Consider the following 288,358-nt stretch of genomic DNA (forward strand, 5'->3'; position numbering starts at 1 on the left):
GGTTGCTTGGCGAGATTTGCCCAGAGAGAGATTGCCTTTGGCCTCCTCTGAGGCTGAGAGAGTGTGACTTCCTGTGGAAGTCTGAGAGTTGTAGTTTTGTGAGCTATTTAGGCTTCTCTGTCAGAGAGCTCTGCTGGCACAGCAGACTACAAATCCCAGACTTCCATGGGGCGAACCCAAAGGGTGCTCAGCAATGGCTCCCTTTCATCCTGGAGGGAAGTGACCAGTGGGGTCCCACAGGGCTCTGTCCTGGGACCAGTGCTATTCAACATCTTTATCAATGACCTGGATGACAGAATTGGGAGCATACTCATCAAATTTGCAGATGACACCAAATTAGGAGGAATAGCTTATACTCCAGAGGACAGGACCAAGATTCAAAATGACCTGAATAGACTAGAAAGCTAACAAAATGAACTTCAACATGGAGAAATGTAAGGTACTGCACTTAGAGTGGAAAAATTAAATGCACAGATATAGGATGAAGGACACCTGGCTGAATGAAACTACATGTGAAAGGGATCTAGGAGTCCAAGTAGACCACAAGTTGAACATGAGTCAACAGTGCGATGTGGCAGCTAAAAAGACCAATGCAATTTTAGGCTGCATCAATAGAAGTATAGTGTCTAGATCAAGGGAGGTAATAGTGCCGCTCTATTCTCCATCCATTCCTCCAGATACTATTCTCTAGAGCTGCAGAAAACAAACTCAGAGGGAGCGATCAGGCAGACCAGCAACATCTTGGACTGCCTGAAGGACGAGACTTCTCCCTCCTTTAACTGTATTTTGTATTGTATTACGATTTTACTGTACACCGCTATGATCATCGCGGAATAGCGGTCTATAAATAAAACATATTATTATTATTATTATTATTGCTACACTTTCAGTATGAAATCCTTTCAAATATTTAAACTGAGATATTATCTGACCACTTAAGCTTTTCTTCTCCAGGCTGAACATCCCCAGCTCCCGAGGGCATGGTTTCCAGACCCTTCATCATTTTCGTCGCCCTCCTTTGGACACATGGCTCCAGTTTGTCAACGTCCTTTTTGAATTGTGGTGCCAGAACTGGACACAATATTCCAGGTGGGGCCTGAGCAGAATAGAGTGGCACTATGACTTCCCTTGATCGAGATGCTATACTTCTATTGATGCAGCCTAGAACTGCATTGCCTTTCCTTGCAGCTGCATCACGCTGCTGTTGCTAAGGGGGAACTTAAACATGTGATTTAATAGTGCTGCTGTGTACCTCTGCTTAGAGACAGGTTCAGCTAAGTTCATTATGTATTTTTCTCAAGTATACAAATAAAAATACCTTGGAGAAAAGGAACCCACTGTATAGACAAATATTTCATAGGCTGAGTGTTCAGTGTCAGCAGCATTGCTATAGTTACTACATTTTTTGTTAACTACTGTGGTTTGCAATTTAATCCTGAATACATCCAAGAAGTGGACCTTTCACCTGCTGTCTCTGCTGACCTCTCGATGTCTCATCACTTAATGATTCTCTGCCACATTGTGTGTGCAAAGTCTCCAGTTGGGAGAAGTGACCTTTCTCATGAATGTGGTTGTTGATGACGAAATGCTACGAAAAACAAGTGTTGAAGAGGAATGTGTGAGCCTCCCCTAAGAGGGCAAGAGACAGGTGTGACCAATAGGCCTTTCTGCCCAGATGGACTCAAAGCCTCAGAGAAATGATAGACTGTACTGATTTAAACAAGGTTGTCCCAAGACATTTGCTGCCTGAGGCATAGGATAAGATAGGAATGGGGAAGTGTTCTCCATACCCAAGTAAGGTAGGTTAATTTAAATGACTATTCTTTGACAGAGGAGAATGGCTCATGAAGGAGTGTTGCTGCTCCCCTCTGAAACAGTTTGCCTCATTCTCTATTGTTAAACTGGCCTTTGATGATATTATTATTAGTAGTGGTAGTAATAGTAGTAGTAATCTCATCACTGTTCATGGTGCTTTACAACAAAATGAACAAGAAAAAAGTTCCCTGTTTGCAATCTAAAGACAGCACACACAAGGCAAGGGATGGCAGTGCAGGAGAGGATTAAATCCATCTGATCATTCTTCAGACCCAGCAGATACTGACAGTTCTCTCTCTCTCTCTCTCTGAGAGGATAGGGCAGTGGCAGCTGGAATGGAAGGAGGACCCTTCATCTGCTTTTGGGCTAGGCAAGGGGAAGCTGTGCCTGCCTCTTCTTCTCTCCTGCCTTGGCCAGGGCACTGGCAGTTGGGATGGAGGGAGAGCCTTTCATCCTCTTCTGGGCCTAGGCAAAATGGAGCTGTACCTGCCTCTTCTTTCCCTCCAAGGCCAGGGCAGCAGCAGCAGGGATAGAGCTGAGATTCTCAAACTTTGGTTCTCCAGGTATTTTGTACTTCAACCTCCAGAAGCCTCAGCCACCGTGGGTCCGTGTCCAGTGTCCAGGAATCCTTCGTGTTGATGTTCAAAACACCTGGAGAATCAATGTTTGGGAATCACTGGGAGGAGGAGGACCTTTCATCTGCTTCTCGGCAAGGAGGAGCTGATCCTGCTGTTCTTCTCTCCCTCTGAGTCGAAGACAGTGGCAGTTGGGATGGAGGGAGGGTCTTTCTTCTTCTTCTTCTAGACCTAGGCATGATGGAGCAGTGCTGTCTGTCTGACCAAAGTCTATGTACTTCCTCCTGGGTTTTATGGGGCCAACTTTGATAGAATACTGAAACCACAGTTGTACTTTTTTATATTGAATTTATCCACATTTACAAACAAACAATGTAAAAACTAACATAACATACAAAACCCAACAATTATATCTATATTCGAGACTAACAAACCTAACATGTTGTAAGTATCTTATGCTTTTTGAACTATAAAGTAACTTCCTAACAAACTGTAGTTATCTTATTTAATGGATGTTTCTAGATTTTCTCTAATATTAGCTCATCAGTCAGATCTCTATAGCTTAAGTCAAAAACCGCAGTTGTACTTTAAATCTCTCTCTCTCTGTGTACATCTAAACAACAATGCAAGAAACTAAATATTAAATCTTACACAAATACACTGTCCCAGAAGTTCCATTCACCCAATCAGGTGTCAATACAGAACTTGATTGCAGGACTCTTCTGCCTCTGCTCCTCGGTAATTCCAACTTTTCATCTGCTTTTCAAATGTCCAGGTTTCTCCCCGCTCTTCCCATTTTCCCCCTTCATCCTCAGCTTACTGCAAACTAAGTCTAAAGTTCAAAAACAGGCTGCCTTCAATTAACACAATGGGCAGAGAGGAAGGGAGGAATCTTGCCACATTCCAGTAGACTCAGACAAAAGCAAACTGCTTCAGCCTCTTATAGCTTGTGTAATCTTCTTCATTAATAACTTTTGCCTGATGTTGGTTAGCTGATGTTGGCTGGCCACGTATGTCTCAGTTTTCATCCCTACTCCTGTCCTGGAGGCTAAGAGTACCAGCAACATGTAGTTTTTTCTTTCTGCTGCATGGGGAAAATGTGAAGTTTCTGTCATCCATGCTAATGATACTTGCATCAATAACCACCTCCTTCTGTCAACAAGATAAACGACAAAATATTTTGGAAGGAATGAAATAAAAGGCATAAAATGAAGCATATTGTCTCCAGCATTAAACAAAAGAGGCCTCTTAAGTGCAATTATTTCCTGTTAAACCCAAATGCATAGTAGTTCCAATTCATTCAGTGCCTTGCAGAATTTAATTAGAATCATGTTTAAAGAATGTCTAATAGCTGAAGCATGCTTTTCACCCCCAGCATATGCGCACCTTGAATTAAACTTAGAGACTATTTTCTCCTTTGCATTTGAAAATAGTTACTTGCAATGAATATAAAGAAAGGGTTACACTTCTGCTGGAACACATACACACATGTGTATTGATGCATGCTACTCATTCAGACATGTCTTCTGAAGATCACTCTCACCTGAAGTCAGGATGAGGTGCCTTGTTGTTTATAATTTATATTTGTTTTGAGCAGAAAGATTTACTTGGAGGCAATGGCAAAAGTCATGCAACAAACCTATTGTCTGCCTGAGATGGTTTCCATGGCTAAGAAGGGATACAAACCCTGGTCTCCAGAGTCACAGTTCAATACTCAAACTACTACACCATGCTTGCTCCAGAGCATCTAGAGTACTACATATTCCTAAGCCCTGAAACAGAGGTTTATCTTCTGATAGCCCTTCAAATGGAAGACTGTCCTTTGTGAAGTTATATATATTGGAATAGGGACAAGATCTATAACTTCAGTCATTATAGGGTTAATGACTATTATAAGGTGAGCTACTGAGATACAGATGATTTTCAGCTGTGTATATTGCCCTAATCACCTGTCAAGCCTTCATAAGGCTAGTTTTAGTTTATGATTCTCTCTCTCTTTCCCTCTCTCACTCACTCTGTTCTCTTAGCCTTCTTTTTCTGTTGGATTCTATTTTGTGTTTTTGTTTCAATGTAGTTTATATTATTTGATGTACACTTGTCCCTCAGCATTCACAGTCTTGCTGTTTGCGTCCCTCACTCTTTCTCAAACGGCAAGCACCGAGGGACGAAATGGCGCAAGCACAAGGCCGCATGCAGGAGCTCACAGCCATTCAAGCCAATGGGGCTTGAATATTTGTGATTTTTTGTTTTCATGGAGGGGTGGTGGTTTCCGGAATGGATCCCTGTGAAAAAGGAGGGATGACTGTATTTTGCTATTTTGTGTTATTCCTGTTTGTCGTTGTTACTATGATCCATTTTGGATCTTTTGTATATATTGGTTTTGAATACTTTTGTTATATACATTGTTTTGTTACCTCTTATAGATATAAAAGCTAATATAGATAAAGATCATTTATAGTACCTTTTGCTTTTGCCTTTTGAATTCCATTGCTTCAACAATATACACACACAGCCTACTTAATATTATTATTGTTAAGTTTTTTTTAAAGGTTAGTGTGGTTGTGACCTAAGACAAGGCTTTTTTGGTGGTGGCATCCCTGCTGTGAAATATCACGCATAGGCAGACTGTGCTGGTATATCACTTCTGTTATTAGGCAACAAGAGGTCTTATGCCTTCAAAGATTTTAAGCAATCCCTATCGAGTAATGGCAGTTTTTATTGCTTTGCTTTCTATATGATTTTTCCCTAGGTTGCCTTTGCAACTTATGCTTATATGGAATAATTTGATTGTGTCCTTATTGCTTCCTGATACTCTCCAACACTTCACAGATGAAAGCCAGGACACATGTCACCAAGCAACATCCACTAAGGTCAATATGGCAAAAGTTATTAATGAGGAAGAACAAAATCTAGGAGATGCTGCAGCAGTTTGCATTTGCCTGAATCTACAGGGAAGGTCAAACTTTCACTCCTTCTCTCTTCTTCTCTCCCTTGCTAAGTTAATGGAGTGAAAATGTGGGGTGACAAATCAGGACAGTTGGAGAGTATGTTTTTTTGGACAGAAATTTGTAAACTGTTTGGGATACTTATCTATCTTTATTTTTTAATATGAAAGCAATCTAGAAATATTTTAGGAATAAACTAAAGCAAATGTATGAACTAGATGCCTCATCAGGTTTTAGTTTAACTGCAATTGGGGAAGGCCAAAATTAGCAATGCTGATTGAGTTAGTTTGGCAGAACACTTCATGTGTGCTGCCTCAAGGGAGCACTATTGGACAGCTGTTCTCATTTTCCAAGCACTGACTTATGCTCTCACTCTCTCTGTTTTCCACTCTGCCTCAGTTAATTTACCAGTCAAGAATGTTCACATACAGTCTGGACAACTAAATTAGCAGACGTGATCAAAATTGCCACCAGTCAATTGGTAAGTGTCTGTGCAACTTTTCCAGAGGAATTGTGATTTCTACAAATTGTTTGGAAAACATGCATACACACAGCTTAGTGTTAGGCTGATGATGCATCTTTAGTGCAGGTGTAGTCCTTTGCCAATATAAGTAAATATGCTACACTATGCAACATGGTCAGTGTTCCAAATCAATAGAAGTATAGTGCCTAGATCGAGGGAAGTAATAATGCCTCTCTTTTCTGCTTTGGTCAGACCTCACATGGAATCTTATGTCCAGCTCTGGGTACCACAATTCAAGAGGGACATTGAAAAGCTGAAGTGTATCCAGAGGAAGGTGACCAAAATGGTGAAACGTTTGAAAACCATGCCCTATGAGGAGAGGCTTGGGGAGCTGGGTATGATTAGCCTGGAGAAGAAGAGGTTAAAAGGTGACGTGATAGCCATGTTCAGCCTCAGGCGAAGGGAATGGCAAATCTCCTCTGAACAAACCTTGACAAGAAAACCTCATGATAGCTTTGTATAGGGTTGCCGTAAGTCAGAAACGACTTGAAGGCACACAACAACTAACATATAGAGTCCAGTAACATCAGAAATCCACCAAACAGTGGTAGCTTTAGCTGGTCAGCCAAAATGTACAATATACATGTTGCAAGCTTTCAAAGCTCCATTGGCTTCTTCATCAGGCAAGATGATGAAGAAGCCAGTGGCACTTCAAAAGCTTGCAACATATATATTATGCATTGTGATTGGTTCAATAAAGGTATCACTGGTTTTTTAAAATTATTTTTGATGTTACTGGATTTGCTGTATGGCCAACATGACTATCCCTGGATGCTTCCTGGATTTCAAAAAATACTAAGGATAGAGCAAGGTTGTTTTCTCTGCTTCAGAGACTAGAACATGGAACAATGAATTCAAGCTACAGGAAAAGAGATTCCATATAAACGTTAGGAAAAACCTCCTGACAGTAAGAGCTGTTCAGCAGTGAAATACACTGCCTAGGAGTATCGTAGAGTCTTCCCCTTTGGAAGTTTTTAAACAGAGGCTGGATGGCTATCTGTCAGGAGTGCATTGATTATCTATTTCTGCATGGCAAGCTGGGAGTTAGACTAGATTGCCTATCTTCCAGCTCTATAACTGTATGATTCTAAGGCAATGAATGTCAAAGGATTAGGCTGCAAGGCATCAGGAAAGGCTGGTGTGAAATACTGCACTCTAGTCCCTTGCAATCTATCCAAACCTCCCTCTTCTCCACAAGTCAAGTCCCATGGGCTCTCTCTGCTACGGGGAGGGAGACAAAAGAGCAGCAGGGATTGTCTCTCATCCCCAGTACAGTTTGCTTGAGAGAAAGGAAGAAAAAGCTTGTTAGACCTTGCTGGTCTTCCTCTCTCTCTCTAGTGAAGGGTATCAGGGAGTAGAGACAGTCTCCTCTAGTGCTGTCTCCCAACTTTTCCAGTTAAAATATAGAGTTTGGGATATACTCACCGTATAAGACTACCCCTCTTCCAAAGCACACCAAATACAAATTAAAAAAACATCAGATTTGATTTCAATATGGTAATTTTAATTCAAATGACATGCAGGTACTTAGCAGGAAATCTTGTTGTATACAAAGCCTGCTTGGATTGGTCAGCACTCCCTGCTTGCCCAGCACTCCCTGTCTCCAAGACTATCAGAGCGGTAGCTACGTTCATATGATTGTCACATATGGTGGGGATGTGGCCGCGGACGTTTTTGAGCTCCCCCCACCAGATGCATCGACCGCATATTCTCCAGTCCAGCTCAGAAGTTTCAGCACCTGCCCTATAAGATGACACCCGACTTTTGAAAAGATTTTCCCGGGTTAAAAAGTAGTCTTATACGCCAGAAAATACAGTAATATTTGGCAAAAAAGAGATATACAATAATGCAAATGGAATTGAATAAGACAATTAAATTTCTGATAAACAGAGCATTTATTATTGCAGTAACGAAGACGAAGGAGGTATCTAATGTAATATATTGTATATATATTTGAGAGGATATGATATAAGGTACAGTCGGCCCTTCTTATACACGGATTTTTTATACACAGATTCAAGCATGGTTTGAAAATGTTCCAAAAAAGTATAAATTTCAAATATCAAACCTTGATTTTCCATTTTTTATAAGGGACATCATTTTGTTATGTTATATTTAATGGGACTTGAGCATACACAGATTTTGTTATCCACGGGGGATCTTGGAACCAAACCCCAGCATATAACAAGGGTCCACTGTATTTGTTTTATGTTTTGGAAATTTTTTCATAAATATTAAAATGAAAAAAAAGACTGTTAGAAGGAGCTTATTAGGCTGCATCTGCACTGGAGAATTAATGCATTTTGACACCACTTTAACTGCCATGGCTTCATCCTACGGAATCCTGGGATTTGTAGTTTTGTGAGCCATCAGCACTGTTTGGCAGAGAAGGCTAAATAGGCAGTTAAAGCAGTGCCAAACTGCATTATTTCTGTAGTGCAGATACAATCTCATTCAGAGGCTTTGTTAATTGATGTATGCCTGTACTTTGAAAGAGCTGTCCAAAGTGCTGAATTGTATCTCCAAAACAGGTTCAGTGCTTGGATGGTTCCTTCAAATTTTGATCCAAGCCTGGAGTGGATTCCCCACCCCACAAACATGGAAGCCAGCAGATGCCTTTTGACTCCCCACTGCTCAGCCTCCTCCCTCCCTCCCCTTCCATAATGTAAGATCTATAGTAGCAGCCAGCATGGTGGTGTAGTTTGAGTGTTGGACTATGACTCTGGAGAGCAGGGTTTGATTCCCCACTCAAGCATAAAAACCCACTGGATGACCTTGGCCAAGTAACACTGCCTCAGCCACAGAGGATGGCAATGGCAAACCCCCTCTGAAGAAACTCACCAAGAAAACCCTATGATAGGGTTGCCTTAGGGTCACATAAATCAAAAATGACTTTGAGTCCTGCAGCAACAAAAGCAGCTGCACTTCAGAGCTTGGCAGCTGCCTTGGGAAGAGATGCACAGAACTGCACACACACCTAGTGGTTATTCTCTGTAAATGCAGAGCCTTGGCCCAGTTGTATCCTTCCACAGTGAAACTTTGGCCATGCTGGCAAAGACAAGTTTGACTCTGCAGGTGTCTTCTTTAAAGGAATGCCAACTCTTTGATAGATTATCACCTCTCTGTTTTCTTCCCATTTTAAACAGAATGCATCTGAGGCTGTCAAAGGAGGCTGTCTTTTTGAGAATCCCAGCTTGTTTCTACTTCTCAGAGTACTTAAAGTTGAATTCCTAATATCTATTAATGTGACATGTTTCATGAGCAATAAAACCATCCAGAAAGAGATATTCAAAGGTGGGAAGGGAAGCACATATCTTTTTCCACCTGATGCCTCCTAACAGCACATGAGTTTTCTTAATTTCCCTTGACATTGCCTGACGTGCTGCATGGCTTCACTTTTTGAGAAGATTCAATTGGAAACATCTTAAGAATTTCATTACAGAAAACATTTTCATAAGCCTCCTTCATTCAGTTGATTCACAAAATCACACATTTCCATGAGATGACGCTTGGGTGTGTGCTATTCCCTAATCTTGATTCTCACAATGTCAAAATGATATGAGGGTAAATTAATACCATTTTATTAAAAGCTGGTCATTCTAGTCTCCTAGAATTTAAATCTCATTTTAAAGAGACAGATTCCACTTTTCTCCCCAGTCACCCAACACTTCTAGTGGAGGATGCAAAATAATGTTTGGGAAATGGCTTCATTTCTACTGAGCCATTGAACAATCACTTTGTGTTAATGTATTATGAAACTTTTCATCTGTGTTGAATTACCAGTTGGTTGTACTCTGTATTGCACTTGTAGTGAGCAGTGTGTGCATGCTTTGAATTCACCTGTGGCTGTGAACTTACGGCAACCCCATGAGTAGTAGGGCTACATTAACTATTTTGTTTTCTCCTGTTGCATGAGATGAGAAACACTCCAAAGTTCAAAGGGAGAATGCAGTCCTGAGCAGAGTCCAAAGCTGAGAAGGAAGTTGCCACAAAGACTAGTCCAAAAGTACATACCAAAGGTCAGAAAACCAGCATAGTTAGGGTTGTATAGCAGTTTGGGAGCTGTTGTCATGCAGCAACAGAACGGCCTGGGCTGAACTAATTTATAGTCAGAAGTTAATCAGCCCAGTTGGCCTTATTAGTTCAGTGTCCTGTATTTGAAGTGGAACAGGGCACTGCCTGACCTTTTGTGCCTGGTGTTTTAATTTAGTCATCACCTGAGAGGGTGAAGTGCCTTTGCCTTATCCTATTGATCTGCAGCTGCTGTCTGGGTTGGACCAATTCTGCCATGGCAGGATTGTCAGTTTCCTCTAGCTCCAACTGGGGCCCATCATCCTGGCTTTCTTCTTCTTTACCTGAGGAGGCCTCTTCTAAGTAAGGGGCAAAACAGATAGTTACAAATGAGTGGCATGCAGCAAACACATGCCCATAGCCCCAATCCAGTGTTTTTCTGGCCCCAAAAGGAGTGGCAAACTGTTGCTCTTTTCGGGAGTGGAAAAAGGATGCCTTTGCAGCCATGGCTTTTCAAGTGCTTCTTTTGGCGTGAACCATCTGAACGCCGTGCCAAAGGAGCGCCATAATGCCATCCGCCATGCGGTCAGGTGGGCAGCATGATGGCAACTTGAGGGTGGAATCAGGGCATGTGGCATGCAATATGCAACCACCACACCCTCACTCCACCCCAACACTGGCCCTTTTGGCTTGTCTGTTTAGCCTCTAAGACAGGACAATACTCAAGTTTAGCTATATAAGCCTGATTCTCTTTTGTCAACCAGCATTCTATAGTATGATGCTCAGCCTAGGAACAGCATAAACTGCACGAAATCTTTTGATGCAGTTATGGACTGCTCAGTTCTTATCTGCTTGAGGTGGCTTTTACACTGTGCTTGGTACCTCATTACCAACCAATCAATTAACAGGACTTTTATTTATTTTTTCTTTATCTAATAAAATCACAGGCAGTCAAGAAACTGCAGTATCAATTACCACTAAAATTTCATATATGGAAATATAAGGAAATTATCATTCAAATTAGAACTGTGTTATTTAAGTAAATTCAATATTGAACTCAACGCATGTGTAAATTTTACACAAAAAAACTTTGAGAAGAGGAGGAGGAGGTTGGACAATCAGGCCTCCAAGTCTTTCATGTCCCACCCTTGAGCAACTCTTGCACTTTCCCAGGGATTGCACCTCACAGAACCACTACTTGTATCAATGTGCCCCATGGCTGGAAGAGTGCTAGTCCTCATTTCCCAGAGCTCTTATCTGCAGCACCTTGGAAGCCTTTTGGTTGGGGTGCTGCCTGGCTTAAGAGTTGGTTTTGAGGGACAAATTTGGTCATTAACAAACATAAATGTGAATCTCAGAAGTTATGAGATCCTTATTCCAACATATGATCTCATGAATATAGAACATGTTGCCAATTGTTATTTTTTAGCTGCCTTGGAAGGTCTTGCTAAAAAGCTTCTCTTTTAGAAAAATTGACAAAAATGCATGAATGACTAAACTCCTAAAACTCTCAAGCTGGCTTCTATATTCCCAGATCAGCATGAGGCAAAATCTCTCATAAAAACTGCAATATAAAGAGATATTATAACTCTCCTGTTGCATGTTTTGTATCTGCTTTACCTTCATCCTTTGGATTGTATTCCTTGATCAACAGAGCTTTTTGTTATTCCGATGGGCAAAGGCATTGATTTTCACTTTCTCGCCCTCTTTTATGGTCTTCTCGTTTGATATATGTTCATCTCTTTGCACTTATCTTTCTCTTCCTATAGCTTCATTTTTCATGGCTTGCTGGGTATACAATTGCAGCTAGTGTGCTCATTTCAGTTTGATGTTTTAATAGACAAATAAAAAGGTATCACCTCCCTTCTCTTTCTTTTTTATGGCATATCTCAGAAAGAGATATTTATTCAGGAAATGCAAACAGATTTACAGCAGAGATACTGTGCTGAGATTCTCTGCAACACCATAAATTTCATAGAAGGAGAGATTGTTGCATCAGTCATGACCATAACTAACATTTATACTTCAATTTTGGGAGCTGCTATGCAACCTAAGCATTGAATTTCACTGGATCAGCCATGCAAGGCCCTGGCATTTTGACCCTCATGCATTACAATGGGAGGTTTTATCTGCATTTTTGTCTTGCAAAATGTACAAGAAAATCAACCAACATTGAAGGACATGGTTCATTGCTGTTCCCTGTACAGAGGTAAACAATTCTCGCAAATATCAACTACCTATCATGTACATTTTCCCCTATAAACAAAAACATTTGGGACAAAAAAAATGTCCCAAACAATTTATTAATTTTTGCCATTGTGTTACTATTTATTTAGGCCAATGTAATTTATTGGGACCAAAAATGGTTCATAATGTCTTTCCAGGAAAGCATGATAAAGCAAAGCTAATGAAGGCTGCTCTGGTGATCAGAAGGTTGGATCTGTTTGGTGGAAATAGAAATTTCATCCATGGTACTGAAAACCATGTCAATCAGAGAATAATAAGAATAAATTAAAATAAAACTTTTATTTATATCCTGCTTTTCTACCATAAGGCAATTAGAGCAGCTTATAGTATAAAAACATCTGATACACAACACAATATATCATAACCCCCCCCCTTAAAGAACAATTAAACATATTACTATTAAAATCATTCTATTAAATAAACTTTTAAAACCGATAACAACAGGTGAGTAGTGGCATAATATAAAATATGCAGCATATGCAGGGGGTTCTTTCATGCTGGATAAAAATATTCCAGAAAGGCCTGCCGGAAGAGATCCATCTTAATAACTTTTTTGAAGCTATCCAGGTCGGTGATTTGACAGATCTCGTCTGGCAATTCATTCCACAATCTGGGAGCAATTGCAGAGGAGGCCCTCTGGGAGGTAGCAGTTAGTCTAGTTTTTAAAGGCTGCAACAGATTCCTCCCAGATGACCTCAGTGTGTGGGGCGGATTATATGGGAGTCAGCGATCCCTCAAATAGGTTGGACCCAAGCCATGTAGGGTTTAAAGGTAATAACCAACACCTTGTACTTTGCCCAGAAGCTAATAGGCAGCCAGCAGAGTGATTTTAAGATGGGTGTTATGTGGTCACTCCTAGATTTTCCAGTGACCAACCTGGCTGCCATATTCTGTACTAACTGCAACTTCCGAACTAAGCACAAGGGTAGCCCCATGTAGAGCACATTACAGAAATCATGTTGTGAGGTTACTAGTGCATGTACTACAATTTCAAGCTCCCTTACTTCCAGGAAAGGGTGCAGGGAACATCTCCTCAAGGCAAGAAGTACATAATTTCACCTGATTTCCTTTTATTTTTATTTCATCTTTTGTCTTCTGGTTTGGGTGAGACACATTATATTCTTGCACACATAGGGTTGCCATAGCGCCGGACCTCCAAACCGGGAAAAATGTAGGACAAAATTTTCAAATGTAGGACACACAAAAATGTGTCCTACATTTGAAAATCATGTCCTACATTTTCCCTCACGATCGCAGCGGGGAGCGGAGGCCAAGCGGCGAGGGAAAGCCTCCACTTAAGGAGGCTTTCCCTCCCCGCCTGGGCCCCGGGCCTCGCCACGATCGGAGGCCAGGATCGGGGCCTCGCCTCGTTCCTGGCCCCCGCAGGGACCAGGAAGGAGGCGAGGAGGCTGCAGGGAGGTGGGGAGGTTGGTGCGGCTGCGCCCAAGAGGCGCCGCCTCCCTGCAGCCTCCTCCGCCCCAGGCCTCACTGCCCTCCTTTTCCTCCACGTGGCCATGCGCGATGGAGGAGAAGGAGGGCAGCGAGGCCCCAGGGTTGCCTAGCAACCCCACTGCAACCGGGCTTTTCCTGGTTTTTGGAGGCACCCGTGCCGTGACTGGGCAGGTGCCGCCAAAACCGGGAAAAACCTGGTTGCAATCGGGTTATGGCAACCCTATGCACACATGAGCACTCCATTGGACACAGGCAATTTTTTCACTACAGGCTTTATATTCCAAGATGCTCCCCTTTTGTTTGTATTCCAAAACACAGTGAAATTCTCATTGGGGTCCAAAAATGTCCCACAACTCACACAAAGCAAGCAGTGGAGCCTAGTGTCTTCCATTTCAGTGGCCACACTTTCCATACATATTGTACATAATAGCATGAGCGGAATAATGAAGAATCAGACCAAAGTTCCATCTAGTACAGTAGGAATGGACAACTGCGGAAGAGGCAGAGACTTTGGCTGCATCTACACTGAAGAATTATAGTTGTTTGACTCCACTTTAACTGCCATGCTTCAATGCTGTGGAATCCTGGGATTTGTAGTTTTTTAATAAGTATTTTTATTAACTGACACATTTTCTAAATATATAAAACATACAAATCAAACAAAAATGAAACAAAATAAAATAGAGGGGACAAACTTAGAAAATATTTCTATCAAGAAAGAAAATAAAAAAGGAAGAACCCAAAAGAAAATAGAGCTATAGTGAGTTCCTTCCCCTACATATTTAGCTATATCTAAACCTATACTTCCTTTTAATGATTATATAAGTCACCTACTACTAGTGTTGAATTACTATTCATCAAACCCACAGATTGAAATAGATCCCTATTTTCTTTTTAAAAATACAATAAACAAATCCAATTTTTTAAAAAAAATAGTCAATGATTTCTCCTTAATTAACACAATCAGATTATCTATTTCTACATACTCATTCAATTTCAATAACCCATTTTCCTGAGCTGAGATTTGTAGTTTTGTGAGATATTTAAACTTCTCTGTTAGAGAGCTCTGGTGCCACAGCAAAGTACAAACGCATAGGTTGGAGCCATAATAGTTAAAGCAGTGTGAAACTGCATTAATTCTGCAGTGTGGCAACAGCCTCCCACCACCTGTCGGCTGTATCCTTGCATTTTGGTGCACCAGGTGTGACATCGTATCTAACTATCTTGACTATCATCTGGGCTTTTTGTTTTAAGGAGTTTGCAAGGGGGAGAGCTCTAGGAAGTAAAGTGCTACCTTTGTGGTTAGCTTGTGATTGACTGGGCTGGTTGGTGAGTGGGAAAAAAAACTTTCATGGGTCTTCAGATGTTGCAGTTTGGGGTCCTAAGGCCTGCATGTGGCCCATGGGCCCCAGTTTGCCCACTCTCTTTATATTATATACCATCTTGCATCCCATGGTAGCCACCCAATGCAGAAGGAAAACATGTTAGCAGAGCAAAGAGGCAATTGTGGAGTAGAGCGTTCAGCTCAGTTTCTGGCAGATAGTCTTTAGACATGTGCTGCCTCTGACAATATGCAGCCATTGCTAGTCTTTGATGGCCATATCCTCCATGGAGTCATCTAGCATGACCATAGTTATGGACTTGGCAATAGAAAGTTCAAAGCATTCCACTGAATTTAAATGCAGCCAAAGCCGCTTAAATATGTCCAACATTTGGCTGAAAATGATTTGATTTTCTCAGGCAGGTTGGAACCTTTCATCTCCAACAAAACATGCAGCTCATTGTGTCCAGGCAGCATTAATTGGCTGCTCTTGAGTTGCATTCAGTGAAGGATATCAGGCAATCAATACAAGTCTCTGTTTAACGTACAGTGGATTTATGTTCATTTAGCAGCCTGAAGCCTGGGATTAAAATCTTTCAGATTCACACACGCCCTCCTGTTTTAATCAGAAATTTGTAGTCATGAAGTGTAGTCACCTGGTGACTTTAAAGAAGCGCTTTATGATTTGGTAACACACTTCCTGCTACCCTCTTATTATGAACTCTGATAACAGAAAATGCTCCAAAAGCAACCCATCAACATTCATGTCTCTATATGAGTCAACTCAGGATATACACATTTATTTGTGGGCCTGTCCCATTGGGTACCATGGTACTTTACCTTCAGGAAAGTGTGCATAAGATTTGGAGTGCAAGACTACCTTCCAGGTGTCCCAATTAGTCAGGGGCAGCCCTGATTAATCTCTGTCATTCCACTATTTCAGCTGCTTTTAACATTTATCAATTTCCCTCTCCTCCTCCCTCATTCTCCCTCATCTTATTTCAATTGCTGCAAACTGCAATTCAAAGTGCAAAATAGTTTGCACTCAATTAACTCAGCAAGGGGACAGGATAAAAGGGATAGGACTTTGCTCCTTCCCAGTAGTCTCAAGTACCTGTAAACTGCTGCAGTCTCTCTTGGCTTGTGTGTAGACTAAATAGAACAGAAGGTCCCCCTAAAGGTTTAACTCTATTTGAAACATCCCCTCTCTCCTCCAAGAACTGTTGCTCTCTGTCTTCTTGTTGAGAAGACAAACTCCATAACTGCAGAAGAAGTGTCCAGGTTCTTCTGGTACCAAGCCAGCAGCATTGCCATCACTAGAATACAATTATTTATGAATGAATTACATGTATATTCCTCCATTCCTTCAGTGAATTCAGTATGGCATAGTTTGCTTTCTTCCTCTCTATTTTATCCCCACAACATCCATGCATGGTAGTTTGAAGCTGAGACAGTGTGACTGGCCTTTCTTGAGTTTCATGGCTCAGCAGAGACTATAATCTGGAATTCCCAAGATCACTCCAACCTGGGGCAGCCAAAATGGTGAAAGGTCTGGAAAATACTGAGCCCTATGAGGAGTGGTTTAGGGAGCTGGGCCTGTTTAGCCTGGAGAAGAGAAGGTAAAGAGCTGACATGTTGCCACATTTAAATATTTGAAAGGATGTCATATTGAAGATGAAGTAAGCTTGTTTTCCACTGCTTCAGAACTTTTGGAGATTACTACATGCAGCTTTTAAACTGTGATAGCACCAGGGACATAGGTTGCTTTGGCGATACTTATCATTTGTAGCTGCTTTGTTCTCCACGTGTGGTTAGGGCATCCCTTTTCATTGATGGGGAAAACTCATCAATGAGCTGTCAGTAGCACAAATGTCCAGGTGCAAAACATTGCTGCCTGGGCAGTCATAGAATCATAGAATTCTAGAGTTGGAAAAGACTCCAAGGGCCACCCAGTCCAACCCTCTTCTGCCATGCAGGAAGGCACAATCAAAGCACCCTGCACAGATGGCCATCCAGCCTCTGTTAAAAGCCTCCAAAGAAGGAGACTATACCACACTTCAAGGGAGTGTGTTTCACGTTATTGTTGCATTATTACCAGTCAGGTGGTGTCAGTGTCCCCTCCTCTCCCCCTGCCTTTCACTATTCTCAAACAACTTGATTATCTTTTCCCCACCATTACTTTAATAACATTACAATAATAACAATACCTCCTACAATTGTTTCTTTCTTTCCTGGAAATTCCCCAGAGACTGCTATTCAACAGCTTAAGGACTGGCACTGATCCATGGACTGCTACTTTGAGCAGCACTAGTGTAGATAACCTATCCTCCAACATTTCAAAGATGAAAACTTGGGGACACATCAGAGTCAAGATGGCAAATCCTATTAATGAGAAAGGGCACACAAGCTAGGAGAGGATGCAGTAGTTTGCGTTTGCTGGAGTCTTTTGGGAAGGGCAGGCTTCCACTCCTTCCTCTCCTGTCTTCCCACTGAAATGACTGAACATAAGGGACTTTTGCACTTGGAACTTAGTCTGCAGTTACTGGGGGAAGCCAAGGACAAAGTGCGAAAGTAGGAGGAAGAAAAAATCTGGGGCACTTCAAAGCAGCTGGGATACCACAGGATTAATCGAGACCATCCCCCAGCAAATTGGTACAGTTGATAGAATCATAGAACCATAGAGTTGGAAGAGACCTCAAGCACCACCAAATCCAACCCTATTCTGCCATGCAGGAATACACAATTGAAGCACCCCCCAGCAGATGGCCATCCAGTTTCTTTTTGAAAACAGATATGTATGAGATGACACTCAGGGTGCATCTACACTGTAGAAATGGTGAAGGGTCTGGAAACCATGCCTTATGAGGAGAGACTTGGGGAGCTGGGTAAGTTTAGCCTGGAGAAGAGAAGATTAAGAGGTGATATGAGGGACATAGCAAAACAAATGACAGTACTTGCACATAGAGAAACCACACTTGCTCATAGGAAATCATTGGAGAACACTTCCTTTAGGGGATCATTGGGGAATATTTGCCCATAGGGAATAATTGGAAAATACTTCTCATAGGGAATCATTGGGGGCTATTTGCCCATAGGGCATCATTGGAGAAAACATGCTCATAGAAAAACCATACTTGCCCATAGGAAATCATTGGAGAATACTTGCTATGGGCAAGTATTTTCCAATGATTCTCTATGGGCAAGTGTGGTTTCTCTATGGGCAAGTACTGTCATTTGTTTTAGTAGGTCCAGTGATATGATAGCCTGGTTTAAATATTTGAAGGGATATCATATTGAGGATGGAGCAAGTTTGTTTCCTGCTGTTCCAGAGACTAGGAGCTGGAGCAACAGACTCAAACTACAAGAAAAGAGATTCCACCGAAACATTCGGAATAACGTCCTGACAGTTAGAGCTGTTCAAGAGTGGACTCCCTCAGAGAGTGGTGGAGGTTTTTAAACCAAGGCTGGATGGCCATTTGTTGAGAATGTTTTGGTTGTGTTTTCTTGCAGGGCAGAAGGGGTTGGACTGGATGGCCCTTGGGAGTCTCTCCAGTTCTAGGATTCTATGAAATAATGCTATTTGACATCACTTGAAGAACGGTGACCAGATGTTATAAATGCAAAGGAAGACAGGACACCTCAAAACATAGGCTATTAAAGTAAAATGTAGGACATTCAAGAAATAATCATAATCATAATACAAACAAAATTTATCAGTGATACCTTTACTGGAAAACCAAAATACACAATATACTTGTTGCAAGCTTTTGAAGTTCCATGGGCATCTTCTTCAGGCAAGATGTTACAAACTAGGCAATAAAGGTATCACTGATGGATTTTTGTTTGTATTTGTTAAATGGCCAACACAGCTATGCTATGTGGCCATGTTCTAGAAGAGCTTCTTCCTGAGGTTTCACCCGCATCTGTGGCTGGCATCTTTAGAGAATGCTGGCAAGGAAGAGAGTTGGGCATACACACACACTGTACACACACACACACACACACACACACACACAGTGTGACGCTGGGGAGATTTCTGTCTGGATCTGCTCCGGGATCCATTTGTTGGTCCTTTTGGCTGTCCATGGGATCCTCAGCACTCTTCTCTAGCCCCACACCTCAAATGAATTAATTCTTTCCCTATCCTCCTCCTTAACTCTCCAGCTCTCCGATCCATGCATGGCAAGAGGGAATGCAGTGGCTTGTGCGAGTCTAACTTTTTGTATCTCCTTGCATTTGAGGATCTTCTGGAGTCCTTTTGGGCGCAGAGCATCCTCCAAGTGAAGGAGGGGAGGGGACCACCGGGAGTGGCATCGCCCTTTTAAAAACGGGTCCCCTCCTCACCCCCCCCCCATCCGAGGTAGAGCTTTCCGACCGGGGTCTCTTTGCACAAAGCGCCGGAGGAGGAGGCGGAGGCAGAGGAGAGCCTCTCTGCTCTGCCAGGCAAGGGTTCCTAAAGTGGGATTCTTGCCCAGGATGGTGCCCTGCGCGGGCGCTTGGTGAAAGGGCTGGGGTCCTCCGGGGGTCCCCCGCCGCCAGGCTCCGCAAGGATGGGATGCTGCACCGGGCGATGCACGCTGATCTTCCTCTGCACTTTGCAGCTGGTGAGTCTGCCCCAGCCCTTCTGCTGCTGCTGCTGCTGCTTCTGGGGCTCAGGCGCTTCTTTTCCTGGGGACGGAAAACTTGTCCATAGGGAGTCACGGGGGAATACTTGCCCACAGGGAAACCTAGAATACTTAGCCATAGGGAATCGTTGGCCCATAGAGGAACATTGAATACTTGCCCAATGTTTCCCTATGAGCAAATACTCTCCTATGTCTTCCTATGGGCAAGTATTCTCCAATGATTCTCTGTGGGCGAGTATTGCTTCCCTATATGGGGAAGTAATGTCATTAACTATGATTCCAGCCTGGCTAGACCCATTGAAGTCAATAGGAGATTTGGGCTCTGGTTGAGCAAGACCGAGCTTCTTGCCTTGGTTTCCATGAAGGGAGCAACAGCTCCGTCCTTTCCAGCTGGAGGAGACCCATCGAGGTCATTGGGGTACCTGGGCTCAGCACCAGTTCCTTTCAAAGGGTTCCTTTTAAGGCTTAGGCTGGACTGAGGCTGCTGTTCCCTCCCATAGGAAGGAGACCCGTTGAGGTCAATGATACATGTAGGCTCAGCGCCCTTTGGTTTCAGATTGGAATTGACTGGGGTTGTCCCCCTCCCATTGAGGAGACCCATTGAGATCAATGGGGCTCATTGGCTCAGCACTTTTCATTTCAGTGGGTTCTTTTTAAAGCTTGGATTGGACTGGGGTTGTTCTCTCCCATCTGAAGGAGGCTCATTGAGGTCAATGGGGCACATGGGCTCAGCACCCTTCAGTTTCAATGGGTTCTTTTTAAGGCTCAGATTGGATTGAGAATGCAGTTGTTCCCGCCCATCTGAAGGAGGCCATTGAGTTCAATGGGGCACATTGGTCCAGCACATTCCTTTCAATGGTTTCTTTCACATTAAGGCTCATTTTGGAATTGATACTGGGGTTATTCCCACCCATCTGAAGGAGACCCATTGAGCTCAGTGGGGCACATTGGCCCAACACCCTTCCTTTCAATGGCTTCCTTCAGATTAACGCTCAGATTGGAATTCCCTCCCATCTGAAGGAGACCCACTGAGGTTAATGGGATGCACTGGTTCAGTGCCTTTCCATTCAATGGGTTCTTTTTAAGGCTCAGATTATATTTTGAGTGGGGTTGTTCCCTCCCTTCCGAAGGAGACACCATTGAGGTCAATGGGCATATTGGCTCAACACTTTGTTTCAATGGGTTCCTTTTAATGAGGGCACAGATTAGTGTGAGACTGAAGTTATTCACACCCATATGAAGGAGATCCATTGAGGTCTATGGGGTGCATTGGCCCAGCACCATTTGTTTCAATAGGTTCCTTCTAATGAAGACTCAGATTAGATTGAGACTGAGGCTGTTGCCTCCCATCTGAAGGAGACCCACTGAAGTCAGTGGAGCATCCCTTAGTGTTAGCTCACAAGCCCCATGGTGTCATGTAAACCCACTGAGTGATCTTGGGTAAGCCTCTCAGCCTCAGAGGAAGGCAAGCACAAACCTCCTTTGAACAAAGTGTGCCAGGAAAAAACCCTCCTTAAAAGGATTTGAAGGCACACAACAACAACAACAACAACAACAAGCCAACTCCATTCATTTCAATGGGTTGCTTCTAGGTAGGGCTCCGATTGGACTTAAAATGTTGGATTTAGCGCCCCCCCCCCCCCATCTATCTCCAAGTGGCATCCTAAGGACTGTAAAATTTCTGGATTGGCTGACACCTTCACAGGAACACTATATCTATTCTGAGTCAATTCACTCAGTGTTGTCTCCAACCCAGTTTCTAGAGGCTCACCTTCGCAGGATGTTAGCCTTTATCCTCCAACATTTAAAGGTATGGAAAAGAATAAAATGAATATTAATATTAAAATGATTAATATTAATAATATTCTTGGACTCCCTTCTCTTCGCCTGTCATTCACTTCATATGCTTTTTGCAACCTGTACAGTCTCTCACATGTTGCCAGTTTGGCCATAGAGCTGTAGTGTTCTAATTAAATTGAAATGACTTCCCACTCCTGCGCACTTTGACTGTTGCCACTCTCTTTGCCAGCCTAGACTAATACTGGAATGAGAACCACAATATTTCCTGGAGTGTGCTAGCTCCGTCTCTCAGATTCAAATCCTGGTTCCTGCCTTGTGTTCTTGTGTGCATGGCCACACTCCCTTCAAGTGGATCAGTTCTCCTGTAACATGTTTTTAAAATTGCCTTTCTTTGCATTCCCTTTGCAAAGCACTAAATTAAAATCAGATTTCCACTGTCTGGCTGCTTCTTTTCAAGTCACTTGTGTGACTGAAGTAGAGGGTCACAATCCAGAGAAATTAAACCAAAGGATTTGGATATACTGTACCTGCAAAAAGAAATTTAAAAAACTTTAAAAAGAAAAGCCAGTGCTTTTAATAGCAGCCTTTTTAACAGACCTGATTGTGCAGACAGTGGTCAGTATATCCTGAAGGCTAGCTAATTCCTGGTAAATCAAGTATATGCCACTGAATTTATATGCCACTGAAGGTCAGCTCTGTAACTTCTTTCTTTGCATTTTTCCTTTGTCTGCCTATGGAAAAATTGTACAATATTAATTGGAAATTTAAGAGAGAAAAAACTCTGGCTAACACCAAAATGCATTAGTTGTTATTTGGTTAATTTTTGCACGCATACACTCTTGCACACAGAAATGTTACACACACAGAGTGTGTATGGTGTGTTGCCAGTTCAGTGCATTGGTTTGAGTGTTGGACTGGGATACTAGGAGACCAGGGTTTGAATCCCCACTCAATCATGGAAGCCCACTGGGTGATCTTGGGAAAGTCATGCTCTCTCATCTTCAGAGGAAGGCAAAGGCAAAGCTCCAATGAACACATTGTGACAAGAAAATCCCTTAAGGCCACTATAAGTTTAAGTCACCACGTGAAGGCACACAACAACCATAAACACACACATCCCAGTCTGATACAATTTCTAAGAATGACAGAAGTCCTAGAAGTAGTTCCTGACCCAACAAATGGCCCCATTGAACCCATGATGACTTTTAGAGAGTGTATCAGTTTGAATACTCTCAGCCATCCAACCAATTGTTAACATTGTCAAGCCTATATGGTTCCAGATTTTGGATGGCCACATGCAAACTTCAGCAAGTTGTAACTGATATTGGAGTATGTGGCTTGAAGGCTATATTCACACTATGTAAACAATCCTGTTTGGCCCAACTTTAACTGCCATGGCTCAAGGCTATGCAATTCTGGAGTGAGCTCTGGTGCCCCAACAAACTACCATTCCCAGAATTGCATAGCCTTGAGCCATGTCAGTTAAAGTGGGTTCAACCCGGATTGTTTATGCAGTGCAGATGCAGCCCAAGAGAGTGCTTGGCTCCTTTGTACACAAAACAAAGACAATTCAATGCAGCCAAGTTAAGCTTCAGCCCTAAAGGAAAGGTGGAGTAAGCATTCAAGAGCTCTCAAACAAAAGACTTATAGCTTGCCAAATTCCTTCCTAGATGCTTAGTCTTTGGCAGGGCTGTAGCTATGGAGAGGGGGTCAAACAGAAGACATTGCCCCCCCCAAATAAGAATTCTGCCCCTCCAAATTAAATTGTCTTTCAATCTCCAGATTTCTAGCATTGCAAAGAGACTTCTTTCCAAAATCATTCACACATGCAACTTTTCTGTATGCTGTGTTCCCATCCCCTTGGTCCCTTAGCCTTGGGAAACTTTGGAAGCCTAAACCCTGTTTCTAAAAGGCTTGACTAAAGTTTTCAGATACTGCAATGCTAGAAATTAGGAGACTGAACAGAAATTTCATTTGGGGGTGCTGAATTATTATGTGGGTGGGAGGGAAACAATGCCTTCATTTTGCTCCCCTCCCCATAACTCCATCTCTGGTCCTTGGTGCATGGGTTGCGTGCTCTCTCTGTGTTCCTTCCTTGTTTTGAGCAATTCGTTGTCACTTGCAGCTTATTTTTCCCTTTGGTTTGTCTTGAGTTCCAGTTTGATTTTAAAAAAAGAAAAGTTCAAGGGAAGGTTAGGTGGGGAAAGAATAGAAAATCCCTGTTGCTCTGTTTGTTTGGGAACAGGAGGGCCTTCAGCTATTCAAGTCCGATTTGAATCTGGAACTCAATGGCCAGCCCTCCTTGCCTTGTCTTTTTTTCCTTTCTGCAAAGGGAAGCTGTTAGAAGTTCCACACTGGAACAGTCATGATGTGAATAGCTGCCAAAGGTCATCATTTATATGGAGTAGTATAGAAGGGCTCTCTATTGAGTCCTGTTAATTCCTTGTTGTTCTTTCCCCCCTCTGTTAGGCTGCAAGACATGTGCTTGGCCAGTGAGGCTGGGATCTTTGCCAGTTGGAAAACAAACAGCTTAAAACCGTCTCTGCATTAAGGGATATGAAAAGTACAGTTGACAGTTTAAGGCAGTGTTGGAGGTTCTCCTTGGGAGAGAGATCACACATTCTTTTCTGGGCCATTGTGGCATGGATGGCAGCTTTCTGCAGAAAATAATGCACTCTCTCCCTCCCTCTGGCTCCAGTGTATTTGCTGGTGCTGGGTCACTGGGAGAAACAAAGGTTTGGCTGTTTTTGTGATGGTCTGTATGTTGAGCTTGCAGCTGGAGGTTCCCTTACATGTCATTTTCTAATGGGTGCAATGGGTCTTTCTCGCCTTAAAAAGGCAATGGTTCCCTTGTTTCCCCTTGGCTTGGAAAAAGCTTCCTTTTCATGCAGACTTGTTACATCTCCCTTGGAGAAAGAAGTGCATTTAAAAATCAGGAGTGCGAGCAACTGCGGCATATCCAACCAACCAACAAAATTGATGTCAGAATAAAATGCCTTTATGGTTTAGGTGTTGGATTATGAACCTGGAGACCAGGGTTCGATTCCCAGCTCGGCTTTGAAACCCACTGGGTGACCTTGGGCCAGTCACATTCTCTCAGCCTCAAGGGGAGGCAATGACAAGCCTCCTCTGAAAAAATCTTGCCAAGAAAATCCCATGATAAAACCCTTAGGCAACTTGAAGGTACACAAGAAGAACAACAAGAACAACATGAGTTAAAGGTGTAAGTCAGGGATTCTAAACTTGAGATCAAAGGAGTCCTAAGGAGTCCTTGAATGTTCTTCAGGGGTCCCTGTCAAAGTACAAAACATGTATTTTTTCCCTTTAGTTTCCTTCCTTTTATTTGGATTTTTTTCTCAAGATGAATTCTAAGGGGAAAACCCACCAGTCTTTTCAAGTGTTCTAATCTTTCACCCCATTCTGTTCTAGGCGGAGAAAATCAGATTCCAATGCTTATGTGTATTTTTCTGTGGAAGGGGTCCATGCAGCCTTTCATCAGCTCTTCAGATGGTCAGTTTACTTCCCCTCAAAGGATAAGTGCCACTGGTGTAAATTAAGTTTTCATATGGTCCAGTTATTCAGTAAGGATGTTGACTGTTTTTCTGGACACACACACACACACACACACACACACACACACACACACACTTTTTGGAATATAGCTCCCAAAATCCAGCTGGTTGGACTATTCTGGAAATTTTAGTGCCAAAAGTGCAAGCTTGGCGGTTGTTCCTTGTGTGTCTGCTTGGTTTGTACTCTACGTGGGGTTCCAAACTTCAGGAGGAAGAAGGAAATGAAAGGAGTTCATGTGTGTGTTTAGTTAAACTTAATCACTATTACCACTAGAGCGAAGGATATTCCTTGCTGTGGTTCATGTTTTAAGATCAAGAGCTAACATTCCATCTGCGTTCATTTTGTAGTAAAGGCGACATTAAACAGTTAAACACCAACTGCAATGAAAAAGAGAATATGTTTGCCTTTGACTATCTTGCTGGTTAAATTTCATAATTGCCCTTTGTCCTTTACTATGCATAATTGTATCTTTGGCTTTTCCACCATTCCTTTCCCACCCCTAGTAACGGTTGTAGCTGGTCTTCACTTTTGACAGCCGTGGGAATTCTCTGGGTATCCAAGAGACTCGGACAAAGAACTCTTAGCACAGTTTTTAAGAGAGATTTTAAAAGTTTAAAAAGAGAGAGAGAGAGACCCTCCTTTTTGGAAAATCATCTCTCTCTCCCCTCCCCCCCACCCCAAAGCCAAGTCTGGATGCCATCACCTTAGATGGTATTTCCCACGGTATTTGCCTTGTGAAAACAGGGAGGTCAAAAATGTAAAGTTTGGGGATTTCTAAAGCACTCCACTGAGCTCCCTCCCTGGCCATGCCCCCACTCCAGCCTCTTCTCTGAACCATGAGCTCACAACAACTGGCACAATTCCCAGTAAGTTACTGGGTGAAGCAGTTGAGATTTTGCTGAGTGTGTTCCCAGTCACTCTGGTTACTGCGTGATGACTTCATGGATCAGGCAAGCATCCCTGAATGAGATCCATCACATGATGATGGACTTAATAAATTATCTTTTAAAAAGGAGTGCTAGGATATCCAAGCCCGTTCATAAATTATAGCTGGATGAACTCTCTTTGTTCTGCTCTGTGTCAGTTTCAGTAGGTACTTTGGACATGCTGTAATTTTCCATTTTTCATGGAGAACAATGTGAATTCTTTTGGGGAGGGCATTTTTCAATGGCACTGAGCCAGTGGGTGCTGAATAGCACCGAGTAATGGCTAAAGCATGTTCCTTGGCATGCAAAAGAGCCATGTTCTTTCTTTATCCTTGCCTTATTTTACTGGCAGGAGACCCTACAAGTGTCTCTCCCTCTTTTTCTGATGGTTCCCGTTTCACGTTTGGGTGTTGCTGTTCTTAAACCCTTTCTGTTTATGTTTGAGAACTTAGTGCAGCGTGACAGCCATGAAACTAAAGTCAGGGTGTACATGCACTAGGAGGGTGAGCAATGTAAGCATTTGTCAAGTGTCTGAAAAGGTTGAAACAGAGTGTGTAAAAGCTTGTTGTCAGACTAAAATTCTCAGAATCCTCCAGCCAGGATTCTGAGAGTTGTAATCCAAAAATCACTTTCCCAAGTTTTGGGTTTGAATACTTGCAGGCAGGATGAAGATGACTCATTGTGAGCATTGTTTGTTCTTCCAGATTGTACACAAATAAATAACCAGAGCTTTCTTTTTTAAAAGGTATATATTTGAAAAATACACACAAACCAATGGGAAAGTATTAAAAACAAAACAAAAAACAATGAACTGTAAGAAAAAAATGTTAAAAATACACAGATTTCAGGGAACACAAGGTTCAAAACCTGGTATGAAATTTGGACAGGATGAGACTGTCAGTGGGATTCTGAGAAATGCAATGCAAATGAAATGATCAGATTTTCACTATCCTGGGCATAATTCCACCCAGTTTCTTTCAATGGCATAATGGGAGCCAATGTGGCATAGTGATTTGAGTGTTCGACTATGACTCTGGAGACCAGGGTTCGAATCCCAGCTCAGACAGGAAACCCACTGGGTGACCTTGGGTAAGTCATACTCTCAGACTCAGGACAGTCATGGCAAACTCTTTCTGATGAAACTTGCCAGGAAAACCCCATGATAGGTTTGCCTGGAGGTCCATAAGTCAGAAATGACATGGCCGCATACATCAACAAAAGTGAAGCAAATGAAATCCCGAGCCCAGCTTCCAATATGGAGATCTGAGGGGGTGGAGTCTGGACTCGAAGAGGTGGCGCCTCATAGGGCAAGGGAAGAGTTCGATGGGACTGGATGGAAGTCCAATGGATGCAGGGAATCATAACTGGTAGGACAGAGTGGAGAGCCTGGCTGGGCAAGCTTTCTTGGAATGGACACTATGGGGTGGACCGCACAGCAGATCGTCCAACATTTTTTAAAAAGCTGGCCAGAAACTAGCACATCCCAACTACCAAAAAAGTAACTTTGCATATATTAATGATCTACAGAATTCTGTTATGAAAAAAGATCTTGAGAATCCTTAATCTTTGCAGGTTTAGAATTACCTCCAATACATTTTGTTGCACTCAGTGTCTTTTTTATGGTGTCATTATTGTTTTTTGTGGGTTTTTCGGGCTGTGTGGCCATGTTCTAGAAGAGTTTCTTACTGACGTTTCGCCAGCATCTGTGGCTGGCATCTTCAGAGACACTATGGATGCCGGCCATGAAAGCCTTCGGTGTCATTATCGTTAGGAAATATTTCAGGATTGCCTCTTCAGGCCTCTCAGTCAAGTTAACATCTTTCCCAAGAAGCTGGACTAAAACCTGGTTCATAGCTTGGAGGTTTTAACTGCCAAGTGAAAGTCTGGATCTAATTTTGCAAAATGCTCAAGAGACCCATGATGCCTGCAGTCCACACCCTTTTGATTTAAACAGCCTAGAGAAAAGAATCTCTGGATCTCAGAAGTAGTTGTCTTCTTGAAACTAAACAGAAAGACACACTGGGCATGCCAAAAGTTATGCTCTATAGACACTTTAGATGATCTGAAGGTGACCATCACATTAGAATTTGCAAAATGTTACTTAGGAATGTTCAAAGGTCATGCATAATCCATGTAAAAAGTGTTTAGAAGAAAATGGCAGCCAAATTGAACATTTAATTTAAATTATATAATATGTTGCCCATCAGGCATGAGATTTGGCACACCCTGTGTGTGTGTGTGTGTGTATCTACATCTATATCTATCTATCAGTCTCATGGTCATAAATCTACTTAAAAATCCCAACTAGAGTAGATCTTTTGACTCAAGTGGTGAATAGTAAGTCAACACTTACATAGTAAATCAACACTTAAATCCCATTGAGTTAATGGGACTATTGAAGTTGGGATGAGCACTCAGATTTAGACTTGGGATTCCTTGTTTTCTCTTCCATCACTTGTTCTGGAGAATAATAAGATCCTTATAAGGAAGGGTGAAATATAGATCTCACCTGGAAAATTGTGTCCAGTTCTTTTAAAGTTTGGGCTAAACCCCACAGTAGGTACACCACACAATGATGTGGAAGCAACCAGGTTCCCACCGGTCAATGGCCTCTTGCTCAGAGGATATTCAATGTCTGTGTTGAGAAAACAAGATCACAAAGAGAAGATGGGGATTACTGCTTTGGGATAGAAAGAAGGATATATCAATCTATGGCGGGATACAGACCGCCCCTTTGGGGCAGCCTGCACCTGCTCCTTTCCCTGACGGATTGGGGCCTGAGCAGCCACAGCAGCAGCCTCGGGGCCCTGATCCGCTGCTTCTCCAGGCCTTGGGGAAGTGGCAAAACGCTGCTTCCCCGTGGCCTGGAAAGGGGTGTCCTTGGGGCTTCATGCCTTAAGGACACCCCAACAGCGGCGAGGAAAGTGAGAAAGGGGCCGCTCGGCCCCTTTCTCTTCTGTATTGCTGGCGCAGTCGTGTAAAGGCTGTGCCAGTGATACCCACAGCGAAAGGAGCTCCTTCTGGCGCAGCTGAAAGGGTGCCACAAGCGCCCTGCAGCGGCGTGCACACATCACGCCTGCGCAGAGCCGTTTGGCTGTGGCACAGCCATGATGTCGTAATAGCAGCGCCCATGTAGAGAGGGTGCCACCATTTTGACACCGTGGTTACATGCTAGGGTTGTGGGGCGTCTGTAAAGGATGCCCCGAGGCAACCCTAGCACGTATCCAGGCTGGTGCAAAAGTGCCCGTCTGGATACAGCCTATGAGAAGGTTTCCTTTAACAGTACTGGTGATAAAAGTCTTAAGGCTATTGAGAGACATAGCCATATTAGTCTCTAGTATATCATTATGCAGAGGGATCTTGTAGCACCTTTGAGACTGAGTGAAAGAAGTTGTAGCATGAGCTTTCATAGACTTGGGGGATTAATGGACCGCCCCTAAGGGGCAGCCAACAGCTGCCTCATTCTTTGCCGGATCGGGGCCCCAATCTGCTGCGGCCCCAATCTGGTCTTTCCATGGCACATGCCGCGGAAAGGGCACCATAGCTGCTGGCGGCATGGCTTTTTGGCACTTCTTTGGCGCTGCGTTATCTGGAACAGGTTGTGAGATTGAACTTTAGAAGGAACCTATTGACAATAAGAGCTGTTCAACAATGGGATAAATTATCCAGCGAGGTGGTGCAGTCACCTTCTCTGGATGTCTTCCAAAAGGGGCTTCCTGCTGGGGATGCGCTAGCTTAATGGTTCCCAAACTTTGTTGCTCCAGATGTTTTGGACTTCAGCCCCTAGAATTTCTGACTGTTGGCCAAACTGGCTGAGGCTTCTGGGAACTGGAATGTGTTCCTCCTTTGGAGGTGTTCCTAAAATGTAGATTGGGTAGCTACCCATCAGATATGCTTTAGTAATGGATTTCTGCACTGGCAAAGGCTTGACTATGTGTCCCTTGGCATCCCTTCCAATTCTACAATTCTAAATCTGTAAAAATGGTAAAACATTACTCTGCAAAGTAATGTTTTAGCACTAAAGAGCAAATACTACTTGTTATGCAAAAAAGATAATGTTTACAATGTTTTTAGAATACTAAAGTAGCATGGTTACCAGTCTTGACTCAAAAAATTATGCACTATGGATAGAATCATTGCCTTTAGCATATTCAAACAAAAATCCACCAAACAGTGGCACTTACAGATGGGCGGATACGACGCCCGTCACGTGCTAGGGGTTGGCCAAGGACGCAGCGTCCATACCGACATTTTGATGCCCTAGCATGTGACGGGGGCATCAAAATGGCAGCGCTCTGTACACATGGGCACCACCATTTTGATGTAACGGCCGTGTCGCATCGCGTCCAAAACGGAGCTCCTTTTGCGCCGTGTATTGCTGGTGTGGCCTTTACATGGCCGCGCCAGCAATACTGAAGAGAAAGGGGCCAAGTGGCCCCTTTCTCTGTCTCCCTGCCGCTGTTGGGGTGTCCTTGGGGCATGAAGCCCCAAGGACACCCCTTTCCAGGCTGCGGGGAAGCGGCATTTTGCCACTTCCCCGAGGCCTGGAAAAGTGTGGGATCGGGGCCTCCAGGGCTGCCGCTGTGGCAGCTCAGGCCCCAATCCATCGGGGAAAGGGGCAGGTGCAGGCCGCCCCAAAGGGGTGGTCTGTATCCTGCCAGTGATACCTTTATTGGCCAACCAAAATGCGCAATACACTTGTTGCAAACTTTTGAAGCTCCACTGGCTTCTTTATCAGGCAAGATGTTATATACCAAACAGGAGGAAAAATTAGAGATGTTAGTAAGATACCTGCATTTCATTGTTTCTGTCCTTAGTTAAGATGATATAGGGAGGGTATCTTTAGCAGGCTGGCCTCTCTTCCTTTCGCCATGCAGTAATTGGGCAAAGTCCAAGAAATTTAAAGTTCATTTGCTTATTAACAAGGACTCCACTTTTGCAGTCTACATATGTCTCCATTCCTGTGAGGCCACAGGTCTCTTTGTAGGCAGAGGACAATCTCCAAGTACCGCTACCCCTGCATACCTTTAGCATGTTATTTGCCAAGCACTCGTGTCCATAATGGTAGCACTGCAAGTCCATTAGCACACCTACCCACTGACTGTAGAGCAGGAAGCCAGCCTCCCCAGTGATGGACAATGGATTACATGCTCTGTTTGTAGAATTCAAAGACATGGCTGTGTTAGTCTGGAAAATCAGTCTGCAAAGGGATCTTGTAGCACCTTTGAGACTAACTGCAAGAAAGAAGCTGGTAGCATGAGCTTTCATAGACTTGACCCTGCTTCCTCAGATCCATGGAATGTATCTTTGCCACCAAAAGGGATATCATAAGTAAGTGGAGGCTGGTGAAGATCATCCTAGATTTTGGAAGAAACCTTCAGGTGGTCTTTAGGAGTTTTAAAATGTTAATGTTAGTAAATGTAAAGTTTTCCTAACCCAGTTGTTTCATTTCAAATGTATATATTGTTAGTTTTAGATTTTTTAAAAATGTTGAAATATGTTGAACTGTTCTTTTTTGTGGAGCAGGAACCTGTCCTTATTCTCTCCATGTTACTTCTACTTCTGGTACCAGATTTTCTGTTAAAAGAAGTAATGCCTAGGAATACATCTACTTTGTTCACTGAGGTATATGACTGCTATAGAAAGTGGTCCCCTGTTGCCTTAGCAGAAGGAGAAAGACATGAAGGAAAGGCTCAGGCTTCCCTTCCCCTGTACTTTTGTCCCAATCCAGAGCTCCAGCCATGCCTACTGTTTATAAACAAAAAGCAAGCATGGAATAGATGAATAGATGGTGAAGAAATCATGCATAGATCAAGGCAAAGTCTTGAAGTTTCATATGTGGGGTTTTGTTCACTTCTGTGCATGCGTCTTTAAGTTGCATGTTGACTCATGGTGACCCCATGAATTTCATAGGGTTTTCTTAGACAAGGAATACTTAGAGATGGTTTTCCAGTTCCCTCCTGTGAAATATTAGCCTGGTGTTCATTGGCAGTCTTCTATTCAAGTACTAAACAGGGCGAGACACTGTTTAACTTTCATGATCAGGTGGACTCTAGGGCCTTTAGGGTATTTAGGGTTCTATAGGAGACTGGACAGTGAAGAAAGCTGATAGAAAGAAAATCAACTAATTTGAAATGTGGTGCTGGAAAAGAGTTTTATAGATGCTTTGGATTGCTATAGAGACAAATAAATGGGTCCTACAGCAAATCAAGTGTGAACTTTTCCTAGAAGCCAAGATGAATAAATTGAGATTGGTCCTTACATACTATTATGAGAAGACAACTTCCTGGAAAAGACAACAGTGCTTTTTACAGTAGAAGGCAGTAGAAAAAGAGGAAGGCACCCTGTAACAGGTGAATAGACTCCACTGAGGAAGCCATCCATGGACCTGGGATTACAGAACCTGAGCAGGGCTGTTGAGTACATGATGACTTGGAGGTCTCTCATTCATTGGGTCACTATAAGTCAAAATCAACTTGATGGCAGATAACAACAACAAGAAGAAATTGAAGCCAAAACCTCTTTAGTGATTGGTGAGAACACAGATAAGTCCTTTTCACTACCTATGGCAAACCCAGCCATAGAGAATCAAGCATGCTCATCTTCTCTCGAATCCCATTCCCTTGTTCCAGCCCTGTTCTCTTTCTTGTTCATATTGGAGTGTGACAGAATGCTGGGGGACACGATATTTGCATTTATTTTAAATTTGTTGAAAGACACAGTTCACTACGGGAGGTATCCTAAAACATTTATAAGCATAGCAGGAATTTCAGTCATTTGATTTTCTGTCAACAGCCCTGACTCTCTGAGGCTTGAGGTGACTTCCAACACAAGTAACAATCTAACACTACTAAAAGCTGCTTAAAATAACCATCGTATAAACAACTCTGTCACTCATAAAAAGAAAATTAAAAATCACTCTACAGGATCAATGCTAGAAATCCTGCTGTTAGGGAACCTTTCTAAGTACTGTAGGTGTCTAATTCCAGATATTCCAGGCCTCCTCAAGGATTCTTTTGGTGCTGAATACTGACACACATTCCTGCTACAGCATAAGCTTTATTGATGGAAACTGATACAGCAGATGGTATGTAGCAGAAAAGCATCTCAGCTGATGGAGTATAGTATCCCCTCATAGTCAATGGTAGAACTGGACCACCAAACAATTCTACCCAGAATATCCCTTCAGAATATACCTTGTCCAGCAATCAAATTCAGTCCCTACTGCTGGATATATAGGGGACCTGGTTGAGGCACATTCACCCCCAGGCCAAGGAATGCAAGATGAGCTCCCATAGGTTATATAGTGTAGAAGCAAATAAAGAAGATTAAAGTATGGAAGTGTTAACCATCTCCCCGCACCACCACCACCACCATCCACAGCTATGAGAACAGTGTAGGCAGGTTAGCAACAGAGGGGAATAAATCCACTCCTAGGTCTGTTCTCAGCCTTCAGATCTTTTCCCAGCACTCTATTGCAAGGCAAATCCAACAAGGCCACTAATACAAGTTAACTCTTTTATAGCATTGGGCAGCTGTTAATGCCTGGCCATGATGCTAACAAGGACTCAAAAGTAGCTAAAGTAGGTTATATTTCAGGGGAAAGAACTGAAATATAGCCAAGATTAACATTCACTTCTCATTAGAACTCATCTCCCTAATTTTTACTCTTACCTTCTCCTTCATATGCTAGAATTCTGCATGAAGGAGAACTTCTTCCTCCATGTGCCTACCTCAGGTTTCAAACCTCTGAGGGCTTGTCTACGTGAATGATTTTAAATGTTTTTATTGTTATTATTTTGTATTGATGGAAGGGAGGGTAGAAGGGGGGGGGGTTCGGCAACTGTTTCCTTATTTTTCCTTGCTGTTACCCACCTCGATCCTCAAACGGGAGAGGCGGGATATAAACAAACAAACAAACAAACAAACAAACAAATAAATAAATAAATAAATTTACTATTAATTCCCCCAACCAGGCTCGCTGAGTCCTGACACAGGGCCAGAACCCTGAATCAGGTCCAGACTTTCTTCACAACTCCGGCACCCTCTTCCTCCCATCCTGCTTTTAAATCAATCACTTTTTGCTGCAGGTTTTTGGCTTGATGATGGTATCTGCCTGCACTAGCAGGCAGATTCTCTGTGAGTTGCCTGGCAGCATTGCTGAGGGTGAGCCTCGCTCTAAAGTCAGAACAATGCACCAAGTGCCTGTGGCACCTAGTGGCTGGGTGACTCATTCTGAGCTCAGCAGCAGAATCTTGCTCTTTCCTGTAGACTTAGACAAAAGCAAACTGCTGCAGACTCTTCTATCATGTATGTGCTTCTTCATTAATACCTTTTGCCACCTGAAGTCAGAATGAGGCACCCAGTGTCAATAATATGGCTGGGTGCCTCATTCTGAGCTCAGTAGCAGCACCTTGCTCTTCCCTGTAAACTCAGGCAAAAGCAAACTGCTGCAGACTCTCCTAGCATGTGTGTACATCCTCATTAATACCTTTTGCCATCTGAAGTCAGAATGAAGTACTCAGTGTCAGTAACATGGCTGGGTGCCTCGTTTTGAGCGCAACAGCTGTGCTGCGTGATGAATGGGGACCGTGGTGAAGGCAGCTCACCTGTTGTTCACTGCAAAAGCTGAAAACCTGCAGCAGAAGAGAACAGTTGTGTGTGTGTTTGTCTTTGTGTGTTAGGGGGTTTGAGCCCAGAATACTCTAGGGGCACCCCAGAGTATTCTGGCAAATGAAGATGGGGCCTGATTCTATCCTGTTTTTGCTTACATATTGCTACCTTCTGATAATTTTACAAACCAGCTGTCTCCCCTATGTGCAAGCGGAGAAGTGAAAGCATGAAAGTACTTTTAAAGAAGTGATGTCTCCTTCCTATATACATTTGGGGTGTGAATATCCTACAGGAAGAAAACTGTGTAACTAAAACAAGAGAAGTATTATTATTTATTTTTATTTATTACATTATTTATTATTAAGTAATATTACATATAAATCCATGAAACAGTGATACCTTTATTGGCATAACCAAAATGCACATTATACGTGTTGCAAGCTGTTGGGGCTTCTGGGCTTCTTCAACAAGCAAAGGTGTTAAAAAACAAGAAATTTTGATGATGTTAGTCATAGGCCTGCATGTTGTCAAGATGTTGTGGTTGTTGTCTTCAGTTCAGATGGTATGGGGTATTCATGCAGGCAGTTCTCTCCTTCTCCTGGCCATGTGGGTACTGGGCGATTCAGGAAGTCCAGGAAATAAAATTAAAATTCCATTAGCAAGACAAAAAGATACTGCCTCTGAGATCCAGTTCATCTACAAGCCCCTTTGTTAAGAAGAGAACATTGAATTTCTATAGAAACTTTTACATCAGGAAAATTTTTAGGTGTTGTTCAGATAAAACATGCCAGTACAGTCCCATTATTTAAAAATTGTTTTACCTTTGTTGGAGGTAGTGTTTCCACCTTCATACCCATCCTCAGACATCCTTCCATCAGTCCCAAGACCTGGATGCATCTGTTTCTTAATTGATACTGGCTAATGTTCTCCTTTGTGCCAAAAAAGAAAGGGGGGGGGGACAAAAAAGAAGCCCTCCAGAGGGTGCATAATCCAGATTTAAACAGACTGAGCCTTCTGACTTCCCTGATTGGAGAGATTGTCCCATCTGCCAGCTTCACCCCAGGCTCTTTGCTGCCCATCTGCTGGGTGACCAGGAGCCTAGGAAGACAGCAACACCAGGTGGGATATTTGGACAAAAATGCCATGAAAGCCCTTAACTAATTTTCTATTCTCTTAGACTTAAAAAAACAAACTCTAGCTTTTGCAACTGTGGCTAGAATAAAAATAATTACTTTTAAAAAATCAAGTGTAGCATTTATTTTGAGAGCTAGTGTGCTCTAGTGGTTTCAGTGTTGGACTAGGACTCTGGAGATCAGGGCTGGAATTCTCAGGCAGCCATGGAAACCTACTGGGTGACCTTAGGCAAGGCACACTCTCTCAGCCTCAGAGGAAAGCCATGGCCAAACCCCTCTGAACAAATCTGACCAAGGAGTTTATCACATGGGACAGATCCTGTGCAGCAGATGGACAGCAATTTAAAATGAAAAAAAAAAATCGGTAAAAGCAGGTAGTTTTTCAGACGATGTTCAGGGTTAACCCAAACAGAAAGTAGAAAAAATCTGCAAAAGCAGGTTGATTTTCAGATGACGTTAGCGTTAATGAGAATTTAACGCGACTTTAACCTGAATGGAAAGTAGACAAAACCTGCTCCTTTTTACTTTCTGAAAATCCCGAAAGTAAAATGGGATGGGTTTTGTCCACTTTCGTGTGTGAAAAACTACCTGCTTTTGGAGTTTTTTTCTGGTTTTTAAATCCCGTTTCTGCACGAGATTTGTGCAGTTTGCCCCCGTGTGGTAAATTCCCAAGAAAACCGCATGATAGGTTCACGTCAGGGTTGCCGTAAGTCAGATATGACTTGAAGGCACTCAATAAGTTTTATTGCTTGTACATAAACAGGTATTTCATTGCCAGTGGCAAAACTAGACATTTTGTAATTATAGTTTTTTTGTGGGTTTTTTGGGCTATGTGGTCACATTCTAGAAGAGTTTATTCTTGACGTTTTGCCAGCATCTGTGGCTGGCATCTTCAGAGAATGCCAGCCACAGATGCTGATGAAACATCAGAAATAAACTCTTCCAGAACATGGCCACATAGCCCGAAAAACCCACAAAAAACTATGGATGCCGGCCATGAAAGCCTTTGACTCCACACATTTTGTAATTGTCAGAAACAAATGTAACTCTCACAGTACTTCAGGGAATCCTATACATCTCTAAATCTGGGGCCTTGTCTTTCGGTTCAAGGCCCAATCCCCCCCCCCCCCCGCCGCTTCTGGCCATGTCCTGTTTGGATGACACACGGCCCAAACCGTCTGGATGATGTCCTGCATGTTGAGCACCAGAACCATGGTATAACACCATTCAAATGACTTTTAAGAACTTATTACTTACTCCAGATCTTCCTGGAAGATAACAAGAAAGTCATGATCAATATCAAATTTGTGTTTTTCTGTGTAACCTTTTATTCTATTTCAATAAAGAATAATCACAAAAGAAAGAAAAAAATCTAAAACAATTTAATTAAAAAAAACTTCTCTTTAAAAAATGTTTTTTAAAACCTGGTGCCTCTCCTTTCTCTCCCCACTGAACCTTGCCCCACTGATGCCATCTCTTCAGCATTTTAAAGGGACACAGGCGAATGCCACAACCACTTTCTGCCAAAAGGCAAAGAGTTGGGAAACAGTGGTGTCACCGCCCCATTTAGAGTGTCACCTGGTGCGGCCCACATCCCCACACACCCCTAACACTGGTTAGACTTAAGGGTGATCATTGCATTGCTTCGCCATTCTATGAAGAGCCAAACTTTCTGGTGTATTTAAGAGATGTGATAGTGTAGGCAGTCACCAGGATATGTGGATGGCAGCCAACCACACTCCCTGTGTTGCCCTGCTTTGCTGGTGGGCATTTTTGCATAGAAATAAGCTGCAGGGTCCCGTGTTGCTGTGTAGCATGGAACTCCCTTTTTAAATGTTAAGAGAGAGAGAGCAAGAGAGAGAAACCCTGGTCAGCTTGTATATTATTAAGATAAAGCATTGCACATCCCTAGCTCCCAAAGAAGAAGTAATAAGCATAAAGCACTATTTTTTTTTGCTCCCAAAGTCCATGGTTGTTGCATTTCATTTTGCAGTAGTTATTTTATTTTATTTGTTTAAATCCCAATTTTCCCCTAGCATGGGCCCAAGGCAAAGTACAACAAAGATTTTGTTACACAAAAGTTGTTTTTTAAACAACAATGTAATAACCAATTGTATCATAAACACTAAATTAAAAGAATATAAAACACATTTGAAACATAATTATAAAAGATAAAGAAATAGCAAACTACATTAAAAAACACTTCTGCCACACAAATTACAAGCCAAAATCCTGCCTTAATGAAAAAGTCAGCAATTTTCTGCAGTGAACCCCTGCATGGTTTGCATATGCATGAATGTTTCACTTCATTTTTCATGCCTTGTTTACAGGATACTTGATAACCCAACATTTGGCAAGTGTACAATCTCTCTCTCGCACACACCACTTTTTCTCAGGCAGGCATTTATGGTTTTGTCTTTTACTGGAATGTGGTCAGACTTTGGTTTTGCCTGCTTTTATGCAATTTCCTGATTGTCGTTATTGCATCTGATATGTGGACAGTATTGTGTTTCCATTATTTTAAGGGATGCTGTTTTGCATTTGCTATACAAACTCATTTGTGTTTCCTTTGGGAAGGAAAAGTGCATTTATAAATCTTAAAGTAAATCAATAAGGTGAATAACACAAGCAAGGCCATGCCAACAAGTTTTTAAGAATAGAAAAACTCAACAAGAACTAGATCGAACCAAGTGCCCATTTAGTCATAGAATCATGGAGTTGGAAGAGAGCCCAAGGGCTATCAAGTCCAACCCCTGCCGTGCAGGAACTCACAATCAAAGTACCCCTGACAAAAGGCCATCCAGCCTCTGTTTAAAAACCTCCAAACAAGGAGACCCCACATTATCCGAGGGAGTGTATTTCACTGTGGAACAGCTCTTACTATCAGGAAATTCAGATATTTAAAGATGGTGATGATATCCCCTCTCAATCTTAACTTCTTCATGCTAAAAATACTCACCACCTTCAACCATTCTTCACAGGGCTTTGTTTCCAGATCCTTTACCATCGCAATCATCTTATGAGATTTCTTATCCGTTATCTGTCCAAACAATGAAAGAGGGTACTAAATCTAAACAGGCAAACAAACCCACTTTGAGGTGGAATTTCCATATCAAAATTAGAATGTCATAACTGGAAAAGCTGGAGCACTTCACATATTTACAGGTATTCATGTTAGTAATAGTAAGATCGACCTCATGACCTAAGGCATGGAAATTTTATGGAGGTGGGTTGGACTTTTGGTATACTTTTGTACTTGTTGGATTTTCGGTAGATTTGCCTGGGGCAGGTTATGAATTTGATAGCAGCAGCATCTTCTGTTTATTTACCTGTCACTTGTATCCAAGCCTTCCAAGATGATTGTAATATCTCCATTCTCATGCTAAAGATATTTCCCTGAGCCTCCATCTCACCCAACACACTGCTGCAGAATGTTTTCACCAGTTTTTGTTGCATTTATGCTTGAATGGCTTCTTCTGTAGAGATTGGTAGGCTAAGAGGGTGTTACTTAAGGTGCTTTAAGAAAAGCATCTGTCACAAAAGAGCATGCCTTCAATATTTATTTATTTAGTGTATTTATACCCAGCTCTTCAGTCAAAAAGGCACCCAGAGCTGCTTACAAATCATTAATTTGACAGTTCTCGGCCCTCTGGCTTACAATCTAAATAAAACAGGACACACAAGGAGCAGGGAAGAGAAGCGGAGGAGAGGATTAAGTCCAGAGGTACTAGCGGTTCATCTCTTCCTCAGAGGCCAGAGCAGTGGCAGTCGGCACACTGACCTTTGAAATAGGTTTCAGGGTTACCACACACTCTGAAGACTGCATTCGCTGAAGATGGCAGCCACAGATGCTGGTGAAACGTCAGGAATAAACTCTTCTAGAACATGGCCACATAGCTCAAAAAAACCCACAAAAACTTATAAAAATTACCACACATGGTTTCTCTCTCTCTCTCTCTCTCTCTCACACACACACACACACACACACACATTCCAATTCCAGAAATGGAATTTTAGACACTGCTGGGCTTTTTTGTATTTTGGGCAATGTGTGTGTGTGCCTTCTAGGGTCTTCAGAACAAGAGAATTCTACCAGACCTGAGATGAAGTTCAGAAGGAACCAAAGCCTGAAGAATGCAGGGTGACCAGACATCCTCCTTTTCCCAGATATGTCCTACATCTTCTGTCCCAGGGTCTGGAAGGAATTCCAAAATATCCTTCAGTATTTGGATGACTAAGAAGCTCGTTGAGTAACATCACTTGCTGTTCCCCTTCAAGAAATGTTTCTACTTGGCAGCCTGTTATCACATCCTTCTGAAGTTCTTTTTTCCTAGTAGTAACAGCAAACAAGACTTCCTCCCAGAGCTCAGGGTATAGTTTTTTCTTATAGGGGAAAAGGACTAATATGGTAGGCATATGCCTAACATATTCATCCTTTTCCCTTCTGAGAAGATGGAAGGATAATCTTTCTAAAGCTAGTTTTCAAGGCTCCTCCCATATGCAATGGAGAGATGCTGCCTAGTAGATGTCAAGAAGCACATTGAGTAACACTTTGCTTTCCTCTTAGAGAAATGCATCTACAATTGGCCCCCTGCTTTCACCCTTACCAGCCACCTAGCACCACTTCCCTCTGCTTCCCTCCATTATGAATCTGATGTTAAATCCTTCTTCCTCCATCATCCATTTCCTTCTCCAGACCTTTCCCAGCCACCTAACACCACACCCCTCTATTCTGAATGTGATATTAAAGTCTTATCCCTCCATCATCCATCTTTCTCTTCAGACCTCTCCTGACCACCTGGAACCACTTTGTTTCCCTCCATTATGATGTTAAAAACTTCTCCCCTGCACACCAGAGAAGAGATGTTAGGTGTCCAGGATTTTTGTAACTTTCTACATCTTTAGTTTTTTGCGGGTTTTTCAGGCTATGTGGCCATGTTCTAGAAGAGTTTCTTCCTGACGTTTCACCAGCATCTGTGGCTGGCATCTTCAGAGAATGCTTGTCTGGAAAAAGTTGGGTACATTTCTACATTTTTCTGGAATGCCCTACATTTTGTGGTGTGTTGTTTGCAGTTATGACATTGGGTCACTCTGTAAGAGTGACACTCTCCCATGGTGCCATGAATTTAAAAAGAATATAGGCAACATTAATGACAAGGAACAGGTCCCAGTAAAATCAGCATAGTGAGATGTTGTTGGAACCTCTGTGAAGGATGCAGTAGGTACTCACAGTGTTGGCACAGCAAGATAGTTGATCTCCAAGGTGCTGTAAGACCACTTTTATGAACCTAAATAAATAATGATTATGGTGTTCAGTAGCCCTGAAGGCCTCAGCTGGAGCAGGGCAACATATGGTGACTCCCATTAATGTTCAGCACTCTTTCCAAATGGCCTCTTTCCCCACTGCTCTTCTAGCCTTGTTTAGGCTCCTTTGTGATAATGCTTTTCCCTCATGAGTGAATGAGCACCACTGTCTGAATAGATCAACTAGCTAAGGATCTATTGCCTCACATATTCCCTTCAGCCATCAAGGTCAAATAAGTGATGGGGTCAGGAGGCCAGCTTTGATGCAGCACATCTTTCGCCTCTTCCCCATTTCCTGGAAGCTGCCTGGATGAATCAAAATTGAGGAAAAGATTTGTTTTCTTACTAATGCACCTACAACAGGGAAGCTTCATTCACAATGACTGTCTGCAGTAGCATGGTCAAAATACCATGAGGAGGGTGCCCAAAGATGGTGAAAGGTCTAGAAATGAAGCCCTGGGGAAATGGTTGAGGGAGCTCAGTATGCTTAGTTAGCATAGACAGCAGTATACTAAATGTGATGTGATTGTCCTACCAGAGTCCCAGAACAACTCTCCAACCACTACATTACACTGACTGTGACAGAAGTGACAGCCATCTATGGATATCTGAAAGGCTGCCACATTGAACTCAAGGACCTTGCTTTCTCTTGCTCCAGAGGGCAGAACCTGAACCAGTGGCTCATATTTTGATGCTGATAAACCTCTAGAAGAAATTATTGACAGCAAAAGCTGTTGATAGTGGAACGAACTACCGCAGAAGGTGGTAGACTCTCCTTCATTGGGTGTTTTTACACAGAGAACACATGGTTACCTGTCAGGGATGCTTAAGGTATAAATTCCTCCAATGGCAAGGAGTTAGACTACATTGGGATCCCCTCCAACTCTTTCTATGCTGTTCTATAATCCTCAATTAAGAGAGTCTATGGAGACTCTCTTCTTGTCATGATGCTCTTCCTGGAAGGCAAAGGATACAGCCTCACTATGAACCTTGGTCCCCTGACTGGCACACAGAGGCCAGAATAATCCTTTCATCTCCAGAGTGTCCTTTCTGTCAGGGAGAGGGAGGAGCAAGCTCCCTCTAGTATACAACAGTTGTGATCAGTTATGCCTCTGCAGCAGTACTTGGAAAAATCATTTGTTTGGATTATAGCTCCCAGCATCCCTCAGCCATCATGGTCACTATTGCAAGCTCTTCATGAGTTCAAGCAAAAGTTACTCTTTCAACAATCCTATCTGATTGTTTAAATCAGTGGTTTCCAAATTTGGTTTACTAAAATTTTGACTATAGTTCCCAGAATCTCTGAACGCAGGCCATGCTAGCTGGGGCTTCTGGGAGGCCCAGCTATATCTGAAGATCCAAGTTTGGGAATTCATAGATTAAACAGAATTGGTCTGGATAAAGTCTGGGACTTTTCTTCATGCAAAACATATCATCTTGGCTCACCAAACCATAGAATAGCTGAGACTATATGGTTGCATGCATCTGTTACAGAGATTCAGTATGTTGTTGTTGTGTGCCTTCAAGTCCTTTCCAAATTATGGTAATTCTAAGGCAAACCTATCAGGGAGTTTTCTGGGGTTGAGAGTGTGTCTTGGCTCATCCAAGGTCACCCAGTGGGTTTCCATAGCCAAGTGAGGAATCAAACCCTGATTTCCAGTTGTTGTCCAATGCGTAAACAACTACACCATGCTGGCTCTCAGATATTCCAATTAACCCCTGCTTTGTGTGCACACATGTGGATTGAGGCCATTTTAGGAATGTGGATGGGGGAGTTAAAAAATCTCCACTAAAATAGCACTTGGCTGTGAACTGTGTCACTAGCGGCCAGAGAGAAAAGACATGGTAATGGGATATGGCTTTCGGCAAGTGTCTGGGACAAGAAAGTGATTGTGTGCCTCCCAATCGATGCATAATGTCCCTTTTGTTTCAGTTCTTCGATGACAGTTGATGCTAGAAGTAACAGGGTCTGTTTGTTGCCAAATATACACTCTGCAAACTGGGACGGAGCAAATTCCTGAATGGATTCTTCTGAATTAGCGCTGGGGGTGGGGAGAAAAAAGAGAGGGCAATAAATCTGTGAGTCAGAGTTAATTATCCTGATTACCTATGACAGTCACATGGGGATGTTTCTGGTAGCTGTTTGTGTGTCAGTGTGTCTACTGGCCTACTGACCAGATCTTCTTCAGCATAGGTGGGGTAGGGTGGGTCTCTTCGCCATGCAATTATAGAGCTGTGATTCCACTTTAACTGCTGTGGGTACATCCCCTGGACAACTGAGATCAGTGGCGTTACTCCCTTTGGTGTCACCTGGTGTGGTGCCTGGAAAGGGCTGCCAGGAGGGGCTGCAGACTGCCCCACCTTCCTTCTCACTGCCTAGCTCACATGCCCCCCTAGCCAGCCAGCCACTACTTGGACAGACTGCTGCTGGGATGGGGCAGTGCCACGGCTTCAGGAATTCCCATTCAGAGTCTTTTGTGGGTGTCATGCCAGACTCTGAATAGAGGCACATACATCCCAGTGGCTGCTGTGGTGGCTGGGGATGCTGTGGTCTTCAGAGGTTTAATTCAGGGAGCCGTCACCTTTCACCCAGCACCCACACCACTCCCAATGGGTGTACATGTTCACTCTGCGTTGTCACCCAGTATAGTCCACAACCCCACACCCTACTAGTGACATTGCTGCTAGTTGCTCGATGGGGGAGTAGAATTCTCAGCCAGAAAGCTCTAGTACTTCTCTAAACTGTAGATCCCCGGTTTCCCAGTGCTGTGATTGTGTAATATGAAAGGGCCCCTTGACTTTATGAGAATCTTTCCCACATACAATGGTTTTCCCAATTGGTCTGCCAGTCCACAGGGAGCAGCTACTGCTCAGTGGTATACCACATGCTTTGTTCATATAATGCCAGTACAGTGGGCCCTTGGTATCCTCTGAGGTTTGGTGGAAGGACCCTCCATGGCTACCAAAACCCATGGATGCACAAGTCCTGTTAAATACAATGGGGTAGTAAAATGGTGTCCCTTATATAAAATGGCAAAATCAAGGTTTGCTTTTTGGAATTTATATATTTTTAAATATTTTCAAGCTGTGGATGCTTGAATCTGTGGATTAAAAAAAAAAACCTGATACAGAGGGCTGACTGTACCAGTGGGGAGGGGTGGCACCTATTTAAGTGGTTCAGGGAAACTGCTCTGGGCTTCAGTCTGAATTTTGAAGCAACTAGGCAATGTGCTGAACATTGTTAAGGGAGAACTGCTTTAAAGGGTGGCTAAAACCCCAAAGTGGATTCACTACCCCACTGGCATGGAAGCCATGAGCCTCCACTAGGTGTTTCAGTTGTCCTGACAACCAGTCCAGTTTTGAGGTCCATTGAAAGTGCTGGTCTTAACTTTTCAAGCCCACCAAAGCTTAGGACTGTGTTATCTCTCTTATCTCCTTGCCTGCTGTTCAGTCACTAATATCTTTGAATAAGCCACTTGAGTTTACTGGAGGAAAAGCAGGATCTAAATGTAGCAGACAATGTTGAAAAAAGTGAACACCATTTTGATTTGGACAAGAAACCCCTGGGCTAAGCATGTGCTCAGAGGTACCCTGGCTGAGTCTTAATTTTAGCTGAATCACTACATCTACCATCCATCTTCATTACATTCAATAGACTGGAAATAAATATTTGTAGAATAACCAACATAGAGAATCCCTTTGGACAATGTAAGTGACTAGATTGGAAGTTTCTGCTGTGTGCCTTCAAGTCACTTCCAATTTATGGTGATCCCAAGGTGAATCTGTCATGGGATTATCTTGGCATGATTTGTTCAGGGAGGGTTTAATATTGCCTTTCACTGAGGCTGAGAGAGTGTGACTTGTCACCCATTTGGCTTCCCTGGCTGAGCAGGAATCTGAACCCTGGTCTCCTGCAATCCTAGTCAAATACTCAGACCACTACACCATACTGGTTCTTGCCATTGGAAAAGATATAAATAAATATCTTTAAAAATATCGACTGATGTGCTTATGCCTGCCTCTGATTAATATTCCCTGGGATTTTTGGAGAAGAGCCAGAGTTTGCTCTTCCATAACCTGTAAAAAAACAAGTTGAACTTGCAAGCCTGGGCTCTTTCCCCCTCTCTCTTTCCTCCCCACCCCTAAATATCACATAGGTAGAAACTAGGTATTCTGTTTCGGAAAGGGAAAGGCACTTAACATATGCCCAGAGGCCTTGTCTTCCTTATTTTAATTTTGATCATTGCAAAGCTGAGATCTGGAATTGAACACTGCTTCTGTAAGAGAGAAGCCCTTATTATCTTGCAATGAAGTGTTTAACCTTGTTAATAATAGTAAAAAAGAGTTGATTCTCCTTTGAATAAAACATAAGGCAGCAGATTAAGGTGGGATGAGGAGAGGGATGCTTAGCAGGAATGAAAGAGGTCTATAGAATGGGACATGTGCACAAGGGATGCATGCCAAGGACTGTTGTGTGCAGAAACGTAATTGAAGCATTTGTTGGTTGGAGGCCAGGAAAACATGCATAATAATGGAATCTGGAGTCAGGTATGCTATTGTGAGACCAGGGGGAAACCAAAACCAAAACAAGTTGCATAGGATGACAGGGGAGATGAATGATGGTATTCAGTGAACAAGCCATGCTTACACAGCACTGTACAATCACTAGTCATTCTGCCCAATGTGACTCCTCTTGGCATCTCCAAGGGGCTTACAGTTCTAATACATCGAACAGGGTCCTTATATTTCCCCGTCAGTCTTTTTTTTTAAATGCAGGTGGAGGTGGGCTGCAAGAATTGTGCCTATTCCAAGACAAACAAGTTAAACTTGGTAAATAGTTAAACTTGGTAAATAGTGTCTACACTAGCCTTCTGCAATTAGTGATTTCCAAATATGATATACACTCGTCCCTCCACATTCACTGTAGTTAGGGGCACAGGATCCCTGTGAATGTGGCAAAACTGCAAATAACAAAAACACTATATTTTCACCTGAGAGAACACCTCTCTAGAAATCTCTAGGTTCTCCAGTGCAACTCTGATCAATATCTGCCAGACACTCACCATAGCATAGCACTGAAAGAGCTACAAATGTCTAGTGGAGTGTTCTCTCTAGGAATCTCTAGGTCCTTTAGTGTGACTTTTGGTTAAAGTTTACAATAGAGTTGTGCTGGAGGACCTAGATATTCCTAGAGAGAACAGATTAATGAAATCTGTGAATAATCAAATCTGTAAAAGTCAAAGTCGCAAATGTAGAGGGATAGGTGTGGTGGTTTGATTCTTGGACTATGACTTTGGAGACTAGAGTCGGATTCCCACTCAGTCATGGAAACTCATTAGGTGACCTTAGGCAAGTCACATGCTCTCAGCATCAGGGGAGGGCAATGGCAAACCTTTTCTGAACAAATCTTGCCATGAAAAGTCTTAGGTTCACCATAAATCAGAAATGTCTTAAAGACACACAACAACAAAGATGTGGAGGACTCTAGCTCCCATCACTTCCATGACTGCACTGGCTGGTGTATGGAAATTTTAATCCAAGACATCTGGAGCATGCTGAGTCTAAAAAGTGTAACAACTGACCTTGGGGTTACCACCTTGGGGGCAGCTCATTCCCATTAAAGTGCCATTAAAACTCTCTTTTTTATATCTTATCTGTGCATTTTTTCCCCTGTTGATTCTTGCCTACAGGACATAGTGTCTCAGGACTTTTTTCCAACCCACTCTTGAGGTTACCCATAGGATCCTCTGGTTCTTGAAGGGACAACTAAGAGCTATTAGTTTTACAAAACATCCATTTCTGGTGGATCAAACTGGTTTATTATGATATAATCAGTGGTTCCCAACCTTTGTCCCTCCATTTGTTTTTGGACTTCAGATTCCAGGAGTCCCAGCCAGTTTGGCCAACAGTCAGGTAAGTCCAAAACACCTGGAGGACCAAAGGTTGGAACCACTGAGATAGCTTGTTTGCATTTTTTAATTCTCCATTGCCGTGTAGTTAGAGTGATTATCATGACATGTGCATTCACTTAGTGTTTTCCACATCATCATCAATGGACTGCTGCCACCATAAGCTGATACTTCCTTCAGACCAAAAGAAGAAACTGCATAGAGAATAGCTGAACAATATTCTATCCATAAGCTTGAGAAGATCAGCTGATGCTTCGTAACCCAGATAAAAAACTTACGAGTTGGGACGGTTGACTGAGCAGACTGGCAGGATACCATGAGGACTAATGGTATTCTGCTCCTGATTCCAACATGTGTCAGTTTCCAGACTGGCAGAGCATGGGTGGGTGTTTATGTGTCCACCTGCTACCATGCCATGGAGCCACTGCCAACCCTCACCCTTTCCCCACCACCACCAATGCATCTTCCCTGAAGGTCCCTGTTGTTGCCTGTGAAGGTGGAAACATGGTGTCTGGATACACCCAAATGGCCAGGTACCCCATCTAATATCACAGGTTGTGATGGGGGCCTTCAGGGAAGTTGCGATGACAGTAGTAGGTAAGTGGCACATGGGGCACTGTGGTGAGCTGGCTGTCTCTGAGGACAGGAAACTCTGCAGCAATTTTCAGAAAACTCCCCAGCAAACAGCTGGTTCTTTTGCCCTGTGTTAAACGGGCTGGGACTGGGCCAGGACTGTCAGATTACTGTCCAGTTTGGCTGATCCTATTCCATGGTTATTCACCTGTGTTGTTCATACAAAACAACATGAGGTCTGGGGGAACACAACCTTTTTGGCCCGTGAGTATGATAGTGGGTGGCTTCTGTTGTGGTGGAGCAGTGAATCTGCTGCTTTTTTAAAATCTGAAGTGTAATGGAGCTATCCAAGGTGCTGAAACATTTATGAGGGATGGGAGTTCATCCAATCGGATTCAGGCCTCAGCCTGAAACAGTAGTGAAGAATGTTGGCAGCTGTAGTTCAGCAAAATTTGGAGGACTATCATCTTCCTACCCATCAGTCTAGGACAGGGATGAGCAATGGTAAAACTCTAGGGGGCCACATGGCACTCAGGAGACCTTGGAGAGCCACACCACCATCCACTTCCGCACACACAAAAAAGCATATGGTGTTTATGCATGGGGCATTTTCACCATATTTGGGGGCATTGATGAAAATGTGCCGTGCAAAAACACTTTATTCTTTCTAGGTCTTTTTAGATCCAAGAGAGCCCTTTTTCTCACAATAGGATGCGAGCACAAGTCATTTCCTATTTTCTGTTTCAAAAAAGCCTTCTCAGGCACCTGTATTGATGCAGGGTGCCCCCATTGCCCACATCATTAGTTGGGCATTTGAAAATTTTCACATTGTTTTACCCATGGAAGGGAGGGACAAGTGGCCTCCAAATATGTTGGAAATGCCCTCCACACCCATATAGGGCCTTTAGGAGTGGGGTATTTTGAAGCATTAAAAAAAAAAAAATCATGGGTGGCTTGGATGGCCACAAAAATGGCTCTGGTTTAATAGATGAGGAAGAATATCCCACAAAGAAGTCAAAGAAGTGGTTATTTCTGACAGCGCAATCCTGATAGAGAAAGGAAGAGAAACCAAAGAAAAGAATGGAGCAGTCCTTGTGGAGGGAGGCACACATGACCAGAGCATGAACCCAGTGTTTTTGCCAAGGGGGATGCAGATGAAGGGGTCAGAAGTGAGTGAACTCCCTGCTTGCATTCACCCATGAGAAAGAAAAACCAGTTTTTCATGACCTCTTTACCCAAAGCCACACTCCCTTTCCCATCCCTTGGGGAAAATAAACACTGCTTCACTTGGTCACTGAGGTGTTGCCTTCTCCATTTGCCAGCAAAAATATCATCTGGTTCTGCTTGAAATGTATCACATACATTTTTTCCTAGAAATAACAAAAGGGTTGCTTCACTCTCTTGCATTCTTGCATTTCTAGAAGAAGGCGAGCCTGCCCTGGCAAAAGTTACAGAATCACATTTCCACCTCTGTGCTCCCTCTGTTTGATCCCACTGTTTTTCTGAAAGAGGATAGTTTGTCTGGGAATAACTCAGGGTTGCAGGGTGAAATAAAGGGCAGGGCCCCTGTCCCTTTAATGGTTGTGTAGAAGAGAGCATTTCAGCAGATTTACTTGACCACACAACAGCCAGAAGGTCCTTCTTTCTGACCCTACAAGGCTTGTCCTATACTTCCTGAACTTGCTTGCTGCTTCTGATGTGGTAGAAACCCCTATTCTGTTAGTAGTGTTGTGTTGCTGAGATGCAGTTGCTAGTCCAGTCTGTTTCAGTACACTGAACTGAGAGTTACAGGGCATTATTTTGTGGAGGCAGCAACTATCTTGGGCTGGCCCTATATTGGGGTACAGTAACTAAGGTCCAAATCACAGTGCAGAAATAATCCAGTTTGAGACTGCTTTAACTGCCCTGGCTCAGTGCTAGGAAATAATGGGAATTGTAGTTTATTGTAGCAACAGAGCTCTCTGACAGAGAAGGCTAAATGTCTTACAAAATGACAGATCCTAGAATTCTCTAGCATTGAGCCATGAAAGTTAAAGCAGTCTTAAACTGGATTATTTCTGCAGTGTGTTTTGGACCTAAGTTTTAGATCCAGTGTGGTGTAGTGGTTTAAGTGTTGAACTATGACTCTTTAGATCAGGGTTTGATTTCCAGCTTGGTCATGAAAGCCATTGGGTGGCTTTGGGCAAGTCACATGCTCTCAACCTCAGGGGACGGCAATGGTGAACCTCCACTGAACAAAGCTTGCCAAGAAAAGGCCACAGTAGGTTTGCCTTAGGGTCACCATAAGTCAGAAATAACTTATAACAACAGCAACAACCACAAAGTTTTACTGCCTCTTACCATATTTCTGGACTCCACCGTTTAGCTGCCATGGTTCCATCCTACAGAATACTGGGATCTGTAGGACTTTGTAAGGTCCCTATAGTTCTCGATAAGAGAGCTCTAATTCTGATGGAGAATTCTCCATTCAGTACCAAATGTCAGATCGAGTTTCATAGGATGGAGGACATATGACAGGTATAATTGTGCAGTGTGGATGGATTCTCGCCAGTTTTTGAAGTGACCAGACAGAATCATGCTTGACTATCTCACCATGTCTTTGGAGAGAGAAAATAAGCTGTGCTCCAGTTTTGATTCGTTTATGAAGATGGAAGGAGAGAGGAGGGAGGGAGGGAGGGAGGATTGCATCTACTATACATGTAATTACTGCAGTAATTAACCGAGTATTCAATCACTATAGATTTCCTTTCCTGGGGAAAAATCAGCAGTACAAAATCAATGAGGGCCCAATCTATTCTATGGTCTTTCTCGAGGAGCTTTGCTCTTTGGGATAAATCCTGGGCAAAATGACAAGTGGATCTCAACACTCTCCCATGACATATTCCAACACTATGCAGATTGCTTGACTCAAGAAATATTAGCCCTTAAAAATCATCAACAACAAAAACAACAAAAACAAAAACAAATGTACTTTGCTGCATTTATGGAATGAGTTGCCAGGTGTTTTTGTCCTTGTGAACACAGTGGGCTGCCTGGAGCAAAGGGTCACCTGTGAGTTCATTGAGAACTAGAAGAACACAGGATTGGAGCCAGGAATCAGCAGTAGGAGCATCAGTTTCTTTCTTGTAATAGAAGCAAGGAAACCCCAAAGGCAGGCCAGTTAAGGGGCAAAGTCAGGGTACTGTATACAAACAAAGCCAGTGTGGCACAGTGGTTTGACTGTTGGCCTACAACTCTGGAGATCAGGGTTTGGTTCCCAGCTTGGCCATGAAACCCACTGGGTGATCTTGGGCACATCACATGCTCTCAGCCTCCTGTGAAGGCAATGGCAAACCTCCTCTGAAAAAACCTTACCAAGAAAACTCCACGATAGGATAGTAATAATAATAATAATAATAATAATAATAATAGGATTTATTTATATATTGCCCAATCACTGGGAATCCGAGCGGTTTACAACAGAGGGGATAACAGACGGTTCCCTGCCCTCAGGTTTACAATCTAAAAGACATGACATAAAAGGAGAAGGGAATGGTGAGGGGGGAGGGGATCAGGTCCAGCATTCTTCTCTCCCTCTGAGGCCTGAACCAAGGCAGATGGACCAGAGGGAGGGCTCTCTATCTTCAGGCTGGCCCTGATGGAGCTGAGCCAGCCTATTCTCTCCCTCAGAGGCCGAAAGATGACAGTTAAGGAGGGAGGGCTCTCTATCTTCAGGCTGGCCCTGATGGAGCTGAGCCAACCTATTCTCTCCCTCAGAGGCTGAAAGATCTTAGGGTTGTCATAAGTCAGAAACCATTTGAAAGCACAACAACAACAACAAAAACAACAACAATTGTATATGACAAGTAAGAGCCAGCATGGTGTAATGATTTGAGCACTGGGCTGTGACTCTGGAGACTAGGGTTCATTTCCCAGTTGGATATGGAAACCCACTGGATGGGCAAGTCAAACATTCTCAGCCCTGGAAATAGAATCATAGAATTGTAGAGTTGGAAGAGACCACAAGGGCCATCCAGTCCAACCCCATTCTGCCATGCAGGGATTCTCAATCAAAGCATCCCCGACAGATGGCCATCTAGCCTCTGCTTAAAGACCTCCAAGGAAGGAGACTCCACTGCACTCCGAGGGAGTTTGTTCCACTGTCAAATAGCCTTTACTGTCAGGAAGTTCCTCCTAATGTTGAGGTGGAATCTCTTTTCCTGGAGCTTGCATCCATTGTTCCGGGTCCTCCTCAATATGACATCCCTTCAGATATTTAAGCATGGCTATCATATTACCTCTTAACCTTCTCTTCTCCAGGCTAAACATCCCCAGCTCCCTAAGGCGTTCCTCATAGGTCAAGGTTTCCAGACCCTTCACCATTTTAGTCGCCCTCCTTTGGACACGCTCCAGTTTCTCAACATCCTTTTTGAATTGTGGTGCCCAGAATTGGACACAGTATTCCAGGTGGCACCTGACCAAAGCAGAATATAGGTTCACCATAAGTTGAAAATGATTTGAAGACAACAACAATACAGAAGAAAATGTGAATAGAGCCTAAGCTCACTGAACTGGGATAAGGCCCACTGACCATAGCAGGACATGCTTCCAAGTAAATATGCAGGTTATCACACTGTTAGCCTCCAGGGTAGAAACTGCATTAAAGCCATGGCAGGGAAGGGCAGAAATGTTTATTATTACATCATGGATAGCCATCCCTTATTGGATTCTCTCCCTAGCTCCCAGCCCACTTTGCTCAGCTCGTCTCTAATGAATTTCCTTCTTTTGCCTGGCATCAGTTTGATTTGTAATGTAAATTACCAGGCCCAGTGTAGAGACAAGAGCACTGCAGGGTTCTAATTACAATTTTCATTAAACTCCGTCTGTTTCGAACATCCCAAGTAGTTCTGGGGAGCTGCTGTGGGAGCAAGAGGAAATTAAAGCGGCATCACTTAGCTGCAAAGGACAGGAAGGGTCAAGCTTGCCCAGCTGCTTAACAGAAAAGCAAACTGGAATCTATCTCTCCACCATCTCCCAGGCTTGTGGGCAGCAGTGTTTAAGAGAAAAATAAGATTGTGTGGACTGATCCCTTTCCCCCTTCAACACACACAGAGATATCCTGCCCCCATGCCCTAATGGTACAGCCATTTGTTTCAGAAATTAGCCTGCCTTTTCATTTTTTAAAAAAATCTAGCAATCCATTCTTGACCTAATTAGAGGGATTAGCAATTCCAACTCTGCCTGATACCTGCGAGGGCGGATCATTGTTCCCATAAATTAACCAGCAGGGCTGACAGAGCAAATATCTCAATGCGCCGTAATGGATGGCAGCTCCGACAGCTGTGAAGTCACTCTGGATTTAAGTCAGAACGTTAAAGGAGTTATCCAAACTGCTGGACTATATCTCTCAAATAGAGCCAGCACCTTGACGATTCCTAGATTGGCTTTCCCAACTCAAAAGACATTGGAGGTTCCAGCTGACACTGGTTCTGTGGATCTATGCTTGGGTCTTTCTCTTGCACAGCTAAAAATGTGACAAAAGATGGGAAGTCTATAAGCATTTCAGAGTGGTGTTGGTGTTCTTGTGTGCCTTCAAGTTGTTTACGACTTATGGCAACCCTAAGAAGAATCTATCATTGTCCTAACAAGATTTGTTCAGGGGGTGGGGTACCTTTGCCTTCTTCTGAGGCTGGGAGAGTGTGGGTTTCCATGGCTGAATGGGAATTTGAACCCTGGTCACCAGAGTCTTAGTCCAACATTCAAGCCACTATGGAGTTTATCACATGGGAGGAATTTCTCTTAATTTCGAAAGAAAAGAAAGTGGGGCCAGAACGCATTCACGTGAATTCGCTAGTTCAGCAAATTTACGTGAATTCGAATTGTGTTCAAACTGACTTCCCATTGCCCGAAAATAGCTTCCCATTGCCCGAAATTGTGTGTGGTAGTCTATCATGCAATAACGTTAAACCCCATGATTGCGTTCGGATTGCCATTGGATTATACTTTCAATTTCCCTTGTCTGATAAACTCTTACATCACACTGGCTCTCTTAGGCCTTGTCTGCACTTATCAGGCTACTCTGGAGGCAGACTGGAGTATCCTGGCCCCAGAGCTGCTCTAACCTCCCCTCATTTCTTCAGTCTCTATTTCAGTGCTGTTGTGGCTGTCTGAATGGGCATCCCACAAAGCCACCTAGAGTGTCCACCATCACTGTGGGTCACTCATTTCTCAGGTCAGAATGAAGTGCCCAGCAATGGTCACATGTTAGGTACCTTGTTCTGACCTCAGAATGAACAACCCATAGTGGATGCTCCGGGCAGCCCAACAGGACATCTGTGCAGACAGTCACCATGGTTGAGAAGCAGAGGGCTCCAGATCTGCCCAGAAGTTCTGGAGCAACTGGTAAGACTTTTTATATACTGTAAATTCTTGGTTCTGGCATGGAACATGCTGGACATTGTCTAGACTTCTCATATCTGAACTGAGATTGAGCTGTGCTTTGTCCAGACAGGATTTGGCCCATGCAGACAAGGCTTCAGAGTGGTATAATAGTTCTTAACTTTGGGAGGACATGGACCCTCTCAAGAATCTGATTAATGCTATAGATGCACTCAGGAGAAGGCTTATTTAACAAAGCCCCTGACAAAGAAATTCCTTTTTATGTCCATCCAAGCCCTTCCTTTCTTGTCCTCTTTCTAGCTGGATGATTTTTGTTTTGTTTTGGCAACACTGACATTGGGATAGTGGAAGAAGAGGGCTGGAGAACACAGAGTTTTGATATCAAGGTGCTGCAGCATATCTGTAAAGAACAATTCTATAAATCTGAGCTGGGAAGAATGAGATTCTGCTCTAGCTAATCCCACTGTACCTGTGTGTGACTGCCTACAACAAGAAAGGTAAACAGTAGCTGCCTCCAGAATCCCTCACTGAGCATGCATATGCAGCAAAACGGAAAGAACAAGGAAAGCCAGTAAGCCTGCCTCACCAGCTACCCCCAGCATGTTTTAAAAAGCACAGCTCTATATGTTTGGCTGCTAAAATGTAAATCGTAAGAAAAGTGGTGAAAGAAAAGTGGTGAGGAAAGAAATGTAATCAGCTCTGGATGCATTTTGGAAGAAACTTTCAAGTGGTTCCTAGAAGCTTTGAAATATTTGTTTGTTTACTTCCACAAGGCTTACCTGACCTGGTTGTTTCATTGTTGAAGTAAAGCTCTGCTGAAACAGAAAATTTGGTTCCAGAGGCAGAAATAACATGGAACACAAAAAAGGAAGAGTAGTTACTCTCATGTTATTTCTGCCTCTGGTATCAAATTTTCTGGTAAAGAAGTAATGCTCAGAAAGACATCTATTGCATTAACTGAGGTAGTTCTGTGCTCCTCCCTGCCCACAATTTGGTTTGCAGAATAAATTATGTGGGGGAAAACCACCTATTTTAGAAGAAGAACCTTAGAGCAACTGTGTGAAACTGAAGGACCAAGTATTGGGTCAAACTGCTTTCCAAATTGCCATTATCTTTCTCGTCTGAATTACAGTTTACTGTTTTATCTCAGCATGAGAAACTGTTCATGCAGATAACTGAAGTGATATACGAAATGGAACAGAACATCCCTGGCCATGGAATGAAGAAATCCTCACACCTGACTAATCCCTTCATGAATAAAACAAAACAGATTGAATCTGGATCTCAATGTCAACGGTTTGCAGCCATGCATATTCCAACATTTCATAGATGTAAATTAGGACATTTGTGGCCAAGCAATATCACATTGTAATCAAGATGCCAAAAGTTATTAATGAAGAAGAACACAGAAACTAGGAAAAGTTGCATCAGTTTGCTTTTGGCTGAGTCTACTAGGAAGGGCAAGATTCTGCCCCCTTGTCTACTCTTCCCTCTATTGAATTAATTAGGCTGCTGCCACACTGCAGAAATAAAGCAGTTTAACACCACTTTAACTTCCATGGCTGAATGCTATAGAATTCTGGAATTTGTAGTTTGGTGAGACATTTAGCCTTCCCTGTCAGAGGCCTCTGGTGCCACAACAAACTACAAACCCCATAGCATTGAGCCACCAAGAAGACTGTTATGTGTCCTAAGCAGAAACGCATTATGCACACTAGTAACCCACAGGTATCTCTAACATGGTTCAATTCCATTTCCCAACATTCATTGCAACACACTTGTCAAAACTATAGTTGTTGTATTTCTTCAGTTAATTTCTGATTTATGAGTTTATCACACTGGGGCTAATTTCGGCATTAAAGAGAGATTAAAGTGCATTTAAAGCACCCTACAAATAAAGCAAAAATGGCAAGTAGTCAGTCAAATTTTGTTGCTTTTGGCCAATGGCCTTTGCATGAATGGTGAGTAATTGCGTGAATGATTATCACATGTAATTGCACAAATAAAGTGATATCAGAAATGCATTGTCTCTGAAATCCCAAAAGTAAAAAGATGCTTCTTTGTGACCACTTTAATGGTGGGTTTTGTGTGATGTCAGGTGAAATCTTTTCGTGTAATTACGTGATTTTTCTGGGATATTCACGATAAACTCCCGATCTCCTTTGCGTGAAAAACTGCTTATAGTGATTCTAAGGTGAACCTATTATGGGGTTTTCTTGGGAAAATTTGTGCTTGGGTGGGGCTTATCTTTGCCTTCTTTTCAGGGTGAGAGAGTGTTAAATCTCTGCTAAACCCCTGCCAAATTCGAACAGTGGTGGGAGGGCAGATGTTTCACATCAGACAGAAATGTCCAACAACTTCCATAGAGGAAATTACACATGCATAAGACACCAACAGGCTTCTTTCTATTAAGTTTAGATATTAACACAACTTGGAAAGGAGTCATTTGTCCACCACAGAAATGTGTGTGACAGCTAGATAATCCTTATCATTAAGAAGTAACAATCGGCCAATAGTCCTCTCAAGAATATTTGATTTCTTTTGCACTTTATGCCACAAAGTATAGTCTGTTTGAAAGTAATAGGTATTACAGACAGAGATTATAAAAACAGTGTGAAAAATCTCTTATAAAGTCTTATATATGCACCTGGGTATGTCTCTTTCTACTAGATCTTGAGGGAAGAGGTGAGAGAACTAGAGTATCAGTTGATTAGATGCTTTGTTTTGTTTTATTTTGCCTTGCATCACATCAGCATTTAGGGTGAACATGCCAAATTCCACTTCAACCATTTATTTATTCATTACCATCAATGCGCATAGTGATTTGCAAAGAACAAAGCAGTAGTTTGACAGGTTTCTTCCCTTTCTTATAATCTAAAATCCAAAGGAAACAACAAAAAAGAGAAAGAAAAAGTCAAGTGCAAAGAGAGTAAAAATATGTGACTGTTTCCATCACAGTTGTTATAGCTTACTTGCATGAGGATAAGCTTCTCAGCCTGGTACTTTCCAGATGTATTGGATTACAACTTCCATCATCCTAGCTGCTGGTGGGCTGCTCTTTGTCCACTTTGCATTGCATTCATGGTAAATGTAATTCATCAGACAAAAGGGAATGCTTCTAATATTTTGAAGATAACATTTACCATCTACTGTTCTTTTAAAATAAGCCTTGATTGTTAAAAATAAAAATTCTGCTGATCAGTTAATTGACAGCAGCTCTTTATTCAATTGGGATATTCTAAATCAATTAATCAAATTCGAAGTCAACACAGAGCAACTTTCCACATCAGGAGTCAGGTTTTAGTTAGAATCATAGAGCCATAGCATCTTAAAGTAGGAAGATACCACAAGGACCATCATGTCTTCTGCATTAATAACATTGGTCATCTTGACCACACTCTGATTCTGCTTGGCCCTAGGTGTCCTGGTTTTCATCTGTGAAATACTGAAGGGTATATAATTTACACTTTCTCTGTAACTTGCTTTGATTGTGTAGGCAAGCATATCTATATTTACATCTTTCTATCTATGTATTTGGAATTGTCATACCAAAAACAAAATGGCAGCATACCAAAACAAAATGCTTCAAGAACATATGATTTCAGAATAATGTAATTACAAAAATTTGATTTTATAATGATGAAGCAGATAAGCTAAAGCCACTGAGAATATAATTATGTACAAAACATGGACAGGAATTGATGCAAAGATAATGAACATCTATACAAAGCAATATGAGAAGTAATCAGTGTGTTATGAACACATAATGTGGGATCTAGATTTGCCTGTCTGTATATTTGCAAGGTGGTTCACTCATCATAGACACGTGCTGTTGTTGTGCTTTCTGTCCATCATGAAAAATTGGAAGATGTGATGCATTCTTTGGGCTGGACACCCATCAGTTTTATCTGCTTTTATTTCTGTTTGCAATTTCGAATGTCAACAGCCCCAAGGTTTGTAAGCAGGCATCAGTTTCTGAGGCAGGAGACAGACCAAACCTAATATAGAATGGTGTTTATTTTATTAAAGGGCAGCGCTGACCAAACATATCACCGAGACAAAGTGGTAAACAGCCCCCTCCTGTTCAATTACTCTACTGACCTCTCAGGGCTGGAGAGAGATGCTGGGGGTAGAAATGCAGACCCGTAAGTCAAGTTTCCTTGACAACTTGTGCTGAAAAAGAAAAGTAAAAAGAGATTTCATAAACACAGCCAAGTATTGGGCAACATGAAGTGATGACCTTAGACCCAGATGGCTTGTAAGGCTGGCCTAGTTGTGGAGGGTGATGGGTTAGGGAAATCTTTGGACTTTGCCCAGTGTAAACTGTCTGTTGGATCTCACACACAAGCAACACAGAGAGAGAGACTGAAAAAGAGAAACCCACTCTCCTCATGTGTTCCCCATTTAATTTCTCCTTCATGCTCTGCAACTATCTTGATTTGCCAAAGACAGTCCTGATTAAGCCTCTGTCATCCTGCTTTTTCATCTGCTTTTAAAATGTTCCCATTTCTTTCTCGTTCTAGTTTCCTCCTTTTTCTTAGGCTTACTTCAGTTGCTGCAAACTGAGTTCACAGTTCAAGAGTAGTTTGCAATAGCAATAGTACTTTACATTTCTATACCACTTCATAGTGAACTAGCACTCCCTAAGTGGTTTACAATGTTTAAGCCAATTGTCCCCAACAAGCTGGCTACTAATTTTACCGACCTACAAAAGGATGGAAGGCTGAATCATCCTGAAGCCCTGCAGAATTAAAGGAGATCATCGCTTTAGCTTTGCTGCCGGGGTAGACCCAGGATGCAACTTTTTTAAGGTGCATCTTATCACATTCACCCACTGCCGGGCAGTATGCAGCCCATATACAACCTGTGCTGCTCTCACAGCTTTTCAAGAATGGGATTTTCCCATTCTTGAAAAGATGCAGGGCAAGCCTGGAGAAGCCTGGGTTGCATATGGGCCGCTGCCCGGTGTTGGGTGAATGCGATAAGATCTGGTTTGAGAAAGCTACTTCCTGGGTCTATCCCAACAGCAGAGCTAATGCAATCATCTCCAAACTCACAACGTTGTGGCTGCAGTACCAGCATTTAACCACTGCACCACTAGAGCTCAACAATTAGCTCAGTTTGCACTCAACTCATTTTGCGGGAGAAGAGGAGAGGGAATCTTGTCCTTCCCAGTAGGCACAGGCAAAAGCAAACTGATGTAGCACCTCCCAGCCTATGTGTTCTTATCAATAACTTTTGCTACACTCTGTTTTACAATTATAGCCGTATACACACCAGCCCCAAAGACTCGCATGTGGGCAGAGTCAGAATGCAGTGTCCTGATGACAGATGCCCTGACTCTGCCCCAGGGCGCCATGATGCCACGCCTTTGGCACTGCATCCAGATGACGCAGCAGCAAAGAGGTGCCATGCAGCCACGCTGCCACAGCAATTACATTCTTTGGAAGGCACAAAAAGGAGCCGCTTTTGAGGCTCCTTTTTGTGCCCTTCAAAGGCCAGATCAGGGCCGCAGGATGAGGTTGCCACGGCCCCGATCTGGCCAGGAACAGGGACTTGTCTGTAGAGCCCCTAAGACTCTCTGTGTCCCATTTGTGAAATGTGAAATGTTGTGAAATCTGTGAAATGTAGGCTATGGAATAGCCATGTACTTGTGAGAAGGTCACAAGCCAGAACATAATGGTCATTATGGCTTGTTCCATGGGTTTTCTGGGTGGCTGGAGGAATCCAGTTTTGAAAAAAATACCATCGCTACCAACCTAAAATAGGCTGGGTTGGGATAGGGTGAAATTCACTATTTTGCTTGCTAGTGATGGTCTGTTTTCATTCAAATGCTTTGGTAGTATGTATGGACTTGTGGACTGGATTGTGCCCACCTATGCAAAACCCCTTTGTCACTAGGCACTGTTTCCCAGCCCAGTAGTGTGGTATTTAAAGTACAAAAAGTGTGATAATAACTATCCTTATCTGCTAAGCAAGCCCTACAATAGGGGCATTCAGCTGGTAAATTGATCCAGAGAGCCAAGAAGGTGCCTAAAAAACAAACAAACTAATAAACTCATAGCCCACTTCCATTGCATTATTTTGCAAAATATAGCTCTTCAGGTATTTTTTGCCTTTTTACCAAGACCCTTTCCCTATGAAACAAATGGAACATTTCACTCCATGAAATGTGGTGTATTCACTTAAGCTTCTGAATTCTGGTTCCTCAGTCTACTTTGTTCCTTTTTTAATCATAACCATATTTTTCTACAAAGAAGGAAAAACTACAACTTTATAATGTCACATTAGACCATTATCTTTATTGAAAAGACAATTGAGGATTTAAGGTCCATTTGGACCTTAAATCCTCAATTTTGAGAGGAGCTCGCACCCCTCGGGGCCTGAGAGCAGTATTGTTCCACCTTGCAAAATTTATCTTGGCAGCCCTGCTGTTAAGTGATCCAAAGCTTCACTTCATGCTGGGAAAGGCATTATTAGTAAATCACCGCCTTGTCACCATTTTCAGCTTTGCACTGGCACACAAAGTCAGGAAGACGCTACCGAAAATCAGTCCAATTATGTATTTATTTTAATGTTACTTGGCTTTCCAAAATAATTCGTTGAGCTAGCTGCTGTTAAATCTTGGCACCTGAAGCCTAAGAGCCATTAGTACCTAGTGAAACTGCATCTGAGGACCAATTTCTTCAGCAGCTTTGAGAAATCTTCTCACTTTTAAGATGACTGATAAAAGCCTCTGTGCCCCACGGAGATGGATCTCTGCTGGCCAAGGGAGGAGACCTATACCACTCATTTTAGTTGTTCAAAGAAACAGAATAAGTGCTAAACCAGTGTGTTGATTTTGCTGTGTGACTTTAAGTCATTTCAGACTTATCCTAAGGCGACCCTGTTACAAGGTTTTCTTGGTAGGATTTGTTCAGCTGGGTTTTTTTCTTTGTCTTCCTCTGAGGCTGAGATAATGTGACTTGCCAAAGTTCACCCAGAGGATTTCTGTGGCAGAACAGGGATTCAAATCCTGGTCTTCAGAGTTGTAGTGCAATGCTCAAACCCCTACACCATGTTGGCTTTCATGAACCAGAGAGAGGAGAAAGTCAGTTCAACATAGTGGTTTTCAAGGAGTATCAAAAAGTTTGGAATCCATGTTGCTTGCCTGTGTTGCTGAGAATTAGCTCCTTGTAATCCTGCAATAATTATTGGACTGTTTTCCCCCAATAGTCCAGACAGACATTGAGTAAGTGTGTGTGAGAGAAAGATGTATGCATTCCCAGCAAATAACATTAGGGGGATTTCAGAGCAGAGCAAATTAACAAAATGGAAATATAATTGATCTCAGAGATTTGATAGTAGGCCAGAAGTGGCATCTGGTAAAAATAAGTGGCAGCCTCTAACCAGCTTGCCTGTTCTTCCTTCTGCTTCCTGATCCCAGTAAAAAAAGATATGCCAGGAAATCACAGGCTTCATCCAAGAATTACCTGGCCAGAGTTGAATAGGTGTAGATGATATGTGTGCTCAGGCATCAGAGTTTCCTATACAATAGTCAGAGGTGGACAACTATGCTGGGGTGGTTGTCATTGTTGTCTGTTGTTGGTATATGCTGGGAAATTGACTTTGACTTATGGTGAGTCTATGAATGAGAGGCCCTCTGTCCTAGAAGGCCCAGTCATCAACTGCCCTGATGTGGTCTTACAAACTCAGTCTAGTGGCTTCGTTGACTGAATGAATTCATCTATAGGGAAGTCTGTCTCTTTTTGTACTGCCTTCCACTTTATGGAATATTATTATCTTTTCCAATGACTCATATCATATGATATGTCCAAAGTATATGACAGCCTCAATTTAAGTGTCTTGGCTTTTAGTGAGAGTTCAGGCATTATTTATTCTAGAGCTGCATCTCTACTGCAGGATAAATGCAGTTTAACACCACTTTAATGACCATGGCTCAGTACTATGGAATTCTTGCATTTGTAGTTTTATGAGATATTTAGCCTTCTTTGTCAGACAAAGCTGGTGCCACAACAAAGTACAAAAACCAGGATTCCATAGGATGGAGCCATGGCAGTTAAAGCAGTGTCATTTGTCTTTTTATTGTTCCATGAAATCCATAGAACTCTCCTCCAGCATCACATTTCATATGAATTGATTTTCTTCCTTTACATTTTGTTCACTGTCCACCCTGTCCAGGGTCTGGGGATCATGTTTCTGCCCTGAGACCCTTTAGAGGCCAAAATGTCAAAAACCTAAACCAAAAGCAGACTACTGCAGTGGCCAATAGCCCACTCCTTGGTTCATGTATGTGTCTCTATGTACAGTATATCAATATAGGTAGATATCTCTCTCTATATATATATACTGTATATAAATCTATAATTATGTTGAGCAGAGCAGGGGAACCCTGCAGCCTATATGAAAGGTGCTTCTGGACATCTCCAGGAGAGTTGATTAACCTTAGCGGTAAGGGAGAAAAAGGTGGTTCAGGATGTCTGGAGAAGATGAAGACCACACAAACAGCTTTGTGGGCTACATTTGGCCCCAGGGCTGCATTTTCATCATTGGCCAAGGATTTTTTGTGTGCAACCAGCATGGTCCATCTGGAGGCAGACCATCATTTTCTTCTTGCATAACTTTAGTAGAAGTGTCCTTAAAGTCAGATACAGGTGTTTGTTAGGGCAACAGTGCAGTTGATGTCGAGCTTCATATACAGTCACCCTCCACATTTACGGCTTTGACTTTTGTAGTTTGGATTGCTCACAGATTTGATTAATGCATTCTCTGTAGGAATTTCTAGGTCCTACAGCATGACTCTGTGGTCAATCTCCACCAGACATTGTGCAGGACGACCCAGAAATTCCTAGAGAAGTGTTCTTGCAGGTCAAAAAAAATAGTGGATTTTAAATTTATTTATTATTTTATGTCCCACTATCATTGGAATCCTGCACCTTTAACTTCAGTGAATGTGAAGGGCTGACTATTGTTTATCTCCACTTTTTCAGCGACAAACATAGAAAGTTGCTTTATACCAGAGCACTTTGTACATCTCACCAACATTGTTTTCTGTGGCTGATAGCAGGTCACCAGGGTCTCTGTAGTTTTTATATTATTATTATTATTATTATTATTAGGCTTTATTTATAGAGCTCTGTAGATTTACACAGTGCTGTATATACAATCAATAAAATAGATAAAGATAAAAATAAGCCTGCCTATGGCGTACATTCTAGAAAATAATAAAATAATACATATTAATACAAAGGAGGCAACAAATTAAAAACATCAAATAATAATCATGCAATGCCTGGGAATGCTTCTCTGAACAGTATAGTCTCTGTTAGTTATACATAGTTTGTATCACCTGCTGACTGATCTGATACTGATGAATGAACCTGGGACCTTCAGCATTCAAAGCAACTTCTCTACCACTGATCTAAAGTTCTCATTGCCTGATTCTTGGAGAGATATTCATGCATTTTTCTCTGGTTCTCCTTAATACTCATTGCCCTGCTTGGAATTTCTCTGACTACACACCTTGATTCCAGTTGTCTTCTTTCCCTGATTCATGTGGACAGCTTACTGGCTTCTAGAGAACCTACTTTGCAATACCTTCACTCTTCAACTTGGCCCCCAAGGCTAGAACCTCTGTTCATCTGGAATTGTTGCTTCAGCATCCAGGCTATTGAATATTCAGAGCAGCCTCCCCTGACGGGGTGCCCCCCATGTTGTGGTAGACCACAAGTATTCCCAGTGACCATTGCTAGCATAGCAAATGGCAATGCTGGTTGTGGATGAGGGGAGTTTCCTTCAAAAATACCTGTAGGATGTAGGCTGCGGAAGGGCAATGTTGACACAGATCATGAGTGGAATCAAGGAGGAAATGGATCAGTTTTAATAGCTTCCTGTCTTTTTGAGCACTAACCCATTTGGACCAGGTTTGCAAAAGAGTTTGTTTAGTTTCCACTTCTTTTTTTGAAGTCATTCTGTTGAGTCACAACCTGACAGCTGTCATGTCACCTTAGTAAATAGTATGTTATCATGTGGACCTTCAACCGCTTTCTTTTTTAAATAGGAAGTTTTCTTTCCTATCACTACCCCCATAACCCTTAGTTGTTTTTTGAAGGGATAGTTTAACATGCCCACTTTAGTAATTTTGCCATTTTTGGGACAATAATTTTGTGAATTGTATTTTTAAGTGATGATATTTTATTGTAATCTAGATGTTATTGTGATTTTATGCTTGTAATCCTGCTTCAATTCATTGGGAGATGTGGGAAATAGAAATAAATTTATTATTATTATTATTATTATTATTATTATTATTATTACAGTACCATCCACACAAGATTTCAAGACTTCAGGGCTGGGCACATCCCATGTATTAGCAATACTGCTGTGCAAACAGGAAAACTAGCAGAGAATGTGGGAACATATGCCAAATCCACCTAGAGATATTTCGGCAAGGTTAGGAATGCTTAAATATTTGAGAATCCACATCTCTCCCTCTCCCCAAAAAGCTGTAATATAAGCAAGAGATACACTGTCAAGAGGAAGGGAAAGGAAATTGAATCATAGAATCACAGAACTGGAAGAGACCACAAGGACCATCCAGTCCAACCCTGGACACAGGAATCCAGTCCAACCATGCCACACGGGAATATACAATCAAAACACTCTGGACAGATGGCCATCCAGCCTTTGTTTAAAAACCTCCAAAGAAGGAGACCCCCACCACACTCCAAGGCAGCATGTTCAACTGTTGAACAGTTCTTACCATCAGTTCTTCCTAATGTTTAGGTGGAATCTTTTTTCATGTAGTTTGCATCCATTGTTCCATATCCTAATCTCTGGAGTGGCAGAAAACAAACTTGCTCCGTCCAGGACTGTCCTCAATATGACATCCCTTTAAATATTTAAACATGGCTATAATATCATCACTTAACCTTCTCCAGGCTAAACAACCCCAGCCCCCTAAGTCGTTCCTCATAGGGCATGGTTTCCAGACCTTTCACCATTTTGGTAACTCTTCTTTGGACATGCTCCAGTCACTCCTATTGATGCTGCCTAGAATCATATTAGCTTTTTTAGCTTCTGCCATCACACTGTTGACTCATGTTCAGCTTGTGGACTACTAAGACTCCCAGACCCCTTTTGCATGTATTGTTGTAAAGCCAGAAGTCATCCATCCTATATCTGTGTATTTCATTTTTACTGCCCAAATGTAGTATCCTACATAGTTTTTTGTGGGTATTTTGGGCTGTGTGGCCATGTTCTAGAAGAGTTTCTTCCTGATGTTTCACCAGCATCTGTGGCTGGCATCTTCAGAGAATGTTTGCCTGGAAAATGTTGGATATATATATACTGTGTGAGCCTGGGGACGCAGAAGTGATTTGCATGTGTATTGTTTTGTTGTATGTATCCTACATTTCTCCCTAATAAAATACATTTCTTTGGCGGGTTACAGACCGCCAAAAAATACGTATGGAATACGTATTAGGGTTAGGAAGGGGCGGTGCTTCTGCACCCCCCTAATCCTAGTACGTATTCCATATGTACAACATGGCGGCGCCCCTTCCACATGGGGGCCGCCATGTTTACGTATCGGACGCATAGCGTCCAGACGTGACGCGGTGCCTATGACGTCGCAAATGTGCCAGCGGCGCCTCGCGACATCACAGAGGCGCCGCAAGAAGGAGCTCCATTTTGGAGCTCCTTTTTTGCTCTGCGCGGGAGCCGCGCGGTGTGGCTACTGCGGCTCCCGCACAGAGCAGGCGGCGGCGGCGGCGGCAGACCGCCTCAAAGCAGCGGTCTATAACCCGCCATAGTTTTGGCTCAGCTCTCTAATCTGTTAAAACCATTTTGATTCTGACCTCTGGGTTATTAGCTACCCCCTCTAATTTGGTGCCATCTGCAAATTCGTTTTTGTTTTTTATACAGATCTTCTATGCACACATTTGTATGGAAGATTTAAGGTTGGCAGTTCCTGATCCCAGTTTCTCTCCTGGTACCTTTTTTCTTGAGCCCATTTTTGACTTGAGGAGGGTGGAAGAGGCCTTGTAGTTACTTTAGCAGCATAGTAGGCCTTTGGATGTTTTATGCTTTTAAACACAAGTGGTGACAGCACATTACAGGAGGCAATAAGCATTGGTGCTCCTATGTAAATTCCCATTTTAACAGCCTTGCTCAGGAGAACATCACAGTGGGATCATGCCCATTGCCTACTGCCTCTCTTCTTGTCTTTATTAAGTTTTGTTAACTATCATTTTCTCTTTATTTTCTTTTTGACACCTTTGAAAGCTATATTCTTCAACTCCAAGGCATCTAGTTTTAATTAGCAAACCGACAGATGCCACCAACAATCCCACATGAAACACAGCAGCAATTGAGTGAACAACTCCCTTACCTGTGAAAGTGGGACTGGAAGGCTATTACTCATTTCAAAATCAATTTTCTCTGCATCATTGGAGCCCATGGCAATGTGTTAAGCCCTTAATTTTTCATTAGGAAGATCAAAGCACATACCGGAATCACATTTAGAAATCCTAGCTTCTAGTTGGTTGGCCAGAGGACACATGACCGTAATCAGTTTATCCAATCAGGCACTGAATTGGTTTTGTTTATTATGTTAAACCTAAAAAATGTAGATAAAGCATCAGTGCCTCAGTATATTAGTTTAGCTATTAAGCAAAGAAACCCTGCAGTGGTATATGTTTCAGAGAGATAACCCTGTGACTTCAGGATATTGTGAGAAGACGTTTGACTTGGCTTCCCGTCTAGAGTCACTGAAAGAAAGACACAGACATGTCAGGCGTGACCCAACACAGCACATACAGAAGAATGGATTCAATGTTGGAAATAAAACTTGAATAATTCAAGAGCTGGAAGGAATAATAAAAATCACAAAACTCACAGAATTAGAAGGGCCGAGGACCAACTACTCCAACCCCTGCCCTGTAGAATCATAGAATCATAGAGTTGGAAGAGGCCACAAGGGCCATCCAGTCCAACTCCATTCTGCCATGCAGGAAATCACAATCAAAGCATCCCCATTGACAGATGGCCATCCAGCCTCTGCTTAAAGACTTCCAAAGAAGGAGACTCCACTACAATCTGAGGGTGTCTGTTCCACTGTCAAACAGCCCTTACTATCAGGAAGTTTCTCCTAATGTTGAGGTGGAATCTCTTTTCCTGCAGCTTGCATCCATTGCTCCGGGACCTGTTCTCTGGAGCAGCAGAAAACAAGCTTGCTCCCTCCTCAATATGACATCCCTTGAAATATTCAAACAGGGCTATCATATCAGCTCTTAGAAATGCACAACTAAAGCACATTTGTTTAAATACCTCCAATGAAGGAGAGTCCACTACACTGTGGTCAAGTCCATTCCACTGTCAAACTCCTCTTAACATCAAGAAGATTTTCCATATGTTTAGGTGGATCCTATTTTCTTACCATTTGTCCTAAGATGTGGAATAGCAGAAAACAAACTTGTTCTGTCTTTATGCAAAGGGATCTTGTAACATCTTTGAGACTAATTTAATGGGGGGGGGGGGGGGGAAGCTGATTGCATGAACGTTTACAGACTTTAGCTTACTTCTGTGAAAGCTCATGCTACCAGCTTCTTTCTTTCAGTTAGTCACAAAGATGCTACAAGATCCTTTTACATACTGATTTTCCAGCTATGTCTTTGCTCTATCTTCTACATGATGTGCCTTAAGGTATTTCAAGAGGATTATTATGTCACCTCTCTATCTTCTCTTCTTCAGAATAAACATACCCAGGTTCCTAAGCTTGGTTTCCAGACCTTTGACCATCCTGGGCCTGGTTTCGAAGGGCTTGGTTTCCAGACCTTTGACCCTCCTGGCTGCCCTCCTCTAGATGTGTTCCAGCTTATCACAGAGCCATAGAGTGCTGCTGTAATACAGTTTACAGAATATTGAAACCTGAACAGATAAAAAACATACAAAAACTTCAGTAATAATACATAAAAAAGTTTTTTAATGAAGCAATTAAGCCATTTAGAATTAAAACGATTTAAATATTCATTAAAAGACAGGATATGTATATATTAAAAACACAAAAAATGCACCATTAAAAGCCCTTTGCAGTCATTTTCTAAAAGCCTATTGGAATAGGAAGGGTTTTGCTTGGTGGTAGAATGATACCAAGGAAGGAACCACCCTAGCCAATCTGAAAAGGGAGTTCCAATGCCTGGGAGCAGCCACCAAGGAGGCCCTCTCCCTTGTACCAGTGAAACAAGCCTGGTAAGGTAATGGGACTGAGAGAAGGGCCTCCTTGGTGCCCAGCTATACTGTTTCTTTGAATTCATTGTGCACATACAATTTTTTATTTCTTTGGCACAAATTTTGTCTTGGAACATGATGAAGATTTCTTCCTATGACTGATAGAGAGGATATGGGGAGAAATAGGCAGGGATTGCTGGCAATGAACCACTCTTTCTTTTGTTGTTGTTAAGAGATGAATAATTTTAATGACAAGCCTTGATCATTTCTATTCATTTTCTCCTGCTTCTTCTTTTCCAGCTTGCTGCCTTAGAGAGACAAGTTTTTGATTTCCTGGGATACCAATGGGCTCCAATTCTCGCCAATTTTCTCCACATCATCATCGTTATCCTTGGCCTCTTTGGTACAATCCAGTACAGGCCACGCTACATTGTGGTGGTAAGTAGCACAGAGTTTGATCAATGATTCTGAAGCCACACTGTCATACTTACTTAATAGTCTTGTCCCTTATTACAGTCACCCCTCTGTATCTCCAGATTCTGCATCCACAGATTCAATGACTCATGGCTTGAAAATACATATTTTTTTAAAAAATTCCAAAAGCAAACCTTGATTTTGCCATTTTACGTAAGTGACACCATTTTACTATGCTATTGTGTATAATGGGACTGAGCATCCACGGATTTGGTATCCATGGGGGAATCCTGTAACCAAACCTCAGCAGATACCAAGGACCCATTTATTTGTCCCTTATTTGAGGGCCAGAAGGATTGGCAGGTGTTCCTTATTATACGAGATGTTACCTTTTTGAAGGTTGAGATGGATTTCCTTTTATGTAGACTGAAGAAGATACAATGCCTCTCCCTAATATTGTGGGATATGAGCCCCTCATATATACAGAAATGTGTGCATCAAATAATTTATGAATGTGGACAATATGTTAATTTTAGAGCTAAATATATGACAGAGTTAACTGAAATCAATACTTTCACTCAATATTTCAGTAGGATACAAAATTGTTCATACAGGTTGAGTCCCTCATTTCCAAAATGCTTGGGACCAGACATGTTTGGGATTTTAGAATATTTCCATATATACAATGAGATATTTTGGAGATGGGACCAAGTCTAAACATGAAATGCATTTATGTTTTGTATATACTTTATACACATAGCCTGAAGGTAATTTTATACACACTATTTGTGTATTCAAATTTGCGTACACTGAAGCATCAGAAAGCAAAGGTGTTACTATCTCAGCCACCCAGGTGGACAATTTTGGAATAGTTTGGATTTTTAAACTCTGGATTAGGGAAGACTGAACATGTAGCTGGTGCCTGATTGTCAACCCTACATGTCATGGATTTCTACTTTCCTTGATTGTTATTTTTAAAGCCTCTCAACATTACTTTATAATTCTAATTCTTAATAAATGGCATTGCCTTGTTTCTGAGAACAATTCAAAAGTGCTGTTTTTCCAGGATGACCAGTCATCCTTTTTTCCTAGGACAAGTCCAACATCTCAGCCTTCTATACAAGAGGAACTGCAAAATGTAAGACATTCAAGAAAAATGTTGGACATTAAGTGTAAGATAGCAGCCAGTACATTCCTTTAAAGAAGTATTCCCAGTAGATTGACTGTTATACTCATTACTAAAGACTTTGCAGTATGGACAACGAGGGATCTGCTGCAGTCACCTGCAACTCTTGTGGGATGATTCTCTTCTTGCCTACAGAAATGGAGAACTTCACATGCACCAAGTGCAAGTTGGTAGCACTCTTGGAGGAGAAAGTGCAGCAGCTGGAGTCCAGAGTAGCTACACTTCAGCATATTAGGGAACAAGAGGATTTCCTGGACTCAATAGAACTAACCATCTTGGATGAGTACCATGCAGAGGAAGATGCTAGGGTGGAAGAGGTCACTTGCCAAACAGAGGAGGTAGACAGCTGGAGGAATGTCACAAAGAGAAGTAAGCCAAGAAGGAATTGTTCGGGGAGCTTGCAGCTAGAGAATCGATTCGAAGCTCTTTCCCTTATCAAGGAGGATGAAGAAGAGCAGCATGGACAGACTTCAGGGACAGAGCAGGGGAGCCTGCGAGTCCCACCCGAGGGAACAGTCGCTGCTAAGCCTCGGAGGAGGCGTGTGGTCGTAGTGGGGGACTCCTTGCTGAGGGGTACAGAAGCAGTGATTTGTAGGCCTGACAAGATGTCTCGAGAGGTGTGTTGTCTTCCAGGTGCAAAGATCCGTGATGTGACAGAGAGGCTGACAAGACTGGTCAAGCCTACTGACAAATGCCCCTTCCTTTTGGTCCACGTGGGAACTAATGATGCTGCAAGACACAGCATTCAGAACATCAAAAGGGATTACGAGGCGCTTGGTAGGACGCTGAAAGGAATGGATGTACAGGTTGTCATCTCGTCTCTTCTGCCAGTTGAAGGGCATGGTCCAGGAAGGGAGAGGAAAATAGCAGATGTGAACAACTGGCTTCGCAGATGGTGCCGCCGAGAAGGATTTGGATTCTTCGATCATGGGCTGCGGTTCCATGAGGAGGGACTTCTTGCAACAGATGGGTTGCATCTCACGCCAGTTGGAAGAAATGTTTTTGCCAACAGTCTCAAGAACTTGATCAGGAGAGCTTTAAACTAAGTTCCGAGGGGAAGGGAGACAATATTAAGGAAGGCGAAAGGGATGGCGAAAATAGTCAAAATGACACAGAGGAAACAAGGCAAACAGTGCAAGGGCCCAACAGTGAGAGGCAAAAAAACTTGCACAGGCAGCAAGTAAAAGGGAACCATGGTCTGCGATGTCTCTACACTAATGCACAGAGCATGGGAAATAAGCAAGATGAACTCGAACTCCTAGTACAACAAAGCAAATATGATATAATAGGCATCACTGAAACCTGGTGGGATGAGTCTCATGATTGGAATGTGGAAATAGAGGGGTATAACCTTATTAAGAGAAATAGGCCAAACAGGAAAGGAGGAGGAATAGCACTATATGTCAGAGATATTTACACCAGTGAAGAGATCCTGGACATCAATCATGGAAACCAGGTGGAGAGCATCTGGATAAGAATCAAAGGGGAGGGAAACAACAAGGGTGTTACGGTGGGAGTCTACTACAGACCCCCAAGTCAGACTGAGGAATTGGATGATATCTTTCTAGAACAGATGACCACACAGTCAGAAAAGAGAGATGTAGTAGTGATGGGCGACTTCAACTATCCTGATATTTGCTGGAAGTCAAACTCAGCAAAATCCTCAAGGCCTAGCAAATTCCTCACTTGCCTGGAAGACAATTTCATGGTCCAAAAGGTGGAAGAGGCAACAAGGGGGTCAGCTATTTTAGATTTGATCCTAACCAACAAGGATGACTTGGTTAATGGGGTGCAAGTGGTGGGATCATTAGGTGGAAGTGACCATGTTCTCCTGGAGTTTGTAATACAGTGGAAAGGAGAAGCCAGGCATAGTCAGACATGCATCCTAGACTTTAGGAGAGCGAATTTCAGTAAACTTAGAGAAGTATTGAGGGCAATTCCATGGTCAGAAATACTAAAAGATAAAGGAGTTCAGGATGGATGGGAGTTTCTCAAAAGAGAGATACTGAAGGCACAATTTCAAACAGTTCCAGTGAGAAAGAAAAACGGGAGGTGTCTCAAGAAACCAGGATGGATGACTAACGAACTTTCAACTGAGCTGAGTTTGAAACGGAAGATGTATAAGAAATGGAAAAAGGGGGAAATCACAAAAAAGGAATTCAAAGAAATAGCAGGCATGTGTAGGGGTAAAGTCAGAAAAGCTAAAGCGCAGAATGAACTCAGGCTTGCTAGAGAGGTTAAGAACAATAAAAAGGGCTTTTTTGGATATGTCCGCAGCAAAAGGAAGAAGAAGGAAACGGTAGGGTCACTGCGTGGAGAAGATGGCAAAATGCTAACAGAAGACAGAGAAAAGGCTGAATTACTCAACACCTTCTTTGCCTCAGTCTTCTCAGAAAAGGCAAAGGGTGCTCAACCTGAGGATAATGGAGCAGAGGACAGAATAGGGGCATTTCAGCACAGAATAAGTAAAGAGATAGTAGAGGAACACCTTATTAATCTAAATGAATTTAAGTCTCCGGGACCAGATGAACTCCATCCAAGGGTATTAAAAGAACTGGCAAATGTAATATCGGAGCCATTGGCAATAATCTTTGAAAACTCCTGGAGAACAGGAGAGATCCCAGCCGACTGGAGGAGGGCAAACGTTGTCCCCATCTTCAAAAAGGGGAAAAAAGAGGATCCCAACAATTATCGTCCAGTTAGTCTGACATCAATACCAGGAAAGATTCTGGAGCAGATCATTAAACAGAGTCTGTGAACATCTAGAAGGCAATGCCATAATCACAAAAAGTCAACATGGGTTTCAGAGAAACAAGTCATGCCAGACAAACCTAATCTCTTTCTTTGATAAAATTACCAGCTTGGTAGATGAAGGGAATGCTGTGGATATAGTATATCTTGATTTCACTAAGGCCTTTGACAAGGTTTCCCATGACATACTTGCAAACAAGCTTGTAAAATGTGGGCTAGACAAAGGAACTGTTACATGGATCTGTAATTGGTTGACCGGCCGAACCCAAAGGGTGCTCAACAATGGCTCCTTTTCATCCTGGAGAGAAGTGACCAGTGGGGTCCCACAAGGCTCTGTCCTGGGCCCAGTGCTATTCAACATCTTTATCAATGACCTGGATGACAGAATTGGGAGCATACTTATCAAATTTGCAGATGACACCAAATTAGGGGGAATAGCTAATACCCCAGAGGACAGGATCAAGATTCAAAATGACCTGAATAGACTAGAAAGCTGGGCCAAAGCTAACAAAATGAAATTCAACACAGAGAAATGTAAGGTATTGCACTTAGGGCGGAAAAATAAAATGCACAGATATAGGATGGGTGACACCTGGCTGAATGAAACTACATGTGAAAGGGATCTAGGAGTCCAAGTAGACCACAAGTTGAACATGAGTGAACAGTGTGATGCGGCAGCTAAAAAGGCCAATGCTATTTTAGGCTGCATCAATAGAAGTATAGTGTCTAGATCAAGAGAAGTAATAGTGCCACTGTATTCTGCTCTGGTCAGGCCCCACCTAGAATATTGTGTCCAGTTCTGGGCGCCACAATTCAGAAAGGACATTGAGAAACTGGAGCGTGTCCAAAGGAGGGCGACAAAAATGGTGAAGGGTCTGGAAACCATGCCCTATGAGGAACGACTTAGGGAGCTGGGGATGTTTAGCCTGGAGAAAAGAAGGTTAAGAGGTGATATGATAGCCCTGTTTAAATATTTGAAAGGATGTCATATTGAAGAGGGAGCAAGCTTGTTTTCTGCTGCTCCAGAGAACAGGACCCGGAACAATGGATGCAAGCTACAGGAAAAGAGATTCCACCTCAACATTAGGAGGAACTTCCTGACAGTAAGGGCTGTTCGACAGTGGAATGCACTCCCTCGGAGGGTGATAGAGTCTCCTTCCTTGGAGGTCTTTAAACAGAGGCTGGATGGCCATCTGTCAGGGATGCTTTGAATTGGATTTCCTGCATGGCAGGGGGTTGGACTGGATGGCCCTAGTGGTCTCTTCCAACTCTACGATTCTATTATTCTATGAAAATAAAAGCTAAAAACACTAGTGTAAATATACATGCATGCTTCTTAGTCATGCTCAGAATGTAGGACATTTTGAATGTCCTACATTTTACAGTGCCTTATCTTCCTTTGCAGTTAGGACATCTGGTTACCCTGTGTTTTTGGCCTTTTTTTAAAATCCAAAACTATGGTAGTGATAGGAAACCTCAAGTCCTGGAAGCAAATCTGACTCCTCAAATCTTTATCTGCCCCTCTCTAAACTGTGTATGTGTATTGTGTGTATGTGTGTATAATAAACCTTTGGCTAAGAGCAGGGCAGTTCAGATTATGGACAAATATTTCCTTCATCTGCCCCTTCTTACAGAGTGTGCATAATTTATTTTAATCAGACTATTATACCTTGTTACACAGCCTTTTGGATATAAATTAAATTACCATGTTGTTAACAGTACAAGCGCCTGGTACACTAATTGCCAGCCAACAGTGCCATGCCCTATGTAAATATCTTCTATTAACTTAACCAGTCATGCTGCATCTGCATTGATTAGCCTTTGCCTCCTGTAATAGAATTCTGGAGCTTCCATGCCTTTACTGTGTTCTAACTTGGTTGATCAGCCAAAGTACATTCCACCAGTATCACTGCAGTCTAACCCACCAGGCTTACCCACCAGTACCATTGCAGTCTAGTGCTTCTAAACTAGTAGATCAGTTAGGGTACAGTCTGCCACTTTCATAACAGATCAGAGCTTGGATAACTTGTTTTTTTGGACTCCAGCTCTCGAAATCTCCTAGCCAACATAGCAGTGGCTATACTGGGTGGGGCATCCTAAGGGCTGTAGTTTAAAGTAGCAACTTCGCTGCATTGCATTGAAACAAATGGTTTCCTTTCCCCAACAATAGTCTCTGTAGTGTGCTTGTTGTGCTCATTCATTCTGGCAGGAGTGGGTAACTTCTTGATGAATTGTGCCCACTGTATTTGCTTCCTTTGCCAAGATCCAATTCAATGTTTGTAGAACACAATGCTCTGCTAGCATACTTACAAGGGTTGCCAAGAGAGGGAGGAAACAAGTGCCCACCTGGTGTGGCAGGGAGTTCCATCAGCGTGGATAGTTTGTGGGTAATGGAGCTGTGTTCAGGCATTTAACCGGTACATGATCAGCATGTTACCCAGACTATTGCACCACCCAGCCTCTATAGATTGGTGAGACTCATTTTGCAAGGATATTCAGGATGACTCTTTTCAGTATTCAAGAGCTTTTGCATCTAGGCACTGTGCTAGCATTGGATCCAGGCCCTTGAAATCTGGCCACAGATGCTCCTGAGTTCAGCGAGTACTGGAAATCCACTCTAAATCACAGTGGCTTCTGTGACTGGCTGGTTATTAATATAAACGCCTTCTCTCCTCCAAGTCTGGCTTTATTGCTGCAAACTATTGAAGAGGAAGACAAATGCTCATTGACAAGCCCTGCTGCTTAAGTAATAAACTCCATAGAGCTGTCTAGGATATTGGCAAGAGAGGATTCTCCAGTCAGGCCTTTTCAGGGAGGTTGCTTGTCAAGCAGAGAGCCTCATTCTGGAATCAAGGAAACAAGTCGGCCACATCACCTCCTGGGCCTGTAGTGGAAAGACAATTCGTGACAGCTACCCATCAGTCCGTGTGTCTGTGTATCTGCATGTGTGCGTATGTGAGTATGTATGTCAGGGAGACAATAATTGGTACAGCCTCAGCTCCTAGCAGTTCATTATAAAGTGTCAGAAGTCATTTGGCTTGTTTTAACATCCAGGTGATTCTCTGGTTTCACAAGCAGATCTCCAGACTCAACTGCAAAGAACCTCAAGCAGTCCCCCACCTCCACTCCTTCTAGGGCTGGGTGAATTGGAAAGAAACAGCATTTGCAAAAATGCAGTTCTGTTGCACAAATAAAAGATACAACAGTGACCCTAAAGCAAACTTATTACGGAATTTTCTTGGTAGGATTTGTTCAGAGAAGGTTTGCCATTGCATTCTTCTAAAGCTGAGAGCATATGACTTGCCCAAACAAAATAGCTGTGATGTCATCCTTGCAAGTAGGAATAGCACGGATGAATTTTTACATGCACATATCCAGTATAACTAGTTCAACTGGGACTTGGCCCAGCCAAGGAAGAGGGTCATTTTCACCATTTACTTTCTTCAATAGTCCCAAGTTGAATTGGTCCCCATGGTGTCCTCCCCCCCCCCCCCGCCCAATTAGCCCTCATCAACACTTTATATCTGAATCAGCCTTCTTCTCCATTTGCTCTGGAATAACAAAGCTCCCTTTTCCACCAATGAAAGCTTCCAATGCAAACAGAAGATAAGAGGGGAATCCTGTCTGGGAATGCCTGCATTCTGGGAATGAATTATGTCCCACTTAGTTGATCTCAACAATCACATCTGTAACAGAGATTCTGTGTAATGTTTTGAGGCTGTTTGCAGCATGTGTTAGCTGTGTAATCCCTATACCCACAGTGTAAAATTGGTTATGGCTCCCATAATACAAAGACAGAACATGGAAGGAGGTATTGGGGATTGTTGAAGTCCACTAAGTAAAATTCTGATGGTAAAATTTATTGAATCATAGAATCCTAGAGTTGGAAGAGACCACAAAGGCCATTCAGTCCAGTCCCCTGCCATGCAGGAACTCTCAGTGATGGAGTTTGAGTCAAATACCCCCAGGTTTTATCATTTCTACATCTGATAACCTTGCTCAGTGGCAGCTAGTGGGGTGGCAAATCTATTGTAGGTTATTGTCTAAAGTTTAAAGGACATGGTTTTTTTTTTGTGGGTTTTTGCGGGTTATGTGGCCATGTTCTAGAAGAGTCTATTCCTGACATTTCACCAGCATCTGTAGCTGGCATCTTCAGAGAAACAGCCATGGTTTTGAATTTATTTTGGGAACAGGGTTCTCAAACTGGATAGTTAGAATCATAGACTCTCAAAATTGGAGGAGACCAAAATGGCCAGCTAGTCCAACACTCTGCCATACAGGATGCACAACTGAGGTTGTCTACACTGGGGAAGAATGCCAAACTCACCTGAAGCCAGAGCTGGCAGTCCTAATGACCCCCGACTACTTCTGGAAAGATACCACAATTTCTGGCCCTTAACCCAAATTTGCTCCAAAGTGAGCAAATTCAGGGGAAAGCCTGCTGTTTCCTAGAAACTCCGGAGTGACTTCTGGTTCAGGGCAGCTGGATCAGGTCCATTTCACTCTGATTCATTGTCCACATGCCAATAGTCCACACTGTGCAGCACAGGGAAAGGAGGTGGCCTGTTTTTGGAGCTGCCACTGCAGCTTCCTTGCAGACAGGAGCTCTGTGTAAAGTTTGCCCAGTGTGCCACTATTTCTGCTGATGACAGAAATGGGCACCCAGACAAGTGATTTACAAGGGGGGTTGCTTCCAGTTTTTGGGAGGGGGGACACCCATGTGGCCTTTTGAGAATACATGGTGAGGAAAAGGGACCCTCCCCCTGGTGCATTTGCCTATTCTTGATCACTAGCATTTTATCTCATATTTACAGTACCTCCTATTTACCTAGGAGATGTGAAGAAATGTAGCTTGTTGGGCTAATAAATAATGACATCATTATCTGTTACGTTATTATTTTTAATCATATGATTAAGTCCTTATTAGCTTAAAAAGCAATGTGTTACAGGTACTGCCATTATTTGTTAATGCATTGCTTCCATGCTCTGTGAGCAGGGATGTCATCCTTCTTGCCAGACATACAATTCTCACCTTTGTTGAAAGCTAGCAGGATACCAGAAGCACAGAAAGCTTGCTTTGATATTTATTTATTTATCTGATTTCTATCCTGTTTTTCTTCTCAAATGGAACTCAGAGCAGTTTATGAAAACAATTTAAATTGAATCAGCTTAAACAAAGTGTGTTACAAAAGTTTTTAAAAGCATGAAACAGTCAATCCAATGAAAACACTATGACCAAATGATTAAAAAAGAATGATGCAAAAAAGTAATGCTGTTTTAATTTGGTTTTGCACCATTCTTTTAAAACCACCCTGTATTGTTCATTAAAAGCAGTGCACCCATTTCAAATCCCTCTACCCCAACCAGTTAAAGGCTGAAGGACTCTTTGCTTGCTGGCAAAAAATGATTTCTTGTAAAGATCATGGAACAATCTTCTAAATATCTAAATTGTGATGTCGGCCTCAGAGAGCTTATGTCTCTTTGTATGCTCTTCTCCAATTTAACTTCCTCCTTTTTTTCCTTTCTGTCCCTTTGCTCTACCCCCTCTTTCCCCCTAGTATGCCATCTGGACAGCCATCTGGGTCACCTGGAACATCTTCATCATCTGCTTTTATTTGGAGGTTGGCGGCCTTTCAAAGGTGAGTGTGGCTGAAGTCTGAACTGCCAGAAATAGTCAAAGGAAGGGGCCCGAATGGAATGGATGGGGTGGTATGGGGCAAAACAGAGAGGGGCATTGGGGGAGGACATCAAGGGAAAATGACTTCACACATCAAAGTATGGCCTGGAAGGACCTGGCAAGACAAAATGCAACCTGCACACTTTGAGATTAGGGATACAAAGAAAAAGGGGTGTGTGTGGAAAGGGGATTAAATTACTCTTCCATAAACTGGATTTAATTCAGCGCTTTAATCCCTCTTAAAAAAAAGGCTATCTATCATTGTGGGCTCATAGTGTGATTTTGGTGGGAAATTGTTTTTTTGAACTCTTGCATTGCAGTGTGCGTGTGTGTGCATGTGTGTGTGTAGGGATCTAGTTGCCCCCAGTATATTCCTTCCTTGCATGTCCTTAAAACTCTAGAACAGAAAGCCTTTGTTACATGCAAAACTCATGTTGGCATTTAAGGCAGGGGTTTTCCAGGTTTTCATTTGTGATTATTCTCTGTTCTTTGCTGTCTGTCAAATGAGTGCAGTAGGAAGTGAAATGGCCTACACCCCCAGTGTTGAAATATGTCTGTTTGAAGTAAAAGTGGCATCTAGGGTTCCCAGTTCTCAGGGCCTGGGCCTTCTTCTCTCAGTCCTCTGGGTGAGAAGAGGAATCTCAGGACAAGAGTATGGTCTTGAAAAAATGTGTGTGTGTATTCCTTATTTGTTAGACTTGGAATTTTTATTTCAATGTGTTACTCTGTGCAACTGTGGTTGATACCTCATGTATCAGGGTTAGTGACATCGGCTGGAATTCATTAATGCAGTTGTGAATGTGTAGCGGACACACTCCTCTGCAGCATATCCAGAGGAGGGCAACCAAAATGATGAAAGGTCTGGAAACCATGCCCTATGAAGAGTGGCTTAGGGAGCTGGGTGTGTTTAGCATGGAGAAGAGAAAATTAAGAGGTGATATATAATAGTCATGTTGAAATATTTGAACTGATGTCATGAGAATGGAGCGAGCTTGTTTTCTGCTTTTCCAGAGACTAGGAGATGAAGCAATTGATTCAAGCTACAGAAAAAGAGACTCCACTTCAACATTAGGAAAAACATACTGGTGGTAAGAGCTGTCTGACAGTGAAATGCACTGCTTCAGAGAGTGGTGGAGTCTCCTTTTTGGAGATTTTTGAACAGAGACTGGATGGCCATCTGTCAGGAGTGCTTTCATCATGGCAGGGGGTTGGACTGGATGGCCCTTAACATCTCTTCCAACTTTAGGATTCATTGATTCTGTGAGTTACACATTTGTGGCTGGTTCATCATATTCATGATCCCTGTGTATTCACTAGTTTAGGAATTATGTAGGCGTCTGTCAGGGAAGTTTAGGAAAATGTCAATCATCTGCTTCCTGATCTACAGAGGAACAGACCTCTCTAGCTCACAGAGGGTGGTGCCCTGTAGGTCAGCCTTTCTTGGATGAAAAAAATGGGTCCCTAACAATTAGGAAACATGGACTGGAAGAATAACAAGCAGCAAGAGTTTTGCAGTGTTTTATCCTGGTACTCATACATCCCAAATTGCTTCAGGAAATAATTCTGTTCAGAAATACATGTAGATTGATTGTTTGATTTTTGGCAAGGAAAAAATTGTATTGAATTCCAGAATTTACCATTGGCTTGAGGATTCTGGGAGTTGTAGCTAAAAATACTTTTCAAAAGTCACCTATAACATCCTTACTCTTGACAAATACAAACTGCATATCTTGGTTGGATATTTTATGCAGAGCATTGATGCCCATCTGTAGGGATTACTTTTACTGTGGTTTTCCTGCATCTTCCTTGGTTTGAACTTTTGGACTACCTTCCAAAGGTATGATTCTATGATTCTGTGATCATGCTTTCTGAAATGGAAAGAATCACATTTTCCTCAAGCGATCATCTTCAGATGTGAAGCTAAAACTCAAAGCTTGTCTACATGAGCCAGTTAAACGAGTTTTCTCCTGTCCTCACTGCGAATATGTCTACACAACACAGGGCCATATTTCCAATTCAAGTGTGGACAATTTTCATGATGTGAGGCCTATTCTGCACCAAATTTGCCCGATCCCTTTCTTACTATAATTTTTAAAAACTCACCTTTTGCTCCAGATTTTGAAAGAAAACATGGAGCATTCAGTAGTGATACAGTGAGGTGCCTAGTCATGTTACTGAGGCTGGGCACCTCGTTTCTGACCTCAGAGGGAGTAACTCACACAAAAAATGGCAGCATCGGGTGACACAGAGAGATGTCTGTATAGACAGCTACCTGGCATTGCTAAGGAGTGCAAAGGTAGCACAGGGAATCTGGGCAGCTCCTAGGCCAGAATACTTTGGGAACAGCCTGGAATATTCTGGCCAGTGTAGATGTGCCCTTAGAAATTATCAGATTTAAGATTGGAACTTGGCACCAGAATTCTGGAAATGACCTTCCTTAAATCATGTAAAGTCCTCCATTTGCTGGAGTTAATCTCAAAAGGTTGCTAGGGAAAATGACCCTGTTTTCTGCTATGCATTTGCAAAGGAAAAATTGCCATATTGTCCAACCTTCCTCTCTGATCTTTAGGGAGGTAGATGTCTATGGGTTACACATATAGAAACTTTTTCTCTCCCTTTCCCCACATCCTCATCACAAGGCCCAGATTTAATTTTGGATGTAATAGCTTGGCTAATCTGTCTATGTCAGCAGCTGGTTAATTTATAGTGACAAAATGCAAGGAAGTGTAGTGAAGTGGAAAGAATGGAGTTAGTGAACTTGGCAGCTGGTGGTAATGGCTGCCCTTTTCTGTTCAGACAGGTGATAATTCAGGTGGAGAGGAAGGTATGTGTGTGTGTAGGGAGGAAAGGAATGGATTTCAATCTATTTAACTGGTTTCACAAATGCTGCCTGTTATAGAGGGGGATGGAGAAGAGACACGCCATAATTGCTTGTTCAAGACTTAGGAGGGTCATACTCAAATTTTCTTTATGGTGGGTGTGTGCTTGGCTGGGTTTGCCATCTGTGTTTCCTCCTTGTGGCTCAAAGCTAGCAATGAAGGTCTGAAAAGATTAATTCTATGTACAGATGACAAATCTACAACAAATCCACAATACATGGATGAGGGCAGTGGGATTGTGACACCCATGACCTTTACATTTTCTGACAGTCAATCCTCCATTTCCATGGATTCTTTATCCATGGATTCAAGCATCCACAGCTTGCAAATATTCCAAAAATATATAAATTCCAGAAAACAAACCTTGACTTTGTCATTTTATATGAGAGTCACCTTTTCATTATCCATTATATTTAATGGTACTTGAGCACCCACAGTTTTTGGTCAGGGGGTCCTGGAACCAAGCCCCAGCAGATACCAAGGGCCTACTGTGCATGAAGTTCAGCTGACCATCTAGGTCAATGCAGATCCCATGTATGTACATGACAAGCAATGGGCCTAGCTCACAATAGTCTGCTTGCTATGGAGGCTTGGTCTTAATCGTAACACAGCACTCATCCTGTCTGGCCAAAAACCTTGGGATTTGAAAGGAGTTGCACCTGAACATATAGGAAGCTTTTAAAGATGTGCATAATGTACCTCTTGTTCCATTCTAATTCATCCAGGATGAACCATGCATTTGAAAACCCAAGGCAACAGATTTGTTTAAAAAACAACAACAAACAACTCCTTTTACTTTTGGACAGTTCCCTGATGACACATTGAATGGGGGTGTTACCATTGCCACAGAAGTTCTCCTCTGACCTTTCAGCAAAAGTGAAATTCCCTTTTCTACATAACAAAGGGACAGGAGTCCTCTTCCTTATTTCATCTGGAAACCCTAAGGTATCCTCTCATACAAGTAACAGGGTCAGAATCTGAGATTCAGCAGACATTTGCCCAAAGTAGAGAGACAGAAGATAGGGTATGGTATGCAAACAAAAACAAAACAAACAGCTTCATTTATATACTGTTTCATGCTGAACTAACAGTGTCTAAGTGGTTTGTAAGCTAATTGCCCCCAACAATCTAGGTACTAAACTTCAGAATGGTACACAACTTTGAGTTCGCTATATATGGTTGGATTGCAACTCTCATCTATTCTATACAGCATATCCAATGAGGAGAACTCATGAGAGTTACAGTCCTATGATATTAGAAAGGCCACAAGCTTCTCCTATGTTATTTTGAGGAGATAGAAGGGGGAGTCTGGGGAAAGGGGCTTCAGTTGGTGACTTGGGAGCTCACGGAGTCAGATGGAAACAGGAAAGTTGGAAATATTCCTATTTTGGACATCACCTATGGCCTTTCTGTAAACACTGGCATCTGATATGAATAGTGAAAAAGGAGGAAAATCATGGAAATTAATTGGAGGATTCTGGGAGTTAGAGTGTGGCAGAAATACTCTTGCAGCAATAGTAAATAAAAAAGGACCTGAAAGGTGAGAAACAGTAGGGGAATGTGATACTCTTCTTTGCGTTGATAGCATCTGAAGCCCAACTGAGATACGTATTACAGGATCTTGAAGGTGAAGATAACACAGAAGCCACCTCAAAGTTATCTGCAGGTTCAGGTCCAAAACACACTGCAGAAATATAAGTCATACAGTCCGTCATCGCCTTACGCGGGGGATCCGTTCCGGATCCCTCCGCGTAAGGCGAATTCCGCCTATGCTCGAGCCCCATTGGAAACAATGGGCCTCGTGTGCAGTGGCGTGGTGGCGCGGGCGCGCGCAGGGCGCAACGGGCGCACGCGCCTATTCAATTGAATGGGACGCGCCGCCCCTTCCCAACAATCCCAACAATCACCGTCCAGTTAGTCTGACATCAATACCAGGAAAGATTCTAGAGCAGATCATTAGACAGAGAGTCTGGCAACATCTAGAAGGCAATGCCATAATCACAAAAAGTCAACATGGGTTTCAGAGAAACATGTCATGCCAGACAAATCTAATCTCTTTCTTTGATAAAATTACCAGCTTGGTAGATGAAGGGAATGCTGTGGATATAATATATCTTGATTTCAGTAAGGCCTTTGACAAGGTTTCCCATGACATTCTTGCAAACAAGCTTGTAAAATATGGGCTAGACAAAGTAACTGTTACATGGATTTGTAACTGGTTGACTGGCCAAACCCAAAAGTGCTCAATAATGGCTCTTTTTCAGCCTGGAGAGAAGTGACCAGTGGGGTCCCACAGGGCTCTGTCCTGGGCCCAGTGCTATTCAACTTCTTTATCAATGACTTGGATGACAGAATTGGGGGCATACTTAACAAATTTGCAGATGACACCAAACTAGGAGGAGTAGCTAATACCCCAGAGGACAGGATCAAAATGACCTTAATAGATTAGAAAGCTGGGCCAAAGCTAACAAGATGAATTTCAACACGGAGAAATGTAAGGTACTGCACTTAGGGTTGAAAAATAAAATGCACAGATATAGGATCGGAGACACCTAGCTGAACGAGACTACATGTGAAAGGGATCTGGGAGTCCAAGTAGACCACAAGTTGAACATGAGTCAACAGTGTGATGCTGCAGCTAGCAAGGCAAATGCAATTTTAGGCTGCATCAATAGAAGTATAGTACAGCGCGCCCGTGCCATACGCGGCCTTGAGCATACGCGCTCAAGCCGCGGGGCGGGGCGGAGCGTCCCATTCAATTGAATGGGCGCGCGTGCCCGTTGTGCCCTGTGCGCGCCCGCGCCGCCGCACACAAGCCCCATTGTTTCCAATGGGGCTCGAGCATAGGCGGAATTCGCCTTACGCGGAGGGATCCGGAACGGATCCCCCGCGTAAGGCGAGGACGGACTGTATCTAGATCAAGGGAAGTAATAGTGCCACTCTATTCTGCTCTGGTCAGGCCCTTCCTGGAATATTGTGTCCAGTTCTGGGCGCCACAATTTAAGAAGTATGTGGAGTAACTGGAGCATGTCCAAAGGAGGGCAACTAAAATGGTGAAGGGTATGGAAACCATACCCTATGAGTTTAGTCTGGAGAAGAGAAGGTTAAGAGGTGATATGATAGCCCTGTATAAATATTTGAAGGGATGTCATATTGCGGAGAGAGCAAGCTTGTTTTCTGCTGCTCCAGAGAACGGAACCCAGAACAATGGATGCAAGCTACGGGAAAAGAGATTCTACCTCAACATTAGGAGGAACAGTAGGAGCTGTTCACAGTGGAGTGTGGTGGAGTCTCCTTCCTTAGAGGTCTTTAAATAAAGGCTGGATGGCCATCTGTCACGATGCTTTGACTGAGAGGGTGTTGGATTGGATGGCCCTTTTGATCTCTTCCAACTCTATGGTTCTATGAAATAATCCAGTTTGAGACTGCTTTAACTGCCCTGGCTCAATGCTAGGGAATTCTGGGGAGTGTAGATTTGTGAGACATTTAGCCTTCTCTATTAGAGAGCTCTTGTGCCACAATAAACTACAGTTCCCAGGACCTCAATCTCTGAAACCCATTTTCAACACTCAGAGAAAGCACATTGTACAACCTTCTGTATTAATACCAAAGTTTATTTGTTATAAAGTCTGAATAGTTGGCTTATTTCATGGCCCAAAACCTTTCTGGTCCCTGTCTAGCTACACCATACTGCTCCTTCTCTTGAATTCTAATCCCAGGCAAAGGTGGGTCCTAGAGCGTGCATAAAGTGTACCATTATGCTGATTAACATGGGTCATAAAGTGACAGGGAGCATCTCTGTAGAAATCAAGCCATAGCCTTCTCAAACCAATGGAAGATAGTCTGGGTGGGTTTATCCTCTTTTACTCCTACAACTGCCTGGTACTTTTCTATTGGAGTTATTTTAGTTCAAGAGTTCTCTCATTGCCTCTCCAACTTGTTTGCATTGTCTTCAAAAGGACAGGATGGCATTTGAAAGTGTTCCTTAGCTCACCCTGTTATTTCTGGCACGGTTTCTGTTCTTCAAAAAAGAAGATGAAAAATTACACTATATAGAACTGGAGAAGGTGCAGAAAGGGCAACCAAAATGATCAGGAGAGTGAAGCAACTCCCTTACAGGGAAAGATTACAGTGTTTGGGGCTGTTTAGCATAGAAAGACAAAAAAGGTCAAATAAAGGGAGACATGATAGAAATGTATAAATTATGGTGCAAGTAGTTAAGGAAAAAAGAAAATCTCTCCCTCCCTCCCTCCCTCCCTCCCTCTTATAATGTTAGAATTTAGGATCATCTCCTGAAACTGAAGCTGAATGTTTAAGACTGAGACCAGATAAAAAGAGGTACTTACATGTCCAAGCGCAAGGTCAGGAAATTCTTCCTAATGTTTAGGTTGAATCTCTTTTCCTATCGTTTGAATCCATTGTTCTGTGTCCTGGTCTCTGGAGCAGCAGAAAACAAGCTTGCTCCATCCTCACTATGACATCCCTTAAAATATTTCAGCATGGCTCTTATGTCACCCCTTAATCCTCACTTCAGGCTAAACGTATCCAGCTCCCCAAGTTGCTCTTTATAGGACATGGTTTCCAGAGCTTTCACCATTTTGGTTATCTTCCTCTGGACAAGATCCAATTTGTCAACATCTTTCCTAAATTGTGGTGTCCAGGACTGGACACTTGTTTCTCCCTCTCATTTAACTCATCCTCGTGGCCAGCCTTTCCAAGGCAGGCTGTCACAGCAACACCTTTCCCCAGCTGAGGCCAAATGTCAGATTAGTTGTCATCTCTCATCTTTGGCCTTGCTGGCTCTACTGAATCCTCTTGCCTGACACAGATGGTGTTGTAGTCTCTCCAGTTCCCCTTGGATGCATGGGCGAGTTCTATTCTGGTCAGTTCCACCAGCTTCTTACACATGGTAATAAATGGGGGTTGCTGGTGGTTATCATGCTAGTAGGATTATGAATCTGTTTTGACCTTCAGTCCCAATATTAAAAGGGGCCATCCCAGTTGCTGAACCTATTCTGATGCTAGGAATCAGCACTGTGGATGTCTCCATTGAGTCAGAGCAGATACACTGCCCCACTGAGATGGAAACCATTGCCTGTCATGGAAGGGACATATCTTTTGAAGCTACTAGGTTTCTCTAAGGGGACATCTGGGTGAGGTCCCTTAGACTCCTTTAATCCAGTTCCCTCTGCTTTCACCATCACATAACAACATCACACAGTCCTACACACAAGCCATTTTTTCAGAGTCTGGTGACAGAGTTTATTCAAACACCTTTGTATGTCTGTGGCACCATCAATACTCACAACCTAGAAAACTTTTAAGCAAGAATAAAAGTAATTCCCTTGCCAACTCCCACAAGACTCCGCTGCTCAACATATGCCGCCAGGAGATAAAAATGACAGCCTCCACTTTTAGGTTGATAATAAATTTTCTCGCCTGAAAACATACAAAATTATTCAACCATCAAGCTCTCATGGGGTTTGCCTTATTGGACTCAATTCATTCAGTGGGCTATTACCATGGCTTTCTCTGATAACTAATGAAAGAGAAGAAAGAAGTGAGTGAGTGTAGAAGCCCAGCTGTCTCTCTGCAACTCTTAGACTTAACCAAGAGAAAGAGAGAGAGATTTGAATAGCGATTTGCAGGGTTGGAGGGGGATGTCTGCTAATTCCCTGCAAGTCAATCAGAAAAGAAATAGATAATTCAACCTTCACAATCATTTTCTTACCCTAAAGATATGTATTTTCAATCTGCTACTTGACATTTTTTAAAAGAAAAAAAACACATTTGCAGGTTGTTGTCTCTGAGATATCAAGGTCAAGATTGAAATGAAGGGATGGAAATAGCAGATTTTTAATAAAATAAACATTAGAAAAAACTTTCTCACAGTGAAGGCTGTTTAACAGTGGAACTGCCTTTGTTAGATTTATTTATTTATTTATTTATTTATTTATTTATGGTATTTATACCCTGCCCTTCAGCCCTAATGGCTCTCAGAGTGGCTTACAATTATTATTTTTAATTAGACGGTTCCCTGCCCTCAGGCTTACAATCTAAAAGACACGAAACAAAAGGAGAAGGGAATGGTGGTGGGGAAGGGGATGAGGTCCAGTGGTTCTTCTCTCCCTCTGAGGCCTGGACCAAGGCAGATGGACTGGAGGGAGGGCTCTTCTTCTTCAGATTAGCCCTGGTGGAGCTGGGCCTGCCTGTTCACTCCCTCACAGGCTGAAGGATGACAGTTATCATGGAGGGAGGGCTCTCTTTCTTCAGGCTAGCCCTGATGGAGCTGGGCCTGCTTATTCACTTTATTTAAGGAAAAGCTGGACAGCCATTCCTCAAGAATGCTATGCTTGCATGCTTTGTTACAGACCTTGCATTGAAGAGTTGGTTGGACTAAATGAGCTATATGGTACTTTTCATTTCTACAGTATCAGTACTACTTAGTTGGTTCCCTCAAAGACCTGGCTTAGTGCAAAATTCAGTTGTATAATGTCACACAAAGGTAAAGCTTGGGAAATGTAACTTTTTGGACTGCAGCCCCCCCTCCTATTTGCAATTGAGTACTAAAGTTAAGATTTTGTAGCTTAGTGGTTAAGACGCCAGTTCTGATGATCGGAAGATCAGAAGGTTGGCAGTTCGAGGCCCAAGTACTGAATGATGGGGTGAGCTCCCATAACTAGTCCCAGCTTCTGCCAATCTAGCAGTTTGAAAGCATGCAAGTAGATAACTAAGTACCACTTCTCAGTGGGAAGGTAACAGCATTTGGTGCAGTCAAGCTGGCCACATGACCTCCAGAGCAGTCCTTGGACAACACTGACGCTTCAGCTTAGAAACGGAGATGAGCACCACTCCCTACAGTCGGTTACAACTAGACATTCATGTATACCTTTACTAAAGTCTGAATCGTCTAAGCTACAGTATTCCCCATGTGAAGGAAGTGAATAAAAAGAAAATCAACTCATATGAGATGTGGTGTTGGAGAAGAGTGCTAAGGATACCATAAACAGCCATAAAGACAAACGAATGGGTCATTGAAGAGATCACGCCTGAAATCTCCCTGGAAGCCAATATGATCAAACTGAGGCTGTCATACTTTGGCCAAAATATGAGAAGGCAAGACTCATTAGGAAAGACAGTAATGCTGAGGAAAGTGGAGGGTAGTAGATAAAGTGGAAGATCACATGCCAGATGGATAGACTCAACCAGTGAGGTCATGGGCATGAATCTACAAGACCTAAGGAGAGCAGTAGAAGATAGAGGGTCTTGGAGATGTCTCATCCATTGTTTCATGCATTGAGGCTGAGTCAAGGGCAGTCAACAGCAACAGTCCAAAAAAATCCCGAATACAACCAAATTCAGCACATTTCTGGGGGGATTCTAAAGGAAGAACATTCCTCCTAGGAGCATGGCCTCATTCAGACTAAAAAGCCACACTGAACCTTTTAGTGGAAGAACTGTGTCATATCCCCCAACTGTTCCATTTTGACAGGGATAGTCCTGATCAAGCCTCCCGCTTTTTCAGCTACTTTTCTCTCAGGCTTTCTCTCCTTCTATTTCTCCCCTTGTTCTCAGCTTACTTCAGTTGCTACAAACTGATTTCAAAGTGCAATTTCTATTCTACTAAATCAGCTGCAGGTCAGGAGGAGGAGGTGGGGTCTTGCCCTTCCCAGTAGGCTCAGGCAAAATTAAACTGCTGCAACCTCTCCTAGCTTGTGTGTTCTTTCTTTTTCTTTTCTTTTTCTTTTCTTTTTCTTTTTTGTTTGCCATCCTGACTATACTTTCATCTTGTTTAGCCATACATGCAAAATTTTGGAGGGTATAGTAAAATCATACAATAAAAGATGTGAATACTGAATCAGAATAATCAAAACCAATCAGATTCAAAGTCACATTATTGGAGGATGAAGCTACCAATGGCTACTTGTCACAATAACTGTATAATATTTCCAGTATTAGAGGCAGCATGATTCTCTATACCAGTTTCAGGGGAGTATGAGTAGGAGAGTGCAATAGGACTCAATTCTTGATTGTAGTCTTCCCAGAGACATCTGGTGGACCATGGGAACAAGATACTGGACTAGTCAGGCATTTCGTGTGATCCAGCAGACACCATATTATGTCGTTAAGCTTATATAAATGCTTTAAAATTAGGACACAAAAGATCCAGGCTTGGAATTATTCAATTATTATTTGCTATTTGATGTTTTTAATTTGTTGTCTGTTTCATTGAACCCTTTCCTGTATTGTTATGTATTATTTATATGTATTATGCCATTATTTCTTAGATTGCATGCCGTGGGCAGGTTTACTCTTAGCTAATTTATTGTTTATATGTACAGCGCTGTGCAAATCTACAGTGCTATATAAATGAAGAAGAAGAAGAAGAAGAAGAAGAAGAAGAAGAAGAAGAAGAAGAAGCTGTACTTGCACTAGACTTTCTCTAGGATGTCACTTTAACATGCAGTTTTTACGCAGTGTTAAAACTGGAAGGCTTTGCATGGAACAACCTTGTTGAATGCACTGTTTAAATAATTATAATATCCCTGTACTGTTGTTTCAGCGCATGCATGCATTCACCTTTGATGGAGTAGATTCTTGACCCACGAAAGCTTCTGTAACAATAACTGTGTGAATCTTTGAGGTCCTATCAGACTTCCTCGTTGTTGTTTTGCAGCAACAGACTCACCATGAAGCTACCCATCTGGAAATTGTCTACAAATCTTTATGTTCGTTTTCTGAACCTTGCTCAACAGGCAGAATGGGTTTAGCTCAGCAGAGGCTGTATTTTAATCTGTTTTCCAGCACTAACTAGCCCTTTCATGCTGAGAGATAAGCAACTGAGATTTATAAAGCCATTCTCCAGTCCTGAGGTCTTTCTCTCTGTGTGTCTGTTAAAGGTTTGTGGCTCTCACCTCCCTTATTTGGTCTCAGTTTTGAAAGAGAAAATAAAACAGTTGTTGAAAAGTGGAAGCAGGTCAGGACCAGTTTACAACATGCTGAGATCATAAGCAACAACAAATATGAGAGGCCCCATACTGGTAGTAAACAACAAACAAACTCACAAGCCTTTTTTGTTTTCTTCTTCTTCTTCTTCTTCTTCTTCTTCTTCTTCTTCTTCTTCTTCTTCTTCTTCTTCCTTCAAGTCATTTTCCAACTTATGGTGACCCTAAGGCAAACATATTACAGGGTTTCTTGGAAAGATTTGTTCAAAGTGAGTTTCCCTTTGCCTTCCTCTGAGATTGAGAGTGTTCCCTTGGCCAAGTGGGAATTTGAACTCTGGCCTCCAGAGTCCTAGTCCAATGCTCAAACTACTACACCACACTGGATATTTTGCCCACTTTTTCAAAGAGTGTTTCAGCTGGACTTTTCCTCCACTGTGTCATACCACCTGAGCATCCCAGCTATGCAAATCTGAACACAATTCTGCTGTTTTTATATCATCATCACCATCATCATGGCATACCCTCTAACATGTGACCGAGCAATATCAGCATGTGATTACAATGGCAATGGTTATTAATGAGGAAGAACATGCAAGCTAGGAGAGGTTGCAGCAGTTAGCTTTTGTCTGAATCTCTGGGAAAGGCAAGATTCTGCTTCCTTCTCCTCTTTGCACCGCTGAATTACTTAATTAAAACTACTTTTGGACTTTGAACTCAGTTTGCAGCAACTGATGAAAGCTGAGGGAAAGGGGGGAAAGCGGGAGGAGGATTAATTAAAAGATGATGAATCAGGACTGTTCTGCCAAATTGGAGAGTATGCTTGCAGTATGTGGGTATCTCAATTTATAGAACACATCTTATGATGATATGGTTCCTATATGACAAAAGCTCCCTGCGTGAAGAATAAGATTCAAAGGCCTCGGGGACTGATATGGAGTTGGGTTGGGAAAACGGCTTTGCAACCCCACTCCACTCCTGTGCTGCTGGCTTCCACTATTGCATCCTGTTTTGTAATGGCTGCTGTAGACTCCAGGAGATCTGTCTGTCCACCTCCATCCTCCCTGACTAAAATATTCTCAAATCAGCATTAGGGCTCAGTAGACTGGAACAGGCATCAAAAGAAAATACTTAGTTGTCTCAGTATTCACTACCTCAGGCATCACCAAATGTTGTACTACTGGATTGCTTCTTTGTGGCCTTTGCTATCTTGCTGAAAATCTTTCCAGCATTCTCACTTCACACTGAATGGTTGAAGCCACAGTACAGTTCCTTTCTATGTGAATTCACCATTGCTAGGAAAAAGTGATACAAATATCTTTCTTCTTCAGCTTTCTTTACATTGGGTTTTTTTTTAATTTTAACTCTTTTAGTTCTCTCCCTTTCTCTTTTTTGTCCTGTTAACCTCCCTACTTCCTGGCTAAACATCTCCTCCTTTCCTTCTGTTCTCTCTTTTGCCCTCCTTCTTGTCCACACCACAACTTCTCTGTGCTCTTATCTTCTCCCTCATTCCTTAATCCCTCTCTTTGTCTTGTTCTTTTTATGCTTTCACCACAATCTCTGGCTAAACATCTCCACCTTCTCTTCTCACTCTCTTTTTCCTTCTTTCTTTCCCCATGTCTGATAGTTGTAATCATCTCCTTCCTTCCCTAGCACCCATCCCTGCTTTTGTTTTCTTCTTCCTCCTATTCAGTTCTCATGGCTATGTTTGTCTTCTCTCTGCTTCCCCATCCTTGTTTTTCTTTCATCCTCTTTCTTCTTACACCTTACTTCTCCTAGATACATTGAAACATCAGTCTGTCTACTCTTGGAAACATCACACCAGATAACCTTAAGGCATGATTCAGCAGGGTTTTTCTTATATTCTTAAGTTAAAAGTCTTAATTAAGTGTTCAAATTGTAGTTTTATCCGACAGTCTAATGCAGAATTAGTTCTTAGATTCCCAGAAACCCCTGGGGAATCCTGGAGTCATTATCCACAAAAATAATTTCTCCAAGCTCTGTATAGAATTACAGCAGGGGTAGGCAACCTGCGGCCCGTGGGCCAGATGCGGCCCGGCGAGGCCTTGGGACCGGCCCCAGCCCGGTCCTGCCGCCGATTGCCGCCGGGGCCTTTGGCCTCTCGTGCGAGGGGCATGGTGGGGCAATTGTCTATAGAAGCCTCAGAAACATGCATTTATATTAACATTTTTAAAAAAAAAATCAGCAATTTTTTTCGTGTGTCCTCCATTTTAAAAAAAAGTGTCCTCCATTTGAAAATTTTATCCTACATTTGTCCCGGTTTATTTATGTATTTAATTTTTTTAAAAAAATTATTTAATTATTTATTTTTTGTCTTCGGCCCCCCAGTTGTCTGAGGGACAGCAACCCCGGCTCAAAAAGGTTGCCTACCCCTGAATTACAGCATCTCTCTCTAGAATGGTTCCTCCATGTGGAGGGAGGGAATTTGTGAAGACCTTCCTATTCATCAGTGTTCCAAGATCCCTTCCTTGCATTTAAATCAGCAATGGGAAGCATGTGGCCCTCCAGATGTTGTTAGTACTGCAATTGGTATTGCCCCTAGGCAGTATATGTTATATGGTGAGAGATAATGGGAGTATCAGCTAATAACACCTGGAGAGGCACATATCCTGCACCTCTTATTTAAATAAATGCTGAGACTCTGCATTTGAAATCCACATGCTGATCAAGTGTATCTCTGGATTAAGGATTTTGTATCTGAACAATCTAAAAAGAAAGAAACCTAAGGTGGGAATATTGCAGTGGGAGTTTGAGGGTGGTTCCTGTGGTCTCCTAGCTAATGTGCTGTTTATTGACTGAGGTCAATAGACTATTTGCTTTGAGTGCTTTCTCCTATTACCTTCTGTCAGTATAGGTATCTCTGGAGTGTTGACAGCAAAAGATGCCAATCAAAAAAAGAATATGAATCTCAGGATACTGAGGGGGAAAAAACTCATACCAAAAATCTACTTGTAATATTTCATAGGATGGTGGCAGGTTGAAAGCAGTAAGTTTTTGAATACTGCAAAATTGTTTAAACTGTTTAAAATATTTCTGCACTTTGTATGCATCAGATGATTCCCAACAGTGATGGCAAAATATAGTCAATTATAAATGCCTATTGTTTTGTTGTTGTCAACTGCCTTCAAGTCAACGGGGACTAATGGCGACCCTGTGAATGAGAGACCTTCAAGTCACCCTATCCTCAACTGCCCTGCTCAGCTCCTGCAGATTCATGGCTGTGGTTTCTTTGACTAAGTCTATCCATTTGGAATGCAGTCTTCCTCTTTTCCTGTTGCCCTCCATTTTACCAAGGGTAGAATCATGGAGCTGAAAGAGACCACAAGGGCCATCCAGTTCAACCCCCTGCCATGCAATCAAAGTACGCCCTACAGATGCCCATCCAGCCTCTGCTTAAAAATGTCCAAAGATAGAGACACTCCGAGGTAGCATATTCCGCTGGTGAACAGCTCTTATTTTCAGAAAGTTCTTCCTAATGTTTAGGTGAAATCTCTTTTCTTGTATCTTGAATGCATTGCTTAGTGTCCTAGTCTCTGGAGCAGCAGAAAATAAGCTTGTTCCATCTTCAATATGACATATATTTCAACATGGCTATCATGCCACCTCTTAATCTTCTCTAGGTTAAACATATACAGCTCCCTAAGCCACTCCTCATAGGATATGGTTTTCAAATCTTTCACCATTTTGGTTGCTCTCCTTTGGAAAAACTCCAGCTTGTTTCTTGAATTGTGGTGCCCAGAACGGGATACAATATTCCAGGTGAGGTCTAACCAAAGCAGAATAGAGTGGTATATCATTTCCCTCAATCTAGACACTATACTCCTATCATTGGCTTTCTTAGTTGCTGCATCACATTGTTGACTCATGTTCACCCTGCGGTCCACTAACAGGCTGTACAGGCTGGCGTGATGCCTTGCGCCCCACCGCATGGCGGGTGGTGTCACAGCGCTCCTCTGGCACTGAGTCCAGATGATGCAGCAGCAAAGGAGTGCAGAAGAGCTGTGGTGCCGGTAGCTATGGCACCCTTCCTGCGGTGCAGAAAAAAGCCACTTTTTGCAGCTCCTTTTTGCACCATGGAAAGTCCAGGGTTGGGGCTGCAGGGTGCGGTTGTCATGGCCCCAATCTAGTGAAGAAAAAGGGGCTGCAGGCCACCCCATAGGGGCAGTCTGTCAAGCCCCTTATATCATTTGTGCATATACAGCCATCAAGCCAGGTATCACCCATCTTATATCTGTGCATTTCATTTTTGCTACCAAGTTGTAGCATCTCCACATTTCTCCACATTTCTCCCTATTTTCCCTAGCCCAGTTTTCTAATATGTTAAGGTAATTTTGAGTTCTGATTCTGCCCTCTATGATATTGGTAACTTCTCCTAATTTACTATCATCTCAAATTTCATTATAGTCTTTTCTAGTGAAATTTTTCTTCTCATGACATGGCCATAATATCACATCCTCAGTTTAATCAGAATTGCTTCCAGGGAAAATTTAGGCCTGATTTGCTCTAGGACCCATCCATTGGTCTCTGTAGTGGTCCACAGTATTCTCAGAACTCTTTCCCAGCCCCACATCTGTTTTCCAGAACCACATCTCACATTGTTGATGTGAGTTGATTTTCTTCCTATTAGCTTTTTCACTGTTCCACTTTCTCAACCATGCATAGAAATGGGAAATATGATGGCGTGGACAATCTTAATTTTAGTATTTAATGTATATCTTTACACTTCAGGATCTTGTCTAGTTCTCTTAGAGTGGCCCTTTGTAGTGCTAGTCTTCTTCTGATTTCTTGATTGTGGACTCCACTCTGATTGATGATTGAGCCCAAGTATGGCAAATCTTAAACTATTTCAATCATCTACTTTAAAATTATGTAGATCGTCAGCACTCATAATTTTTATTTTCTAGATGTTCAGCTGTGAACCTGCCTTTGCACTCTCTGTCTTTATCTTCTTCAATAGTCTTTCCATATCTCTGATATTTTCTGCTAGTATTATGGTGTCATCTGCATATTTCAAATTGTTGATGTTCCTTCTTCCAGTTTTCATGCCTCTCTCCTCTGAGGCCACTCCTGCTTTACATATGATGTTGTCAGCATACAAATTAAATAGTTAGGCTGACAGAATACAGCCTTGCCTGACCCCCTTTCCAACTGGAAACCATTCAGTTTCTCCTGTCCTAATAGTACCTTCTTTTCTTGAGTACAGATTACCCATCAGAACTATCAAATGTTGTGGCACATCCATTTCTTTAAGAACAGTCCATAGTTTCTCATAATCTTAAGTACCACTCCATAAAAATCAATGCAATGAAGAGCAATGAGCCAACCTTCCTCAATTAGGTTTCCCTAGATGTGACAGAGAAACTACAGTTCTCACTATCTTCAGCCACCATGGCCAGTGATCAGGAATGATGAGAGTTGTAATCTGAGGAACCATGGAGCTAGACTGACTCTTCATCTGTTAGTACTCTCTTTATGGTTTGTACACACTCTATCATACACATACATACACTCTACATTGGAAGGGTGGTTCTGAGCTGCCATTTTAACTTTTCATAATGTGTTGGAGTGAAACTAAACTAAGGGCATTGTGGGAAATTAAAATGGCAGTTCAGAATCGACTACCCAGTATTAATCACAGCACCACTGTTGCAGCCACCTCTAACCCAACAACACCAAATAGGCTCACCAGGGTCCTTGTCAAACTTTGGGCTAATTCTCCCCCATGTTCAGCCTCAGGTGATGAATTCTGCACCTGCTGTAGTGGCATGGTGTGATTATTAAATTGACACACAGCTAGCTTAACAGTGTTCATCATCATGTGTGTGTGTGTGTGTGTGTATACACCATTCTTTCTGTTGCAAAGCTTAAGAGAAATTCATGTTTTTGCTGGGAAACACCTTTGGAGATGTCAGCCTCTAAACTGATTAAACTCCTTGGATTATGGCACATATTGTTTCTCAGGCCCAGAGTGATTGATACAGCTGCCACCGCCAATTGCAGAAGGATATCCATGAGTGGCATGAACAAAAGAGAAAGGAAGTGACAATAAAATGATTGCAGCTTTATCTTCAATATAGAAATAATCCAGCCAAGGTGCCTGTGGGATGTAAGATTTATCTGCAGCCTTGAGTGAAGAAAACTTTGGTTTCTTAAATGGTGGTGAGTTATGAGTTGTTAACAACACCCCATTATTCTAGTTAAACTCCATATCCTTTTGGAAGTTATTAGATACTGTGGTAAGAAGTTTTATCTCTTTCTCCCTATCTCCCCAAATCCCATGAAGTTAAAGATGGAGGGCCTTTTCAGATTTTATGTACTGAGAGAATGGGACTTCTCATGGACAGAAAGATCTACAGATCCTCAGGATGGTGCAAGAGGAAGGGCTTGTAGTGTTACCAGTCAAAAGGTATTGGTTAAGATCTACAGTGGGTTTGCATGGTATAATCTCCACATGTAAAGTTATACATTAATTGTGGTACATAAGCCTTGTGTTCATTGATAGAGTTGACACAACTGAATCAAGAAACCAACAGTTCAACTGAATGCACAACCACATCTCCATGCACATTGTGCATCCAACTCTACTCCCGCAACCTTGAACCAAATATGGCCATTCTGCATTGCACAAAAATGTGCAACCATGTCCATAGGGGAACTTACGCAAGACTAAGGCCCCATACAGACAGGCCAAAATAAAGCTGCTTTGGGTCACTTTGGAGGTATGCTGTTTCAATGATGCATGTGTAGTAAGAGTCCGGAAGCTGTGCCAAAGCTGCACTCTAGTCCTTAGGACTGGATCGTGGCTTTGGCGCAGCTTCCAGACTCTTAGTACGCATGCATCATTTAAACAGCATACCTCGAAAGTGACCTGAAGCAGCTTTATTTTGTCTTGTCTGTATGGGGCCTAAGGTATCAGTAGTATTCCAGCCATTAAGATGCAATCCTGTTGTATGGTTGGTTAAAAAAGAAAAGATAGAAAAAGCAGTGGGCAAATGTGGGCGAGGCTTGTGCTCTGGCCTGCATTCTACCCGAGAGTCCTCCCAACTTTTTCCACGTGCAGTACAAACTTACACACGCTGGGTGTGAATGCAATTAAACTTTACTCAAACTTCAGCCGAAACAACACAAGTCCAAACAACCCTTGTCCCCAACTTCCCCACCAAGACTCTTCTCCCACGTCAGGCCTCTTCGGCATCTAGGGCTCCTTCTCTGGCCCGGCATGTGCTGTATTTCTCGAGGGGCTCACGCTCCGCCTTCTCCCAGTCTGTGGGGGCCAGGGCTTGTTCCCAACGGTCCCCTTTTAGGTGCCAGGGTGCCTCCTTCTTTCTCTCTCCACTCACCCTCTCGTGGGTATCTAAAGTCTTCCTCTTCCTTGGAGTCCCGTAGCTGCACCTCGGTGTGTGGGCCCACTCTCAGCAGCCCATGTCGCCCCTGAAAGGATACTGGTCGGCCATCTCTCCATGGGCTTCTGGTGACCTTTCCTCTCCCTCTCCCAACCACCTCTCTGCGACCCACTCTTCCACGTCCTCCCTTCCTCCACGCGCTGGACTGTCCCTCTCCGCTTATACCTCCTCCCAGGGCCGCTTTCCCCACCCCTGGCTCCTCCCTGGGGCTTTCCTCCTTCATCTCTTCCATCTGCCTCATCTCGCTGTGATCAACCCTTTCCTCATCCTTCCCCACTTCACTACAGCAAAACCTTGGAGGCTTTCAAACTTAAGACAAAGTTTTTGTGGACATAAAAAAGCCACATTCTCCATATTCTCCTTCTAAAACTAGCAGGAAGATGCTTTTTTCTGGGAGACTAGGCAAGTGCCACTTCAACTTAGAAGGGAGCTCACAAGGTGACCTGGGAAATGGAGCTAGGTCATAGGGGTTGTCTTTCCTTAGCAAAGGGAAATGCATTATTATTAGAAAATGCTGCATCCTTTCCATTCTGTGTAGCTCCTGAACTGCCTCTCTTCTCATATGCCTGGTTCATCGTGCCCCAAATGGCACAATCGAAAGTATAAGACTGAGTGAAGCAAATTCATAATGAGGGCAGGGCAAAGGAAGGAATAGGTGCAATGCAATCAAAGCATCATCCAAGCTTCAGAGAGAGATGATTTGGAATTCTGGGGGAGCCTGTACATTACGTAGCTATTGATCATGCTAGACATCAGTATCTTGGAGTAATTTGACCCAAGAGGTTAATTGTGATAGAGGTCAATAGAAGATCAAAACATGTAATACATCAGAACACCAAAGGGAATTAAAAAGAGAATTTATGGGGAATATTTAGTATTCACATCACAGAGGAAATTAAAGTGGATTGTTGAGGGTGGGATGGGGAAATCTTATAACTCCACTTGTGATTCTTTGGCTTTCATCAGTTTGGATGTTGTGTTTCTTTCTGTGTCTAGGGCACATCTATGTCCACAGGTATTTTTTTTTTTTGGTAGTTTTGCAAAGCACTCTTGTACCATAGTTGTATCTGAGGTGGGTAGGGAAAGAGATTTTATTGCTACTTTAGCTGCATGGCCATTGTATACTCAACATATCCCACTTAGCTCAGGTGGGGTGTGGAAAATAGGCAACACCAAATATCCCAAAATTGCTTAAAATACTGCAGTCATATCCCAGTATGGAAAAAATACTGACATTTCTTCAGCCAGGGGCTCTGTCAGCAGTGATCTCCATCTGCCATTCACATACAGATGGGGCCAATGAAACCCCAAAGACTGGGATATTCCAGCAGATACACTTAACCTGCATTGTGATACCTTCACAGCTGGTGAAATTATGCCACAGTGTCCATAATCAATCAGCCTTAGTTGCTTGGGCAGTAGTGATTCCAGAATTGCATGTTTCCAGGTATTATAAGTGAATCAAAGAGGCCTCCTGCAGCACACTGAAAGCCTCTCTAGTCCAGCATTCTGTTCAGACTATGGTCAACCAGAGGTTTCCGTGGGAAGCCCATAATCAGTGGGACATGAGTGTAACTCCACCTTCAACTTCATTTTCTGCAGCAACTGGTATACTGAGACATATTGATACACAGAGGTGTGCTACCTCTGATACTGGAGATCATGCATGGCCATCCTGATCAGGAGCCATTGGTGACCCTAAACTCTATGAAATAATTAAACCCCTTTTAAAGTCATCCAAGTTAGCAACTATTTGTATCTCACTATAAATTGGCAGGGAATTCCACAATTTAACTACACAGTATGTGTAGAAGTCCTTTCTTTCATCTGTCTATCGTTCCTCTTAATGATCTGCCTTCTGTTGCCTATAATCATTGTTTTGGAGCACACCACACAAAAGGAAACAAGAGAACTCAGGATCTCTCTGCATGGGCCAAATAAAATGGTCCTCTGGGTAGGGAGATTGGACAATGCATGGCCTAGTGTGATCAGACCAGACAATGTCACTGCTGTGCTGTGTAGGGAGAGTGTCTTTTGCCCACCACTGCTACTGCACTACCAGCAAATTTACTAGTAGTGGGGAGGGAGATACAGAGACCTTCAGAAACAGGCAGGGTTACTACTTGTTGTCCAATGGGGTGTGTGAACTAGAGATTAAAGCCTGTGTGAAACTCAGTGAGGATTGGGTTTTTTGTGCATTCATTACTCTGTGTTTCTCTTCTCCTTCCTCACCAGGACAGTGAGCTCTTGACCTTTAACATCTCTCGACATCAGTCCTGGTGGAGTGAAAATGGTCCAGGCTGTGTAAGGAAGGAAACTCCCATGATGGGCCTGAAGGGCTTGGACAGCCATTCATACGTCTCTGTGATTGGCTGTGCTTTGGAGTATCGCTACATTGAGGTCATGCACAGCGCGTTGCAGATTCTGGTGGCGGTGAGTATGATCTACCTTCAAGCTAAAGGCCATGTTTTGCTCATTTCATACTGATTGATGCTGTTTGTTAATGTTAATGTTAATTTGTATGCCCTGGCCTAGCGCCAACTAGATCTTCTGAACCTTTCCCAAAAGGTTTTTTGTCATTCAGCCCTTTGTCAAGGAAATGGAAAAGAAGGGAATGAGTATGAAATCCCTTTTTCTACTTCTCCTAAATCACGTCCAAGTTTGTTTTGTTTAAAAAGACTCTTTGTGACTTTATTATTTCATTTATTTAAAGTATTTATATCCTGCCCTATGTCTTAGATCAGGAGTTGGCAACCTACGGCCCGCGGGCTGCATGCGGCCCGCCGAGGCCTAGGGACCGGCCCCAGCCCGATCCTGCTGCAGATTGCCGCCGGGGCCCTCTGGCCTCCAACACAGGCGTGCGGGGGCCTCTGGCGCAGGGCAAGCTGCAGGCAAGGGGGGCAAGGAGGAGCAAGTGGGGGCAAGGGGAGCAAGTGGGGGCAAGGGGGAGCAAGGAGGGGCAATTGTCTATAGAAGCCTCAGAAACATACATTTATATTATCATTTTTAAAAAATTCAGCAGATTTCTTTGCATGTCCTCCATTTTTTAATTAAAAAAAGTGTCCTCCATTTTAAATTTTTGTCCTACATTTGTCCTGGTTTATTTATTTATTTAATTTTTAAAAATAATTATTTAATTATTTCTTTTGGCTTCGGCCCCCTGAGTTGTCTGAGGGACAGCAACCCAGCCCCTGGGTCAAAAAGGTTGCCTACCCCTGTCTTAGATTATGTATGGTCTTGCACAGAGCTTGGAAAAGTTATTGGGACTACCAGTCCCAAGAGTGTGGTCGAGTCTCCTTCTTTGGAGGTCTTTAAGCAGAGGATGGATTGACATCTGTTGGGGGTGTTTGATTGTGAGTTCCTGCATGGCAGGGGGATTGGACTGAATGGCCCTTGTGGTGTCTTCCAACTCTATAATCTATGATTCTATGATCCTCCAGTTACAATGTCCAGTGTTAGGTAGGAGATTCCAGTAGTTATAGCCAAATTTAAAAAAATCAGCTTTTCCAAATTCTGCAGTTCTACTTCATTCTTCAGGATATGCATGCTGAACAACTATTTCTCCTTGTGATTCTCAATCCAGGGTGAAACAAGTTGCAGACTACTGTATTAAGATGATTCCTTGATATTATTTCTTGTTATTTCTATCACATTGACTTCAGCGTATGGTCACCCTATGACTGAGAGATCTCCAAGAACCCTGGTCATCAGCTGCTCTACTTAGGTCTTGCAAACTCAAGGCTGTTCCTTCCTTGATTGAAACAATCCACTTTGTAATGCAGTCTGCCTCTTTTCCTGCTGTCTTCCACTTTGCCAAGCACCATTGTCTTTTGCAACAAGTCTTCTAAATTGCAGAAATGATGCAGTTTGACAACACTTTAACTTCCATGGCACAATGCTGTGGTATTCTGGGATTTGTAGCTTGTTGTTGCACCAAAGCTCTCTAAATATCTCACAAAACTACAAATCCCAGAATTTCATAGTATTGACTTGTTTTCCAGATTCTTCACTATATTTGTGACTCTATATCTATATATTTGTCTGTCTGTCTTTCTACCTTTCCAGCCAGCCAGCCAGCTATAGAAATTGGGATAATCATATACATTTCATTTTTTACTAGTAGATTTCAGATTTTTCTTGACATTATTTTAGTCCATCTGAAATAGCACAGTCTCCTCCCTCTACAACACATCAAGCTGGGCCACTGATTTTGAGAAAGATACATCACACAAATACATATAAAACAAGACTTAGGCTGGCATATCAAAAGCATTTCCTGATGATAGATAACAACAACAAAAACTTTAGAAATGAAGGAGACTGTGATTTAAATATTTATAGATGAGTGGCAGAGAGATGAAGTTGGAGGAGAGGAGAGAACCCAATTAGGCAAAAGGCTGTGATTGTTTTCCCCAAGGATATGATAATAATACACCCCATCAGAAAAACAATACAATTATGATGCACTCCTGCTTTTGTTCCTGCAGACGCTAGCACTTTGCACAAGAGTTGCCATCAAATGTCCCTGTGCCTATGTTTATCCATACCCTCAATTATTTATTTTTTTCATTAACATGCTGCAGTAATTGCTACTGTCTGGTAATTGATTGTTTCTCATTTGCTGTGGAATTAATTGAAACAAAAAGACTGTTGTCCTCATAAATGACATTGGTGCATCTGCATTTTATAGCATCTTAGTGCTAAAAGCTGCAGTCTTTATATCTTCTTTGTGTTATTTCAGAGGTTCATCAAATACACTTGTTTATAAAATGTGGGTTGTTTTCTTTTTTTTAAACAAAGAACAACATATGAGCACACCCAAGACTCCCTAAGTACATACCTCAATAGACCAATATAATATGTGTATCAGGAGTTTATAGTTATAGTGAGCGGCAGTCATGAGAGAACATTTTCTAGTGTAATGAATTCACCACCTAATCTGTGGTTGTGTTGTGATTGGCCATGTGAATATACACAGAGGAATATATAGCACTGTTTTCATACTGGGGAGAGAAGGAAAGTAGCCTCATGGTGTGATCTAAGGGTGTGTGTAATATCTGCCTTACTAAAGCGAAGCTGGTCTGGTTATGATCAATGTCTGTTTGGGAGATGAGCAAGGAATCCCATGTTGGGTGTCTTGAGTTCTGCGATGGAAGAAAGGTGACATGTAAATGAAATGACATGAAATAAAGATGACCTGAAGGTCAGATATGTATGGAAGATAGGAAGAGAAAGAGATTGTGTTGGCCTGGGGGATTCTGGGATTAGTGTCCAAAAAAGTAACTCCCCAAGCACTAAGAAAGAAATGGCTCATAGTCAAAGAGAAAGGATGGTATTAGCTTGGACTATCTTCTGACTCTCAACCATAACTCCTTTGGTCATAATGCACAGTCTTATGCATTAATTTTGTCATAACTCACAATATCCTATGCATGCTATGGACTCATGAGAAGTATTGACTCCATGAATAAGTCTGGATTGTTAGATGTTTCCAGAAGACAGCCATGAGACCATTACTAAGTTGGAAATAAGGTGCTGAGAAATGTGGAGGTGATAAGATGGACTGACCTATTCCACAGCTCTTAGCCTTATGCTACAGCTGCTTCTGGTCACCACCTTTATAATTTGTGAGTCCTTCTCATATATCAGCATGCTGTGCTTGGCTGTAGTGTGCCATCTATCTTTTATTCTGTGGAAGGATGTGTATGTGTATGGAGAAGGATTGTATAGAAAGACTGATTTGCTGTTTCAATTCAGCGTGGACCTGCCATGAACATAAGATCTGCCAACAGTGCTAACAGTGAGGTTGGTAGAGTTTCCAGCTTGCTGGAATTCAAAATACCAACGGTGAACCCTTAAGCAGACTTGGTCTAGTTTCTCTCATGGAATACTGCCTTCCATATGAATCCTTTGAAAGCTGGCCCATGACATTCTGCTGCCAGGCTGCAAAAGATAAGATGGTGGCTTATCACCCCATTCTAGGTGCAAAAGCTGGGTAGACTGCCAGTTGAATCAGAAGAAAAACCATTTATCGGGTACAAATATGCCTAAGCAGCAGAGAAAGAGCTGAGAAAGCACAAGCTTGGGAATGTTGGTCTTCTGGAACACATCTTCCAGGTTTCAGCATGGCCACATTCTCACAAGCTGATATGAAGAAGGAATGTGGGACAGGAGTGCACTGGGATTTGAAGAAACAAGAGAAATAAAGGAGTTTATCACACAAAGGAGATTGGGAGTTTATCCCATGAATATCCTGCAAAAATCCTGTAATTACACATAATGATTTCATACGATGTCACACAAAACCCACCATTAAAGTGGTCACAAAGAAGCACTAATGCACATCTTACTTTCGGGATTTCAGCGACAGTGCATTTCTGATGTCAGTTTATTTGTGAAATTGCGTGTGATAATCATTTGCGCAATTACTCACCATTTCCACTTCATGCTGGATGCTTTAAATGTGTTTTAATCTCTCTTTAATGCCAAAATCAGCCCCAGTGTAATAAACTCTAAAGACTGAGAATTTTCCAGGAGCTATGTCTCAGGGCAAAATGACTCCTTTTATGGGTAGGGTTGCCAAACTGAAAACTGGAGAAAGCTCCTGTACCTTCAGTGTTTGTGCAGAAGAGAGGATTTCAGGAGATATTGCTTGTTATTTGGTTTTGTGACAAGCAATGCAGGCTGAAATGCCTTCTTCTCCACAACCATTAAAGGTATGAGAGCCCTCCGTCTTGAACGGTGTATGTCAGTGAAGTTGGGCTGGCTGAAATATTCATCTGAGAGGAAAAGGAACTCCTCCTCCAAAGATGTAAAGCAAGAAAAGCCCTTGAGGTCTGATTTTAATCAGATTCTGCACAAAACCAGCCATTCAGGCCTTATACCATCATCGTCTCAGAGGAATAAAGCCAGCCTCATCTGTCTTCTTAATCTCATTTAAACATAAATTTAGTGGAAAGACAAACTAGTTATTTTGGGTGGTACATTATTGATCCTGCCTCTCTCAATAGTAAAAGACAGAGGGAAACACGAAGGTTATGACCTGTTTGTCTTCTTGGGGGCTGGTTTTCTGTGGGAGGGGAAAACCCAGAACTAATTATGAGATGTGTATGTATATCAAGGCCTTTTTAGCCCTGCGCATAAAAGTGGATTCATGCATTTCATCAAAGCACAGAAAGCATATGCGCTCTGCATGACCAGTAGGTTTCCTTCACATGTCTTTTCTCTGCTTTCTCATTTCCTCTATGAGACTGAGTCCAGTTCAGCTGCCATTTCCCCTTCAGACATATTCAGGGCTGACTACCCAGCTGCGCCTCAAGAGATAATGAGAGCCAACCATCCTGAGGAGAAACAAAAGGCCTTCTGTTTTCTTCTGAGGGAATATCCAAATTGTAGTAGTTACTGTTGTAGTTATTGTGGTAGTGGTAGCAAAAAAATAAAAAAATAAAAAAAAATTGACAACTAGGAAATTTGCAGTGTCAAATTGTAAAATTTGAAAGATGGAAATTTTATTGTCAGGTAATGGGGAATTCAGAGGAATACCGTGTGGGATTCAGGTCTGGAATCAGATAGATATTTGAACAAGGCAGGGGTAGGTTTTTATTTCTCTGGACCTTGCCTACTATTGTTATATTCAGCATTCCGGTTGGAATATATCACATACTAAAGCAATATGCCATTAAAATATACCAGCATGCTGTGATCAATTGAGCTGCAATCTGCTAAAGATGGTGCCAAATAAAATTTGTTAGTAAAGCTGCTACAGGTCTGCTTGTATATATTATAATTTAAAGTGTTTGCTGTGCTATAGAGGGCCATCTGCTTGATGGCAGAAGTCACCCCGGGTGGTGCGTAAAGGATGCTGTGTTTTGGAGAGTGTTTCCAACGCCAGTGATTTCTTTTGAAGGTTCCTGAAGAAGGCCTTTTCTCATTGAGGCGTTGGGCTTTTTTAAAAAAAGTTACTAAATAAACAGCTGACCATTTTAGAGCATGTGGAGCTTGTCACCTCACTGTTTTCTGTTTTTCAATGTGCTTTTCAGTACTCTCTTCACTACTGCCTTATCTAACAGGACCAAAACCAAGATTGTATTAAGATTTTGGAATTGGATTTGCCAGTACTTCAGGCAAACAGTTTACATTTGCTGTAGAATACCCATTTATGAACCAGTTTTGGCTGAACTTAACATTTAGGGTTGCCAGAGTGAAAACTGGAGCGGTCTCCTATACCAGTGGTGGCAGACCTATGGCACAAGTGCCAGAGGTGGCACTCAGAGCCCTTTCTGTGGGCACACACGCCATCGTCCCAGCACAGAGTTCATCAAAGTTTGTTACTAGAAAGCCAGAGGGATATGGCACTTTGTGATAAATAAGTGGGTTTTGAGTTGCAGTTTGGGCACTCGTTCTCTAAAATGTTTGCCATCACTGTTGTGTGGAAGAAGGCATTTCAGTAGGTGTTGCTTATCATATAACCAGGAGATTCCCTCTTCTCCAATGCAGAATCATTCAGTTTCTTCCTCTTCTGCCTCTGTAGTTGCAGCATAAACTTGGTTTATGGTTAAACTGATGAGTTTTGCCTGAAGTCATATTGATATTATCCAGTCAGATTTTGCACAATATACCTTGACTGCTTTTGCTACATCTTTCCTCACTGTTAATGACATCCCATTTCTTCTTAGATTGTTTCTTGAGTAAAACACGATGTAGTTATCTAACTGAAAATGCCCCATTCCTGTCCAAGTCCCAAGTATTGCAATGTTTATAGATTCCATTTTTTTCTTTTCTTATGTCTAGCTCCTCTGATTCATGCTTCTCACATTACATAATTCTATAATATGCATTGTGCTGCTTTGGACTTTAATTTCATCTCTGAAAACGTCAAAAGCTGGCTGTCCTTTCAGCTTCAGTCCAGCTGCAGCATTAGCTATAGTGCTACTGATAATTGTCTTCTGCTCTTCTCCAGTATCTTGTTTAGTACCTTGTGACCTGAGAGTCCTATCTTCTGATACTATCTCTTGTTTCATTTTTCATCTCATCATAGGGTTTTCAAAGATAGCCCAAAGGGGTTTTATGGAAGAAGGTTTCATGAGTGAGTTACCATTGCCTTCTTCTGCACAATACTAACAAATGTTAGCCAAGGTGCCAATATCCTTGCCTCTGAGAGATTTTCCATCAGTGTCACCACCTTCTTACTGCTGCTTCTCATTAGTTGTTTGGCACATTTAGTTTGACTCCTCAGCAAAAGCCTATCTGACATGGGAGACCCTACCAACAGTGCCACTACCAGCAGGACAGCCTCTTGCCTTATAGGAGCCAGCAGTCCCACCACTACAGAAAGGTAGAGCCATGGTTGGTGCTAATATACAACTGGTTGTAAATCAGCACAGCTGGTATATTTACTGCTGTGTTTTCCTTTTAAAGCTGGATGAAGTTTTCCTACTCTGTTCCTGCTATTTGTTTTAATTTCCAATACTTGGAGGAGGGAAGTGGGTCAGCATCCAACTCCTGTTCTTAAGGAGCCAGGGACTACCAAGGATGGTGTCTGCTTCCAGTGGTTCCAGTGCAGGACTGCCAAGTGAAGCTTCTAGTTTTTCTTCTGACTCCAGCTGCAGCCTATTGACTTGGCTTTCCTTCTCCACATTAGAGGAGGCCTCTTCCAGGTAAGATATGAAAACTCCTGTCATAATGGGAGCAAGTATGAGAAGAGAGTGAGAATCAGCAGGGCCATGATCTTCCAGGGTGTGACAATGTGCCACCTGCCTTGGATGTTCCCCAACAATGCTGATCTCTGGTGCCAGCCCTGTCTACAAATGACCCACCTCCATACCTATTTGGTGCAAGATCCAGATTGCTATTCAGATGGCTTGTGAAATGAATGTAAGAACTTACCTTCATGATGGATGGTGGAACTATACACAGGACTACGTACATGGTCCTCCTTTGCAGTTGCAGTGTACACGGTGTTATGGTTGGGCTACAGAAAACTTAACAACTAAGCAAAGCTCGTAAGCTGACTGCAGGAATGAGAAATGATAGGCCATCTCTTCAAGACCACATGCATTCAAATGGAGGCTGAACATAACTCACCATTGGGGGAAAATATTTGCCTTGCCTGCCGGCCGTTTCTTTCCAAATGATGGCTTGGAGCAGTCACAGAAAGATGGCAAATGTTGACTCTGACAGCAGATGTTACAGTGAAAACTAGTATGAGAGCTGTCAGCATATGTTCCATTTTTACCAATAATAACTGCCCCCAGCAAAAGGAGTGCCAGGGAAACAAAGGTTACAGTTGCCATCTGTGCAGCACTGGCTGCCACGCTTCCATCTTCACCAGCAGCTGGTAAGAACTCTCAGCTGCTGCTAAGAGATCTTGGATGTCCTCCCAGAATTCGCTCCTTTATTTACTCAGAACAATTTTGTTCACTTGATTCTTTCTTCTTTATGGAGGAAAAAAAATAGGACTCAAAATCCACTTCTGGGGACAGTAAAATTCAGCAAGAGGGGTAAGAACAATGCAACACCATATGAACATAAGCAGAATATCTCCTCCTACATTGTGTCTTCTACAACAGCTAATCAGATCCCACTTCCTTCTTTATTTTTTAAAAAAGCAGGTAAAGCCTGCTCTTGTTCAACTTCAAAAGCTCCCTATGTGGCTTAGAGACCAATAAAGACAAGATCATACCTGTCCTTCCATCTAAAAAGATATAGCACACACAAAAAAGGGGAGGATAGCAATGAGAAATAGCAAAACAAGAATGCACAAGCACCGGGTTTATTATGTACGTACAACCGGCTATAATGTTGCGATAGCTGTAATGCAGCCAGAAGTTGTGTTTTCTTATCACAATCAGCTGGATGTGAAACAAAGTCAAAGGAAATGGATTGAAAATGGTTCCTCTCTTTGTTGATTTGATGATTCCTGTTCCCTACAGAGTGATGGAGTGGTTGCTGTATGAAATCACAGGGAGAGGCAAGCCTGATTATGATGATTCTTCAACATGGCTAATGAAGGAAACCTGTATTCCTTCTGTACCCCTGATATAGCAAGATATGAGAACAACAGCTCATTTCCTTAGAACTTTCTTAACTGGTATTCAGGGGCTAGCTGCCGTCATCCAGGTATAGTTTCTTGGCACACTATGACTAATATCCTAAGTCCCTTCATCATAATGCAGATGAGTCCCATTCCTGAGAAAAGAGCAGGATATAAAAATAAATAAATAAAATATCTGTTGATGTAGTTATTTCATGCAAGCCCTATACTGAATAGCAAAGTAGCACAATGTATGCTCATCAGTGGTCAGTGTGGATGATTGATAACTTATTGTGCAGTTACAATGCACTATGCATGAAGATAATGCATAGAGGTATTACACATTCAGATGTTCTCTGTTTTAAGGCCCCTGTCCAATGGATAGAGTTCCTGAAAGGAACTGGGGTGTATGTGGTGTGTAACTTCTTGTGTGCCTTCAAGTTGTTTCTGACTTATGGCCACTCTAAGGCGATCCTGTCATGGGATTTTCTTGGTAAGATTTGTTCAGAGGAGGTTTTCCATTGCCTTCCTACTCCACAGGCATAGCACAATTTACGACTGCATGTGTCACTAAAAAGATGCCTACCAATATATATCAGTATGCTTGAATTTCAACAGAACTGATGTCTGAGTATGCAAAATGTATTGCTTTAACATCTCAAGCCTAACAGGCCAGCTGCTTGAGAGATTTGTATCATCTTGTACAACCCTTTGAAGTTTTATGGCCAGTGTCACAATTTGGATTTTTCTGTGTTACACCCTGATTCCACCCCTTCAACTATACAACAGTGGTTAAATGCCTTTAGCTTGAACTATTTTCCATCAACACAGATCATCATCAAGTCTGGTAGCGACTACTGGTCTTGGTAAAGGTTGTAAGAGCCCTGATGAATGTGGCTGAAGACCTATCTAGTAGCACATTTTGTTCCTGCAACAGCTAACTAAATGTTTATCGGAAGCCAACAGGTATCGTGTTTGATTTGTGTTTGAAAACTGCATAGACTTGTCCACAGCTTCATGGTATGTGGTAAACCCCTGCGGCTCTGAGAGGGTTTCTCTTGTCCTTCACCGAGTGCAGCATTTGCTGGATTTTCTTGGTCGGTTTGTAGACCATTTGGAGGTTGTGTTTCTTCAGCAGTTTCCCTATTTTGTTTGTGACTCCTTTAACATATGGTAAAAATACCTTCCCTTTCGGTGGTTGTTTGTCTTCATGCCTATGGGTTTTTCTAGATCTGGCAGCCCTTCTGATGTCTCAGCTGGAGTACCCATTAGCCTGTAGAGCCCAGTCTAGGTGCTTCAGTTCATTTTCCAGCAAGTGGGGTTCACAGATCCTTTTTGCCCAGGCTACCAGTGTTTTTATTGTGCTGCTTTTTTGTCCTGGGTGATGGTTGGAGTTCTTCTGTAGGTCCATGTGTGTAGTCTACATAAGGACCACCAAATGTAGTGTTCAAACACGAATCAAGGAACACGAGAGACACTGCAGACTGGGTCTGCCAGACAAATCTGCAGTAGCAAAACGTATTATAAACCATTCTGGGCATAAAATTTTGTTTGAAAACACTGAAATTCTGGGCTTTGCCAACAACTAACAAGTCAGAATGCACAGGGAAGACATTGAAATCCATAAACAACTTTGTTTGCTTTAATGGTTTCTTCAACAAGAAAGAAGAAACCCTTAAAGTAAACAAAGTTTGGCTACCAGTTCTGAAAAACACCAAAATCAAGACCCAGCAAATGCAAATGAAAACCACCCATGGTGAGGGGGTTTCCCAGAAGACAATAGATCATTAATTAAATAAACACCATGAGGGCTTGACATTCAAAAACAGAACAATACACAGATTAACAGACAAATTGCTTCCTCTCAACCAACAGTATATACACCCCACTCTCTTCCATGCAAGCATTCTCTGAAGATGCCAGGCATAGCTGCTGATGAAACATCAGGAATAAACTCTTCTAGAACATGGTGTCATAGCCCAAAAAAACCCACAAAAAACTATGGATGCCAGCCATGGAAGCCTTCAGCTTCACAGTTTGATATAACTTTCATGGTTATGACTCCATCCTGTAGAATCCTGGTATTTGTACTTTGGGGTGTTACTTATAATTTTGTAGTGCATTCTCCACCACTAAAGCCTCAGAGCTCTCTATTAGAGATTCCTTAATGGAATTCTAGTATATAGATCCTAGCTATCTGGACATTTGGGGTCCCTTTGGGCCTTTTTTGCTGAGTAAAAGTGTTCAAATAGCCTCAGTTACATATGCCATTTTATATTTTAAATGTACAGCCTCTGGGAAAGGCAGTGGCAAACCTCTGAACAAGTCGTGCCAAGAAAACCCTATGAGAAGGTTGCCTTAGTGTTGCCAAATGTTGGAAATAATTTTAAGGCAAACAACAATAACTTATATATTAGCAATTCTGTTTATAGCATTGTTAGGAAGTTTCTAATTGGGAATTTCTTAATTTAGCCCAAGTTGCTGAGAGTGGGGTCCTAACAACACCCCTTGCAAGACTGTGTCCCGCATTGTATACCAGAGTGTCAAAAGATCCCTTGAGAGACAACGCGGAAACAGACTGCTCCAATTAAGTCTAAATATTTAATGGGAAGCAAACATACAACAAAGGACACACATGCACGCACGCACGCATGCGCACACACACACCCACACACACCTCAATGAAAGTAAAGGAGGGAAATTCGGGAGAGAGAGTTGAGAGAGGCAAATCTACGGGAAATACTTCCAAAGGCTTCTCCTGGAACTCAATGTGGATGTAGATGATGGAAGACACGGCCGCCAAAACGTGAGGGAAATGGCCGAGGGAGCTAAAATCGCCGGAAAAACTAGGAATGACCAAATAACATCCATCTTAAAATCTCTTCACTGGCTGCCTATTAGTTTCCAGGCACAGTACAAGGTGTTGGTTATAACCTTTAAAGCCCTACATGGCTTGGGTCCAACCTATTTGAGGGATCGCCTGCTTCCATATAATCTGCCCCGCACCCTCAGGTCCTCTGGGAGGAATCTATTGTAGCCTTTAAAAACCAGACTAACTGCTACCTCCCAGAGGGCCTTCTCTGTAATTGCTCCCAAACTATGGAACGGTCTGCCAGACGAGATCCGTCAAATTGCCAGCTTAGACAGCTTTAAAAAAGCTGTCAAGATGGATCTCTTCCAGCAGGCCTTTCCTGAATAAGTGCCCAGCCACAGAATGACTGCCCCCCACATCATGTATCAGCCCACCGCTCTGTCCTCGCTGTATTTTTTATTGTGTTTTTAACAGATGTTTTAATTGTAACTTGTTTAATCCTGTTTTAAGGAGGGGAATTTGGGATATAAATTTGTTAATGTGGATTTTAACATGTTGTAAGCCGCTTTGATTGTCCTGTCACAGAAAAGCGGGGTATAAATAAAAGTTTTATTATTTATTTATTATTTATTATTAAATCAGAGTCTGGTCTGATGTGAAGCCATGCAATATTCTGACTAAAGCACACCTGTGTAACTGGATATAGGCAAATTCTAGCCTCTAGCAATGAGATTAATGGCTTGGCTACAGCCAAGACAAAGGGTGTAAAGACCTGGACTTTTGCTAAGCCGAGATGGAGAATGGTTTAGCCTGTGCACTTGGATCTGGACACAATCAAAGGAGGCAAACAGATGAATGGGTGGCCATTGATTTTGTTACTGAGCCATTAAGTGTGAGGCTGGGAAAAAAAGTTGGTATTGTGTTGGTTTGGTTTGGAGGTGATGGCTTTCCTGTTTAGCAACTCCCAAACTTCCTGTGGGGAATTTCCAGTTATTCTCTAGGGCTCCTGCCTCCTCCTTTGCAAGCTGCCTACATGACATCTTCTCTTTGGAGAAATGGCGGTGCCCCTAGAAGGTCCGCTTGGGGTCAAAGTAAATTCCACACACACTCCAAAATTTAATAAATCTATATGCTTTAACAGTATTTAATATAATGATCACACAAGTCTATAGGAAGAGCCCAGATTTATCACACCAAGAGTATGTTTGAACGAGCTTCTTGTTTCTGCTATGGTCAGACAGATGCCTCTGGGAAACCCACAAGCAGAATGTGATGCTGTGAAAACACACCTCCCACCATTTGTCCTCCTGCAGCTGGTTTTCAGATTCAGGGGCTCTCTGACGGTTCAGGAAAAGTTGCCTAAGATCTTTTTCTGCCTGTAGGGTCAGGGATTGAAGCACAAACCTTCTGCATGCAAGGCACATGCACAGTATTGCAGTGCAGCTGCTTGACCATTCAGTTATGTCCCTTTGAAAAAATTCCACTGCTTCTGGGTGATGCACTTGACTTTATTGTCGCCTAGCCCCTCCACTTGGATATACCACTCTCTGCCTGAAACAGAGCAAAAGCCCTTTGCAAACCTATTCTCTCCTCCTCCCATTACCATTCAAGAGGGCTAAGAAGAGTTGGTCAGTAGCATCATAAATATTCTCTCCATCCTTACTCTTTTCTCTTTCATACATCCTGAAATTGAATACTGATAAGGTAGGTCTCTCGATAACACAGCTCAGCCAAACGTCTTCTGCGCAGCTCTTTTAATCTTCTCTCCCAATTCCAGCCTACCTCATCTACCTTCTTAATCATTTTCCCCTTCTTTCAGCTTTCTCTCCAATTTCTGATTAAAATATTTAAAACTGGGCACTTGGAAATAAATGTTAATGTAGGTCAGAACCTGACTCTTGACTGCTTGAAGAGCATTACTTCTTTAAAAGTCTGATCTGTGTGCGCTCTTTGGGAGCTCAAGGACAGGAATACGTGTAGTTGTTCATTATTCATCACACATTTTTTCTTTCAAAGTATCCTTAGTTTGAAAAGAAGTCTCTATTCCCCCACCCCACCCCTATATTTTTTATAAAGAAAAAGGAAGAGCCTGATTTCATGAAACTCAATACAAACTGTGCCAGTTGGAGTCATGTATAATTCAGCATTTGAAATTACAAGTTGGAATATCTGCCTTTCAAAAAGGTAAATCTGCATTTCCAGACAGCTGCAGCATTGAAGTTTAGGGAACATCCTTAGGCAGCATAAACTGGCCTGGTTTCATTAATGGCTTCTGGGAAACTAGGTCTCATGTGTTCGGAGATTCTGGGTTCTTCTCTCAATAGCATCCTTTCACAGGGACTCCTAGCTCTTAGGTTTCCTAGCTTCTACAAGCAAAGAGTGGGGGCACTATCTGACAAGAGAGAATGTAGAAGCTGAATGGAACTGAGGTGTATGTGGTGTGTAACTTGTTGATGTGTGCCTTCACATTGTTTCTGACTTATGGCCACTCTAAGGCGAACCTATAATGGGATTTTCTTGGAAAGATTTGTTCAGAGAAGATTTGCCATTGCCTTCCTCTGAGGCTGAAAGCATGTGACCTGCCCAAGGTCACCAAGTGGGTTTCATGACCAAGCCAGGAATCAAACCCTGGTCTCCAGAGTTATAGTCCAATACTCACACCACGAAGCAACTCTGCCTAGTTAGTGTGTAACTAGCAAAAGCATATCTCTTAGCTGCTGGAATATCTCTGAGCCACTCTCATCTATCAAGAGAAGGAAACCTTCTTGGTTACTTTTGGTTCCTTTCTTTGGCCAGCACCTGCTGCTCTCCAGAGAGAACTGGTAGTCAGCAGGGAGTAGTGACTTGGGATGCTTGGGATGCCACTATTTTGTAGTTAGAATAATCCAAAATGAAGACTGTCAGAACCAAGAAGGCCCAATTATAGGGCCCAGAACCAAATCCCATTATAGGTTTGCCTTAGAGTGGATATAGGTCAGAAACAATGTGAAGGCACACATCAACAAGTTACACACCACATACACCTCAGTTCCTTTCAGCTTCTACATTCTCTCTTGTCAGATAGGATTTCCTCTAGATCATCAACCCAGGAGTATCAACAATTCAGAACCTGAAGTTATTGGAGTGCAGCAGCTTTCTGAGGATCTCTCAAAGAAGGAGGAAGAAGAGTAGTAATAGGATTTACTAGACAGTATTGGGAATGGCAGTGAGGAGCACAGATTGGCTCTCTCACCACTTCAGGTGTGGTCATACTGGAGAAAGCAGCAAGAACAGTCCAAGGACTTTCAGTGGCATCACAGAGATGGCTACAACTCAGTGTGTGTCTACAATATCAGTGGAGAGCCAATATTCCAGAACCCAAAAAGCCCAGTTTAAATGTTTCCCTGCTTGCTCCCTCCTTTTGCCACTGGTTGATCTCTACTGAAGGTCAGACCTCTTGTGATGGCCCCCTGGGACCTGTCTGAACCAAGATACAACAAAACACAACATGCATTGGCTAGAGGCAAGAACAGCAATATGGAAGACAAACATAATTTGCTGAAATCGGGGATGGGGAACACATGGCCCTCCTGATGTTATTGAACTGTACTCCATTCATCACCATTGGGTATTTTGTCTAAGGCTGGTGGAGGTAACAATCCAGCAGCATCTTGAAGGGTCACATAGTCCCCATCTCTAGGTTAAATTGTAATAGATTTCATGCTTATAGAAATTGTGACCCCAAAAAACTTGCATTTAGATCAAGTGTGTATGTTTTCTGTTCTGCCAAATGTTTAACAGAACCCGGTTCCATTTTTTGCTATTCACTGCCAAATGACAGAAAAAAAGGCACAATAACTCTGTAGGCCAAACTGGCTGGAGGATTCTGGGAGGTGTAGTCTTTTAAAAAAGTAACTTTGAAGCTTTGGTCCTCCTTAGCTGGTGGTCTGCACTTTGTTTGCTGGCTCAAACTTTTCTGTACTCTTTTATTGGATTTTAATAGAATTTTAATGTAATACATTTATCATGAAAAGTGTGTTCACAATCTATTACAAACCAGGCTTGTTCAGCACCTTTTGGATCATTGTGGGCCCTCATCGCTCAGACTTTCCCTCCCTGCTGGTACTGTTCTTTTCATTGTCTTAATTCTCTTCTTGATAATTTCCCGTCTGTATTGACCTTGAAGCATTTTCTTCAGTGGACAAAAGCTTTGATGGATGGTGCTATGATACACTGAACCAATAGATCAAATAGTCTACGTGTTCCATGCTGAGACAGAAAAAAAAATTAATCCCCCAACCCTCAGAGCTATTTCTGTAGCTAGAGGATGTTCTTCTTAGAAAACCTTCCAAAACATTTCATGGGGCTTTCTTTTTCTGCAGCATATGTGCACACACAGAGTGCAGAAGCCCATGTAATATGTGCTGGAAAGGAGGACTTGGTAAAAATTTGAGGAGGGCCTATAAGTCACTGGTACAGTGTGTTGCTTCACAACCTAGCATCTCCAGTATCTTGGGGGGTCAACATTATCACTGCTAGAGCAAGATTATGTAATTACATTCATTTATTTAGTTATTTAAATATTTATATCCTGCCCTTTATCTCAGGCCAGTTTACAACAAATACCAGGTGATACATGGTATATTTCAGAGGAAGAAACTGGCCAAACCACCTCTGAATAATCCTTGCCTAAGAAAAAAGGTAAAAACGTAAATGCAATCCTTTGATATGAATGTCTAGTCATAACCAACTGTAGGGGACGGTACTCATCTCCATTTCTAAGCTGAAGAGCCAGCGTTGTCTAAGGACTGCTCTGGTGGTCATGTGGCCAGCATGACTGCACCAAATGCTGTTACCTTCCCACTGAAGTGGTACCTAATTATCTACTTGCATTTGCATATTTTCAAACTGCTAGGTTGGCAAAAGCTGGGACTAGTGACAGGAGCTCACCCCATCATGTAGTACTTGGGCCTCAGTCAAACTGCCAGCCTTCCAATCGTCCGATCGTCAGAACTGGCATCTTAACCACTAAGCCACTGCATCCCTGCCTAAGAAAACCCTATGAATTTCATGGGGTCACCATAGGTTGACACAGACAACTTTTCATCCCTCCTCTTTAGTCTGATGAAGAATTTTCACAGCAATTTGCAATATTTGGACTGACATTCTGTAGCCCTGAAAGTGACTGGATTTCCCCTCCTCTTCTTATGGCTGAGATAGCTACCTTTGCTTTTTGCAGTACACATCAGCATTATGCTTCTCTCTTTGCATGCCTTTTCACTGTCAAGAAAACTCTGAAGAGTGTTTGGTTTCATCACTATCAGTTTTACATCATTCATATTTCATGCAGCAGGCAAGATGTAGCACAACATCCAGGGATTGGTGATATCCCTAAGGTGCTGGATTTAATTATAGCTTAGCTCAGACCACATGGAAAAGGCAACTTCTGCTCCTGTGATGTGCTTTCCCCTGAATCTCTGTGTTCTTGAATACTCTCCATTCCAGATGAACTGGAAGGCTGATGCAACCTCTTTGGGTAAAGTGGGAGAGCTGAACAATTGAATAAACAGTAATTTATTATTGATGAAACTGTGTGTTACAAAGTGTAGTAGAAATAAGGTCAAAGCAGAACAAAGATTTTAAATACTAAGTGGGGTATGTCAAAGTGTATGGACAATACAAAGCATCTAGCCAGATCAGAAAGCCATAGTTTAAGGGACTGAGGGTTATGTTGTATCATTTATGAAGGGAATTCTGATGTGCTTTTGAATGTCATGGTCATGCCATGTTGATTATACAATGGATCTCAAGTAGTAGTGATCCCACTTCAAATTCCCAAGTGTATGTTGCCACTGGGATTCCTCTGAGGTCTGCATAAGGCTGTTCCTTTTATAAAGTTGGTCCTTTACAGCGCTTTCTAAATAAAAGTTAATGATAATAATAATAACAACAACAACTTTGGCCCACTCTTTATCTCCCCCAACACAATTGTTGGGCCACACCAACATACTTCTGAAACTTAGAAATGATGTCACATTTTTGGCTGAAAATTGACCAAATTGGACCGTTTGTTTTGAGGGGCCCGAAAAGTAAGCAAACCATCATGTATGGCATCCTGTTAATCAGATACATTGTCATCAGTTACAATGCATTGTTAAGGAAAATGCAACATGGGATATACAGTGAATGAAATAAAACATGTATGTGAGAGTCAGGATGACTCAGCAGAAGCAATTAGAAGCCACACAGGTGTATAAGGTAATGTAATTAACAAGTCCTAAATGCCAAGGACAGAAATGCAAAGTGGATAATTGAACACACCTGAGAATAGTTAAGTGGTCAAGGCTGAGATGATGAAATCATTAATTGTGGGTTGAAACAAGAGAACCAATGAAAGTGGTTGTACACACCCATTGGGTGGAAACAGACAACAGTGGGTGGTATTTTGCAATGACTATAATAATGGCTATGAATCCCAATGTATTTTGTGGGTAGTAGTAGTGGGTAGTATTGGAGTAGTGATGGATAGTTTTGGAGCTGTATATAGTAGAATAAAGTAAATCTTTTATATAAGACTACTGAGTTGTCTGGTGTCTTGGGTGAAGATACAAGAGCCAGCTGGATCCTGAAGAAGTGGGAAGACTTCTGTGGAAGCAAGAGTGAGAAGGCTTGGAGAGTTTGTCAGGGTCTTCAGCCTAATCTCTGTAACTCTGTTGCTTTAGAGCAAAGCTTTAACCACTGACCAAAACTGGTCAGCGCCGGTGCGTAACAAGGTGGTGAATTCGAGCCAGAGGTGAAGAGCTACAACTCCCATCATCCCTGACATGCATAACTGTTCCCTTGTCAAATTTATGATTGTGGTATATTACTATGATACTGAATGTCCCAGAATGCCAAAAAACCACCTTAAAAGGCAGCCAGATACACCAAGTGATGGAGTTTTCTGCCACTGGTGAGTGGAGTGTGATGTGACCAGCCCCTCACTGGTGGGAGAGCTTTCCAAATCATCCTGTAGGGAGCTGTTCACCAGTACCATAGAACTTTGCCACTTGGTGTATCTCATTGGTTTTTAAGGTGGATTTTAGGGTTGGATCAGGAGATGAATGTAGCTAGAGCAGTGGTTCACAACCTGTGTTCTGAGGAGCCCTTAGAGCTCTGTGTGCACTTCCCAAGTGCTCCGCAGCTGCTCCAGGAAAATGAAATAAATAAAAATTGAATAAAATTAAAGAATAAGAATATATTCTTATATATATTCCTAAACACCATTAACTTGTAAGACATAGGGTGGGAGCAAAACCATTCCTCCTGGCCTCCAGTGTTCCTCTCCCATGGTGCCCCTTCCCAACATCCATGTGTTGAGCAAGGGAATCTACAAGGAGACCCTTACTCACATGCAGCTGCCCTATCTAGCCAGGTCTTCTATGTAATCAGAAGTCCAAAGTGTATAGGGCACCTTTTCCCCCACTTCAACTGTACCTGTGTGCACAGATTGTGTTTTTCTGTTTGTGGTGTTCAGAATGGAGACAGAATGTGTCATTCTACTCCTTCTGTATATTTTTGAACAGGATTTTTATACATGCATTATTGTTGTTAATTGCAGTCAAGTCAGCTTCAAGTTGTGGTGACCCTATGTATAAGAGACCTCCAACTCCTCCATCATCAATAGCCCTGCTCAGATCTTGCAGACTCAGGGCAGCCATGGCTTCCTTGAGTGAGTCAATGCACTTTTATTGTAGTTTCCCTCTTTTTCTACCACCCTCACTTTACCTAGCATCCAGTTTCTTCCAGAGTTGTGCCATCTCATGATACACCCAAAGGATGACAGTTTCAGTTTAGTCATCTTGGCTTCTAGGGAGAGTTCAGGTTTAATTTACTCTAGGATCCATTCATTTGTCTTTTTAGCAGTTCAAGCTATCTACAGACCTCTTTCCCAGCACTACATTCCCACACTTTCTGTTCTTCTCCTTTTTCTTTGTGGGGTCCAAATCATGCGTTTTTCCTTAAAAACCTTTAAACTTGGTAGTATATAACATTGGCGGGATACAAACCTCCATATAGTACGTATAGGATACGTACTAGGGTTAGGAAGGGGCGGTGCTTCCGCACCCCCCTAACCCTAGTACGTATCCTATACGTACAAGATGGCGGCGCCCCTTCTACATGGGCGCCGCCATCTTTACGTACTGGACGCATAGCGTCCAGACATGTCGCGGCGCCTATGACGTCGCGAGTCCGCGCCAGGCGCCTCGCGACGTCATAGAGGCGCCGCAAGAAGAAGCTCCGAAATGTAGCTTCTTTTTTGCTCCGCGCGGGAGCCGCGCGGTTTGACTGCTGCAGCTCCCGCACGGAGCAAACGGCGGCGGCGGGGAAGCGCCGCAAAGCGGCGGTTTGTATCCCGCCATAGAGTGGAGAGATGAATCACATTATACCTCCCACAGTATATTTCCATTCTCTCCTTCCAAAATTTTATGAATTCTGTTACACACAGTAGCCCTGAATGATTTACTCCATGGATGGTTGACATTAGCTTACTTTAGCTTGTACCCCACCCCATCCCCATCACTGAAGTGTTGAGCTGATCTGTACTGAGTCAATAAATGCTGGATGAAGATAGAGAGCATTTAAAATTCCAAATACTTTCCACAGGTTCTAACCACTGGCTGTGCTAGATGGGCTCCAAAGAGTTGAAGTTCACAAAATTTGGAGGATCCAAGGTTTCCTTCAGCTGGACTGAATATACTAGCAACATAAGGGACTAACATAAGTGACAAACTGATTAACAAGCTTATTCAACACCACTTAAGACAAGTGAGGTCCCAGTAATGGCTACCAAACCTTGTTTGTGCTTTTTCTCTGTTGTTAAAAACCTAGCATTTGTATCCCGTGGACTGCATCTGGTCCTTCATCAGCAGATTTAGGAAAGATTGGGTAACTTTTCAGTTCTCCCATACCTGGCCCCATGGGATACAGTAGGATATAAATAACATGGCTGAATTAATAAATGGAAAGATTGACTTGTTTGTTACCTTTTGAAGGGCATAGGAAGTTATAACTGTCAGCAGCGTGGGTTCATATTTCTGAGGTACTGATGAATTTTTAATAGTATGCCCATCATTTAATGTATTTTGATACCCAGCTTTCCTAAGTGTCGTGCAATGGGCAAACAACTACATTGCAGGATATTTTGTTAAACTCACCAATAAAAAGAAGATAAACAGAGCTTCCTATTTGGCTCTTAAGAGGTATGAATCTACCACTTTCTATCTCTGGTTTTCATCTGAAGTTCCCTTTGGAGGCCAGGTCATAAAAAGCTGGAGGAAGTGGGGATCTAAACATCATAAAGAGTGATGGTGTATTATGCAGACTATCTTTCCCATGTAAACTCACAAACCTTACATCTTTGTTCTTCCAACCAGCAGTTTCAAATATTTTGCTTCATGTTGATTTTTGATGGCCAAGGATAGAGAAGGAGAGGTTTAAGATGAAAGTGGTTTAATCAACGCATTTAGTGAATTATGATTTTAGCACATTGCTACTCTTCTGGAACACATGTGGTATAGTAGGCTATTATTGGTAAATAATATACCTGTTACAAAAAACACATATATGAGATTGTTTGGTGTATACAACTTTGTCATCTTTCAGCACCATGGCCAGTTCCTACATCAATTGCCTCTATTTTAAAAAAAATCAGAGTTTGGATGGACTGCAAGGGCCATCTAGTCCATCCCTCTGTCATGCAAGAATACACACCTGAAGCAGTCCTAAGAGACTGCCATGTTTAAAGACCTCCAAAGGAGAGTCTAGCACTCCCTGAGCCAGTTTGTTCCACAGTTGAATAGCAGTACCAATAGCAAGTACATTTCTATACTGCATATCTGTGCAGTTAAGCACTCCCTAAGCCAGTGGTTCCCAACCTGTGGGTCAGGACCCCTTTGGAGGTCGCTAGACCCTTTCACAGGGGTCGCCTAGGACCAGCAGTGAGGCAGTGTGTGTGTGTGTGGGGGGGGGAGCCTAGAGCCGCCTCTCCAGAAGCCTCTCAGGGCTGAGAGGGAGGCAGAAGGAGCTCTCTGGGGCCATGAAGCAAGGAGGAGGCATTGCCTGGGAGCAGAGCCTCTTGCTGGCCATTTGGCCCTTTGGGGCCTGCGGTGGAAGGGAGGTGGCGGCGATGATGAGGGAAAGCAGGGGGCTCCTCCGGATGGTCCTGGCCACTTCCCTTGGCTCCCTCCCTCCCTCCTCCTCCTCTACTTCCAGAGCAGCCTCAGCCCAGGTGAGCTACTCATTCACACTCCCTCGCTTTTCTCTCTATCTCTCTCCCTCTCTCACACACACACTGCACTTTGAGACCCCTCTAACTGCCCTGGCTCAATGCTCTGGAACTCTGGTGTCTGTGAGGCATTTAGCCTTCTCTGTCAGAGAGCTCTGGTGCCACAATAAACTACAATTCCCAGGATTCCATAGCACTGAGCCCTGGCAGTCCCAAGCAGTGTGTTTTGGACACAGATATCCTCCTTTTGTGAGTTAATGAATGAATCCAGTCCCTAGCCTTTATATCTCTCACAGACTGCAGGAATAATAACCCACTTTGAGACTGCTTTAACTCAATGGTAGGGGATGCTGGGAATGCTAGTGTTTGGGAGACATTGAGACTTCTCTGTCAGAGATGGCTCTGAGGCCACAATAGACTGCAATTCCCAGGATTCCCCAGCACTGAGCAGTCTCAAACTGGACCATTTCCTCAGTGTGGATGCACCTGGGGAGGAATTCTGGGCACTGCAGTTCAACTACGTTTGGAGGGTTATGGGACTCCCTGTCAGAGATAGCTCTGGGGCTACAGTGTACTACAATTCCCAGCATTCCCAGCACTAACCCAGGACAGTTAAATCACTCTTGAACTGGATTATTTCCTCAGTGTGGATGCAGCTTTGGTGAGGAACTCTGGGCATTTCAGTCCAGCTATCTTTTATTTCTGCAGTGTATTTTGGACCAGAGACAAGGTGACCAGACATCCTCCTCCTTTCCCAGGATATGTCCTCTTCTGTCAGATTTCAAAATGTCCTCCATTTGGATGATGGCTAAGAAGCAGGAATTTATAATTACATGGGTGTTTTTAGCTTTTATTTTTGGTCATGTCCTACATTTTTTGCTTAAGTGCCCAACATTTTGAGGTGAGGGCATTGGTCACCTTGGTCAGAGAGCTTTACTGGGAACCGAGACACCATCCAATATGGTTGGGGGTCACCGCAACATGAGGAACTGTATTAAAGGGTCACGGCATTAGAAAGGTTGGGAACCACTGCCCTAAGCGGTTTACAATGTGTAAGCTAATGGCCCCCAACAAGCTGGGTACTCATTTTAGTGGACCTTGGAAGGATGCTTTTCTGAGTTGACCCTGAGCCCCAGGCTGGGGCACAACCTTGTGGTTTGTGAGTGAGTGGCTGCAGTACAGGCATTTAACCACTGCGCCACCTTTGGACAGCTTACTGTGATGAACATCTTTTCTTGTAATCTTGGTTTGTGTTCTAGTCTCCGGAACAGTAGAAAGGAAGCGCTCTCAATGACATCCCATGAAGGATTTAAAGATGGCTATCATGTTATCTTTCAGTCTTCTCCAAGAAAAATAACCAGCTCCCTAAGTGGTTCCTCATAGAGCTTAGTTTCCAGAACAAAAATTAATTTGTTGTCATTGTATGTTACTCCTGGTGAAAAGCAATGTGCTTACCCATTAGCATTGTGTTGTTCATGATCATGCACTATTTTAAAATTGTTTTTTAAAAAATACATAAAATATCCCTACATTTCCCATAATGAACACCCAAAATTGTATTGAGATGTACCAAGTAAATGTTACTTGTTACTCAAAAGTTGTGATGTTATTGTCATTGATGATAAAATGATTAAAATTAATGGCATTGCCCTTCAGGACAATGTTGTTTGCCATTATTTTTTTTAAAGTACTGATTAACATTGTTGCTTTTATGCAAGGGATCTTGATAGCCCCTTTGAGATTACCTGTGTGAAAGAAATTGTACCATATTTTCATGTATTTATTTATTTCACTTCTATACTCCCTTTCTCCCATAAAAGGGACCCAAGGTGGCTCAGAAGACAAAACATTATCAAAACATCACAATTTAAAAACAATTAAAATAAACTAGTTAAAATAGTATAAAATACAAAAACATACAAAGGTTAAAAACATAACTAAAACCACACACCCCATATACAAAGCCACGCTGTCTTGATTATATGTTAAAAGCCTGCTTAAATAAAAACGGTTTTGCTTGCCAGCAAAATGCAAGGGGGGAAGGGGCCAATGTAGCCTCCTGCAAAAGGGAGTTCCAAAGGGTGTGAGCAGCCACCAAGAAGGCGCTCTCTAGTTTCTTCACCAAGAGAGCCTGAGATGGTAACAGGACCAAGAGAAAGCCCTCCCTGGAAGATCTTAGGTCTCAGAGATATGTGAGTCATAGCATAAGCTTTTGTAGACTTACTCTACTTCCTTAGATACATCTGAGGAAATAGAGCAAGTCTATGAAAGCTTATGCTACAACTTCTTTTGCACAGTTAGTCTCATAGATGCTACAAGATCCCTTTGCATACTGATATTCCAGACTAACATGGCTATGTCTCTGACTGCTATTTTCAATACTGATGCAGAAAACAAGGTTGCACCCCCTCCAATTATGTATTTTGAAGTGAACTAGATTGGATCTTCAAGGCTAGTTATGGAAGAGCTTCCACCATTGTACTCAAAATCAGCAAACTAGCTTAGAAACTATAGGGTAGGCCACATTGTATAGTTCTCTCTTTTCCAATACCTAGCTTCTTCCTCCCAGTATCTGCTATCTGAGGCAACCAATTCACTCTGTCTAATGGTAGAGACGGTAGATGGCACGATCTGTGGCACACATTTGGATTTTTTTGCTAACAGATTTTGTCCATCCACAGGAGGAAGCACTTAAAGTGTGCTCTATAGCTACATTGGAGAAATCAATCCTTTTTTGAGCTATGTAATAAGTGTAAACAACTGCTTCATGGGGGAAAAATGTCTCAGTAAAGGGATTATAATAAAAGCTAGCTTTGGCTTTGACTCTGAAAAACATGGGAAATCTCTTGCGTCTCCTTGCAACTTCAGAAGGGAGAATCTGCTATGACTCACGTTTTAACATCTCTCTAGCTGGCTGGAAAAACAGTTTGTAAAATTATTTAACTATACATCTCAGGTGGATGCTGTGGTTGAACCCCTCACATTTATGACATCAGCATTTTTGCCTTTCTGGCTTCTTGACTGTTATTGTTGATCCTCACTTTCAGCTCAGCTTGACTTATGGTGACCCTGTCAATGAGAGACTGCCAAGGTGGGTCTCTTGTTATTACCAGCCTTGTTAAGATCTTGCAAACTCAGGGCCATGGCTTACAGTTAGTGAATTTCACACTGCACTATTCATTTATGGAGTTTGGTGCCAAAGAAAGTGGTCATAGCTAGCATAAGGGATTTTTAAAAAGGGTTAAACAAATTCAAAAATGATCTACTAATAATCCAGACTTACCACCAGTTGTTAGACTGCCAGTGGAAACATCTCTGCAAGCCTCTGTGATGGCTACAACCTTACTGTTAACATTGGCATGGGAGGATTCCCTGTGATTAAGCAGAATAATAATAATAATAACCTGGGGGGGAGATGGGATGCCCATATTGATGTAATCTTAGGCAGAGGGAGATAAAGGTGCTGGGGGTGTCAGCTAAGTGAAAAGTGGGGTAGATATTTGAAATCTATCCTGTATTTCCATCCATTCCCCATCCCTCAAGATCTAGGTTGCCCTGTCAGCCCATCTTCTGGTCAGCTGGTATTGCTGCTGAGTGCCAGATCAGTCTGTAGTAAAACAACCACAGTGTACAATTTGGTTGCCGGGGAAGAATCAGACCTGTTGTACTTTACAGACATCTGGGTGAATGAGCTTAGTGGAGTAGATTTGTTTCAGCTTTGCCCACCTAGGTACTCAGTGCAATATCAACCCAGTGGTAGAGTAGAGGAGTTCCTGTCTCTTTCATAATGAATCCCATCATCATCATCATCATCATCATCATCATCATCATCATTATCATCATCATCTCCCCCCCCCCTCCAAAAAATATTGGGATTCAAAGTGGGTTATAATTTAAAAGAATACAGTTAATAGCATACAAAAGTGAGCATTAAAATAGAATTAAACTGTTAACAGTATTAAAACACATCACTCATGAAAATAATAAAATGCAGTTTAAAAAGATAAAAGTGCTTAAAAACAATACACTTGAAACAATACAACATCCTCAGCTCTATATGAGGCTGGATGACTCACTTCCTTATGAAGTTTGGTTTGTTGGTAGCAGACTCAATTAGGATGGCCCAACCCTCCTGAGACTTAGGAAAGCCAAAGGATGCCTGAATGCTGTGGGGCACTTTTCTGGCTAATGGTTTGACTGATGCCTTCATTTCACTAGAGAATTGTGAAATGGAAAGGGCCTTTATATAATTGCTTCTAAACAATGGTTCTTGGGTCTAGAAATAGGGGAAACTACCTGCCCTGGATGGGGCTGTTGTCTTTCTGAGGGAGCAAGCTCTGACCCACCTCTGTCACTAAAAGGTCAGGTGAACTCTATGGCTCCGAGTGCATGGGGCTGGGTTTGATTGGTTCACCAGCTTCAAAACACAGTGTTTATGGGGTTAAACACACAGTGTTTAAGACACAGTGTCTATGGTGGCATCAGTTAATACAGTTTGTTGGTCACAGGTAGTGTCTGCTGAGGAGATAAAATGAATGAAGTCTCAGGAACCACAATGGCATCTAAAAGTTCTTCACAATTGGTGGCCACAGGGGTGACACAGGAAGAAGCCCTCACATCTAGTGGCAGTGGAGGGATTAGTGAAAATCATCATAGTGGAGGGATAGTGGAAGGCCCTCACAAAGGCATTCTCTGCTATATCATCCCAGTTATGGAATCTTTTCCTCACAGAGCTCTGATTGGTGCCAATAGCACCAACTCAAACCATGGCTATTTTGAAAAGCCTTCAGAGGGCTAGTCTACACCTAAATGTGTTATCTGAATTACAGTCAGCCTTCCATATCCACAGGTCTTTTATCCACAGATTCAAGCATCCATGACTTTAAAATATTTTTAAAATATATAAATTCAAAAAAACAAACCTTGGTTTTGCCATTTTATATAAGGGACACCATTTTACTATGCTATTGTGGGATGTTGTTATCCACTGGGATGGAGGGGCTTTAATCAAACTCCAGCAGATGCCAAGGGCCCACTGTACTGTAGATTTTTGCACATTTGCATTGTCAGTTATAGCCCATATTCCTGCAAATCACATGTGGCTGCACTGCATTCTATTCAACTGGAATGAAGAGTATTTTAATCATGTAAACAAGCCCAGAGCCTGACTCACTTTATCCGATTTCTACATGTGTTATGGTTCACATTATTTTAAATTGTTTTAACCAGTTTTAAACTGTCTTGTATTATTGATAAGTGATTCAATGTGCTTTTAGACCTTTCAAATTATTGTTGTCATTTAAATTGTTCTAAATTGGTTTTATTGTATATTGCTCTGAGATATAGGGCAGGATACAATTATTTTAACAAATAAATTTGAATAAACAAACCACCTGAAGGCCTTTCAACCCTTTAAACTAGTCCATGGACTGTCCTGCAGTGCTGGTACAATGGCAATCCCACTCTAGCTTCCCAGGTTCCTACAGATCAGCTTAGACCTGTATCTTTAAGGTTACTGTTGACTCTAATTATTTGTATTCCACTGTGAACTCAATCCACTTTAACAAGGAATTAGAATCTAACAATTACTCACACTGCAGGAAGACAGAATGATGCACGAGGAGGCTCTGGAAAGTGGAGTCATTCATTCATTTTTAATACAAGAGAAACATACATCACATCCCCGAACAAAAGGCAGGATAATGAGGTTTCCATGGGGGGATTGTGGAATGCATTTGGCTTTGAGAGTTCTTGGCTGAAAGAAGAAGTTGAGTAATGTCTTCCATTGTTTTGTCATCCCCGCCTCCTCCAAAGGTGATTCTCTTGAGCTTCCTATTAATAGTTAGGAAAATCAGGGATGAGAGAGCACTTACTTCACTCTCTTGGGTTGGATGAACCCCAGGAAGTTCAAGCCAATAATGAAAGTAGTGGGAAGGTAGTTTTTATTGGAAGTCATAGGAGATGCTTTTGTTCCTAATTGAGAGAATAAATGACCAAAGACTGCTTTGGTCAGGAGAAAACCAGAATTTGGAAAAGGTGTGATTTTGGACTAGTCAACATGGCCAATAGCTAGCAGGTTTGGGAATCTGCATTACACACTTTTTCCAATCTCTGGAAATTATTATTGGGCATAATAATTTAGTTTGTTACTGTTTTGTACCTTCAATTCATTTCTGGCTTATAGCAGCCCTTAGGTGTACCTTCCATGGGATTTTGTGGGCATGATTGTCCAGAAGGGCTCTGTCTTTGCTCTTCTCTTAGGCACAGAGAGAGTGACTTGACCAACATCACCTAAGGGGTTTCCATAACTGAGTGGAGATACGAACCCTGGTCTCCCAAAGCCCTAGTCCAGCACTCAAACCACTACACCACACTCACTCTAACTTGTTGTATTGAGAATATGCCACTCTACCCATTTTGAAAGGATAAGCTATGCTCTGCAAAAAAAAATTCCACGTGAGGTGACTGAGGAAATTATCTAGTTGCTTTGCATAGTTTATTATCCTTTTCCATTGCTGGCAGAACCAGAATACCTTTTGGAGAGATCACAGTGTAGTCAATCAGTCCATCATATGCTATTTCAAATACTTTTTGTTGGAGATGCTGAGGGATGGCGGGGAAAAGGAAAGGGGTAAGATTGGACACTTCTGAACTGAAACATTATGCCTTACTCCTTTACTCATCTATTGAACTTCACAGGTAGATTTGGTGGGAACATGGGAGAGGGTCTTCTCCCTGGCTGGTCCTACACCTTGGAACTCTTCCTCAGGAAGCTAGGTTGGCTCTCTTCTTATTGTCTTTCCAACATCAAGTGAAGACCTATTTCAGCAGGCATTTAGGAACTGATTACTTTATACAATGGAGGATTTTCTATTTTAGTGCTGTACTTTGTTTTTCTCTGTCCTTTTAAATTAACGTTTGGTATGGTTTTAATTATGTAGGCAGTTTAATATATTTTAAACTTAACTGCTTGCATGTTTTAGCTATATGTGGTTTTACTTGTATCTCTTTTTATTCTGCAAGGCTTCTTGGAGTCCCACTTTTATATATATGTAAATAATCCTGCCTTTTGCTCAAAAGTGGGGCTCACTGCAATTTACAGGATAAAATGTGGAATCGTAGTGCTACAGTTGTGTACTTCCTATATGTATTTTGCACCTGGCTCTTGTTAGTGAATCTCAGATGTTGCGGGTTTCATTATTGTTGTTTTAAATCAAGCACAAGCCTGCTGTTGGTTACATGGTCATCTCACATGAAGTGTTATCTGGGAACCCTGGGCCTCATCATTTCCCTGCATGTACAGAAAGTGTACCTTAAAGCCTATCTAACTTTATAAATAATAATAAATAATAATAAAAGCTTTATTTTTATACCGCCCTTCTATCAATCAGGGCGGTGTACAACATAAACACAGAATACAATGCAATAGTAATAAAAATACATTAAAATTACATTAAAATACCATTTTCTAGCCAGTTCATCATTGCCGTCGGGGGGGGGGGGGACTAACTAGGACTTATTTCGGGGAATGCTTGCTTGAACAGGAAGGTTTTTAGTTCCTTCCTGAACTGTGCCAGGGAGGTGGCCGAGCGGAGCTCTATGGGCAGCGTGTTCCAGAGGGTCGGGGCCGAGATGGTGAATGTTCTCCTCGCAGTGGAGGAAAGTCTTGCCCCTGGGACCCTCAGTAGCTGCTGCCCAGATGTTCTGAGTGTGAGGGGTGGATTGTATGGAGAGAGGCGGTCCTCCAGGTATCCTGGGCCCAAGCCATGTAGGGCTTTATAGGTTATAACCAACACCTTGTATTGCGCCTGGAAGCGAATGGGCAGCCAATGCAGATCTTTAAGTACAGGTGTTATATGACTGGCCCTGGGTATGCCAGTGACCAGTCTGGCTGCCATATTCTGTACCAATTGTAGCTTCCGGGTTTGGTACAAGGGTTGCCCCATGTAGAGCGCGTTGCAGAAATCCAGTCGAGAGGTTACCAGAGCATGTACCACCGTTTCAAGGTCCCTCTGGCCCTTTATGAATCCTTAAAGAAGATTGGTGGTGGTCAAACTCCTTTGAAGAAATGACTCTACTGTTGCTGGTCTTCTGACTGAGAAATCCACAATAAACAATGGATTATGTGAAACAATACACTGATTTTTACATAGTACTATGATTTGATTTGGTTTAAAGCAGGGGTAGGCAACTTCAGTGAGTCTGGAAGCCAGCTTCCCCCCCCATCTCTCTCTCTCTCACACACACACATCATGTGGCACAACAGCAGAAGTTTAAAGCACACTTTAAAACATGACATGTAGAAGCGTCTCATCTTTTGAAAGAAAATAGTGCTTCTGGAAGATTTCCAGGGGTTGTTTCCATAATATATAGTTATAGCACTTTCATACCACTGTAACTGTAATGGCTCAGTCTCATGGTACTCTGGGATTTGTCATTTAGTAAGTGAGTGCAGTAATGAATTCTACATAACCAACCAAACTACAAATCCCTAGAATGAAGCCAAACAGTTAAAATGGGATCAAACTGCTATAATTGTGCAGTGTGGATACATTCCAAGAGTACAAAACCAAGTGCCCACTCTCTGCATACTATTTCTTATAGCAAAACTGTGTTGGCCATACCTCTGAAATTACGCTTCTGAAACTGGAAAATTGAGGCTGGCATAAGCCATAAGATAGTTCAGGGTGTATGCAGACCACGATAGTTATGTGCTGTTTTTGATGTAAAGTACGTTGGGGAGGTACCTTGTTGAAGGTAAGCTAGCCAAGGTCTGGTCAGTGTTCATAAGGGAAACCATCTGAGAACCCCATGTAGGCCCTTTGAGTTCTGTTGAAGAAAAGTTGGCAGATAAATACAAGTATAAATAAAAAATAGAAATACCAACTTTTGTCTCTTTAAGGCCCTCTAAAGAGATGAACAGTGTGAAGTCGAAGGCTTTCATGGCTGGCATCCATAGTTTTTTGTGGGTTTTTCGGGCTATGTGGCCATGTTCTAGAAGAGTTTCTTCCTGACTTTTCACCAGCATCTGTGACTGGCATCTGAAGAACTATGAACAGTGTATTGAAATTTAAAATAGATGATATAAAAGTAAACTAAATGTACAGTAGATCAATCTACAGTCAAAACAGCAGTAGGAGACGTCTAAGATATAAGGCATACATTTTTGAAACCAGAAATGTCACTTTGTAAAGCACTATTCACAAAGTTAACCAATTTCTTTGCTCTTTTCTTTTTACAGCTGGTGGGCTTTGTCTATGCCTGTTATGTTGTCAGTGTATTTACAGAAGAAGAAGACAGCTGTAAGTATTCAACAGTGCAGTGCAGAATGTAAGCAAAAGAAGCTTGATCCCAGGGCCAGGGACAATTTCAAAGGACCCAAGCTGGAACCAAAAAGTAACTTTTCCCAGCTCTTGTGTAGGCCATTGGAAGCTTAAGAGAAATGGGAAGTTGCTCCGTTCTGCAAATGGAAGCTTTCTGTTCAAAGTGTGCCTGCACTTATATTGCCCAGTGTGTTGTTTAACAGTCCTTACAAGATTACAAAAGGCAGGGTAATTGACAGTACAGCTTTGGTTATAAGCAAATATGTTTAAATATTATAATCCATTGAAAGGCAGATGGCTAATCAGCCTAGCTGAGTTGGTAGGCAACCTTTACTATTATTTGTCCAGAGTGCTCATAAGCAACACTTGGCTGCTGGCTTCCTCGATTCTATTTAACTGTTGCCCCATGGAAAGGCTTGATGGCCCACACACCAGACTGCTCTGAAACTGCATTATTATATGTTCTTGTGGACTAAGAGGCAATACATAAGTTATTCACAGACACACAATCATCCTCATCATCTTCATTTTTATCTCACTTTCCCCCAAACTCAGGACTCCCATAAATTTCTGGAGACATCACTTCTTTTTTAGGCTTCACATTGCCAATGCCATATCTAATTACCATTTCAGCCGGTATACAGCCAGGTATTTGCAGGGAACGGGTGGAAACAGCTTGAGGGAGCTCAGGCTGGTGTGGGAGCGAGTGTTACCCATTTTTCACATTCTGTCGGCTTTTGGTGTAGAGCTCTGGTAAATATTGTTTGAAAACCATGCCCAAAAATTAAAAATGAGGGGATTGGAGGCTTTGGAAATCTAATGGAGTCCTTCAGTGACCACAAAAGTGGGAATCAGAAGCCCTGCTTTCCCCCAGCCCTGCTCCAGGGCATCAGTGCTTTCCCAAGTGGGAACATCACTTCAGTCCAAAACAAGCAAAAGAAGAGTTGTATCTCTTCTGTTTGCCAGCTGATCAGTCAGTGACCACTCTACAAGATGGCACTTGTCCAGTCAAGACCTATGATATGAATCCTGTGGAGTATAAGTGGAAGAAATTTCCTTTGGCACTAAAGAAGAGACTTAATTCAGTAAATTGGACCTACTGCAGTTCCTTACATAGTGAAGTAGTTCCCTGGACAAGTTTTAGTTTTAAAAGAGGAATGTTTCCAAGTTCTAAAATCCATGGCAGCGGTGTCTTTGAGGTGGTGAATCCAATCAGTGTTTAAGTCCCAACTTTAAAGGTATTGGCCAAGGTGTTTAACTCTATCCCCAAGTAGATTCAGCAGCTTAGATAAGAGAGCCACTGTGGAGTAGTACTTAGATTTTTAGACTACTGTTTTACTCTGGGCCCAAACAGACAGGCCAAAATAAAGCTGCTTCAGGTCACTTTGGAGGTAGGCTATTTAAATGATACATGCGTCCTGAGAGGCCGGAAGCCACACTAAAGCCACACTCCAATCCTAAAGACTAGAGCGCAGCTTTGGTGCAGCTTCTGGCCTCTTAAAATACCTGTGTCATTTAAACAGCATACCTCCAAAGACACTTGAAGCAGCTTTATTTTGGCCGGTCTGTTCAGGCCCTCTGGGAGACCAGGGCTTGAAACCTGCTCAACCATAGAAATCCACTGTATCATCTTAGTCAAGTCATGCTCCTTTATCCTAACAGGAAAGCAATGGTAAATCTCTTCTGAATAAATCTTGTCAAGAAAACTCTATGATAAGAGTTACCACAAATCAGGGTTGAGTTGAAGGGACATAACAACAACTTACACAACCTCTTTAAATATCAGACTGAAATCTGGATTGCCCCCCCCCCCGGTCAGAAAGGAGTTACACAGTAAGGGTGGCACTACAGCAATCTCATCGTAGATGTCAGTGACAAGCAGAAAACACCTTCCTCTAAATACATGAAAGCTAGACTCAGGCATGGGTACATATGTCCCCAACCCTCCTATGGAAAACCATCATCTTTATGCTCTAACCATCATCTCATTCATTTGCTTGTTGAGTTTATAACTGTATCTGAACTACAGAAATAATGATCTTTAATTGCCATGGCTCCAGCTTATGGAATCCTGGATTTTATAGTTTGTGGTGGCATGAGAGCACTCTGACAGAAGAGATTAAATAGCTTATAAAAGTACAAATCCCAAAATTCCATAGTACTGGGCCATGGCTGTTAAAGCTGTGTCAAACTGCATTATTTCTGCAGAGTAAATGCAGTCTAAGTGCTTATTTAAAAAGATTTCCTAGAGCAGAGGAAAAGTTAAACCCACACAGCAAAAATTATGAAAGGAATAAAAGATAGTAGTACAATTTTGCAGCACAACCATCTTGACTAAAGCAAATCACAAAGAACCTAAAAGCTCAGGGAAATGAAGAAGGTCTGAAAGAAGTGCATAAAAGGCATCATACTGTATCTGCTCCAGGTGAGCCACTCAAGCCAGCAAGGGCTCTACATCTGAAATTCAATCAGAGGGGGAAAGAGGGCTGAGCAGGCAAAATAAATGTAAAATTCCACACCAAGTAATGCAAATGGGTTCCTCAGAGGAATTATATTCTGTGACGGCTATAAATTATGCACATTATACCAGATTTTCATAATTGATTTTACTTTAATTACTTCTGATTTTACTAGTCACAGAGAGCATTCAGGACAACGGTGTCTGGTAGCTTCCATGTCAGTGGGATGTTGAATCCACTCTGGGATTTATTCACTTTAAAAGAGGTATTGAACTTTATCATCAAAAACCAGATCAGCATTTTGGATAGATCTTTTAAATTTCTGACTAAAAGCCACTGACATGCAAGCCACAACAAACTGCAAACCCCAGGATTCCATAGTATTGAGCCACGGCAGTCAAAGTGATGTCAACCTGGATTATTTCTGCAGTGCGGGTGCAGCATAAGTAGCTGGTGTAGAAAACTATCCATGTCATATATATATATATATATATATATAGGATGAGATTTTCATTTTCAGCCCCAGCAACACAGCACACACAACAAGGCTTGCTTACAATCCATAATTCTTATTGAGTAGAATGAAATGGAATGTTTTATCATTCTTAGATGTGTATAGCTTGGCTAAATCATGATCTAAGACTTAATGTTCTTCATTCCAAAGGATTGTAAGTGTTTATTGGTCCTATGTGTTTATTGGTGACTCAACATGTCTTGGGATCAGGTCACTAATCTCCTGTTAAGCAATGGACTAAAATTCAATTGTTTTAAGTGGCCACATTTATTTCGAGTGGATTAGAGCAAGTGTATCAAGTGGGGGAGGGGGGGGCTCTTATTTTAGCCATTGCTCTTCAGAACTGCCTAGAAGCTGTGTTCTTCCCAGTGGTTTTATTGATCAAAGTTGCATCGGAGCCAACCTTAAAATTTACAGTGCCCTAAAATGCTTGTAATGAACAGGCTGCATCATTTTCATTGTATGTTCCCCACCCAAGCAAAGATAACTCCTACAGGGGAAAAACACAAGGAGCTTTGAAAAATACCATGTTATTAAAACTATTGATTGGCAGATTGGGGGAAAGTCATGGGGGACTTCTCTTTATGCTGTAGACTAAAGAGAGATTATTGCTGCTTGAGTATGCACTAAAGTTATGGGTGTTCCACATGGAATGTGGGTTGAATTGGACTGTAAGGCCGATGTGGTTGTAAAATAATGTACACAGCTATGCTGGGCTGTTAGGGCAGGTGCAAGAATCAGGAGATCTTCCCTATCACATCCTTCAGAATAAAGGATGAATTTAACTAAAAGCCCTGTGAGAGGTGCTTTGAGACAAGACATGGGTCAGACTCATGGCGACCCTGTGGATGAGACATCTCTAAGCCCCCCTATCCTCCACTACTCTGCTTAGATCCTGTAAATTCAAGCCCATGACCTCTCTGATTAAGTTTATCCATTTGGTGTGGGGTCTTCCTCTCTTCTTACTATCTTCTACCTTCCCTGGCATTATCGACATGACTAGTGAGTCATGTCTTCTCATAATGTGGCCAAAGTATGTCAGTTTCGTCATCTTGGCTTCCAGGGAGAGTTCAGGCTTCATCTGTTCAAGGACCCATTTGTTTGTCTTTTTTGCTGTCCATGGTATCCTCAGCATTCTTCTCCAGCACCACAGGTCAAATAGGTTTATTTTCTTTCTATCAGCTTTCTTCACTGTCCAGTTCTCACATCTTTACATGGTGATAGCAACAGTTAAAAACATCTTCTAGGAAACAATTAAAACTACTTTAATAGCCAGTGTGGTATAGTGCTGGGCTAGGACTCTTGGAGACCAGGGTTCAAATCCCACTCAGTCATTGTAACCTACAGAATGACCTTGGCCAGGTCACCCTCTCTCAACCTCAGAGGAAGGAAATGACAAACCCCCTCTGAGCAAATCCCGCAAACAAAACCCTGTGATAGGGTTGCCTTAGAGTTGCCATAAATCAAAAACAACTTGAAGGCACACAACAACAACAAGACTTAGTTTGACCATTACTGGTTAGCAATATCTCTGCAACCAAACAGAGAACTGACACAAGTTTGGGGATCAGAGTATGTAAAAAATGGCAACCTGGGAGTATGTGATGGTTGTGGGAGGGAAAAATTTATGTGATCAAGTGGAAACTCAATGGAAAGAAAAGAACAAAATAGAAAAATCAGTGCAAAGGCAGGGCTTTAAACAAGATACCATTCTGTTTTTTATTTAACTGCTTCCTAGTCTTTTAGTCTACATTTTAAATTGTTTTTAACACCATTGATGGTTTTAATTGAATTTTAATGATACTCTTTTATATGTTTTTATCCACACTATATTTGATTTGATTTGTAAGATGCCTTGAGTCCTGATTTCTTTGGAGAGGGATAAGACTATTGATGATGATGATGATGATGATGATGATGATGATGATGATGATGAAGAAGAATAATTTTGGAAAGATACATATGTCATAAGGTTTCGTGTGATTTACATTCAAATCAATGGCAGCTCATTCCACATCCCCAGCCAGTCCTTCCTGCCTCTCTGTGCTTTCCAGGATTCCAAGTCCAAAATACCAGCCTCAATAATTAACACTGACAAACCATCAATATTTTACACTCTCCACAGCAGAGCCTCTCAGCGACCTGAACCAATTTGAGCTGCCTTTTAATTTTCTCTCCCATTTGTGGGTTTCTTTGATATTGTTCCTTTGATATGAAGCAGGAAGTCATTATAAGCACAGAAGTGCATTGCCAGGTGATAACGTGTTTTCCAAACAAGTGGGCAATGGAAGTCAGGGGTGAGAAATGCACTCTCCACAATGGGAGTCTGGTGTAGAGCATTCTTATTTGGAGTTCTAGCCAGCCATGGCTTTCTTAAGCACAATCCTGCCCATTCCCCTACTTCCCAGATCTCTCCCTTCCCTAACACTGTCAATATTCCTTGGTGACCGAACGTGCTGTTCGCAGATTATTGGCCCCTTGGGATTTTTCCTAAAGATTTTTTGGGGGAGTATGTCTGCAAACCTTGGGGTTTCCCTGAAATGCTGGTACTTTCTCCCAAAACAGGGATGAGCATCTTCCAGAGACTGGAACACAAAATTACCCCATTTTCTCTCTTCTGGAACTCTGAATGGTTGTGGTGTGTCATTTTGTGGGCCTGTCTTATTGATTTGTATGTAGGTTGGTGAAGAGGGTGACTCTTTCAGCCAAAAAACCTGTTGGAGACCTAAAGAATCTCATGTGGGTCTAGGAACACATGAGCCCCACTCACAACTCTATAGAAGCAGGAACTGCAAGCATCCAAAGGAATCCACAGGAGAAATTGGAGCCACATTTGTTTTCTTGTTTAATAATTAAAAACAAAGAAAAAAAGCCCAGCATGCTTCAATCTATGTATAACCATCAGGGGCTGTTTAGAACCAAAATTCACAAAATTAAGAAATTTCTGGACCAGGAACTTTCAATCCAGTGAAAACTTGTCCAGTAAATGGAGGTCTTGAAATAGATGTTGGATGGGACATCTTTTAGGAGAAATAATAATAATAATAATAATAGGATTTATTTATATACTGCCCAATCACTGGGAATCCGAGTGGTTTACAACAGAGGGGATAATAGACAGTTCCCTGCCCTCAGGCTTACAATCTAAAAGACACGATACAAAAGGAGAAGGGAATGGTGAGGGGGGAGGGGATCAGGTCCAACAGTTCTTCTCTCCCTCTGAGGCCTGGACCAAGGCAGATGAGTACTTTAGCTATGCTTTCCTGCATGGCAGGGGATTGGATTAGATGGCTCTTGAAGTCCCTTTCATCTCTAGGTTTCTACAAGTCTATGAAATGATTTGAGAATTCTTGGTCCAGAAATTTCTGAAATTTGTTTTAAAATAGCTGCTGAAGAAGGTCTTTAAGGGTACGCACAGGTTGAAATGTACTGAGCAATTTTACAGAGCAACCATCTTCTGAGCAGTTTGAGCTGTGTCTCCAGTTTCCTTTATAGGAATTGTAACACAATTCCCGAGCTCACTGTTGCTACATGCAAATTGGACCTGCTGCAGACAGTTGCATTCTGCCATACACAATCCACAGAAGTACATAATCCATTCCAACCCACATATTAGTCCAGGAAATGTAAATTAGATCATTGTACCTAAAAATGTGGACCAAATGAATACCTTGAGCATCCCTAGTCTGCCGTAATGGGACCTAATGCATTTATTTTGATATATAGACCTTTAGAGCCAAAGGATACAGGGCAGATAATGATGTGTGTATGATAACAGATGCATGTGTCTCCTTCCTTTGAGGATTTGCAGTAGAAGGAAAGCTCCAAACACTGGGGCTGAACCTGTCCTTTCTGCAATCCCATTGTGGTCCTATTCATTTTATTCATGCAAGGCCAAGAAAAATTCTCAGTAGTTTGTTCCTCTTGACTACTCACCCATTTCCAAAGTCCATGTTACCAGAGTTTCCTTTCAAGATTGCAAACACTTGATGTTTACGATTCACTCAAGGAACAAATAAGCCAGAGTTAAGCATCATTACACATCCACTTTATTTTATGGGAAGTGGGCGAGCTAAGCTTCCCATTGAAATCAGCTAGACTTGCATGTGGTTCCATTTGGCAACCAGTTGGTGAACACTTTTTTTAAATGATCTTTTTCATCCCCTTTGATTGTCTTCTGTTTTGATTTACTGTTTGCCACCTTCACCTTGCTTTCTTTCCCTTTTGATTACTCCATTGTTATTGCATGAGTTTTGGATTTATTTTTTTTCTTTCAGTTGATTTCATTGGTGGATTTGACCCATTCCCTCTCTACCATGTCAATGAAAAGCCCTCCAACCTTTTGTTCAAGCAGACCTACCTGTAAGTATGTATGCCTTAGTGCTGTTCAAATCCAATGGCCACTGCTAGTGTTTCTGGGACCCAATTGAAAAGTCTCACCAGCTCAGACTACATACTGATTCTCCAAGAAATTCATTGATTTTATCAAACTCCCTTACTTTATTCTGAAATTCATCCATTCCTGTGTTGGTAGAGGAGCACCCAATTCATTTTGATTTTGAAGGCAATTTCAGTGGCATTTAATTGAACCAATTTTGCTTTTCATTTAGCATACTGATGAAGAAAAAGGGAACAATTTCTCTGTTTGTCAGAACTAACTTGATTTGTTTGGTCATTTGACGGGACACATAATAGTCAGTCTTTGCTTATGAAAATGTCAAAGTGTTGTCTTTATGGTATTGAGTTCTTAAATCTGATAAAAAGTGCATTTCAGAAAAATTGCGTAGACCATCATATCACATTTTGACTATCCATTAGATACAAAGTATTCAGTCTACACTTAGAAGATGATCACATTCATTTTAAAGTGACTTATCCCCGACGGAATACAGTCACATTTAATTTTAAAACCGGATATTATCACGGCTAGGTGAGTGCAACCCGTATGCAGCCCATATCCCAGCCACACCTATCCAGTGGCTTTTCAAAAACAGCAAGCTCCTATTTTTGAAAAGCCATTGGATAAGCAGGCTGCAGATGGGTTGCACTCACCCGGCTGCAGCTGAGTACAATAACACCCGCTTTAAAATTTAAACATGATTTTATGGTGAAAAATTGCCCCGAGATCATGCCAAAAATGCTTCTCAAACGCAATAGTGTGGCATTATCCATCTCCTACCCAGTTCTAGGGGCCAAAATACCCTTAAGGGAACAGGTCCCTTCTGTTCTTGGAAAGTAAGCAGGGTCAGCCCTGCTTAGCCAAAAATTTAGCTGAAATGCAGAATATGTGGCAGCAGTAGGCAGACTGTGGTGCCTAGCGATATTTGGGCTGAAATCAGCTCTTTGGCAAGCAAAAGGGAGCCAAGGGTGTAAGATTGTCACAACTTAAACTGCTGCTTGGCAGAATTTTAACATTCTTGGAAGGACTCTGCACAAGAAGACCCAGGTGGTGCACTGAAGAGGGACACTAGATGCTCTGCTCTTGTGTTGATGATGTGCATTGCCATCATTTGCTAGGACAAAATTTCATATTGTGTAATCAGAAACTCCAGCTCCTTATAATCAGCATAAATAATGTTGGGTTTTTTTCATATTTAGAATTCATTATCTTTGATTCAAAGAATATTTTTAGGTTCCACAAAAGATCTTACCTTGACAGTGGCTTTTATCACAGACATGCTTGTGGAAAGAATATGGAAAATAGATTTCTTCTCGCCATGTAGCTATATATAGTCCAAAGTCAGTGCTTAAAAGAGTTACTTTCTTTTACTGGAGCTCCCAACATCCCTTAGCCATGTCCTTTGGTCATTCTACAAGATAAACTTCATAGCAATGCTAGGTGATCAAGTCGCAGTTTCCTTACTTTCATGCAATCCCCTAAACTAAGTAAATTATCGCACTGCCTTTCCTCCTAGCTTCAGTGTGGGCTGAAACTTTTGAAAACTTTTTAAAAACAGGTGTTATTGCACACCTCTGTGCCCAATCCGGAGGCATCCCATACCCGATCTTGGCAGCCCATACCCAATCCAAAAGTGTCTGGCACTTTTTGAAAGAATAGGAAACTCCAGTTTCATCAGAGAAGTATGTATCGGGTACGGGATACCAAGATCAGGTACACGATGCCTCCGGACTGGGCATGGAGATGTGTGATAACACCTGTTTTTAAAAAGTTTTCAAAAATTTCAGCCCACGCTAAGGCTGAGAGGAAAGGCAGTACGATAATCTCCTATGTAACATGTCCTGGCTCCCTAGGATGTAAACCAGAGGTAATTTCCATTAAACAAATCAGCAGGCTGCAAATCAGGGCTCATTTCCATACAGCAGCTCAAAGGAATGCAAATAAGAGATCAGTTCTGTGCACCAGTTCAACAGGCTGCAAAACAGGTCTCATTTCCATGCAATAGCTCAAAAGGATGTAAATGAGAGCTCAGTTCTTTGCACCAGTTTAATAGGTTGCAAACCAGAGTTCACTTCCATGAAACAACTCAATAGGCTATAGTTTTTTGTGGGTTTTCGGGTTATGTGGCCACGTTCTAGAAGAGTTTCTTCCTGACATTTTGCCAGCATCTGTGGCTGGCATCTTCAGACAACATGGCCACATAGCCTGAAAAACCCACAAAAAATTATGGATGCTGGCCATGAAAGCCTTCGACTTTACAGCTCAATAGGCTGTTGTAGCACAACCCAAGTTCCATGGAATAGCTCCCCAGGTTGCAAACCCAAATTGAATTCTATGCAACAGGTTTCCAGCTTGCAGGTGATAGGGAAATTTCTCTGACAGTCTCTGGACTATCCCTGCTCCACATCATTGCTCTAGGAAGTCCTGAAAAGGCAACAGTTGACACCAACACTTTGAGGAACAGAGTCGCTCCCAAGGGTAAGTTCACTATCAGTTACCCCTTTTGCACTGCCTTCACATTCTGTTAATTTACAAGAGAAAAGAGCATACAGATTTCAGGGTGCCAGTATGTTTCCTTTGGCCAGTGATCAAGCTGTATTCCTGGGCAGCTGAATGTAATCCTCACCCTGTCTGCCGCCTGGCATTTTAAATCCATTCTTTCCTGCTCTGTTCTGAAGATCCAATGACTATTGCAGAATGGAATGGGCATGGCGACTTAATTAGGCAGAGTCATTGGCTTTCAAGAACAGTGCTGTACTTCATGTATGCAGAGAGGAGAGCTGAAAAGGATGACTCCACCACCACACGCTGCCCACTGCTTGCTAATTTCCCCTTTTCTCTTAAGCAGTTTTTCTTATCATTTGGCCAAGAGTCTTTTATTCTTGGCTAACACTAGAGAGCTGCCATTTAATTAGCTCCTAGAACTAAAGGCCACTATTGTCTGTGTTAAGTGGCACTAGATGCTGAAGCAGGGAGGTCTAACATTCACTGGGGAGCCTGCCAGAAGAGGACCCTGCTGAAGAGTTGACATGCCAATCTGCTGTTGCTGGCATGGTCTGGAAAGCAAATAGGAGGAAAGAAGGAGAAAAGAAACTGATTTTGAATGCAAGGGTGAAATGCAGCACTTCCAAATATAGAGGAAAAGAGCAGTGCCCAGAGTAAGGGAATTGATTTTATCATATATCAAAGATAGACCACAGTGATTAAAGATGCAGTCCTAATAAGCCAAGATGGGCACAGTTTGGCTGAGCTGACAACTAGTTCAGTGGAAGCTGTAATGACTCCATACCCTTCCATCATAAGATATTGGATACATTTCAACTGTCCCAATTTGGCAGGGAGAGTCCAAATTATCATCCCACATTTTCATCACCCATTGCATTTCTCTTACCCCAATCGTTTAAAGAATGAAGGCCTATTAAAATAGGAAGGTCTTTGTCTGCTGGCAAATAGAGAGCAGAAGGACTTGGGAAGATTGTGGGATGGAGACAAAAGTCCTCCCCCCAAAAAAAAATGTCAAGAGTCATGCGGGCCCTTATGGGCAATATGGGCTCTCAATCCTCTTCCAGACCCATTTTGAGTTCTGCTGCTGTCTGCTAATAGCCAGCAGAGCAGTTCTGCCAACAGACCACTCTGTGGACAGAGCTGTCTCTGAGATCTGCTGGCAAAAAGGGGATACTGTGATGAGAAGGGTGGTTCTGGCTGCAAACGTGCCTTGTTTGTATTCTCCCCCTCCTCCTGCCTTTTCCCCATTCTGGGCCTCAAAGCTCCTTAAAACAGTTAAAAGAGACACGTTGCTAAAAAGAAGTACTAATAAGATTAAGGGATCTTGCAGCACCTTTGAGACTAACTGAAAGATAGAAGTTAGTAGCATGAGCTTTTGTAGACTTGAGCTACTTCCTCAGATACAGGACCAATGCTGCAAGATCCCTTTGTGTACTGGTTCTCTAAACTAACATGGTTATGTCTTTGAATTCTACCAACATAATAAAGTTAAAATATCATTAAGTTATCCAAAAAGTGCAAAGAAAACACATTGTGTACAGCACAATTCTGCAAGACCCAGTCTGGGACAGTCGGTCTTCAAAGGCCTGCTGAAATTGAAAGGAACCTGCTTGTTGAAATGTTGCAAGGAGGGTGCCAGTCTAACCTCTCTCAGAAGGGAGTTTCAGACCATGGAACCAGCCACTACAAAGGCCTTTCTCGTGTTTCCACCAGGTGTACTTCTGAGGGTCATAGGACAGAAACAAAGCCCTCTGCAGAGGTTCTCAGAACACAAGCAGGTTCATATGGAAGAATATCGGCCTTCGCATTACCTGGACCTGAACAATATAGGGCTTTAAAGGTCATAACCTGCACTTTGAATTGTGCCAGAAATGAACCAGCAGCCAACGGAGCTGTTACAACGAAGAGGAATCTACTACAGGTTGACGGAAAGCCACCATCAAGAAATGTCCTAACCTGGCCTCCTCCTATGTGGAGAAGTGTTCTATTGTTTAAATGTTCTTTTTGTTTAAAGGGAATAATATAACTAAGTATCTGTTGCATACACTGTAGCATAGAAACATGGTTGTGGTACAAGGTTGTGGTTAAAGAGAGCTGCTCCACCTCCATGCTATAGCAATGTATCTTCTACAGTCACAGAGATTACTAAACCCACGATATACTTCTTCCTTTTACGTATGCTCTGTAATGAAGTCCTACCATTTGTTTCACCTGCATTTCATTTTGTGGATGGTGCTAACACTTAGCTGAAGCAGCATGGAGTAATCTTTTGTGCACAAGTGAAAGAGAGAGCTGCTATTTAGGTCCAAAATGGAATTGCTGCTGAATTACGTACTACCTCATTCAAATGGATGGGCAGGAGATTAAGTATTGATTTTGTGAGCCATAGGTTTCTGCAAGAGGACATAAGCAACACCTCCAGAGGAACCTAGCCAATGTCTATGATTTACTAACTAGAGGAAGGAAGCTTAAAACTGAAATGGAGGGAGGGAGATGCGCATGTCTTTGGGGAGAAAAAAAATGAAGACATGCAGCACAGAGTTTAAAAAACAGAACTCCTGTGTAGGTTTATAGCACTACTCTGCAGTTAGTGGTGACACAAGTGGTATACACATTCAGGACAGTATAATGCACAGAATTGGATCTCTATGTAGTAAAGGTGGAATCCCAATGTAAGAAATAAAAGTTATTTGCAGGGCTCGCCAAAAATCACAGAATAATAAGAAACTAAGAAAGGTTCCCAACAGTTAGGGCAAGAAGCTACTGCTAAAGCACTCCTAAGAAATAAGCATCCAACCTTTGTTTAAAAACTTTCAGCAAAAGACAGTCCACCAATGCTCAAGGGAGTCCATTCTACTACAGCCCTTAAAAGGAAGCTCTTCCTAAAATTTATTCGGAATTTGCTGTCTTGTAATTTGAATCCACTGGATTCCATTTGCTGCTAGACTCAAAGGATGCCAGATTTGGAGCCTATCAACTGGATGTGACTCACATAGGTTCTTCATCCTGCCTGCAGGATTCTTCTGTTATTATCTGTGGTTGGTGATCACAATAAAGGCTATATAAAGCTTGGAAGCTGTTGTATGGAAATGAAATTGTGTCTGCAGTGTATGAAGCAGTTGCATGCAACCAAACTATGTGAATCATAACCTAGGAAGCAGTTGCATGGAACTGAACTGTGTTTTGCAACTTAAGAAGCAGTTGCACAGAACTTAGCTGTGCTTTGCAGCCTAAGAAGCAGTTACATAAAATTGAACTGTGCTTTGCAGGTAAGACATTGCAGTTGCATAGAACTGAGCTGTGCTTTGGAGGCTACGAAGTAGTTGGATGGAATTAAACTGTGCTTTGTACTGTAGGCTGGAAAGCAATTGGATGGAACTGAACTGTGCTTTGCAGTCTAGGAAGCAATTGCTTGGAATTTACTTTACCTTGCAAACCAGGAAGCTAATGCACTAGGTCTTATTCCGGAATAAACAAATATAGCATTGAATTGTGCTTTGTGTGGTTTTGGAGGAAATATCCTAATATAACATTATACCAGTTTTAAAAACCCACACTACTCGGAAGAGGATAGAAAGATATTTTTTAAAGTCCAGCATATCGATTTCATCACTTCTGGCCATGATGGTCAGTTACTGAAGGCCTATCTGAATAGAAAAGTCTTTCCCTGAGAGTAGAGGACAATAGGGAGGAGGCTAGTATAACTTGCTTGAGAGAGAGAGATCCATAATCTAGGGAGCAACCACCAAAAAGGACCTCTGATGATTGTCATCAGTTTTATGGATCACACAGCATTTCCTCTCCCAATGCCCTTTCATTGGACAAGTCTTTTCTCCTACCATCTCCAGAGCTCAGTTCGTTACTTTTAAAAACTTACTCATTCCCATTATGGATTATAATATTCCTGTCAAAAATATTCTAAAAATGCCCTTCAGAGGTAACTTTTCAAAGGAACTAGAAACCATTACCCATTACACCAATACAGTAACTTCACTCCTTAACTTTTGTTGTTTGTCCTTGTTGATTTCCCATTGTACAAAAAAGTATATTCGTCACTCCACATTCGCTGGGGTTAGGGGCACAGGACCTCCATGAATGTGGAAAAACTGCAATTAACAAAAATACTATGTTTTTACCCGAGAGAACACCTCTCTAGGAATCTCTAGGTCCTCCAATGCAGCTGTGGTCAACATCTGCCAGACGCTGACCATAAAATTGCACTGGAGGAGCTACAAATGCCTAGGGGAGCATCTCTCTAGGAATCTCTAGGTCCTTCAGTGCGACTTTTGATTAAAATTGACCATACAGTTGCACCGGAGGACCTTGATATTCCTAGAGAGAACATATTAATAACATCTGTGAATAATCGGATCTGCAAAAGTCAAAGCCACATATGTGTGGTAACTGGTAATGTTCATACTTGCAATTTGTGAAATCCAGACTGTGATCATCACAACATGCAACGTCATTGTGATCAGTGTGTGAAACAGAAAGCTGGGATAAGCAAGTCTAAGCCATTCTTCTCCTTCCTATGTGCATTTTGTAATCTCCACTGCAACTATGCAGGATTCACCATTTTGGTAATCTTGATTTGTATTTACTGTTGCAATCATTAATTTTCTAGATTTTAGGACTATGAAGATGGTACAGAGAGACATGCTTAGTGGATACTCAGAGATCACTAGGGAGGCAGTACTTCAGTGCCCTGAATAACCTTTTTACTCCACCATCTACCCGTCTGATAATTGCAAACGCGGAATGAAATATGCAAGAACAAGGGTCCATGTGTGCAGATTTGAATAATTGATGTATTTTATAAAAGACACAGAATTCAAGGTAGCTTTCAAAGAAGTAGCCATTTTAGTATCTTGCAGCATAATAAGGGGAAAAGGAAGGGGGAGGAAAAACAAAGACCACATATTTAAGACTAACTGGCTTTTATTTATTTTCACACAAGGTTTTGTGGATACAAACCCATTTCTTTGGATGAAATGTGTGTATGTGTGTATAAGTGCCTTCAGGTCACCTGTCGGTTTATGGCAACCCCATGAAATTCATAGGGTTTTCTTAGGCAAGGTATGCTCTGAGGTATTGGAAGAGTTGTGCATTCTCTGTCTTCCTGCCTAAATAGATAGGAATTCCTGCATGCATACACTCCTCTCTCTCTCTCTCTGTCTCTCTCTCTCTCACACACACACACACACACACACTCACTCTCTCATTCAAACTAACCATGTGACTTGTATAACTTCCCCTTTGGGTTTGATTTTTGGAATATATATATATAGTCAGGCTGTGGGTGGTTGACTCTGTGGATATGGAGAGCTGACAATATATTTTACCTCTGTTTTTTTCATCTATCTTTGCTCTCCTTCCTCTCCCACCCCCCTCTTTTTTTTTCAGGCCTTCGTAAGTAACAAGAATCTAGAGACTCGACATGGCCTGAAGTCAACCATCCAGAATTCAAATGCCAACTGTTCCAGCTGTGCAGACACAGAAGCAGGAGCAAACTAATGGAAAACGTATTCCACTCTAAAGGACACACACAGTATGACTGTACTTTGACAAGTGGCCATTCAAGAGGATATATATCATTTTACTGACTCAGACCAGCTCCTCATTAACATGCTGGCTCATTAGTGGACTCACAGGTTTTGCTATGAATGAATGAACAAAATGGAAATATTACTACACCTTTCCTCACCCTTCCCTCTAACTCCATTGAGACTACCGAATGAGAATCAAATGAGAGTATTTTGAACATTCCCATTGGATTCTGTTACTTTTACATTGCAGAAATAATTCTTGAATGCACCAGCTTCAGAGATTTCGTGACTTGGTTGTTATAAACGGACCAATCCCACCCTGCGACCCTGTTCCAAATTCCAGACCTGTCCCAAAATCCATGCCTGTCCCAAACAATCCTAATTGTAACTTACAAATTCCTCAGTATTTCTTTTCCCTAGCTATCATTGGAAAAATTATCTAGATCCCTGTTCTCAAGCCTGTCCAACAACCCACTTACTTCTTTTCTGCCTTCAGCTGATCTCTGTTGCAGGGGAAATTAAACCCCTGTTGGAACTGTTTCTGGTTTTCAGAAGAGCGTGGTATTCTGGATGTCAAATTCATCAGTGATTCATCAAGAAAAAAGCTCTGACATGGTCCCCATTTATTGTGATTGAAGTCACAACTAAAGAGAATGGCTTCCACTCTAACCCAAGAAAACCAGTTTGGTTCAACATTGCCACCTATGGGAGACCTCATAATACTTCATCTTGGGAAATGACCATAATGGTGATGGTGCATCAGGCCCATTGTATACACAAGCTGCCTTATACTTTTAGATCAATGATGCCACCAGCCCAGCAATATCAACACTGAGTTACAGCAGTTCCTCTAAACTGAGATTGTTCAAGCTGCTAGGGATTGGACCTATGACCACCATCTGAACCTCAACCTTCCTGATGATACTCATTAGTAATGTTACTACAAAACAACAGTGTCCTTTGGTCTGCATTGCAATGAACCGCCAAGAATGAAAGAACATAGAAAATCCAATGAACAGGCTTATATTGTTTAGCTGTACAGCCAGTATGCTACTCACTATGTGCATTGGTAGCTGACAAGTGGAATCCTGCAGCAAAATTTTGCATCTTGGAGTGATGCTGTTCAGAAAGCTGGTCACTCCATTTCCAAATGTGGTTTCTCTGATCCAAAGCCAGTTGGCATTCAATGGACACATGGCACATTCAGGCCTCATTCAGTTGTAAGAGCTGTCCTTGTTCACACCTTGAATTCCCTTCCTTTTTAAATATTCTTCTAGAAAACCAGGTATTCCCCCAAGCCTGCTGATACCTACCTCTTCTGCATAAGTGGAATTGTTTTGGGTATAAAAGTAGCAGTACTCACAGCATGATGGTTGGAAACAGGGAATGGCATCATTCTCATAAACTGAGGCAGAGCAGGATCATGTTTTGCTGGAGACGTGTAAATTGCACTAATCCAGAGTTTTGATCTATGTTGTCAAGTAAGCTTTCAGTGATGGTTGGTGATTCCCATGTTAGTGGGGTGGTAAATTCACTCCAGGTTTTAGTCTGAATTGTAAGGGACCCCTCTGAGCTCCTGAATTAGAGATAGGCTTCAGTACTTTGGATAGATGATTTAGAATTTGGGCTAAAATCTATTGATATGGAAGCTGTCACTAGCTGTCACTAGCTGTCACTGTATGCTCAGGAACAGCTAGTGAATGGAAGAACTGGGAGAAGTGACAGGCAGGAGCAGCAGCCAGGCCACACCAAAAATCTCCTGCTTCACTGTGTGAACCATGTGTGTATACACCCACCACCTCTACTCTTGCTTGCAAAAAGCTGCAACTAGTCCTACTCATCGGTTGTCAAACTACAGTCCATTTATTGGCCCTTCTGTGGAAGAAGCAGCTGGTCTGGGCTGCGAGGAGCCGGGAAATGAAGATGCTCTTCTAGATTGAGTAAGCCATGTTTCTCTTCCCTTCACAGCCCAGACCAGCTACTTCTTTGTCCTCTGAGTTCCTCTGCCCTTTCTTTTTCCTCCACTGTTAAGAAGCAGCAGTAGCAGCAACAGGCCTCCAGAAGTTGTCAGCTGCAGCAGGGAGGTTTCAGATGGCTTACAAAGGACTAGAGAATGGCCCCTTGTGGAGTTTCACACACATGTAACCCAGAGTAACACATGCATAAGTGGCTCACAGGATTCCAGGGATTTTCTAGGTTCCCCTATTCCCTCTAAACTTACTTGCAATTCTCATGGCAGCTGCAAGGGAAATGAATTTTGCCAGTGACAATGGCTGTGATCCTATAACACCCTGAAATCTTTAGTTAGAGGGCAGGTTATAAATGTTTGAATAAGTGCAGTACAGTATATCAGGGCTATACAGAGTTATGCATTGATTATGTTTCACAGTCCTTGTGTCAAATGACAACAATGCACACTGAAACACACACCCACATTCTCACCAGCATTGCATGTACAATTCAGTTTCTGCAACTTTGAACCCCATGCAGACTTTCTACATCAGTTTTAAAAAATGTCTGAACTCTTCCAAAGGGGAACTTACACATGTGGAGGACGTCAGCAGGATTGCAGCCAACATGTTATGAGCTATCCCTTGGTATTGCAAAATATTTGGGGGAAATTGATCTTGAACAGATAGGTATGATCCATAAGCCTTACAAAAGGCCTGCTCCTAATGGACATGGATACTTCTAGAACTGGTATGTTGATATACATCAGTATTGCTACCAACATTTTTCAAACTCCTCTTGGGAGCCCTGACTATGGGGACTGTTTCAATGAGTGCCTATACTTGCAAATTTACCAGTACATAACTGATGCTTTCTCTGGTATTTGTATGTTCTAATAAAAGACAAAGTCAAGGAGGTTAGGTGTAGCAATGTGGCCACAGCAGCTATCCCTTCATGTTTTGCTACACAATTCCAGTTGCTGGGGAACAATGTCAGGGAGAGGACTGTTGCCTTTGTACCAGCTTCTTTGTATCAGCTTCTTAGCAGTTTGACTACTTCTACAAACAGAAAGCTAATCTAGATGAACCCTTGGTGTGATCTAGCAGATTTTTTTCATATTTCATATTTGCTTATGTCAGTTTTTACGCACTTGTATGTCACACTCTTGAGCCTGAGAGCTATAGGCCTTTGTCCAAGTAGCTCCTCTGAGATAGGTTTGGAGGGTGGTAACAAGGGATAAAGGCCAATGTGTTGTAGTGGTGTGAGTGTTGGACCAGGAGTCTGGGAGACCAGGACTTGAATCCCTGCCCAGCTATGGGAATCACCTCATGACCTTAGGCAAGTCACACTTTCTCATCCTCACAGCAAGAACAAGTCTTGGTAAGAGAACCCCATGATAAGGTCACCACACATCAGAAAGTATTTGGAGGCACACAGACACAACAACAATAAAGAAAGGGCCTTTTTAATTTGCCCTCACATTTCTGGAATGCTCTACTTAGTGGGGTGCACCTGCCCCACTTCCAATGTTACCATCACTTCAACATCAGGTTTGTGTATTTTGGCAGGATGTCATAGGCCCAACTTTTCAAAGTTGGCATTATACCAATTACCCCTATAATTTGTTATGGGGGAGTGTAGTTTTATATGACAGTTACAGTACATTGTTTGTATCAGTTTTGTTTTTAACATTCATGTATTTAAATTTTTGTAACACACCTTGAATTTTTCTTCAGAAAAGATGGTCTAAGGAAATGGAATAAAATATAAGATGTAGCACTTCCACCACACCTGCTTCTCCTTCCCTACGCATACCAGTCTGCTCAACCTCATTCTCACTTGTTACTGGCCCCAACTCTCTGCAGATATCTTCTCCTGCTGCCACTATCATCCTTTTTTTATTATGCTTCTGTTTTTGCCCTTGCCATTAGTAGTAAGGCAGAACAGATCTTTAATTTTGTTAATCCCTCATCAGCCGCCAAAACTGCAATCATAAAATAAAATGTTTCTGGTGCCATAGTATATATCTGAACTTCCATCCAGGGGTTATTAGCAATAATTTGTTCATTCCAAATAATACCTGGCTATCACAAAGATTACTGTGGTGGTCTTGAAGGGGAAAATTTTTTAACCCTTTAAGATTCATGAAAAGATCTTTATAGTAGACTAAACTTAGCAATTTATTTAACGATGCAGTGCCATATGGACTCTGGCTGGGAAGCCCAGGGTTGACACTAAACAGGCAATTAAACCAACTTGATATAATACATTTTTATAAAAACACACTGTGTCAGCGACTGAGCAGCAAAAGGCTATGACAGTCTTACAAAACTACCAATAAGGAGTGAAAACCTTTTCCAAACTCTGCCTGCAACCCTACATTGGGTGCATCTACATCATAGAAGTAATGCAGTTTGATAACCACTTTAAGTGCTATAGCTGTATCCTATGTAATCCTGTGATTTATAGTTTTACAAGGTCTTTAACCTCTCTGATGTCTCACAAAACTACATATTCAAAGTTTCTGTAGGATGGATTGATGGCAGTTAAAGTGGTATCAAACTGCAATATTACAACAGTGCAGATGCACCCATTGTCCAGTGTAGTGCAAGATTTGCTACAGCTCCCCATTCACTCTCCCAGGACTCATGGTTTTGTTGTGAATACTACCCTGAATAGCAATGACAGGTGGAGGTGTTAGAGAAGTCTCTGGCTATGTCCCATGGCCAAATGCAGACCAATTACATCTTTGGACAAGGTCCTCTGGAGGTCTCAGCAGGTGATATAGTCCCTCTGTGCCCAGCTACAGGGGCAGAGCCAGACACTTCTCATTCTCCACACTCTCCAACAGTCATGAAATGGCCATTGAAAGTGACTATTGCAGAAACCAAAAATATATACACAGGCATAATATAGGTGTTATGCTTGCATAGGTCATGAACAAGGATGCTGACTTGCCTAGGTCACACTTGTTCTTTGCATCCTTTACCAATGTCACAACGTTTTGGAACATGCTCGGAACATTTACAGCTTTACTTCACTTGAAATCACTAACAGGCTAGAACATTTGATTTAATGTCAATGTGAGCTTTTTCTTCAGCGTGGTTCTACCTTCCTTAGGTCTTGGGGTCATATATTGCTATGTACTTTATATGTATTAGCCTACACCACCACCTTTCCCTTCTCCTTTTATGTCATGTCTTTTTAGATTGTAAGCCTGAGGGCAGGGAACCGTCTAATTAAAAAGATTGTATGTACAGCACTGTGTAAATTTACAGCGCTTTATAAATAAAGGTTAATAATAATAATAATAATAATAATAATAATAATAATAATAATACAATCATAGACTCACAGAGTTGGAAGAGACCTCAAGGGCCCTCTATTCCAACTACATTCTTCCCTCTAAATTCCTTCAGGGTCAGAACTTCCAAACTTACACAATGGACAAAAATGAGGGACTTAGTTGCATGCACTGGCACAGCAACGCTGAAGGTGTTGGCAACATAGTGATAGGAGGAACACAAGAAGGGACACAAGGGTGGTCACACTGGCTCCATAGCTTTCTTGACCCCTAGGCTCTGCTCCATATATCACCTCAGAATGAATCTTAATGTTCTGCAATAAGGTTTTTTATTTCAAGTTTTAAAAATAAGTTCTTTAGAGGGGGAAAAATTCAAAAATATTCCCATCAGTACAGATGTCCTGCTGTCAAGAGCTTAGGAAGCCTTTGGCTGGAACAGAGCCTCCAAGGCAGAAAGACTGTATCTGTGTACCTCCTTTCCCCTGATATTTCACTTTAAGGGATTTTTAAAAAATCTATTAGTTTACTTCAACAGAAACACTAGTACAAAATGATAAATGTAAATATACCACAGTAAGTCAAATTGTTATAGTCCAGCTCAAGCCTACAGGATATAATTATTTCTCCAACACAGTTTAAATATATTTTTTCTTTCTTCTCTTACAAGTGAACAATTCTGGATGTTCAGAATCCAAAACATAAACATCAAAGAACCTTTAGTAAATCTTTCCAATATTTATGCTAACTCTCTGGTGACATTAGATGCATTATTTACAAAAATAATAAATGAGATCCATATCACAATAAACCTGCCTGTCCTAGTTTCTCCTCTGAGATCTTTATACACTGGGCTGTTAATTTTTCATTTAGTGCCATCATAATAGAATCTGCATCTGAGGAAGTTGACTAAGTCTATGAAAGCTTATGCTACAATGTCTTTCACTCAGTCTCCAAGGTGCTGCAAGATCTCTTTGCATCATAAGAGAATGTTAGATCTGAGGGTGGGAGAAATCATTCATTTCTGTGAAGCTCTTGAGGTAAGTGGGGTTCATCTTTATTATATGTACTGACTATTCATGAAAAAGGGAAGAATCAGCACTCACACCAACATCATGTATACTTTTGGAACATTATATCAACACCAAAAGAGCTTTGCTGGATCTGATCAGAGGCTTGCCTGATCTAGTCTTCCACAGTTGCTGACCAAAGACCTACAGGCAGAATGTGAGGGACTGTCTCCTCCTTCTACTCATCTTCCCCAGCAACTGGTATTGCAATACACTTTGCCTCTGAACCTGAAGGTAGCTTGCAACCTGTCTTGGGACTAATAGCTTTTGCTAGTCTCATTTTCCATGTGTTTATCTAATTGCCTTTTAAACCCAAGCAAGCTATAGGCACCAGGTCCCATCTGATTTTGGAAGCTATGTAGGGTTAGCCTTGGTTAGTACTTGGATGGGAGACTGCCAACAAATACCAGGTGCTATAGGCTTTATTTGAGAGGAAGGAACTGGCAAAACCACATCTGAGTATTCCTTGCCTAAGAAAACCCTATAAAATTCATGAGCTTGTCAAAGGTTGACAGGTGACAGAAAGGCATTCACATACATACACAGAAAGAGAGAGACAAATTGGCATCCATCAATGCATCTTGGGGTGATGAGTTCCATAGTTTACTTTTGTACTTTGCAAAGATGTACATAAACCTATCTGTCCTGAATCTCCAGCTATTTAGTTTACAGTGAGTTGCCCCAAATTCTAGTATTTTGAGAGGGAAGGAACATCTTGCAATCTAGAATCAAATGGTCTTTGCAAATACTGCTGTCAGTCATTGCAGATGAAACATTTAGCCTTTACATTTCTGTACCACTTTATAATGAACTAAGCATTCTCTAAGTGGTATACAATCTGTAAACCAATTGCCCCCAACAAGCTGGGTAGTTATTTTACCAACCTATGAAAGGATGGAAGGCTGATCAACCTGGAGCCCTCTGGGATCAAACTCACAACATTGTGGCTGCAGTACTGGCATTTAACCACTGCGCCAACAGGGCTCCTTGCCCTACATCAGGGTATATCTCAAGAAATTCCTCCTCACCTTTATGCTAAAACAGATCACCTGTTTCTCATCGGCAACTCCTGCATGCTTTCTCTTACAGTACATCCACTGTTGTTATGTCTCAGTAGGTTTGCCAATCATAAAAATAAAAATGGCCTGAGTTTCTAGAATTCTGCCTTGGGAATAATGAACAACTGAAAAACAGCAGCAGATGTAGGGACACTTTACAGCCCATATCTGCATAGTAGTGGCTGGTGGGTCCAGTGTCACTAGAGTGGTGAGTCTATACTGGGGTTTACTCTGCATTTATAATGTAAGGTGTTCAACCTGTTTGAGGGAATAAGGGTTTACCATTTAAACCTCTTTAAAACTTGAATTAAAACTCACTTCAGATGCACTGTCTCACTGGCAGCCACCACAACCCTTGCAGTGAAAGACAAACATGTGTTGCACACCCCCATTTTGTAATCAGGCAACCCTTTCTGGTAATTTTTCCAGGCATTTTCTACTCCTTCCCTTCCCATTCGGTCTACAGTAAGGGTAGGGGAACTTTTGGCCACCAGCTTTTTCAGAAAGAAAACTTTCCTAATCCCAGGTAGGGCTGCTAGATGACGACACCCAAATCATCCAGAAAGCCAAAGGTTCCTTGCATCTGATCAACAGCTCCACATCTTGGCCATGTCCTGTAAGGCCGTCAAGAAGGAAGTATGAGATGATGTACACAAGGTGATAACCACAGTAGTACAATACACAGGTGATAAAGAATACATTTGATTACTCACTCTGGTCTAAATGAAGTAATGCTTGAAATACACAACTGTTATTTAACTTCTCAATCGGTCCAGTGTTTCAGGACCAAACATGAACTGTCATTATTTTGTGGTAGGTTTGGTCCATTATGACTTGTAATATCTGTCTTCACACTGGCATACCAGTTTTTGCAGTGTGCAGCTTTTCTTGGTGCAGGGGCAGCCTTTCGTAAAAACACAGAGTGAAGCACATTGATGGAAAAGCACCTCTTGTACCACACCAAGCTACAAGGAAACTTTCTCTTCCCTTCTCCATTGAGCAGGCAGTTTACAGCACTGATGCACCATAGAAACAATAACTGCAGCTTCATAAAATAAAGGTGGGTTACAGAGACACTGCTGGAAATCAAACTTTTGCCAAGATATACTCCTGTCTTCACCTCCTTCCCAATCATAATGCTGCTTCAAGATTTGGAAGAAATGGCATTTTCCCCACTACCCTAAAAAGAAGCATCTCTGTTCATTAGGTCAATGCTGTCCTCTACTGGTAAAAGCTGGATCTGGTGGCAGGTCTCTATTTCATCATTTGCTGTGGTTTCTGAGTTATGGCACCCTAAAACGAACCCTATGATGTGGTTTTCTTCAGAGGTGGCTGGCCATTGCCTTCCTCTAAGGCTGAGAGAGTATAGCTTGCCCAAGATTATCCAGTGGCTCTCCGTGGCTCAACAGGCTTGTATCCCTGATCTCCCAGACTCCTAGTCCAACACTCAAACCATTGCACCACACTGGCTCCTTATTTCTATCTACAAAAACACACTTTCTCAGTCTGCCATATAGAAGACGACAGAAGAGAAGCAGTTTTGGAGAGGGAAACGGAACACATTAGCTCCCTAATATATCTATAACCCTCACTTGCAATATGTATTTTGGTAACCGAATAAAAAATGGCAAAACTCTTAGGAAGTACCCTTATATATGGAGGCTGAAGTAAAAAGGAAAGAGCACTAAGTGATGGACTATTAGCATACCATCCAACTTTTCACAAATGAAAACCAAGACATGTGTGGGCAAGCAACATCAGAGTGTGGTCAAGATGGCTACACTTATTAATGAGTGTTTATTACGAGCAGCAGCTTACTTTTGCCTGAATCTTATGGGAAATAGAAGATTCTGGCCCCTCCTCTCCTCTACTCCTCTCCTCTACTATTGAATGTAGACTACTTCTTTATTTTTAAATCAGTTTTCAACAACTGAAGCTGAGGACCAAGTGGGAGAAGGAAAGAGTGGCTGGGATACTTTATAAAGCAGCTGAAAAAGTAAAATTTGTCAAAAGATTAATTGTGATCATCCCAGCCAAACTGGGATAGTTTGAGGGTATGCATTAGAGTTTTAGATCACATCAGCCTTTACACTTACTAGCGAGTGAGCTAGGGGAAGAAATCACTCAACCTCATATAAATTTGGACTGGATAATAAATTGGACTGGATTACCTTGAGCAAGTCACACTCTCTCAGCCTCAGGATAAGGCAGTGGCAAACCTACTCTGAACAAATCTTGCCAGGTAAACCCCATGATAGGGTCACCATAAGGCAAGTTAGAAACCACTTGAAGAAACACAACACACACGGTCATTTAGCACCTTTCAAATGTCAAAAAAGAATGGGATCCTCTTGACTCTGAAACCTGTATAGCTGTGAAGCTTCAGAGGGGTGTGCGGGTGTGCACAGAATCATACAAAAAAGTTCATGATTCAATATGAACACATTTTTATAACATGCATTAGTGACATTAGTGAATGGGGAAATGTATGTGTATATATATATATATATATATATGCGCACATAAAAATATCCACACAGGAAGGAAAAGATCACTCAACCTCATTTGATGTACACCGCCATGATCGTAGGAATGGCGGTATATAAATGGAAATAATAATAATAATAATAATAATAATAATAATAATATAAATTGGACTGGAACAAGAACATCAACAAGATTTTCACATCCATCCTATTACCTTCATGGTGTGTGGAAAGAAAGCAGCTCTAAAGACCTCAGCGTTTTGTCTGACAACTCACACTACATACCACTGATCAGCTGCTTTAATTAAGTTCCCAATCACACTTCATTATTCTTTTCCTGAGAAACATTTTAATGTGTTTTTCACTTGATTTCTCACAGGAAGAAGCATATGGGAAAGATAAAGTTACCGAACCACACATTCCCCAAATACATATCCAGTATTCCTCTACTTCCAACAATGAAAATATAGGCTGAGTTTTTATTGATATAGGGCTCTTTCTTTTTTTATTTTGGTTTCTGTTTTTCTTGTAGATTAAGAGTTAATTGGTAATTATGTATGACATGTAAAATTTGGTTTATTGCTAAAGATGTAATAAGTGTAAGAATATTAAAAAAAAAAATAAAAATAAAAAAATAAAAAAGAAAGAAAATATAGGCTGAGTTTCCTTTATCAGAAATGCTTGGGACCAGAAATATTTCAGAGTTTTCCAGATTTCGGAATATTTGCCTAAGATATATCTTGGAGATGGCACCCAAATCTAAATGGGAAATTCATGTATGTTTCACATTCACCTTATACACTTAGCCTGAAGGTAATTTTACAAACAGTGTTTTTAATAATTTTGTGCATAAAACAAAGTTTGGGTACAATTGAACAATCAGAATGCAAAGGTGTCACTATCTTAACCACCCATGTGGACAAATGTGGATTTGGGAATGCCAGATAAGGGAGAATCAACTTGTACTTCTTTGAAGAAGAGAACCAAAAATTGCTTCACACCTCATGCAAGTCAGTTTCACATTTAACTGTACTGTACGTATATATATGTAGTCACTGGGCCATTTCCCATGCTACCATTATATCACTATGATTCCATTTTCACCACTATGGCAACATCCTGTGGAGACCTGGAATTTGCAGTTTAGGGAGGTGCACTTGGAATTCTTAGTCAGAGAGCTCTAGTACATAAGCAGACTACAAGCCCCAGAATTCCACAGGATGTAGCCACAGCACCTGAATTGGAATCACAACCATCTGATGTCCCATTTTGGAAGAAATATGAGACAGAAATTAAATAAATGAATGCTATTATAGAGAGCCAACATGGGATAGATGTTTGAGTGCTGAACTAGGACATTGGGGGACCAAGGTTCAGATTCCACTTAAACAAAGAAACCCACTGTCTGGCCTTGGCCAAGTCATACTCTCTCAGCCTCAGAGGAAGGCCCCATCTTAACAAATTCTGCCAAGAAAACACCATGATAGGTTCTTTTTAGGGTTTCCATAAATCAGAGGTGGCTGTTAAGTGTGAAAAGGCCCATTCTACAGACACTCTTTGAGGTTGTAGTTTCTCCAAAGGAAACTAGTCAAGCAGCCAAAAGACTGAACCTGTTGTTTGATGCAGCTGTAGGTAAGAACATTACAAGAGCAATTTTAAAGTGTTTATTACAAGTTTAGACCAAAAGGGTAAAATAGATATTTTTGTTCCAAAAAAGAAAGACCAAAAAAAGTACTCAAAGTCAAAAAAATAATCTTTAAACACACTCAGCTACTAAAAAACCTTTAGACAAAAATATCTCTTTCAAGACCTTACACAAGTAAGGAATAAGAATGTTTTTGAAGTTTATCTTGAAGGTGAACAGTCTTCAAAAGAAAAAAAAATGCTGCCATATAAACCAGAAAGATCTTCAGGATTACTTTCTTCTTGACCTTTACATTGCTGAAATGGACACTCCAACAGTTTGTAAGAGCATGGATGCAGATGTTTTGTGGGGTAATTTCAGATTATTGGCATCCAATCAGAATTTTCTTCAGTGTTATATCTACTAAGGAAAGATATCCATGGGCAGTAGAATCATAAGGAAGAAGTATTGGCTCCTGAAGAACATAAAAATACAAAAAGTTTCCTTATTGTACCAAGAGTACTTTTCCTTGGGCTTCCCTTCCTGACACCCCAAACCCACCTTTCTAAGATGCTCTGACCTTTCCTTTTAGGGGAGTTTCTCCACTTCCCTATCAGTTGCCTCAATTCATAGAATAGAAATTTGCCAAGAAAAAGAGGGAGCCCTGTCTTCTGAAAAGGCACCCAAAGGTCCTACCATTTCTTTGCATCATTATGTTAACTTGCAAAGAAGACTATAAACTTAATGATAGCTTAACCCTCTTTAAATCAAAAAGTTGCAAGAGAACATCTATTGAACTAGGATAGGACTCATACAGCCCTCCAAACATCATTGATTACAACTTCCAGCATTCTTTGCCTTTGGTTATGCTGCCTCAGGCTGCAGAGACTTGCAAACTAACAACATCTGGAGTTCACATGATTCCTGCTCCTGAGCTAAGTGTTGCAATTGTGGTGATGGTGTTACCAAAAATGCAAGGGTTCAGAAAGGGAACCCACAATTAATATTCAAGGGGGGGGGGTTAATTAGCTCAAATAAAAACAACTGAGAGGGTCTGGGCAACTTAAATCAGGGATCAAATCTGTCCATATAGGTTCTGAGAAACAGAATTCCAGAGTGCTAGTCCAAAATGATTCATTTTAACCAAGATTCATGCAAAAACACTCATTGTGCACATGCTCAAGAGCTAACAAATGGAAGGTGGTAGATTATAGTGACTTTAGGGATTGCAGAGGGTGATATTGAAGTGGTTCTAGAAGTGAAGGTTCCAATTGGGGGATTCTGTGAGATGGAAATGGCTCAGCAAGCTGCCTAAGGATCATGGCATAGCCAGCGGTTGGTGAGTAGTCAAGTGAGATAGAGACAGACCTCAATATGAGACCAACTGGGGGTGTCCATCAGGCATATTTATAGGGCAAAACCTGTCCTGGGTTTTGGTATTTGGGGATTAAGTTGAAATTTCCAAGAGGGAAGAATGGGAATAGAAGTCTGTAAATGACTGGACAATCAGTGCAAATGTCTCTGGACAAAGGAGTATCACTCCCAGAGGGAGGTAATCTTGGGCATCTGTTCATTTGAAACACCATCACTCCAATCAATGAAGGGATTATATAGATTACAATCTTTATTGATCTGCCCTGGCTCACCCACACACTGAGCCTGCTGGATCTCTTTATATCGTCAAGGATGTTCTTATATGGCGTGGCTAGTTTCCTGCATTGAGGGGGCCCATCTCAGCTATGTGCCTCAAGACATCCCTTCTAATATCAATTTGATATTGAAAAGAGGGGTTGTGGAGGGAGGCTAGACCTTGGAGTAACAATGGTCCTCTTCACTTGAGTACAACACTGTACCAGGAGAACCCCTTGATCAAATTCAGAGATAGCTCACAAATCACAAACTAAAGCTTGCTGGATTTTCTATTCAATTTCCACTTAAATCACCATTTTCTCCCCTCCCTCCATCTCTCTCTTCTCACACACAAGCCACACACACTTCAGGTAGATTTCCTATAGTTCTCTCCATACCCACCTTCCAGTTTAGGAAAGGAATGCCTTCATGCTGTCCCGGATAACCCCTCTGCAGATGGGGCAGCGTCTTAAATTAGGAGCACATTCTGAGCACACTACTAAATGGCCACACGGTACCAGCACAATGGATACATCTTTGTCCATGCACACTTTGCACATGCGTTCCTCCTGAAGCTGGCGCAGCTTCTCCTCTATGCTTAAGGTCGATTCTAGCAAATAGAAGGAAGAAGATTCAGCAAGCAGACCACAATGGCAATGCAGGTTGCCTTGTGCCCTCAAATCTTTATGGTGTTCAAAAGATGGATGGGACCCAGGAAAAGCTGAATAAAACCCCAGCTCATCTGTATGATCTGTGGGGAGGTTGTTGAGGCATCATGTGGGAAGGAAGGTAGCAACTTTCTGCTCTCCATCATTGTGTTAGAACAGGGATGGGAAGCATGTAGCATGCCAGGTATTGTTGAACTGCAGTTCCCAGTATTCCTCAACCATTCGCTGTGCTGGCTGGGAATACTGAGACTTTCAGTCCAACATGTGGAATGCTGCTTGATGCTCATCCCTGGCCTAGAAGAATATACCCTCCTAAGCTGAGAGCAAAAAGAAAAAGAAAGAAAAGAAACTTGACAAATGAGCAAAATTTTTCTGTTAAACCAGTTGTACTCAAACTTTTTATCCTTGGCACACACACACACACACCCCCTTTTAAAGATACTTGCAGATGTCATGCAGGGTCCTCAACATAGTATATGAATAAAAATATTTTGTTTATTTAGTGTGTGTATTTCCATTCGCACATTCATGTGTTTTCATGTTTTAACATTTTATAAGGAAATAACATTGTTCAAATTAGAACAGTTTTATTTAAATAAATTAAATATTTAACTCAACGCATGTGTAAACTTTACACATAAAAAAGTTTGAGGAAAAGAGAAGTAGGAGATCAGGGCCTCCAAGTGTTTCACAAACATGCACACCTGGGAGATCCCACTCCATCATCCGAGAACCACTATTTTAACCAATACATGCAGTCCACATCATGCCTTGGTTTCTAAAATGCTATTGAATTGTATTGCATTACCGTACCAGTAGATTCATTCCTTTGCATTCAAAGGCCAGTGTTTATAGCATGGTGTAAGGGTTACAGTACCAGACTACAAACTCGGAGATCAAGGTTCAAGTTTCCACTGAGCCACGAAACTTACCAAGTGGCCTTGGATCACTCACCCTCTTCTGGAATCACCTGTCTCACAGGGTTGTTGCAAGGATAAATTAGGAAGAAGGAGAGCAATTTGTACCACTTTGAATTCATTAGAGGAATGTAATTCAGCTACCGTTGTCCCTCCACATCTGCAGCTTTGACTTTTGTGGATTTGATTACTAATGGATTTGATTAATACATGCTGTCCAGAAACATCTAGTCCATGACTCTATGGACAATGTTTGCCAGAAGTCACACTGGATGACCTAGAGATTCCTAGAAGGAAACAGTTTTCTAGGCATTTGTAGGTCCTCCAGTGCAATTCTATGGTCACTATCTGCTAGATGTTGGCCAAAGAGTTGTGCTGGAGGACCTAGAGATTCCTAGAGAGGTGTTATCTCAGTTTAAAAAAAGATTTTCTTATTTACAGCTTTTTCACTTTCATGGGTGTCCTGCACACCTAACCCCAGAGTATATGGAGGGTCCACTGTAAGGAATGAGTAAAATACACGTTTATAAAATACTGAGCATGCTACATGGACAGAAGTGACATGATAACAAACTTCTTGCCCTTTGTCTGATGTAGTCTATGGGGGTCTTACAGAGCCCTACGCTGCAACAACAATTAGAATGGATGCAGAAAAGTTTAGTTTTTCTAGTTAGGGTAAAAAGTAAAAAGGAACCCAGTAGCAACTTTCAGACTAACTAGTCTATGAAAGCTTATGCTACAATTTCTTTCACTCAGTCTCAAAGGTGCTACAAGATCCTTTTTCATACTGGGGAAAAACAATTTTTAGCTGTTATGGACTATACTACATAGGATACATCACTTCTATCTGATTAATGTGACTACAATCCAGAAAAGTTGTGTTAGAAATTTCTTTTTTTCCTACTTAGCTTCAATGGTTCTATTGGATTCCTTTATATCTTTTTATGTTAAAATAGATTCACACAACTATCCCTTAGAATTTACTGTTATGGGCATATCCAGTAACAGGAAATGTTAAAACCGCCAAAATGATGGCACATGACCATTAGTAGTGTTGGACTTTTATCATCGAAAAGGTTTTGTAACAGGTGTGCTTTGGACCCTTGTGTAGATGTTTCTGTGTGGATTTGCCACTCTTTCTGTGACAGGTATGACAGGTATATAAAATATTTGCAATGGGGGAGGAGTTTGGAATTGCCTTCTCACACAAAGAATGGGAATTTGCTATTCTAGTTTCATATAATGAATTAGATTCAGATTTATTCATGATTTGAGTCCTATTCGGCTCAGTGGGTCTGCTCCATGTTATCTCTAAATCCAGGTCCCACCCAATAATTGCCAAGTTTCAGGTGGATTAGCCAAGGATTAATTTGCTGCTGCTTCCTCAACAAGGTATACTACTCCTATGTGGATCTCTTCCATTATTCTTACCTGTTTCATTTGGATGTTCTGTTTCTATTTCTCTTCTGCAAGGATCTAGTTCTCTTTGAGCAGACTCTGTACAAATAGAGAAAGACAACAGCCATTGGGAAACCAGAATATAAATCAAAAGTCATATTCTAAGGGTCATAGAGTTGGAAAGGACTGCAAGGACCTCCTGGCCCAATAAACTGCCATACATAAGAGTATAATAGTAAGGATATATCTACACTGTAGTTTGACACCACTTTTAACTGTTATGGCTCAATGCAACAGCAATATTAAAGATGCCAAGATGAAAACAGCACAAGGGCAGAGCTTGGAGAAATCACTTCTTTGGGTTATAATGCCCAGCATTCTCCTCTCAACATTGCTAATAGTCAACTGGAAGGGGGATTCTGGGAACGATAGCATAAAAGTAACTTTCACAAGCTCTTAAAATAACACATACAATCCTCCATGGGGTCTGGGTCCAAGGCCTGTATCTCAGCATCTTAAACTGCTGCTCAACAGCACTCAGAGGGGGTATAATATGGTTGCCTGAGACCTCAAGGACATAGCATTAACAGCAAGAGATGGGCATCCTTGTAAATAAGAACTGAAAGAAATAGAAATTCCTACCTTGGGGGCTTGCAGGATGTTGTCCAGGTTGGTACAAGCTGCCTTCCTGCAATCAACACAAGATATGCATCACTGAATCATGATGAATAGTAATACACACTTTAAGGCACTGGTCACTGTAGACATAGGAAGGCAAAACCATCTCCGAGTATTCCTTGCCTAAGAAAACTAGATGAAGTTAATGGGGCCAACAGACAACTTGAAGGTGTCCCTATATGTGTCCATGTGCACACACTTACTCACCGATGAACTGAAGTATGATTCTTGAATAGTGTTTATGAAATCTCCCCCTCTGGATCGTAGCAAGAATTTACACCTACGGAAGCAATGAGGAAAAGTTAGAGGAGGAGCAGTGAAAAATGTATAGTGGCCAGTCAGTGAGCATTTTGCACAGGGGTGGTCAACCCCCTGGGGCCACATGTAATCCCAAAAGGTTCTAGACTCCTCCAAACTTCCTTTTTTATATATTCAAAAAGGAATAAATTCCTTTCCTGACACAATCAGGAGCAGTAATTTGGATTTTAATGAGATCCCAGTGTGCCAGTGTGGTGTAGTGGTTTGAGTGTTGCTAAGGACCAGGGACATGAGAGTTCAAATCCCCACTCCAATGTGGAAATCCACTGAGTGATCTAAGAGGAAGGCAGTTATAAATATTTTCCTCTGAATAAATGAATTAATAAAACTCACTGATAGTGACATCATATGTCAGATTTTATTTGAAGTCAGAAAACAAAAACAACAACAGTCAGGCTGCCCTGCATTGTGTAATTTCATTTTATTCCCCGCCCCCCCAAAAAACCAGATATGACTTCAGAACCTTCCATCCCCCCCCAATACACACACACACACACACACACACACACTGGGCAGTCTATGTTACTTCTGGAGCATCTCAGGGCAGATAGCTGATCTATGGATCCAACACAGTTGCCCACTTGTGGAATGCTAGCCTTCAAATGATTAGACTAATTACTATAAAAAAACCTTCCCTTCACAAGGACTGTAATGTGTACAATGGTCCTGAGCATCCACTGAATGTTACCAAGGTTTTCCTTCCTGAAGCAAGGAAATGAGCATCATGTGGGATACATTACTTCTGTTTTCCATTATCAGCTACACCCAAAGAGTGAGAAAGGGGTGGGCAGAAGGAATACGTATACAGGGATGAACTACCTCGGAAACCATCTGGCATGCTCTATCCAGGGATCATCTCCACGCTCCCAGTTCCTCAGAGCACCATCGCAGTGGAAACATCGCACATAATCTCCCTGGCCTGAAAACATTTCAAAGGTTAGCCAACAGCAATAGAAACAAAAGGTTGTGGCTACAAAAGATATACATAGCAGGTCCTTCAGTAGCTACAAAGCAACAGCCCATGATGCAATAAGCATCTCTAGGTAGTAGGAAGATGGTACTCCGATCCTGGATTGAGAAACATTATTGCTAAGAGTTGGGTTAATAGTGAAGGCCATTTCTTGTTCAATGGATTGAGCCCATTCTTCCAAGAGTGCCAATTACAGCTGGTGAACAGGGAGGACAAAATTTATGCTCAATGCATGGGCCAAAAGGTCAACCCAAAATCCACCTTACAATAGCCATCACTGTACTTATCATCAACCTGTGGCACTGTTGTGCATGGGGCTATGTGAACTCTGTGCCAAAGAATGTACACTGGGATGACTTGCACAAAGTTCTACAGGGTGAAGAGGTAAGTTTGCTGATCTTCATAAATTTATTCAAGTTATGCTCATCATAGTTTGGAGGGAGGGAAACCTCCTTCCTTTCCTCATTGTCATGACAAAAATCTAAATCAGCCAATTCACTCTAGTGTTCTTTTAAAAAAAAGATTTCAGCATACATATTTTCAATATTTAAGATACTGTTGCATCCATGACGACTAGTAAACTAGGGAGTGAAAAAGAGGGTAAACATACAAACAGAGTCCCTTTGGTACCTAAATTCTACAATGAATGTCAAGCTGACTTTTCAGCTCTCCCTTAAAAACCCCCACATGAATTTCAAGTGGTGGGGCATCACATGAAACCTATTAAGCCCATACATTTTGTACAGCAGCTAGGGACATACTATAAAGTGATGGGAATCTAGGCTTTGCCCTTTCCTAGCAGATTAAACAAAATAAAGCTAGTGAACTGATAATAAAAAGGTTTAAAAATTAGATAAGTGATCATATGAAACCACCATTTAAAACAGTATAAAAGCATTCAAAGATATAGCCATGTGAGTCTGTAAAATCAGACTAAAAGGCTCATATAGCCCCTTTGAGAGTAACTGAGAGAAAGAAGCTGGCAGCATGAGCTTTCTTTGGCCTGTTACAGACAGCCAAAATAAAGCTGCTTCGAGTCACTTTGGAGGTATGGTATTTCAATGATGCATGAATCCTAAGAGTCTGGAAGCTTCACCAAAGCTGCACTCCAGTCCTTAGGACTGGAGCGTGGCTTTGGTGCAACCTTTGGACTCTTAGGACGCATGTATCATTGAAATACCATACCTCCAAAGTGACTCGAAGCAGCTTTATTTTGGCTGTCTGTAACAGGCCATAGACTTAAAGTCTACTTCCTCAGATGAGTTTGGGGAAGTACACCTAAGTCTACAAAAGCTCATACCGTTTCAGTCAGTCTCAAACGTAATACAAGATCTTTTTACATATACTGTAATATAAAAGGATAATAAGAATAAATGTACAACATACACACCAGTGTGGTGTGCTTTGGCACAACCAGCTAATAGCCAGATGCCTGTTGAAATAAAACGGTCTTTATGAGCTGGCTCTTTCGCAGTCAAACAGTCCACATAGTGATGGCTGAAATGGAACCTCCATATACAGAAGTATTACACCTTTTAACACACATCTAACATTTACAAACAGACAGAGCCATTGTCTTCACAATCTGATTTCAGGTTCCTAAAAAAGACTTGTGGAGAACAGGACACTGCTCCACCTGGATCTTTGGGGAGATCTAGCAAGGTAATTCTAGTATCTGTGCATACCTGTGTAGAAGAAGCCTGCTCTCGCCAGCATTTCTGGAGACACTTGAGCATAGGATGGCCACCTGCGATAAGATGCAAGGCGAACCTCTTCCACTTCCATATCTGGATATTCCGGTTGGCTGTCTAGGGAGGCTTCTTCCACATTTAAGTTCTGCAGCATGCCAAGGAACTGGCCATCTACACAGTCCTGGATTTCTTCCTCCTGAGGCATGGGCTGGTTTCCTACATCCCTGCCCTGGATGAATGGACACCTGGGGAAGAACTTCTCATGCTCCACCATGGGATCATCCTCAGCATACCAGTCATAAAGCACCCCGCCACAGCAGAAACACTGCACCCTGTCATTGGGACCAACAAAGAAAAACCCAGCCGCAGCCAAATCGGCTGGAGAAACAGGAGCTCTGTCTGCCCACTGCCGGAATGTCCTTAAGCGCTTCTCTTCTGACCTCATATTGGATTGTGACAAACGGATCCGCCTGGTCCTGGTTTCCTCTGGAGGGCAACTACCTTCAGAAGAGGCATTTGCCTCTCTGTTTGGGGTTTCTTCCCAAGAGAAGGAATCCCCCATTTCCCAGTTACCAGCCAGGAGATTGGTCAATACATCAGCAACAAGCCTGGCACTTGATGCAATCAAATCCTCACGCATATTTGTGGCCTGCATCCTCTGGTCCTCTTTGGCTCTACCAACTGACCACGCGTTCTGGAAAGGTCCAAACTCCAAAAGCCAAACAACTGCTATAAACAGGATTCTGGCTTTTCTACAGTCTGCTGATTTTATTATTGTTGGTCAATTGTAGCCCTTCTGTCCAATTCTTCTTGGTGATTGAACAGGATAGGAAGAAAAAAGGAAACTATTACAGCTAGCCAGATGTGAGTGCGAGCACTTTAGGTGGGGAGGGAGAAAGAAAAGAGAAATCCAGCAATGGTTTAAAGCCGAGGCCTGTTGAACACAAAGAAATCCTGCCAGATTGAATGCTTTCTATCTGTTGTGGACATTGTTCATGCTGGACAAAAGGAAGGGGGTGGTATTCCAGTGACTCACTGAATGACTAAACAGCTTTAATGTTTATGCCATTTACATAAAATTAAAAGAACAATTCAGATCTGTGCTAAAGAGCCCCATCCCACTGGTCTCATGTATATATAGTTTTCTGACAAGTCCACACCTGCCAATATTTCATAAATGAAAACTGGGACACATGGCCAAGTAGTATCAGAGTGTGGTCAAAATGGCAAAGGTTATTAACAAGGAAGAAAACACAAGCTAGGAGAGGCTGGAGCAGATTGCTTTTGCTTGAGCTTATTGGGAAGGGCACAGTTCTACACACTCTTTCCCTTTCCCCTCCTTCTGAGTTCCAGACACTGTCCACACTTACAAACAGTATGTATACAATTTTCCGATACTAAGGGAGATTTCTTATCTCTGTGAACCTACAAACAGGGCACAAAGGCATCTGCCTAGCTCCTGTTATTTACAGGTTACTGGACCTTTGAGCAACCTGATAGGATCAAGGCTTAAGACCCAGCACTGATTCACTCTTTTCGCCACTAACTAGAAAGCATACTTTCAACTCCAGGCTGACTTCAAGAGTTAAGAATTTCAAGTGTGTTGATGTTAATAATAGACACAGTAGTTTCATTTTGTTGAAAACAGTATGTGTTTCGGGGGTAGGGGAGAGCTCTTCAGATGTTTAAGACCATTTTACAACTTCAGAGCACAGAACCCACTGTCCTGCCCAATGGCATTACACTGGCTCTCCTTGCCTTGTTGTATCTGAACAGAAAATAAAAACCTAGAATATTCTATTCCTTTTTAAAGCTTACTATCCCCCCACCAATACTTCCAAGTACAGTATATTCCCACATGAACATAAAACGCATTTGTGCTGTAACACCTTGTACATCAAAAAGAGAGTAACACACCCTGGAGCTCAACAGCTCCCAAAGAAGAGATTAAATACAGTCTTTCATTTTTTGTATAGCATGACCAGGAATCACACTTCCCTCTAGATCAGTGGTTCCCAACCTGTGGGTCAGGACCCCTTTGGGGGGTCGCAAGACCATTTCACAGGGGTCACCTAGGACCAGCAGTGAGGCAGTGTGTGTGTGTGTGTGGGGGGAGCCTAGAGCCGCCTCTCCAGAAGCCTCTCAGGGCTGAGAGGGAGGCAGAAGGAGCTCTCTGGGGCCATGAAGCAAGGAGGAGGCATTGCCTGGGAGCAGAGCCTCTTGCTGGCCATTTGGCCCTTTGGGGCCTGCGGTGGAAGGGAGGAGACTGCGATGATGAGGGAAAGCAGGGGGCTCCTTCGGATGGTCCTGGCCACTTCCCTTGGCTCCCTCCCTCCCTCCTCCTCCTCTACTTCCAGAGCAGCCTCAGCCCAGGTGAGCTACTCATTCACACTCCCTCGCTTTTCTCTCTATCTCTCTCCCTCTCTCACACACACACTGCACTTTGAGACCCCTCTAACTGCCCTGGCTCAATGCTCTGGAACTCTGGTGTCTGTGAGGCATTTAGCCTTCTCTGTCAGAGAGCTCTGGTGCCACAATAAACTACAATTCCCAGGATTCCATAGCACTGAGCCCTGGCAGTCCCAAGCAGTGTGTTTTGGACACAGATATCCTCCTTTTGTGAGTTAATGAATGAATCCAGTCCCTAGCCTTTATCCTGTGATAGGTCACACTTAGGGTCTGCTGTGTATCAGAAATGACTTGAAGGCACAGAACCACAAAGTGGAACAGGACTGGATCCAGAAGGTTCTGGAATGCTGTGAGAAGACTAAGACCATTGGAAATATGTGTTTTCTGAAGGTCTTAGGAACCGAGACACCACTCCAATATGGTTGGGGGTCACCGCAACATGAGGAACTGTATTAAAGGGTCACGGCATTAGAAAGGTTGGGAACCACTGCTCTAGATATTGTTGGGTGTTAACTTGTAACTTTTCTCTCCATTGGCTGCTGTGGCTAAAACTGCTGGCACTTGCAATCCAACATCTGGAGAGCTCCATGATTTCCAGCCCTGAATATGCAGGGGTGCACTTACAAGGGCAAGTAAAATGGGGACATTGCCACCTCTGATATGAATTCCCCCTCCCTATCAAATTTTCTTTCAGTCATCAAATTTCAGTTTGGCATTTAGCAATATGCTTAATGCATCCAAAGGAAAAGAACAAGGAAAGTTAATAAGAGCAAGGTAATACAAGCAAATGTAAAAGTGAATTATTTTCAGTGGCTTGCAATGATAGAAATTTGGAGAATAAAGAAACATTTCATTTTGGGTTGGTAATATTCCTATCCCTGTATAGGAGAGAAAATGCGGTGTCTCCAACTAAGTAATAAATCCATCAACAATGAACAGTTGTTTTATTACTCAAGCCAGCAAACCAAGCCACAGGCCTCTGAGTCACAATCCACTACCCCAAACCTTCTGTGCTCTATTGCATTATTGTATATGTATGGTACTTACCTAGTGATATTACTAACCCACAACAAAAGTCTCTGATCCTCAACCACAATAGCAAAAAAAGAAGGGCATAATGCTGCCTCCTGGGCTACCTTTAACATGGAAGCCCCACCCTGGGCTATTACCTCATTTGTATTAATTTAAAGCTGCAAGCTGTTTTAACCAGACTTGGGAGCAGAAGCCCAAACCAAAATAAACCAGTATATGTCAATTGGTGCTGTAGTGTGGAACCTATAGTGATCCAGGTATTGTTAGATTCTAATTCCTATTATTCCTAGACAATGAAATCCCACAACATCTCAAAACTACAGGTTCTGCATTGCTACCCCAAGGTAGAGTACTGAGACATGAATCAAGGATATGCAGCTCTAGATCTAGCTCACTGGTGACCTTGGATAAGGCCTAATCTACTTCACAGGACTGTTTGGGGGATAAAAAGTGTGCAGAAAAGCATGCATACTGCTCTGGATTCTTTGGAGGAAGTGTGGGATGCAAGTGTGAAAGATAATACATGGGTGAAATGCCCCTTCAGAATCTGATCCATCACTTACACTGGCCTAATTCAGAATAAACTTAGCAGCAGTCCCACGCTACCCTCCAAATGTTTGCAGTTGCCCCTATTGAAATACCTCTGTCTGAGGACAGACAATAGGCATGCTATAGCCAGAGCTTGAAATGTTACTTTTAAAAAACAGCTAATTACATTCCTCATTACTCTGATCACACAGTAGATTCCTACATATTACTGTTATTGCAGTCCAGAAAAGAAACTTACTGAGTTACTTGTTACTAAGACATTACCATTATTGTTACTATTGTGGTATTGGAACATAAAGAAAAATGCTCTCTGCTTCCTCCAAGAGGTTAATTCAAATATTGCACCTTGAAAATCCAGCAAAATATATGGCAAAGCAATCAATGCCTAGCTGCAACAGGAGACAACTATTCGTGTGTCTTTCCCTTTCCCTCCTCCCATCACTCAGTCTGAGTCAGGCCACAAAACCATAACAAGTAATAGGCAGACAGTCAGTTCCTATTCAAATGAAAACAGTGAATTTATATTGTCTATTACTGGCAATAAGGCAATTCTGCTGCTGCTTGTTACAGTTTAAATAGAAGGTAGCCAAGTTGCCAAAGTAACTTGTTAGAAAAACAATAACTGTTTCCTAGGACTGGCCAAAGCACAAACTCTGAGATTTTGGAAAGAGACAGGAGACCACAGGGCAGGCAGGGGCTTTAACCAGTCAAGGTAAGTGTAGAAGGAGCAGGATGTACAAGTTAGGGAAACAACTCAATAATTTGACAAATACAAATTACTTTTGCACTTTGAATTCAGTTTGCAGCAACTGCAGTAAGCTGAGGTCAAAGGAGGAAAGTGGGAGTAGAAAAGAAACCAGGACATTTTAAAACTGCCTGAAAAAGTGGGACAGCAGGAAATTCATCAGGACTGTCCCAGCCAAACCAGAACAGTTGGAGGCAATGGGTATGTTTGTTAGGGGACTCCTTCCCCAAATAGGTTCTCCTATAGCAATTTTGTTATTATTCATCTGCCAGGTAAAGCCATTTTAACTTCAAAAACCTTTCCACTTTTAACATCTCAATGAGATAGCAGGGCATAGTGGTTTGGGTGTTGGACTATGACTCTGGAGACCAGGGTTCAATTTCCTGCTCGATGATGAAACCCCCTCGGTGGCCTTGGGTAAGTCACATGTTCTCAGCCTCTGGGGAAGGCAATGGCAAACCTCCTGTAAACAAATAGTGCCATGGAAACCCATTATAGTGATGCCTGTCCTATAGTAACTCACTGGAAGGTATGAAGCAATATGTTTCTTGAGTTGTTTTTTTTTTACATATTTTTGTTTTTGTGGCAGAGGGGCACACTTTTTTAACCCACCCATTTACAACCTAATAAAACAGCCCTAGTTAAGACTATGGGGAAAGGAAAGAAGTGCAGTGCCTTTGCTGGAAAGTTTTATTCAGCATCTTCAAACCTCAAGGGCAAAGCAGTTATTCTATCATGATTCTTCCATCGCCCCATGAGGCAGAGAGCCAGTCATGCACAGAGTGCAATTCCACAGTGCTTTGTTCCCATAGGCCTCTGCAAAATCTTTGCTGAAGCTTCAGTCCCCCCCTGAGGCTGCCAAGTGGTGAAAGCCATCTAGTGACAGGAAAGCTCAGAGTGTGTAGTTCTGGGAGGTCACCAAGGAGAGAGAAGCCTCTTCCAGTGAATTGAGACTGTTGGGTAAAGCAATAGTCTCTTGTGGTCTTGGCTGAAGTATAAGTGCATCTGTCCTTGTCATAGTCACCTGTTTTATTGCAACTCACTCCTGAGTTCTTTATATTAGTAAATGGTGTCTCTTTTTCTGCCCCCATCCCCAGTGCCTCTTAAAACCCAATTCACATTTGACAGGTGGCAGGGCTTGAAGCTTCAAAGGTAGACTCTTTGGAGGCTTGATGTAATTCTACTTACTCTCAAGTGTGGATTGTCAGGGTGTTTCTTTGGGATGCCTTAGAACCAAGACATTTTTTGAGAAGGAGAGAACATTTTCTCAGGGTGTTTTTGTTGCCGCCACACTACTTGTCACAAGCCTTTGAAGATGAGTTCTTGGGAGGTTTGGTAAGCAAGCGCATATTTCATGCCTTCCAATAGCCACAGTCTGGCAGTGACAGTTGTAAATAATCCTCTGTCTCCCACTTTTTCAGCTGCTTTTAAAATGATCAGGAAAAAGTAGTGATACTGAGACACCGGCAGAAATGGTCTGAAAGGCAGAGGAAGATGTCTGCCTTTTTTTTTTTTTTTTTGGCATGGCCTGCTTTATATTTCTTGTTTGAACCATCATCACATTTCATGCATACCTTCCAATTTTAACAGGAAGGGTCCCAATTAATCCTCTGCAATCCCACATTCTCAGCTGTTTTTAAAATGTTCCCGTTCCTCTCTTCTCCTCCCACAGCATTGCCAATTGCTGAAAATTGAATGCAAAGTGCAAAACTAGTTTGCACTCTATTAATTCAGCAAGAGGGAGAGGAAAAGAGGGGGCAGGATCTTGTCCTCCTCAAATAGGCTCAGGCAAAAGCAAACTGCAGCAGCCTTTCCTAGCTTGTATTTTCTTCCTTATTAATGACTTCTGCCCACTTAACCCACACTCTGATGTTGCTTGGCCACATATGTCCTGGTTTTCATCTGTGAAATGTTAAAGGGAATAAGGGTCAGGGTATCACTGAATGCAGCCCTACATGTTTACTCAGTTAAACGCCATATTACATTCAAAGAGTCTTAATCCCAGCTGTATATATGACTCCAGCCTTAATTTGGTCACTTGACAGAAAAGAAACAGATGTTCTAGGCTGTATTGTTACTTTGATGGTTACTGTTAGAATGGGGTCTCTGATATTCTTCAGAGTTTGCTAACCCTTTCCCTTTGTAATTCTTCTTCACATTGTCTTTGAAACAAATAGAGAGAGACAGTGTGTTTAGCACATGGAATGACAGGATCCTTACCAAATCTTGTCACTCTTCAAATGTAACCTCATGCAGAATATATTACAGGGGCTCATTCCCATTCCCATTTAAACCGGTTTGGGATTTGTCTTTGCTCCATGTTGGCAAATCAATTCCAAAAGGCCTGTCTTTCTCACTGTGAAAGCGGATCTTTTCATTATCCCCTTGTAATCACTTCTTTTGGGGGGCTAAATCTCAGGAAGAAACTCTTCTAGAACATGGCCACATAGCCTGAAAACTCCACAAAAAGCTATGGATGCCGGCCATGAAAGCCTTCGACTCCACTTCTTTTTTGGCATGATTGTTGTCCCCACTAGTTTGCACCACTTGAAAATGCATGTCATTCATCTGTGCATCATCAGTGGCATAAGTGGCAACCCAGGCAGCCCGGCTTGGGAACTATATATATATATATATATATATATATATATATAGAGAGAGAGAGAGAGAGAGAGAGATTTTCATTGGTTTTACAACTGTGTGCCTCACTATGAGCTGCTGTCGGATTGCCCAGGTAATTGCAAGTAGTTACAAAACCAATGAATTGAATCTTCTATCTTTTTAGTTGCAAAACCAGTGAATCAAATCTTCTATCAATTAAAAAAAAAATCATGTACCCATAGGTCACACCACAATTACAAAGGCAGCACTGAGGGGGGGGGGGGGATGGTGGATCTACCAAAAACTGAGGAGGCATGGTAAACACCCCTCTGCCATTAGTCCCTCCCCTCCAGAATGATGCAATTCAGATCCGTCGTTCCCATTTGTTGAACATGCTTCAGAATCAATTCTCTTCAAAAGCACCGCCAAAGAACTAGTGTCCGGAAAGAGCAGTTTTTTTGCGTTTGCCTCTCTTCATCGCGATTGAAACCAATCACAGTAGGATCGGAACCAGTTTCAAATGGGAACAATGGTCATATAACTCTATCAGCAATTCGCTTTAAATCTTAGTTGGAACACAGCCCAGGAATCCAAACAGGATATAACTAAGGCATGCATCACCGTATCCAGGTTTGATGTCTCAAGGAACAGACGCAACTGGTGAAAAATCTTTAACTGTGTCAGGGTATTCCTGGCCAAGACTGAGACTTGAACTTTCTAGGCTCTGGGTTGATTCTATAAACCCACCCAAGCTTCATAGACCTTTTCAACCTTTTCCTTGAGGGAGAGAGAGGCAGGCTAGCTCCAACTGTCTGCCTGGAAGAAGAAAAGCCCCCCCCTTCATCCTCCATCTTGAGGGGAGAGAGGCAGGCTAGCTGCAACTGCCTGCTTGGAAGAAGGAAAGCCCTCCCTTCGTCCACCAACTTGAGAGAGAGAGAGGCAGGCTAGCTCCAAGAAGCCAAGTCCTCTCTCCGGTCCATCTGCCTTGGTCCAGGCCTCGGAGGTTGAGAAGAACTGCTGGACCTCATCCCCTTCCCCCCCCCCCCCACCACCACTCCCTTCTCCTTTTGTGTCGTGTCTTTTTAGATTGTAAGCCTGAGGGCAGGGAACTGTCTAATTATAAAGATTATATGTGCAGCGCTGTGTAAATTTACAGTGCTTTATAAATAAAGGTTAATAATAATAATAATAATAATAATAATAATAATAATAGGCATTTTTAAAAGATTTCATACCGAATGGTGGCTTTAATCTTTGCAATACTGTATTGTATCATTCTATAGTGCTATGATGTAATTTTGAAAAATTTATTGGGGTTTATTAATCAGTTGCATTCTTGCATTTAATAAAGTAGGCTGTAGCGGGGGGGGGGGGGGGACAAAATGAAGGCATTACTCCCATCCCTCATTCTTCACCCTAAATGAAATTGCTTTACCCCCAAATTTTAAGCACTGAAGAAACACTGATAGTCATTGACACCCAAGATTCGTCTATTTGTTGTGTCAGTTCTATTGATAACTTGTTTCCTTTGGGTGCCTAAACTACTGTACATTCCTAAATGCTTAACTGAAGTTTTAAGTTATTTCATTTTTTTTAAGAGACTGAAGGAAAATTTCTTGGGGGAAGTAGAATTCTTATTTGGGGATCCCAATGTCGTTCTCCCCTCACACCCCAACAGCTATACCCTTGTAATAAAGATAAGAAATATATTTTGTAGATGATGTCGTAAGTTTTGTAAACACTTAGACAGTGGTGCCATTTAGCCAGTTTCCACCAGTTTGCCCAAAACAAGTTCACTGAACGACTTGATTGTGAAGACAGAACCTGAAAAATCAGTCAAATTCTTGTGAGCTGCCTCAATATTTTTCAGCAAAAGTGAAATGATAACAATAATTATGCTATTATAGGGGTCATGAGCATGAGCCATAGAAAGTCATATGAGTGAATCAGAATTATTTGTCAGTAGTTGGTTGCAATAGAAACCAGTGGGAGCCAGGTTTGCCACCACGTCCCTCTGGCTGATGCAAGATTGTCTTGGCTCTAGCGCTGGGGACTGGATCCCCCACCATTACAGTCCAGTATGTAAAGGAGGAAAAGACTGGACCAGTTGTTAATGAGACCACTACATGTAAATATTTAGTAGCCTTGGTATTTTGTTGTTCACCTTCAAGTCATTTTCAGTTTATGGCGAACCTAAGGCCATGTGTTTTTTTTCTTGGCAAAATTTTTTCATATGGGTTTTGCCATTGCCCTCTTCTGAGGCTGAGAGTGTGTGCCTAGTTCAAAGTCATCCAGTGGGTTTTCATGGCTCTCTGGATTTGAACTCTGATTCCCCAGAGTCTAACACAACATCACTCTACAGACAGTGAGGCAACCTTTTTCGTTAGTATTGTTTTTGTGTGCCTTTGAGTCCTTTCCGACTTATCATAAGCCTATCATAGGCTTTTCTTGGTAAGATTTGTTCATAGAGGTTTGCTATTGAATTCCTCTGAGGCGGAGAGAGAGTGATTTGCCCAAAGTCACCCACTGGGTTTGCAAGGCCAAGGAGGGGATTCGAACCCTCCTGATTTGTAGTGCAACACTCAAACCATCACACCACCTTGGCTCTAGCCTTGGTATTTATCTTACCAGTTTTTCCCTGTAATTGTTTTTGTAATAGCTATCCAGGGACGTAGCCAAGGGGGGGGGGTCCTTGGGGTCCGGACCCCCCTTCCATTAGATAAAATGAATGGTAAGTGCTGCCACGCTGCCGCACCCAAGCTCCATTATAATGGTGGCACTTAGTCTGGACCCCCCCCCCCCCGCCCTTTCCCAAAATCCTGGCTATGTCCCTGAGCTATCATGTTATTTAAGTTGCCCTTTTGTTTTGTTTCATTGCTACGTAGTTCTTGAAATCTTGAAGTGTTATTCTCAGGTGTTCCATGTACATCAGATTTTTGTTTTGTTTTGTTTTGCAGTAATTGCAATTATGAAACTACTTCCAATATTTACAGTCTCCCAAAGAGAATGAGCTTTATTCCGGGTCTCTGGTGTGAACCTAAATGTGTGGGGTTTTTTTTGAGGGGTGTGTGTGTGAGTGGGATAGTTTACATTTGAAGCAGAAAACTTGTGGCAATCTAAGCCAGTATTGCCAAGCAGTGCTTTTAATGTTAATTGCCTTCAAGTGGACTTTGGCTGGATCTGCACTGCAGAAATACACCGGTTTGAGATCACTTTCACTGCCCTGGCCCAGTGCTAGGGAATCCTGGCAATTGTAGTTTATCGTGGTACCGGAGCTCTCTGACAGAGAAGGCTAAATGTTTCACAAGACTACAGTTCCCAGAATTCCCTAGCATTGATCCAGGGCAGTTAAAGTGGTCTCAAATTGGATTATTTCTGCAGTGTGTTTTGGACCTCAGACTAATGGTGACCTATAAATGGGAGATTTCCAAGTCCCCCTTAGATATGTATTTTAATGATTTTACAGTATTGTATTTTAACTGTGGGTTTATGTACTTTTAACTGTGTTTTAACGTGCTGTACCCCACCTTGAGGAGAGAAATAATATTATTATATTATTATTACTACTACTATTATTTCTCAATTGCCCTACTCAGGTCTTGCAAACTCAAGGCTGTGGCTTACTTGATTGAGTCTACCCATCTGAAATTAATTCTTCCTCTTTTCCTACTGCTTTTTACATTACCAAGCATTATTAGAGGATAATAATCTGAGTCATGTCTTCTTATGATATGGCCAAAGTCAGACAGATCTTCCACTGTCAAACAGCTCTGACTGTCAGGAACGCATCTTGGCTCCTAGGGAGAGTATAGGCTCAATTTGTTCTTGGGCCCTTTATTTTTGTCTTTTTGGTAGTCCACAGTATTCATGCAGAGAGACAGTGTGCTTTGAGCTCTGGACTACAACTCAGTAGACCAGGGTTTGCATCCTTGCTCTCCCATGAAACCCACTGGGTGACTTTAGGTAAGTTACACTTTGGTGGCCTTAGAGGAAGGCAAGGCAAACCCTCTCTAAACAAATCTTGCCAAGAAAACCCTGTCACAGGTTTGCCTTTGGGTCGCCATAAGTCAGAAATGACTCAAAGGTCCACAACAACAAGTATTCAAAGAGCTCTGTTCCAACATATTTCAAACCAACTGGTTTTCTTTCTCTTTGCTAACTTCGCTATCCAGTTTTCACACCATAGAAATCAGAAACATGATGGCGCAATGGACAATCCTGGCTTGGGTCTTTCCCAAGATACAGCTTTAAACTACATTAAGCGCAGGAACTCATGCTTCTCCTGGGCTGCTGCGCCTGTTGAATTTCAACCTGCTACACAGCAGTTAAGAAAAAACACAGAAGACATGCCAGAAAAAAACTTAAAAGCTGGTAGCCAGACTTTGTTCACTGTAAGGGTTTCTTCTTCTTTCTTGTTGAAGCTCTCCAGGTGTTTGTTGATTCCAATGGCTTCCCTGTGCATTCTGGCCTGATAGTTGTTGGCATGTTCCAGAATGTCAGTGTTTTCAAATAGCATTTTATGCTCAGGTTGGTTTATAATGTGTTCTGCTACTGCCTTGCCATTCAACAGCAGAACAATATGCACATTAGCATGTAAATCACCTCCTCTCAACCAACAGTGTGTGTGTATATATATATATACATACACACACACACCCAACTCTCTTCCATGCCAGCATTCTCTGAAGATGCCAGCCATAGCTGCTGGTGAAAGGTCAGGAATAAACTCTTCTAGAACATGGCCTCACAGCCCCCCAAACCCACAAAAAAACCCTAGCCTTCGACTTCACATGGAACCATTTTTGCTTTATATCCCATCCACCTTCCTCAAAAGCTAAAGTAGGGTTCTACCTACGCTGTAGATATAATGCCGTTGGACACCACTTTAACTGCCATGGCTCAGTGCTATGGAATTGTGGGATTTATAGTTTCATGAGGCACCAGCATTATTGGGCAAAGGAGGCTAAAGGCCTTGTAAAACTACCAATCCCACAAGTCATAGAATCATAGAGTTGGAAGAGGCCCCAAGGGCCATCCAGTTCAAAGCCATTCTGCCATGCAGGAACTCACAATCAAAGCATCCCTGACAGATGGCCGGCCATCCAGCCTCCGTTTGAAGACCTCCAAAGAAGGAGACTCCACTGCACTCCGAGGGAAAGTGTTCCACTGTCGAACAGCCCTTATTCTCAGGACGTTCCTCCTAATGTTGAGCTGGAATCTCTTTTCCTGGAGCTTGCATCCATTGTTCCATGTCCTAGTCTCTGGAGGAGACACCTGGATTAACAACAGTATATGTACAAGGAGTACTATTAATCCACAAATTGAACATGAGTCAATAGTGCGATGCAGCAGCTAAAAAGGCCAAGGCAATTCTAGGCTGCATCAATAAAAGTATAGTGTCTAGATCAAGAGAAGTAATAGTGCCACTGTATTCTGCTCTGGTCAGGCCCCACCTGGAATATTGTGTCCAGTTCTGGGCGCCACAATTCAAAAAGGACATTGAGAAACTGGAGCCATGTGTCCAAAGAAGGGCGACTAAAATGGTGAAAGGTCTGGAAACCATGAAGCCCTATGAGGAATGACTGAGGGAGCTGGGGATGTTTAGCCTGGAGAAAAGAAGGTTAAGAGGTGATATGATAGCCCTGTTTAAATACTTGAAGGCATGTCATATTGAGGAGGGAGCAAGCTTGTTTTCTGCTGCTCCAGAGAACAGGGCCCGGAACAATGGATGCAGGAATAGAGATTTCACCTCAACATCAGGAGGAACGTCCTGACAGTGAGGAGGGCTCTTAAGAGGCATCGCTGTATTTCTACAATGTAGAGATCTGCCTCGTAGTTTCTCCTCAGTGTTGGTAAGAAGCCCCGCCCCCTGCCTGTCACTCATCCCTCCAACGAACGAAGGCGCCTTGTGGGCGGGGCCTCAAAAACCGCCGTTGTTCTCAAAGGGGCGTGGCTATATTATCCCTCCCCGCCTAACGGCCGCCGTCGCTCATGAAGGCACGCACTGCGCATGCGCGGCGGGTGGGTCCTTCACCTATAGATGTGCGTCTGGGAGAAGGAGGAGGGTTTTTCTTTCCCCTCCCGGCGTGCTTTGCGCGGCGGAGGTGCTGACGTCATCGCCGCCCGCTCCTCTTGGCCGCCATTGGAGCTCGGGAAGCCGCCTCGAGCTGGAAAAAAACACAACAGTCTGTAGCGTTTTTGTTTTTGTCTCCGTTTCCAAACAAGGAGAAATTTAAAAAGGAAGCGGCGGAAAAAAAAGGATTATAATCCCACGAAACGGGAAAAAACGTTTCCCCCTCCTTTTTCCTTCGCTTGCTGAGGCGAGCGATGTGAGAGAAGGAAGAGAACTACTGCGCCTGCGCAAGACGAGCCACCCACTGCGCGTGCGCGAGGCCCTTTCCCTCTTCCTCCCCCTCCCTTCCCCCTCTTGACCCGAGAGCCCCCCCTTCTTTATAGCCTCCTCTGCGCATGCGCCAATCCGTAACTCTCTCCCCTCTGCTTTACTTGGTTCCTTCCTTCCTTCCTTTTACCTCCAGACACTCTCCCTCCTTTTGGGAGAAACCAAAGACAGGAGGGGGGAGCCCACCCTCAAAGCCACCCACCCAGGAGCCCTCCCACTCTCCCACCTCTCGCTTCTCCACCTCCCTCCTTGGCCTCGCCCCCTTTTCCACCCCCTTCCCCCCTTTCCTCCTCCTCCTCCTCCCTTCTGCCCCCCATTTTAGGGCGCATGAGAGATGTCTGCCACCAGCGTTGACCCCCAGGTAAGTGGATCAAGGTTGGAGGGGGAAGGAAGGAAAGAAAGAAAGAGGCAGGCAGGCAGGCAGAGAGAGTGTTCCCTCTCCTCCTCCTCCTCCTCTCCATTTGCTATTTAAGCCCCATCCCCTTCTTCTTCATCATCTTCTCTTTCTCTCTCTCCCACCCAACCCCCTTCTTTGCATTTCTTCTTCCTCTTCCCAGCCCTCCACAAGATCTCTCTCTTCCTTTGCCACCCAGGCTGCTGCTGCTGCTGCTGTTTCTTAATGGAGGCCTCTTCTCTCTTCCTGATTCCCATATGGCTTAGTGGTTTTCTTGCGTTTCTTCTTGCAGGCCTTTGTTTGCCCGCCAGGCCCAGTTTGGAGTTTGGCTGGGCCCACTGCTCCTTCTTCGTCTTAATGCTTGCATATGCTGTACACCGACGACGGAGAGGGAGCTTTTTCTCAGCTGTTGCAAACACATCTGACTCCAAACACACCTGACTTTGGAGCAGACACCTTGGTGGCGTTAAGGGCCAAGCACATCTTACTGCAAACATATCTGACTCCAAGCACATCGTATTCCAGACACATCTGACTTTGGAGGACGCACCTCTGTGGCGTTAAGGGCCAACAACTTGGTGATCCTCCCGGGCACTTCTTTCCCAGTTTGTTGGAGGACCCTTGAATAGGTGGTGACTTTGCTGAGCGTGTGTTTTAGGTCTAAGGACTTGTGTTAAGAATGGGAGATGGGGTTATTTGTTTCTGTACAGGCAGCTTTCTCAGCTGCGAGCACAGCTTACTGCAAATGCATCAGACTTTGGAGCACGCACCTCAGAGACAGGAGACCAGCAACTTGTGTCTCTCCTGGAAGTCTCTTTCCAGGCTCATCAGAGAGCCCTTGTTTTGGGGGTGGCTTTGCTGAGCGTGTGTTTTGGGTGGGAGGGCTTGTGTTGAACCAGTTTTCTGAAACAATTGCATGGGTCTGGTTTGAAGAACAGGAGATGAGGTTATTGTTATGTTTCTGTGCAGGTGTGTTTTTCAGCTGCAAGTACATCTTACTACAAATGGTTCAGGCTTTGGAGCACACACCTCAGAGACACAAGGCCAACAACTTGTGCCTCTCCTAGGAGCCTCTTTCCAAGCTCATCCGAGAGCCCTTTATATCATAGAATCAGAATCGTAGAGTTGGAAGAGACCACAAGTCCCATCCAGTCCAACCACCTGCCATGCAGGAACTCTCAATCAAAGCATCCCCAAAAGATGGCACTCCAGCCTCTGTTTAAAGACCTTGAAGGAAGGAGACTCCACTACACACCATGGAAGTGTGTTCCACTGTCGAACAGCCCTTATTGTCAGGATGTCCCTCCTAATGTTGAGGTGGAATCTCTTTTCCTGCAGTTTGCATCCATTGCTTCAGGTCCTAGTCTCTGGAGCAGCAGAAAACAAGCTTGCTCCCTCCTCAATATGACATCCCTTCAAGTATTTAAACAGGGGTATCATATCACCTCTTAACCTTCTCTTCTCCAGGCTAAACATCCCAGGCATGTTTCTCAGCAGCAAGCACATCTTACTGCAAATACATTTTGCTTTTGAACACATGTCTCGGGGAAACACATCTTGCTGCAAACACACCTGACTCAGGGATGTTTGGGGCCAGCCACTTGTGCCTCTCCTGGGCCCGTCTTTTCCTGCTCATCAGAGAGCCCTTAATTTGGTGGTGGTTTTGCTGAGTGGGTGTTTTGGGTGGGACAACTTGTGTAAAGTGTAAACAGTTTGTGTGGATCTCCTTTGAAGAACAGAGCATGGGATTATTGTTATGTTTCTGCACTTGTGTTGCCTTTCTTCACTGTCTCCACCACCCAAGTGGTGGAATGCAGGGATCACTTCATTGAGCTTCAATTCGTGGTGGTTTCTTTGCTGGGCCAGGCCTTTCCATGCTGTGCTAACTTTGCATGGATTTCTTCTTTCTGCCTTACTTGAAGATTGCATCCTGACTTGATAATTTTTCTATCCCCTTTTCCTCTCTTCTACCCAGCCCCTCTTTCACAGGCTTTTCAGTCAAGCTGCCTTTTTGTGTAATCCATTTGATGCTCTCTAGATTTCACTCCATTTGCATTTCAGTCAGTAAAATTTTACCCTTTTGGTATTCATTTCTGGGGAAAGAGACAGGAGGAGGAGGGAGTCTTGGATATTTCCACTTTCTTTGAAAAGAGTGCTCTACAGGGCCCCTTTCAGTGGAAGAAATTTATACTTCTAGTGTTCTTGTTGCCTTTGCTTTTTGGAGACTCAGGCTTCCCTCCCATTAGTAATACTGCTTGACATTTCTGTAGTGTGAAGTCAAAGGCTTTTGTGGCCAGGTCCATAGTTTTAGGGGTTTTTTTCCAGCTATGTGGCCATATTCTAGAAGTGTTTATTCCTGACATTTAGCCTGCATCTGTGGCTGGCATCTTCTCCACAAAAAACTAATTCTGCAGTGTATTAACATCTTACAATAAATCTGTAAAGGCAGCCAAGTTAAGCTATCCTTGCAGGGTCTGAGGTTGAGAGGCGGGGGCTTGCCTAAGATTGTGATAATGGCTCAGATGAAATTGGGATCCAGGGCCTGTTAGCCTTAGATGCAATGTACAAAAACATCAAAAATCCACAAAACAGTGATACCTTTATCGGACCAACCAAAGTGCAACAAAATACATGTTGCAAACTTTCAAAGTTGCAGTGCTCCATCAATTCCCCATAAATATTCCTAGTGTGGATGTCTTTCCTTAAGAAACTTAAACTTTCCTTCCCAGACAGTGCTCGCTTCTCTCCGCTCGGTTTGTACTGTACCATGCTGTGTCCTACGCTACATCTCAGCTGTGTGTCGAGGGTTCACAAGAATTTAATATTTGTCTCAATTAATCTTGATGCAGTTTGAGAAATATATCTTCTTTTGAGCTTTGTGCTTACAGCTTTACAGCTAAGAAGTCGGTGTCCCTTTTCATCTGTCTGTCCTAACACCTAAATTTTCCCACATTCTATCAGCTACACTGTAAAGCTTCTATTTCTTTCTGAGAGTTGTCCACTCTTTTCTTTGCTGTTTTCATCTGGGAATTCATGCTTTGATTTCAATATTATGTTCAGTATGCATGCAAATAATGTATATAGTTAAGAATCCAGGTCTTTCTGTCCTGCTTTATGTCTCTTTGGTTTTCTGTCTTTGTCCCTACACACTACTTTGTCTGTGTTTCTTCCTGACAGTCAGCCAGCAGGGGTTTGCTCTTTTAAAAAAACAACAACAGTAGTGCTCAGTCCCTGGCATGCATTACTTTCTTTTTCTTTAGACTATTTTTGTTCTAATTCCTTGAGAGTTCCTGAGACTTCTCTTGAGAATGGCATTCCCATTTCTTGCTGACATTAACCACAAATACATTCAAATCATACATGAGACAGAGAAGAGGTTACATATGCAAAAAAATTTAAGGTCAGAAAACAAAGGTTTTGACTGGAAATTAAGAGAATTTTAAATGGAGTATCTCATCTGTTAATAAAGATCACATTGCTATTAAGCATTTTATCTTATAAATTATAGTACATATAAATTCGATTCATGTTACTAGATTGATGTTTTACTTTAATCTGAAGTGTATTATCTCTTCTTTTTTTCTTTATCTTACCATGGGCTGTAACATGACAGAGACCGAAAGGACAGGATAATAAAGGTAAGGAAGATTCTAATCCCAGACAGATTGTTCTGAACTTAGATGTAGACTGAATATGTACCTAATTATGCTTATAAAATAGGTTGGGGGGTTATGTGCAACAAAATCTCATGTTTAGGCAGCAGTAAATGTTGCTAGTGGTCAATGGGTTTTACTGCTAAGTAGCAGCTGAGTTCTGCGTGTCAACTCAGATTTCATCTGAGTTGAGTATAGAAACCCTTCCACCAAAAACGTACTCTCCAGATACTGAAGTACTGTACAGTTTCCATCAGCTTGAAGAAGTAATGGTGAGGAAAATTGTATTCCAAAATATCTGGAAGGTGCAGGTCTAGGTTTTTAGCTGATGCCTGAATAGGACTGCGGTCTTAAATTGTTTTATTTAATAGCTTTCTACCTTACATTTCAGAGCATATACCCTTGCCAAGGGATTACAACATAATTTACAATGCAAAACAAAAAATAGTCAAACAAGTTTTTCTCCACTTCTGTGCAAGTATTGATCTTTATGTTAAAGACAAAACATAAGTGCTTGTTTGTAAGAGGTTTGTTTTCATCTTATATATAATGGAAGAATTTTTAAAAAGCAAATTTCTAAGATTATGATAATTTTCTATTGCTGTTAGGTCACTTCCTCTTTTTTCACCCAAGCATCACTGATAGTAATGGAATTATAGGTCATGGAAGTTGACACATCAGTTGCTGTTTTCCCACTTAAACTGTTTTTGAAGCACTTAGTTCTATGAGTGCAAGAAACATTCATATAAAATAGCAACAGTTGCTTTAGCTGTGTATTAAACAGTAAAAAGTTGTGAGTAACATACTTTATGTCTTATCAAGCAGTTGTACATTTTTGACCATCTTATGTTGGTTTTCTTCATAATATGATACTTAGAATTTTAATTTTGAGGGTAAACTTAATCCCTAGTTTCTGTACTACAGAAAACCTTTACACAAGAAACCTAATTCAATCATGGCATTCAGTATTCTCTAGTATATTGTGTCTCTGGGCTCAGTTCAGCACAGATCTGCTTGTTTAAGACCACTCTAGGTTTTTGTGGCTTTGGGCTAACTAGACTCACTAATGTTCTGAAAATGCCCATTTGTAGGGCTTGGAATATTCATACTATGCTTTTAATGCTTCATATTAAATGTTTGGTTTTTTTTTTTTTTTTTTTTTTGCTTTGCGTAATCTGTGGCAAGGCACTTCAACTAGCTTTAAAATTTTACATGTAAGAAAAAACCAAATCCAAGTGTGAATGCCTCTTGTTACAATGTTACAATAAGCCATTGAAACTCAGTTGCTACTTTAGGCTTACTTATTTCAAATACTGACTTGCATCTGATTTGTTTCAAATACATGTTTGTAGTTCCATAAAAACTTATTTTCCATTTGGTATAGCTAGAAAGATGCCTTTCTGCTTCTTTCTGTACATGTAAGATTGATATCTGCCTATGGGATGTTTGTGTGTATATGTGTACGTTGATCATTATCAGTGACTTTGGTGCTCTGACTGGGTCCACTGCACATAGTCCATAGTGTTCTAGGTGGTCCACTTAGATCCAAAACACACTGCAGAAATAATCCAGTTTGAGACTGTTTTAACTGCCCTGGCTCAATGCTGGGGGATTCTGGGAACTGTAGTTTTGTGGGCCATTGAGCCTTCTCCATCAGAGAACTCTGGTGCCACAATAAACTACAGTTTCTAGGATTCCCTAGCACTGAGCCAGGACAGTTAAAGCAATCTGAAACTGGATTATTGCTGCAGTGTTTGGGACCTTAGTTCACTTGGAGACAGCTGAGACTCGGTGTCTCCTTTTATATATTGAAAATGCACCTTAACATACCTTGTACTCCTCTAAATTTAGTGTTGAAAAGGCAAATCTGTTCTGATTGGTAATATAGCTTTCAGGGGCATTTGTCTGTGTCAGTAGTTCTCATTAAGCAATATGTAAGAATATTCATAGGAGTCCCAGTATTTCCCTAGAACACAGCCTGAAAAGTTGAATGTTGCATGAGTAGTCATTACTTACCAAGTATTAATGTTGAACATATCCTAATCTTGACTAATCTAAGATAACACAAATAAGGAAATGCAGCATCTCCATTTTACATACAAGGATTCCAAGGCGTGAACTTTAAAGACCACTCAGCCAGCTTTTTATTGACTCCTTCCTGGCATGCCTTGCTGACTTGGGGCCTCTCAGATTTCTGCTCTTGCCTACTAAGCCCTCTAGTTTTCCTTCACAGGAGAAGTGTATGTTAGTGTATTGTATTATAAGAGTATTTGCCCTATTCTTGCAAAAGCTGTATTGCAGGATGTTGAAAAACCTGCTTGCAAACTGCTCAATAACTGTCATTCATGCTAGTTTCTAAACAACAATGGCATCTAGAGTTCCTGTGGAAGTTTTTTCATCATGTTGAAATCTGACTCCTTTGCCTTCTCTGAATTGACAATGCCATAGGATAAAGGCTACTTTATTTACATATACTGTCACTATGCTTTAGGAAATCATTCTTTATTGAAACTTCAGAACGTACATTCTTATAATTGCAGTTCTTTCTTTCAGTGCAAAATGGTTCTCTTCATCAGAAGGATACTGTTCATGACAATGATTTTGAGCCTTACCTTTCTGGACAGTCAAATCAGGTTAGTCAATGCTGCTGACAAGTGATTTCAAATTTTGAAGGTGCAAGTATTTGTTTCTAAAGGAAATGTCAAAGGATTACATGAAATTTATACTGGTGTAGCACTGCATCTGATTTATCTGATTACCACAAACAGCTAACCCCTGGTTTAATAGAACAGTGTCTCTTAAACATGAGTTTAGGGTGTAGTTGTTTTTGTATGATTGTTTCCAAAATAATCAAGCTATTTTTCCCCTTTCATTTAAAGCGGATAAGATCTTAAAATGTTGGATAGGAGTGAGGTCCTGAAACTGTTATTAAAAGACATTTCCCATTTTAGTACAATCTCTTAGTTGTTGAAAAGAAGAGTACATCATTTTGCAGCTCATCCCACTATCAAAGCTAACTAGTGAGGGAAGAAGAGCTGGGGAAAACCTGAACAGCAACTTCTTGGGGACATTTCTCAGCAAATGTCTCACTACTCATTTGAAAAACATTTTACATAAATGTTGTATGTAAAGTTTCTGATGCTCCTTTTCAGGTTGTTACAGTCTACTTCATAATGTGTATTCATAGCCTATTCATGACTTCGTGGACATTGTGGTCACTCCATGCAAGCAGTTGTTTGTAAAACCAAAAAACCAAAAACAACAATCCTCCTCCTGGCTCTGCTGGACATTCCTGCCATACGTTTTCAGTGTTGACAAAATCTCTTCATCTTCCACTTTATGCAAATAAAATGTCTACTCCCTCAACAAGTCTTCTTTCTCCCACATTCTAATCAGTAGTGATACTGCTGTTGCATTTAAAAAATGTGCAGTGACCCCATAGATCTATGTTTCTGTTGCTCCATATACTCAGGACATTGCACAGGTCTTTAATAGGAACATATGAAAGAATCAACTTTGTATGAAAGTTGTTCTCTCCATTTATCATGGCGTTAATTCCCCGTTTTAAATGCCCCTGAAATGCTGGAGCCTGTATGTTTTATCCTTCAGCTCTTAAGTAACCTTGGAGGAATACTATGTAGCAGGGAAAGTGATAGGCTATTTTTCCTCCACAGTACATGTAGCCTCCTCAATCACTTATGGTTTTTTTTATAAGTCACATACTATCTTTATGAAGGTGAACATATTCATACATTTTGGGTTAGGGAAGCTATGGGAGGAATAAGTGACTCAAGAATAACTGAAAATGTTGAGACAACTTTTCTTGTTCATGCTGAATTAGACTATAGTTGTATCTGTAGACTAATTTGATGCTTCATAGACATGCTACAATTTTAACGTAGATTGAATTCACCCAGGCCCATCTGCTTTGATTCAGTACAGCATGTTAGATGTGTGCCTCAAATGAGTTATTGCAGACTTTCATCTTCATGATAAAGTATAACCTGACACTCAGAACGGTTTCCCATGGTTTCATCTGAACAAAGCTTGGAACAGCTGCTATTTGTAGCTGTGTACTAGTTTGAAATAACTAGTCACTTTTAATTTTTTTCTCCCAAACTTGTAACTGAATTTAGTTAGATGAACAATAACTTCACTCCTTTTGTAGTACAGTTTTCAGTTGAATAGTCACACAGGGTTTGGCCTCACTAAAAAGTGGAGGAGGGCTATCATGTGGTTCAAATACTAGCTTGTGTTCTTCCTTCAGTTACTGCCTTGTGATATGTTGTGGGTCTTGAGGCAATAGAGATGGATGAGATGGGAATGTTTTCTACCAGTGGCTTCTGGAATTCAGCTGTTTCTTTTTAAAGTACCTGTCTTACTTACTTTGAAGAAAGAGTGTGCTTTTATGGGCCTCAAACATAATTTTTCTTCGGATAACTCGATTGTGATTTTGGAGGATTTTATCTTAGTAACATGTGACTGATTGCTGTTAGCTGAACATACTTATTCTTTGAAATATATTGGAGGTATCCTGGTCTGAGCCTTTTTTCGGTTAGCGTTGCAGTGTAACCTGAGGAGTACAGGAGTCTCTTATGGTAGGGTATGAAGGATCTTGTTTCATTACATTATATTAGATTAGGCTGCTTTCATGTCCTTTACTTCTCTTTGTTTTTAAGATAGTACTACTACTACTAATAATAATAATAGTAATAATAATAATAGGATTTCTTTATATGCTGCCCAATCACTGGGAATCCGGGCGGCTTACAACAGAGGGGATAATAGATGGTTCCCTGCCCTCAGGCTTACAATCTAAAAAGACACGACACAAAAGGAGAAGGGAATTGGGGGGGGGGGATCAGGTCCAGCAGTTCTTCTCTCCCTCTGAGGCCTGGACCAAGGCAGATAGACTGGAGGGAGGGTACTTCTTCAGGCTAGCCCTGATGGAGCTGGGCCAGCCTATTCACTCCCTTACAGGCCGAAAAATGACAGTTATGGAGGGAGGAGCCTCTTTCTTCAGCCCTGATAGTATTTGTGAAAGTAACTACTCTATTGCTGAAAATTGTTTTAATTCTTGATGGCCTGTTGAAATTCATTAGTAAACAGGTCTAAATGCCCGAGAGTAGCAATAACAGCATAATGCTAAACAAATCCCATGTCCAATTTTAGCACACTACCCAAAGATTTGTATTGCTTTATTATTTTAAATTCAAGTGATTCTATAGTCCTCTTGGAAGACAGGTTCTGATACATCTCAGTGTAAGCATTCATATATTATTAATACCATAATTTGAATCATTTCTTTGCTGTGCCTCCCTCGATTTCTCACTGTAAATTGACCTGTGCCACTAGCTCAGGAAAAGATAGTTTGGAAGAAAGTGAGTCATACTGACACCAATTCTAGAACTCTGCAACCAATTAAATGTGACACACTCCTTCCATGTGATGTATATTAGATTTCTACCAAAAACTGATGAGACAATGCCCGCTACAAACAACCTGGCTACTTTTTCAGCAGAAAACACTGTTTATTTTGTACTAAGTCAATGTGAGTGAAGTTTATTATTATAATGGGCAAGCTATCTCAAAGTTGGATTGCCATGATTCAGCTGTACATTTTTGACAAAAGATCATAATCTGGATCCTCACTCAACACGTCTTTGAGTGCATACACACACATACACACCATGCCTCTACTTTTGGGCTTGCAACATTTGGGAGCAGAAACCATTTTAATGTTTGTAGATATCCGATTATAGAATGTCAGAAATCCTAAATAAATAACCAGATTAAAAAGCTGAACTGCAAGTCTGGTTTTTGTTCCCCCTTCAAAAAAAGCAGCATTACCTTTTTTTAAAAAAATCTCAAAGTTAAGGAGACGATGGTTGAAACCAAGCTTCAGTCTTCCTCTCAAGAGCCCTTTGCCATTATGCTAGATTATGTTTTGCTATATAGCATGATATAATATAAGCATATGATGAGCAAGCCAAGCAAAATAATTTTATGGTTACCACTGGTGAGCTACTTTTATTTGCTAAGGCTTTATGTGGAAATGTTAGGTTATGAGGTATAAGATGGTGATAGGTTGTGGAATTATATTGGATTTCTAAGATGAGAAACACTTGGGACTGAACACCAGGTACTTTAAATCACTTATCATTGCAATACTTTCTGGATGGTGTAAAGGGAATGCCTCCTGGTAGTAGGAATCACTGTTTCCTGTGAATCATTTATTCTTGTCTCTTGCCTTTCCCCCCAGTGGCATTGAATAAAATACTTTTTTCTGAATATATTCAAGTAATTTTGAAAAACCACTGTGTGTACTTCTTACTCCTTCTCAAGTGCTGTAAGTAGTTTTTGCAGTACAGAAACAATTGAAGGGTTGCAGATTGAAATGGGATCACATTCCAGAATGAGGAGAAGAACATATGGATAACAGTTAGGTTTGTGCAGGGCCTCCTTGGTTCAGGACTGATTCCATGGCTTTAATTTAACCATAGTTTACTTTAACTTGACTTTGAATCTGATCTAATCTGGTATGAATTTGTATCAACATTTGAAAATTAATTCTTTGTGTCTCCTTTGGTTGGAATTCTGAATGACTGTAGATTTTTACTTTTTTCATATAATTCTTTAACTTGGAAATGTCCCCTCAGAGGGAATTAGCCTTGCCCAGTTACAGATAGATTGAGGGATCTTCTGCTATATATTTTTTTAAGATTACAAATAATTTTGCTCTATTGTATTGTGTGTTTGTGCAGTAAGACATGTTTTATACATTACTGGCACACAGTTGCAGGCACTAGAGGAAAAGATAAAGATGACAAACACTTGCAACAAAGCAGATGGAAATAAAACCTGCCCTGAACATCTCAAAATGGGAGGCAGGGATAAGCGAAGTCTTTGCTATCTAATAAAGCTATTGCTGAAACGGTACTGAGACTAACATAGAAACTCAGTCTTTACAGCAAATATAAAGAATAAAAAGGGTGGAACTGGGTTAGAAAGAAAGACTGAAGGGACTACTGTGATGAAGCAGCACAAGCTACAGTAAATAAAGCATTTTCCACTAATGTTTTTGTTGCTAATGGATAACTAGCAAAAGAACATAGAGGGGGAAGGTAACTGCATATATATTTGTCACCATATGTTTCTCAAATGCTGCAATTGGAAATTGCTGATGAGATTCTTGCCTAAGATAGACAGCACTCTCAAAGATTAAAATCCCACTCCCATTTTCATCTCCATTTTGATATTTTCCATATACAGTGGGCCCTTGATATCGGCTGGTGTTTGATTCCAGGACTCCCCATTGATACCAAAATCCATGGATTCTCACATCCCATTAAATACATGGTGTCTCTTATATAAAATGGCAAAATCAAGATGTGCTTTTTGGAATTTATATTTTTAAAAAATACTTTCAAGCTGTGGATGCTTGAATCTGTAGATAAAAAATCCGTGGATATGGAGGGCTGTATGATGTTTGAAAATGTTTTGATGACTCATTGGATGTCTTATGGCACTTTTGAAGTCTGGATGATGACTTGGTCTGAAGTAATTTAGATGTGATCTGGACTAATATGCTCTGGTTTGGGATTAATCTGAATTGGTTGTATTGTGCAAAAAACAATAATTAATAAATAAAATAAATCCAGAAGGGTGGAAATAATTTTTGAGAAAATGAGCTATGGAAAAGATAGGGATTAAAAATAGAGATGAAGCTAATGTGGCATTGCACACATGATATAGAAGATCACCATGATTTGGGTACAGACAGCTAAGAGAAAGTTGAAGCATAGGATGACCCGTATTTAGAGAAAGTGAGCAGTCATTGTTGTGAGGGGAAACAATGAAAGAACAAGTGAAAGGCCTCACTGGATCAAACCAAAGGTGAAATGTAATCTCTGAATGGTAGAAGGTGATCAGAATGGATGGCAAAATAGATAAATATGGCAATAGAATTCTGGGCAAACAGGTTGAACCGATGTTCATAAAGAATGCTAATGAAATTAATGTGAGAGTGATGGACTCTTCTTTGAAGGTCTTCAAATAGATGTGGGATGGCCATCTTTGTCAAGTGCTTTAGTTGTTTATCCTTGCATGACAGAGGGTTGTACTAGATGGCCCTTGCAGCACCTTCCAACTCAGGAAGTCTAATGAGCATGAGAATAACTACATTTTGGGTCAAAAGCCCTGGAAATAATTAAAAATAGACATATTTTTGCAAGATTATAGAGGGGAAAGGGGACATTTTCTGCTAAAACAGAAAAACTACCATACCCGCTGTTAACCTGGACACTATCAAAACAAAAAACAGGTATGCAATATTGACAGGTATGAAAGGTATAATTTAACATGAGCAGTTAGCAAGATTATATGAGAGGACATATTTTAGAGAACATCAATAACCAATGTATTTTTAAACCACATAGTGCACAGTAGTAGAATCCAACTTGCAGCAAGTCTGTGGGAGGTGCCCAGCAGCAATGTCCAATTATGAAGCTGTCTTGGGGACTCTGAAAATTCTTAAAAAGTCATTAGTTTCCCCGTATTGTAAAGCTCTAAATTCCTGCTTGCTGGATGTCCCATGTGGAAGATGAGCAATGTGCATAAATCAAGGATGGGGAGTAATAGGACAAGACCCTGGGAAATTCTAGTCTCTGTTTCGTCTGGGAGAGTTTTCTTCAGCTACATCCTTGTTATGATACAAAATTTAAACATTTTTACATATACACCATACTAATGATATCAAATTCATAGACAATGTGACAACAAATATAACATACAACTATTTACAACATTTTCAATTCCTGCACCACTGAGGCTACAGCTTTTATAGTGTGGCATGTGTAGCATGTAACTAACCCCAGAACAAGAAGTGAATAAATGCCTGTGATAATTGATAATACTTGCCACCTGTTAATCAGGGGAATTACGGTTGACAGGAAAGGTGTTATATTAAATTAAAACTTCTACATTCACGTTGATATTCTTAATGAACTTTTAGGATCTTGTTTTACATTCATACACATTCTTAAACAAAACAACTAAAATCTTGTTTGTCATTCAGGCCATGAGGTTTTCTTGGCAGAATTAGTTCAAAGCGGGGTTTGTCCTTGCCTTCCTCTAAGACTGAGTTGGGTTCCACACCGCCAGAAAGTACGTGCTCAGCATGTACTAGGGTTAGGAAGGGGCATCCTTTCCGGACGCCCCAACCCTAGTACGTGCCGAGCACGTACAAAATGGCGGCGTCCATTCTATATGGGCGTCACCATTTTGATGTAGTGAACACTTAGCGTCCGCACATCTCAGCACCATTATGATGCCGCAAGTGCACCAATGGCGCTTTGTGGCATCATAATGGCACTGCAAAAAGAAGCTGCATTTTGCTGTGCGGAAGAGCCGCACGGTTTGTCCGCTGCAGCTCCTTCGCGCAGCAAACACCGGCGTTGTTTGTTGATGAAATTTGCACTGTGGTTGTAATCTTAGTTTTTATGGTTTGCACAGTAGTGTTAATCTTTTTGTTGGAAAGAATCTACCAGTCTTGGATTTATTGAGGTTTTTGCAAAGTAAGTGCATATTGCTAGTGTACTGTTTGAGAATATTTAAAAGCTGTGAAGGATATGTAATCCAGTTCTGATGTTATCACACTGGCATCCTGTTAAACTAGTTTAGATACGTACTCAACATTTGTGGGTTTGATTATTTGCTGATTTGATTAATATGCCCTCTAGAAATTCCTAGGTTCTCCAGATAAATTCTGCTGGAAATTGACCATAGAGTTGCTCTGGAGGATCTTGAGACTACTAGAGAAAACACTTCTCTAGACATTTGTAGGTCCTTTAGCATGATTCTATGGTTAACTTTTGGCAGATGTTGACCATAGGGTTGTGCTGAAGGACCTAGAAATTCCTAGAGAGGTGTGTTTTTTTCACTTTCACGGGGATCCTGTGCCCCTAACCCCACCGAAAATGGAAAATGCTACATCCCACATGATTAAACCATAAAATATGTATAACATGAATAGAAATCATGCACCTTTTTACATGTTGTTGGACTATAGCAAGTACTACAGATTCCAGCAGCCCTAAGCAGCATAGCTAATGATGAGGAATGGTAGGAATTGCAGTCCAGCTACATCTCGATGGCGGCATCATTCCCACCATTGATTTACCATAAGAAACATAACTGTATTAATTTATTTTGACTAAAATACCTGAGAACCAGGCAGCACTCTTAAAAAGTAAGGCATTTAATAGCTGTTTAAAGTATAGAAACACAGAGCATTTGAATTTTATTTAAAGTATCTCTGTTGGTTTGACTATAGTTTTGAGTATCTAAATTTGAAATTTCTTTTCTTATCTTTAACAGAATAACAGCTATCCATCAATGACAGATCCCTACCTGTCCAGTTATTACCCACATTCTATTAGCTTTCCCTACTCTCTCAGTGAAGCACCATGGTCAACTGGAGGTGACCCTCCTATCCCATACCTCACTACCTATGGACAGCTCAGTAACGGTGATCATCATTTCATGCATGATGCTGTTTTTGGACAACCTGGTGGACTGGGGAACAACATTTACCCACACAGATTTAATTTTTTCCCTGAAAATCCACCTTTCTCAGCATGGGGAACAAGTGGGTCTCAAGGACAGCAGACTCAAAACTCAGCTTATGGAAGCAGCTACAGTTATCCACCCAGCTCCTTGGGTGGTACCATTGTGGATGGCCAAACAGGATTTCATAACGATACATTAAATAAAGCTCCTGGGATGAATAGCATTGAACAGGGAATGGTTGGACTGAAGATTGGTGGAGATGTCACAGCATCTGCTGTGAAAACAGTAGGTTCAGTGGTGAACAGTGCTGGGATGACAGGTGCTTTGTCTGGCAATGGTGGATCAAGTATAAACTTGCCAGTATCTAAGCCAACCTCTTGGGCTGCTATTGCCAGCAAACCTGCAAAACCTCAGCCCAAGATGAAAGCAAAAAGTGGGCCTGTAGTTGGAGGGGCTTTGCCTCCACCACCTATTAAACATAACATGGACATAGGTACTTGGGACAATAAGGGTCCTGTGACCAAAGTCCCAACTCCCCAGCAAATTCCTTCTCCTCAATCAGTTCCACAACCACAAATTATTCAGCCTATTCCCGCACAGCCACCTCCATTGACCCAACTGCCATACCAGAACCCTCAGCCACCTCCGCCTCAAAACCGGTGGGTGGCACCACGTAACAGAAACGCAGCTTTTGGCCAAAGTGGCGGAACTGGTAATGAGAGCAATTCACCTGGCAGTGCCCCACCTAATTCTGTCTCAGGTGGTGAATCCCATCCTGTTCTTGAAAAACTGAAAGCTGCCCACAGTTATAACCCTAAGGATTTTGAGTGGAACCTTAAAAATGGACGCGTGTTCATAATAAAGAGCTATTCTGAGGATGATATACATCGTTCTATCAAATACTCCATTTGGTGTAGTACAGAACATGGTAACAAGCGTTTGGACAGTGCTTTCCGCTCAATGAATAGTAAAGGTCCAGTCTACTTACTCTTCAGTGTCAATGGGAGTGGACACTTCTGTGGAGTTGCAGAAATGAAATCATCAGTGGACTATGGCACCAGTGCTGGTGTCTGGTCTCAGGACAAATGGAAGGGAAAATTTGACGTTAAGTGGATCTTTGTGAAAGATGTGCCCAACAACCAGCTCCGACACATCAGGCTGGAGAACAATGACAACAAACCAGTTACAAACTCCCGTGACACTCAGGAGGTCCCCTTAGAAAAAGCAAAACAAGTGCTTAAAATTATTGCTACGTACAAGCACACAACCTCCATCTTCGATGACTTTTCTCATTACGAAAAACGCCAGGAGGAAGAAGAGGTGGTGCGGAAGGTAGGTTTGCTTAGGAATGTTTTATTAAAAATTTGAAGGGAATAGACCGGGTAGTGGGGAGACTTTAAAGAGGCTTCTGATTTAACAAGTTTATACCATATACTTCCTGCATGGCAGGGGGTTGGACTAGATGGCCCTTGTGGTCTCTTCCAACTATGATTTTATGATATACTTCAGTTGTTCTTTTGTGACCTCCAGAATGAAGAGATCTTTCACCACCACCCCCATACACGTGACTACTAGTAAGTGAAAAACAGATTAATATGAACCTTCAAATTTAGCTTGGAACTATAGATGTGTTGCAATAGATGTAGATTCTCTTCTGTAGAGCTTGGAAAAATTATGGGTGAAAGCCATACACACCAACTCCTGTTATGTGGACAGGAAGTCCTTCAGCTCACAGACAAAGGGAGGGAGAACAGGTAGATGATTGTACTGTATGTTGTATCACTCGGGGAGACCCTGTCTCTGCTGCCATTTAGAAGTCCATCTGAGGCTGCCATTTGAAGGAGCCTTCTGTACGCAAACAGGACAGCTGGTTACACTTGTTTGGCTCTTGTCCTTATTTAGTAAAGTTGATCTCTTTTTAGCATACCAACCTATTCCATCTAATATTATAATACACATGGCATTTGAATTATTTATATATTTGTAAAAAAGTATGACCGAGCATAGGTATACTAAGTTCCAAAACAAACTACAGAAATAATCCACTTTGAGACCACTAACTATCCTGGCTCAGTGCAATTCTTGCAAATGTAATTTTGTATTACATTTAGTTTTCTCTGACAGAGAGCTCTGGTGCCACAATAAACTACAATTCCCAGGATTCTCTAGCACTGAGCCAGGGCAGTTAAAGCAGCCTTAAACTGGATTATTTCTGCAGTGTGTTTTGGTCCTAAGGCCTCAGTTTTCTTGATAGTCCCAGCTAGAGTAGACCTGTTGAATTAATTGTTGAATGAGGAGTCAACACATAAATCTCATTCATTCTGGAGGTCTACTGCAGATGGAGTTACCAGCAGGATTCAGGCCAATGAAGTCTGATATTATCATGCAAACGCATGTTCAAGCGTGGAAAAAGGGAGACACTATAAGGACAGGAGCAGAAGTGTGGAATTGTACAATAAATGAGGTTTATTTTAATGACTCCTTACTGCTTTAACACACTTGCAACCCATCACTATGAAACTGAAGTGTAAAATCCATTAAAATAACTACTTCCAAAATAATCGCAGAACTCATTTTACTAGTAATAGGAAGGTAATACATATAATAACATGAGGCTGAGATCCAGCCAGAGAGATGAGAATAAAGGAGTGAGTCATTTCATGTATATCTGCCCTGGGCACATTGGCATTCTATTCAGGTATTAAAGGTAGTGTCTTCAGTTATCTTGTACATTTGCACCAGTCTGCTTGACCAGGTGGAGACTGTCAAGTTTATAATTCATGTTTTAAAAACTAGAACAACAAAACATCTGGTTCATGTGCTGATGATAAACCTGGGGGAGTCATGGGTATGTGGTGTTTGCCAGTAAGAATATAAGGCTAAAAGCCTTCTTTACTCTTCCCCGCCCCCCAAACGTAACTGTTATCCGGAGGAGATATGTAGTATTTCCCCAAGCTGCACTGTTTTTGTAGAAGCTAAGTGCATTGACGTTGTAGAATCAGGTCCAACCCCCTGCCATGCAGGAATATACAGTCAAAACGCCTCCGACAGATGGCCATCCAGGCTCTGTTTAAAAATCTCCAAAGGAGACTCCACCACACTTGGAGTCAGCATATTCCACTGTTGAATTGCTCTTAACTGTTAGGAAGTTCTTCCTAACATTGAGATGGAATCTCTCTTCCTTTAGTTTGAACCCATTGGTCTATGTTCTGTTCTCTGGAGCAGCAGAAAACAAATTTGCTCCATCTTCAGTATGACATCCCTTCAGCAATACTTTACTTGCCTGTTATTTTTACACAGAAACATAGAACCAAATTATTTTGTCCAGTGCTATACTATGGACACAAGCAGGTACCTTATTATGTACTGAGGAGTTTGGTTTTGAAAGCAGAGCTTTTTGAAACGAATCTGTGAAGTGCTTTGGCTAACGTAAAAATATCAGACGTTTCTTCAGAATAGTCCTACATTATGGAATTGGGCTTGAATCTTGTAGAGCTATTATCCAAGCATAAGAATAGTTGCAGAAGTAGTTGTGCTTTCTTGGAAGTGCAGTCCCTAGTGCAGTTAATCATGGGGCAAACACACAACTCTCGCTCTCTCTTTTTAGATATGTATAGGCTCACAGCACACTGACTGCAATAGATTTCCTTCCAATTAAAACAAAACAACAATAAGTTGGAATCCACAGAGCTGTTCTTTGGGAACCGAAGTACTTGTTCCAGTGCCATATCTCTCAACTCCCTATAGAATTTCTTTGATTCCAAAAGAAACTTACTGTGGTGTGTCATTTTATGGGAGAGGGGACTACTAGTGATAAAATAGGAGTATAAAGTTCCTTTCACCATGTGACTTCGGGGTATATTTTTTTTATCCAACTCCTCAGCCAAATAACTCTGGCTGGCTAACCAAGAATTAAAAACAATTAGACTGACAAAACGAAACAGCAGCCAAGCATATTGTTGTCAGATCAGTTTAACAATCTAAACTGTTTTAAAAAAAGATGTCTTTGTGAAATGGTTAGATTATCTTTTCTACTGTAGCAAATCTGTCTCAAGGAACATTGGGTACAGTGGTGGGAATTATGAGCACCCAAAAGGCAATTTCTACAGTCCTCGGCAACTGCCAGGGCACATTGTGTGTGCACTCTCACACACCCCCATTCGTACATATATATATTTATAAGAAGGGCTGTTTGGAGTGTTGTGGAGTTTCCTTCTTTGGAGGTCTTTAAACAGAGGCTGGCCGGCCATCCCCCTGCCATGCAGGAACTCTCAATCAAAGCATCCCCGACAGATGGTCATCCAGCCTCTGCTTAAAGACCTCCAAGGAGGGAGACTCAACCACTCTTGGAGTGTGATCCACTGTCGAACAGCCCTTACTGTCAGGAAGTTCCTCCTAATGTTGAGGTGGAATCTCTTTTCCTGGAGCTTGCATCCATTGCTCCGGGTCCTAGTCTCTGGAGCAGCAGAAAACAAGCTTGCTCCCTCCTCAATATGACATCCCTTCAAACATTTAAACAGGGCTATCATATCACCTCTTAACCTTCTCTTCTCCAGGCTAAACATCCCCAGCTCCCTAAGTTGTTCCTCATAAGACATGGTTTCCATACCCTTCACCATTTTAGTCGCCCTCCTTTGGACATGCTGCAATTTCTCAATGTCGTTTTGGAATTGTGGTGCCCAGAACTGGACACAATATTCCAGGTGGGGCCTGACCAAAGCAGAATACAGTGGCACTATTATTTCTCTTGATCTAGATACTATACTTTTATTGATGCAGCCTAAAATTGCATTGGCCTTTCTAGCTGTCGCATCACACTGTTGATTCATGTTCAACTTGTGGTCTACTTGGACTCCTAGATCCCTTTCACATGTAGTTTCATTCAGCCAGGTGCCCACCATCCTATAACTGCATTTCATTTTTCCGCCCTAAGTGCAGTACCTTACATTTCTCTGGGTTGAAATTCATATTGTTAGCTGTGGCCCAGCTTTCCAGTTTATTCAGGTCGTTTTGAATTTTGATCTTGTCCTCTGGGGGTTATTCCTCTTAATTTGGTGTCATCTGCAAATTTGATAAGTATGCCCCCAATTCTGTCATCCAAGTTATTGATAAAGATGTAAAATAGCACTGGGCCCAGGACAGAGCCCTCTGGGACCCCACTGGTCACTTCTCTCCAGGATGTTCTTGAGGTGGGGTGATCTGGTAAAGTGAGAAAGTGGAAGGATTCCCTTTTCTCCCCACCCTCTGTTGAAAGTTTCCTGTGTTGAGTAGACAGAAGAGGGCTTTCCCCCTCCCCCCTCCTTGACCTCAGTAGTAGGTATTTTAGGGGAACCCTATCTTTTAAGATTTGCAGCAGTCATATTTTCTTCTCCCATCCATTAAAATTAAAGCATTGATACCCTCAACTTTCCATTGGTTTTAAAAGTAGCTAAGCATAGAATACTGTCATCCACCTTCCATTGTTTACACAATGTCTTTTAATCTTCAAACTATTGATTTCCTCCATATCTAGGGAATTTCTCCAGTAAACCAAATCTGCTACTTTATTCAGGTGGCCTAGTTTGATTCAGTCCTTATGGGTGCTGAGTCACATATGTTTATTACTAAATGGAGCAATTACACATTTTACAACCTTTGTGTTGTGAGAGCAGAACCAAAGTTGTGTTACTTAAAGCATAAACTTGTTTTATCACAGGAAGGACATGGGATGATAATGTTCATTCTATATATGCAACACAGCTCCCAAAATATGGCAACAATTAGGTGCCCCATACTTTTAAATCTGTTGTGATAGCCATGCTTTTTATAGCTAAAAGTTGTGATTTTTTAAATTTATTTTTTTTGCCTTCTAATTTTATGATTTTCTCTCTACAGGAACGTCAGAATCGAAACAAACAATAAGAATAAGCATATATATGGTTTGCTATAAATATATATATACTAGAACTGATATTAAATTTGATTATGAAAAACTGAATCTTTTTAAAAGTGCTCTGGTGCCATATTCTGGCATCAAGAGACTGTAAAGCTTTTAGCTCCAATATCTTTTTGTGCAGGGGAAATTCTTGCATCTTTTTAAGTACACTGTAGTGTGTTCTTGGTTTGGTTTTGTTTGGGTTTTTTTCTGCGCCCAGGTGAATATGCATTAAGTTGTATCTTTTCTATGTAAAATGCTGTAGAATCCATTAATAAATATGTTCCCTGTTTTTTTATAGTATTTGGTTAAACCTGTTCCTCTAGAATTAAATATTCTGAAAACATTAGTATTTCCCAAAGACTATTAACTTCAGCACAAATTATGTTTCTAATCTGAAAATTGACCATAATTTTATATTTATGTACTATAGATCCTCTTGTCTCACCGTCCCCACAATTGTCTTGATTCTTCATGGCAAGCATAAAATACACTTTTGTCTGAATTTCTTTTGGTCATCTTAAGCTTGCTTCAAGAAATGACCTGTGTCAGAAACATTAACCTTAATTCAGCATATTCAGATCACTTTGTATAGTTCACTTTTTTAATCTGACCTTTTTATTATTTTTCAGAAATATTTAAATTACACTTTTCTGTCTTGTAGCAAGAAAGCTAAGAAAGGTATAATTCACAAGGATAGCTTTGCATGCAAGCAATACACTTGAAAATCACACAAAGGCATTTGCCTCATTTAGAAGCATTTTCAGTGTAACTTGCATGAGAAACATTCCTAGTGGATTGTGCCTTACAGCCTAAAACTAAATTTTCTTTAATACTTGGCAAACCAGTGCTCTTTAATAAGAAGATGCTGTGTATTGCATCCTGTAACAAAAGAAGGTTAGATGGTTAGAAATTTTCTGTCAGCTGTCAATTTTTTTGCAGGGTAGCTTTTAATGATTGGAATAATGTTTTGACATTGTAGGGGATTGGGGCAATGTGGTTTCTTAAAGACTTTCTCTGTTTTCTAATACCCATTAAATACATTGTTTTTCTCTGTTCCCTTTTTTCTTTCTTACCCACCCTCTTAAAATGCCACTTAAAATTTTATACTGATAATGGTGAGCTTTAATATAGAATCTTAGTACAGACTCATGATGGATTATGCTTCAGATGTTTAAAATTGACAGTATGTGTGTGTCTATATATATTTTTTTCCTGTCGGATGAGTAAAAACAACTGTTCTAAGAAATGGAATTTGCTGTCATGTTTTTGTGGAATGGGAGCTGTCGAAGAATTGGCCACCAACCGGAGTTTCAAAATTTAGCATGAATTCTTGGTGCTCATGCCTGTTGCTCTAGCACACTGAATCTGCACGTGTTTATGGTAGAGGATCTTTTACTTATATTAGAAAGCAAATATCTTCTGAAAACTATTTACTCAAGAGGACCTCCAACTTAAATGAAAGTTTAAGCTGTATCATTTAGACTTGTATTTAGAAAATATAGCTTTGTCTCTGGACTGTTACTTCTGATGTAAGGAGTAATGGGACAGCATCAGATTAACTTTTTCCTCTAGGAGAATACAAGCCTTAATAAATAATACCTACTTAGCAAGTGTGATGTCATCTCATTTTTTCCCCTTAACCCTCTGCCCCAGGGCCAGTTTGCACACTCTTTTCCCCACTGCACTGAGAAAATGCTGGGGAAAGAACATCGTAGGGCCTTGCAATTTTGAAGGCTTAACAGGCACTGGCTTAATCATATTCATGATTTAAATTGTACTTTAGATGTTGCAAATGTCTTCCTTGGTGCTTTATCCAAGGAGAGCATAAGGTTCTTTTTACTTCCTTGCAAAATGGGCCCTTGCTGTCAGCTGGGGTTTGGTTTGAGGACTCCCTGTGGATACCAAAATCCATGGGTGTTCATGTCCCATTAAATACAATGACATAGTAAGTAAAATGGTGTCTCTTAAATAAAATGACAAAATCAGAGTTTGCTTTTTGGAATGAATGAATGAATGAAAGATTGAATCTGTGTATAAAGAATTAAGCAGAGCAGTGGATGACAGAGGGTCTTGGAGATGTCTCATCCATAGGGACGCCATGAATTGAGATCGACTCGAGGGCAGTTAACAACAACAATAAAGAATTGGTGAATATGGAGGGCTGGCTATACTGGTCTTGATTATTTGGAGCAAATAGCCGCCTCCTAATTGAATAGGGTTGTACATATGAAAGATGTATTTATGTATGTTGAAAATACTAGGGGTAGAGTAGACAAGTTAGTCTGCTGTAGCAAAAGTGTTGTGGCATCTTAAAAATGCAACATACTTTACTTAGTGTAAGCTTTCATTGATTGCAGTCTCAGTTCTACAGAAGCTTATGCCATATGTGTGAATCTTATGTGTAAATCTACAATGCTATATAAATAAAGTGTAACAATAATAATAATATAAAGTTTATTAGTCCTTAAGATGCTGCAAGGCGCTCAGTTCACTGGAAAAACTTGATATAAGTGTCTGCTTTAAAATTGGGTATATAATTTGAGACCAAAAGGTAATTGCTGAGTCCCATATGTATCCTCTCTTCGTTTTTTAATTTTCAGTTTAACAACATAAGCAGTAGTCCTTTGTTGAAAGATGCTGTTGTTGAAAGTATAGTCCCTTGTTTAAAGATGCTGTGTTTATTGCAGCACGTAATTCCTTATTTGTTGTGTGCCTTCAAAGTCATTTCTGACTTAGGTTGACCCTAAGGCAACTCTATCTCAGGGTTTTCTGACTTGCTCAAGGTCAACCAGTGGGTTTCCATGGCCAAGTGGGGATTCAAAATGTGGTCTCCAGAGTCATAGTCTAGTGCTTCAACCAGTGTGCCATGCTGGCTCCTAACTTTGTTGTGTGCCTTCAAGTTGTTTCCATTTTGTGGTGACCCTAAGGCAATGGTTTTTTTTTGGCATGATTTGTTCAGAGAAGGTTTGCCATTGCCTTCCCCTGAGGCTGAGAGAGTATGACTTACCCAGGGTCAGTGGATTTCATGATCGAGCTGGACATTGAATACTGGTCTCTAGAGTCATAGTCCTACACTCAAACAACTACACCATGCTGGGTCCTAATACAAAGCTGTACCATTTAGATTTCAGTTGAATTATTAATATTTGCCAGCCTCTATTAATACTGGGCTGAGCAATTCTTTCTTCACAGGAGGAAGCGAAATATACACCAGTGTGTCCAGCCCATCTAGAACCCTGGAGTCGCCATGGCTGTGTTGGGATAGGAGATCACCGATTTTTCAGCTAATGCTTAGAATCATAGAGTTGGAAGAGATTTCAAAGGCCATCCATTCCAACTCTCTGCCATGTAGTAACTTAAAAGCAAAGTACCTCCAACAGATGGCCACCCAGCCGCTGTTTAAAGGCCTTCAAAGAAGGAAACCAACACACTCCAATGGAGTGTATTCCACTGTTGAACAGCTCTTACTGTTAAGAAATTCTTCTGAATGTTAGGTGAAATCTCTTTTCCTGGAGTTTGCATCCATTTTTCCATGTCCTGTTCTCTGGAGCATCAGAAAACAATTTTGCTCCATCCTCAATATGACACCCCTTCCAATACTTAAACAGGGCTATCATATCACCTCTTAACTGTTTCCTCTCCAGGCCAAACATACCCAGCTCCCTAAGTCTCTCATAAGGCATGGTTTCCAAATGTTCTTAAAATTCCCAGGGGGAGGAAATAAACTATGCTATCCATAAGGCTGTTGTAGTTTATGCCTTTTGGGGCAGTGGAATTGTATACACAGAAAGGAAGATATTTGGTTCCAAGACCTCCCATGATCTTTTTCAGACATATCCCTTTCTCTCTTGCTCCTTTTAGAGCACCAGTGTGTATATTGTGTGTTGTCAAGTCATTCCTGACAATGTGGTGGTGGTGGTGGTGGTGTGCCTTCAAGTCATTTCCAACTTATGGTGACCCTAAGGCGGAATCTATCATGGGGTTTTCTAGGCAATATTTCTTCAGGGGGTTTCCCTTTACTCTCCTCTGAAGCTAAAAGTGTGTGAATTGACTAAAATTATTCTGTGGGTTTATATAGCAGAGCCTGTCTCCCTGTCCTAGGGTTTTCTTAGCAACCACTGTTCAGTTGGGGTGTGCCATTGCCTTCCTCTTGGTTAAGAGAGTATGACTTGCCCATAGTCGCTCAGTGAGTATCCATGGCTGAGTGGCGATTGAAATTGTGATCTTTCAGAGCCATAATCCAACATTCAAATCACTACACCACATTGGCTGTAGAGCACAGTGTAATAATTCTTTAACTCCCCATCTCTTCATATATGAAAATCTAGAGTGAGTTGAATTATGTGCTGGGAGAAGGCCTGGATTTAAATAAGTATGCTAAATAAAATATGGATTGTCCATTTGCGAAGCTAAAAGTCTGTATTGTGCCATGGCCAGTGCAGATCTCCCTGGGAACTCTTCCTTAACCGTTCAATGAATTTAGGTGAAGATTTCAGTTGTCCTATTTTTCCGTAATTGTCCATTAATATACATGGGAGGAAAATGTCTTAGCGAGGGTACCCCAGTTGCAGAATGTCTTCACCTTGGAAGCCTGAATGGCACCAACACTGACTGCATTCAAGTGGCAAGTGGAAACATAGTTCATCAGAGCCTTTGGTCTCATTGATTCATCTGAAATACTAATGTACATAATTTTTAAACTTCTTAAATCACAGAACTGTTGTTGTTGTGTGCTTTCAAGTCATTTCTGATTTAGGACAGCCCTAAAGGTAACCCTACCATGAGGTTTTCTTGGCAAGATTTGTTCAGAGAAGGTTTGCCATTACCTTCCCCTGAGGCTGAGAGAGTGTGACTTGCCCAGTGGATTTCATGGCCGAGCTGGGGATTGAACACTGGCCTTTAGAGTTATAGTCCTACACTCAAACCACTGTGCCACATGCCCAGTTCTAATTTCCAGAGGCATGAGTTCTATTTTTGTAGGTCCACTTACAAAGACATGAAGCTCCACAAGATTCTGATCATGATTTTTTATTGTTTCAATAAAATTGGTTTTAATGTTCTTTGTAAACCACCTTGATATAATTTTTTGTGATATAGGGTGAGGTAGAAATATATCACATAATTTTAGGATTTCATTTTGAAGCATTACTAAGTTCTGGTTTTCCTTTCCCTCTATTAGATCATGCCAAAAATAATCTGATTTTTTTAGTGCTATGGGCATTGGAAGCTTCTGGATCGACTAGAGTAGATTGATTCTTAAAGCCACAGATGGAAGCTCAAAATAGCTGAATGGGCTACTTTAAAAATAAAATTCTGCACAGAAAAACTGCCATGCTAGGAGAGATGTATCTTAGGTTCTGTTCTTGTGTGAGTTTTGTTGTATGTTTTATGGAGAAGATGATGTGAGCCCCACTCAGCCTGCAGTGTGCATAAAGCCCAGATCCTAGTTTACTGCCTTGGTTATGCCAGAACTCTGACCCTTTTGTAAGCTCTGTTCTGGCAGCAAAGCATTCCACAAGATGAAGGAATGCTGTTAATCTTGGTACCCACACAACAGCTCTAGCAATGAGACAGAATGGATTGCCCACACCCTTTCCAGGAATCTTGAGTGCAGCAGCTATTGCCCTAAAGGTGAAACATCTCTTGTCTTGTAAAATCACAACAAAGGATCCTGTCTCTACCTTCAGGCATCAATTAAAGTGGGGGAAGCGTGTGAAGCAGCGTGAGACACTATGAAGTTGTGTGTTGCTTATTTTGCCATTCATGCTCTGCAATGTCGATGTTTGAGCTCCAAAGGACAAGTTTATAATCCTTAGGACAGTATAGGAGTGGCAGTATTGTTATCCTGTCCATGCTAACTTGCTTCCCTGTGCAAGGCCATTCTTGCCATTTTGGGGGTTAGAATCCAATGTATAAAAATAAATTGCTTTTGTTTGAAGCCCCGTCCTGCATGTACTGGGTTCCTAGCACTACACTAGAAACTGAAATTTTCAGTAACAGACCTGAAATCAATCCTTTCTAAACGGGAAATGGTGGCAAATATTATTTGCAGACTGTATAAATATTAATTTCATTCCACTGAGAATGGATGGACTATTTTTGCAGTAAACTATTTTGGGAGTAACAGTTAGACATTCAAATCCCAAGCAAGACATTTAAAAATGAATTAAACTTAAGTTTTGTGGAATTTCTACTGGTAGAAATCTAGCATGGCGTAGTCATTTGAGCATTTCACTATGACAGATCCCAGCTTGGCCATGGAAACCCACTGAGTGACTTTGGGCAAGTCACACTCTCAATCTCAGAGGAGGGCAATGACAAACCTTCTTGGAAGAAATCTTGTCAAGAAAACCCCATGATACTGTATATATTCATGTATACGTCTAGAAATTTAGGTCAAAAAATTGACCCCAAAAACCTGAGTCAACTTATCCATGGGTCAATGTAAGTACTATATCTTAACTCTTAAATAAAAGAAGGAACCATCCCCTGGTGAAAAGCAGGAGTATAATCTGTCTTGGAAGCACTGATCCCCTCTACTCTCTCATCCATCCAACCTTAAGTGTAAGCACAAAGAGCTATGTCTGCTGGAATTTAAGTTCTTTAACAGTGTTTTCTTTGCTTCATCCTTTCAATCATTTGCTATATGCCCCGAAGTTTTACCCTCAACTTATCCATGGGTCATAGCAAAATCCATAATTTCAGTCCCAAAATTTGCCCTTGACTTATACATGAGGTCGACTTACAGTCGAGTATATACGGTAGTTTCCCCTTAGGGTTGTCATAAATCGGAAATGACTTGAAGGCACACAACAACAGCAGTTTGGTAGTCTGATTAGATGGTGTGATATTAGGCTACTTGGTTCTTAGCAGCCGGTGTTTTTTAGCAATTTAAAAGTGCCTTAGCTTACTAGATACTTTAAAAATTGAAGGGATGTGGGCCCTATCATCAGCCTGATGAACTAAGTTTAAGGTGTGACACATTAGAGAGGGGCAGGGATGAAATATCAAAGGGGAGAAAATAAAAAGGTGTACATTGGCCAAGCAGGCCAACATAAAATGCCTTGTTCTTCTAAACTGTTGACAGGTGGGCCATTTGTGGCCATTTCCATCATTGGCTGCAACTCCTATCAGCCATAACCAACTTATTCAAGAATGATGGGAGTTGCAGTTCAACAACAGAAAATCATAGAGTTGGAAGAGACCTCAAAGGTCATCACATCCAACTTCCTGCCATGCAGGAAGACACAATCAAAGCACCCCCAACAAATAGCCATCCAGCCTCTGTTTAAAAACTTCCAAAGGAGGAGAGTCCACCACACACTGAGGGAATGTGTTCCACATCTGAAGAGCCACCTACTACCTGCTCCTGCAGTAATGGGCTATGTGATCTCAGTGTTTCTTCAGAGGAAGAGAAGCCCTTTGGTCCTGTTGACATCAATAGAATAGCAGGTGATACCTCTGCTACCACTGTGCCCTTGAACATGATAGATGTTCTGAACCTATGTTGTCCTGAAGTGCAGCCCTGGTACAGCAATCTTCAGTACACCGAGGCCGCAGATCATCTCTATCCATGGTTAAGAAACAAATTCTCACCCCTACATTGTCAGTGGCTTCCTATCATGACTACACTTCAAAACCCTGCAGAAGGTGGCATCTTACATGTAGGTGTAAATCCATCTTAGACCTATTTGTGATTTTCTTGGTTGTTGCAAAGATTGTTATTCTTTCTCACACTATGATTGCAATGGCCAAAGGCCCCTCCAATAAAACTTCTTGTTGAGCTGCTTCAGATCTTCCCAGCTATTCCATGGCCGGTGAACAGTGGGGAGTAGAATTGGAGACGTATCTGGCTATGTCACCATGCTAGGTACAGACTGATTACATAATTTGTTCAGACTTTCAGAAGACCTTGGTAGATTTCAAAGTATGATGCAGTCGTTTTGAATCTGGCTACTGAAATATAGCCAGATAATTTTCCATCCTCCCTCTCCACCAGCCACAGTATGGTGATGGGAGGTAGATGCAGCAACTCAGCTGTACGCTTGGGGAGATGAGGCATTGAATGGCCAGCTGCAACATTTTCTGCATGCAGAACCATTAGGCTATGCTATGCCATACAGGACCTTGGCTGGTAAGACTTGACTTTGTTAATCCTTAATGAAGCCCTAGGGAAATGACTTCACTGCTTTACTTCTGGAAATTCTATTGAGTCTCCTCTGACCCTGTATATTTCACCAAATACCTTTTCCTTCTCTCTTTAAAACCCAGCTTCCTAGCCAAAATTGAATATGAAATCCACTGCATGCTTACCTGGGACAGATAATCACGAAACACATTTCTGAATATGCATGAGGTTCTAATGTAAGAACATTGCTAGTTTAGACAGGCACTTTCAGCAACAGCACAGGTGCAGTGCTGAAACAACAAATTTTGAATGTGCTGGACCAAAGATTAGCTGTAAGTATTTAATTTTAAAAACACTATTTAAAAAATTCAGTTATTCTGAAAGAGTGGGTGTTCAAAATGTGCTTGTTGGCTTGTGTATGTGAATTTTGCTATGGAAATGGTTGGACATTTTGTCCAGTGTAGAATGTCAGCATTCAGTTCCAGATTGTAGAAATGGAATTGCACATGATGCATGCATCTGGACCCATTTCAAACTGGCTTCCGGGCAGGTTACGGGGTTGAGACGGCCACGGTCGCCTTGGTCGATGATCTCCGTCTGAGCATTGACGGGGGAAGCGTGTCCCTGTTGGTGCTCTTGGACATCTCAGCGGCTTTCGATACCATAGACCACGGTATCCTTCTGGGACGCCTGGCAGAGGTGGGGATCGGGGGCACTGCGCTCCAGTGGTTCCGCTCCTACCTCTCCGGGAGATCCCAGATGGTGCAGCTGGGAGACGTGTGCTCTGACGAGAGGCCCCTTAAAACTGGGGTCCCTCAAGGGGCCATTCTGTCTCGCATGCTATTTAACATTTACATGAAACCGCTGGGAGAGATCATCCGGAGACATGGGGCGCGGGGTTATCAGTACGCTGATGACACCCAAATTATTTTCTCTATGTCTCCGACTGATGCAGTGACTGGGGATGGCGTCTCTCCTCTCGTGGCCTGTCTGGAGTCAGTAATGGGCTGGATGAGGGAAAACCGACTCAAGCTGAATCCAGAGAAAACGGAGGTACTAGTGATAGGTTCTCCTGGTCCAGGAATGGCGGTGGTTCCACCTGTCCTGAACGGGGTCACGCTCCCTGTGAAGGACTCCGTGCGCAGTCTGGGGGTGCTTCTTGACTCGTCGCTTCACCTGACAGCTCAGGTGAATGCGACGGTCAAGAGCACCTGTTATCAGCTTCGGCTGATCCGCCAGCTGCGCCCATACCTGGCCCAGAGGGACCTAGAAACTGTTGTACATGCTCTGGTAACTTCGAGACTGGATTTCTGCAACGCACTCTACATGGGGCAACCCTTATACCAAACTCGGAAACTGCAAATGGTACAGAACATGGCAGCCCGGCTGGTCACTGGTGCTCCCAGGACCAGCCATATAACACCAGTTTTAAGAGATCTTCATTGGTTGCCCATTCGTTTCCGAGCTCAATATAAGGTGTTGGTAATTACCTATAAAGCCCTAAATGGCTTGGGCCCAGGTTACCTAAAGGACCGCCTCTCCCCATACATTCCGCCCCGCACCCTCAGAACGTCTGGGCAGCAGCTACTGAAGGTGCCTGGGGCTAGATTAGCCTCCACCTCTCAGAGGACATTTTCCACAGCTGCCCCAGCCCTTTGGAACGCGCTGCCCACAGAGCTCCGCTCGTCTACCACCCTGGCCCAATTTAGGAAGGATCTTAAAACCTTCCTATTCCAACAGGCATTCCCTGAATAGTTATCCTGTGGGCCTCCCTCCTCTTTCGTGGCCAAGAGGTTGGGCTATGGGGCTTTTATTGTTGGTTTTCCTTGTAATTTGTATTTTATTTTTGTATGTATTTTAATATGTTGTATTTTATGTTGTAAGCCGCCCTGATCGAAGGAAGGGCGGCATATAAATAAAAATTTTATTATTATTATTATTATTATGCATTGGCTTGCATTCATATTCAATGCCTTTATTGCAGTCCACAGACCATAAGGCAATAAACAAACACAGCAGTACTAAAGTAACATGAATGTGCAGCAAAATACCAATATAAATATACTATTTATAAACAATATGGAATATATTAAAATATATTAAAAACATGTTCATTTAGATTAACATGGTATTCCTGTACTATCTCTTTGCTTAGTCTGTGCTGAAATTCCTCTTTTCTGTCCTCTGCTCCATTATCCTCAGGTTGAGCACCCTTTGCCTTTTCTGAGAAGACTGAGGCAAAGAAGGTGTTGAGTAATTCTGCCTTTTCTCTGTCTTCTGTTAGCATTTTGCCATCTTCTCCACACGGTGGCCCTACCATTTCCTTCTTCCTTTTGCTGCGGACATATCCATAAAAGCCCTTTTTGTTCTTCTTAACCTCTCTAGCAAGCCTGAGTTCATTCTGCGCTTTAGCTTTTCTGACTTTACCCCTACACATGCCTGCTATTTCTTTGAATTCCTTTCTCGTGATTTCCCCCTTTTTCCATTTCTTATACATGTTCCGTTTAAAACTTAGCTCAGTTGAAAGTTCCTTAGTCATCCATCCTGGTTTCTTGAGACACCTCCCATTTTTCTTCCTCACTAGAACTGTTTGAAATTGTGCCTTCGGTATCTCTCTTTTGAGAAACTCCCATCCATCCTGAACTCCCTTTTCTTTTAGTATTCCTGACCATGGGATCACTCCCAGTATTTCTCTAAGTTTACTGAAATCAGCTCTCCTAAAGTCTAGGATGCATGTCTGACTATGCTTGGCTTCTCCTTTCCACTTGTTTGTTAGGATCAGATCTAAGATAACTGACCCCCTTGTTGACTCTTTCACTTTTTGGAAAATGAAATTGTCTTTGAGGCAAATGAGGAATTTTCTAGACCTTGAGGATTTAGCTGAGTCTGAATTCCAGCAAATATCAGGATAGTTGAAGTCACCCATCATTACTACATCTCTCCTTCTGAATGTATAGTCATCTGTTCTAGAAAGGAGTCATCCAATTCCTCCATCTGACTGTAGTAGACTCCCACCATAACATCCTTGTTGTTTCCCTCCCCTTTAATTTTTATCCAGACACTCTCCACCTCACTTCCAGTATTGATGTCCTGGATCTCTTCACTGGTGTAAATATCTCTCACATATAGTGCTCTTTCTCCTCCTTTCCTGTTTGGCCTATTTCTCTTAAAAAGGTTATACCCCTCTATTTCTACATTCCAGTTCTGAGACTCATCCCACCAGATTTCAGTGATGCCTATTATATCATATTTGCTTTGTTGTACTAGGAGTTGGAGTTCATCTTGCTTATTTCCCATGCTCTGTGCATTAGTGTAGAGAAATCGCAGAGCATGGGTCCTCTTTACTTGCTGCCTGTGCCCCAGAGAGACATCACACCTCTCAATACATCTTGTCAGACCTACAAATCACTGCTTCTGTACCCCTCAGCAAGGAGTCCCCCACTACAACCACATGCCTGCTTCGAGGCTTAGCAGCGACTGTTCCCTCTGGTGCAACTCTCAAGCTCCTCTGCTTTGTTCCTGAAGTCTGTCCATGCTGCTCTTCCTCGTCCTCCTTGATAAGGGAAAGAGCTTCAAATCGATTCTCTAGCTGCAAGCTCCCAGAACAATCTTTTGTTGGCCTAGTTCTCTGTGTGACATTCTTCCAGCTGTCTGCCTCCTGTGTATGTGAAGTGACTTCCTCCGCCCCAGCAACTTCCTCTGTGTGGTCCCCGTCCAAGACCATTGGTTCCGTTCTGTCCAGGAAATCCTCTTGCTCCCTAATATGCTGAAATGTAGCTACTCTGGACTCCAGCTGCTGGACTTTCTCCTCCAAGAGTGCTACCAACTTGCACTTGGTGCATGTGAAGTTCTCCATATCGGTAGGCAAGAAGGCAAACACCCCACAAGTGTTCTGTCAGTGTCTAACCAGCTGCTAAAGTGCTCCTTTTATTCTGCAGAGACAATCCCTTGTTTATATACCTTATTAATTCTTATCTGCTCCCAATAATACTGTCAATAATATTGTCAATAGTATAGTCTTATGAGTTTTGATAGCCAAGAGGATGAACTTTGCAACCTCTTCCATTACATTTTGGTCTTTTTGGGGAGATATTTCAGGTGCCAGTTGAGGGTCCTTCTCTGGAAACTTATGTAGTAATGATATTATTAACCATGCCCTGCCATCCATATAAAAGGTTTTGGTATTTGGGTGTTTCTTCAATTGCACAACTGCCATTCAATGGCAGGTTTGCATAGTACAATCAATGCATAACTTTACATGCATAAGAGATTCATACTACACTACAATGCAAGATCTCAGGCAATATTTTGTAAGAGATCTTCCAATGGTCAGCAGTGTTGAGTAGCATAACATCAACGCAGCTATATAATGAGTGCATTACACCACCCAATTAAACCATTACACAGCCAGTCACACACATCATGCTGGCTGAGTGTTGCAAAATGGTTGATAGTGCCCAGTCATTGCATGCTGGAAAGTACACCTCTGCAACAATTTGGAAAATGCAACCACATGCTCAGTAGTTCCACTAGCAAAAGTCCTCTTGCGCAAGGATAATCAGGATATGATCCTTGCATAACAAAAAACTGCTGGTGCAAGGACACATGCCTCAGTGTGTGTCACCAACAGAATTTTAATCTGTATTTCCCAAAATATTGCTTGCTTTTAAGTTATTTATTTGTTTCTGACCTCTGGAAAAGAGGAGTGTGTGCCTTTTTTCATGTGTCCCCTCAATTCATTCTGGATTCATGTAACTCGCCTTGCATGTGTGCGTGTGCGCGCGTGTGTGCGTGCACGCACGCACACACACACACACACACATTTTCTATAAAATGTCTATAACATTCTATAAAATGTCTATAAAATGTTTTATAGACACCACTGTCTATAAAAGTGGTGCTGGAGGAAAGTCCTGCAGATACCATGGATTGCCAAAAGGAAAAATAAATTAAAATGGATCCACATGCAAATCAAGCTGAAATTCTCCCTAGTAGCAAACATGTCTTAACTGAGACTGTTATATTTTAGATCAGACATCTGATGAGATGGCATAACTAATTAGAAAAGACAATGATGCTTGGTAAGGTAGAAGAGAGAAGGAAAGGGGAAGGCGGATAGACTCAATCAAGGAAGCCACAGCCCTGAGTTTGCAAGACAGGAGCGGGACAAATAATAATAATAATAATAATAATAATAATAATAATAATAATAATACGTTTTATTTATAGACCGCTATTCTGCAATGATCATACCGGTGTACAGTAAAAATTGAATACAATACAAATATAAGGTGACAATTAAAGGCGGGAGAAGTCTCGTCCTTCAGGCAGTCCCTGATGTTGCTGGGTCTGCCTGATCGCTCCCTCTGAGGCCAAGATGACAGTTGAGGAGGGAGGGGCCTCTTCCTTCAGGCAGTCCCTGATGTTGCTGGGTCTGCCTGATCGCTCCCCTAATGACTAGGGATCTTTGAGATCTATCATTCATAGAGTCTCCATAAAATGAAATTGACTTGATAGCAATCAGCAACAAACAATGATGCATAAGTCTGTAAAGAAAGACTGGGAAGCATGTGGTCAGCCAGGTACAGTGCTTCTGCACCGCACGCAGGCTCACCATACATGGATTTGAGGTTATGTGGATAGCGAGCCCTAATATGGCTAATGGGGCCTGTGCCGGTGGTGCGCGCTATGCTGTGTGCTGCAGGGGTGCACCCCATTCAAATGAATGGGGCTTCATCATACGCAAAATTTTCCTTACACAGGAGGGGCCCAGAACGGATCCTCCACATAAGGCAAGGGCATACTATAGTTGTCATACTCCTTCACCATTGGCTGATAGGACTGATGGGAGTTGTTAGGCCTGATGGGAGTGCCATCAGGAGATTCACACTGTTTCTACCCTATGAAGGGACTCCAGATTTTAAAAAGTTATTGCTTCACTTGGTCTTATTTCATAGGTATGTTGGCACAGATCAGAAACACACACCTGGGACACAACTCTATATTGAGTCACAGCAAATTTACTTTTAGGTTTTTACTTCATTTGTAAACTCATTAATACAGTCAGCAAAAACGTTAGCTGGGATCCCCAATGAAAACATCCTGTGTTCCTCATCACATGGGAGGTATGTGCATGTGTATTTGTGTGTGTCACTTCTCTCAGAAGGAGTGATCAATAAGGTAGCAGGAGAAGAGCTCCAATTCAGTGGGTGACATCCACCACACTTTCTTCAGATTCCAACTTTGCACATCGTGGGACCAAAACAGTTGAGACAGAATGGCTGCTTGTTCTAATGAAGCAGCCACCTTGAGTCTCCCTTTTCAGAAAAAAGACAGGCTATCTATCAAATAATAAATAACCTTGAATGTCTGCAATGCACATTTCAAATGTTCACACATTTATCTGGAGGGCATCCAACAAAATCCATAATAGGAAAGAGAGACATGTCTCAGCATACTAGAAGATGATCAAAATTCAAAGTAACCTTAATACATTAGAAAGCTGGGCCAAAACTAACAAAAGTGCATTTCCGCAGGAATAAATGTAAGGTACTGCACTTATGCAGAAAAATGAAATGCACAAATATAGGATGTGGGACACCTGACTTAACAACAGTACATGTGAAAAGGATCTAGGGGTCCTAGTAGACAACAAATTGAATATGAGTCAACAATGTGATGTGGCAGCTAAAAAATCCAATGCGATTCTAGGGTGCATCAATAGAGGTATGGTGTCTAGACTGCGGGATGTAATAGTACCACTCTATTCTGCTTTGCAGGCCTCGCCTGGAATTCTGACAGTAAGAGCTGTTCGACAGCTGAACATACTGCCGTGGAGAGTGGTGGAGTCTCCTTCTTTGGAGGCTTTTAAATAGAGGCTGGATGGCCATCTGTCCAGGGTGCTCTGACTGTGCATTCCTCCATGGTAGGATGTTGGATTTGATGTCCCTTGAGGTCTTCTCCAACTCTATGATCCTGTGATTCTGAAGACTTCATTAGCACGGGGGGGGGGGGGTGTTAACTAAGAAGCTTGGAGGTTTTAGCTAATAAAGAGCATCAACAAACATCTTGAAATATGTCTCCCTTTTAACTTGTGCTAAATCTATAGTTCGCCAAAGACCAATTTTCCTATGTCATCTAATGTATCACCTCCCTACTTCTTTTTTTATTGATTTTTTATCAATCCACATAAGTGAAATTAGTGAACATGCACATCAATCAAATCAAGCCCCTCTCTGACCCAGGAAGCCTCCTTTTAACCATCCATTAAGAAGCCAAGCCCTTCCTCCAGTCGATCTGCCTTGGTCCAGGCCTCGGAAGTGGAGAAGAACTGCTGGACCTGATCCCATTCCCCACCACCACTCCCCTCTCCTTTTGTGTCGTGTCTTCTTAGATTGTAAGCCTGAGGGCAGGGAACTGTCTAACTAAAAGATTGTATGTACAGCGCTGTGTAAATTTACAGCGCTTTATAAATAAAGGTTAATAATAATAATAATGCTGTTCTGTGCCTTCAGGTTATGGTGACCCTAAGGTGAACCTATCATGGGGTTTTCTTGCTAAGATTTGTTCAGAGGATGCTTGCCATTTCTTTCCCCTGAGGTTGAGAGCATGTGATATGCTCAAGGCCACCCACTAACTTTCATGGCCAAGGAAGGAATTGAACCCTGGTCTCCAAAGTCCAATGTTCAAACCACTATGCTATTGCAGGGTCTCAATCAAACAGGACAAAAAAAAAAGAATTGATGCAACCAGCTCATACTACAATCAAATCAATTTTGTCTTTTTTTTTTTGCCCTTTTCCTTTCTTTTCGCCTTTCCTTTTCCCTTTTGTGCATTCATCCACGCAATGATAAAGTAGCAACAGGACTAAACATGGCAGCAAGCAAGTCATGCACAATGCTCTGTAAAAAAAAAAATCAGAAATCAAAATTGTGTGATGGAGAATTCAGGCCTGGTGCTGGCAGGTGGCTTTCTTGGGCAAAGTTTGGGCCCCAATAGGATCCACTTTTGCTATTCTAGCTTTCCTTTTGTCAGTGTGGACCAACCAGCTCCTGTGCTCATCAGCAGCTGAAGCCAAGGGACAAGATAGCCTAGTAGCTGTTGTTATTATTACAGTATTTAGTATTCACTTTCAACATGTATACATGGCTGGAGTGGTTCACATGTGGTGCCTGTGAGTGCAGGCAGATACATGGCAGCATGCCCAGCTCAGTATTGCTGACAGCAGACTGCAAGGCTAGGCCTATGAGTGTACCAGCAAAAGCCTTACCCTGGACGTCCCATTTTCAGGCAGAGGCCCTGTGTAATTAAGGTGGCAGCAATGGCAAGTCCCATGTATAGGTCTTAATCTGGCCAGAGTTTCGGAAACTTACATCTTTGGACTGCAAATTCCAGACCCCCTCCTCTGACTTTTTCATAGCCATACTCCCCTCCCTGCTCACCTTTTGCCAGCAAGCAAAAACATTTTTATTTAGGTAGGCTTTTTAACATAATAAACATGACAGCGTGGTTTTATTTGGTCTGTGTTTTAGTTATGTTTTAACTTTTTGTATGTTTTATGCTAATTTTATACTGTTTTAATTAGATGATTTGAACTGTTTTAAAATTAGGTTTTGTGGGTTTTTCAGGCTATGTGGCCATGTTCTAGAAGAGTTTATTCCTTATGTTTCTCCAGCATCTGTGCCTGGCATCTTCAGAGAAGTTTTTTAAATTCTTATTGTAAAGTTTTTAAACATGTTTTTATCTTGTGAGCCGCCTTGGGTCCCAGCATAAAAATGAAATAAATAAATATCAAGAAATAAATACTTCCAGAGGGAATCTGGCAATTACAGTCCTTTCTGCCCTCCAGCTACCATCATCATAGTTTGTTTTTCCAGTTACCACTGTGATAGATTTGCTGCTACTGTAGCTTTGCCAACCAATGGAGCCACCATGGCATAGTAGCTTGAGTGTTGTACTATGATTGTGGAGACCAGGGTTTAAATCCCTGCTCAGCTATGGAAATCCATTGGGTGACTTTGGGCAAGTCACCCATTCTCAGCCCTCAGAAAACCTTGTGAAAGGTTCATCTTTTTGTTATTTTTAGCTGCCCTCAAGTCGACCTCAGTTCATGGCAACCCTGTGGATGAGACATCTCCAAGCCCCTCTAACCTTCACTGTTCTGCTTAGGTCCTGCAAATTCAGGCCCATGACCTTTCTGAATGAGTCTATCCATCTTGCATGTGGTCTTCCTCACTTTCTACAACCTTCTACCTTTCCTAGCATTATTGTCTTTTCTAATGAGTGGTGTCTTTTCATTATGTGGCCGACGTATGACAGGCACTATTTGATAATATTGGTTTCTAGGGAGAGTTCAGCTTTGATCTGTTCAAGGACCCAATTGTTTGTGTTTTTGGCCATCCAAGGTGTCCTCCAAGGTGTCCTCAGCACTCTTCTCCAGCACCACTGTCCAGCTCTCACATCTTTACACACTGACTGGGAATACAATGGACTGGACAATTCTAACATTAGTGCTCAGTTGTATATCTTTACTCTTTATGATCTTGTCTAGTTCTTTCATCACTGCTCTTCCCATTCCCAGTCTTCTTATTTCTTGATGGCAGTATCTTTTCTGATCAATATTTGATCCAAGGTACGGGGATTTTTTTCAAAACAATTTCAATTTTCTTATTGTCTAGGATCACTCTACGTTGGAAACAGCTTGAAGGCCCTAAACAACAACAACCAACTAGTATGCTACAGGGCAGAACATCATGTTCCCTGGACACACTAAAAACAAGACTTAGCCATGGGAGAATTCCTAATATAGCACATCTGTATCAGAATTAAAATGAGCTAAACCAGAACTTAATCATCCAGGAGATCACAAGTTTTGCTTGATTTTAAATGTTTCAGTTTCACTGTTCAGAGCCTTCATATTCCATTGTACACAATTTACCAGTCAACCAGCAGATAGACAGCATTGCTAAATTGAGCTTTGCTACTGTTTGCTTCTTAAGAGGTAGGTGTAGAGGTGAAAAAATGCCTGCAATTTTAAGATGACTTGTTTTATAACCTGTCAGAGGGGCTCTTTACCTGGACTGTTCCCATGACAACAGATTGCTGTTAGTGTATATATATACAGTATATGGTTGGGTTTTTTTTTACCGCAGCTATGCCCAATTATCATGCAGTGACTGCTAAATCAATAGGAGCTGGTAATGTTACTTGCTGCACACAATAACTGAAGCTGTGTTGGGTGGCAAATATTTGCTTTTCCAAATCTCTGTTCTCTCCATGGCCTTTTACAGTTCTAATTGTTGTGTACCTCAGATGAATCTTCTGTGCAAAACTGGAGCACCTCAATTTAGATGTTGAAGGTAAGAGACAAGGAGGGAAAAGATAACAAACCTGCAGAGGAGTTGCAAACAAATGAAAGAGGAGAACAATGCTTGAATATTTATTGGGCATGTTTTGTTTTGTTTTGTTTTGTTTAAAAAAAGATCTCCTCGCCCTCCATCACAGACTGAAGTGAGGCTGGATGAATGTGCCATCTGCTAAAAAGAAGAAGAAGAAACATACACCAAGAACATTCAGATTCTGCACCAGTAAATGTTGGGTGAAGGAGTTGCAACCTTTATGAATAATGGAAATAAGGAATGCATGATTTTCCTTATTTTGCATAATTTAATCCGCATCTTTCATTTTCTCCTATTTCTGTCATTCAGCCATGAGTACCATTCCCAGTGTAGCTCAAGTGACATGATCAATACATAGGAGAAAGATATCAAGAAATCTAGCTCCAAGGTTTTTTAAAATGTCTTTAGGACAAAAAGAGCAAGTTGGGATAGAATGGGAGTGAGGGGAAAAGACTAACCATGAGCCTGTACATGTTCAGTGGTCATAAAATGCTGACAGACGGGGCAAGGATGAAATGGAGTTTCCTGGAAGAGGGCATGGGCGACTGATGGGAACAGTGAACAAACACATGCCATACTGCAATATTTTGCGGCAGATCCCATTTCTTGTGGTAATATTTATTCATTTAATTGCTTATAAATAGGCACAAAAGCTTAGGGAAGAGTTCATCTCACTTTGAGTGGCTTAAACATTACTAACCCTTAGTATTCTGTTGTTGTTAGGAGCCTTCAAGTCCTTTCTGACTTATGGTGACCCTATCATGGGGTTTTCTTGGCAGGTTTCTTCAGAGGGGGTTTGCCATTGCCCTCCTCTGAAGCTGAGAGAGTGTGACTAGCCCAAGGTCACCCAGTGGGTCTCTATGACTGAGCTGGGATTCAAATCCTGGTCTCCAGAATCCTGGCCCAGCACTCAAACCACTACACCACGCTGGCTTTAATGGTTGTATAGAAGACGGACTTGACTAATTTCTACAGCACTTCTTTCAGGGGCATCTGGTGGTTCCCATATTGGAAACTGATTGAAAGAGCTGTGGCAAGATTGTTAAATGGGCTGACTACAGGGAGCACACAACTCCCCTGTTGCTAATGGCTGCCTGTCCATTTCTGGGCAGAATTCAAAGAGCTGGTGATATCCTATAAAACCCAATACAGCTCAAGTCCAATTCTAGGCTGCATCAACAGGAATGTATTGTCTAGATCATTGGGAGTAAGAGTACTACTGTATTCTGTTTGGGTCAGACCTCACCTGGAGTACTGTGTCCACTTCTGAGCACCACAATTCAAGAAGGATATTGACAAGCTGCATCTCATCCAGTGGCAGGTGACCAAACTGGTGAAATATCTGGAAACCATGCCCTAGGAGGAGTAATTTAGGGAGCTGAGTATGTTTAGCCCAGAAGAAGAGAAGGCTGAGGAGTGACATGATAGCCATGTTTAAATATTTGAAAGGGTGTCATATTGAATAGGGAATAGTGATCTAGCTGGTGTTAGATGGGGTTACACTGCCCCCGAAGACATGGGTTCACAGTTTGGGGAGACTCCTGGACTCAGCTTTGAACTGGAGGCCCAGATTGCTACAGTTTGTGTGCCAGCTGCATCTGTTCCTTGAGATGCCAGATCTGGCCTCGGTGGTACATCTGGCCTTGATTCTATCCCGTTTGGACTTCTGTAATGGGCTCTATGTGGGGCTGCTTTTGAAGAGTGTTTGGAAACTTCAGCTGGTCTAAAGAGCTGCAGCCAGGCTGTTAACTGGAGCAGGTTACAGAGACTACACAACGCCCCTGTTGAATTAGCTCCATTGGCTTCTACTTTGGTAGAAGAGGTAGGAAGTACATTGCTAAGTATGTAATAATCATTATATAAAGATAAAACGGTTATGATATAAGTGTAACAAGCAAACAAACCTATAAAAGCTCCACCATTCATAACACCGCCAAACCTACGAGGTTTCAGAAGCATCAAAGCACTGTTTCTTATCAAACTGCTTTAAATGTAATGGTGAAGAAAACATGTGAGCGAGGGGAAATAAAAGAGGGGAATTTTAATATACCAGGTGGATTTAAAGTGCAGCATGGCAACATTTCAGGGCCCTACATTTGAGGAGTGCAGCCTAATGAGATCCTAAGGGAAATTTAGTCTCACTGTGATGAGAATAGATTACAATGAGAGAGGGCTGCTGTATCCAGAGTGAGCAATCAAAAAATAACCATTCATGAGGAATGCAATGCTGTTTCCTCCATAATCTTCCTTGGCTTGTTGAGGCAGTTAAAGCCAGGTCAGACTAGGTTGGGGGAAGAACTGTAAAGAAATGATAAGAAGGGGGGGATGTGCATTTTGGTCCCATAGTTTAATATAAAATAGTTTCATTAAGTCCCATTCCCCACATTTTGTCTCTAGCTTCCTAGTTGTGAAAAGTGGCATCACTAAATCGTAAAATCATAAATCGTAATTTTCATATGTCACTGAATCTAATGGCAATAGATGCAACATAAATCATGAACAAAATTAAAATTATACCTTTATATTACAGTGTCATACACACAACGTAAAAGTGCTTAAATGCATGTAGTTAAAGTGAAAATTTGGTAAGATACAGTGTTTTTAAAGAAAATTCAAAAAGAATACAGTTTTATTTATTTATTTTTTAAAAATAAATTTAAAAATTTTAAATTATTTTTTTTAAAAAAACAAAACCCTGAGACCTCTCTTTTTTCTTCACACTGAGCCTTGCTCCACTCACGCCATCACTTTCACTGAGTTCCAGCATTTTAAATGGATGCAGGGGAATACCACAGCCCATTTCTGCCAAAAGGCAGATGTTTGGGGAGCAGTAGTTGGGTATCAGGCACGCTGAGCTCCAGTTTTTATTCATCTAGTCCTTTGGCTTATCATTTATGCCCAACAGGACTTTTAATGGGGCTGTGCTATGTTTTAGCTATATTTTATACTGTTTTTAACTTTGTATTTTTAATTACAGTAAAATGTTCTTCAATTGCTTTAAAACTCTTTTACATTTTTTTAAAAGCTGTACAGTTTTCAGTTGTACTCAGTTTTCAGCCGCAAACTACTGCAGCCTGCCCTAGATTTAGTTTTCTTCCCCATTAATACCTATTGCCATTTTGACCATGCACTGGTGTGGCTTGGCCAAATGGGTCCTAGTATTCATCTGTGATATATTTGAGGGTATGGAATCTGTCTAGGCTTACCCCCATGTCTGACCAGTTGCAAGGATACCAGAGCTACACTTACAAATCCCCTACTATTCTTGTGCACCAGGGAGGAAACAGGAGCAAGGGAGCAGCATCTGTCACTCTCTGATAATGGCAGAAATACATTGGTGGAGACTTAAGATTTGTCTGTGGATCAGATCTAGCCTAATGCTTAGGTGTGAGGGTGAACATAACCATATCTTATTGCAGGGTGCGAAGGAGCCTGGATGGAAGAATCATATGAGGAACTGGCATGTTCCACAAATATTCTCTGAGAGGCATGTTGGCAACTCTACCAAATCATCCTTAGCTTCCCCAGGGAGTCACTGATTGGTCCTCCATGAAGTTATACTTCTCCAGCTGTCCAAGTTTAGCAGGGACATTACCAGTTAATCCTCTGCTGTCCCATTTTCTAAGCTGCTTTTAAAATGTCCCAGCTTCTCTCTCCTCCTCCCTCTTTGCTTCTTACTTCAATTGCAGCAATCTGAGTTCAAACAGTAAAAGTAGTTTGTGCTCAATTAGCTCACAAAGAGGTGAGAAGGGGACAGAATCTTGCCCTTCATAATAGGCTTGTTTGGCTATTCCCTCCCCTTTTTTTTCCTTAGACTATTCTAAACTCAGCACGTAAATTCCATCACTTCTTTGATTAAAATCATAGTTTTGCACATTCTTCTCAATTAATTACTTCTGTCCTCTTTTTCTCTGGCCATTCCCTTTTGAACACATTCTCATATTGCCCAGCCACATATGTACCAGTTTTCATCTGCGAAATGTTGGAGGGTATGCGAATTAGATTTGTCTGATGAAATCCTTCTTCGCAAGCAAAAAGAAAAAAAAATGAGGTAGAAAGAGTCAAGTCATGGATGTCACAGTCTCTTCCAACTGTATGATTTTAGGACAGAATTCAAACGAGTGTTATTCTGTCAGTTCTGTCACGACTGTAATGTAATTCAAATTTGAATTCCAACTTAATATTTATTTATTTATTTTTGTTATTACAGTATTTATATTTCATACCATTTCGTAGATGTCAGGGAGCGTGTCCAAAGGAGGGCGACTAAAATGGTGAAAGGTCTGGAAACTTTGCCCTATGAGGAACAACTCAGGGAGCTGGGGATGTTTAGCCTGGAGAAGAGAAGGTTAAGAGGCGATATGATAGCCCTGTTTAAATATTTGAAGGGATGTCATATTGAGGAGGGAGCAAGCTTGTTTTCTGCTGCTCCAGAGACTAGGACCCGGAACAATGGATGCAAGCTACAGGAAAAGAGATTCCACCTCAACATTAGGAAGACCTTCCTGACAGTAAGGGCTGTTAGACAGTGGAACACACTCCCTTGGAAGGTAGTGGAGTCTCCTTCCTTGGAGGTCTTTAAGCAGAGGCTAGATGGCCATCTATTGGGGATGCTTTGGCCCGTTACACACGGGCTAAAAGGTACGCGCAGAGCGCGTACTAGGCTTAAGGCGGGGCGGTGCTTCCGCACCACCCTAACCCTAGTGCACGCTGCGCGCACACAAAAAGGCAGCAGCCGTTCCGCACGGCCACCACCATTGATACGTCACGACCGCGCTGCCTCCAAACAAGGCGGCGCGGTTGTGACGTATTGGGGTCGCGGTAGGGCGCCTAGGGCGCCCTTTCCGCGACCCCGGAAGGAGCTCTGTTTCGGAGCTCCTTCCTGGTTTGGTCCGCTGGGCGCAGCCTTAAGACGGCTGCGCCCAGCAGACCAAAGGAGAAAGGGGCCAAACGGCCCCTTTCTCCTTCTCCCCGCCACCGCGGGGTGTCCTTGGGGCTTGAAGCCCCAAGGACACCTCTTTCCAGGCTGCGGGGAAGGGGCCTTTTGCTGCTTCCCCGCAGCCCGGAAAGCGGCGGATCGGGACCTCAGTGGCTGCCGCTCTGGCCGCTGAGGCCCCGATCCGGCGGGGAAAGGTGCGCCTACAGGCCGCCCCTAAAGGGTGGTCTGTAACGCGCCTTTGATTGGATTTCCTGCATGGCAGGGGGTTGGACTGGATGGCCCGTGCGGTCTCTTCCAACTCTATGATTTTATGATTCTATGATTCTAGGGTAGGATACAAAAAAATTAATTAATTCAAAACAATAAAACAGTTTAAACAGAATAAGTTCATATTAAGCATTTTCAGAAGTTAAAATAAGACATTTCCATTTAATTTCTTTTTGATTTTAAAGCCAAGGACACAACAGTTTAAGGAAATTTACAACTGTGTGCATATGTGCAGATTTAGATGAACTCTACCGGGGCCCCAAAGCTTTGGTAAATTTTAGTAAATACAGAATTAATGTAACTGTGGCATGGTACAGAGCACCAAAAAGAGGCTGTCAGGAACTGCCTCTCTTTCTCCCATAGCCATGCCGCAGCAACCAAATTGTGTGGCGCGGCTATGCTAAAGAAAAAGGAGCGCTAAAATGCGGCTCCTTTTTGTGCCACTGCAAATAGGTGGTGGCGGTGCGAGCACGTTGCTGCTGCCCAGCTCCATCTGGATGCTGCACAGCAGTGACGTCATTGCTACGCGCACCGTGTATATGCACCGTGCAGCGATGACATCCTGGTGACATGCTAGGGTTGTGGGGCATCTGGAAACAGCACCCCAAGGCAACCCTAGCACGTTGCCAGGACATGCTAAAGAGCCCTTCTGGACCAGGCCTGTAATAAACCTGAATTTATGGTGGTCCACACTAGATGGCAAGATTTCTGCAGAGGAGGTTGGCTATGGCCTTCTTCTAAGGCTGAGAGAGTGTACATTGTCCAAAGTCATCCACTGGGTTTCCATGAGTGATCAGGGAACTGGCCTCCCAGTCTAATATTCAAACCTTTCCACCACACCAGCTGTCATTAAATAAATGTCCCCTAGTCTACTTGCTATAACTTCGTTAATGATATTATGTGGCTTAAAATCTACTTGGGCTTAGGGTAACCCTATCACAGGGTTTTCTTGGCAAGATGGAGCAGGTTTGTCATTGCCTTCTTCTGAGACTGAAGGAGTGTCACTCATCCAAAGTCACCCGCTGAGCTGAACAGGATTCAAAACCTGGTCTCCCAGTCCAATATTCAAACAATTACGCCACACTGGCTATTTTTCAAAATGCTGTTGGGCTACTGTGTATGGATATAAGAAGACTTTATCATGGGCCATCCACCCCAATGTAATACATAATCATGGCATGGTGTTTTTTTTATGGAGTGTTTGTTATATGGGTGGGTACTGTAGTTTTCAAAGTAGGTAATTTTATATTGTCTTTATTTGATGTTTTAATAGTTTTTATTGTAATGTGTTTTATTTGTGGGCTGCCTTGGTTCCCTTTCTGAGAGGAAGATGGCATAAAAATGAAATAAATAAATAAAATAAAAATAAATAATGAGTAATATGAAGTCGAAGGCTTTCACAGCTAGCATCCATAGTTTTTTGTGGCTTTTTCAGGCTATGAAGCCATGTTCCAAAAGAGTTTATTCCTGATGTTTCACCAGCAGCTGTGGCTGGCATCTTCAGAGCTGCTGGCGAAACGTCATGAATAAACTCTTTTAGAACACAGCCTCATAGCCTGAAAAAAACACAAAAAACTATGATATGTAATACTTCTGAAATCCCATTGAAAAATCAGCTCAGAATAATAAATACAGTCGGCCCTTCTTATACACAGATTTTTTACACATGGATTCAAGCATCCACAGTTTGAAAATGTTCGAAAAAGTATAAATTTCAAATATCAAACATTGATTTTCCATTTTTTATAAGGGACACCATTTTGCTATGTCATTATATTTAATGGGACTTGAGCGTACATGGATTTTGTTACACACGGGGGATCTTGGAACCAAACCCCAGCGTATAACAAGGGTCCACTGTACACACACTTATCTTTAGAGATCTTTAGCTGTCACTTTGCTATTCCATGGATAAGCTGATACCCAAACCCGCAGAGGCCGGGTGTCAACAAACAAGTTAGATATCACCAAATCAGCTCAGCTTAACTAGACTTTCTGTGAGCAAGTGTTATGAGAAGTTCCATTTCCACCTGCTCTTCCTGCTCTCAGCTCTACAGGAGGCTGAGAGAGGAACACATTAAGCAGGCTTGCTTCAAGCCTCTTGAAAGTAGGACTTCTCTTCAGAGTTGTGGTCTCCCATCAGTGGCGTCACTAGGGATGGTGTCACCCGGTGCAGTAACTCATGGTGTCACCTCTCCATTGACCTCCCCCTTTCATACCACACTATGCAGAATCCTTAGTAATGTTTTTTTGTAGTCCTGTTACTCATAAATTGTAATTACCATATATCACTAAATGTCATGGTAATATTTTTTGTGGGTTTTTCGGGCTATGGATGCCGGCCTTGAAAATTATGGATGCCGGCTATGAAAGCTTTCGACTTTACATTGTCATGGTAATAGTTGTGACATGAACAACTAGCATGATTAAAACTATACGGTGGACCCTTGTTATACGCTGGGGTTTAGTGCTAAGATCCCCTGTGGATAACAAAATCTGTGGATGCCCATGTCCCATTAAATATAATGACATAGCAAAATAGTGTCCCTTATTAAAAATGGAAAATCAAGGTTTGATATTTGAAATTTATACTTTTTTAAAACATTTTCAAATACTTGAATCTGTGTATAAGAAATCCGTGTATAAGAAGGGCCGACTGTACTTTTAAATTACAATATCAAATGCACAGCCTAAATGAAACTATGTATAAATACTTATACATAGTTTCATGTGCTTGAACTGAAAATTTGGTTAAATGTGATGTTTTTAAAGAAAATTTCAAAAATATTTTTAATTCAAAATTAAGTTTTTGAAATTTGAAATTTTAATTTAAAAAGACACAGTCAAACCTGGGGCCCCTCCTTTCTCGTCCCACAGAGCCCCACCCTACTCAGACCATCTCTTCAGCATTTTAATGGGACACAGCCTGCTCCTGCCCAAAGGCAGATATTTGGGGGAAAGTGGTGTCACCCCTTCTTAGAGTGTCACCTGGTGCACTCTGCACCCCCGCACTCCCTACTGATGCCACTGGCCCCCTTGAGACTTCAAATATCATAGGAGCTGGAACTTTCACAATAAGTCCTCCTCTCTTGTAACAGGTTTTACATAGGCTTGTCTAGCACATGCTGCATATCCTTCAACTGTTCAAATTTGGCAGGGAGAGGCCTGAATCTTTTGTCTCTTTTATCACACTTTTTCAGCTGCTTTTAAAATGTCTCACTACTTTCTTTCTCCGCCTTCCACTTTCCCACTTCTTATTTCAACCACTACAAACTGAGTTCAGTGGGTGAAAGTATAGTTGATCCTCTTTATCCACGGATTCTGCATTCACAGATTCCATCATCCTTGGCTTTAAAATACCCCCTGCAAGAAAAATTTCTAAAAAAGCAAACCTTGATTTTGCCATTTTATATATGGTATACCACTTCACTCTGCCACTGTATATACAGTGGGCCCTTGGTATCTTCTTCCCACTAACCCTTAGTACTAGATAGAGCTAGAGGCCTAACATTTCCCCACCCTTGTAAAAAAAAAAAAGGGCAAAGGCAGGGAAGACTGTTAGAAAACCTAGTCCTGACTAGGAACAGCAGTGAAATAAAATACTACATGTGAATACAGACTGAGTCTCCCTTATACAAAATTCTGAAATCTAAAAGACTCCAAAATCCAAAATTGTCCACATTGGTGACTGAGACAGTGATACCTTTACTTTGTGATAGTTCAATGTAAAGTTAGCACTCCATATCCATGGATTTTTTTATCCCAAGATTCAAGCACCCACAGTTTGAAAATAATTTAAAATATATAAATTCTAAAAAGCAAATCTTGATTTGGCCATTTTATGTAAGGGACACCATCTTACTGTGCCATTGTATTTAATGGGACTTCAGCATCCATGGATTTTGGTATCCACGGGGGGGTCCTGGAACCAACCCCATGTGGAAACCAAGGTCTGACTGTACATGAACTTTGTTTCATGCACAAAATTATTTTAAAAGATTGTAGAAAATTACCTTTAGGCTATGTGTACAACGTGTATAAGAAATATAAATGAATTTCATGTTTAGACTTGGGTCCCAGCTCCAAGATATCTCATTATGCATATGCAAATATTCTAAAATCTAAAAATAAAATAAAAAGCCAAAATGCTTTTGATGCCAAGCATTTCAGATAAGGTAATCTATAGTTTGTAAACTTCTTTTCACCACACAGGGGCAGTATTGTCATAATAATGGGAACATCTTTTCTCCTACCTTGGGTTTCCATTTGTAAGTGTGCAGTTGTTGCTGCCATGTTTATATTTTCCCCTGGAGTATTCTGCAGCATTTTAAATAAAAAGTTAGTGTTTTTTGCTATGAGTACAGTAGATTGTTTCAAACAACGTTCAGTTACAAACTATATATTCATCATGTGTGCCACTTTAAAGTGGAAGCAGGAGCTGTTTTCTAGGGTGGCTCCAGAAATACAGTGGGCCCTTCGTGTCCGCTGGGATTTGGTTCCAGGATCTCCTGTGGATACCAAAATCCATGAATGTTCATCCCATGACTTACAATAGCATAGTAAGTCCTTTATATTAAATGGCAAAATCAAGTTTTGCTTTAGGAATTTATATATTTTTTGAATATTTGAATCTGTGGATAAAGAATTCATGGATATGGAGAACTGACTGTACCTGAAAACCTTGGGTATGGACAGAATGTGTGAAAGAACCTAACACATAGATTTAAAAATGGAGAAACAGGAAAGAAGAAAGCTGCTACTGGAGTATCTACCCTTTCCACTTGCCAATGGATAGGGCTAGAATATCTTTTGCCATGCAGTTCTCCTTGGGAATCACAGGGTGCATTTGCCATGTTTTTGCCTTCCCCACCCCTGGCAATATCTGCCCAAGAGAGGCTGTTTAAAAAAAACAAGAAGTGACTCCTGCTTCACTTCTATAGTTTAAATAAAAAAAACTTCTTCTGGCCTAAAAACATGGCAAATATGGTACCATGCTTTCTAGAGAGTATTTGGGAACACCACCATTCCCTTCTCCTTTTGTGTCATGTCTTTTTAGATTGTAAGCCTGAGGGCAGGGAACCATCTAATTAAAAATAATAATAATTGTAAGCAACACTGAAAGCCTTTAGAGCTGAAGAGCAGGGTATAAATACCATAAATAAATAAATAAATTTGGGAGCATTTTTTTCTTTTCCTGAGGGGTTCAGTCTTCCAAGATCTCCCAGGGGACTATTGCAGCCCTCTAAGCTACCATAGTTGGTCACCCCTGATTTAAAACTACCTAGGCAGAAGTGGAGAAACCACACTGGCGCCTCATGGGACCTTGGAGGGTGATAGCCATGGATGTAGCTTCTTCAATTTTCACTGGGGACACATAGGGTGAGTCTACACTTGCTACCCTCAGAGTATTCTGATGCCAAATTCTCCTTGATTTCTCTTCTTACCTGTTCGTTTTTGCTGCTGGTTTTTGGCTCTTTCAGTGAGCAACAGGTATCTTCCTCCCAAATGGTCCCATCTGTTGCCTGGCACTATTGCTGCAATCAGAATGAGGTGCCCAGCCACACTCTGTGGCATCCCCAACCCTGGTGTCATCTGGTGCAAGGGGGGCTGCCGAGAGGGCATGCTTGCCCCTTCTACTTCACTGTGGTGGTGGTGACCTCCTCCTGAGGAGTCCATTGTTACCATGGAGAAGCCAGGCCAGGCACATTTGGCCTTCTCTTTCATCACAACAGTGCAACCTCCTCCTGAGGGGAGCAACACAGCCATGTCAAAGCTGAGTCAGGTCTGCTAGTCTTCTATTTCGCCATGGTGGCGGCAGCCTCTTCAGGAGACAATTGCCACGGTGGTGAAGCTGGACCAGGTGTGCTGGCCTTCTCCGTCTTTCACTGCTGCGGCAGTGGCCTTCTCCTAAGGAGACCATCAGCACCATGCTGAAGCTGGGAGGGGTGTGCTCATCCGTTTTCACTCCACACTGGGAGGAGGGCCTGACCAGGTGTCACCCTTCTTCTACGGTGTCACCCAGTGTGGGCCACACTCCCCGCATCTCCTAGTGATGCCACTGGCCATGATATCAATGCTGGACACCTCATTCTAACCTCAGAGTGACTCACACCCAAAGTGGCAGGGCCAGGCAGCTCAAGGTGACCATGAGTGAAAATGCAGCTGCCAATCATATTATGAAGAGAGCTAAAAACTTGAAGCAAAATGTGAATTATTTAAATGCTGGTTAGGATGAGGAAGCTGCAAAACAGGGTAGTCTGGATCCAATTTAAGGTTTTGGCCCTACATCACGTAAACACAACCCAGCGAGCAATTCAGAAGGGGACAGTTCAGGGTAAATCACCCAAACAGACAAGCCCAAAGACAATAATAATCAATTTGCTGGATTAAGTTGCTGAGCATGTCCAAGGTGGCCAAGATGGGCAGTGACAGAGGAAGATTTTGTTTGTTTTGTTTTCAACATGTTCATATATTATTTTAGTATTTTATAGTGTGGTGTTTTATTGTTCGCTTTTTATTGTATATGTTTTGCTATACCACCCTTTGATAGAAAGGGCATTCTAAATAAACATTATTATTAATAATAATAATAGGTGGGGGAAAGATGGGTTTGAACATTGGTTACTAACAAAAAAAGTCTGTGCATTAAAGTTTTCATGAGTAATGACAAACCTAGCCCTCAGTTAATGCAGTTTAACTAGAAAGTATACCGTGAAGCTCCAGTAGAGCAAATGAGTTTTAATGTATAGTATTTCCCATATGCAAAATAGTGATGTAAGGTAAGTAACAGCAACTAGGAAGTGAATGCATATTGTGGAAGTCATCCTACTATAATGATTTGAACTACTGAAGTGTAATGAGCTCTGTAGACTTACAGAGAAACTGTTCACTGGAAATTTTCTTCAAATCATTTACTTTTTAAAACCAAGATTCCTGAACTTGCTTTTCTCTGATGAAGCATTGAACACCAGTAGAGTGTCAGCACATATACCAAAATGGAGAATGAATGTTCACACACAGCTGTAGATGCACTAAAGGTATACAAAGTGTACACATTACAGTGTGTGGTTATCCCTGCTGCCTTAGAAGGGCTGCTGTACTTTCTCCAGGGGTCGGGGTTGCCCACTGTTCCTCCTTTCAAACATCACTTGGGACTGTAGCTAGGTCTCAGGGTTTGTGCCCTGAAATTGCAGACCTTGAGATGCTCCCCAACTGACAACCCTATTCCACTGTTTGTGTGTATGTATGGGCCCCTTCACACTATGCAATTATAATGCTTTTATTCCACTTTAACTGCCATTGTTCTGTTCTGTGGAATCCAGGGATTTATGACATTTTCTCAACCATAAAGCCCTCTGGTGCCTCACAAAACTACAAGCCCCAGGATTATATAGGATTCAGCCCCGACAATTAAAGTGGAATAATAGGGCTATAATTGCATAGTGTGAATGGGCCCTCAGTTTTGATGTCTCAAGACTGGCTACTGGAGCAAAAGATTTTCTCGGATTCCTTGAGACTGCAGTTGAATGATGCTCTGTCTTGCAAACCATCCACTATCACACACACAAAAGAAAGGGAGAGTGGATGGACTACACAATGAAGCCTGTTTTGACTGGGTCAACTGGAGCTTGTGAACACTACTATTTTTGGACTACAGTTACCAGAATCCTGTTAAGTTACCTACGGTTGCAGTTAGGAGGATTCTGGGAGTTAAGTTCTGGGAACCACAGTGCAAAAAGGATTACAATTTGGATTATTCTAATGCCTTCAACATGGAATTGCCATTGAAAAGTGTTTGAAAACTGCAGGTGTTCCAGAATGGGGCCAGTGAACCTTGTTTTAGAAGAAACCAGTGATCCTGGGAAGCATGATTCTCCTCTACTGGTAGAAAAGCAGAATTTTAACAGGATAAAAGTGTCTTTGGCCAATATATACCACATGACATGGCTGTCCTATGCTACCTTGCATTCCATTCCTTACTGTAGTGCACCTTTTCATTGATGGGCAAAACCTACCAATAGGCTCGCAGTCCCACTGCTATTCCATTACTGCCTTTGTGCGATAGGTCTCTTCTGCTGCGGTTCAACTTCTCAGGCAGTCATGTGGTGTGAGTTGGCATGATTCTGCTCCTCTCCCCTTTGCAGCAATCATGGCTGCCAACACTTTCCCAAAGCTGCCTGCTTTGTGCATATCCACCCAGAAGCTGGCTTTGGAAAGTGGTTGGCAGCTGAGATCACTCATTCCTTTCCTCCTCTTAAAAGGCAGCATTTAGCAGTGCAGAAAACAGTCACACAACCAGAAAAGTGACACAACCATGGATTGCTAAAGCTCTATTTTGGAGAAATGTGTGATAAGAAATGACGCTAAATTGGTATGCTTCCATTCTTAAACTAGTCTGACTGCAGTGGGACAGCAGGCTGGTTTGAAAAAAGTTCCAAATCAAAATGCAAGGGACCCACATGCCTTGTCTTACACAAAAGTTCTGTTTCCATGGGGTAGGAGGGGACCCATCACTTCCCGTTGCTGTCATGTGGCCAAATTTGGGCAGTATGTTGTAGCCAGAATCATCGTGGCTGGTGGCAGAATGCAGAAAGGAACTGAAATTGCCAGGGTTGTCCACTCCAATATATACAGGTGACATGTCATACATTAATTAAGTAACTCTGACCTCTATCAAGAGCCTAGGGCCTTGGTTGCACCCCATGACTCCCAAGGAGAACACCATGGCAAAAGAAAAACCATGTGTGCCCGATCCATTGACAAGCAAGAAGGGCAGGTACGCCACTACTGACTTTCCTCTTTCCTCTATCTCCTTTTAAAGATCTATATACAGTATTTGGTTGTTAGGCCAGTCTTTCAATGTCTGAAAAGCACTCAGAAAATTTAGGTGCTCTATAGATTACAATGATGACAATGCTACAGCAGCATCCCCATCATCATCCCCTATTGTCTGATCAGTGGTAGCTGGTGACTTCCATGCCAGTGGAGTGCTAAATCTGTTAAGGGTTTTAGTCCAAATTATAAATGAACTATCTCATTTATCTTATCTTATCTGAAGACTGGAACAGACTGGTTGGGAGGGTAATGGATGCTTCTTCTTTGAAACTGTCAACCAGGGAAGCCTTGGCCCTGAGTCTGCAAAACCTGAGCAGGGCAGTTGATGACAGAATAACTTGGAGGCCTCTCATTCATGGGTTTGCCATAAGTCAAAGTTGTCCTGACAGCAGTTAACAACAACATACAAAGGTTGGACAGGAATCTACCCAAGATGCCGAAGCTATTTTGGGAATAAGATTTATCCTCTTGGATAACTCTGTTTAAGTTCAGACTATACCTCCAGAATGGATTTGCTGCCCCATCAACATGGAAGCCACCAACTCCCACTTCTTTTTCTGGGGTATTCCTGTTGGCTCTCCATAGATCTGGAAAGCTTCTTGGAGTCCATCAGAAGCAGGGCCTTCAGTATCTTGGCCCTTTTCAGAGGAAAGCCTGTCCATATGAGATTAGGCTCATGCCTACACTTCTCTTGAGTTTCATCTTTATTGAAAACCTTTCCCATTAGTCATGCATTTTCTGCTTTGATAAATTCCCGTCATAGTTGTACAAATACCTTTTTTTTTTAACTGTAGGCTTTTCTATGCTTCTTCATTTCATATTGTACACCACTCAGAATGGCTGATAAATTCTATAAATGGATTGCAACAGAATTGTAAATTGAAAGAGAAGAGGGGTTATCATACCAGGATGAGAGAAAGAATAGGAATGAGATTGCTTATTAGGCCAGTTTTGGCCTAGTTCCTAGCTTGAGCATTCATTTGATGTGACAAAGCCTTCCCTGTGAGTTTATTTTTTCCTTGCCAGTTTCATGGCATGAGTATTTCTTAAGAGGATGCCCCCATGTGGTGATAGCTGGTATTCATTTATTGACTCAGCTGGAGAATTGGTTCTCAAACCTTTCACCTTCTCATGGTAAATGCCTACTGTCGCTGCATGCGGCCATATTTATGAGAAATAATTAGGGATGAAACAGATGAAATTAAATGCTCGAAAACAAATAGAGAAAGGCAGACTGTTCATTGGCAAGCATGCATTTCTGAGCAATGCTGAGCATTTCTAGTCACAAACTGTGAAACGAGGCACATGTTTTGCAATTTGGTTGTTGTTGCTGTGTGCCTTCAAATAATTTTCCAACTTATGGCGACCCTAAGGCAAACCTATTATGGGGTTTGCTTGGCAAGATTTGTTCAGAAGAGGTTTGTCATTGCTTTCACCTGAGGCTGAGAGCATGTGACTTGCCCAAGTTCACCCAGTGGGTTTTATGCCTGAGCAGGAATTGAACCCTGGTCTTCAGAGTCATAGTTCAACATTCAAACTACTGCACCACTCAGATATATTTTTTGTTCTGGGGATGGGGAAGGACTGGCACATTCCAGTCCTCAAAATTATGCATAAGAGTTAAAAAAGCATAGATGTGTCTTTTCCAAATGAGGCTCAACTACAACGGAGGTTGCATTTACATTGCAGAATAAATGCAGTTTGGCACCACTTGAACTGCCATGGCTCAAGGCTATGGAATCCTGGGAATTGTAGTTTTGTGAGATATTTAGGCTTCTCTGTCAGAGAGCAATGGTGCCACAACAAACTACAAATGCCAGGATTCCATAGCATGGAGCCATGGCAGTTAAAGAGGTGTCAAACTGCATTAATTCTGCAGTGTGGCAGTGTTCTGGATTGTTGCACACCATGTCCTACAGCAGCTTCCCTGAAGTTGGTGCTCTCTAGATGTGTTGGACTACGCTTCCATCATTCCCAATCAACATGGGCACATACATACTCCCCCCCCCCCAACTTTCTTGGATATAATACACTGGGTTGGCTCTGAGCAAGGACGTAGCCAAGGGGGGTGGTTCTTGGGGTCTGGATCCCCCCCCTTCCATTAGAAAAATGAATGATGTGTGCTGCTGCACCACCACACCCAAGCCCCATTATAATGGTGGCACTTAGTCTGGACCCCCCCTTCCCAAAATCCTAGCTACATCCCTGCTCTGAGAATGAGATATGTAATGAATGAGACACTAGTTTGACTCACCAGTCTCTTTCTAGTTTTACCAACAGAAGTGTACAATGGGCCCATGGTAAGCCCCATTATAGGCATGCCTTGTGGAATGTATGTATTTTAAAAATATTTTCAAGCCTTGGATGCTTGAATCTGTGGATTAAAAAAAACACATGGATACGGAGGGCTGACTGTACATTCTCAAGGCCTAGACATGTAACTTGTTGACCAATGCAATTGAGAAAGAGGCATCTTGATGCAGGATGTTGTGTGGCTTTACTGATGTTGCAAAGAAAATGGCTTATGCAGAATGTGTGAGGTGGCTTTAAAACAGCCTGTGCAAAATAAATTTTCAGCAGAAACGCCATCGATTTGTGATCCAAACCCAATCTGTTTGAACAAACACAGTCTTCTGTTTGTTTTCAGGCTGCATACTGTATGAGTTAGTAGCAATCTTTTCTTCCTGTGAAAGATATCTTTTTCTCTATGAATTCAAATGTGGAGGCAAAATGCTTGAAATAGGACCAGTGCTATCTTTTTCATGCCATAGAATTATTGCACTTTGATAACACTTTAACTGCTATGATGCCATCCTATGGAATCTTGGAATTTGTAGTATCCTGGAATTTTTAGAATTATTTTCTAGACACATGTGGTGCCTCAGCAAACTCCAAATCCCAGGACTCCATAGGGTGCAGTTAAAGTGATATCTAAGTGCTATAACTGTGATGTGTGGAAGATGGGTTTTCTTAATACACACACACATAAATGTTCAGTTGACTGGAATCCAAAATAATTGCTGCAATGTAATGGGAAGAAAGATTGGATGTTGTTGGGGATAATCCAGATTCTAGCTGGGTACCCACCTTGGTCCAAATCTCAAGGATCTGTTGTGAACCCAAACTTTGTCTTTCAGTATATGGTTCAGGCCAGATATGATACTAACAGTCTAGGAAAGTTTATTATTTTTTTCACTATAGCTCCCAGAATTCTCTAGCCATGCTGACTTGGGGACTCTGGGATCTATCTATTTATCTATCTATCTCCAGTTTTCACACTGGCATAGGGTTGCCATAAGTCTGGACCTCCAAACCGGGACAAATGTAGGACAAAATTTTTAAATGTAGGGCACATTTTTAAAAAGTGGAGGACATGCAAAAAAAATTGATGTTTTTTAAAAAATGTTACTATAAATGCATGTTTCTTAGGCATGAACAAAATGGAGGGCATTTGGGCATTATTCCTAGACAGAGGCCAGAAATGTACTTCCCTTTCTGGCCACCCCACCTCCCCCCATTCCAAACAGCACATTTGGACATTGAACATGGCTTTAATTAACATGGCCTCTTGCATATTTCAGAGGCTTATTGTATAACCAAACTCTTTGGGTTTCACACTGAACATGCTATGCATTCATACTGAACATGTCAAGGTGGTTTAACAAGAAGTGGGTTTGCCCTCGGATTCAACTGTACTTCTCAGAAGTGTGTACTTGGTCAAGGGACTTTGGTTTTTTTCCACTGCGCATGAGTTTGTAAAAATCAGAGCAACTTACATTGGTCTTGCCTCAGAAGCTGGCTCATATCATCATCATCATCATCATCATCATCATCATCATCATCACTATCCACTTCCTCCTCCTCCTCCTCTTCTTCCTCCCTCCTTCCTCCTTCCTTCCTTCCTCCTTCCTTCCTCCTTCCTCCTTCCTTCCTCCCTCCCTCCTCCTTCCTTCCTCCCTCCTCCTCCTCTGCCTCTCGGGCCCAAGCGGAGGAGGAGGTGGGTGGCTGCCTTGGTGCGCTCACCCCGCCCGCACCAAGGCAGCAGGCAGGCAGCCACTCACCGCCTCCTCCGCCTGGTGTGCCTCCGTGCGACCGTGCTAGGCGCTTGGCTTGGCCCCAACAGACGGAGGCGGAGCCAGAGGAGGAGGCAGAGGTGCCTGCCTGGCTTGGCGCGCTCCCCGCCTGCCCACGCACCAAGGCAGCAGGCAGGCAGCCACCCACCTCCACCTCAGCCTCCTCCTCTGCCTCCGCCTCCCGGGCCCAAGGAAGTGCCTAGCATGGTCGCGCGGAGGTGTGCGAGGGGGAGGAGGCAGTGGGTGGCTGCCTGCCTGCTGCCTTGGTGCGCGGGCGGGGGGAGCGCGCCAAGCCAGGCAGGAACCTCTGCCTTGGCCTCGCGCGATTCTGCGCGACCGTGCTAAGCACTTCCTTGGGCCCAGGAGGCGGAGGCAGAGGTACCTGACTGGCTTGGCGCTCTCCCCGCCCACCTGTGCGCCAAGGCAGCAGGCAGGCAGCCACCCACCGCCTCCTCTGCGCGACCGCGCTAGGCACTTGCCTTGGGCCCGGGAGGCAGAGGCGGAGCCAGAGGAGGAGGAGGAGGTGGTGGCTGAGGGCCCGCCGGTTGCATGAGCATCCGCGTGCAGCCAGAAGAGAAGGAGGCGGAGGAGGAGGAGGTGGGTGGCTGTGGGCGGGGCAGTCCCACCTTTGGCACAAAACCAGACCGGGACTGGAACCGGAGTGCCAAAAGTGGGTTTGTCCCACCTACTGGTGGGATATGGCATCCCTACATGGCACCACAAAGGCTCTGCCCCTTCAACAAGTAAATACCATCTTCAGAAGAAGCACTTTTCTCAGAGAGGAAACGGCTAAATTCTTTCCTTTTCACTGCTGTAACTCTGCCATTCTCAGGCTCATTCTCAAGCTAAAACAAAAATGTTTGCCTTTTTAAAACAGATAAATTGCATGCTGACTTTGGCAGCTGATACTGGGGCTGCATCTACACTGCAGAATTAGAGCAGTTTGACACCACTTTAACTTCACCATGTCTCAGTGCTATGGAGTTCTGGGATCTGTAGCTTTGTGAGATATTTAGCCTTCTGAGATCTGGTGCCACAATACATTCCAAATCCTAGGATTCCATAGGGATGGAGCCATGAAAGCTAAAGTGGTGTCAAACTGCATTAATTGTGCAGTGTGGCAGCAGCCTATGATTCATCTTCCTCCATTGGCTTTAATGCCCAGAAGCAATTCTCCCCTTTGGCTTTGGCTGCCCCAAGTAGTAAGCCACAAAAGCCCTCTCAGCTTTGTGAAGCTGAACAAGCAGCTTCTCTAACTCAGGCAATTGAACTACAACTCACATCGGCCTACACCATTACTAATGCTGGCTGGGGCTGATTATGCTAACTAGGGCTGCAGTTCAAAAAAATGTGGAGAGATACCCATTTTTTCCATTCCTGCTCTAAACGCTGTGATCTGTCCCTTTGCAATTCAACACATGTCCCCCTATGACTGTGCAATGCAACACACTCACCTGAGTCTCACCTGAATCAGTGCACCAGATGAGCATCTGTTTGGCATATTAACTGTAAACAAGCTGCCGTTCATTCCTTGTGATGATGTAACAGGGCCAATTCAAAAGCTGTCACAGGAGAACTTTCATCACACATTTTGAAGCGGTGGAGATGAAGAGGAAGCTAAACCCCAGACATAAAAATTTGGAGGGAGACAGTATATGAAAAGGCTGCTAAAATATACTGGTGATAGCAGGAACACACCACCACAGGGTGCTATTACATTTATTGTTAGATGCATATCTTCAATGAGCTCTGGAGCCCTATATGATTCTGCAGTGCTGGTGATCTCAAGGTCCAGGTTATCTCAAGGATCATATTCTTTCATATGTGCCTGCCTGTGTTTTGAGATTTTCTAGAGGACCTTCTCTCTCTTCCATCACCCTTACAGGTACATCTGGTGGCAACAAAGGAGAGGGCCTTCTCAGTGACTGGACCCAGGCTCTGGAACTCCCTTTCTGGAGAAGTTACTTTGGCATCCTCCTCACTGTCTTTCTGCAAGCAGGTGAAGACTTTTCTGTTTTAGCAGGCCTGTAAAGTCTGGCTGCTGAAAAGGAATGGCCTTTGCATAATGTGCTGGGCTCTCTATTTGTTGTTTTCTTTTTAATGTTTGTTTTAAATGTTGTAAACTGCCTTGAGTCCTGGATTAGGAGGAAAAGGTGGGATAATAATAACTGTCAGGCAGCTGAATCTAACTCCAGAACTGGCAAAGAAACAGTGTCCTCTATTACAGTGGTTTCACAACCTTTGGCTCTCCAGATCAGTAGTTCCCAACTTTGGTCTTCCAGGTGTTTTAAACTTCCATTCCCAGGAGCCTCAGCCAGCTTGGCTAGGAATCAGCAATTCTGGGAGTTGAAGTCCAAAACATCTGGAGAATCAGTCCCGTTGTTGTTGTTGTTGTTGTTGTTGTTGTTGTTGTTGTTGTGTGGCTTCAACTTGTTTCCAACATATGACAACCCTATGATGGAGTTTTCTGGAGCTCAGAGTATGTAATTTGCTCAAGATTACCCAGTGTGTTTCCATGACCAAGTGGGGAATTGATCCAGGTCTCCAGATTCATAGTCTCAATTCTTAAATTACTAAACCATGCTAGCTCTCAATATACTTAACCTATTTTGAATTTGAATGTATGTGTAATAAATTTCCCTGTAGCTATTTCCCAGTGTGCATAAGGAAAGTATTTTCTGTTCTTCCATGATCTGCTACAGTCCTAATAACCTATTTTGCAGCTGTGCTTTAGCACTTTGGATTCCTCATTTATAATTGTTTTCTTCAAAATTCTTTTCCAGACCAAACCTGGAGATGCTATATATGGAATTTGGGGACTTTGACTAAAAATAGATGCTTGGCTGATGAATCACTGTAACCTTTCTGCTTCAAGGGACACCAGTCTCATCCAAATTACCAATAATGTACAGATCTTGAGGCTGAAATTGCCCCATGACTCCCTACCTCTTCTATCTACAGTACAGACTCCCACACAATCCCTTCCTTGTTTTGGTGGGATATTTCTTGATTTCAAGAATGCAGTGATCTCTTAACAATTGCACCAACAGGAAGAAAGGAAGATTAAATGTCATCCCACCTGGTTCATCCATGCATGCCTAACTGGGTATACTTCCCACACATCCCAATCAAAGTGCTATTCATATGGCCTTGAAGACTAATATTTGAAAATGAAACTGAGGCCCAAGTCAATCTGCTCCATTGGTGATTCAGTACTCCAGAGTTGGAATCAGATTGTGCAAAGTAACCACTGAAATGTTGCATGGGGTGGAGTGAAAGCTCATTGGGTCTGGGGTACTTTGTTCCTAAATGGAATAGAGCCCTCAATGCCACATGGACCTTATCCATGCATCCATTCTTTCCTCTCCTCCAGTGAACTCAGTGTGGTATCAAATATCTAATGTTGAATCTGAACGTATATGCAAGAAATTCCACCTGCAGGTATTTCACAGCATGCATAAGGAAAGCATTTTCCACTCTTCTATGACCTGCTATTGCAGCTGTTCTCAACCTTCCTAATGCTGTGACCCTTTAATACAGTTCTTCATGTTATGTTGCCCCCCAACCATAAAATTGCGGTGTCTCAGTTCCTAAGACCATCGGAAATATGTGTTTTCCGATTGTCTTAGGCGACCCCTGTGAAAGAATTGTTCGACTCCCAAAGGGGTCGCGACCCACAAGTTGAGAACCGTTGTGCTATTGTATTCTGAATCCTAGCCATTATGTGGCTTCAACTGTTATTGTAGCATTCCATAGTCAGAGAACTGAATTTTGAGAACTATTATCCTTCTCTCTCATACCTAGGAGTACAGCTTAGTGTCCAGAAAATGTAAGTTCTCTTCTCCCAATTAATGGTAGGCAAAGCAAAAGCATCAAGGAAAGGTCAACTAGTGATGAAGGTATTGTTGGCTCTTTCCTTGCACCCCCAACATATAGTATGATTGGGTTGGGACAGGAGTTTGGTATGTTTGGCCAGGAGAAGAGAAGGTTAAGAGATGACATAATAACCATTTAAAATTTTTTGAAAGGATGTCATATTGAAGAAGGATCGAGCTTATTTTTTTGCTACTCCAGAGACTAGGACATGGGAGATTGCATTCAAACTACAGGAAAAGATATTTCACCTGAACATTAGGAAGAACTTCCTGATGGTAAGATTGTGCAACAGTTGAACATGCTGCCTTGGAGTGTGGTGGAGTCTCCTTCTTTGGAGATTTTTAAACAGAGACTGAAAAACCATCTTTTCGGAAGTGGTTTGATTGTGTATTCCTTCATGGAAAGGGGTTAGACTGGATAGCCCTTTGGATCTCTTCCATCTCTATGAATCTATTTTGCAGGGGTCTAGCTACTGGGAGGACAAAATGAAGGCATTGTCCATCCAAATGAGAATTCTGCCTCTAAATGAATTTTTTGTTCTTCAGTCCTCAAATTTCTAGCATTGCAGAGTGTGAGACATGAGAAACCATTCATACCTACAACTCTTACATTTGTTGTGTTTGTGTTGCTTGGTATCTTTGCCTCCTCCCTTTCCTGGGATGTCTCAACTCCATTTCTGAACTGCAATGCTGGAAAGGTGGAACTTAAAGAAAATTTCATGGATAAGAGCAGAAATCTTCTTTGCCCTTCTCTGACCGACAATAATCTCATTTTGCCTCTCCCTTCAGCTGTGACAAGGAGCATCAAGTTGCCTCCATCACCTGGCAACCCAGTTGAAATTCCTACCAGTTCCAATAGTAGTGATGCTTTTCCTTTCCTTTTGGTCTATCTACTACATGGTTGGGAATCATTGGCTCTCCAGATGTTGTTTGACTACTTCTCCTGGCATTTCTGAACATTACCTGTGCTGGCTAGGCTTTCTGAGACTTGTAGTCCAATGCCATCTGACAGTGTGGATGATTCCCACCCCAGATCTCTTGGGACTTTTCATGGAGACTAGCATCTTAGCAATGCTCTTCTTTAATACAAATGGTTAGCGGAATGTCTGCATCTCTTTTGGCTTGAAACCTCTCTCAAGCCTATGTTCAACTCATGGAGACTTACTTTTGGGGAGACACATGAAGGCCAAGGCTGCTTCTGTGAGTTCTTCTTCTTGGTAGAAAAATAAACTGAATGTTTAGATTTATTATCTAGTGCCACAAATATAGTATTTTGGTGATGATTGCAACTAGATTAAAAATATCAAGATTGCAACCAGATTAAAAATAACAACATGAAGAACAAGGTGCTACCAAACTATTTTAAAAATGTGTACCTGCCAGTAGGCTTACAGTCTAAAAAGATGAGGAAACAAAAACTGAAGGAAAGAGATGAGGAGGAAATGGAAGAAAAATATTGCAATATTCAAAAGGAAAAAACAGGAATAAAATTTGAGAAGAATCATGCTGAATTGGAAGGTGCCTCAAAAGTCATTGACTGGAGCGAGCCATCTGTTGAAGTGCTGAGATGGCAGTTAGCCGAATGTTGTTGCATCTTCACTTTTCAGTTATGTATGGAATATATCTCTTTTGGTAAATTTGAAATGCAACATTGAATCATAGGAATCTACTGGTGAAGGGGGAATAGACTAAAAGCCACATTAAAGTCAACTAACACTTGAATTGATTTGGGGCAAGGGGCAGATTGACATAATGTTTTACTTCAGTCCAACCAAACAATCCAGATGAACTGGAGTTGTATCCATAGCTTCATCTTAAAAGAGTGAATCATGGGGATCTGAATGAAAAGGAATAATAAAAAGAAAAGTGTAGGACAAAAATATTATTTGTAAGCTAGTTTCTTCCATCCTTGTCCAAATAAGCTGGATGAACTGAAATCATGTGCCCAGTTTCATCTTAGCTGTTGTCATGGGTTCAGCAAAAGTGTAGAGGCATGCCCCAATAAAATGCATAAGCAATGTGCCCTTGGAAGTATGCATTTGAATGAGATGTCTGCACAAGGGAACTTCACAGTAGGTTACAACCAGCTGTAGTAATACTGCACCTAGATGTAGCTATATTAAAGTCAATGAATAGGTATCATTTCAGGGAGTCTGCTCTGTGTCTAAGTGTGATGAAGTCCAGATTCAGCACAGGTTTGTGGACTTCCTTTCCCTTTCACAAATGAAGAGAGCAATGGCAAAACCATTTAAAATTTAAAATCTCTATTATTCTTTTTACCTACTATGGCTAGGCAAAAAGAGTCTACTAGGAGTATGCTTCCTTGGATCCCATATTGGGAGAAAAGCAGGATATAAATTAAATAAATAAATTTATTTATTTCTGTTCTTAAGTTATAGGGATTCATTGAAGTCACTCTAGAACCAGATGTTGTTGTTGTTGTTCTTTCCATTTGGTCTGGTTTCAGTGGCTTACTGGAAGCTTTTGTAAACCTGCAACACATTCTGTTTGGCTTTATTAACTGATGTGTTGTATTCCAATTCAAAGTTCCACATCTCTTAAACCCAAACACTAGACAAGAAATGAAAGAAACCTTTAAAAGCATCCTCTTCACAGGAATTAGATAAATACTAATACAACTTAAAAAAACAACAACCAGAAATTAAGACAATATCCAGGGGGAAAATTGTGCATGCTTAAATCTGACCACAATTATTGGAAGTTTAATGCAGCTGGCCACTAAGATTTCAAGACACACAGCCTTCTGTGGATTGTGTCCATTCTGTAGAAGTCTATTGTATTTATTGATTTTCATGGCATGTCTTCCTCTTCATCTTGACTGTGCATGTTTTGGGTATGATGCTTTCCCAAAACACTTGCATCCTGCCTAAAGATGCTGCAACATATTGGCTTGCATTCATTATTTACTTGGATTGATGAAATATACCTCTTGATCCATAACACATTGACCTCTGTTGAGTGAAACATACTTACAGCAACCAAGTTAAGGCTCTGGCTGCATAGCACCAATTAAATCATCAATAGAATCCCCAATAATCTGTCTGTAGTGGAACTGGGTTGGCAAATATTTGATCCTCCAGAAGGATTGTAGCACCCATGAGTCTCAGCTAGGCCAGTCAATGGTAAGAGATGATGGAAATTGCAGTCTAGAGTTGCACCTGGGCAGCCACATGTTCTTACATTGGATGCAGAGGCCTAAAATTTAAAGGCCTTTAAAGTGCTGTATCCTATCTTCCAAATGCCTCCTTTAAAGTTTGCATTAAAACCTGAAGTAGATTCGCTAAGCGGCGCTGTGGCTCCACAACCATATTGGGCGAGATGGCACAAGCATGGTGCCATTTTATGATACTTAATCCAAATAAGGGCAATTTTGAGATACATGTGTCTCTCAATGGCACAAGGTCCCAATCCAATAAAAGGCAGTGATCGTCCATCCCATTGGGTTAGATCCTGGCCTATTCACACCCAGGAAAAGACCCACTGGAACCCCATTGAATCAGTGAATTGTTGAAGTCCTTGGCAATTTAAGTCCCTCTTCATTTCAGTGGGTCTACTCTAAGTATGAGTAAGGTTGCATCTGCACTGCAGAATTAATGCACTTTGATGTTGCTTTAACTGTCATGGCTCTATGCTATAGAATTCAGGGATTTGTCATTTTGTAAGCTATTTCACTTTCTCTGTCAGAGAGCTCTAATGCTACATCAAACTACAAGTCCCAGGATGTGACAGGATGGAGCCATGACAGGTAAAGCAGTGTGGCAGCAGCCTAAATCAGGACCCAGACCATTGATGGCATTGGAGTGGTACTTAGTTCTTGCTAAAAACCTATGGTTTCCCTGTGGCTTAGCATAATTAACTTAGGCTGACTGCAATTCAGAAATCAAGGGGTATGCATAAAGTCCACCTCCTACACATTAAGGGAGTAGCTGAACCAAAGCCATGAATTCGTTTGCAGTGACTACTGCAGTGAATTTTGGAGTCTGCCCAGACCTGCAAGGTTCTGAGGCGAAGCTGCTGCATCATTCGGATCCCTTTGCCAATCGATATCCAGGACTAGAAACAACCAGTCAAGATGCTGTGCAAAAGAAGAGCAAAGTCTGTTGTTTATATCCATGGTCTGAACAGAACAGGGGGACATATATGCATATATATGTATCTGAAATGAAATCATAGGCTTCTGGTTTAAATAAATCCATTTTTTCCTATAGGAAAAGAGAAAGAAAAAAGAGAGTGTAGGCTCCATAATTTCTTTAGGACTTTATTTGCACAGAAGGTGACAAAGGCACTGACATAAGAAAATGTGCATTATTCCAAAAAGGCAGCCTCAAAACAGCATGTGTGCTCTGGAAAAATCGCCAATGCAGGCGCATCTTGGCACACAAAAGCTGGCCTATGTCTTACAGCACAGTAGCCAGCAGGTGGCAATATTTGATACAGGCTGACACCACAAAAGCGACAAGGTTCCCTTTTGTCTCACCCCCTTTAGAAAAAAGAACAACCACAGGATAATTTGATATTCATTAGCTTGTTCAGACATTTTCATTGAACTTAGGTTGGGGGGCAGAAGCATCCTTTAACCTGGGGAGAAAAATATTAGCATCTTTGAATACTGCAAGAGAGCAAATAAAATTCAAACATGTTAGGGAATGGCATCATTGGCTCAGAGCAAGGTCTGCTTACTCCAGCACTCTGTTTCAAATATATATTGATATTCTTGGATACACACAAGAAGTTATGCCTGGAACGCATTTGTTTCCAGCATGTGGCACTCACAGGCACACTACTCCTGCACAAGGAGGTGCCACAGTTAATAATCACTGATAGATTTATCCTCCATGAATCCATGTAACCCAACACATGCAAAGCAATGGTGGCTACCATAGATTGTGACATCAGGTACCATTTGAATTAATTATGCATCCAGAATGAAGCAGAACTTTCTGGTGTCTGTCTTGAAAGTCAGCTAGACTTATTTTGGGAGACACACAGAATACATTCGTTTTTGACCTCAACCTATGGCCCAAGCAATCACCGTGCAATATCATTTTGTGACCCTCTAACTGAAAAAATGCAATAAGGACAATCAAAGCAAAGCTAGATGCATTCAAATACATTTATTTTAATGGATTTAAATGCACATGATTCTGGTTGGATTTCAAATGTGAATCTTTAAACTGTGAACAGTTTTGCGAAAGAGCGACAAATTTAAATTATCTTGCTATATTGGACTGAATTCTATTGTTCTGATTTGAGTAGGCCCATTGGATCAATGGATTTGTGTATGTGTTGACTCGCTAATCAACAGTGGATTCAATAGGCCTACTCCAGTTGAGATTAACCAATATGATTGGTTATATGAGAAGCCTAAGTGAAATAGAATCTAGGTGAACGATATAATGTTTTGAAAAATACAAATATTTGTTAAGTAAGCAGAATATTATGGTAAGAATACATTTTCATTCACTGAAAACCGTCAGAACGAGATGTCAATAAATTCATTTTAACCACCTGCAGGAAAATGACAACAAGAGAGAATTAAAACATTATGAGCCACATATATGTACGGATGAGAGTGACTAAGAGAGAAGAAATATTAAAATGCCAAAATAGGAATTCTATATCCTTTTGGTGTTTTAGTTTTGTTAGTCATTCTAACAAAGATGTGTTTCCCTGGTTAAGGGCATCCTTTTGGGTACAAAATAAGCTTCTCTAAAAATGCTGTTGGATATTTTTTGAAAATGTGCAGATGGATGGATGACAGACTGACAGATCAGCAACATGTAAATATTATGAAGGAAACAAAATCAGAAGGATAATTCTGTTAAATCCAGTTATGTCGCACCTGTGGTCACAAAAACACACAAAATCCATCATAATTGCCATCATCATCACCATCATCTTTATCTTCTTCCTCATTACCTCCATCATCTCCTGAATGTATAGGAATATTTCCCACAGAAGTGATGATGATTACAATACTGATTATGATGATGATGACATGTCATCATAGATAACTATTTAGTCAATTATTACACGGAGGATGACATTCATTTTGTGAAAATGCTAGAAGAAATTGAAGGAAATACCTATAGATACAGAAGAAGAAAAAAAACCATTTTTTAAAAAATCATTACCATGATTCAGTTTGGAGCAGGCCATTTTACAGAAATGATTTGCAACATCCTTAAAACATTTTGCTTCAGTCCAACAGAACCAAGGAAGAAAGTACTCCATATTCAAGGACCTTTCTGTTAATAGACTCCATGTGCCCTTTCATTTACAGTCACAATAATATATATCTGTATACACACACACACACACACACACACACACATACAATGCTTAGTGGGCCAAGCCTTAATCAGACACAACTGCAAAACTAGTGTGTTCTAGGAAAGAGTAACTAAGAACATACAGCTTCATGGAAGGATGAAAAGAAAAGATTTACACACTTCTTAGCTACCTAAGAGGCCATTCCTGGGCACTGGTCTCTGCTAGGAGCCTGATCTTCAGCCTTATAGGGTTCTTTCCTTCCTGAGACTATCTCCTTCCCTGTGAACCCGGATCAAGATATATTTGGGAATGAGGAAGATGGATTTGCATGCTTTCCTCCTCTGCTGCTCTTGTGGGCCCACCAACCCTGCCTCCCTGCAGATAATACTATCCCCTGGGAAAGCATGGGGGGGGTGGTGAAAAACACTGGGGTGGAAGGAGAGGGGAGTCGGGGAACAGTGGCGCCCCCACTCCTTGCAGCTGGGATGTCTTGAGAGCCGCTCTCTTGGCATTCACCGCGTGCCTTAATTGTATGGACATTAAATCAAGGTCCGCTGTGAACACGCAGAGAAGGGCCCTGGATGGGACAGGGATGGGGGGCTTGGGAGAGCAGGCCAGGCCAAGCCAAGGGTGGGTTGGGTGGGGAGAAGGGACTAGGATCAAAACAGGAATGGCACAAAAGGCCTTGACCTCTCTGCCCTCCTCCTGTGGGGTGGTGTGCCAACCATCATGAGGACTTCCACACTCCCACCTCCATGGGATGCTGCATCCTCTTGGACACACATGGACCCTGGCGCCCCCTAGTGGTTCCCCTAGGCCTGTGAAGCCTTGCCCAGAGACTGCAACATGCAGGCATGCGCCATCTCACAACTCCCTTCTATGCGCACAGAGGCATAGCATCTCTTTAGCAGATGCTGTGGGAGGTCAGTGCACCCTCACAGCTTCCACTTGGTATGGAAGGAGTGCACCTTCAGGCATACACTCTCCCCCCTCAGCCACTTTCTGGCACATACACAAACGCAGTGACAAGCTAAGTGACTCCTTTCATTGACAATGTGTACATAAGTGCACAATTTCACACTCTGGACTCCCCCCCCACACACACACAAATAGCATCCCAGTTCAACCTCATTCTTTGCTCATAGAGAAACAGCATTCAGCGGGAACAGCACCGATGCATAAATGCAAGAGGATGCATACACACACACACACACACACACACACAGTGTATATAAATTTCTATGGAGAGTGCATTTTTTTTAAAATTCAAGCATACCTTTATCTCATAGTTTCCACTTTCTTTCCTTCTCCTTTACCCTTCCCTTCAGATATACCTTTCAAATAGACGTGGCCTGGTGGGTATAACACTGCAGAGCCCCACACTGGGGGAAAATGGCAAGGGGTGTGTGTGTGTGTGTGTGTGTGTGTGTATGAGAACCTCTTTTTTTTTCCTGTAAAGGAAGGGAGGAATTCAATGCCCCCAGTTTTGTGAGAATCTGACAGAAGATTTTCAACCTTGCACCAGGAGGAGGAGAAAAAAGAAGAAGAAGAAACCAATCCTTTTCTTCGATGGCAGAAGAAGAAATGTGTGCAATCTGTTCATCCAGGAGGGAGCAAATAAAAACCCTCCTCCTCCTCTCAGCTCTCTCCCAGCTAAAGCCAGGCAGCTTTAAGGATTAAAGGGGGCTGGATCTAGCCTTGCAGCTGCTCTGAGGTGACCCACTGTGGAGGAGAAGCTCTTGCGCATTGCAAAAACCTCCCTCGAACAAGACCTTCCCTTTCAGACTATTTCCATCCATTGCCTGCAGCAAAGCTGAGTGCATCACATGCAATAGCTCCCTACCTATCTAGCTGTGCTGGCCATTGCACAAATCCAAACAAAAGTCCATCAGCGACGCCTTTCTTGGGAAGCCCAAGGATAGCTTCGAAAGCTTGCAACAAATACATTGCGCCTTTCGGTTGGCCAAGAAAGGTATCCCTGGTGGGTTTTTAACAATCTGCCTAAAGGGAAGGCATCCTTGAGCTGCAGCCAGGGCTCAGCCCCGATCCGCCCCCGATGAAAATCTGCCCCGTTTTGGAAAAACAGACCCCGAAGGGACCAAGCCTCCAGGAGCCTCGGAGAGGGAAAGCAAGGCAGCCAAGAGGCTCCCCAAACAGGAAACCCGAAGCACTATCCCTCTAAAGCACCTCGGCAAAAGGAAAGAAGTACACACACACAATCCATTAAACCTCTCTCTCTCTCATCCCCGGCGTTTATTATATAAATAAATTAGACCTATATATATATATATATCCAGGTCTAATACACACACACAATATCTATTAACCCCCCTCTTTCTCTCGGCGTTTATTATATAAATAAATAAATTAGACACATCTATCTATCTATCTATCTATCTATCTATCTATCTATCTATCTATCTATCTCCAGGTCCAATGGGCACACACACACACACACACATCTTTCTATCCAGGTTTAATGTATTTATTAATATAATGAACGTCAATATATACATATATATATATATATAGAGAGAGAGAGAGATTGAGAGAGAGAGAGGGCTTTTAATAGATACATGCGCGCTCGCACACACACATATGTGTCATATATATATATATATATATATATATATATATATATTAGACCTCTCTCTATATATATCCAGTTCACACACAACACACACACACACATATATATTAGACCTCTCTACATATCTCCAGCTCATACACAACACACACGCACGCGCATTTATATATATATATATGTCTGTCTATCTATCTATCTATCTATCTATCATCTATCTATCTATCTATGGGTTTAATATATATACACACATGCGCACACAGTCACACGCACACACAATGCATCAATATAAATCAATAAAGAAGAAAGACCTGGCAATCCAGGGCATCGTCAGAAAGGGCAGAACCCAGGCGAGGAGGAGGCAAGGGGCGGGTAGGACCGACTTTTCAAGGCAAAAAGGGAAAGAAAGAAAGAAAGAAAGAAAGAAAGAAAGAAGCGAGCAGCAGCAGATTTGGTCTGCAGATTATCCCTCCCTGCCTCCCCCTCCATCACTCCATCCCTTCATCCCGGGGCTTCTCCATCTGCTGCTTTGGAAAAAAAGGCAGGAGGCTGACACAGTTTTAGACCTCTTTGCAAAAAACAAGGCAGGGATTGCGGGGTGTGTGTGTGTGTGTGTGTGTGTGTGTGAGAGAGAGAGAGAGAGAGAGAGAGAGAGAGAGAGAGAGAGAGAGAGAGAGAAGCAGAATTCGAATCGGGATCCAGGAGATCGGAATGGAGGGGGAGTTCCTTTTCTCTGCCCCTTCCACGCAGCGGATGGAAAACACACAGACCCACAAGAGAGAGAGACACCAGCAGCCACACACATATTTACATTTACGCAAGGATCGGATTAAAATGGGCTGAAGATCTCGAGAGGAGGGTCGGTCTCTGTCCATAGATTTGAACCCAGTCCCTCGAGAAGGTCCCTGCCCCCGACCGGGCTCTGCTCCCCAAGACCTTCCTCTCCGGGAACAAACAAAAACACGGAAACCCCGACTTCTCTCACAACCGGCGTCCTTTCTTCCCGGGCGGCGTCCTTCTTCAGCGGCCTTTTGGGCTTTATTGGTTTTCTTTTAATTAAAAAATTAAAATTGAAATTAAATATATATTGGCTTATTTCTGTCAAAAGCTGGAGGTGCATTTGGAAATTCATCGCTTCCCCTCTCTCTTTGAGAATCTCCTTCCCCTATATATATATATATATATATATATATATATATGATTTAAAATGATTTAAAAACGATTTTTCAAGCGATTTAAAAATTAAATAGATTTCTTCGAGAGAAAGTATTTCTTTTTCTTTCTTCCAAACGGTCCCCCCAAAAAGAAGAGAACGACAAGAAGGAATGAAAGGAGGTCAAAGGCAGCAGCTAGCTTCCCTCTCTCTTTCTTTCCCTCCTTTTCCTCGCTCCCTCTTTCCTCTCAAGCTCTCTTTTGCTTTCTTCTCCTTCTCTTTCCTCCTCTTCCTTCCTTCCAAGGTTCTTGATTCCCAAGGAGACTTTTCTTCCTCTCTTTTCCATCCCTCCTGCTTTTTTTCCATTGGCTTCCATTGAAAGAGAGAAAAAGAGGCAGGTGGCTTCTGCTGCAGCCGGTCGCGATGGAGTCCTTCCTCCAGTGCGGACGGGTTTTTCAGCTGAGCCAAGCTAAAGCAGCTTCAGACCTCCTCCTCCTCTTCTCCTTCTCCTTCTTCACCCCCTCCTCCCCTCCTCCTCCCTCCCTCCTTCCTTTAGCCCTCCCTCTTTGGATCTTTCCCTCTTTCCCTCTCTCTCTGCTTCCTTCTCTCCATCCCGGCTCCAAAGCGCATCTGCTGCGGGTGTGTGTGAATGTGTGTGTGTGTGTGTGTGTGTGTGTGTGTGGATTACATTGGGATGCAGTGACGTCATGGGCTCCCATTAAGCCAAATCCTCCTCAGCCCAAGATGCCCTTGAAACTGGGGGGAAAAGGGGGGAGAGGGAAAGAGGAAAAAAGAAAGAGAGAGAGAAAGAGAGAGGGGGGAGGAGAAGAAAGAAGAGGCATGGAGGCTTTCCACATTGGTGGGCTTAAAAAATAAGGTTGGAATTGGGGCATGAGGGGGGGCACTGAGGATGGACACACACACACACACACACACACACACAATGGTGCCTGATCTCTGGCGTTTCTGAATTCTCTCTGAGGATGGAGGATGGAGGCAGATGCTGGGGTCCTATTGGGACCTTCTTGGTCCTTCTCCAGATGGAGATAGAGGGAGTGATTAAAAGGGGGGGGGTGGGGGTGGAAGAGGGTGCAAAGCAGGCCAAAAGGGGCTGGAGAGGGAGAAAAGCAGCAAAGCATCCCTGCCTCCGCGGAAGGACAAGAAGGTCCCAATTGGAGAGGACCCCCGCATCTGCCTCCATCCTTCTCCAGGCGCAGAGGAGTCTGGAATGGCAGAGAGCAGAGCCATGAATGGGCGATCAGGGGGAGTCTCACCATCCCCACCAATTGCAGTTTTGGAGCCGAAGGCTTTCATGGCCGGCATCCATAGTTTTTTGTGGGGTTTTCGGGCTATGCAATTTTGCAATTTTATTTTTTAAGTTTTAAAAAATATTCCAAGAGCCTCCTGCATTTGGTGGCTGGTCATGGAAAGGATGCCTCTACAGAAGGAGCTGTGTTGGCCCTATAAAGCAAAAGGCAGCCTCAGCCATTGCGAGGATTTGTTGTTGTTGTTGTTGTTGTTGTGTACCTTCACAACTCCAGCTTCTGGTGACCCCGTGGCGACCCTATCTTGGGACCCCCCCCCCCAAGATTTCTTCAGAGGAGATTTTTTGCCCTTGCCTTCCCCTGAGGCTGAGAGAGTGTGACTTTTGCCCAAGCTGGGAATGGGACCCTGGTCTCCAGAGTCATAGTCCAGGCAAAATGCACACTCTGCACGTTTTCTTGGAAAGCTTGCAACCCGCAGAAGGTGCATTTATTTTATTTCATTTTTTGGTTGGCCTCATAATGGATAAAAGAAAAGGAAAGGTATTTGGGATCAAATAAAAAAAGGCTTGTGGATTCTGGAGAATGAAAATAGAAAGAAAGGTATTGGGGATTAAAAAAAAGCCTTGTGGGTTTTTTGGGAAGGGAAAAAAACCCAGATGGAGGAAGCAGTTCGAGGAGAGCTTGCAACGTGCAGGGGATGCATGTCGGTTGGCCCCACCTTTGGCATCTGGGGTAAAATAAAGATTAAAAGGGTATTTTTAAAATTCCACTAAAATATACAGGGGAAAAAAAAGGCTGGTGGATTTTGGAGAGTGAAAGGATGGTTAGGGGGAAAGAAGGGTGGGGGGGAACCCAACGGCTAAGCAGATCGAGGAGAAGAGAACGGAGGACCTAAAGATAAAGAAAGGCATTGGTGATGGAGAAGGGCTATCAGAAAGTACCCCCAAAACCAGGAGGTAGAGGCTAAGGCAGGAAAGGGAGGAGGAAGGGGACTGGGGAGCAAATGGTCGACCAATAAATCGATGATCACTAGCTGATTACCAGCAAATGATGGATGGATAGAGAAAGAGGGGGGATGGAGGGAAAGAGGGAGGGCGAGCTGTCTCACCTCCAGTCGCTTCCTCACCTCAAAAGACATCAGCAAAGCTCCCCCTCCCCTTTTTCCCCTCCCCCCCCTCCATTCCCAAGCCTGTCATTGCCGAAAGAGATCCCAGATCTGAAGGCGAAGGCTTTCATGGCCGGCATCCATCGTTTTTTGTGGGGGGGGGAGGGGGGCTGTGTGGCCTGCTCTAGAAGAGTTTATTCCATTTTGCCCTTGAAGCAGCTGGACTGGAGGGACTGAGCCTCAGGCAAAAGTCTAGTATAAGGAGAGCAAGTCAGGCTGTGAGCAATGGGCAATATAAATATATATTACAATATATAAATAAATATAAACAAATGCAAATATAAATCTAAAGAGAGCAAGGCAGGCTGTGAGCCTGTGCTATCTTGCCAATGGGCAATATAAATGTAAATAAATATAAATATAAATAAATGAATATAAATATAAATGGGCAAGACAAAATATAAATGAGACTGACTTGCTCTCCTTATTGCAGCCCACTGACTTTTGCCTGAGGTTCACTCCCTCAAATGCTGCTCTTTCAATTGCAAAATGAAATACAACAGGGCCACAGAGCCCGAACCCCCCCCCCCAAAAAAAACACCTATAGATCCCAAACCATTAGGAAACCAGAAGCCCTTGCTCCTTCCTCCATCCCCTAAATCCACCACTTTCCAACCCCCTCCCACGCAAAAAAGGAGAACAAGAGCTGGAAAAGGAGGCCAAGGGACATGTGGACGCAATCTGATGCGGATTTGTGGCTGGGGAGGTGGACCTTTATTTTGAGGGGTGGTGGGGGGGGGGTTAAACCTCTGGAAGGACCCTGTAAAGAAAGGGAAGAACCCCCCCCACCATCGCCAGGGTGACCAGATGCCCTCCCCACAAAGACCTTGTGAAATGTAGGACAGTCAAAAAGGCAGGGCATGACCAAAGGCAAGTTCAAAATACTTCTAGAAATACTACAAATATCAATCTGCTTCTTAGTTAGGCTGGAAATGGGGGGCCATGTTGGGATTCCTCCTGAGGAGGAGACGGGGATGTAGGACGTGTCCGGGAAAAGGAGGACGCCGGGTCACCCTGCATTTAATCCGAGGAAACCCAGATTTGATGCACAGATGCAGCCATTTCTGCTTTCTCTAGGCAGAGGAGGCTTTTTGCCCTTCCCTGAAGCCAGATCCTCTTCAGGTTGACTCTGGAAGAGCCATCCTGCCCCATTGCATTCCATAGGACTTCCTCCAGAGTCAACCTGAACTGGATCTGGCTTTAGGGAAGGACAAAAAAACCCTCCTCTGCCCATCTTGCAATGCCTAGAGAAAGCAGAGATGCGTAAATGGCAAACCAAATCAAATCTGGGAAGGTTTTGCAAAGCAATGAGCACGAGGGAAAGGAGAGAGAGACCCACGTATCCAAAAGCAATAGAGGAACATAGGGCCTGGCTTCTCCATCTTGGGTAGGTCTGCTCCAGCATCCCCTGGGTTTCAATGGGAAAGTAGGGCAACATCGATGGGACTTCAGGATGCGATCCATCCTAAACCCAGGCCCCAAAAGCAGAGAAGGTCTCCTCATTGGACTCAATGAGTCCCAGAAAGAAAGACTCATGCGACTGTGTGCAGAGAGAGAGCACAAAGGCACCCGGATTTGCAAGCAGATCTCCGCCTTACATAACCGGGCAAGGGCTAAATTTGGAATTCGGCAAGAGACACGAGGCCCATGCCATCATCCCGCAGCCCCGATCCCGATCCCGATCCCGATCCCGATCCCGATCCCGATCCATTTTGATTTCTCTCCCTCGCCCTCCTTTTTAACATTTTCAACCGAGAAGGAAAGAATGGCATTCGGCTGCATTTTTTAAAACAGAAAACACATTTCTTCCATCCCTCCATTCATCCTCGCAAGGCCTGGGCAATGGGTTTTGCAGGCTCAAAAGAAATATTCTCAGGGTTTTAAAGAAGTCTGTAACGTTCCCAGGACTGGCAACGACACACAAACACACACAAATAGGCTTGGTACACACAAACGGAGAAAGAGTTCCTCTAACCTTCAGAGATTTTACACACACACACGCAGAGATAAAATATTATTATATTATTATATTAAATATTGCTATATTATTATATAGAAAAATATCTAGATTATAGAGACTTATATTGTACACACATGAGAGAGGCGAGAGAGATTTAGACTCACACAAACGCAGTTAGGCATTTTATAGAGAGAGACAGATGATTAACAAACGGAATCACTGCAAGAAATATGTATTTTATTAGTACAAAAACTGCGTCCTTCTGGGAACAAACTTGTTGGAAGTTCTGTTGGTTGGTTTGTTTGTAGGTACACACACACACACACACACACACACACACACACACAGTATAATAATATATTATTTCTCCAGGTAAATTTGGTTTATTTAGCCCATTCTTTCATTGCTTAGGGCTTGGATTCCCCCCCCACCCCCCATTTTCTCTGTGTTGTGTGCCTTCTCCGCGAATTTCATAGGGCTTTTTAAAGGCAAGGGATCCACAGCGCCGTGGTTTTGCCAAGTTCCTTCCTCGGAAATACACTTTATAGCACCTGATATTCGTTGACGATCTCCCATCCGAGCCCTAACCAGGGCTGGCCCTGCTTAGCTCCCAAGATCAGACAGGATCTGGCCCCTTTAGGGTACGGAAGCCTTTGCTGGGCATCAGTAGCCACATTTTCCAAATAAGCAATCGAAAGTGTATATATATATATATATATATATATATATATATAATGCGGAAATGGAGCCAGATTTTCCAGTGTGAGGCTGCGATGCGGTTCCTCCTTGTTTCTAAGGCCGACGTGCCTCACTTCCTTGGATGCTAAGTCCCATTGAATTTAATGGCTCTCTGACTCCTGAGTAGACTGAATAGACTGCATTGTAAAATAAAATAAAAAATAAAAATAAAATAAACAATAAAAATCTCGTTCCGAACAAAAAAGGGGGGGATGTTTCACCTCAAAGATGCGAGTAATTATTGTATTGTATTGTATTGTATTGTATTGTATTGTATTGTATTGTATTGTATTTGGGGGATTTGTATCCCAAATGGGATCCAAGGCGGCTGGAGTCCATTTCTGCTGGGGAAGTGTCACCCTCAGGGCCCAAAGGCCCCAGATCCTGCCTGATTTTGGAAGCTAAGCAGAATCAGGACTGGTTAGTGCTTGGATGGGAAACCGCCAAGGGGAGAAAAAACACACACACCAGGCTCTATTTCAGAAAGAAGAACTGGCCAAACCACCTCTGGAGGGTTCCTTGCCTAAGTAAACCCTATGAGATCCACAAATCTTGAAGGCACCCTCAAGGAAAGGAATATAACAAGCCTGGGCTGGTTGGTGTCAAGCCCCATCCACAAAGCCTTTGAGCCGCAGCACTAAAAACAAGGGAACAAAGCATTGCAAATCCTGTTGTTGTGAGTTCATCTGCACAAGAATAAGGACACAGGGATATAGGTCCCTTCCTCCCATCCTTTGGAGGCTGAATTGATTTCACGTCCGAATGGGAGGTTTTGTGTTGTAATTTTATTTAATGTTGCAAACCTTTTCAGGAGAAAACTTTGCAAGAGGTTGTGGATGGAGAAGGAAAGAGAGATCAGGCCTGAAGATTTCCTGAAGAGAAATGGAATTGGAAACCAAGAGGGAAGAGGAGCGAAAACTAGAAGTATTCCTCGCTTTCCTGCCTCTCTTTGCTCCATTCACAAAGAAAAAGGGAGATGCCCCAGCAATAAGCAAACGCCTCTGTTCTCCATCTTGGCCCAGAAAAAGCGCAAGGCATTGTTTGCTTTGGACGCAAACGCTAATAAAAATCTAATAAATCTGATTAAAAGGACAATATTTGGCTTGTTGTTCTGGAAGCCGCCTTGGGTCCCGTCCTGGAAGAAAGGCGGCCTCTAAATGAAATGAAATGAAATCTAAGGGGAAAAAGGACAAATCATCGCTTGCAGGTGAAATCTAGAAAAAAGGACAATATTTGGGTCGCTGTTATGGAAGCCGCCTTGGGTCCCATGCTGGGAGAAAGGCGACGTATAAATAAAATGAAATAAAAAGCACAATTATTGCTAATAATAATAATAATAATAATTTATTGCTTGGAGGTAAAATCTAGAAAAATAAAAAGACAATACTTGGGTTGTTGTTATGGAAGCCGCCTTGGGAGAAAGGCGACATATAAATAAAATGAAATAAAAAAGCACAATTCATTGTTTGGAGATAAACTCCAGGAAGAAAATCTTCTCCCAGTTCTTTATGCAGAAATAATCCAGGTTGACACCGCTTTGGTTGCCATGGCTCCATCATACTATGGAATCCTGGGAATTATAGTTTAGCTTAGCCTTCCCTGTCGGAGATCGATGGTGCCAAAACAAAATACAGTTGCCACAACTCCGTATCAAGCAGCCATGACAGTTAAAGCGGTGTCAAACTGGATTATTTCTGCAGTGCGGACGCAGCCCTGGAGAGAAAGGATGTGAACTCAATAGGCTGCAACTCTGCTACTACTACTACTAGGAAATAGGACTATACAACCTGCATAGGCAAGGGTCGGATTGCTGGGCTTCTGTCCTACTGATAGTAGGAAAACAACTCTCTGGAAGGAGGTCAAGGAAGTAGGAGAGTGACTTTCAAACCCCCAGATGGCTCTGGATCCAAATATTACATCTCACTATCTAGAGAGCTATTGCAGTATCCTGGTTTGAGGTCTGGGCTCCAAGGGACCAGGGTTCAGATCTCAGCCACGGAAACCCAACCGGCCACACACTCCAAGCCCCAGAAAAACCCCAGCCTTAGGGTTGCCCTTTGCTGGAAACCACTTGAAGCCACACAACCGCAACGGTGGGGCTTCGTTAGTGGGACTGTGTAGCGGCCTGAGTGTTGGACTGGGACTCTGGCAGACCAAGGTTCAAATCCCTGCTCAGCCATAGAAATCCATTGAGACCCCCTCTGAAGAAACTTGCTAACACCAATCTGGATCTTCCCTTTCATTGACATGAGAGAAGGTGGTGGACCCGCTGTTTCCTTACACTGGGGGGGGGGGGATTAATATATAAATTGGGGATGAAGAAATGGGCTTTGTGGTGGTGGCCCCCCTCAAGCTCAATTGGCTTCACCTCAGCCTTTGGGGACCCATGGAGAAAAGAGAACATTACTCCTTTGTGACTCTCAGGTTTGCTGGTCTTGCCCTGTCTGAAGGGTTTAAATGGGTTGACACGGGTTTTCAAGCGCTGGGATCGTTGGTGGTTGGAAAAGGAAAGAGAGCTTTGCCTCCAGCTCTGAGATATATATCTCTATCTATCTATCTAGATAGAAATATATTTATATCTATCTATCTATCTATCTATCTATCTATCTATCTATCTAGATATAGATATAGAGATATCTATATCCATAGATATAGATATATTGTTGCTATTTTTATATAGTGTGCCTCCAAATCGTTTGCGACTTATGACAACGCTAAGGTCGTCATAATATCTGAATAGATAGATAGATAGACAGACAGACAGATGTAACTATCTATATATCTTTATCTATAACTAGATATAGATCTATAGATCTCTATATGTATATCATCTATAGCTATAAATATAGATATATTGTTGCTGTTGTTGTTGCGTGCCTCCAAGCCATTTGCGACTATAGACGTGGGGTGTGTGTGTGTGTGTGTATGATAATATATGGATAGATAGAGAGGTAGATAGATATAAATATCTATTTATCTATATATCTATAACTAGATATCTATAGATATACATATCGATATGTTGTTGTTGTTGTGTGCCTCCAAGCCGTTTGCGACTTGTGGAGACCCTATCCTGGGATTACCTTTGTTTGTAATCCGCCTTGATTCCGAAAGGAAAATGCAGAATATAAATAAATTATTATTATTATTATTATTATTATTATTATTAATTTCTCTTGGCAAGGTTGGTTCAGAAGAGGTTTGCCCTTGCCTCTCCCTTGAGGCTGAGAGAGTGTGACTTGCCTGGAATACACGGGAGGCGCTTTAAAAATACACAGGGGCTGTGCTTTAACAACAACAACGAAGCAAACCGGGTGGAGGGATGCTTAACTCAGTTGGGTCCTTTGGTTATGTTCCCGTTTCTTATTTATTTCCCTTTCCTTTGTTTCACAGCTTTGTTTTATTTTGATCTATGTATTCCATTCCTATGTCGCCTTTCTCCCAGAAGGGACCCAAGGCGGCGTACAGACCAAAAAAAAACAACATTTTTTTAAAATTACAACAAAATTTCAAACATTCAGAACCATCCCAACACAGTATAAAATTACATTAAAATACACAGAAGGGGAAATACTGCCTTCCCCAAATTCACCCATCAACCTTCTCCTTCTAAAACTCCCAGCCTTTCCAATTCGGAAACCTGAAGGATAGAATAAATCTGTCAAAGGGATCCCCCCCCTCCCCAAAAATAAACTAAATCTGAATGACGTTTCTATAGGCTATTATTTAAATAAATAATAAATAAATATTTAATGGCAAAGGGCGTTTCAACGTCCCTGCCATTTTCCCACACACCCCCCCCCCCAGGAAAGGGAATGTAGTATCAAAAGGCTGTGTTTTTTTTCCTGGAGGGGGCAATCCGAATCCAATGTAAACCCCAATCCGATCTCTATCCATCCCACTCCTTTTTTAATTTTTATTTTCTTTGATTAGGGAGGGAAGGGAGAAGAGAAGAGGCATTTATTTCCTTTGTCACCCCATCTTTTTCCCTTCAAGGGTTTGCAAAGGAGAGGAGGGAAAGGTCTGGGGATCGTGGAGGGGAGCAAAATGGTACTAAAAAACCAACAAAACCAATGGTCCCCCCAAAAAACCCTCCTCCTCTCAGTTCCTCCAAGCAGCTTCGCTGTCCATGGTATTGATGCGACTTTCCAGCCTAAAAAGACTGGGGAAGACAAGACAGGTCAGACCCAATAATCTGGATTTTTTTGCTCTTTTCTTTCCTCTCTCCCTTTCCTCCCTCTCAGTTCCTTTGTTTTTCTTAAATACAAAATAACTCACTGGATACCCATGCTGAGCATCTCTTTTTGTGTGCCTTCAAGTCCTTTCGGTTTATGGCCATCCTAAAGTTGTCATGGGGTTTCCTTAGCAAGTGTCTTCAGAAGGGGTTTGGCCATGAGGCTGAGAGAGTGTGACTTCCCCCAAAACCATGCCTGGACTGGAACCCTGGCCTCCAGAGTCCTCTCTTTATCCATAACCAAGATGCAAAGGGCTTTTTGCAGCACCTTGGAGACTCACTGAAGGAAAGAAATTGGCAGCAGGAGCTTTCCTAAGCTTCAGTTTGCTTCCTCAGATGCATCTCAAGTCTAGGAAAGCTCATGCTCCCAGTTTTTTTTCATTCAAACCAAAATCCACCCAACAGTGATGCCTTTATTGGCCAACCGAAATGCATAAAGTTTTTTGCTGCAAGCTTTCGAAGCTCCACTGGCTTCTTCATCAGGCCAGATGTGACATACCAAGCTGGAGGGAAAATTAGAGATGTTAGTAAGATTTTGTTGTCTCTGTCCTTAGTTAAGATGGCATGGGGAGGGTATCTTTTTCAGTTTAGTCTCAAAGGGGCTGCAAAAAGCCCTTTGCCATACTGATTTCTCAGTCACCACCTTTCAATTCTATCCATAACCAAGTTCTCTAACAAAATCCCATATATATATATATATATATATATATATATCCCGAATTCCTCAATCAAAGGAATTCATAAGAATTTTTATCCACAATCCCCTTCTCTCTCTTTCCAAAGAAAAGGGAGGCATTCATAGTAAGAAGGAGCCCAAAATGAGAAATCTCCTTCAAAACTCGTTGATGACACAGGTGTCTTGTGTGTGTGTGAAGGTGAAACGAGTTACAAGTGGTGGCTGCATTTCTTTGAGGTTCCTGGCCTCCTTCCTACCTTTTTGTTTCCTCAGCCTATTGTATGGCCTCCGGGGTAGGGACCTGTAGTAAAAAGTAATGTAAAACTCACTCTGTAATTTAATGCACACCTTGCATACCACGTTGGCTGGGCTGCATTGTTGTTGCTGTTGTTGTTGATAGAATCATAGCATCCTAGAGTTGGAAGGGACCCCAAGGGCCATCCAGTCCAACCCTCTGCCATGCAGGAACTCACCACCAAAGCACCCCGACAAATGGCCATCCAGCCTCTGTTGCATGCCTTCAGGTCATTTTGGACTTATGGTGACTCTAAGGCAAACCTATTGAAGGTTTTTCGTGGCAAGGTTTGCTCAGAGGGGCTTCGCCTTCGCCTCCCTCTGAGGCTGAGAGAGTGTGACTCACCCAAGCTCACCCAGTGAGCCGGGATTTGAACCTCGATCTCCCAGTGTCCTAGTCCAATGCTCAAACCACTCTACCATGCTTGTCTCTCCAGGGCCACATAGGCAGCAGCAAGGGCCCCAAGGACAAAGAAGAACCCTGCCTTAAATTTGATCTCTGAAATGAGGCTAAAAGCAGTTTAGTTTGACCAGATCATGAATCTAGGTCCAGCCTAACTTTCCTCTAGGCCTGTCTACAAAACAAACAAGCTTCATATCGTCCACCTCGGAAGGATGCAAGCCTGAGTCGAGCTAGAGCCCTTTTGCTGTTCTTGAACTCGCAACCTTATGGTTTTGAGTGAGTGGCTGCAGTACAGGCATTTAACCACTGCGCCACCAGGGCTCTACAACATAGGTCTGGTTTGGATTGTGAGTGCTAACTTTGTGGTTGTGTGCCTTCAAGTCATTTCTGACTTATGGCAACCCTAAGGCAAGCCTATGGTGGGGTTTTCTTGGCATGTTTCTTCAGAAGGTCTTTGCTGTTGCCATCCTCTGAGGCTGAGAGAGTGTGACTCGCCCAAGGTCACCCAGTGGCTTTCCATGGCTGAGTCAGGATTCAAACCCTGGTCTCCAGAGTCCTAGCCGAAGGCTCAAACCACACCACCACACCCTGGATTTCTAAGGAGGGTGGCCCTATGGGATATTTGGAGAAAGCAACATTTATGAAAGGTTCCATGTGTCAATGCACCTACTCTATACTGAGATCATTTAATCTTGATTAGAAAAGATTGTGTGGATCAATTTTAGGCCAAGGTGGCTGGATCTGGGATGGCGACCAACAGGTTTTATAAATACCATCTTTAAGCAGGCTTAATAAATTAATAAGTCAATAAATACCATATTAAGCAGGCTTACTAAATACCATATTCTTAAGAGATACCATCAAATGCCAACAATGGATCAGAAAGGAAAGCAAGGGCTTAACTTAGCCAAACCAGGCCTAGAATTGGCTGCTTCCAGCTGCATGTGAGAACATTTTGGACCAAAAAGGCATGTGGGAAATGCATATGAAAATGCCGATGGACCAGGGCCACCCAGTACACCCAGTACACATGGTTTCATGTGATTTTCTATTCTAGTCCATTAATTTATTTTATTTTTTAAATAATTCAATTTCATGTTAAGGAGCCCAGATGACTGCTCAATTTTCTTAAACCTAACAGCCCATCAGCTTCACCTAAGGTCACTCTGGATTTTTTCTGAGTTTCACTCCTCTGTGCTTTAAGGCCAATTGCATTTCTTAAAGAATGCATTTAAAAAAGTACCCATTTTCTTTCTCTCAGATAGAAGAAGAGGAGCCAATGGATCTGAAGACCGCCTTTCTTTCTTTCTTTCTTTCTTTCTTTCTTTCTTTCTCTCTCCCCCCTCCCCCCATCCTACCACCCACTGTTCCCCAGACAAAGAGATGGTAAAACGTGCGAATTTCTGCCCCTCCTGCAAAGGCTGGCCCAAATCTATAGGAGTGGACAACCCCCCCCCCCATCAGCCTCATAAAATCCAGCTACTGGGAACACACACCTAACACAACCCCCCCCCACACACACACACACATACAGATAGAAGTGAAGCAAAAAAATCTCTCCAACTGGCTAAGAAAACCAAAACCACAATTTAATTTTTTGAAAAAATGGAAAACAGAACCTCCTCTTTCATTCTGTAGATGAGCAAATCTCTCTTTTCTTTACCCCCTTGTTCTATTCAACCTCCCCTTCCCCAAATGCAATTCTGGGTATTGTTCAAGTTAAAAATGAGGCACTTTCCTTTATCTCAGTGGCTACTCTGTGCTTTCTAACAAGAACTTTCTGTCTGTTTGAGCACTATTTTAACTATCTATCTATCTATCTATCTATCTATCTATCTATCTATCTATCTATCATGTGCAAACAGAGGGGGGGGGGCAATAAAAATCTATTCAGGAATGAGCACATGTGTTCACAGTCCCCTATATCACAATATGCACACACTACACTCACTCATGTTTGAATTTTACACATACCCAGACTTCATTTATACCCCCCTCTCTCTCACACACACATACTCTTACACACCTACATTGTGCAAAACAATCCAATAAACCCATCAATCCAGGTGGACCTTGCCTTGAAAGCCCCCCCCTCCACCCAATAATCTACCCAAAGGCAGAAAAGAATGTGGAAAGAAAGGGAAGCATAAAAATCCATGTGGAATCAAGGAAGAAGAGGAGAAGAAGAAGAAGAAAAAATAATCATCATCACCCTCATCCACATCATCAGGGATTTTTTTTTTTAAAAAAACCTTTTCTTTTCTTTCTTTCTTTTTTGTTTTTAAATAGGATTTAGGAATGCTGCAATATTTCCAACCTCAGCAGCTCTCCAGACTTGCTGCCTTTCTCTCCTTCTCCTCCTTGGCCTCCTTAAGTTGCTGCTAGGGAGGATTTTTGTGGGTTTCTTTTTTTAAGATAAAAGAAGCAAATGTTTTGCAGCTCAGCAATAAAAATCCCAACATTTCTCTCCTCATCATCACTCACCTGCTGGGGTCCACCCTATTGCTAGAGCCTCTCCCTTTCTCAATCTCTCTTGTGCGCAAAAGGAGGACTCCTTTGCCAGCCAACTGTTCCCAAGGTTCTTCTGAGTGCCTGGCCTCCCAGTCCCTTAAGAAAGGAGGTGGGCCCTTTGAAACGCATCTCCATTCAATGGCATTCATGCTGCCAGCTCCTAACGGTCCCTGGTCAGCAAATCCACACCAAGGGGAGAGGGAAGGAAAAAAGAGTGGAGGGGAAGGAAAGGGGGGTCACAGCCTCTTTCCCCACCAGCCTCACCTCCTTGTCTCACCATCACACAATAGCCACCAGCTAGCAGCTCAGCAGCTCCTTCCCAAACAGTCACCAGGCTTGAAGGAATGCCTTGTTCTTCTTGCCACTTTCCCCAGCATTCCCCCCCCCCACACCTCCCCAAATCTCCACACCACACACACAGAGACACACAAGCACACATTGCCTTGCCACTTACTTCTTCCTTCCCACCGGCTCCTGGTTTTTGCAAGGTTGAAAGGGCAGCATCTTCTGGGGAGGGAAAAAAGAAAGATCTCTTTTCTGCGCCCATGGACCCATCCCCAAAGAAAACTCAAAGATGCCCCTCATGTCAATGAAAACACAGAAATACCTGGATAAAACTGATTGGCATCAAAACACCATCACACTAGGGATACCTTTCCTGGGCCAACCAAAATGCAGAATATACATCTTTGCAAGCTTTCGAAGCTCCACTGGATAAAATTGGTATTTTAAAAAACAATGTTAAAAGGAAGGAAGGAGGCAAAGAAACTGGAGAAATAGTTGCAGGGGCCTCCCAATTACTCCTCCTTTAATGGGTCTTTTCTCTCTTTCTTAAGAGATCATTTGAACAAAAGCAACCACCTTGAATCAAATATATGACGAGTGTCAGGTTTTTTGTTTTGTTTTTGTTCTAGAGGTGAGGAATGAACTCATTTCGGCCCAACAGTGAATGAAATTATGGATTTACATTTAAGCGCTTGCCCTAACCCCCTAATCATTTTTGCCTCCTCTTGGGCTCCTCACAGCTCTTATTACCATTTGAATAGCCACCCAGGCATTGGGAGGAGATGGAGAAAAGGTCATGTCTACAGCCTCCTCCTAGGATGTCCAGAAGAGCGGCTTTCCACTTATGCTGGGTAGCAACATTTGAGCACAATCCACAGAGACGGCCTTCTGCCACAGCCTCTATTGTGGCAAAGAATTCCCCCTGCAAGAAATAGCACGGGAGGCAGCACAACTCAATGGGGCCTTGGGCAGGAGAACTCACTGGTGGAGTCTGGCTCCTGATTGCACCTTACTTCTTGTTTGCACATGCACACAACCACTGAGTGATCAATGGCTTTCTCAATCCATGTGCTATTTTCAGAACCAGTGAACAACAGCTCCTTCCCTCTGCTGTTCCCCAAAATACAGGTTTTAGAAGCAAGCGCCACAAACTCTGCCTGCACCAGGGAACAAAGAATATATCAAAGATCATTTATTACTAACCATAGAATCATAGAGTTGGAAGAGACCACCAGGGCCATCCAGTCCAACCCCCTGCCATGCAGGAAGACACTGTCAAAGCTCTCCCAATAGATGGCCATCAAGCTTCTGTTTCAAAACTACCAAAGAAGGAGACTCCACCACACACCAAGGCAACGGTTTTCTACTGTTGAACAGCAGTTACTGTCAGGATATTCTTACTAATGTTTAGGTGGAATCTCTTTCCCTGTAGCTTGAATCCATTGTCTGTATTCTGTTCTCTGGAGCTGCAGAAAACAAACTTGCTCCCTCTTCAGTATGACATTCCTTCAAATATTTAAACAGGGGTATCATATCACCTTTTAACCGTCTCTTCTCCAGGCTAAACATACCCAGTTCCCTAAGTCTTTCCTCACAGAGCTTGGTTTCCAGACCTTTCACCATTTTGGTTGCCCTCTTCTGGACATGCTCCAGTTTATAGTTTTTTATGGGTTTTTCAGGCTATGTGGCCATGTTCTAGAAGAGTTTATTCCTGACGTTTCACTGACATCTGTGGCAGGCATCTTCATCTTTCTCTGAAGATGCTAGCCACAGATGCCAGTGAAACATCAGGAATAAACTCTTCTAGAACATGGCCCGACAGCCTGAAAAACCCACAAAAACCTATGCTTCAGTTTGTCAACATCCATCTTGAATTGTGGCACCCTGAACTGGACACGATATTCCAGGTGAGGTCTGACCAAAGCAGAATAGAGTGGTACTATTACTTCCCTCTATCTAGATACTACTATACTGCTATTGATTCACAGGCCTAGATCATATTGGCTTTCTTAGTTGCTGCTTCACATTGCTGACTCATGTTCAGGCTGTGGTCTACTAAGAATCTTAGATCCCTTTTGCATGTACTGCCATCATGACAATGATCAAAACAACATTAAAAAACGGCACATTTTCTTTCTTCTTTTTTTTTAGCACATTTTTATTTGAAGACAATGTGAGCAGAAGGTTCTGGGAACCAGGAAAGCTTGCTTCGAGGCTTGGAGAGGGTAGTATGTCAGATTGAAGGGCATATCTGCTGTTTTTGTTTTGCTTTATGCATCCAGCCTAACACAGGAAGGTGCATTCAACTACTGAATACTTATGGAAGGGAAGAAAGAAACAAGAGCAGTCACATTGCATTCAACTGTAGGAGTCAACAGGATTTAAAGCAGAAGTTCTATCAGAGCAGAGAGAACTTGGATTTGTTTCTCCCTTTTGAGCACATTGATTAAGGTATTTTGCTGCCAGCTTCCTGCAAGGTGGCTCAAAATTAAGAGTTATAAAATGTACTCTTAAAGGATTTTAACCCAACCATTCTGAATTTCTCCCAGTTTGATGCTTTGTGTGAGTGGAATTGAAATGTCAAGGGTGCTCATTGGACATGTGTGATAATTTACTAGAAGGGGAGACAGAGAAGAAGAGGAGAAGAACAGGAACAACCACCGGCCCCATTCTCATCCTAACTCTTTCTCTGCCATAGGGATGAGCAAAATGAGGCCTTCTAGATGTTGTTGGACTAGAACTCCCAGCACTATTCATCCTGCTGGCCCAGGATGATGAGAGTCATGGCCCAACAACTTCTTGAAGACTGTACTTTGACCACCCTTGCTCTACAAGACAATTGGATCTAGCTTATGACCTTCTTCCTCCCCTTTTTGCTGCTCCTTAAAAATCTGAAATCCAAACTCCTTCATTATGTGTTTATTTTTGGTTTTTGGTTTTTCTCCCCCCCCCTTTTTTTTTTTTTTTTTTTTGCAAAGCAAGCTATTCAAGTTGCAAACTATGTGATCAAAGTGGAATTGATGTTTCCCTGAAGTAAAAGTGGCTTATGCAGAAACCATAGCTCACTGGAAGAGAACATGTTTTGCATTCAGAATGTCTCAGGTTTATGCCTTTTTACTACCAGTTAAAGGGGGGGGGGGTAAGGGGATTATGGGAACTATAGTCCAAAATTAAATTTCTGAAATTCTGTGGCTTCTTTGGAGTGTAACTGGATTCTCCATATCTCTCTTCCTTTGACATGATTTCATACAATCAAGGTGGCAGAAGACACAGCTAGATAAGTCCATCCTCCTGTGTGAAGCAAGGTTTACTAAGTTGCCAGTTTAAAATTAAACACATTACATTTGATTAATCTTTAGATATACAGTATTATAAAAAGCTACAACACACACATACAAAACTGATTCATTTTACCCTAAAATCTAACCAACCTGAAAGAACCCGAAATAATTGTATATTACAACACGAAATACATTAGAAATTTTTTTCCTATTTGCTCCATATGGCAAGCTGGCCTCATGAACATCCTATTCATTTGAAATCATTTTCATTTTCATGGCTTCTACCAAGGAACTGTGATGGCTGGCTGATCATTCTTTGTAGTCCTTTGCCATAAAATTTTAATTCCCAGGGTAATCTGAGAAAAGGAAATGGATGTTGAACCAGGATATAATAAATATAATAGTGTGGTGCAGTGGTTTGAGTAGGACACTGGGAGATCAAGGTTCAAATCCCTGCTCAGCCAAGAATAGCCACTGGGTGACCTTGGACAAGTCACACTCTCTCGGCCTCAGAGGAAGGCAGAATTCTGCCAAGAAAACCCCTTAGGGTTTGCCTTTAGGGTTGCCATAAGTCAGAAATGACTTGAAGGCACACAACAACAAAAAGTAGATGTATACATAATGAATTTTATTTTTATTTTCTGCATAAGATCATGCATGAAAAATCATTTGTACCTTATGACATAAGTCTTGTTTTCTGCATGTACATGTAACCAAGTACATCTCTGCAATGAATACACATGTGATGGACAAGTTGTCATTTTGTATTCCTTCTCCATAGAACATTAATTCTCAGAGTGACCTGGGAAGAGGAAATGGATGGTGAACCACCATATAAAGTATTGACCAAATCAAGCAGTCTTGCCACTTTCAACATTGGGTGAACTATAGCAATATTTATAACTGCAACAACTTCTTATGTCTATGAGCTTTGCATGTTTCAGCCATTCCTGTTGTTCTGGAAGCATTAATTACATACCTAGAGAAATGGAAACCAACATATCTACTGTCATTTATAAATGTTTATTGGAAAGTGTGACATTAGATGTTAGTGAAATTAGAATGGGATGGGCCTCAGATCATCCTATACAAATCAGACAATAGAACTGACCTTTCTTCAATATCTAAAATTGCATTAGATTTAAAAGTTTAGTTGGTTCAGCAAAAAAAATAAAATAAAAAAAATGGATGTTTAGAGTATCCTGAATGCTGTTGCACTTATTTAGAAAGTAATTGTCTTCTTCAGTTATATTTGTGGCGATGTAAGATTGATAATGCTCCCTTGTGTTACAATATTTGGCCATGTTCAGTGGATTTCCTCTTTTGGTTGGATATATGAAAACATAACAATTTTGTAGTGGAAATAAAATCTTTGAAATTTATAAGACATGCATGTTTATTTAAATTATATCCCAGAGACATGGAACTTAACGAAGGGTCAAAAAATCCTGCATGATCTTACTCTTGACAACAGACTTACACTCCAATATTGGAAAGACAAACATTCTCCATCTATTCTTCAATGGTCAGAAGATCTCAATCCTTCAGCTACCCATGAACATCTATTTTCTAGATGCCAGCACCAAGAAAATGTGTTTCTGGAAATGTAGTCAGCTTACATTAATATATATGCTTAGCCCACACTCATTTCCTATGTACCTCCTTTTCTCCTTGTTCTCCCTCCCCTCATTCATTCCTTTCCCCCCCAGTTTTACTTTTAAAAAACCCAATAAAATTAAGCACTGATGTATTTTACATTCACTGCACTTACTTGGATGGCAGTTTCTTTGTAAGTATTAGAAGTGTACCTAGCTGTCCACAGTATTTTTTCTCAATTTAGCTGGGTCTAAACTGAATAAAATGTCCCCACAATCAATGGTCAAAAGCAGGAGGCTACCACTGAAACCACCTTCCTTACAGCATACTTTGGTCTAAATTAAAGGTGGGAACCGGATGGCCCTCCAGATGTTGAACTGTAGGGTTGCTCACCATTTTACTATGCTGATTGGAGCTGCTACAGTCCATATCTGGAGAGTCGCTTGATTCCTGTGCTTCGTCTAAGGCTGCTGCCACACTGGAGAATTAATGCAGATTTAACTGCCATGGCTCCATCCTATGGAATCCTGGGATTTGTAGAGTTTTCAGAAAGAGAAATCTAAATATCTCACAAAACTACACATCCCAGAATTTCCATAAGATTGATCCATGATTCATAACATGATCCATGATGCAAATCTACAGCACTATACAAATAAAGAATAATAATAAATAACATTGATCCATGGCAGTTAAAGCAGTGTCAAAGTGCATTAATTCCGCAGTGTAAATGCAACCTTAATTCAGTTTCCAGCACCAAGTAGAGTGAACTACTTGAATCAGTGGACCTTATAAAAGGAATTTGACTTACCAAATTTCTCCCGAGTCAATGGGTCTAACTGGGATTGAAAATTGGCTTTAGGAAGTGGTGGGCATCTGTGGAAAGCTAGGAGACCACATTAGCCCCCTGAAGGTCTTGGAGGGCTACACCCCTGCAAAAATACTTTTGCACCATAATGTTCCCCTTAGTGGTACTGTGAGCATTTTCACCAGGTTTTGGGATCCCTTGGGTGATTTTAGCCCCAGGAGAGGCCTTTTGAGCAACAGGAAGTGGCAAAATGTCAGATCTGTGAATAATCAAAGCTGCAAAAGCCAAAGCTGCAAAGATGGAGGGCTGACTGTATAGGCATATTGCACTTTTCTTAAGCTTGTCATGTATGTGCTCCTCTGTTGCTTCCAGATTCAAACTGCAACTTGAGAATGCTGCTATCAGAGTCTGCCTCTCCCCTAGCTTGGAATTTGCAAATGACAAATTGTGAAATATGGATTAAGCCGATTATCTAGCACCAGTCAAAGTTTGTCAGTTGTTGGGGTTTTTTTAAAATACAAAACCCTCCTTCCAAGGGTGTGAATATGATTCTGAAGACTTGTCAGAAAGGAAGAGAGGTGACTGAATACATTTTGCAGATCTGAAAAGCTTTGCATGGTTTAAAGAAGTCTGATGGGAACCACCAATTCAATTCTGTGAATGTTTCTCAGATCAAAATGAATGATTTCAAAGTCCATTTTGAGAATTGGAGAGCACAGGGTGAAGGTTGACATGTATATCTCAATATTCATATCTAATTTATTTGTCCCCTCCCATTGCTTTCAATAGGCAAGGCCCAGCATTAGCTGCAGCCTGCAACTTAAGGTCCTCTCAGTTTTAGTCCCCTGATGGTGATGCTGATGCCGATTATTTTAAATGCAAGCCCACATAGGTTCTTCAGTTAACCATCATCTGTGTATGCAGGACTTTAGGAAAGAAAAGAAGTGGGAAAAGACAGAATCCTGTACTAAGCAGTTTATATTCTAGTATAGAATATAGGAAAGAAAGGAAAGATTTATTTCCTTGTGAGGGTAGGAAAGAAAGGAAAAAATCAGAAGGGAGGGAACAAAGAAGGGAGGGAGGGGGAGAGATAAATGTAAGAGTGGGACTAATCCTCCTTTTCTCTCTATCTAGGGCAGAGCTTGTACAAGTTCTTTTTTAGGATGACAGCTCCCAGAATTTATCCAAAACATTTAAAAGTAGACTGCAACTATTTCACCAAAAGGAATGGTTTCAAAACCAGACACAGTCAAAACAGTCAGAGCAGCAACCAAAGGCCATGCAAAATAATGCAGACTTAGCTGTCCATCAGCAAAAAAAGGATGGAGTCAGCTTGAGATCCTCGAGGAGGGATTTTCATAGCTGGGGTGCCACTGCAGAGAAAGCCCTGTCACGTATCAAGTAACCAAGCCATGATTTTAAAAAGGTGGTGCTTTTTCATCCTAGGCAATGGAAAGGATTTAAGAGAGAGAGAGAGAGAGAGAGAATGTCCAACTATCAGCATGTTGGGTATGGGAACCAATGGGCTGTAGTCCAAAAGGCACTTTTCTAAGGTCTCATCTAGGCTAATGAGATGGAAGGAACTCTCTTTCTCTGTATGTGATTTCTCTCTCTTTCTCTTAGGATCTTATCACACGAGGAAAATCGGGGGGGGGGAATCGAAGGATTATCCCATGGAAAATGCAATTTTGCAATTAAAATTTTTACATACCTCACTATTAAACAGGCAATAAACAGGTAATAAACTGGCAATAAACAGCAACAAATCATTTTTGGGATTTCCCATGCATGATTTGTTGCTGTTTATTGCCAATTTATTGCCTGTTTAATAGTGATGTGAAAATATTAACTGTAATATCATGTTTTGCCTGGGATAATCACTGTTTAAACCTCCAGTTTTGCTTGATTTCCCCCATGTAATAATGTCCTTACTCTCTTCCCTGCTGGTGTTCCTAATGGCACAGGCAACCATAAATCAGGGTACAACCCACTCCTGGGTCCCAACGGGAGATGTAAAGGATTGAAAGCAGGGGCAAGAAACTAAAACTTTGCTTTGAATTCTGAGTTTCCACCCAGGCCTTAGCCTCTGTTTGCCCATATACTTGTCCGTCCATCTGTTCAGGAACCACCTTGACTTTACCTCTTTACTAAGGTACCTATCAGACATTAATAACAGTGGCAACAGCAGCAGCAACAACAACAAAATCTATGGCCCAGGGTTTATAGGTGCCCTGATAGCAATGCCACATAGACCGATAAAACATCTGAGTGAAATAGTCACAGGCAGGATCACAGTAGCATAATTAAAAAAGAGATATTACTTGGAACATGACATGTTATCCAATAATAGCCCACTATTTCCTAGACTCTTGGATAGAATCCAAATCACTGATGGTCCAAAACCCCAGTTGGGAACAACTAGTAGACTCTGAGACTGATGCTGATGACAACTGAGTTTTTTGGGGAGGTTCCGATGTCCAGGGATTCCAGCATCTAACGTAGTCCTTGCTTTGACCCAGGAGCTGAACCATCTGGTATTCGAGTTGTTTTGGATTTCTGCACCATATTTAATAGGGATTTGTTTGTTTTTGACACCTTTAGCTTGGCACTTCAGTAAAATCTTCTCTAACTTGGGAAACCCAACCAGTACAATGCTGTCATCAGCATAGCCTTACAGGACTGCATGATCTTACTAGCCTAAAAAGGTATTGCCAAGGGATAGGCAATGAATGAGATTCCGAATGGACTGACAAAACATTTGAATGAAATTGCCACCTATAGGATCACAACAGCACAGTTGCAAAAATGTAAAAGGGACTGAATGGAATTATCAGAGCATGCTCCTGGGTCCTTCGATAGAATCTGATGGTCCAAAACTCCAGTCATTGCCATCTGGTAAACTGTGAAACTGATAGTCAGTGTGTCATAGTGGTTTGAGTGTTGCACTACAGAGACCAGGGTTTGATTCCCCACTTGACTATGAAACCCACTTGGTGACCTTGGGCAAGTCATATGCTCTCATCCTCAGGTGAAGGCAATGGCAAATCTCCTCTGAACAAATCTTGCCAAGAAAACTGCATGATTAGTCTGCCTTAGGGCTGTCATAAGTTGAAAACGACTTGAAGGCACACAACAACAACAAACTGTGAAACGTCGATGATGATGATGACGGCTATATCTCCTATTCCACTGAGAGGAGAGAAACAATGGAAGACAGGCAATGGAAACACCAACTCTACTCCCGCCACCATTCTCGCTCCTCCATCTCAGTTGCAAAGGGCTTCCTCTCAGAGTCAAAAGCAGGAAGTAAGCTCCACTCCAGAAGGCCAGCGCCATGTGTGTTTCCCTCCTCTGCTTGCTTGGCCCATTATTGAGCCTTCTGTATACCTTGCCCTCCTCATCTTGTCAAGGCCAGTTGGCTGATGACTGCCGGTTTCCCAGGCAAATCACACCAATTTCAGAGTTGATGTTGAAGGTCCATCTTGGCACAGCAGGGGTCTCCGAGAAAGCTCTCATCCACAGCGCAGGGGTCAAGCGCTGCCCTCTTTCCTGAGCAGCAGAAGGGGATTTTTTTCAAAAAAGAAGACTGCAGATTCAGTGGTTACAATGGTCCACAAACACACTACACACACTAATAACCCACCATGGTTAGATTATGAAACTAAGTCTGAAAACAAGCTTAGAGTAGAAAAAGGAAAGGATAAAGAGGAGGCTAAAAACCAAGAGAAAAGATACAGTTCCTTTAAGATTATGTGTATACTTTCAAACGGCTTTTAAAATCTTGAAGGTATCTCTTCTCCTCTGATTAATTAAATTTATCTTTTTATAGATTTGAAAATATTGTGCCTTAGAGATATGTGTATGTGTTGTGAAGATGATGTATATTTAAAATAAAAAAGCTACAGCAACTTCAAATATTGCATATTTGAATCCTGCATAGTCCATTTTATTCTAAAAAATTATCACAATGGTGGATACATGTGTGTGAATTGTATAAATATATGCTTGTAGATATACAAATGCACATATTTACATGTATACACAGATATTTGTAATTGTGCATATCGATCAATTGATCCATCCATCCATGTGAATGGATATTTATAAATATAAAAACTAATGCCCAGAATATCAAAGCCTATGTACATGTCACATATATTGGTGTGTATGTATGTGTATGAGCATATTAAAAACAGCATAGTTAATATCAGTGCTCATGTTAGCACAAATACACATACACTTGACTCCTTGTTTATATGCAATACATTGTGCGAATATTATAGTGCAAAATTCTTTCTCTGTGTGTATACACACACACTTGAATCACCATGGTTGCTTATCTATACATACGTTCGCGTGGGCGAATGCAGATGCCTGCCATATTATTTATTTAGGCATTTCAAAGGTGTTCCTTTTGTATTTATTTTTTCCTCTGCACAGATGCCAGTGTGCTTATCTACAGCTGTATATCCACATGCTGCGGGGCTATACAAGGATGCATATCTGGCAGACAGTTAAATAATAGATTTAATGGTTTAAAAATATTTTTTTAAAAAATAAAGTATGAACACCATTGAGACTACAGATCTGTTTTGTCCCAGACATTTCAAAAATATATTTCTTTCATTTCTTTTTCTTTTTAAAAAAAATACACATGCTAGTATTTTGAATTGAATTAAAGCCCCAATAATGTTTTCCTAACTACAGCTCTCTGGTTGCTTTTGGAGCTTCTGGTGGAAAGGTATAACTTTGCAAACACTTTCTTGAAGGGCTGAGTCTGAAGAGCCCTCAACAATGTTCACCCAGAGAAAGGGAAACACCTCCACAAAAGGGGAGAATTGTTAATAGCGGACAATCCAAAGGGGGCCCCCAGAGAAGGCCTGTCCTATACAATAAGGACAGAAGGCCATGATTTCAATAGAAGGGGGCCCTACTTTTTAATCTGGACAAAAACAAAATGTTAATCAGGTCTGAAAGCCCTGACAGGTCAAAGCGGTGGGCAGAAACTGGACTCTTTAACTCTCTCTCCCCCTCCTTCTCCTCCATCACCACCAGCCCCACACCCCTCAACCCCCCAAAGCAGGCCCCAAACAAGAAGGATGCTGTCTCCTCCTCTTTAACTTTATTTCATCAATTAGCTCTTTAAAAAAAAAAAGGAATGGGGGGGGGGATGAACAGCCCCAGTCGACTTAAAGAAACTTTAAAGAATGTTTTTCTCTTCTTTGCTTCAGCTTCTGAAGGAGAAAGCGACTTCTTCCAAAGAGCAGGTAAGGTTTGGAGATATTTTAGATGTATTTATTTTTAAACTAGCAAAGAAAAAGTTGGATTGCAATCGGAGCTGGTTGCCTTTCTTCTTTGCTCTGCACTTTGCAGCTTCTCTTCTTTTCCCACCTACCCTATATCTACTCGAAATCCCCTCCAGATGTTACCAGGTTTTGGAGATTGTGTCAAAATAGTATATGTTTTAATACTGTGTGTGTGTGTGTGTGTGTGTGTGTGTGTGTATAATGATATTTTATTCTGAGTTAAGAGGAAGGCATAAGCCATTTCAGAGGTGGCCCTAAAGTCAAAAAGTAAGGCTTAAACTTCATTGGGCTCAGCAGGATTGTAGTAAACTTGCCTAACCAGCACGCACAGGTTAGAGGCTAGCCCTGTTTTGAAATGGGAGAAATCACTGATTACCGCTGGGGGCAAAGTAACTTAATCAAATGAGCAGACTGGCTCTTGTCCAAGAAGGCTGGACAAGGTTTCTTGCCCAAGAAGGTTTCTCCAGGTTCAGGCGGGCTTCTGGAGGAGACATTTTACACACCAGTGACCCTTAAGGCAGGATCCAGCCATCTCATTCACACTGCCGTTCCTCCGAGAATGTACACCATTACTCTGGAAAGTTACTACAGACAACAGATCCTCCTCTGGCCTCCTGATGGTTAGTCCCAACTTGAGTAGACCCATTCGATCAGTTGCAGAATGGAGAGTTAACACCCAGATCGTTCTAATTGGTTCACTGAGTCTTCTCTAGTTAGGACAGAAATATAATTTAAGGTGCTCACCTTCTTCCCTCCTTCCTAAATCATGAGAGATTCGTCGTCCATGGTGAGCATGTGCATCTGGTTAGATAACAAAGATATAGCCATGTTAGTCTGTAGAATCAGTATGTAAACAGATCTTGTAGCACCTTTGAGACAAACTGAAAGAAAGAAGTTGGCAGCATGAGCTTTCATAGGCTTAAGTCTATTTCCCAAATGCATCTGAGGAAGTAGATCTAAGTCTACGAAAGCTAATGCTGCCAATATCTTTCAGTTAGTCTCAAAGGTGCTACAAGATCTCTCTATATCCTGGCTGTTAGATAAGTTTTGATGCTCTTCAAAAGCCCATGAGACCTCTTTGACCAGAAATGAAAACAGGGTTAAAAAATGAAAGTATGCGTTGAAAAGAGTGAGTGGTTATAGCTCTGCCATATAGGTTAATTCTCCTTTATCTGGAGTTCCGAAATAATCTAAAATCCGAATAATCCAACAATCCAAAATTTCCCCCATGGATGCTGATGCCTGTGCTTTCTGATGGTTCAGTGTATGCAAACTTTCTTTCATGCACAAAATTATTTAAATTTTTGCATTTAAAATTACCTTCAGGGTATGTTGATAAGGTGTATATGAAACATACATGAAAACCATCTTTAGACTATCTCCAAGATATCTCAATATGTATAGGCAAATATTCCAAAACCCAAACCACTCTGAAATCCAAAACAATTCTGGCCCCACGAGTTTCAGATAAGGGAGACTCAACCTGTATCATTATTGGGCTTGCTGAAAAAGCAAGCATGCTCTTGTTTTCTATTTTGTTGTTGTTGTTGTTGTTGTTGTATCCTGACTTTCCTCCCCAAACTGGGACTCAAGGCAGCTTACACAAATTAAAACAAAACTAGGGCTGTTGTCCACTCAGTTAAGCTGCTGTCCACAGCCTATTTATGCCCACAGCTTGGACAAACTGTGCCCCAAACTATGACTACTATGGCTACTGTCCCTAACTTGGTAAGGCCAAAAAATGAGGATTATCCCTGAACCAGTTAAGCCACATCCAAAGAGCTATGCCTGCTGTCCACCAACCTGTTAAATAATTGCTGTTAGTTTAGTTGTTGTTGTTTTTTAAATTTTATTTTGGGAGATTAAAAAAGAAATATAAAACAAGAGGGGAAAGGCCTATAATTCCATTTGATGTCCTTGATTCCTCTTAATGAAAAAGAGAGAGCGGGGGGGGGGGGGGGATCCTTAATTTATCCTTCCTTACCTCTTTTCTTTCTTTCTTTCTTTCTTTCTTTCTTTCTTTCTTTCTCCCCTAATTTTACAATGGAATTTGGGGGCATGAGATCAAAATGCCCCCATCCCCAGTTTCTCTGAAAGAAAATGCATTTCCTTGCTTATACAAACTGATGGTCTTCTAAGCAACAGGCTAGCGTAATTCATAAAAAAAAGCTCAGGCTTGTACACATGTCTAGATGTTACTTGTCTGTCCAGGTACTTTTGGAGGGGAGACAGTGGCTTTATTTCAGAGACAACCCAGAACTTGGGCCTCTTCTCCTGTTGGGTTTCTGTGTTGGCTAATAATGTAAATTATTGCATTATATTTAATAAATAAATATTTAATAAAAATACATGGACACACATATACATACACACAGATATATACACAGGTACACATATACACCCATATATAAACATGCATGCACACATATGTATATACACACATAAACTGTATACAGATATATAAAGACATACATATATATAAATACATACACATATATAAACACGGAATATAAATACACATATATACATATACACACATATGTACACATAAATATACATGCACACACACACATATATACATACATCCATGGTTTTAATTTTATGTTGTTTTAATAATTTTACTATGTACACCGCTTTGATCACTGCGGAAAAGTGGTATAGAAATAATAATAATAATAATAATAATAATAATAATATAAACACATACATATATATAAACACACACACACATATATACATACATACACACACATATATACCAATATATAAAGACATACATATATAAATATATACACATATATACATACATCCATGCACATTCTATTAGCTGGAGAGGAGTGGGACTTACTTCTGAGGAGCACGGTTTAGGATCAGGTAGCAAGTGGTCTGAGGACTTTTGTCTTCGGTGGATTGGGTTTGCATATTGGAAAATGCTTTAGCTCCATAAAAATGACCTGTTTGTTTTATGTTAAAGTACTTGAGGATTTGAGCTTCAATCTTACTGTTAATTCCAACTAGGGTAGATTTACTGGATGAATGGGATTTATATAAATGTTGGCTCTCCTTTCAGAAGTTGTTTCACTGTGTCTTCTCTAGCTGGCATGGGACTAGCTAATAGAATTTAGACTATAGATTGCAGTGCTACTACTACTACTAATAAATAATTTTATAAAATCATGGTGGTTCTAGTGCAATCCTGTACCCATTTATCTGGAATTAAACGCTGAAAACTGTCTGCAGATACAGTGATACTTCTAAATTGGCACATACCAAATTGCATTCCTGTAGATATCTGTAGACAATTTATCAGGATATTCACCCCATAGTATGATGGAATAATTTTTGTGCCATGGATTCTTGTGTACAAAAGGAAGTACTTATCCTAGGGACAATGTTGTCTTAAGTATTTTCCAGCAATGGTGACTGTGAGAATGCACAAACCCACACAGTATTAATGTGCTGCCAAGTGCTATTGCAGTCCCATTCATTCCAAGTGTATGCTTGATCAGCAATGACAACAAAGAAATCTGTGACACATATCACTAGGGTTGGCGTCACCTGATGTGGTGATTCTGGTGTCATCCTCCCTCAACACTGACCACCTCCCATACTACACCATACAGAATCCTTAGTAATGTTTTTTGTTCTGATGTTACTCATAAAGTATAATTCCTGTACTTCACTGAATGTAATGGCAATACTTGTGACATAAAACCACTAGCAAAATTAAAAATTTATCTTTAAATTACAATATCATATGCACAGCCTAAATGTATTTGCAGGTACATAGGTTCATGTGGATAAAGTGAAAATTTGGTATTTGATATGTTTAAAGAAAAAAAATATAAAAATATATATTTAAAATTATTAATTTAACTTTAAACAGCTCAGCTCATTTCTGCCATAAGGCAGATGTCTGGGAAGCAGTAGTGTTACCTTGCTTAAGGTGTCATCTGGTGTGGCCAGCACCCCTTGCACTCTCTAGTGATGCCCCTGCTGGGACACCTGAAATTTATTATAGTATCAGCTTTCATGGGCTGCAGTCCACTTCATTAGATGCTCAGCAAAGCTCCTTCCAGTCTGATTCATTCTTATGGGACTTGAGTGTTCTTGGGTACATGCATCTCCCATTCATTGAACAGCACTATTTGAACAGTTGTCAGTCATCCTGTCTGTTTATTAAAGGCATCTTTTTCACTTTCCTGCAAAAACATTACTCCAGAACACTAGCAATATTTGGAATTATTTATTATTATTTTATTTTGTTTATTTATATCCTACCATTTTGCTGATAAGAGGATTCTAGCCAGCTTACAAATGATTAAAACCAGTACACATTAAAAACATAAGGGTTATTTTTTAAAAAATAATTTATTTTAAAAACAATAAAAAAATTATAGAGTTAAAACTATTCAAAATTCATTAAATGACAATATTTACAAAAATCAACAAAACAGCAAGTCTCACCATTAAAAGCCTATCAGAGTAAATTCCTAAAAGCCTGATGGGACAGGAAAGTTTTGCTTACTGGAAATAGAGCATTGATAGGGCCATGCTGGTTTTTCTAGGGAGGGAGTTCCAAAGTCTGGGAGCAGCCACCAAGAAGGCCGTCTCACTCGTTCCTGTTAAATGTGCCTGAGAAGGTAGTGAAAGACAGAGAAGGACCTGCTTTGAAGATCTTAGAGCTTGAACAGGCTCTTATTGAGAGATATGATCCTTCAAATAGCTTGGGCCTGAGCCATATAAAACAACAAAACAACAGACCAGTGGAAAGCACAGATAACAACACATCAATTATATAAAAAAGAAAGAAATGAAATCATGAGCACCCAGTAAAACTATTTCAGAAAACAAGACAACTGAAAAGTCAACAGCTTGCCTTCGCTTGGCAGTGGAAGGACAACCAACAATGATTGTCCTTCCTTTGTTTTTATTTCTCTGCCACTGGGATGATGATTCTGCTTCAGGATTCAGTTAAATTTTAAAGATGCTGGATCAATTTGGTGGATGGGATTCAGTGTTTTTGGATAGTTCCTTTAAGGTTTGGGCTAAATCCCAGCACACATCCCACTGACACATAAGCCACCTGCTGTCACTGAAGACATCAGAAAAAAAGCTAGCATGTCCTCCCTTGGAGAGAGATCTAAAACTTGGGAGTCACTACTAAGAAGGCCCTCTCTTGCATTCCTGACAAATGTGTGTCTGATGGCAACTGGGCAGAGAGAAGGGCCACTTCAAATGAACAGGAGGCTCACATGGGAAAAGGCTGTCTTTGAATTAGCCTGGTCCAAAGTCATGTAGGCTGTCAAACATCATTTATTTGTTATTTATTTTATATCCTGCCTTTCTCCTGATACAGGGAGTCAAGATGGCTAACAACAAAGGTAGCCATTTATACTGAAAAGATCTGGTATCTCATGGAATTCTCAAATACAAAGACCCTTACAAGTACAGTGCATACTCTCTTCCCTCTGTTCAGCATCATGGGAGCTGGGAATGTTTAGCCTGGATAAAAGAAGGTTAAGAGGTGATATGACAGCCCTGTTTAAATATTTGAAGGGATGTCATACTGAGGAGGGAGCAAGCTTGTTTTCTGCAGCTCCAGAGAAGAGGACCCGGAGCAATGGATGCAAGCTCCCGGAAAAGAGATTCCGCCTCAACATTAGGAGGAACTTCCTGACAGTAAGGGCTGTTTGACAGTGGAACACACTCCCTCAGAGTGTAGTCGAGTCTCCTTCTTTGGAGGTCCTTAAACAGAGGCTGGATGGCCATCTGTCGGGTATGCTTTGACTGAGATTTCCTGCATAGCAGGGGGTTGGACTGGATGACCCTTGTAGTCTCTTCCAACTCTACGATTCTATGATTCTATGATTCTATAATTCCCGAGTAAGTTTACATATAATAGATTTCAGGCAGCCTTTATTATTTCTATGAGGGCTATATGACAAATGTCTTAATATTTCTTACAATAAGGTAAAGGTAATCCCTTGACATGAATGTCTAGTTGTAACTGACTGTAGGGGGTGGTACTAATCTCCATTACTAAGTTGAAGAGCCAGCGTTGTCTGAAGAAGACTCCGGTGGCCATGTGGCCAGCATGACTGCACCAAACGCTGTTACTTTCCCACCCACTGAAGTGGTACCTATCTATCTATATGCATTTGCATGCTTTTGAACTGCTAGGTTGGCAGAAGCTGGGACAAGTGACAGGGACTAAAAATGTCCCAGCTGACTGCACCAGTTGAAGCAGTAAATCCCAGATTTTTCCTGCAGTTCAGGCTTTTTTATAGGTTAAAATGTGGCAGTGGTGATGAAGCAGGAAAGCATGCAAGAAGACTGGCACTGGCAGGAGCCTCATCCCACCCTGTAGTCTCCGATCACTATTGCACAGCATTGCCACCATATTCTTCTATTCTCTTCCTCATTCCTCTAACAGGCCCAGAAGGCAGGAAAGGAAAAGAGATGAGCAGAGATGGCCTTGTGTTGTACAGTGATTGTGTTGGCAGCTTGAGCAGCTGGGGGTGGGGAGGAAGAAAAGAGCTCTTAGCTTGCTGCTGGTACTCTGGTTGAAACACAATGGTAGAAGAAGTGCAATGATTCATGTGCTGAATTTGCATAACCAGAATGCAAATTAATAATAAGTATAATTATAATACTTTGCATACTTTACAAATTAAATGCGCAGAAATAATAATAATAATAATAATAATAATAATAATAATAATAATAAATATGAGGGACTGGAATATGGCAACCCTACTTCTGATTCACAATGCCTGAAGAGCTGCAACTACATTGGTGCCTTGATGGCCCAATTTTGCCTAGATGAGGCAACTTAGTCTGAGAGGAGACTGAAGCCCCTCTTGCCTTCCATTTGTCGGATCCATGACTTCAGACCTTCTGATTGCCAGTTCCTGCCTTTCCTTATGCACCTTTCCCTTCTCCCATGTTGTTTCCCCTTTGCAATCCATTTTTCTTCTTTTGGCGGATGCTAAGGTCAGCAGCTGAGCTAGAGGCAGACACCAGTTCATGTAATTCTCAGTTGTCCCTTTCAGCTCTCCATGCAGTTTTAGCAAAATGCATATGAAGCTATTCTGGGTGTCCAAGGGAGCCAGGAACCAACCACACAAAGCAGGGAGTGACATAACACAGCCTCCGAGATTAAAACTCCTTCAGAAGCAGCATCTGCCTTCTTTTAAACAGAGCTTCCTGAGGACACTCCTGTTCTGATCCCTCTTTAAAAACAACAACAACAGGGAAGCCTCTGAATGCTGAAAATGACCCAAGGAGAGGAGAGATTTTAAAGCTCCATCTTGTGCCTTTTTTCCATTTACACAACAGTAGGAGTCAAGTCAATGTGAAAACACATACCTGCTGAGTTCAATATTTCTCCCAGAAATATCCTCAGAGTAACAATCTGGCATAAAGTACTCCCTAGAGCTTGGAAAAATTACATTTTTGAGACTGCAGCTCCCAGAATGCACCAGACATCATGGGCAATGAAAATAAGCCCCATTTGTAATAAAGCTCATCTTCATTTGCACCCATTTGGTATTTTGCTATGGATTGACAAATGAAAACAGACATTGGGTTCAGTTTAAGTTTTGATTTTTCACTTAGAGCCAACATCAGAATCAGAATGCACACACACACAGTCTGTATTACTGTTGCTTTTTTCAGTTTGTAAAAAGGTGTTTTCCAGAAAAGCTGTCTGTTATCAAATGTTGCTGAGCTTCATATTCCCTAATTTTTGATGTCAGAACTACAGGACTTGACTCAGTTCACTGAATTTCTGAAAGGAGAATGGAACAGAAAGGTTTATTTGTAAAATGAGGGTTATGGCTGGCATTCTTTTCATGACCAAGGCTAGAATAACTGAGATTTGCACTAGTATAGCTATGGCCAGAATGACTTGTACATGAATAAGGTTCCATATGGAAGCTGCTGTTTTTCTGATGTAGAGTGCCTCTATTCAGTTTGACACCACAGATATGGAGTTGCAAATATATACATGCAGGAATATATTTTCAGCTAATGTGCATCCAAATGCCCCTGCTAAAATTAACAACATTTTTTCTTTGCACATTCCATTGTACATTCCTTTGTCTATTCTGTTGTGCATTTGATTTCACATTTAGTCATGCACTCCATTGTACATTTGGTTGTGCCATGTTGCCACTCAACACAAGAGTCATGTAGCATAATCAATGCATGTTGTGTAAGCAAGTATCCAGTGCTTTTTACCAGTGCCCTCAACATTCCACTTTCTTCAATGGGATAACAGAAACAGTGACTGTGCTTTGCACTTTTGGCCAATGAGACAATAAGAAGACACACAAATGTCATTATTCAGCACAATGGTGGTGTAGAGCAGCCACCATCTACTTGATTGTTGTTGTGTGCCTTCAAGTGCCTTCCTCCTAAAGGGGATCTATCATGTGGTTTTCTTGGCAAGTTTCTTCAGAGGGGGTTTGTATCCTCTGAGGGTTAGAGAGCGTGACTTCCCCAAGGCTACCCACTGGCTTTCCATGGCCTCCAGAGTCATAGTCCAACACTCAAACCACTATGCCAGTACATGAGAACAGATTTACATTATACTGTCAGAGTGTATGGTCTTGGCCAAGGTTTTCTGCATAAATGCCTGACTTGTGCTGTTCACAGGTTTTTGTGAGAATTTTTTAAGGAAAGAACAACTGAATGAAGTAGGTAACAATAATTTATACCCTACTACAAGGGATTCATGCATGTGCTAAGGCACATTAGGAGCATGTTGTCTAAACCCAACAGAATTTTTTTTGCTCCTTAACAGGACCAGCATCAAGGGTCAACATCTCTAGGCAACTCCAAGATCCATGCCCTACCCTACAGTCAACACCTTGAACCCCTGACCCTCCATCGGCACCATCTCCTCTTCTTTGGTGTTACTGCTTGTTACTACCCAGCAACAACAAGCACAAAATTAGGGATTTTCCAGCAGAAGAATTTGAAATGTCTTTAATGTAGAGCTATGAGCAATGCCCTGCTGCAGGCATCCTTACAGGAATCAGCCTCCGCTAACAATTTGCAGCAGTAGCTGAGATTTTAAATCTAAATAATTGCACTTTGCAAGTGTTTGTTGCAAATGCCTCCCCCTATGGTCTCACAAAATGTCACCGTTCTGAAAATACAGATGAGCTCCAACAATAGCACAGTTTCACGGGCGAAGGTATCTAACGGCTTATGCCACACAAGCTCAGGCAGTGGTTCTTAAATTAGCAATGTGTATCTTTTCCACCCCCATTGTTCTCTTCTGAATGTCTTTCCCCGGGCAACAGTGGAATGCGATGGCTATAATAATTCTAATACCACCACTCCCCAATCCTATCCAAAACAAAGTCAAGTGTGGGTGAATTATTTGCACTGAATAACCACTGCACCAGTAATGGCAATTTCTCTTTTTTGTCGCATGCAGGGGAAGGACAATGGTAAAGAAATGTTCTCCCTCTGCATTAATAGGCCCTTTTTGGTTTATCATCACTGTATCCCTGCTTGCAATTTGGAAGAAAAAAAATGTGCAAGGAAACTGGCAGAAAATGGACAGAGATGTCCAACATTTGAATGTCAAGACACTAAGACAGAAAAGTATCAGAAATGTGCATTTTGGCCCTAGGTAAGGGTGGGAATCATGTGTCCCTCTAAAAGTTGGATTGCAGCTCCCAGTTCCACATCATGGAATGTGTTAGTTTGGGCTTCTGGTTGCCATGCACTCTATCCTACAGAAAGATACATTCCTCTGTTTGAAAGCATCTTCTGTTTGAAAGGATGCTGGTTTAAAGGGGGGACATCAGATGGTAAAACAGGGACTGGCTTTGAAATTGCTCATTATCAGTTTGGAAATGTTACATTGTTGAGCAACCACTTCCACAACTCTCAGCTAGTATGGCTAGTGGCCATTTATATCATAGCATTTGTGGTTGCTGCCACACTGCAGAATTAATGCAGTTTACTGCTTTAGCTGCACTGGCCCCATCCTATGAAATCCTGGGATTTGTAGTTTGTTGTGGCAGCACAGCCCTCTGCTTAAATGCATTGTTGTTAACTGCCTTTGAATTAGCCTTGACACATGGCAACCCCATGTGAGACACCTCCATGTCCCATGCAAATCCTGAACCACTCTGTTCAGGTCCTGCAGGCTCATAGCAGCTTCATCCTTATTTGAATCTATTTATCTAGCTTGCAGTCTTCCTTTCTTTTTGTTACCCTCCACCTTTCCCAGCATTATCTTTTCTAGTGAGTCTTTGCAATCTCGTTCTGAGGCCAAAGTACAACAGCCTCAGTCTAGTCATCCTGGCTTCCAGGAGAGTTCAAACTCAGTTTGTTCTAGGACCCATTCATTTGTATTTTTGACTGTCCTCAGCACTCTTCTCCGTACCATATCTCAAATTAGTTGATTTGCTTTCTATTGGCTTTTTTCACTGTTCAGCTCTCACATCCATATATAGTGATGGGGAATACAATGGTTTGGATGATCTTAACTTCAATGCATATATCCTACTAAAAAGAGCACACCTAAATGCATATTACTCTATCCTGATCAGTTAAGGCTGGAGGCCTTGTTTAAACAAGAAAAGCTTGGTACATACCGGTTCTTTGCGCTGGCCTGGGACCAAAATTAGGGCTAGATAGGGCTGGATGTAAACACGCACCCAGTGCTACTATTGGCATGCAGGCGCCATCTTGCTGTGCCTCTGTCCACACGGGATGCATGGCAATGACATCTGTGCAGTGAAGCACACAAATAGTGCTGCACCGCACAGATGTCATGATCACATGCAAGTGTGCCAATGATGTCCTGTGCATGGCGTAAAAAGAACCTGTTGGGAGTGGGTTCTTTTTAGGCCTCCTGGAGGCTGTGCCATTTGTCTGCTGCAGCCTCCATCCGGGGAAGAAAGGGGCAGCCACCCCTTTCTACCAGTCTGTATCCTTCCAAAGTCTTTATCTTCTAGTGAGAAGTCAGCAAAGTGGAAGCCGATCAAACTTCCATCAGGAGAGTGTTCCAAAGCCTAGGGGCAACCACCAAGAAGGCTATCTCCTGTGTCCTCACTAGCCAAGCTTGGGAGGGCGGTGGGATGTGGAGAAAGCCTTCCCTCAAAGACTGTAAGAATCAGACGGGGTTATTAGGGGAGATACTGGCTTTGAGATAGTCTGGACCTAAGCTGTGTAGGGCATTATTGGCCAAAACCAGCACTTTGAATTGTGCCCAGAAATTGACTGGCTGCCTATCAAGCTTTTTGCAGCAAGGGAGTTATATGTTTCCTATAACAAGCCCCGATCAGCAGTCTAGCCACAGCATTCTGAACCTGCTAAAGTTTCTGAAGAGTTTCTAAAGGTAACCCCATGTAGATTGCATTATTGTCCAAGATGACTGAGAGATTCTTAAGCAATGTCTGGCAACTTCCTTGCTTGTGCCACAATGAATCCACTCTGGGCTCTAGTTTAAACTTTAAAAGGAGCCCTGGTGGTGCAATGGTTAAATGCCAATATTGCAGCCACAATGTTGTGAGTTCAATCTCAGGGGCTTCAAGGTTCACTGAGCCTTCCATCCTTTCATAGGTCAGTAAAATGAGTACCCAGCTTGTTGGGGGCAATCGGCTTACAGATTGTAAATCACTTAGAGAATGCTTTGTTCACTAATAAATGGTATAGAAATGTACATGCTATTGCAATTGCTAAGAGTTAAGGTGCTGAAGCCCACTGTCAAATAGGTTCAGATCAAAACATATAGTGGATTCACTGCTCCAGCGACAGGGAACCACCAGCTCCTACTGGAAACTCTGGGAACTATAGTCTAAAAAAATAACTTTCTTCCTATCTGTTCAATATGGATAGGGTTTTAATCTGTACAATAAAACCAATAGAATTGACTTATTTGGTTCTCTAAGCATAGGGGAAGGCATTATTATGACCTAACTTGGGGAACTGTCTCCTGAAATAAGCTGTCATTTTTGAAGGATTTGGTCCAAAGATTATATGATTCCAAACTGACAGAAAATGGCACATGGGCAGTTATTTACACATTAAATGCCCTTTCCTATCTTGATGATATAAAAGCTTGGAAAGGTTAGGTAACAGCCGATCGATGGAAGCTGACATAAGCGGCAAAGGTGGTGGGGAGGTGGAGGCCCAGTTGTATATGCGGGTGTGCTGTTGAGGAAGTTAAATAAACTGTTCTTTTGACTTTATTGCTTAGAAGGGCAATATCAGGTCAAACTCAGCTGCGTTGGTTTTGGCTTTTAAAAGGCAAGCTTCCCCAAAGCTGAAGGCCCATAAAAATTGATTGTGTAAAAATTAAAATAAAATCCAATGAGAAAGTCAACCTTTTTGACACCCAATTTCCCCCTTTTTCCTGACCCCTTGTTTATTTATTTATTTTGGAAGTCATTCCATACTGCAGGAGGGGATGAGAATACAGTAATTCTCTTTTTCTCCTTCTCCCTTACATGGCTTGTAGGAGTATCAGGGGAGACATTGCAGCACACATGTTCTGCAGAATTGTATTCACCTTAGGTAGAGATAATCCATCATTGGCCTTGAGCTTCCACTCAACGATAAATCATCAAATGTTTCTCCATTATCTTTATATGGTTCATTATTAGTTTCCTTTTGATAAGAGAGCACTTTCAATCCAATAAAGTGCTGGGCGGGATCATGATGGTGATAGTACCAGAGGTAGTTGTCACAATAATCATCAGAGTTAGCATTAGTACTGACCTCTACAATAGTCTGTTGTCTGGAGGCAGTGATGGACTGGATGTATACAAATAAATAAGTTGAAGTTCAGTTCAAGCAAGACTAATTTTTTTTTATTAGGACAGGCTAATCTAGAACTAGGGATACAAACTGGATTTGGATTCATTACTTATTACTGGATATATTCATAGCAGAAATGGCCCTAGTGTGGCTTGTGGTAAGTTTCGGCCCCTGGGTGCCACTTCTAGGGTTCCTGAAGCCCCACAACAGTCCTTCCAAACACTGAATTCCCAATTTTAAAAAAATATTTTGACTGACAAGAATGTTGTCAGTTAAACTTATTCTGCACAATATTCACACATAGTTGTTTTGCACAGAAAACAGCATTTTCTGCACAGGGGATAAGATTTTCTTCACAGAAAACAATATTTCCAGAACAAAAAAGTGCTTCAGCTGGGGAATTATTCTGTGCAA

The 288,358-nt window shown here is 42.0% G+C and overlaps 3 protein-coding genes across 7 annotated transcripts; 2 read left to right on the forward strand and 1 right to left on the reverse strand.

The window, feature by feature from the left end:
• Window positions 1-19,297: 19,297 nt before the first annotated feature.
• NKAIN4 (sodium/potassium transporting ATPase interacting 4) lies at window positions 19,298-149,894 on the forward strand. 3 transcript variants are annotated; one of them, XM_089513638.1, is made up of 7 exons: window positions 19,298-19,493; window positions 68,253-68,390; window positions 77,862-77,942; window positions 99,461-99,658; window positions 130,557-130,617; window positions 137,889-137,973; window positions 145,919-149,894. In XM_089513638.1, exons 1-7 carry the CDS (start codon window positions 19,440-19,442, stop codon window positions 145,926-145,928), a joined length of 627 nt encoding a protein of 208 aa, XP_089369764.1. In that variant the 5' UTR covers window positions 19,298-19,439; the 3' UTR covers window positions 145,929-149,894. The 3 variants fall into 3 exon arrangements, with proteins under 3 accessions (XP_089369764.1, XP_089369766.1, XP_089369765.1); XM_089513639.1 differs by lacking the exon at window positions 19,298-19,493 and adding an exon at window positions 21,282-21,324; XM_089513640.1 differs by lacking the exon at window positions 137,889-137,973.
• A 9,695-nt stretch (window positions 149,895-159,589) lies between these two features.
• BIRC7 (baculoviral IAP repeat containing 7) lies at window positions 159,590-166,493 on the reverse strand. 2 transcript variants are annotated; one of them, XM_089518466.1, is made up of 6 exons: window positions 165,814-166,493; window positions 163,978-164,077; window positions 163,048-163,120; window positions 162,805-162,850; window positions 162,196-162,261; window positions 159,590-159,789 (listed from the first exon to the last, which is right to left on the reverse strand). In XM_089518466.1, the coding sequence occupies exons 1-6, from the start codon at window positions 166,472-166,474 to the stop codon at window positions 159,590-159,592; spliced, it is 1,146 nt and encodes a 381-aa protein (XP_089374592.1). In that variant the 5' UTR covers window positions 166,475-166,493. The 2 variants fall into 2 exon arrangements, with proteins under 2 accessions (XP_089374592.1, XP_089374593.1); XM_089518467.1 differs by lacking the exon at window positions 162,805-162,850 and adding an exon at window positions 162,350-162,358 and having other exon boundaries at window positions 163,038-163,120.
• Window positions 166,494-179,191: 12,698 nt separating this feature from the next.
• On the forward strand, window positions 179,192-201,694 carry YTHDF1 (YTH N6-methyladenosine RNA binding protein F1). Of its 2 annotated transcripts, XM_089513641.1 has the most exons (6): window positions 179,192-179,916; window positions 183,563-183,587; window positions 186,156-186,235; window positions 193,980-195,503; window positions 195,702-195,745; window positions 200,046-201,694. In XM_089513641.1, coding segments are annotated over exons 1-6 (1,701 nt in total). In that variant the 5' UTR covers window positions 179,192-179,889; the 3' UTR covers window positions 200,047-201,694. The 2 variants fall into 2 exon arrangements, with proteins under 2 accessions (XP_089369767.1, XP_089369768.1); XM_089513642.1 differs by lacking the exon at window positions 195,702-195,745.
• The last annotated feature ends 86,664 nt before the right edge of the window (window positions 201,695-288,358 follow it).

Source organism: Sceloporus occidentalis, unplaced genomic scaffold, assembly GCF_023333645.1.
Source record: "Sceloporus occidentalis isolate IW3139 unplaced genomic scaffold, rSceOcc1.0.p SCAF_3, whole genome shotgun sequence".
Taxonomy (NCBI): Eukaryota; Metazoa; Chordata; class Lepidosauria; order Squamata; family Phrynosomatidae; genus Sceloporus; species Sceloporus occidentalis.

Excerpts from the sequence above, each read along its gene's own strand:
- NKAIN4 (XM_089513638.1), top strand. The coding sequence starts at position 19,440 with ATGGGATGCTGCACCGGGCGATGCACGCTGATCTTCCTCTGCACTTTG. Across the intron at positions 19,494-68,252 it reads TCCTCTGCACTTTGCAGCTG|CTTGCTGCCTTAGAGAGACA; the intron begins GTGAGTCTGCCC and ends CTTCTTTTCCAG. Across the intron at positions 77,943-99,460 it reads AGGTTGGCGGCCTTTCAAAG|GACAGTGAGCTCTTGACCTT; the intron begins GTGAGTGTGGCT and ends CTTCCTCACCAG.
- BIRC7 (XM_089518466.1), bottom strand. The coding sequence starts at position 166,474 with ATGCAGGCCACAAATATGCGTGAGGATTTGATTGCATCAAGTGCCAGG. Across the intron at positions 162,262-162,804 it reads ACATCCTGCAAGCCCCCAAG|AGTCTGCTCAAAGAGAACTA; the intron begins GTAGGAATTTCT and ends CTATTTGTACAG. Across the intron at positions 159,790-162,195 it reads AGAACATCCAAATGAAACAG|AATCGACCTTAAGCATAGAG; the intron begins GTAAGAATAATG and ends TCTATTTGCTAG.
- YTHDF1 (XM_089513641.1), top strand. The coding sequence starts at position 179,890 with ATGTCTGCCACCAGCGTTGACCCCCAG. Across the intron at positions 179,917-183,562 it reads CCACCAGCGTTGACCCCCAG|AGACCGAAAGGACAGGATAA; the intron begins GTAAGTGGATCA and ends GTAACATGACAG. Across the intron at positions 195,504-195,701 it reads AAGAAGAGGTGGTGCGGAAG|AATGAAGAGATCTTTCACCA; the intron begins GTAGGTTTGCTT and ends TGTGACCTCCAG.